At 39.0% G+C, this 227,291-nt stretch overlaps 2 protein-coding genes across 13 annotated transcripts; one reads left to right on the top strand and one right to left on the bottom strand.

The window, feature by feature from the left end:
• Positions 1 to 2,664: 2,664 nt before the first annotated feature.
• Positions 2,665 to 141,762, bottom strand: KLHL32 (kelch like family member 32). Of its 12 annotated transcripts, XM_069487975.1 has the most exons (10): positions 141,740 to 141,762; positions 132,879 to 133,059; positions 101,765 to 101,872; positions 74,288 to 74,386; positions 53,927 to 54,142; positions 27,824 to 28,550; positions 15,274 to 15,332; positions 11,884 to 12,076; positions 10,058 to 10,152; positions 4,077 to 4,293 (listed from the first exon to the last, which is right to left on the bottom strand). In XM_069487975.1, the coding sequence occupies exons 1-10, from the start codon at positions 141,760 to 141,762 to the stop codon at positions 4,132 to 4,134; spliced, it is 1,863 nt and encodes a 620-aa protein (XP_069344076.1). In that variant the 3' UTR covers positions 4,077 to 4,131. The 12 variants fall into 12 exon arrangements, with proteins under 12 accessions (XP_069344079.1, XP_069344085.1, XP_069344083.1 ...); XM_069487978.1 differs by lacking the exons at positions 132,879 to 133,059; positions 141,740 to 141,762 and adding an exon at positions 117,791 to 117,860 and having other exon boundaries at positions 2,665 to 4,293; XM_069487984.1 differs by lacking the exons at positions 132,879 to 133,059; positions 141,740 to 141,762 and adding an exon at positions 117,791 to 117,860 and having other exon boundaries at positions 2,665 to 4,293; positions 27,824 to 28,546.
• Positions 141,763 to 216,907: 75,145 nt separating this feature from the next.
• Positions 216,908 to 222,133, top strand: NDUFAF4 (NADH:ubiquinone oxidoreductase complex assembly factor 4). Its single transcript, XM_069488471.1, has 3 exons — positions 216,908 to 217,068; positions 217,609 to 217,712; positions 221,685 to 222,133. The coding sequence occupies exons 1-3, from the start codon at positions 216,933 to 216,935 to the stop codon at positions 221,967 to 221,969; spliced, it is 525 nt and encodes a 174-aa protein (XP_069344572.1). The 5' UTR covers positions 216,908 to 216,932; the 3' UTR covers positions 221,970 to 222,133.
• The last annotated feature ends 5,158 nt before the right edge of the window (positions 222,134 to 227,291 follow it).

Here is a 227,291-nt window from a genome sequence, read left to right as displayed (position 1 = left end):
AATAAAACACAAAGCACACTTACCTCTGTTAGGAATGAGACTGACTCTGGCCAAAGGAGTGTACAGATAATATCTTAAAAAAAAAATTTTAACTTACACCAACAGGTCCCAAGAGTTGCCAGATTTTTTTCTCCACTGATCCTGTCTTTTGGAGTTGTCATTAAAAGACATATCAGGAGGAAGAAATACAAGAGCATGTAAGAAAAAAGTATAAATACTATTCTAGGAAATCTTAAGATTACTAATAACATAAGCCATCTGAGAAATCAGCTGATCTATCCTCTTGTTGTTCGGTTAGAACTTCTTATAACTTACCATCTTATGCAGGAAACTGAACCTGTTTCGTTTTCTTTAATAGCTATTGTTTCTCAACTTTTTAACTCTATCTCATCTAGATTGTTTATTTTACCAGTTGGACCTTATCCTTGACTTCTTTTTGTGGTGAGCATTATTTGGTGGTAAGAGCTTTAGTTTTAGTACTGGGAACACACCTGGGTCTCAAACTCAGCTCTGCTTTGTGACCTTTAGCGAGTTACTTAACCTTTTTGAGCCCAGTTCCTTCATGGAGAAAAATAACGATCCTTTGCTATTAATATTTCACAATGTTATCGTAAGGATCAATGGGGTAATAATGTATTTGAAAATATGTGGTGGCCCATATTCTATTTGGAGGTATATAAACATTATTCATTCACAATAAAGGCAAAGTACACCTCTCAATTTTGTTCCTCTTTCTCTAATGATGTCCTAGATTAGCAGTCCCCAACCTTTTTGGCACCAGGGACCAGTTTTATGGAAAACAATTTTTCCATACACTGAGGGTTGGGGGGAAGGGGTTTCAGGATGATTCATGCACATTATGTATATTGTACAGTCAGATCTCTCTGCTAATGATAATCTGTATTTGCAGCCGCTCCCCAGCACTAGCATCACTGCCTCAGCTCCACCTCTGATCATCAGGTATTAGATTCTCATAAGGGGCACACAACCTAGATCGCTCGCATGTGCAGTTTATAGTAGAGTTCGCACTCCTGTGAGAATCTAATGCTGCTGCTGATCTGACAGGAGGCAGAACTCATGGGTGATGCAAGCGATGGGGATCAGCTGTAAACACAGATGAAGTTTTGGTGGCTCACCTGCTACTTACCTCCTGCTGTGTGGCTGGTTCCTAACAGGCCACAAACTGGTACTGGTCTGCAGCCCAGGGGTTGGGGACCACAGTCCTAGATGAATGATCCCACTTTTTTTTCAGTATTTTCTTATATGTTATGTTTGCTAACTTTGAAATAATTTGTTTCCTTCTTGGGATCATATATTCTATCATGGTTCTATTGCTTCAAGAAAACATTTCAACCTTTTCTGGCTCAAGAAATATCTTGAAAAATGAAATACATTGCAATCAGCATTCTGTAGTTAATTGCTTGAGTTATTAACTTAAGGGGATGTAACATACATGTAGTTAAAGTGTGACGGAAATATGAAGGGGAAAAAAGTATGAAAATATCCTAATCATAACCTAATTAATTGGCATTTTGTTATTAAGAATATAAGGAATGTTGCACTGTACATACACATTATCTTAGAAATTCCTGTCTTTGCTGGCTTTTCCTCCCACAAGAATATCTGCTAAGAGCTATGTGGTACTGCTTTTTGTTTTCTTTTTTAAAGTCAAGTCTTGCAGTCGTATTTAAATGTTTGGCAGTCTTACGGTATTCCTATAAAAACTCAGATTAGTACAATTTAAATCTAAATATTTAATACAATATGGCCTTCAATTTTTAGTAAAAATGGAATATGAATTACTGTTCACTTAAGTAGAAAATATATATTTGAATAGTTTCAATGGAATTTGGCTTACATGACCAAACATAATTTAATAGAATTTCTATTTCTTCTTCTTATTGATACTTTGAGGAAAAGGATCTAATTACAAGTGACCTGAGTTTTTTTCTTTTTAGGGAAGGGATGTTTTATTTTGATGCTACTTAGCTGTAAAGGATGTGTCCAAACTCTGCAAAACTTTTTAAAAATTCTGAGTTCAATTCTATAATATTAGTGAATAATAAATTATAAAGATCACCATGGGGAGGGGTTTGATAATATATGCTGATTTATATGAATAGTTAGAAATCTATCCAGAAATAATCAAGGGTAGTCTCAGGCTGCCTTTCCATTATCAGTCAGGCAAGCTTATTTTTAGACCATTTCTCTTTCATTGATTGGATGCAGGGTCTGGGAATACAAAGAGATTTTAATGGTTTTATAAGGCAAAATTGCTGGAAGGAAAATTCATGTGCCAAATAGAAAATTTAGTAAACCTGAAATATTTCTTATGTCCTTGTTGAAAAGATTTCTGAAATGGATTGCTGGAGTCCATTGACCTGGCTTGGTAAGGCATTTTTAAAATTAAGTTTAGATGGTTTATACCTTTTAAAGAAGCTGTCATCATTCTACATATCAATTACAATATCAATTTTCCCTGTTCAGAACTGCCCAAATACTCTTAAGGTTTTTTGTTTGTTTAAACTAAATTTCCTGTTCTTTTAAAAATTTACCTTTTTCCTTACCTCTGGTCTCCACCTCCTGCCCTGAATAACCAGAAATTACATATTTTAAAAACAATGCTTTGGGTATACAATGTATAAAGTTAGTGAATTCTGAATTTAAGATAAAAAGATTCTTTTTCATTCACTTTTCATTACTGAAAATGATTACGTGAATAAAATGACGATTTCCTGTAAGAGAGGGATTGCTGAATGATTAAACTGCCACGGGAAAAAATGTCAGAGTAAAGTCTTCCTTGGAATAAAGATTACCTAAGTCCTGACAAAATTAGGAAAAAAGAAAAACTCAAAAGATTTGTTGAATTTATGTTCAAATGTGATTATTAACTTGTTTATTTTTTGTTATAGACAAAGCAAACCCCAAAACCTAGCCTAAAAAAGAATTCTTATTCATTATTAAAAGTGGTAATAAAATATGTATAGGTGGTGGAGAAGAATCCCACAAGCACTCAAGATTGACATAACCTTTAACAAAGTGGAAAAACTTTTATTAGAACTGCCAATTCTAGGTTCAAATTTATGTCAAAGCACTTTATGGTACCATAATTAGTACAACTAAATTTTTTTTTAGCTTTAAAATGTCATTCTTCACTAAATGACTTTAAATGAGACATTTGAGTTATCATTTGAGACAAGGATTTGTACAAGTTTAGATATCTTTGGTTTTGGTAAACTCCCTATTTCCTAATTAGTGTATCTGTTTCACATGCTTTTCAGAATTTATTCCATAGCATGTTTTCAAAGTTCTGTGTGGTAATTTTTAAACTTCAAAAACAAATCTTCCTGTTCATTTACAAGATTCTAAAGACAGTGTAATGTGAGTAACATTTTTTTTCCCTTAGGTGAAGTACTTCAAAGCATTTGCCTAATCATCACAATGTTCTTTTGAATTAATATGTAAATCAGTAATATTCTCATTAAAAGGTAAGGAAACTGAAGCATCGGTAGAGTTGGGTTATGACCCGAGGCCGGAGTAACCAAGGTGAAAAATCTAGGTATTCCAACTGCTGTTCCAGGGTACTTCTATTATTTGTATCACCTTGAATAAAACAGCATTTAAAAATTTACGTGTCATAATGCTGAGCAGGGCTGCATAATGTTAAATTTTAAAAAGAAAAATGACAAACCTAGGTATAAGTAGTAAACGGATTAAGTATGGAGATTTTTTTTTTTAAGATCATTGATGCCATTGTGTGAAATAAACTGCCTTATTAATGGTGTCACGTTGTCCTAGACAGTGCTGATTAGAAGAAGTGTACAAAGAATTTTCACAAAAAAATGTTCTAAAGACCAATGGAACAATAATGTACCATTAAGCTGGCACTAAGCTGTACCACAATAAAAGTCACACATATTGTGTGGTGACATACAATGAGAAGGGTGACATAAGTTTTCAATAATGTATTTTAGAAAACTGTTCATTTTTTGCTAATATTTATCTGAATATAAGATCTATAAAACAAGACAAGGAAGCATCGAGCACTGAGTCTTATCATGACCAGTATCCAAAAGTCAGGGCTTTGTTTTCCCTCCTGTTCGTGATGGTTATTAACAGAGCATTGGCTTTTCAGATGGTGCCAATCCTATGATGAGGCACTTGAAGAGTTTGAAGGTTCGGGCATGTGAAATATGGAGCTGGAAGAAAGCATGCTGCTATTCCATTGGAAGCAAAAGGGAGTGTAGGCCCATAGAATACTTCCTCTTTGCCTTCTCTACTTACATCCAATACCTACAAAAGAGGAAGAAAAGAAGCCTGTAGGTCAAAGATGATTGCTCAAAATAAAGATGTGTACACATAAAAGGAAGCCTGAACTTAAATTCAATTATGCCACCATCACTATTCCTTAAGAACTAGTACTTTTCTTGCTAGGATGGTAACAGAAATATTTATTAACCTCCTGCAAAGTGCTACACTGTATGTTTATATGTGTACATATATACATATGTGTTTATAATCATTTAACCCTCAGAACAGTGATAAGATTAGGTAGCATTATCCTTGTTTAATAAAACTGCCTCAGACTGGTTAAATAACTTGCCCAAGCTAGTTAGTAAATAGTGAAGTGTCATAATGTTGATTTACAAATACTCACCTGTAAAATGAAGAAAACAAGGCCTTGAAGCTTTGTTGTGAAAACTGATGACATCTAGCCCAGTGTCCGGCACACAGTATTATAATACAGTTTAGCAGCAGGTTCAAAATTAGTTCAGTCAATTCTGGAAATTTTTCCCCAGTTATTTCCCACTCATGCTGGTGTTCTGTGTCATATAGCACAGCTTCTTTGTTAGTCTGTGCCTGCTGTCACCTAACTATCTATTAATAGCTTAATCCTACTGCTAGAAAAATTCTTCAGGAAAGCTGCTCTCCCCCCATTTGTTAAACCTACTAGGCTCTTTCCAACCCTTATCATCTTAATCTCTTCATCTGACTTTCCTCTAACTTCATTTAAAACGTATCCTCCCTTGGATTCCATAGTTTAAAAATAAATAAAAGTTTGTCATTGACATTTTCCTACTGCAATCCACCTTTGGTCCCTTTTCTTTTACCTGCATCCCAAATATAGGTGTATCCCAGTATTCTGACCACGGACCTCTCAGTACCCTTCTTTAATGATCTTGTCCACTCTTACGCCTTCCTTCATCTGTTAGCTGCGTGGATAACTCTTAATCCTTTAACTGCACTAATGCATTATTTTAGATAAAGGGGTAATTTGGGGTTCCAAGCTCATAAAAGGAGGAAATTACTAAGTCCTAGAACAAAAGAATGATTAAACTTTTAGCTGTTTTCCCCCCAAATGGACATTTAGCTGTCCCAATCCATTTATTGAACAACATACCCTGCCACTACTAATTTAAAATAACTCATATACGAAATACAAACTTTTTCTCAGTTCTTTGTTAATTTATGCACCTTCTTGCAATATCACATTTACAGTTGTTTTGACTGGGTATGCAAGATTCTCCATTCAGTTTCAAAAATCTTGATTATTCTTACATATTAACTTTCCTAGAGAAACTTTAAGATCAATTGACAAGTATTCACTTCCCCACCTGGTGAGAAAAAGGAAAATCCCAATGGGATTTTGACTAGTATTTCACTAAATTTAGAAAGTAAATTAGAGATCATTTGATATTTACCACAACTATATAAGGCTAGTTATTGTCTTCAAGTTATAGCAAAGACAATTAAGATACAGAGAAAAGTGACTTTCTTAAGGTCACATGGCTAGTAAGTGCTAGAGCCAGTACTGGAACTCAGAGATGCAACACAGAAAGAGCAAGGATTTTGTGCCATTCATGATACTCCCTCCCGCAACGGAAAACATTTTTAGAAGGCAAAATCCCAGTGAGATAATCATCCAGAGAGCTTTTGTCTGGTTCCCTGGGCCAACAGAGACTGCATATGTTAAGCAGATGTAATGTATTTAATCTGAGAAGGGAAAAGGAAGCATTGGCAGTTCTTCTCCAAAACACTCCCCTGTAAACTGGCAGAAAGAAGGCGTTTGGGAGAAGGTGGTGCCAGCTTGGCAGCATATCCTCCAGCCAAAAGGAAATAATAGCAAATGAAGAGAACAGTAGAGGTTATCTGGAAACACAGACTAATCACTTGCACACTTACGCAGCTGCTCCCTTCTGTGCCACTTGTCATCCGTGGTGCACCAGATTAGAGTCAAACCTCTGTGCCAAACATTTGCTTACACGCCCATTAAGTAAACAGGGGCACCTTGATTTTTGTCAGGAATCTGTGTCCACTATTTTCTATTAGGCATTATTACTAAAAAGTCCAAAGCTCAATCTAATTTAAGAGAATCTCAGCTTTTCTCTTGTTTGGGTTGTCCTTGTGATGGATCAAGAAGTCTGCTAAGTCAGAGTGGTAGCAGGAAATAAAATAGTACGCTTTTTCAACATCTGAAGTGCCTCGTCCCAGAGTGGCTGAATCCCACAAATGACAGTTAAATGAGCTTGGATTAGGAACAGGCAGTCCAATGAGATGGGTTACTGGCTGGTATTTTCAAGGGCAAAAAAATGACTTTAATCTTTCTGAATGTTAATGGGACAATCTCTGAACTATTTAAGTATGACCTCTGTTAATCAGCCATGCTCTTGGATGACTGATTTGTGGATTAATCTTGGATTAAGGATTATTTAGATTTGTGATTTAAGACATGAAAAATTTAAACTTTGATATTATCAGTATGCATATGATTTTCTGCACCACTCTCCTATACTTTTCAACCTGCTAACTGTACTTAGGAATCTCTGCTGTCTAACCAACATTTTCTCATGAATACCATTCCAGTCTCCTGTAATCTTGCATCTGTTGGATATTCTTCCAGCAAGTAGTAAAGAAGTTGCCCACTTTTGAACATATAGCCAGCCTCTCCAACCACCAATATATTACTGTTAATGCATTGAAATAAATAGTTCTATAATCATCCATAAAATAAGAAAATATTTGAGCCTTAGTTCAGAATGAATAATATAACCTGTAACCAGTTATCAATACCTAAAATGAAAGATATTCATGATATATGGTGTCTATTATCCATGAAGACTTCTATTCCAAATGTCTCTTTGACAATACATATGCTTATATGGACACTTATTATCTAATAATAATAAAAGGCTCTTAAAACTTTTATCCAATTTGCCTGTGCTTTGTAGGACCAGTGTGACAGCCAAAATAATAAACACAGCATTTGCAAAAGGATTGATTCTGCTCATCAAAATGGCTACTGGAACACAGAGCTACCCATCATGTTGACTTTTTTTAAAAAAGCAAATATAGTAACATATTGTATGATCTCAGAGGTGAGATTTATTACATTAATATAAGCATCGATTAAAAAATGTTTGAATCTCCTCTTTTAGAATCACCTTAATCCTGATAATACTCTTGAATATCCTCAGTGGTTTAAAATATACACTTGTACTCCTTCATCTCTTGAGGATAGATTCGCTTGTTTGGGAACAGCCAGATGCCATTAGCAATTAATTAGTGTATATGATTAGTGATTGTTCTAAAGAAAAACTCTTTGGGGCCGGGCGCGGTGGCTCATGCCTGTAATCCTAGCACTCTGGGAGGCCGAGGCGGGTGGATTGCTCAAGGTCAGGAGTTCGAGACCAGCCTGAGCGAGACCCCGTCTCTACTAAAAATAGAAAGACATTATATGGACACCTAAAAATCTATATAGAAAAAATTAGCCGGGCATAGTGGCGCATGCCTGTAGTCCCAGCTACTTGGGAGGCTGAGGCAGTAGGATCGCTTGAGCCCAGGAGTTTGAGGTTGCTGTGAGCTAAGCTGACGCCACGGCACTCACTCTAGCCTGGGCAACAACGTGAGACTCTGTCTCAACAAAAAAAAAAAAAAGAAAAACTCTTTGGGAACAAAAAAAACAAATAATGTGACTGTGAAGTTTTTTGTTGTTTAATTTTCTATGTCTTACAAGCTAACTTTCAAGACTATTCCAGAATAGGCGCTGTGCAAAAATTCTGAACTATGGCAGCATTCTGGTCTCCTAAATTTGATATATACAAAGTGTTATTTTTTCATTATGTTATGGCAACTTGTTTTCTATCCCTTGAGCTAATTTGATACTATAATTATAGAAATATAACCATAAATGTATTTAAAGTTTGCAACTTTACTTCATGATAAACCCAAACTTCCATTGTGCAAGTAGTCAAATGAAGGGTCCTAAAGCCTAAAGAACAGCATTCCGGCACTTCAGAGCACTACCTATTGCCCACTTCAAACTTTTAATAATTCTGAAAAGTAAAAAATAAAAAGAAACCTAAAAGACTATGAAGACTGTCAAATACAGGCTTGGATGGAGACTAGAAGCACTCTTTAGGAGAAAAGAGTTTGCTCATTTGTTGTTATCCAAAAGATATGACTAAGCTCTAGTATAAGGCAGCCTTCAATCAACTAACTAAAACTAGTACAAGGCAGCCTTTAATTAACTCCCTTAAAGTCTTATGTGGCTTTTTTCTTGGCATGGCTTTGATAATTTTTTCTACTATATTATTGTTTTCCTATTTCATTAATTTCCTCTCATTTTTATTATCTTTCTTCTACTTTCTTTGAGTTTATTTTTTGGTTTGTTTTCTAACTTACTAAGCTATATCTATCCCACAAGCTTTGCTATATATTGTTTTCATTATCACACAGTTCTGGGAATTTTTAAAGTTCCATCATGACTTCTTTAACTCATAAGTTATGTTGCAATGTGTTTTATTATTTCCAGATATATAGGGGTTTATTTAACTTTCTGTTAAATGCTAACTTAATTTCATTGTATTGGAGACACATGATACTATATACTTAAAATTTGAAATTTAATAAAGTTTTCTTAACCTTAACCCTAGCACATGATTAGTTTTTGTAAATGTTCCGTGTATGCAAGAAAAACATATCCTCTCTAATTGTTCCATTCAGAACTCTCATTCATTCAGACAAGCTTGTTAAGTATATCTACCCTACCCTTGCTGGTATTTTTTTCTACTTGACCTGTATGATTAATTAAGGTATATTGAAATCCTCAGACAAACCTCTGGCAAGACAAATCAAGAGAAAAGACAAACAATATTATGAATGTAAAGGGAGATACAACTAAGGATAACGCATCAAGTATATGTTAGCAATTTTAAAAACTTAGACATGGAAAAGTTTTTTGAAAATATAAGATGTGACTGAAGAAAAAGCACAAAACTTGAATAGTTCTGCAACTGCTAAAGATATTAATGCAGTTGTTAAAAATCTTGCCACAAAGATGAGATTAGATAATAAGAGTAGTTATAAGGATATACTTTTCTGGAGGTCAGGCTTAATACATGTCAATATTTTATCACAGAACATGTAAAATAGAAAACTATAGTAAGAACTGTAAAATAATAATAGGAATAATACCATGAATATGTACATCAACAAAGACTATCACTGTTCTGAAAGGTCCAGCTGGCAACGTGCCCAGCCCGGGCTGCTCACATGCCAGAGTGCCAGGACTATGCTCTGGGGCAGAGGCTGTGCCTGTCAGACTAGGCACAAATCACTGCTGCTCACAGCCTCTGCCAAGAAGGAAGAACACCTCTTGAGGTGGCATTTGTGGAAATGAACAAATTACGATATAAAATATAAGGCAATGGCATGGAAAGCAGACATTTGTAAAATCTGGGGGGTGTGAGGCACTATTACTGAAGATTTTTAGAATTTTTTGGTTTACGGGAAAGGGGATGCTATCTCACTTTCCCCATTTCCAGTATATATTACATATATTTTCAAAGTTCCTTCCCACCTTTATTTTCAATAAGCTTCAATCATTTATTAGACATCATTTTTAGAATACAGGATGAAGTTTAGTGGCTGAATTAGCTGCACATAAAAAGGGACACTGAGCCTCTTTCTACACGTAAATCTCTCTCTCTTCAGTAGCAGCACTGGTAGCCTCACTGAACCACTTGAGCAAACTTCAAAAGGAACGTCGACGACTCACCTGGATACAAGCCAGAGGCTCATTTGTCCAAATTGAATATCCACCAACTAAATATATTCTCCCATTATGGACAGCAACTCCAGATTCATTTTGGCCTAAAGTAAAGAGAATTGAATAAAAAGAAAAAAATAAATCCATTTTTTGCATGTTTTAATTAACCCTTTTGCCACTAAGAGATACAATTTTCCCCTGTGGCACACTTGTGTACACCATGGGATTTTTGCAGCCACTAATCAATGCCTCCCAATGCTTAGTGGCACTATTACTCAGAGAACAAATCTGTGTTGGGTCAGAACTGAGCCAAAATACTTATTAGCTAGCTGAGTTAGTAAATACAGTGATAGTAAGCCATGCATAACTAAGAGTTCTGTACTATGTTGTATGCCATTAATTTATAGTGGTTAAAATAAAGTATCTTTTAAAAATGCAAAACATCTCTTGTACCTACAAATGCTTTTTAGGCATGAGTTTACATTTCTAAAGTAACAGCTGCAACCCCAAGAAGCCAATAAACCAGAGCCATGCCCCAAATGAAGACAAATGGCAGAAAAGATCGATAAAGTTGCTACCCTCCCTTTCTTTGCATACACAACAGTTTTAAGATAATATTAAAGTTCCAGAACTGGGACCAGCCTGGATAATCCATAGATACTGACACACCAAAATGATAAAAGGTTTCCTCTCCCATTTGAAAAAGACGACAGAATAACTCACTACCACATATTCTTCCCTTGAGGCCATCAGAGAGCAAAAGAGTCTCTTTATTGATGGGCTGACAGAGGACTGACTGGAGTAATAAATAAGGTGGATCCTACAGCAGGCAGAATCACAGAGCCAGGATGAAGGGCCTAAGGTACCAGTAAAACTTAAGAGTTGAGTCCTTGTCGGTGGGCCTCAAAAATCATTTTGCAAAAACAGGAGCTCAATACAAAGCGCCCAAACCTCTGGTTGTGCTCCCCGTGTGCCTCCCCCAGCAGCAGCTATGAGTGAGTGACTAGCCCACTCAGCATGTTAAAACGTCTTTGGGAATTATTCCAACCCACTGTTTTCAGTCTGTGAGGACCTGATCACTTGTGGATGTTAATAACGCGAGCTGACAAGGAAGAAAAGGTTTTCAACCCATAACGAAACATGAAAGGTAAGTTGTCCACGGTGTTCCTTTGAAGGTGGAAACCTGCAGCCTCATGGCCACGCGTGGCCCTCCAGATCCAAGTGCAGCACCTCAACCGAATCTGAACTTCACTGAACAAACTCAGGATTTCTTCTATAAAATTTGGATTCAGTCAAAAGGCCACACTCAAGGATCCAGAAGGCCACATGTGGTCCCAGGGCCACAGGTTCCCCATCCTTACAAGGTTTCATTTGTAGGATAATATACCCAGAAACAATATTTGACAGTGACAAATAATGAAGACCATTCTCTTGAACTCCTGAACTCACAAGACATAAAAGAGGACTAAAAGCAGTGAGAAGGAAAAAATAAATTCCTTCTCTAAAGAGTTATTAACTCTTTCGGTGCCTGCTTTCTCCTCTCTGTGTCAAAGTTCCTGTGTTAATACTGACTGATAATAATGGACGTTACGCCCCCCTTAGCCACATGGGGACGTGCATGACGGTAATACAGGCCCTGAGAAACTCAATGCTCAGCCACCTGAACCAGTTCTGTTTTGTTGTGAAATAAATAATGTGCACCTTTCTGGTTAATAAATGCAAGTTGTTCTACTAAGCACTTAATTTTTAGAGATGCACTAAGGATGTCTATGAATCAAGTTGGGCAACTTCTTGAATCTCTGTTTTTTCTGCTTTACTTAATCAAAGGTACTTGCCAGTCAACAAGTTGAAATTACAACGCGTCCACTGGTCAGTGTCTATGTTATAAGAATCTATGTGGCGTACAAGGATCCGGTCATTATTGTAGTCTAGGTCATTGCCTCCAAGAACATAAAGCTTCCTTTGAACAGCAGCCATGGAATGGTAGACCCTTCTCTGTAGCATGGGGCTGCGGCTTATCCACTTATTCTGAAAAAAGAAATTCAAGTGCATTCTGTTAATCGGAGACCTCCATGGCAGCAAACAGCAGTGGGTGCCTCATTAGTAGTGAAACCCTAATATTTGTCAATCACATTCCATCTGAATGTTTATAGACTTTGAAAGGTATAGCCATCTTACGTGAGCACAAGTACAAAAGAACCACATGTTCTATTTTCCTACTGACATGAGGCATTTCCTCTTTGAGTTGCACTTTATAGTGCATTTTGCATTTTATAAGAAGAACACTGAAATTTTCTTAATGCTTATCTCACCCAATTAAGAGAATTTACTCATCATGCACATTATTTAACAGTGAAAGCACATAGCTAGGTATACTGTGTATAGTGGTGTAATAATTAAGAAAACAGTCTTTGGATCCAGAGTGCCTGAGTTTAGAACCTGTGTGTGATCTTGAACAATTTAACCTCTCTATTTCCTCAGCTGTAAAATGGGGTAATAATACCTACCTGATAAGCTTGTTGTGAAGATTACATAAGCTAATACACACAAAGCACTTAGAGAAATGCCTGGCAGATAATAAATGTCCAATACATGTTCACTTTTTAAAAATTATTGTGATTGGCCGGGCGCGGTGGCTCACGCCTGTAATCCTAGCACTCTGGGAAGCCGAGGCGGGTGGATCCCTTAAGGTCAGGAGTTCGAGACCAGCCTGAGCAAGAGTGAGACTCCGTCTCTACTAAAAATAGAAAGAAATTATCTGGCCAACTAAAAATATATATAGAAAAAATTAGCCAGGCATGGTGGCGCATGCCTGTAGTCCCAGCTACTCGGGAGGCTGAGGCAGTAGGATCTCTTAAATCCAAGAGTTTGAGGTTGCTGTGAGCTAGGTGACGCCACGGCACTCACTCTAGCCCGGGCAACAAAGCGAGACTCTGTCTCAAACAAAAAAAAAAATTATTGTGATAATAATCCCTGGGTACCTGAGGCCCCTACATAAGCCAGAATAAAAATTAAGTGCCTGAGATCAGTGGAGGAGCTAAGATTTAGTGCAGCAACAAACCTCCTACACTTCCTTTGTATCAGCCTCCTTTAACATATTTACAATCACATCTTCTGCCAAATGGGGAATTTATTTCCAGGCACACATTTATTTGTTTTGGTAGAAGGCCAAGTTTTATATGACAACTTTAAGGAATGGTGAAACCTTCAATATTTTTTCTAGGTCATCCTCAATAATGAGAAGGGAAAGGCTCCTCTTGTAAAATTAGATGAAAATCAAATATGACTTTAATTTTAAATCTCACCTAAGTAATGGACAGGTAAATAAACCTAACCATTTTCTTTCCCCATAAACACTAAACATATAGGAAGAACCCAGATTTCTTTTTGCCAAAAAGAATTTGGATTTCAGCCAGAAAAAAAAAATCATATGATATTTTGAATACATAGAATTTCACCATTTCACAAAGCCGTAAGGGAAGAAGCAAAAGCAACAACAACAAACATGTTTGTATAAACATTGTTCCATTCACTATAGGCATATATACTAGCTCATTTCTCTTTTAAAGATACACTCCAGAAAAAAAAAGTGATTTGTACAGTCTGAGAGGCTTACATTTATCTGCTCCCCGTTTGAACATGTCACAATAAGAATCTCCTACCAATCAAATATCTTCTGTAATAAAACAGGCAAGCCTTTCTTTCGGATATTTTGTTAAGAAGTATCTTTAACACACTGAGCATGAGTGAATTTAACTCAAACTCTGATGATGCTTTTCTTAGGTGCTTTCCATGAGACAACCCATCAGTATTAGGAACCAATGTTTGCATTAGCAGTCCGGTCCCCTGCCACAAGACTACAGATGCCATCTGGTTTGCAAAGCCTGCCTGCATCCCCTGATTATATCTTTAGCTTCCTTCACTGCAGTGCCTGCCAGGTGAGCCGCCAACCGCTGCAAAGGCAAAGAAACAGAGAGGCCTGGTGGGGTCATTCCTAATAAGCTAGCGTGTGAATACTAATCAGTGGTGGGGAAGCAGAGGTCACCCAGCCTGCCTGTTGGCAGGTAGCGATGTGCTCTGTGGCAGATGGCAGGCATTATCGACTCTCCACAAAGGCCTAGAAGAGAAATAAGCACCAAGGCTGAATGATAGAGTTATTGAGATTCTGAGCAAGATGCGAGCAGATGTGATGTTTGCCAGTACCCACCGTAAACAATATGCCAGCAGAATTTTAAAAAAGAGCATGTGTGTACAAACATGAAACAGAACTCATTTGAGAAATGTTAACACCTTCTTCCTCTTTAACCACGTGTGCACCAAACTCAAGCAACTCCAATTAATGATCCCTCTTGAGACAGCTGACCCATGGACATTTGGTCTCTGAAATCTACAGCTTCTAATGACATCAGGAAACATTGCAAAGAGAAAAATGCCTTCATTAAATTCAGAATCGAGTAATTGTTAAAAGATACCAAATACACTGAGATCACTTTGGACATACATGTGGTAGCCAATCCCGACTCAGACTGCCAAAGTCAACCTGTTATTTCATATCCCATTATCTTCACCTGATGGATATTAAACCTCCAAATCATTTTGGAATATTATCATAATCAGGAAAAATATTTATATTACCAACATCACAGAAATGGAAAAATTCAGCAGACATTTGCCAAAGTCATAAATATTTTGGTAGAAAGAAAAGAGAATAAAAATAGTTCTTTTGGGGGAAAAAATTCATTAAGTGGGCATAAGTGGACAGAAGGAACAGACACTACCAAAATGCTTCTAATTCAGACTCCAGCTGTTAGATGAAAACTCTTCAGCTACTTCTACTTCAGACTACTCCTAGATACTGTTCTAGGTCATTCTGGCTATATTAAGTTAAATAATATTTATTATTTTATTTAAGAAAATGAAACCATAAGCATGTTCCCCTCCAAGAATGGCACCCCTTCCAGAAGGACACAGCAACAGGACAATCAAAACCCTGTCTACATTATGCGAAACTCTGAAAGAGTGACACATTGTATAGAGCATAAAATTTTGTAACAAAAAAATAAAAAGGAACCAAAAAGCAGTTTAACCAGATGCTTCCTATTCTCTATATAAGCTTAAGATGCATGTGTGTGTACACACTTGGCATTCCAATTACTAATTACTGTGAAAATCTTTTAAAATTCATTTTAATTAAGGTAATGAGCTTTTTTTTATATGATTCTTACCTGGTTAGGTTCATATACCATTAGTCTGTTCTGATACTGCGCTGTGTTGGTTACTCCACCTGTAATGGATCAACATGTGTTAGAGCTTTTCATGAATAAGAAATAGGATATTCCAACATAAGAATGAGATACAATTAAAGGAAAATTAGCTACTGCTGAGGATCTGTTTGTATACCCTCGTGGTGAACCCATGACATAATTAAAAAGCTTATTGTTGAAGCAGTTTCATTTTCAAGAAACATTTCAGACGCAATCCAGTGGAGAGCAAGCAACAAGTATGCCGACGTTACCAAGAGGCCCCCAGTTCTGGTGAGCTGCTCTGCATGGCCAGGATGAGGGGCAAAGAACAGGGGAGTTGAGCGTGCACATAATATACACAGACAAATCTCTATACAATTTATTCCAGGGACATAGCTATATGGAATATTCTTGTCCTTCGCTAAATTGACAATTTTAAAGCTCAAACCTCTGTACACTAACAGTAATTATCTTGATAGCACCTTAGAAGAACCATGTTTAACAAAAGGCATTACTTATGAAGAGGGATCCAGAGCCAGTGCTGTCCAATAAAATATAACAAGAGACACAAATGCAAGTCACATATGCAATAATAAATTTTCCAGTAGCCACATTAAAAAGAAAAAAACAGTGAAATGAAATGTAATAGTGTTTACCTTGATATAGTCACAATATCATTTCAACATGAAATCAATATAAAAATTATTGAGATATTTTATATTTTTTCCATGCTAAGTCTTCAAAATCCAGTTTGTATTTGACATAGCACATCTCAATACAGATTAGCCACGTTTCAAAGCTCAATATGCCACATATGGCTAACGGCTACCATATTGGACAGCACAAATCTAGAGTTCTCCAGTAAAGTTGCTGTTGTGGTCAACTCTTTTGAAGCCCTCTTGACAACGGCTTAGATCCAAGAGACTTGAGACCTTTTGCTCAATTAAGAACCACTAAAAAGTCATCACACTTCCCCGCTACGTTTCTCCTATTTGTCCTCATACTTCTTTCATGCTTGTGGTGCACAACTGAACCCGGTAAAACCCAGAAATTATTAATTTTTCTTTAATTTTCACCACGAAATGGAAAACAACTCTAATCAAACAACACTTAAAACAGTACAATAAGAAAATAACACCAGTGAATACTAAATGTTAGGTAATAAAATAATGAATATGGGACCAAAAAAAATCTATCTTTAGAAATATTGCCTTATACATAATTCTAGAGACACTGGTTTAAGATGAGTAACATTCTTATCTTAAAAAGTATCACAAATAAGCAGCCAATTTTTCAATAAAGATGTAAAATTGAGCCAGACTAAAAAAAGTTTCCTACTTAAATTTTTTTAATTTAAAAAATATGAACTGTTACAATACTCACCAAGATGCCCTTAACATTACCCTCAGCTTGACTAAACAGGCTGCTTCCTGACTAATAGGCCCAGGACCTTCCTTTTCTTAGAACATTTACTTTAGAAAATTTATAAATTCTTTCTCTGCCTCTTTGAGATGTAAATCATTTTAAAAGCCACTTGCCAGTTTTACAGCCCAAGAATATCTTCCTGGAGAACCTGGGTGCCATCCCTTTGAAATGTAATCATCAAGGTAGATAGTTCCAGAAACTGCCCTATGTTCCATTTTCCATGGGTGGGTAGGACCCTAACTTTGATAGGTGCCAATTAGCAAACACAGATGGCCTAATCACAGAGAAAAAAAAAATTGCAAACTCAGGAATAACTGGGATGTGCTCAACATATCCATTGATTAACTTTCCCCCAAAAGTTGCTCAGTACTTTCCCACTAGCTCACCCCAGTGCTTAAAAACTATCCTCTTAAAAACCTCTTGTTTTGATGGAGTTGATTTCAAACTACACTCTGATCTCTCTCCCCTATTGCAATAGTTTTGAATAAAGTCTTCCTATCTGTCTAACTTTATCTGGTGCAATTTGTGCTTTGACAGTTCAAATACTTTTAATAGTCAGCACTATCAACTCCATGGCCAGTAGTCAAGTCAACCAGAATCTAAAGAATTAGTGCCTAATCTTCAATTGAACTGGAATAATCAATCAATACTAATGGATGCATAAAAGAGAGGGAACCTATCTAGGCCAATCATTACTCTCTCACTCAACCCCAATAAGGAGATTATATGTTCCATGCAATTGACCATGGCTATTATTAAATAGAGGGCTACTTTTTTATTCTCTCTGAAGCTTGAAGATTTAAGACTTTAAAAATCAACAAAAACCTTGTCTGCAGAGAAAATCCACAAAGAACAGAAAGAAATGAGTTTCCCACCCTCAAAGAAAGTCTCTATATTTCTTGTTGAATGTCTCATTTCTAAAATAAAATCAAAGGAAAGGAAAACACACTTAGGAAAAGTGTAAGTTGATAGACATTTGGGTTATTTAAAGAAAAAAACAAAACAAAACCAAAAACAGGATTTAAAAAAAAGTGAGGCTGAAATGCCGAATAGAGGCAAGATGTGTGTCAAAAAATACAGAGGTGTATTTGCTTTTACTCCCAACCTTCCCTTTCTTATGTGATTAAAAATGCAATGTTCAGTAATTCTTTCTCAGCATAAGCACACAAAAATAATCAAATCTATTGAGACCTCACAAGTCTTCAGGGTTAAAATGATTGCCAGTGCTTTTGTTCTGGGCCATAGCCAACAGATTAATCCAACTCGCCTAAGAGCATTTCTCCAACTAAAAGGGAACAGAGAGTAATGCTCCACCCATTACTTTAAAACTTTGAAAGTTTCTCTACTTGTTTTAGAAATATGGACAGAATTAATATCTACTGCAGTACACTGTCTGTTTTCTGACACTATTTGAAGATATTTACCCTACTATATGTATCAGACCCTGCCCATTATACATTAAATGTAAAACAAATGAATTATAATGTAGCTCTTACATCCCCTCTCCCAAGCAGAGCATATAATTATCTCCCTGTTCTTTAGAATTATTATTTACTATCTTCCACAGATGCATCTATAATACATTTTTTTCTTAATCTGTACTCAGTAATTAGATTCCTTACCCTTACATACAAATTTTCACTCACAAGGCAATGTTTAGAAATGAGATAGTAGGTTACTAGTTGAGAGTAAAAATAAAAGTCACAGTTAGTTATTTGGTTGATTACCTCTAGAATGGTAAAACCACAGGAGGTGCTTAACAAACCTAGTGATATAACTTTTGCCAAGTCAGGATTTCAAAGGAAAACCTTGGAAATTCTTTCTATTGGTTTCCCCTTTGAAATAATTTACAAATGAGCATATAAATAAAAACCATTTCTACTCACTATAAAAAATAAATCTTAAAAAAACATCCAAGTTTGCAGCCCACATTTCTTTAGCAGTGTTCCTCATTTGTAGAGCTTTATCATTATATTCCCTTCACATAACACTCTTCACTTTTAGATTAATCTGCCGAAATGAGATGCTAAGGATTTGCATACAGATTTGACTATACAAAAATAGATATGGAATTAATAACAGTCTCTATATGTTTTAATTTCTCCTAGACTGGAGTACCCTTGCCTGCAGCGGTATTCCTGGCTTTCAAAGTCATCAAGCTGATTCGTCTGCTCTGGGTTATGATGCCACATGCTGCTATACTGTCCCCTGCAATCAAAGCACTTGCAAAGATAGATTCCATGCCTTCCTCTATCACGTATATTTTATAGATTGGCAGTTTTGATCTCCCTCCCCCACCCCAGGGGGGATAATCTGCATCTTAACAGCTTTCTATAGATACATCTGTCATTAAATATGCCATCTTGTATCAGCATCCATTTTTAAAACCAAGTTTTCTCTAACTTTGAAGTGCCACAAAGTTAAGACTTTTCAGCCAAAATTGAAAATGAGCAACCCTGTCTCATACTTTTGAACTGTGACTTAAAGATATACTATAGGTTCCCCCAAAGTCAAATAAGTCTTTAAACACTGCCAGAAGGAATAAAGAGTTGCACCATGCTACCAGCAGTCAGAAATGCTTTCTATCATCGAGACAAGAGTAAAGCATTTTTCTTAAGCTTCCCTGGACAACTCTTCACAAGATGTTGTGACAAATGGAGAATGAATGTGTACCAGAGAGAGGATGACAAGTGACTGCCAAACAAGCAACCTTTGTCTCTGCTACCGAGATCACCGACTCGAACTCATACTATGCTCAAAAGCAACAACTGGTCAGTGCCGACAGTGTCCATAAAACAGAGTGTATAGAAAAACTGCTCTTATTATATTCTGGTGGAGGTCAAGTCTGACGGCTCCACTAGTTTTTTTTCCAAGGCAGAAAATACATATGTTGATAGAGAATCCTATACTCAACTCTAGGAGTAGCTGCCTGTGGTTCCTCATGCAGCACCAGTGCACAACCAGGACAGAGCAGGAAGCAAAGAACAGATCATCTCCTTGCTCTAAGTTGGAGCATGCTCTAGGTTGGAATTCTGCCAGCAAGTTGAGGCTTGAGGAAAACCATATCAAGTTCTCTGTTACTCTTTTGGAGGCCTTCAGGGGCAGCTTCACACTAGTTTAGGGGAGGAGTTTTGGGACAGGCTCTGGCATTGACACAGCCTCGTTTATGACTATCCTTGGGGAAGCCATTTAACATAGCCAAGCTCAGATTCTCATACACAAAACAGAGAGGATGATACCTTCCTCATAGGTTTAGAAGAATTAGAGTTTATGGCACAGAAGCAATCCATAGAGGGACATTTACTATGATAGTGTAGCTGTTTATCAAAATTTCTTACCCTTTCCATAAAAGATACAAATGCCTATGTGTGGAATATTGAATTAATAAATTAATTTTGTAGTCTAAAATAGATTTCTTGTAATTCTTTTTCTCAAAATCTGAATTTCTAGCTGGTTTATATGCATATCCAATGGCTTCTTCCTTCTTTAGTAGTTTAAGCTCCTCCTCCCCAAATCTGCTAAAATTCTCAAAAGACTAAAATTTCACACTTAGAGCTTAATTACCTAAAGAATAACCTGGCATTAAGTATGAGCTCATATTAGTCACTGTTTATAGAGCTAAACTCATTATCAGCCCATGATAAAAGTAATACCTTAGGAATATTTAAAATAAACACAAAAATAAACTTTTTATTATCTATTTTTATATGACATTAGACTGTCCATATTTTCAGGATGTTTAAAATGCTACATAAACAATTATAGCCAAGAAGCTTTCTACTAAATTAGCAACTTAAATAGAAGCATTATTTAATCCATGCATTAAATTAAAACTAGTATCCATATTATTTCTGTCATAGTTGAGGAACTCACACAAATGGATGAGTAATATACTCAAAACCTGTAAAGAAAATCTCAAATTTACAAAATATCCATAAATATGGGGTTGCTGCCTTTGTAATTACAAATGTTATGTCATCTAGAGTGAACAGATACAAATTTGAGACCCAGAAATAAAGTTTGTACCCTGTGTTGTTTTAAATAAGTGAAATGATAAAAATGAGGGTAAAATCTACCACATTATAGGTATCAACTAGGTTCATCTGCCCTTTAAAAGATTAATAAAATTAGCTCTAACTCCCACCCCTCATTTCCTCATTCTGTAGAAAGTTAAAATCCTGCCTATAAAGATTTCTGCACATGTCTAGCAGGGTCAAGCTCTCAAGGTCACTCTGTCTTTTATGTTCTGGCTTTGCTGTGTTCTTGTTGTATCTTTTTATCTCCCTTTGGCCATCAACCAAACAGCCATTTCCTATTTCTATGATATAACTTTAACCATCTTCTCTCCTTGGGAATACAGAAAACAATGTGTTTCCAATTATTCTTTGGTAGAGCAATCCAGCAGCTGACCCTTTATTCTAACATCTTTTTCTAGACTTATCTAGACAGATACAAGTGCATCATCTAAACAGAGGTAATTTTCTCCATGAGGAGAGCTCTGAAGTCAATGATCTAAACACCAAATAAAAAAAAAACCACACACGCACAAAAAAACCTATTTAACCTATCAATTTTAAAGCCATTAGACTACTATGCTATCATATGTAATATTTTAGAGTAATTCCATTTTATCAATGTTTCCTTTTACATTTTAACTTTATATTACAGTTTATGTTTTAGAAACTGAACTGTAAAACCACAAAAAGGAAGACATTATGTGCCTCAGTTCTGGCCCTGAGAAAGATGGATAGTTAAGCAATTAAAGACAATCAATGATTGTTGATTCTAAACAAATCTCCAAGTATCATTATTCTTCTGTCAATCATTTACTTTCAGTTTTACATCATTTGGAAGTTCTTTTATAATTTAAGCATCTGTTTTCCAGACCTTCACTGTAGTGATAAACAACTGGTACCTGTGTAATTTCGTGGGAAAAGCGTGGTTTAAAAAAACCAGAGACACAGAGTTCAAATTCTAACTTTGTCAAATTATAGCTGTAGGATCTGGGGAGTCATTTAACCTCTTCAAGCCTCATTTCCTGGGCAGTGATGTGAGAGTAAATAAAGTGCTACTTCTTTAGGATACAGGTAAATTAGTTTAACATGAAAGCTTTGTTAATTATTTGGAGAATGTAGGTGATCTGATTGGTTTCTTTCCTTCAAATCATTTAGCTCCTTTAGAAGCACTGTAGTTCATTTCTATTTGGCTTCCAACTCAGTTCAATACTGTAGTGGTTCTGTTTTAGTCTCTTTCAGATGGGGCGGGGGAAATGGGGAGCAGAAAAGGCTGGGGCAAAAGTGAAGAAGAAAAACAGTTAAACTGCCGGGGGCAGCTGCTTGCTAGAATCCGAAGCAATAAAGATTTAATTCTTCATGGACCTTCCAATTCACTAGAAACTTTTAAGCGGATGTGTCAAGTTATCTAGCTCCAAACCTAGTCAGGGGGCTTCCTCATGTGATGGCTGCCTCCAGGGGCAACAAACAGTCATTCTCTAAGGTATTTACTACCACAATATACATTGTTTTCCCCTCCCCTTCCAGTAGGGTCCTCTGGACTATTTGCAGCCAAAAAACCTTCCATCATGAGTGAATCCAAGGATCTACCTTCTTCAACTCTCTGTTGAGCACCACCAAAAAATAGGACAGAAACTTACAAATGGGGCCACTACAATGTTGTGGTTTCCAATCTTAGTGTGGGCTCTGAACACCTAATTGTCTTTAACCTGGCGGTTCCCTCTCTGTTTTCTCTCAGAGACTTTTCCAAGGTCACTCTCCACAGGCCCTCTACCTAGTCCTGAAGCAGCAAAATCTCAGCAGACCACTCTGTTCCTCAATGGAATCCATCAACAAGGAATGTCCTTGGGTTCCTGCCTCTCACCTGTGAGATTACCTAGGTCTACACCTATAATTATCTCTTCCCCTCCAGGCTTGGAGTTTGAGGGACCTCTTTCTTTTTGGGTTCAAGACCTAACCCCTTCCCCAACTCCTTCCTGCCTGTTTGGGATTCTATGTTTGTTGTCAATATTGTATCTTTGGAACTTATCACCATTCCTGCAGCTGGAAGATGCTCTCAGAATTTACTAACCAAATGGATGCCCCTTTTTCCTACGCCTACACCTTCAATTTCAATCTCTTTTTTCCCTTATCTAAAAATTTGCTTAATGCACTTGCATCTTTAAATAAAAAAATTCTTCCTTTGACACTGAATTTCCTCTTCTAGCTACTCTTACAATCAGCCAGACTTCCTTCTTCCTTCCTTTTCTTTCCTTCCTAATCTCCTTTCTTCTTCCTAAAACCAAAATGTGACTTATTAATTTACAATGAAAAAAATGTGGTTGTTACATGAACTAAAACATATATACCCAGAGACAGCACATTATCTTCCTATAGGTAAGAGTATATGGGAAGCCACATAATAATTGGAAAGTTGTCTGATAAGCTCAGATTCAAGGAATGAAGCTTAAATAGCACATTTGTTCATGAGTATTAAACTACGACAGACTTTATCCCAACTTCTTCCTCACTTTCCAATCACACCTTAAACTACTGGATTCTAGTTTCCACCTTCTTCCACTCCCCTGAAACTACCTGCACTAAAGTTTTCCTAATTGAAAAATGAAGGGAAATACTGTAGACTTTGATGTCCCTGTAGTATTGGACAGCTGTCACTTATTGTACCCTTGTTTTTTGGTATTGGTTTCTGTCACACCTCCTCCTCCTCCTCCTCTGACATTGCCCATCCCACATTCCCAGGCTCCTTCCTCAGCTCCCCTCACCCTGCACTCTCTTTGCTGGTGTTTCTCAACCTTCTACTCATGGCCCCTTTCCAGACAATCTCAGGTGTCCATATGTTTGTATCCTTACACTCTCTACCTCCTCATGTTATCTCACTTATATGTACTCTAAGAAACCCAAGGCAAGGTCTTCTCTTTGAGTTTGAGAGGAAGAGGTTTTGAGGAAAGTGAAGAAGTCAGAGCCAGTAAAGGAGGGAAAAGCGGGAGTGGGGACAGAGTACAGAGAGGGCTGTGAGCACCACCGTGCTTGGTGAGCTAGGTATAGACCCGTACCAAGCCCTCCTGCTAACTGTCTTCCCCTCAAGGGCTCAGCTCCCTGGGTACAGGCACAGGCCAAGTGGATGACTGGGTTTTCCAACATTGTGGGTTTATCAGAGGGCAAGAGAATTACTGAAATGATTGAACCATGAAGTTTAAGCATGAAGACAGGGAGGGGTTAATGGATAGTAGAAAGTGGAGGACCTAAGGCCAAGTAGGGCTGCAGATGCTAACTTTCATGCCCCCTGCAACAGTCACTCTCTGCTTTGCACTCTTCTGTACCTTGAAAAGACTTCTGTCATCACATGCTGTATTATAATTATCTGTTTAAAAGTCTATCCCATAGACTATGATCTGTACCATTCATTGTTCCAACACTAGCTGGGAACAGGTCTTAGAGAGATCAGGAACTTTGCTCAGAGTCTCATGATTGGTAAGAGGCGGAGCAAGTTTCACGTGTGTGTGTGTGTGTGTGTGTGTGTGTGTTTATGTGAGAGAGAGAGAGAGAGAGACCATAGTCTGTGATCTCAGAGCAACACAACCCAAGCCTCTGCCATGCCTGCTGTTCCCAATATTTTGTATGTAATTTTTTAGATATAAAATGATATCTGCACAAATACAGTAAGATATGATATTTTTAAAATGTTAATGAAATTTTACATTGTTTTCATTTTAATGAATACTAGAAAAACCAAAGGTTTGAATAAATTAAAGTTATTTAAAATGGGGCAATGCAAGCTTCATATAAATTTAATCAAGATGAAAATACACATAGCTTCTAGGGAGTTAAAGAAGCTTTAACAAATGTTCTTTCATTAATGAAATATCTGAAAAACTCTTTGATTGTCAGCTCCTAGAGGGCAGGAAGTGTGTTTGCTGAATTAATTTTATTTATCTGTGACCCAAGACTATACTTTGTAAGAACGTAGCATTCACCAAGAGAATCAAAAAAGTACTAAATATTGCTTTTCAGCAAATGCAATAACATTTGCCTTATTTTTATAGTTTTAAAAACACTAATTTTGTGGTTAGCCTCTCATTATCTTGCTGCCATTTGATAAAAATGAAAAAATAAGTTGCTCTTCAAAACAAGCTCAGGGTTAATTTTCCCTCACTAAAAAGAATCTTCTTGGTAGCTCACAAACTATACCTTACAACAGACAGCATATATTTTAAACCATGACTGTGGGATATTTAATACTTATTTTACTTCAGTACTGTGAATTTCAAATCAAAATGGTATGGAACATTTGTGAACTGGGTCACAACGCCAAATGCTACAGGAACCTATATAATTTGACTGTTTCTAATATCTTAAATTAAATGCTAGTGGGTATATACATACAGCCTGATTTTCTGAATTTCTCTCTGCTTGTTACACTTTAAAAACTATGGACAGGTTTCAAGATGTCCTGATCACGAAACAGACAGGAAAAAGGAGATGTCGGAAATGTTGAGTCTCTAAAGAAACATTCATTTTGTGTTCTATGGAACAGAACTAAGCCCCGAAAATCCACATTCTATAATCCATACTACCTCCACCTCAGGCAAAGCTTGCAAAATACCAGAAAGATGCCAATGCCCAATCCCCCATCAATTAAATGGGAAATACTTGATTATTTGGTAAAAGATGAGGAATAGCCTCATTTTCATTTGCTCCAATAAATCAAGTTAACACTTCTAAATCAGTGATAGGCAGGATGAAATATACCTGTCTTTTTGTTAAGGGGCCCATTAGCAAATCTAGTTACCCCTCCCTATTCATGGTTAGATTCACAATTGATTTATTATAAGCTGGGCCTGAGGAAAGAGGCAGACGACTGATAGTATTAGAAATGTCACTGGCGATTTCCTCTTCTTTCCAATTAAAGGATTGCACTGTACACAGGAAAGTGAGTTTCTCATCTCAAGTACACAGTAGGGAGAAACAAACCTGAGAAAATTGTGATTGTTTTCATTAAGTCTGGTTAACACAGGCAGCATATATTAGTGCAAAAGAAGAACAAAGAAAATGTATTTCCTTTCACAGTAGGAGAAAAACAAAGTGAGACAGCAATAAGATCTGTAATAAGTTGATAGACTTAATAAAATGGAAAAGGAAACATATAGACCCATATTGAAAGGGAAGTCAGCTTCATACCAGGATGATAGATCTAGCCAGTCTCAGATGAGCTTCTGTGCTTTCTTAAGGCCTCACTGAAGAAGGTATTAAGTCAGTCATATCTTTAAGACTATGTAAGGGAAACGCCAGCATTTTTTTACAAGTTAGTTTTCTAGCCAAAGCCATAAGGAATATTTATTAAAATATTTATGAGAAATTCATACAAAATTTAGAAAATAATGCAAAATTTAGGAAACTATACATTAACAATATATGAAACTAAATGAATCAATGGAAGGAATGTAAATTGGGAGAAAACATATATTCCATTGATTTCATAAATCCATCATTGTTTTGTTTTCCAAGACAAGTACAGATCTGTTCCTTCTATTAGCAAAGACTTATTTGCTGCCTACTTTAAAGCTACTACAGCAAAGCTAACAGGATATAGTCCTGGTGGTTATTTTCTTAACTGTTGAAATATATTTTTTAAGAAAAAGAAATAGTCACTAGATAAATGAGGTTCTAATTCAAATATATATACATATACTAACACACACACACATATTCCTAATGTTTATTTGGAATACAGGACCAATAATTGTTGGGTCCACCTTATTTGTCCTCATCCTTCATTAGTCCTAGCCTTAACTTCATTCATTAATTTATTGAGCACTTAAACCCTGACATGAGCTAGGTTTTATCACTTAAAATCAGCAAATCAACAATAATTAAGATGCCACCCAGAGAAGCTGAGATTGTGACTATTTCCCTGGTTATTGAGGACAGCAGAAGAAAAAACAGGCAGAGTCCAAATAAATTTAGTTTAAATGCAAGGGAGACTTTCGTCAGAGTAGGAATTAAAAAACTAGAAATGATGATTGAGGAAAGCTGAGAAGCCTTCGAAGATATATTTAAAAGTGATTATTTCTTCTAAGTTAAGAAACATCAAAGTTATCCTTAATATTTAAGTTATTTGGCCTTTCTATTCTTCTTTGGCCTTAATGACACAGAAATCCAACAAGTTGCATTTGGGTTACAAAACGGGTATCATCCAACTGAGAGAAGATACAACTTTCTTCCCCAGTAAGAAACCCTTTCAAAGGCGAACACGTCAGGCCTTTCTCATCGCAGGTTGAGAATGTGATGTTGACAACATATGCCTCAAATACTCCTTCTGTACAAGCAAAAAGGCAGCCAAGAGGGATGAGTCGGGGTATGCAGGTGTGGATGAAACAAGATCGGCAAGGAGTGGATAATTAATAAATCTGGGCTTGGGGAACATGGGGTTCATTTTCCTAGCCATTCTACTTTTTTTATAATCAATGACTTTTTTGAAAAAAGGCAAAAAGTTAAATAATAAAATAGAGCTCAAACAGTACCCCCCAAATAATCAGCAAAATGGGAAAGTAAATAGGAATGAAGAATTAGGATGGCATGAGTAACGACTATGCACAGATAGTACCAAAACTTTGTTTTAGTAACTTAAATCCCTTCCCTCAATGCACAGCATGGCCATGACCTGGATATACACCATTGCTACACCTAACAAAATGGATTTCCTGGGATTTTACTTTTCCTGCCTTAACTTTGATGAGATAGCTCCTAGCCAGGCAGCCAAGGACCTAGATAAACCACAAGTTGTGCAATACAATCAATGAATAATCAAGAGCTGACACTAGAAGGTTTGGGAGAAAAACAGGTGTGATGAACCATTAATTTCCTTCTTGAATTTTAGTCCACTACTTACTCAGAAAGTCACAGAAAGGCCCATTCTTTCCAATTCCATTGTTCCCTAGAGTAGGTGCTCAATAAATGAATGTTAATTAGCTAAAATGGCATGCCTGGCTCAATCTTTCAATTACACATGGCCACACTACCAAAGCCTAACTTTTAAATTTATACCACAATGAAAGTGCTTTTTGATAAATCCAACATATGAGGCATGTTCTTACCTGATATCCAGAGAAGACCGTCAGCCACATATCCAGCATGGCATGAGAGGGATCTGTCAAAGGACTGAACAAAAGTCCATTTGTTCTTCTTCGGGCAGTACCGCTCAACTGTGGGCAGAACCTGGCGCAGTTCGTTTCTGCCCCCAACCGCATAGAGGTATTCATCCATGGCACCTAGCACAAAATGCTCCCGGCAGTTTTTCATGGGTGCTATCTCTGCCCAGGAATTACTGCGGGGGTCGTAGCGACATGCAGTCCTCACGGCACACGTCCGGCCACTGGCGTGCTCCACTTCCCCCCCTGCCACAAACAGGAAGTCCCCCATGACTGCCACACAATGGTGGCTCCTTCCCACCGGCATGGGCGCCAGCTCACTCCAGTTGGCAATGGCAGCTATGAGAGCATTCTCCTGATCAACAGGGTTGAAGTACCGAAGTTCCTTGACTTTACAGACCTCACGCTTCTTCCCACCAATGATATACAGAGTGTCGGACTGGAACCGTGGTTTGGTCCTGCAAGTCTGCCAGACGGGCTGTGCATAGATGCTCTGGTGGTACTCCAGGGCCTCATTGACCAGGGCTGTTGCAGTCTCGCTTGCTTGGACGAGGGGGTGGGACAGGGCAACCGTATGGAGGGTATCCACATCCATTAGGCCAAAGCGGATGTACTGCAGGAGCTCATCCATGTACTGGTAATGGCAGTTGTGCTCCAACCACCGCACGGCTAGCTAAAACAGGGGGAAGCGAGATGAGAGAAGATACAAAGGTAAGAAACGGCAAACGCAATGGCACATAGGCAGGTCAACTGTATTCTTTCAGGCACATACTAATATAATTTTTCTTACAAACAGTGTAACTGGACTATTTCATTACCCAGGTGAGGAACTTTTTTTTCTCTATCAGCAGAGACACAAAAGAACTCAAGACACTGCTGGAGGGGTTAGGAACGATGCAAAGCAACACAGACTGGGGCTTAACATACCATTTGGGATGAACGAACAATAATTGCTTTTCAAAGAAGGAAAATACTGTTGTGAAACAGCCTGTTCCCTTAAGTTTCGTGCGTAAGAGGCCTTGGTACATCCCACCACCAGGAAATGTCAATGTGGGCAGTGTCATCACAGCTCAAGTACAATATGTCAACCCATGAGTCAAGGTACTGTATCAATATGAGTAAGGTAAGAAAATATGTGATCATCTGAGACTACAGGGTGTACTTGAGAGAAAATCAATACGACACTAGTAGAATGATTTAGAAAGAAAAAAGACTGTCCGCTCCCTCCGCCTCTTGATAGGTACAACAGTCTGGAAGCAAGAGAAGAAAAGGAAAGATTGCAACCTGTAAATTTTATTTTTTTTTTCTTTCAATTAGTTTTCACCTTGAAGACCATTGTTACTTGCACATGTAAGATTCTGGCAATTTGTTAGAGTCATTTTCACAAAAACAGGATATAGAGTAGATTATCTTTCCATAATGGACAGAAAAGCAGAATATAATCCTAACCTTTCTACTTCCCCTTCCAGATATCTTTCAAGAAGGAAAAGGGTAAAAACTTTTGGCTACAGGCAAAGAGAATTTCTCAAAACTAAAGCAGGAAGATTAAGTCATAAGTAATAAAATTAAATAATATTTTTAAAATGCCATAAAATAAACCAATTTATTTATGGGACACCTGAAGTAATTTAATTAATGTGGCTTAATATTTAAGTTTAACAAACCTTCCCACAGTGCAGCAGAAAGTATATCTAACATCTCTAGTCAATATATTTGATAAGAATTATTCTTATCAGCACCTACATTAAACTACATCTCCCAGACAATATAAATATGTCTCTGAAGGAATTAGCAAGGGAAAAAAGCAATGAATTAGAATATTACATTATTTTATGTGTTTTATTTGCTTTCTGACTCACGGAACTGGGGTTCTGGGCTTCCCTGTTGAGATGAAGCATATCACTGGGGGAAAGGAAGTCTACTGAGGGAGGGAGAAGGAAACGTGGTGTTCTCAGACCATTGCTCCTTGGAAAGCACAAGCTGGGTTTTCATCCTGGTAAAAAGGATCACTAAACTCTCTGAGGCATTAAATGATTTCAGAGTTTCTGCAGCCATTGGACAAATGGTTCCAAAAAGGCCAGGTGCACTTGGGACTTGTCTTTTTAGCTTTCTGAATGAAATGAATAAAGGAAGCGAATCCACGTCTGATACATTGTGAATTGTATCTCCTAATGAATTATAGGGTGAAGAGAAATGAAAAAAAAAATGTCACTGGGTTTCAAGGAGGCAGACACTGTGAAGTGGCCCTCTCGAGATGTTTTTCTAGAAGGTTGCATTTTCTATTTAAATAAGATACATACCAACCTGAGGGGGGGAAGTATCCATGTATGGTAATATCAGTAATAATCAAAGATACTGCAAAAGAAAAATGTCATTCATTAACTACCAAGTCTACCAGAAGTGGAGACAGTTCTCACATGTAGCATCCTAGATTTTCTCTACCCTTATCTGAGAAGTTTCAAGAGATGGGGTTCCAATTATTTCTGGGGAGATAATTCAACAACTTGATAAATGATGTCCCAGTCTTTGCCCACAGTGCTTTCAAAAGTTCTCAGGGATAAAATCATTCTGCTTAAGGTCATTTCTTATGCACCAGATAAAATTTTCTGAAGCTTAATCTTTGATATTTCTCCTAATTAAATCAAGTACTTCCGGCTGATACTGCTTTGCTCTGTAACCAATTTCTTGGAATCCTTACATCCCTACATTCTGCATCTTTCAGATAGACAGTACAGGAAACAGCACTGGAGAAACATTAGATAAATATCCACCTCTCCATACCCTCTTTTTATAGCGTAGTGCTGCCCATTTAATTATTTTTCTCTGTCCTCATAAATCAGTTCTTCCTAGGCCATAATCAATCTTCTAGCCCATCTCCAAACACTCTCTAGTATATCTTTATCTTTCTAGCAAACAGTGTCACTAACTGCATGAGCGGTACACACGCCTTGACTATGCTCTACTTTAAAGGAAATCTCTAACGAATCAAACTGGCAATGGAACAGTGACCACTGTGATCTATTACTGATTAACTTCTGGCTTACTTTCTACTATCGCCTCACGTCACAGGTACTATGATGCTTTCTGTATTCAATTTCCCCAAATACTATTACAGAGTATTTTGTGCATATATATTAATTTGCATTTTATGGGATAATTTTTACTTTATTTCCTTCCAATATTTACAACTTCCTCACAAATTTCATATAATTTTTACACTTTTATCATTTACTGTTATTTTCAGACTACCTAAATCTTCCATACTTGTTGGGTTTATCTGTACTCCAGATCAAAAGTGAATGTAATTTACAAGGAACCACCCTGCTACCACCTTCAAACTTTACATGTGCACGAGTTACTTGGGGTTTCTAGTCAAAATGTAGGCTCTGACTCAGTAGGCAGGAAAGGAGAGCATGCGGAGCGCATTTCTAACAAGCTCCTATCAAGGGTGGTGAACTCTCGGCCTTGGGGCCATACACGGCCTTCTGGATCCTTGAGTGCAGCCTTTTGACTGAATCCAAATTTTACAGAACAAATACTTTTAATAAATAAAGGACCTACGTGATGCATATACCCATGACCACACTTTGAATAGGAAGGTTTTAGAGAGATTTCCATTCATGAAACAGTATTCTCATACCATGCTATCTGAATGTAGGTACTTTAGGAAGCTGCACTAACTGTTCCATCCACTAGGGTAAATTGCTGCCTTATTAAATTAAGCCTGTTGTTTCAAATTTAAGAAGGTATAAATCAAATAAAGTCTAAATGATGCAATCATTAAGATATTGGATGCCTAATTGGCTTAATATTACGGGTAAGATAGCACATTTTGAGACCCTGGTTCTATAGGGTTTATAAATCAATGGCTGATTTTGATAACATAAAGTCATATAAACACTCTATACTTTTGCTTTTGCAATAATAAATAAATAAATGTAAAAGTGTTACTGTGCTCTGTTTTTACTTTCACAAAAATGTAAAGGAGAAAAACTACTGAAACCATGGATAACTCTTGTTTATTTAAATAACGAAAGAAATGGCAGAGAAAATTCAAAACAATGGGCTGCTTCAAAATCATTTCCATGCTGTGAACCTCACCAGAGCACTATTCACTGTCGTGCTAAATTAAGGGCAAGGTGGTGAAGGGCATCCTGGAGCCCATTTAAGGGGTTTAGCGACTATAGTAAGCAGAAGGCTGATTTATCATTAGGACATCATGGAACACAAAGATTACAGCTTTGTAGTGTATTTTGATGCTGAGGCTTGAAAAAGGTTATTCTGGGAACTGGTGGCCTTTAAAATAAAGACACTACACTGAGAAAGCATAATTCAGAGGAGGCTGAAATCCTATTCTATCTCATTTATCCATCATCCCAAATTCTAGCATTTAATGTGGAAGAAAATGGAGTATGTAGCCTTTTTTTTTTTTTTTTTTTTTTTGAGACAGGATCTTACTCTGTCACCCAGGCTGGAGTGCAGTGGCATCATCATAGTTCACAGCAACCTGAAACTCCTGGGTTTAAGCTATCTATCCTCCTGCCTCAGCCTCCTGAGTAGCCGGGACTATAGGCGCGTGCCACCACGCCCCATTAATTTTTCTATTTTTTGTAGAGATGGGGTCTTGCTCTTGCTCGGGCTGCTCTCAAACTCCTGAGCTCAAGCAATACTACTGCCTCAGCCTCCCAGAGTGTTAGGATTTACAGGCATGAGCCACCATGCCCAGCCTAAAGTCTTGTCTTCCATCTTTTTGGTGACAAAGCGAACAACAGTGGAAAAGAAATTACAGATTCAGTTTGAGAGGGCACTACAAAGAGTGCTTAGGAAACAGTGCCATCAGGTGAGAGGTTCCTAAACCATCTGAAACACGGTCAACCTTCACCTCTAAGTACAACAGGAGATCTCCCAAGCACCCTGCCTGACCCAATTCATCTGACCGCAATGGAGAATTGTTCCTTCCTAAAAGAAGAATTAGCTACAGCTTAATCCAACTTCAACTCATCTCATTCTCAGATCTTTGATAAGAATGTTGCCTGGCCCACAGTGGGCCATAAATATTTGGTGCATAACTAAAAAATTCTTTACAATTGTTGTTAGGCTATTTTTCATATTCCTCTTGAGCAAATGATATCAAATCTTTTATTCTCCCTTATATATTTATTTATCTATCACAGGCTCCAGTTTCCTATTTTATTATCTCACCCTTACGGCTTTCCTATATGGCCTTTACAGGCTTTCAAACTCCACATTGCAGCATATAATGCACTGTACTTAGATACATAAACCCTTGTTTTCCTCTCTCACATCCTTGGTGCTGGCTACCTCTATTCGAGATTCTTGAAATGTAATGAGCATTGTAGTCTTTTAAGCCTTTGAATAAATAATAAAAGGTTTGGGTAAGAAGAAACTTTAGAATCCATTTGGCTCAAACTTCTCAATTTTACAAATGGAAATCAAATCCAGACAAGTTAACTGACTTAACCTAAGTCATGCAACTAATTAGCAGCAAAACTGAAACTAGAAACACAGTTTTTAAATTATACAATGTATTTTTCCACTGTATCACCTTGTCATTATTTTTCCACAAATAATTATTTTAAGGTAAAATCCAGGCAAATACACTCAAGTCCAAACATAACTTCTGCATTCTCTATTAGAAAAATAAAGTCTGTTTTTGTTAAAAAAGTAAGCTTTGCTTCAAGATAGGTTGGTAATATTTTTCAATGAGTCTCATTTATGAATTTACTTCAGAAATAAAGAACATTTATTTAATGGTACCAATTACAGAGTTTATAATTAAAGAACAAATATTTAGAAGAAAGGATAGGCCTCGAGTCTTTAATTATTGTTTGACCTTTTATGGGAATATGTATTTTTATTCTACGTTGTTCCTTGTTATATAAACCTGACTCAAAATATATAGAAAAGATAACTGATCTACTTTAGTTTTGTCAGCATAGCCTCACTGATTACTATGCCAGAGTGGAATATGTGACATATATAAATATAAATATAATAGTATATAATGCTAAATTCTACAAATGTTCTAGTTCAATTACCATATGTAATTTTCTATGTATTTCAGAAATATATAAATTATATGAACAAATGTTATATTCCTAACATTATCAAGTCCTCAAGTTGTGAACCAAATTCCTTTAACTCTTCACATCAAACACACTCAGCTAGAAGCCATTTTGAAATCTAAAATTCCTGATCCTTTTAAAGAAGTGGATGTTTTGAAGTCTAACTCTGCTTATATATATCCCTATATGTGTCTACTATACAATGTGACTCCAAAACAATGCCAACATAATACAAAATCTTATTCTCACAGATTTCCATAACAACTAATTATGGAATCTCAAATCCAAGAATACACATCAATGCACTCTTCCATAGAATTATCATTATATCTTATAAATAGTTATATATGTGTATACATATATATATATATACACATGTGTGTGTGTATATATATATATATACACACACACACATACACACATACACACACACACACACACACACACACACACGTGCTCTTAAAAAGCAGTTTCTAGCCGGGCTCAGTGGCGCATGCCTGTAGTCCCTGCTATTCAGGAGGCTGCCTGGGCAACTTAGTGAGACCCAGTTGCTTAAAATCAAAAACAAAACAAAACAAAAAACAAAAACAGGTTCTCATCAGATGATTGATCAAATCTTTTTAAGCAACACTTACATAAGCATAAAGTGCTTACGACATTGTCTTAAAGTAATAACTATTTTGTTGTCGTGGCTCTTTTTCACTAAAAGGATGTTCTTATCACAGAAGTCATCAGCCAGAGCTGAGTAAGTACTGACTGGTATTTTTGCTCATACTCTTATTCTGCCCCTTGGCCAGGGCAGCTATAATTATTCTCCTATTTAAAATCTGGTTGCAGACAGCTCTGCTAAAGGTGCACACTGAGTCCTCCCTTTTGCAGGAGCCCATGCTGTGAAGTCACAAGTGTCTATATTCTTGCCTGTCTTATCCCATTGAGATATGCCAGGGTACCAGTCTCCCCTCTGTGCCTGAAAGGCAGCATAAATTCCACACTTCTGCAAATTCGGAAGAGGACAAAGGAAGGGCACAGGAGCACGTCAACAACTAACTGACTTTCCTGAACCTCCACCAAAAAGCAGGGCATGTTAAAAAGCTTGGCAACAAGGAGTGGGAAGTCAGGCAAATGTGTTTTAATAGAATGAATGACAATGCACAGACTGAAATTTTCTAAGTATTAGTATAGAGTATTGTGCACACTCTCTATCTTCTAACCCATGTCCTCCAAGGGAAGTTCAGTGATCACTACATATTAAAGTATACAATTTCATATGTTATTTTATAATGTCCTGAATTCTGATGGACACAAAACTTTAGCTTGCTAACCTTTTAATAGTACATACAGTTTCTTTACATTAAAAATGTGGAAAGTTTCCTTAATGCAAGTGGACAGGTGTTGAAATTTGTCATGCAATACTACATGCAAGCGTGCCTTTAACATGAGTCATATAAGGTCCAAATAATAATATATTAAGCCAGAATAATGACTGTCACAGAAAGCAAAGCATATATTAATAAATAAATGCACCAAATCTTATAGTCACATTCTTTTAAGATCAAATGAAACATTCAGTTCAAAAAGACAACATCCCCATAAAATCCAGAAGCATCAGAAACAAGGGACACACGATCAGAGCATTTTCTTCTACCAGAACAATGAAAATGTTACCATGGAGGAATATTAAAAATTATAGCATGGCACACTCGAGTGCTATAATTAAAATTGTGTCAACATTTTGCTTGTAAAACAGATTTTTCAAGGGAGGTTGCACATTAACCATTATAGCTGACTACAGACTTACGTAAGATACATAGGCTATTTTTCCCCTGTAAGAAATATATTTCAGTGAAATCAAATCTTATGAGGACCCAGGCTCACACTCTGTCAGAAAAGAAATGACTGATATTTAAAAGAATATTCAGTTTAGCAGATATGATAACAATACATATTCTTTCGTTGTTCATTAAAACTGTATGAAATTGGGAGATGGATAAGTACCCTTACTTCCACCTCTAACATAAGATTTGTGCTTTTTATACATGTTTTTAAAAGTACATACTGCAGAGCTCCAAAAGCAAAAATCCCCTGAGACTGAAGGTGTCTCTTTCCCATAAACACACAGAACTGGGGGAACCACAATGAAAACCCCCTTGCGGCCTGCTACATGTAAGTTCCAGATATTTAGGAGAGAAAATACAAAATGACCTGAATTGTCCTTTGGCTCAGTCTTACAACAAAACAGGATTTTTAAAAGGTAAATTGTATCCAGGTGAAGAAAAAAATCAAGATAGGACAAAAGGTGAGGTCAGTATCCCGTGATATCCTTTCTACCTGTGAGATATGGTTACTAATTTGAGTTGATCTTTGAAAAGCCAATTAAAAAAAAAGGCAATACGAATATATGGCTGAAGTTGGACCAGTCATTTGGCTTCTCTTCTGTAAAATGTATGAGCCTCTTTTACCTCTAGGGTATATGTCACCTATGGATCTACCAAAAATATTTTAAAACATAATCCTCTAAAATTCCTAGAGGTGGGAGAAGAAATAAAAATTAATTACTGTGTCTAGTATCCAAGTCACATGTTTTTATAGCACAGATAGTTTTTATAAATCTCTTTTCAGAAAAACCAAGTGACATTTTTTTGCCTTTAACACATTAACTGCCACGTGAGTTGCATTTAACTCATGCCAGTTTTGAGCCCGGGGTATCATGAAGCATATGTAACTCACATGTCTCTTTACTTTGGGAGCTGCATGAACTATTTTTCACATTGCACATAAATCATGTACAGAAAACAATGAAAAATAAAACCCAAATTTTTCATTAAATTAGAAAGGATTGTTTTATTTTTGAATTTTTTATTCTATTTTCATAATAAAACACCATGGCCCCAAGGAAAAATTTTTTTCTAGTGTGGCAGTCAATGGGTTAAATCTGAACTCAGGAGAGATACATGCATACGTGTGTGCATGTGAAGGTGCACGTATACACAGGCCCACATGCAGAGAACTGGATTATTTCATGGTCTTTTTCTTCCTGGGAATAATTGATGAGATATTATCCAACTTGATAATATCTCTTGTAAAAATAAAATAATGTCAGCCAAAGAACATATGTCAAATTTGTGAGGTGACTGCTTCAAAGTGCTATTTATTTAGAATACTAGAATGAGATCTTGTACATAAATGCAAATATTTAATAAACTGTTCACAAAAATTTTACCTTTGAACTATCTTTATATCATTCCCATATCTAATATACACAAAACTTTTCAAATGGCAAAAATGTCCTTCAAGACAATAAAAGACGACCAACATCACCTATGCCAACGATGCTACGGTGAAAATGAAACCCATTCTTAGTCTCGTGTTTGAGCCAAACACATGTACAATTATAGACTAACATCCTAAAATTGCTCTTCAGTAGTCTCGTAATGGTTTCTGAGCCAAAAGGCAGTACTCATCCATCTAGTCATTCATGGCTGGGATTGCTTCGGAGGATTATTCTAAATAAGATGTTAGTGCCTGCATATTGATATAGCACGTCCTACTGGATGTTAAAGGGACTTTGCATAGGGTCAGTGAGATATTAAGCTTATATTGTTAGAACAACACTGAAAAATAAGAGAAAACCAATTTGGTCAATAAAAGAAAACACTTTTGTATCCCTTTGGCAGTAGGATCCCTACGTGGGTCACACCATCTCCCATTATTTTCTAGCTACTGCATGCAGTGAGGATGCATTATCAGAGGAGATGCCCAGAGAAATTCTGATGCTTTTTTCTACCACTAATTGGTACACTCCCATAGAGGTAAATGCGACACAACAAAAAAGTAGGCAGGACTTGATGTCAAAAGACTTGTTTCTGCAACTTAATGTATTTGTACATTCAGGAAAAACATGAACATACTGATACTCAGTTTCATCATCTGTAAAACCAGTATGATATTACCTATATCATAGGGTTCTACAGGGGACTGAATGAGATAACATTTGATAGTACTTGGCAAATTATGATATTTAGTCAATATAGAGAATTAATATGAAGGCAATGTGCCTACAAGAGATGGAGCTATTGCCCAACTTAATTGTCTTTTGAATTTATGACAAAGCCATCACATTCAGAACATTTTTATATAACACAGTATTGTACAATATTCATATGAATTCAGAGATTTCTATAGTTGATAAGAAACTTACTATACAGTATTAAATATTTTACATGTTGTAAAGTGATAATAAAAGCATGGCAGTGCAACAGATTATAAATTAGCCCATATGATGAATCTATTTTCACACAAATGAACTCAGTAATTCTAACCCAGCAATTTAAGTTTTGTGCATTTGTTAAATCCTAAGTCAGAGAAGCATGAGTGAATGAATGAAAAGAGAAAGACTGAAACCTAGTTGTTTCTGCATAATACTCAACACATATACTTACTTTCTTTACTTAGTTTGGGTCTCCCATAAAAAACATTTGAATTCATGTCCATACAAATACCCTCAAATCTCAACTCAGTTAACTTACTGGCCAGGAAAAAGATATATAAGCTACTTCTCTGGCTTGAGAAAACTAAAACAATGATTGATTGTCTGAGTTGATTACTTTTATTCTTATTTTGTTGTTCTATGGGCAAATAATAAAACTGTCTTTCTTTAGGTTTTTCATTCATCTATTCCTTAATTTCTTTTCTTTTTTTTTTTTTTTTTTTGAGACAGAGTCTCGCTCTGTTGCCCGGGCTAGAGTGAGTGCCGTGGCGTCAGCCTAGCTCACAGCAACCTCAAACTCCTGGGCTTAAGCGATCCTACTGCCTCAGCCTCCCCAGTAGCTGGGACTACAGGCATGCGCCACCATGCCCGGCTAATTTTTTCTATATATATTTTTAGTTGGCCAGATAATTTCTTTCTATTTTTAGTAGAGACGGGGTCTCGCTCTTGCTCAGGCTGCTTAATTTCTTAAGTGTCCATTGTGTGCTAGGAACTTGGTGAGAAAGATTCTAATCAGTACACACAAATGCATTCTAGTTTGCCATTCACTTCCAAGCTCTATTAATACTATAAAACTCAAGGCTTATTTTTTATCTCAAGTATCTTGATATGTCCCTGTAAAATAAAATAAAATGGAATTTGGAATTAGGGGAGAAAATCTTGCAAATCTGGAAGTTTTTGTCTTTCATAGACAGATTTTCGGACACACACAAAAACCATCTTTCTATGTTATTATTTCAATTAGTATTTTAAATGTTACCAGCACATTTATAAATTTTATGCTTTTTAAAAAACTAATTTGTAAACATGCCTTAGAGCATCCTGAGAGCATCAAGCCTTTGAATATTTCTTTATGAATTTCAGAAGAACTGCCAATTGCCTATTTCTTTATGAATTGATTCAAGAATAATGGGCCAAGAGCAGGTTCATTAGCACTTGTGCTCCCCACCTGAAATCAAACCTTTAGTAGTATGACTAAATGAACCTCACAGGCTCAAGTAGCTTCCCCAGGTCATTGACACAGAGATAGTCAAATCCCTCAAACAAGTGGTATTCTGATGAGTTTAGACGTCCAGGAAGTACCTAAGCTGCATTAAGGGTTTAACGTTGACAGCCTCCAAACAGAATGAAGGAATCCTCAAAGGTCAATTTAAACATCTTTGAAAGCCGTGGAGCACAGAGACTGGGGTGGGAGCCCACTGACCAAAGCCCAAGACCAGGCACTCTCAGGGCCTGACTCTCCTATTAAGGGGACGGAACCTGGAGCACCACCTGTCAGCTGGTGGGGCTGCGGAGGGGGAGCCACAGTCTACACCGTCTGTGAGTCGCAGAGGATACACGTAAGTGTGATGCCACCCACTGACCACCTTCACCATGGGAATTTCAGACCAGCACTGATGCTTAAAGAGCATATTTCACACTGGATTCTCTACCTTCATTTCATCATAGTATATATAACTGGGGAACAATGACTCCTCTCTTCCCACCTTGCAACACCTTTGAGTGCAGTACACGAAGTACATCCTTATCAAAGAAGGTGTGCTCTTCACCACAATTATCATAAATTTCTTTACCCAAGTAGAAATTTCAGAGGAGATTAAGGTCAACATCAAAGTGGTCATATGAAAGGATTTGTGGTATGAAAGGATCATTAAAAATAAGTGTCAGAAGAGTCTCAAAACAGAAATCAACGCTGCCGAGAGTGAGCGACAGGGCTTAGTTTGAGTGGGGGAAGTGGCCTAGAGAGCCTGGTCTGTAGCAGTCGTGCAAGGAAGAAAGATGGCCCCGTCGGGGAGAATCAGTGGCCTGAGAGTCTCAGAAAACCTGTGAGGGAAGAGGGACTCCATGGATGAAGGAATGAGTTGAAGGCAGTGGCTACTGCAAAGGCTAATCTGTGAGACAGGCGAGGGAAGGCTTGTGTTTTAGCTCCAGTGAGAATCCGTAAGTGGCTGTTGGATGAGAGAACACGGGAGTCCAGTCTGAGGAAATCACAGATCTGAGACATTCTCTGTACAGTTAGGAGGAAGAGCCAGAGGAACTTTGAAGGTGGCAGGGAAGCACTGAAGAAGGAAAAGAAACTGGGCCCAATGGCCAGGCCCAGGCTGGGAGCAGAAGAATGGCCAGCACCGGCCAAGGAAGCACCAGGTGCTCTGGTGGGGACATCACTGCTGGGGGGCACCGCCTTGGGGGACTGAGTCAGCCAGAGAGCCTGACGGTGGTGGGCGTGGGGTTAGGGCTTGTAAGGACACAAAGCCTCCGGTATCAGAGATGGGCTTTCCACAGTGAGATAAAAAGGGTACACGGATTCAGAGGGAAGGTTGGCACCTAGCCAGGCTTCAACCAAAAACAATCTGAAACATGAGTTATACATCGGTTAAGGAGAAACAGCCTTTGCTGGGGTCCTATTAATTTCCAAACACAGGGAATCTATAACATAAAATCACTTGTCGCAGATTCCACAAGTTAATATTAAAATGAACCCTCACACTGCTTTTCTAAATCCAAAAAACTGATTGATTTGATTGACATATTTCTCTAATTGCCTTTTTACTTCCCATCTCTTAAACATAAATAAGACATAACTAATTGATAATTTTATGACGCATCCCTGAGGGCTATCTTATCCACGTTGTCCATAGAGCTAAACAAAAAGAATCATTTGTAGTCTAGTGCAGTGAAGAATCTGGCAAGACCATATATACACAATCCTCTTCTCCTATCTTTAAAATAAGCATTTTAAATAGCACTGTTCATTAAATAAGAGCTGCATTAAAACGGCAACTGGATTCAAGGACTTAATTCATTTTTGGAGCCTCTTCAGGTGAGGCTGAATTATCACCTAATGACTCTCTTTCCTATTCAAAACAAATAGCTTTTTTTTAAAGCAAGAAATAAATAATGTGAAAATAGAACACTTGAAGTAAAATTATAATCATTATGGCACTGTCACTTTAATATCTATGGACTTAATTGTTTTACAATTGACATGTGAGAAAAAATGTCCCAGGCTAGGTAGAAATACACTGCTGCATGTTCACTGAGCGGGGAGGAAATGAAGACGATACAAACAAAAAAGCAAAGCAATGATTTTAGCTCTCAGGTGCCTTCTGTATGAGGCCACTATGCACAGCTTAGGGACAGAAATAAAGCTTTTCCTTTATTTTTTCTTTCCCTCTATTTTTCTTTTTAAAAGGTATGCATAAAAGAGGTGCAAAGCTCATTACAATATCAGCTGCACATTGTAAACACTAGCATTATTAGATGCCTGTATCGTTTTTTACCCCATGCTTCATATAGCTACAAGATTAGGTGCTGGATTTATACAAATTGAAATTTGCAACTTTTAATAACCTTAGTGCTTCTACAGACAAATATCTGTCTCCCTCCCTCGAACCCTCCCTGTGCTAACCAACAAGGAGGGAAAAGGAGTAAGAACCCGTGCTTGCAGGTAGGAATTCAACAAACCGTTGTGAGACCTTGCGAGTGAGAGAAAGGTAAGGAGATGGAGCCGTCAGTTCCACATACGTGCCCATTTTGAATTCACTGCGTTTGCTGGTTAGCGTAAGAAACAGTGTGGAACTGCGAGAGCTGCTGCATTAGCAAACTGGCCAAAGTATCCCTGTCGTTTATACTTCCCCACTGCACAATCAGAATGGAAACATTTGCTCTATTGGAAGGCAGTGATAAGGACGGATTTTTAAAGTTTCCATTTTTAAGTGAAAATGAAAGAAAACTGCTCTTCTAGATGTGTTGTGCCTTTGAGCTCCATTTGAAAAAAGAAAAAAAAAAAGGCAGAGAAAGCTGCTGTGAAGGTCACCGAGTGAAAGAACTTCCTCAGGGCACAGAATAAATTAAATCCCAAGGAAAAAATAAAATGTGATTTCCAGAGTGTGAGGCACAAACTCCAAATGACAATGATTGACAGCCAAACTATATCCGTGCAATATCCAAGACTGCACGTTCTCATTTACCTCAGTGTAGCCAGCAAGCGCCCATTAAACATCCGTCTGATGCCCAAATTAACCTTCTTGGCAAACTGAAAGAGGCACAAACTATCATAATCAACCTTTCATTATCACAGCAGCCTCTAGTTAAAGGGTCAGAATAATTGTGCCATCAGAGCCTTGATTGTTTTCAATCAACAGACGGCTGGAGTGACAGCTCCGTGATGGAGGAGTCTGATGAAACCGCACCAGGCCTAATCAGAGCAGATGAAAGGAAGGCATGATTGGTGCAAATGAACAGTCGTGCCTCTCCTTTTCATTTACAATCTGAAATTACTCTTAAATTTGTGGGGGTTTTTTTTTCCCTCCCTTATGAGCACCACTGAAAGAATGTTTGACTTATTATGAGTTCTGACAGTGCAGAGTTATAAAACACAGGTAGGGTTATCAGCTGAGGCTTTAAGTGGGTATTCAGCATAATTCTAACAAATTCACTCTTGAAAAGCACAAAATGACTAAAAAGGCTTCCAATGACCTAACCTCTCCGTACTGTTTGATTAGCAGACCCATTTATTCCACGGGCATTCTAAATGATGAGAAGATAAAACCCAGGGCAGGAATACCCTGTAAATGTTTTCTCTCAGCCCCACTGCTCTGTTTACTTCAGTATCAGTTCCTCTGCCCTAAATCCTTACTGTTCTGTAAGAACAGTAAGAACATTAAGAGCTCAAAAGACATCATCCATCAGAGGGCATGGATAAAACTGGGGTTGTTTTGGTTAAGAACCTGATGCTATACTAGAAACCACAAGTGGTGGGAACAGAACTGGAATCCACCAACCCAATGCTGATATCAAAAAGAATATCTGGGTAAAAGGAATAAAAAATTCTATAATAGGCTGGCTAAATTTGGCATAAATAGGATTTGGAGAAAACTGACAAAATGTAAATCTACATTTATATAGCTTTTTGTTAGCAAATATACCCATTAACATCCTTAAAAAAATTAGTGATGAATGTTACATACACTTGGAGTAGCAAAAATAAGCTTCTAACTTCTATTTTCTTCTTTAATGTTGAGATCAATCAGGCAATCATGAAAATATGATGATTTAGGTCAGTACTGCAAAACAAAGGACAGCCAGCCATTTAGCTGCAAAGATAAATATGCATCTAATGCTTGTGTGTGTTGTATGTTTTTGTGTGTCGACCTGCACGTGTGTGTATGGTGTGAACCAAGACAGAAGACAGGATGGTTGCTGGCTCAGGATTCAGGGTAGTTTTGAACCACTTTACTCAAAATTTTTACCTAACACTTAGGCCATTTTATTTGCTAGGCTGTGTGTTAGAATGATGAGACAGGGGTATATAATTAACAAAGTAAAAAGCAGGGTTATTAAAAAGAGCCTTGAATTTTCCATGTGTTATTTAGCAAAATTTGTTCCCTCGGAGCTCAACGTCATTTTATGGGTCAATTGCTCACCATGAATGTACCTAGTATGTACAAAATTTATATAGTGCCACTACATGCAAATAGACTTTAAGCAGAATATTGCCAAATCTTTCATATGAATTTTTGTCACAGCTCAAAGTTTTTCTTTGTTTTTCCAAAGACAATTCCCAGAGGAAGATATCTGGCAAATGGTTCAAACACATGTACTTTCCAAATCCATCCTTGCTCTCGCTCACTTCTCAAGTGCTGTATTCTTCAGCGGGTCACTTTACGTCTTGTGTGCTCACAGGCACCTGCAGCAAGCTTTATCAATGAATGACACATGCGCCATCGTCTCCTGAGGGTTTCGTTCTCTCAGTGTGGTGTTGCCTTTTTAAGGCATGACTTTTTTCTGCCCAGAAGGCAGTTTGTGTATAGGTCAAATAGGAGTGGCTTTGGGATACTGACTACACATGGGGCTTTAAACAGGATTTCCTGGCTGTTTCACAGAGCATGAAGATGAAAAGCAGGCCAATTTGGGTAAGTGCCTATTCTAACTCCCAGAATCCAAGGGGTGTGGAATTAACCATTCTAAAGCAATACACAGCCCTTCTACATTGCCTAAATCTTAACATGAGAGGAGAAGAGCAAAAGGATTCTTCAGGGGACCTGGCAAACCTGATAAATCAACCCTTTGTTTACGTTATTATTTACCCTTTATTGGATTTATATGGGGCTTCACTCCAAAGAGTACACAGTCCCAGCAGTGGGCAGAATAAGGAATCGATTTCAGTCCTCAGCAGGTCCAATGTCATTCTCACAGCCAAAGCAAGGGATGCCTAAAGTGTATTTGCCTCTTAACTAAGCATCATTCTTTTTGGATGGAGAGTTTCAGTTTTAGTTTCAGCTGTGAGTAATTTCCCATTGTGATTGGCTGACTTATAGTCAATTTAGTATAATTAATGCCAAATTACATTGTAATTCACGTAGAATTACAAATTAAAAGCTATATTAGGAGCAAATGAATTAATCAAAATTAATGATATTATGCTCACTTGTTTTAAACTGTTAATAAGATAGGTCCTCCTAAAACGTTTAAACTTTAGCGCAACATCCATCACTCCTTTAATTACCTGATTTCCTTGTGTGGCCAGAGGAGGTAGTGTGTGGGTATTTCTCATCAAGAACCCACACAAAGAAGGTACGTACACTCAGCCTCCAGAGTGCAGGGCTCTTTTTAGCTTCTGTTCTCGAAGCATAAGTAGTATCTGTGCCACTTACCGATACTGACATATAAGTCTTCCTATAGACAAAGGGGAACAATGTAAAAAATCTTTGATATCTACCTTTAGAACAATTATAGGCATTTTTTTTTAAAAAAAGAGGATTTATCGGGGGGTGGCGGGGCAGGGGCAATATACGTAACCTAAACTTTTTTACCCCCACAATATGCTGAAATAAGAATAAAAAAAAAAAAAAAAAAAAAGAGGATTTATCTTCCTGGTTATGCATTCTCTACCAGAATACTGAAATCCATTTGCAGTCCTTCAGTGTGTCACCCCATGTAACAGGGAGGAGGTGGTCAGGTGAAGGAGCAGAACCTCACCATACAGAATGCACAACTCTGTATTACGGGTATAAAAGAAGTCCAAGAATGATCTTTATCTATGAATGCTGCCTCCAATTATTACCTTAAAATAGCTACTTTTCTCCTGCAGGTTTGTTGAGTCAAAATGTTCTTTATTTTTACTCCTAGCAAAAGTCTTGGCAGCAGGGGTAGGAGAAGCAGTGTGTAAGGATGTCAGTATTCAGCAATAAACATTGAGGCTTCTCCTGGCATCTCTTTTGAATGTCGATAGTTCTAGAGCCTATGGCCACTCCACAGATAAGTTTAGATCCTCTCCCTTAGAATGCCCAGAACAGCAACTCTCTACAGTCTGACGCAGCCAACTAGAGTGAACGCCACGGCTACTCAACCGGTCTGATATTGCAGGATATGGGCCCACAGGTTCGTTTGTGTTGAAAAGAGATTAATATTTATGCATTTCAATAAATTATATTTTTTTCCTTTTCTCTTAAATCCCATATGTAAACCATCACCCCACTGTTAATTTCTGCTTCATAAATTTTCAATATATTGGGCATAAAATGAAGATATAATAATTAATCATTTCCATTTGTTTCATCCAATCTCTAGTCCCAGATAGGGACAACAGGCTGCAGACTTTCTCCCACACAGTCTGTGTCACTGCAGCAGAAATAATGGCACTTCAGGTTCTTTACATTGATTTAAATCTCTTGATCAGATTTTAAAGCGATCCTCCCTTATTGGCTTTTGTTTCCTGCTTTATACTTCACCACCCTGTAAATACTTTGAAGAAATGAAAGGTGGTGCCCTCCTTCTGACAGAATTCTCTGTGCAGTCTTCCTCATCAAAGCATCTATAGATCCGATCTGGGATCCAACCAAAAAAGAACTCCAACACCCCTTCCTGGACTATTACTGGAGACATTCTTGGAACTTCCTGCAAAGTTGCACAACACGTGAAAATGAAAACTGATAATGAGGAAATGTCTGCTTCTGGATCACTCATTATAGAGTAATATATAAAAACTTTTGACTTAGAAGAAGATATAAAAGGTACTTTGAGGTTCTGTTTTCTTAGAGACTTGTATTTCAAGAGAGCACAGTGAGACCTCCCCTGAAACCTGTACTGTGAAGAAAGTCAACTACTGAACCTTTTCAAGCTTTCGTTTTCCTACTAGTTAAAATCTGGATAATACTTGCCTTATCAACCTTAACATGGTTGATGAGAGACTCAAATGAAATTAGGTGTAAAAAATGCTTTAAAATATAAAACTCTCTAGGCTTGCAAAGAATTATTATTGTTAGTATTATTATTGATGGACTTCTGTGCCTAGCCTCAGGGTTTCTAGCTCATATATAGCTTATGGTTGGATTTTATTTTATTTTTAAATCCCTGATAACCCAGGTAGCAGCAATATTACTGCAGGCCACCAATGCATAAGTAATATTCTCCAGTCATCTTTTTCCTTCTCACAGCAGCAACAACAAAAATATCAGTCTGGAAACAACATGAATCACAATGAAAATTAGAAGCAGAGAACATAAATATGTCATATCTCATAAATCACCTTGTTGTTCTGTTGTGCTTATTCTTTTTTAAAAAAGAAAGAAAACTATTAACTCATGGGAACAGCAGCACACGAATACAAGCTGGGTCTCCTGTAATTTCTGATAATCACTGCCCCTCGCAGCTACTTGACAACGTGCAGCTCTAGCACTGAGGATTAGCTGGAGTCCCTCTGAAATGAATGTGTCATGCATCTCACAAAGCCATACAGCCCAGACAAACAACAGCAAAGCCACCAGTCAAGCTACTCGGGGACGAATCCTCACAGAGGCAATAGCAGCATGAAGATCAGGAGGAATGACTGAATATACACTGTGGCAGCCGTGAGCACCAACCTCTGAAACAGCAGCATTTACGCAGCGTCCAGCTGGGGGCCCTTCAAGGATAAAACATCCTCTGGGCCCAGCACTATTTGGAATGCCAAGGAGCCACTGTTTATTCTCTTCACTAATATCTAATAAAAGGAAATGCAGATATCCTCATCACATTTGTAGAAACAACTGTTATGTATAATAGCTGGGAGGAACTATTAGAAGTTTCAGGAAGAAAATTGAGAAGTGGTACAAATTTGATTAGTTTATGGAATAGTACGTTAAAAACCAGAATGAGGTATCATGAAGATACCAGGAACGTATCTGGAAAAAAAAATAGTAATGACACATACATGTATGAAAGACAATTGACGAAATGTGGGAACATGATGAAAAAAAATTATAATTTTGCTTAGGGATAAGAGTTTTCAGGCCACAGAATTTTATTCCATTTCTAGTTACCAAGGTCCAAGTATTAAAAATGCAAATGGTACTCATAGAGTTTTGTGATTAAATAATCAACCATGGTCTGATTTCTTTGAGGCTTGGACTTGTACCACATGGATTAGCAAAGGTTTGCAACACCCTTTTGAGGGTATATACAATGAACAAAGCACTGAAGAAAAGGCAAAGGGACACAGGGTGATGTGGAAACATCCAAATAAAAGCATTTCCTTTTCCACTCTACTCATATCATTCCCACATGCCCCAAATTGGCAAAGAAATCGTCACACTATTTGGCACGGGTCAGTCCCTGCTGGGAAGGAATCAGGCATGGTGGGAAAGAGTCACAAGCAGAACGCTCCACATCAGACTCTGTAAGATCCAGGAAAGCAGGGCCCTGTTGGTTCTTTCCATCACTGACTGCCCAGCACCCATCACATGGCAGGCAACAGTCGTATTCAACAGGACATGGTCGGGCAGAGCCGGCACTCAATCACTATTTGAGATGAACAAAAGAAAGAATGAGGCACATTCCAGAGAACACAGAAGCAGAATGAGCAACATGACAGACACTGAGGCAGGCAGAGTGGCCATGATCCTTTCAATCCATGCGCACTACTCCAGGGAACTGGAATGATCAAGCCCTTCTTAATTTCTCTTAAAGTCATAGGATTAATTTAATGCACCTCTGTGTTCTTCACTCCTGAGTATTTCTGAACTTCTACTGTAAATTTAAAAGCTATGGACCAAAGTAGACAAGCTCAAGAATTAAAAGAGTTTGATATTTTTGTTTTGTTACCTCAGTTTCCCCATTTGTACTGCAGGAGAACAAAGCAATGATAAATGCAGAAGCATTCTTGACACTGTGATGTGATATTCAAATTAGAAGTGTTATGACAGTATTGTTTGACATGTAGTACTGTTTGAAGTTCTTGCTTCTCCCTGGCCAGAGGTACATTTGGGTCAATTTATCATCTAAGAGATAAAAGATGAAAGCTGAGTACATTGCTAATGTCTTCTACTTTCCGACTATAAAGCGATAGTAGCTTTTTGTTTGGGTTCACCTCTGGGACTCCTTTTGAGGAAAATGATTAAATCAAACTGTAATATGGGTGGTTTTGTGGTATAGATAAAAGCCCAGGAGCAGCTTGTCAAAAAACCACTACATTTGAGGTTGTTGACTACTCTAAACAATATGTGACTTATGTCTCCAGAGATGTAAAGTGAGTGTGTTATTAACGGTATGACTTAGGGAAGCAAATTTCCAACAAAAATATACGGAAAAATGCAGCCTTTAAAAGGCCGAACTCATTCTGTATACCAAGTTTTCTAGAATAAATCCAGCCTTTTATAGGAATAGTAGGATGTCTTATTATCCATTCAATACATTTGAATATGAAAACTCTACATTATTGTTTTTATTTATTATTTATAGAGTGCAAGAGAACAACACGGCAGTGTACAATGCAAACACTACAGCGCAGCCTCCGCCTCCCCTCCGGGGATATGTAATCGAAGGCAAATGTAAACAGGATCACTCCCCAGCCCCAAACCTCTTCGCCATACTAATATGGGACGTAACTAGGACAAAGGAGATGCCCTGCTAAGGGCTGACCTTGTTTGATGTCCCTCATGTGACCACTGAATTGTTGGTCTTATTATCTACTTAAGTCCAGGCAAAGTTAGTCTCAAAATATCAACAGGAAGTGTTAACAAAGGGGAAAAATGCATTGATAGGACCCCAAGTCTCATAAAGGAAGGAAAGTACAGTCCTTACAAAATAAGAGAATAGTTAATAAATTAATATTTAAAGTAAAATAAAGGCCGGGCGCGGTGGCTCACGCCTGTAATCCTAGCACTCTGGGAGGCCTAGGTGGGCGGATCGTTTGAGCTCAGGAGTTCAAGACCAGCCTGAGCAAGAGCGAGACCCCATCTCTACTAAAAATAGAAAGAAATCATATGGACAGCTAAAAATATATATATCGAAAAAATTAGCCGGGCATGGTGGTGCATGCCTGTAATCCCAACTACTCGGGAGGCTGAGGCAGGAGGATCCCTTGAGCTCAGGAGTTTGAGGTTGCTGTGAGCTAGGTTGACGCCACGGCACTCACTCTAGCCTGGGCAACAAAGTGAGACTCTGTCTCAAAAAAAAAAATAAAATAAAAATAAAGTAAAATAAAACATCTACACATTCAGGAACAAAGGTAAAATAAATCTAACTTAATAATTGAATATTTTTGTAAAGTCTTTCACCCCAGGATCTAGCTTCCAACACTATGCCATGCACAAAACGGATACTCAAGAAATACTCATTTTCATTTCCACAAACTATCTTTATCCATTTTAAAATATTTTTGCTTCTGCTACTTCAGAGATGAGATAAAAATTTAAAGAGCTAGATGAATGGTTTAAACTCCAAAGGACCCTTCCCATGTGGGATGAGGCCTGGGAGGGGGGTTGGTAGACCTGTCCTCTGCCCCTCCCCCCAGCACGGTGTGGGCATTTAGCAGGTGTTCGGTAAGTAGTGAAGGGTGGAGGGCCACTGCCTACCCCTATGCTGGTGTGTGTAAGAATTTATGTTATATTCAGGCTCTTTCTATAAACTGTACTCCCATGGAATGCAGTAATCGTCCTCTTATTCCGGTGAAAGAGAACCTGAGGCAGAGAACACACATTCCTGAAAATGAAACTGCGATTTGCCAGCACTTCGTATGAAAATGAAAGCAGATCCAATGCATGGGAGTGGTTGGGATTACTTCACTATTTTGTTCTAAGTTTTGTTTTGTTTTAGCTTTTGATGAAGAGTTCCCATGTTTTGGTCTTTTATTTAAAAGGATTTAATTGACAACTAAGGATTGTATATATTCAAGGTGGTCAACGTGATAACCAGCCATGCCGTACATTAGCTCCCCACTTGTTCACCTTATAACTGAAAGTTTTGTACCCTTTGACCAACATCTCCCCATTCCTTCCACTCCCCAACCCACTGTGGTAGTACCTGGGGCTCAGTTGTCTGGAACCATATACCGAATCTAACAGAAGGTACTTAACAGGGCCCCACTGAAACAGTTCTAAGAACTAAACCCAAAAGCAAAATTGAACTGGTTGGGATGTTTCAGGTCACAAATGTGAGTGACCTCATGCCCCATATTTCCTCTTCAGCTGATTTGCTTATTTTTAGTCTCTTCTGTCTTTGACCTCTATAAACCAACTTGGTATCTTTCATCTGGAATCTGAGAAGTTGCTGGCCTTGAAACACAAAACCAAATTGTTGAGCTGAATTTAAAAAAACAGTATTTTTTGAGGGATTTCTAGGTCCTTCTACGCCTAAGGTGTGTATGTGGTACAAGTCTCTACGTTACTTCTGAATATAAAGTTAACCAACAGACTAAGTAGTTTCATGCTATGGAAGGGAGAAACAAATTGTCTGGGAGGGAACGAGAAGCCCTCTGTGAGAAAAGAGACTGAGAATAAAGTTTTAAAAGGTCAGATGGAAGAAAAGAGCAGATATCAGGCATAATCTCAGGCATGATCCACAGGTTCACAGATCCACAGAATGGTCATCATGGTTGCTGCACATTTTGTTAAGGAAAGGGTCTGGGTAAGGGACAGCAGGAAAAAGTAAAAAAGAGTTGTTCGGTGAGGATAATTTGAAGGTTCTTATGACAGGTCTTCTGGTGAATAGTGAAAATTAGGCCTTTCACCAAAAAAGAGATTGTCCTCGATTACATTATCAGTATGTAGCAGAAGAGCCACCTGCGTGAACGGGTGTGTGTGTGTTTACTATGCTCTCACTTAAGTTACCAGTTGCACATATTAATCAAATAGCACGACCCCTCCACCTGCTTTTCTATTACCTATCCTACTCTGTGCCAATTTCCTTTCTCCTCCCCAACACCCCTTGCTTCACTGTTCTTCTTTAAGACATGGGATGGGGATTTGTCAAAGTCAATGAGCACTTTATTACAGTGAGAACACTCTGTAATGAACAATTCAGCAATTTAATGAGATTCTGTAGATCTGTCTCCAGCCTGTCCATCAAGTTTCACTTCTATAAAGCACCCTGACAATAATCCTCTGGCATACCCAATCTCCACCCTGGGCTGAATATTAGATTCTTCCATGGTATATTGCATTACTAGTATAACCTCGGCAAAAATGATGAACTTAACTATACCCGAGGCAAAATAGCTGGTCTGATTTGATTTTTCTCTATTGGATTGACTATGAGGAAATCACTTATTTACTAAGATAAAGCAAAAACAGTTTCTTATTGCCTGCTGAATGCCTAAATTGATAATATTTATGTGAGTCTTTTAATTCTTTCTTGAGGACCACGTATTAAAAAAATGTATTGCCTGCAGCAGAAATCAACTTTTAAATTCTACATTATAAAATTAGCAACCTTTAAAGAGGCAATTGTGATACCTCTTAAGTGAACAGTATGGAATTTTCTTGACACTCAGACATCTGCTCACTACCACATTGATCTTTGGCAGTACCTTCAATCATGCCACCAAAAGACATAGAGGCCACAAGGATGCTTGGCCTCAGATCTCAATTCAGTTAGAAAAAGTTAAATACAGGATTCATTCCAAGTCTCTTTTTTTTCCTCCTGGGGGTGAAGAAAATCTGGCTACTTCCCACTTTGAATTGACCAAAGTAAATTCTGTTGATTTATGTTTATAGGGGAGAATTGAACATAATTGAAATTCCTACCAAAAACACTTCCCCACCAACCCTTTCAAGCTCTGTCTGAACAAACGTTACCAGAAATACCCAAGAAACAGCAAAAATTTATGACTTTGGTTTTTTTTTTTTTTTTGGCCTTATATTTTCTTTGTCAAGATAGTATAGAATAGTGAAATAAAGACAGTGTAGAATAGTGAAGTTAAGACAGTGTGGCATAGCGAAGAAATAGAAATTAATCCAAAAAAGGGCAGGTGTCAGCACACTTAAATTTGAAGGCTGGCTCTGCTCTGTAACCCTGAGCAAGGCACTAATGCCTCATTTTGTTCATCTGGTAGATTGGCCATTCTTCAGGCCTGCTGTCAATACGTTTACAAAGAGCCTGAGATCCAGGCAGCCTTTAGTACACTGCCCCTCTTATTATCCTCACTGTTGGAAGCAATAATGAAGAGGGAACTGATTAATGTAATACAAATAAAGAAATAAGGGAGAAAGTCATCAGGAAAATCATCAATCAGTAGAGTCAGATGCTGGATAATTAACCGCTACCTATGACTCTGTTTGGGCCAGAATCAAAGCACCCTCTAAATATCATTTGAGAAGAGACCAGGAATTCACTGTTTCATCAGCTAAGACTTGAAATTTTTCCTTGTAGTCTGTATGTAATTATTTTTCAAATGATTGTGAAATCTTGAAGGCGTGGTGGCCTGGAAGTAGCAAAACGGCTAGCCAGTGCTTCAGAGAGGGAAGACCGACGGTGCAAGAGGAAGGGGGAAGATGGGTTCTATCTGCCACCCACACTGCGTGGATTGTTTAAGGATACTCACTGGGGATGAGCAGAAGAGGATTTAAATTGAATAATCAACTTCAAAACACAAAACACCCTCCCATCCCCTAAGACAAAGGAGTGACACAATGTAAAAAGAGTGCTTGCTATGTCAGGCGAAAAGGCAAGGCTTAGGAAAACAGCAATGAATGCAGAATGAACTAAGGAGGGAGATTTCTCCACTGCAGGCAAGAGCTTCATTTCATTCCAGCTCCAAGCTGCTCTCTGTTGCAGCAAAGAAATGTTTCTGAATTGTTTACAGGAAAGCCCAGAATTTATTCTGATTCCACTGGTCTTGAATGTGCACATATATCACTTGACAATCCAGTTTTCTCACATTCAGTTTAAGAAACAATTTTTTTTTTTTTTTTTTTTTCAGGGAGAAAACCCTTTGGCTCTTTCTGACGTGACCACATTAGGTTCTGGGAAGCCACAGCGAGGGTCTCACGCACGAATCTCACCTGCGATCCCCTGAGTTAAGTTGCAGTCATCGCAGGGCTCCGAGCCTTAAGGGCTAGTGTTCTCCAATCACTCACCCATCCAGGAAGCGACTTCTCAAACTTCAATCCCAGGAGGACCAACCCAGATAAAATAGTGGTTGTTAATCCTCAATCCTTTACCTTCTAATCATGCCAGGCCTTCTCAATGCCCACTGAGGACCGCGCAGAGCACCCTTACCTGCCAGATCTGCTCCTCACTCAGGGAGGTCAGGCGGTCGCTCTTCAGGACCTCCTGCAGCAGGCAGTAGGGAAGCGTTAGAACGTCTTCCGGGCGGCTCTTCAGGAGTTCAGAGAGATGTTTCACTAAGAAATCTATCACCGCTTTCTCCAACAAAGTGAGGTTAAAGAGGTCAGCAAGTCTGTACAGATCCAAATAATTAAAGCTATTTAATTCCTGGGTGCCAAAAAATAAAAATGAAAAAGATCTCTTAGAAATCAATCCACAAAAGGGCAGGCAAGAAATTAAGGTTGACTCACTAAGGTTTTCGTAACAGGGGTGGGAAAAATGGGACTGTTAGTGGAAAAAAAAATCTCAATTCTAAGGCTTTGGGTGGAGAGAGAGCTGCTGCTCTAGAATTCATAATTTTTCCTCATTTTATTCCTTTTAAAACCCATATACTTAAAGATGTCTAATAAAGGAAGTAAAAGGGGCTTCTGGTTTGACTGGCTGAAATGTTACTTTGCAACTTTTCAGACACATTTTACTAATGCAGACAATTGATGTTTCTACCCTTACCCATATTTTAGAGCTCTCTTTTTTCCTACTAAAGATAATGTAAGGACAGAAACTGAGATTCATGATTAGATGACAAAAACTATATGCAGAGAGACTGACTCTGCTCTTTTTCCAAAACCTCAAACTCAGTATATCTTTGAGTTTTACAAAACTCACTGACTTAATCAAAACAGAGTTTCACATGTAAGGTCTCAGGAAATGAGAACATCTCAAAGAAAAGGCTCCTACCCCAAATAATTCTATATTGAAGCCACCTAAGATTAATGATTTTTAATTGTTCTTTGTTTTTGGTTAGCCTCAAACATTCACACCACGAGTGGCGTTCTTTCCCACCGTTTCAAAGAGTTTGTTTTGGGGGATTTCACCTCTCTACAAGCTCTCAAACTCAAAGCCAGGGCTCTACCATAACAGCCCCAGAGACCAACGGCTTCCGTGGAACCTTTGTCACTATAACCCATGGAGAAACAGAGAGGGCACGTACACTTGTTGACAGAAAATTCACATATTTCCAGTAGAATGAGAATGGGCTTCGTTCTACTTTCACTTCATTTTTAACTTGTAATTATTAATGCACAAGCAATATTTTCCAATAAGTTAAGACAGAATGCCATCAGGTGGCTATTTTACTCTATTGATCTATTTAAGTAATTTTCCCCCTTTTCTAGTTACCTAAGGATATTAAGAATTCTTTACCAAAGGGCGTGTAGTTTGCATATCAGCAGTTAAACCGTATAAAGTGGGAAGTTGAAGAAAAAAGAAAACCCCACTGTCCCTGAAGCCATGGTACCGTAGCACACTCTCCGCCTATCGGGGCAGACAGGCTCTGTGAATTTAAGCAAAATCATCACTTCTTGTCCTTTCGGTTAAGACCACGTGTGAGCAAAATAAGCATCAATAATCCTGCTGTTAAGCATTTCCATTAATGTGATGGAGGAGGTGGAAAGCAATGGTTAAATTGCATTAAATGCTCACCGTGGATAGGAAAAAAATCATTGCTGTTTTAGAAAGAGTGCCATTATGTTTCTGGTATAAAAAGCAATACATGCTCATTTCATAAAATTCAGGATATACAAAGTATGGAAAACAAAAATCATTCATAATTTCACCATGCAGAGATAATCATTATTAATGTTTGTGATACACACTTCTAGACTTTTTAAAAGGAAGTCTTTTATATGTCAAGAAAAAGAAAGAATAATTGCATTCAAGGCAAAACAAACCACCAGCCTCCACTGGCACTAGGAGGCAGCCCGGGCTAGTGGAGAAGACAAAGGGCCATGAAGTCCCGCAGACCTGGTTCAGATCCATCTCTGACACTCACCATTGGCTGGACCTCAGTCACTGCATCTCCTTATTCCCCATGTACAAAACTGAGAGTTCAACCAGCTCACAGGGTTGTCATGGAGATAACGTATGAAAAGCAGTTAACATAATAGTCGGCACATGGGGAAAATATACAAGAGACATTTTAAAGAACAATAAACTATATCTGAGTATTTGGTATGCGTAAACCATGATTCATCACTGATGCAAGGAGGTCAAAACGAAGAATGTGTTCTCTTTGATACCCAAGTCTTGAATGAGGCGTACCATCAAGTCAGGGAAAGAAAGGATGGCCAAAGCAAAATCCATAGAATTGGGTTATAAAGCAATTGCATGTAAATGCTTCCCACATCTGTAATACTAACCCAAGCCTTTCTCCTAAGCTCTAAATTCATTTTCCCCACTGCGTATAAGAGGACATCTTCTCTGGAGTATCCCACAGCCATACTGAACTCATCATGTCCAAACTGTACTTATTTTATGTAAACCTGCATCTTCTGTGTTCCGTCTCTCAGAGAATGGCCACATCTAGCCACTGACACCAGGGACCCAAAAGCTGGCCCCCATTCCTCCCTTCTATCTAGTCAGTCACCAACTCCTGTCTGTTCTTCCTCCTTAGCATGTCTTGTTCTGTCCCCTATCTCCTGTCTGGACTTCCTGCAACAACGTCCTAAATTACCATTCCTGCCTCCAGTATCAAACTCTCAATTCTCTCTTTTTACAACAATCTGACCACACTGATCATCTGTTTAAAGCCTATGAATAGGTTCCCATTTCCTTCTGGGGAAAAGTCCAAAATCGGTAACACTGCACAGGGCTTCCATGACCTGGACTCTGCTGATCTTCTCATCCCACAGTGCAGCAATGCATCCATCCTGGCGTGGCACCAGCCATGACATTCACATCCCATGCCAGGACTCCCGTAGGCACTGGCAATGCAACGGCAAGCAAAAACAGGCAAGCCCCAGGCCTTTAGAGTATATGGTTTACTGGAACAGACAGCCAGGCATAAATCAAAAAAACTTATAAACAAATGGAAAATTATAACTGAGGTGAAGGTTAAAAAGGGTAGAATATAGAGCTGTGAATGGCCACGAGAAGAGATTTGGCCCGGAGTGGAAAGTTAGTAAAGGCTTCCCCGAGAAGGCATAGGAAGCTGACAGCTGACTGAAGAGCAGACATTAACTCGGTAAACGCTGGGCGGCGGATGTATCTTAACTATAGTTTCTTATTTCTGTATTCTTGATGCTCCAGTATCTGGGGTCTCACTGACTGGGAAGAAACCACCCCTCCCAGCACTAGCCAATTCCTAGAGATAGCAAATGGCTTTACTCTGAATGACCTCCTCTGTCTGGCACCTACTCTCCAGGAGGCAATATTCCTCTGTCCTGATCATCCCAGGGCCAAATACCAGACAACCAGACCCAGCCCCTCTACCCCAGGGCCCACTGAAACTATTCAACCTAGCCAGCTATAAACCTGCTCGCCCTGCCTTACCCCTTCCTTCCTGCAGAAACCACAATAAAGGCTCCCGCTCACTTTTCCCCTTCACCCCCTCTGCCTCCTTGCCAACCCCGGGGCTTCCTGACGTGGCCCTGCAGCCTGTGCCCTGCTCTTGGGAACTGTGAGTAATAAACTCTCTCTTCTCAATGGCCCATTGTCTCCTGATCTATTGGCCTCACCACAACTCAATAATAATACAACCTACCTCTTAAAACAGGATGGTGGTGGGACTGCAGGGTGAATGCTCCAAACAGAGGAATCAGCACGTGCAAAATTCCTATGGATGAGGAGTCATGTTTCCCATTTGTCTGAACATCCTGTTAATATATACCACAGCCTCCTTCCTCTCCATGCTACCCTCTGTCACATTACTCCATTTATTTGCTGAATTTTAGCACTTACCACCATCTGTAATTGCCTTCTGCATTTATTTGTCTACTTGTTTATAATAGATTTGTCTCCTCTCACCCAGCCCCTACTAAAGAAGTCTTAGGAGAGGAAGGACCTTCCTGTTTTCTTCACTGCTGCATCCTTGGAGCCTAGAACAGTGCCAGGTGCATGGTAGGGGCTCAAGCCAGACTTGCTGAATGAATGAACTACTTCACCTTTTCAACTTCCCTGGCTCAGGTGAAATTGACCACTTCCTCCCTCGGGCTTCTGCCCGGCCCTCTGCAGGTTTCTAGCACATCACTTGACACTGTAAGTGCCTTTTGATTGCAGATCTGTCTCCCTCTATCAAATCTAAGCTCCTTAGTAGCAAGGATTATGTTTTACTCTTCATGTGTCCCTGGTATCCAGTAGGGAGCAGATGCTCAATACATGCGTGTTTAATGAAAGGATGTCCATGAGCTTTTCCTGTTTACTTGTAAGTTAGCAAAACTAGAACAGCCTGTGTCTTTCCAACATGTCCACTCAATTCTGAACCTCGTCCAAATCAAGTCATTTTTCATACCTCATAGGTCTCCCTCACCTTTCCCTTCTCTTTCTGGCCTTCTTACACATACACACAAAGGCAAGGCAGTGGTCATTCAGTTTTCTGAGAGGAAAATTGGTCATAATGACTAGAGTTCAAAGTGTTAATGGATAAGCGGAATATAATCATTCTTCTGTGAGAAAAAAATTTTTCAATCTACCCCAAATTTCTTTTCCAGTTCAAGAAAGAATTAGTTCCTCTATAAATTGGCTGCTCAAATCAAAGTATTTTAATACCTTTCAAATGATGCTTTGTCCTAAACATGAGATTGTCTCAGTTCTCCCATATTCTGTGACTTAAAAATCCAAGTACCCAGGTAGAGGCAGTGGTTTTAAATGGAAATTACAGCTCAGCAACAAGAAACTCTCTTGAGTAAAAGAAAATCTTTCTCTTTTTTTTTTTTTCTAAAAAGGTTTCATTTCTGTCACACTGCTTCTCGCTTGAAATTTAGTTTCTATTCAGAATTATGGTGCATGCATTGTTGTTCTTTGGGGAATATTTTAAAATAGTATTTATTTTCCTTTGGTTTAGGGCTATTTGGTTTCTCCTTTTCCTTCTATTTGTTTCTTATAGTGTGAATGACAAGTTAAATAACAGAAGAAGAGCCATAAAATGTGTCCCCAATATTGCACTAGCTATGGAATAAACACCAGTTTTTCAAGTTCAACAATTCTTAAACTTTCTATATTCTCCAAACTCATCTTTTTGTACAGCCTGTTGCCCTAATTAGATCTTTAAAATGGTTATTCCCCAGATTAACTACTGAATATGGTAGGGAACAGAAAGCATGAAGAAGGCAAATATGATTTTATTTTGGGTTATATTCAAATGTAATTTGCCTGGCAAATTATCCAGTGATTAGGACATGAGTGGAGGAAGTAGGGCAGTTTGAATGCTGTGTTGACCCTGTGGCCCGTCTTGCACTCTTCTCAAACCACGGACAGCAGCAAGAGAATCATGAGTCTCAACCTTTATGATGTCCCTTGATGGATCTCATAGGAGTAGAGTGATTGGCCATTGACTTTGAAGTGTCTCTCCATATCTCAGTTAAGCAGGTGCTAATAATAAATGATCAACATTCATGTAAGTAGTACTTTATTTTATAATTTGAAGTAGATTTAAGCCTATCCCTGGAATAATGTCACTCAGACTCACTTGCATTCTACTACACTTTCTTGAATGGAAGAAAAGCATGTAGCCTTTTGTCTGCAAATCCACTGTACATAACCCACAGCCTAGCTTGTGTATGCCACAGCCAAGAGCTGTGTCTTGTGTTCCAACAGCAACACAAGTTGAGAGTCAATGACCTATATTTCTGAAATGTAGTCTATCTTAATTTTGGCTATACCCATGGCTCCTTGGCTTGTCAGTAACCCCTTGTCTATCCAGCATTGCAATTTAATCACATCCATGGCACAGAAATTGTACAGAACACAGAAAATATTTATTGTCACGTGATTGCATCTACCATAGACTCTTCCTAGTATCTGTCCAAAAACATTTTGCCTCAAATCTAGGAGTTCTTGTTAAACTGACAAGATTCAGAAATCTGAAAGAGATGCTTTGACTTACTATATGCATACCTGTGCTTTAATAACACCTAATGCTCTTATTGCCTGCCTCATCCAGTTCTGAAAATATCACTGACTTGTGAAAGAAAAATAAGCATCAATAACATGTACTATCAGTATAGAAAACTATGACTTAAGTTGAAGAGGGTAAAAGTCTCTCAAGGTTAAAATAAGAGTAATGCCATTTTGATTTCCTGAATTTCCCCTAAGATCACTAAATTGAACAGGATTTCAAATTTTTCTGGTAATAACACTGAACAGGTGGTTATTTTAACAATGATATTTCACTGACGTAATTATAATCTTTCATTTCCAGTTATTAATGCCCTTCACTGAGATACCACCCCTCTTTAAAATGTCACCCAATTATCACCAGTATCACCAGATTATTGTCATACTACAAATAAAGTTGGTCAAGAGACATGGTTTCTATGTATGTAATGGCATACATGAAACTTGAAGTTCTAATATAAAATGGTGACATTATATCACATTTTGAGGATTCTTCTAAATGAAAGGTCACCCTTGATATAAAAGTCAAGAAATAATCTCTTTAAAACCACTCCCAAATCTATTTCAGATACCTTGAGAAACTCAGTCTGCATAAAAACTACTATTAGGTTTGATTTTTAGCAATGTTAACTCAAAGTGAAATTTAAAAAATTGTATCAGTTGCTTATAGAGACCAAATACAAAGTAGGACATGGTAAGTATGAAGCCCTTCACAGACTGAATTGTAAGGCCTCCCACTTCACGTCTCCTGACAGCTACCAAATAAGCTTCCCACCAAGCCATTCATGCATGTAGTCTTTCAGCTATTAAAAATGCTCCTAGCAAATAGTAAAAAACAAACAACAACAACAAAAAAAAAACCAAGAAGTTCTCAGGCACATCTATGACTTCACATGGAAAGAGAAAATGATAGCTTGGTTTTAGATATGACTTCATAATTGGGCAAAACATACAGATCTCCCACACTTAACTGAGAAAAGTGCTTAACTTTAGAAGTGCTTAACTGAGAAAAGTGTTGGATCTGAGCTTAAGAAATTCTCTTGTGATGCTAACTAGGTGTCAGGTTTTCCATACAATTGGTAAATATGGTGGAAAGCCCACCTGGGGTGCCAGATGTGAGGCCTGATTTCCACAGTGAATCTTGGGTCTTTTTACTTACCACATGTGAGATTTTTCTCCCCTTTTCCCAAATGTTGAAAAAGAAGTTTACTTCTCTTAGTATTTAGTGATCATCAAAAAAAAAATATATATATACGTGTCCATACTGTTTACAAAAATATATTGAACATTATCAAGTAGAAATGAATTCCCATAATTTTCCTTTAGACTGTAAGGAGAACTTTGAGATTCTTTGTCAAGAACAATTGTTATTTGTGAAGCATTTAAAGACTTTGTTTGAGTCAATAGACTTTAAAAAGCTTGTAAAAAGGGGAAGTTCTGCAATATAAATGCTCTTCCCCTTCTGGAGGACAACCCAGATGAGATTCCATTTCCTTGGAAAGGCAGGCCACTCCAGCTTCAAGGACTTTTCCCTCTTCTGACTTTTAATTGCACTAGTTACTTCCATCATTTGTTTGACCCTTTTCTCTCCAGCTGTGCATAAAGGTGCAGAGAATACCTTCACTTCTTTTGATCTTCTTCTCTGTCTTCACAAAGTGGCTACTTAGCAAGTTTTGATTGATATATGGTGGGTAGGCAAGAAAAAATATCATACCTTTAAAAATTCAACTTGCATTGCTTTTATTTTTTGTTTGCAATAAAAACATAGATTCTCCTGTTCTTCTAAAATATGTAGTTTTAATATTTTGAAATGTAAATAATTTATCAAATATTTTAATATTTAAATAAGTAAATTAAGGTATATGTCTAGAATGTTAGCTACAGTGGAGATAAATATGGCAGCCTAGAGAGAGAAAAAACAAAAAGCTATTGCCTGAATTTTTCAGAATTGTATGCTATATTTAGGCTACCATTCAATAGCAGGTGCACTGGCATCTTGCTCTTTATGACTCAGAAAATTATAAGTTCAACTGATTGTGCATATTTATTAAGGTTTATAATTTTATATTACCCCTGTCTCCTTCACTGGGTCATAAGTTGCAGGGACAAGGCACTGGTGACATCTTTAGTTTGGAGGCGTAAGAAAAGCACATGATTTGAAGCTATCTGAATGCCTCAGCAAGTGGTTTACCTCTTCAAGTCTAATTTTGTCACCTAAAAATTAGAAAAAGTGACACTACATTTTAGATCTGGGATAAGGATTCCCAAAAATGTATGCAAAGTGCCTTCAACATAGTAGATGCTCAATATACAGTAGTTATCATTATTATTATTCCCTTTTACAAATACTGTTAATAGTGCTTAAACTATAGCTTTGCATAGTTCATAAATTTTATTCACTGATTGGGTAAAGTTAGGAAAACACCAAACATCTAATATGGACTTTGTTTTTTTAAAGTATCAACAAAAGTCATAGTTGTCAGGTAAAATCATTCATTTCTTTTGTATTTGAAAAAATACCTCACCAGAGATAAAAAGAACAGACTGAGACATTCCACTGGACTATAAGCAAGCATGTATTACTATAATATACTCTGGTTCCCAAGCTCTAAGTTACTCATAGCAGAAAAGGCACACAGAGAAATCTAAGGATGGGAGAGCTGCATTTCTTTATGACCTTATTTGAAAGATAAACTCCTTGGGGAAATACAATTTATTCAGATTATCAAGACCCTGCTGTGCAAATCTACAGTCTGGGAGCACACTATGGAGATCAAAAAATATTTACTTTATTCTGTTGGGTATAAAAGCTTTTAATGAATGCATAATTAAGACAAAAAAGAGTATACAGCTTTAGAAATTCCACTGCTGAACCAAGCCATTAATATCCAAGGCACCATACCCAGTTGTGATTCCACCTGTTTCCTATTTTGATTACAACCTAGTTATAAATCGAGGTATTACGAGACTACCCAACCTGGTGCTGCAGGAAAGAATCATACTCCAAGAGCAGAGGAAGCAACATAAAGGGGGCTGGTGGGACTGTGTGGTGAGGGGTTGTCCCTTTGGAACAGGTTGAAACAAACCAACAAATAAAATTCAAACCTTTTAATAACCATGTAGGAAAAAAGTTATCATGTTTATCATGTATGTAAAGGGATCTGTCAGTTTTCTCAATACTACTGGAGAGTTGATAGGATAAAGTCTATTTGTTACGGAAGAAAAAATGAGTAATTCATTGATAATGTAGGCCAGATTACTTGTGATATGATAAAATAATGTAAGCCCAGATATTTTTATATGTATAAATATATAGAGAGGTATAGGTATATTTTGTAAACAAATATGTAAATATGTCTGGACAACTACATGTAACCACATATAAATATGTAAGTGATACAATTTGATTAAACAAAAACAAAGTATTAGCAGCAATTCAAAAAATACAAGAAAAAAACCAAGCATGCTCTAATATTTGGACTCTTGGAAGGCCTATTTAAATATATTTGTGCTGTATAACAGAGGAATACTACAATTAGGTTACTGGTACATTTTCATAATCAATTGTATGCATAATATCTAAGGCTCATGAATAATTTTATATTGTTCCTTGAGAAAGTCTCTAGTAAGCTGGAAATCCAGTAGGGAGGAAGCACAGAAACATAGCCTTCATCAGCAACTATTAATAATAATTCTGGCCCCAGTCACTACGTGCTGCAAAATGCTGTTTCCAAAGTTACTAAAACTGACTCAGCACCTCAGGAGATTACCAATGAATTAGGGACTATATAGGGGAAATTAATGTATATGTTTTTCCTTTAATTGAAGATAGTCCACCTGGGCAAATAGGGTTTTAAAACTAAAATCTCAATAACTACAAACTTTTTTTGAACTATGGGAGGCAAAATAAGTTTAAAAATTTTAAAAAGAATAGCAGAGTATGGAAGTAATTATGATATATTGCTTTATTTGCTCTGGTACACAGAGTGCTGAAAATAAGCCCAAAACTTCAGACTTTAAATCATCCTCAACATGTCAATCATAACTTAATAAAGTAGTTTTTTTAAAAAAAAAAATCCCTCAGTTATCTACATAGATTTGTCTTAATCATTGTTAAAAATAAGAGTGAAGATTGGAGGGATAGATATTTGGTTTCAGATCTGCATTGTTTTGGCTTTTTATATTTTGGATGCTAATAAGGATACATGATATCAACATTTTTAGACGTATAAACTAGGACCAGGTCAAATTTATCTAAATGTCATAACACTTTCAAAATTTGAACGCCAGTGATTTAAGAGTCACGTACCTGATGAAAAGCAGTTTGGCAACAGTGTCTAGGGTAGGAGTGCTCAACCAGTGCTTGCCAGTACAGACATCAGCCTTCCATGGAAACTTGTTAGAATACAGATTCTCAGGCCCTCCCCAGACCTCCTGAATCAGAAACTCTGGGGTAGGGCCCAGTAGTTTGTTTTAACCAGCCATTCAGGTGATTTTCTTTGCATGGTCAAGTTTAAGAACCACTGATTGGAGTATGCATTTGTGTGAAGAAAGCAATGACTCTATCCTGCATAAATACATTCTTGCAGCAAAGAAATCGTGTGACGCCAGCCTCTCATCCCTGCCTTTGGCGTAGGCAACCATTACACTGAATGTGTGGGGCTGAGGCCAGGGTACCTGGAGCTGAGTTCATGACACAGACAGGCATTCATTTCCTATAGCCTGTAGCATGTGCCCCTGGATGTGTAGTGGGAAGAAGGTTGGTGGCCTGCTCCAAAGGATACTTGTGAGACAGTGAGAAAGGGGTGGGGGAGAAGTCTGGGAAGGAAAGCCAGAATTGAATAGCATTTGCCCAGTAAGGAATAACTTACGTTTTGTTTTTTTAAACAAATGCACTGTTTTTGTTTCTCTTAGTCCGGAAGCATAGGACACCATACAACTTTATAATAAAAAGTTCTATCATAGAGAGCTCTCATGGTGCATGCAGAAGGAATTTAAGCAAACAAGCACCTACTGTGCACTAGAACTAGAGATGAAAGACTTTTCCAGTTATTTCTTGGATTCTATATATGAGGATAGGGCAAGACATTTTATTTACAAGAAGGACAGAAGAAATAATAAAACAAAACTTCCTATCTACTAAGTGTCAATACCATGTAATGTGTTGCTTTTGTCAAAGCATTGCCTTTATTATTTATTAAAGTAAAATTCCAGTATGATGTTTCCACATTTCAGAGGCAGGGAGAAAGTGATGGTTCATTTAATTATTTGTGACTTTTTAAAACAATGTATGCATTCCTATAGATTCAGAGAGATATGGCTGAGAGGAAAAAAAAAATACCTTCTATAGAATGGTGATTATTCCCCCAATTTCAGGAAGAGACTTGTCCAGTATGTTGTTGATTTGAAGAAGGTAGAAAAGTTGCTGAAATTCCCAGAAATGAGGAAAGAGGAGCCAGGGGTTGGGTAGGAGGATAACTGGACTTAATAGAGGAATTCACAAGTGAAGCATTGCATTATATTGGCTCTGGTTTCTAGGGCACCCACCGGTGTAGGACATTGTGTTGTAGGATAGCAGTCCCCAACATTTTTGGCACCAGGGACTGGTTTCATGGAAGACAATTTTTCTTCTCTTTGTATGAAGCCTCCTTTTCTATGGATTCATTTTAACTCGTGTTGTCACCTTTTGAATTCCTATTTCACCTTCAAGTGCGTGGCTCACATGTTATCTCCTCTTCCAGAGTTGCCTGTTCAAACCACCCAATTGGACGGCAAGTGCCGGGGAGCGGCTGTAAATACAGATGAAGCTTCGCTTGCTTGCCTGACACTCACTCCCGCTGCAAGGCCCAGTTGTAACAGGCCACAGACCTGTACCAGTCCACAGCCCGGGGGTTAGGGACCGCAGCTGTAGGATACTTTGCATGCACTATCTCACTGAATCCTTCAGCACCCTTAAGAGGTAGATTGCACATAGGGTACCATGTCTGTATTTCACAAACGAGGAGTCGGGGCTAAAGGCGTTAAGTAACTTGCCCAAGGTCACATAACTTTGGGATATGAACTTACACCCTGGGAAGACAGATAAGTAAATCAATATGGTATGATCAGCCTCCCAGAGGATTGCCCATAATTGAGGAGGAGGGAAATCTAACTCCAACGGGGTGAATGGAACAGGCAACTCTGGAAGAAGTGATAACACGTGAGCCAAGCACTTGAAGGTGAAATAGGAATTCAGAAGATGACAAAGTGAGTTAAAAAGAATCCACAGAAAAGGAGGCTCCATACAAAGTTTTTTTAGGTATAGAAAAACGCACGAAGTTCACAATGACTATGGCAAAGCACGTGGGTAGTAAATGGTTTTTTAAAAAGGCTCAGGAGATAACAAGTTCATAACAACGACAGGCCCTGTGTGCCAAATTAAGAGGAATGAGAACCTTATCCTGAAGGCTATGGTGAACCACTGAATAATTAATGATTTTAAGCAAAAGTGTGACATGATCAGGTTGTTATTTTTTTTAAGTCAATCAAACAGAATTTTTCATGGATTTTTAAGAAATTTTCAAAATCAATCAAACAGAATTTTGGAGGAGGTACTGGTGTGGGGCCAGAATGAAGTCAGCTTCATCGGTTAGCAGGAAGTTTCTCCAGTCCAGGAAATAAGCAATGAGGATCGGAATTAAGACAGTGGTAATGGAAAGAGAGAGAATGACAGAGATTTTAAAAGTCAAAGGAGTTGAAAGGCCTTGGTGTCAGTGTATGTGGGGCACAAGGAGATGGGAGATTCTGGGATGGCTCCTGGTTGTCTGGTTTGGGTTCACCTGCAGGAGGTCGTGTGCCCGAGGAATATCCAAGAGGAAGTGCAGACTAGGCAGCTGGCTTGGAGACGACAAGACAAGGTGTCCTTGGGGTACAGGAAGAACAGGGTACATTATGGAGACAAGAAAGAGAAAGGACAGGGTTAGAAAACTGCAACCAGGAAATGGGAAGCTAGCTTGGATTTAAGGGGAAAAATTGTTTTGTGGGTCAAATAAATTAAATGGTGTAATATTGATTAGCATTAGACTACAGACAGGGAGTCCAGTTGGGTTATTGCAGGAAAGTCCAGGAAAAATAATCCAGACCTGAATGATGACGATGATGAAGGCAGCATCCTGGAGAACTATTTAAAAGGTTAAGTCAATAAAATTTAGTAGAATTCATAAGGTCACCGAGGAGTGTAAGATCATACCAAGGTTTCTGGCTTGGTGACTGAAAGATGATTCATGAAAGAGAGTGATAGTGAGCAGAAGAGAACACCCGCACAGAGCCTCCGAGTCCCGAAGGGCAGTCGAGGAGCTAATGGCAGAAGAGCTTGTAAAGCAACCGAAAAAGAGTAGGAAGAAAACTAGGAGAGAGTCCTGGGAAAGAGAGGTGCAGGAGAGAACAGAACTGCCCACGTCAAAATGCTGTAGAGGGATCACATTAAGATACCACAAAAGGGGGTAGGCATGGTGGCTCATGCCTATAATCCCAGAAATTTGGGAAACCAAGGCTGGAGGATTGCTTGAGGCCAGGAATTTGAGAACAGACTGGGCAACACAGCAAGACCCTGTCTCTACAAAATATTTTTAAAAAATTAGCCAGGCACAGTGGTACATGCCTGCAGTCCCAGCCACTCAGGAGATTGAGGTGGGAGGATCGCATGAGCCCAAGAGTTTGAAACTAGCTAGAGTAACATATTGAGACCCTGCCTCTACAAAAAAATTTTTAAAAATTAGCAGTTGTAGTGGTGTGCATCTGTAGTCTCAGCTACTCAGGAGGCTGAGGCAGGAGGATCGCTTGAGCCCAGGAGTTTGAGGCTACAGTGAGCTATGATCACGCTACTACACTCCAGCCTAGGTGACAGAGGAAGACTCTATCTAAAAACAAAAGACCCACTGCCTTTTTGACAATTAGGAGGCTTTGATGACCTTTGTTGGAAAAGGTTTTGAGGAGTAATGAAGTGAGACGACTGAGTTCAATGGGGCTAAAGAATAACTAGAAGACAAGGAAGTACAGACACTGGGCACAGTTTGGTAGTGAAGGGAAGGAGAGAATGGGGTGATAAGAGATGAAGAAAAGTTTCTCCCACCTTATTGATCCAATTTATAAACTGAAAGGAAAGTGCCAGTGGAGTAGGAGAGATGAAAACCACAGGAAACACGGGAGGTAACCAATGCAATGAGGAGCCAGAAAGGTGGTTTAGCTTCAGAGAACAGGGCAGACAATTTGCCATGAGTAGAAATAGTTACAGGTGGAAGGTGAGTGGGAGGATGATTATCTCAAATAAAACATAGATTTTTTAACCTAATTTCCAAGTGTTAATAATGGAATTAAGGAGAATAATGTTTGTTTGTTTTGTTTATTGATTCCAAAGCATTCCAGGGTTTTAGTAAAACACTGGAAACACTTTATTTTTAAGAAGAAAAATATATGCTGAAAGTAATTCAAAATTGCCCAACTAACAACAGTTAGCTTAGAAGTGAAATTACTAACATTAGAAAAATCTTTCAAGATAATCTTTCCCCTCTTGAAAAAAATCCCAAAGAAAATACAGTCAACCCTAGATTACCCACACAACAAATTAAAATGCCAAAATGACTTCCCAGGCCAGCCAGTGTGCCTCTGGGCTGTGGCTTACTGACATCCTTCAGTGTGGGCTTGGGGAATAAAAGCCAACATAATAGCATATGAAAAAATTAATTGGGACCCTAAAATGGCTACTAAAGATCTTATGATACATTTCAGAGCCAACTCTGAATGGTATTTGGCAAATATACTATTCTGGATTACCCATGCCAGATAGCAAATACTCTTGATTACAACAAATAACTAGTAGTTGGCTATGCTTTAATAGGTCTGATACATTTCCACTCTTTTTGATCATTTTTGCTGATTAAAAATAATCCAAAAGATTAAACCATTTGTAATACATTTTCCAAACTTTGTACTTTAACTTTCTCCAAACATAAAAGTACCTCCTCTAGTGAACTATGGAATGGCACTCAGTTAGTGCATTTGATTATGAGTATATTAAATATATATGTTGGTATAATCATTTGTCTTCTCTAACGTGCACACAAAAAAAATGGCTCAGTATTGGAGAAAAACGAGCATGAGTTATAACTTCTCAACCTTGAGGATAAATTATCCTATTCAGAACAGCCACGATATATTATGTATTTAGGCAATACTGTTAATTTAATAATTAAAATTATAATAATACATTGTTTAGAAGAGATAACCTCCTATAAGTCATTGTAGTATTAGTTAAAAAATGATAATCTATGATAATACTATAAAATCCATAAGCTCCTCAGTGTCAAACTTAATCCCCATAGACAGTATTTTCAACTTAAAAAAATATTCAATGGGTAAAACTAATGGAAGGCTGGTAATATATTTTTCTTGCCATAATATAAAATTTCAGTATTTCAAAAGCAGAGAAAAATTAGTAAATGGAGGTATCTTTCCATCCCTCAATACACACTGAACTCCCACAATGTGAAGGAAGGGAGGGGTGAGGTATAAATTGGTACAAGGAATGACCGGGCCCTCCAGAGCCCCTCGGTGTAGCTGGGAGTGGTATAAGATGTTTTCCAACCATATTAAATTATGTGCAGAATGATGCAAAGGCACCACTCGGATACTTTCAGCCCCGGTGAAGGTATTTCAAGGATCCAGTGCTTCTCAAAGTTGAAAGCAGAAAAAATGTTTTCTTGCTAAAATCCCCATTTGTGCAAAAAACCAAAAAACAAACAAAAAAAATTTCCCAGAATTCTCCCTGACCCCCTCCTGAGGGAATACAGTTCTTTAAACCTTTGTACCGTCACTGGAGAGAGATGATGTCTAATTCTCACGGTAGCCCATTTAGTGTAAAACCTAAGGAAGACAAGGGATGCTGAAGAAACACCAGTCACGGAGGAGATTTAGGGCAGGGGGCCGCCTCCTCCCGCCCGTTTTCTCTACGTGCCTTCTTGGCTTCTGAATGTTGAATAGTAAGAATTTGGGCTTTGCTTTACTGGACGATCCACCTGTGCACGCCATAAACAGAACACCACCTTCAATCTGGGGAAATGATCTTTCAAGCTTGTAAAAGCAGAAAACAAAACCAGTGGAACAAACCCCCCTCTCTGTTTCCCGTACAGTGATAAAATGCTATAGCCCTTGCGTCCCTTTCCTCTCACATCCCAGCAGTCTCCTCTTGCAGGTCACGTCTTCCACATAAAAGTGCTAAACTAATGCCGCTTAATGACAAATTAATGTCCATGAATAAAAAATACACCTCTAATAGCATAGAGTAATTTGCCATTACAATATCATCATTGGACATGCCCCTGGTTTAATACGATGTATTTAATTCATAACCTAATGAGTGATATATAAAAAGAGGGAGATGAACCCTGCAATTACATTTATGTGAGTCTGTCACCTTATTTGTAAAACCTTAGAGTCATTTACATTCAAATTAGAACAAATGAGTGATTTCACAAAGTGTGCTGATAAATGACCACAGCAGCCCAAGACAAAACTGTATTTCCTGTGAACACATTAACAGTTTCCTATTATTTGTTAAAAATTACAATGCATATTGCCCAGTGTGGTGTGAATAATGACTTTTTTACTGATTAGGTCAGAAGAGTAATATGTAGCAAAATAAATAATTTTTCTTCTCATTTTTTCTGATTTTTGCTTTAAATTAACTACTGAATTCTGGTGGACTCACACTGCCACCTGCTGTCTAGGAACAGACACTAGACATATATTCCTATCAAAGGGAGTTCATGTGCTCACTACTTTGGTGGTTTGATACAAAAAGTCTATGTGATGGCTCTTTTTTCTCAATACGTTTAAATTGCATATCATTATAAAGACTGTGATCCTTAGCAAACAGAAAGAACACTTGTTAATCAAACCATAGGATATATTATTTGGGGGTGGTGGTATAAAATGTACAAACTTTGGTTTGTATGTTTGTTGGAAAACTAACTATAAAAAAAGACATCTTCAGCAAAGCATCTGGCCACTAATGCACCACTTTTAGGGGATTAAACACAAAGTCCAGTTACCAATACCCCTGATCTTATGGCATTGTGCATCAACAGAGAACAGGCATAGGGTGCGTGGGAGGGGTGAGTGTGTGTGATGTTTTCCCCATCCCTGCCCCTTGGTACAATTTAAAGGGGACTGAAAGGCTCCGCCTGCCACCAGGGATCTCCACTACCTAGTCTTCTCCCAAATGGCAAGTCCCAATGTGAAAAGTCTACCTCAGGCTCCAGAACAAAGCGGACCAGGAAACGCATAATGGCAGGAGATAAGGCTGGGGAGGAGGAGGCCTGGCCTTGGAGATGAAGAGATTAAGCTAAGGACTTTTTTAGGTGAATGATCATCACAGGAGCTAACAGAAGTTTCCAAACCAGATCAACATCCTAGCTCTGAATTTAAGTTTCTCCATCCATAAAACGAAAACAACACCCACCTGCTTTAAGGGGTGACTTAGCAGAGTGGCAATGGAAGTCCTTGCAAAACACTCAGCATTGACAGGCCCTCAATATATGCTGGTTCACTTCCCTGGGAAAGACAGTGATGCTCTGGGAGCTGAAGTTTGGCATGGATTGAAGCTAGAAACAAGCAGACAGCTAAGAGGATGTTCATTATAAGCTATAAGCAAGAATGGTGAGAGCCTAAAGACAGGCAAGACCTCCTACCTCCCATCAATTGGCATCATGTTCATTGTCTGTTCTGCCTTTTTCTCCCACAAACATGCTTTGAGAACCTGTGTGAAGGCCTCACAGCCAACAGGGCTAATTCAATAGCTGTCCTCACTGACACAGAGGGGCACTGCTCCTGCAGCTTGGGGTCCCTGCCCTCAGAAGCCAGCCAGAGGAAAAGTGAGAGAAAGGAGCCCACACAGTGGCCTCAAGGTGTCCCTTTCCTTTTCTGGGAGCAGGGGCAGCCATCTACACGTGTTCAGGGCATCTTCAGGCTGAGGCAGTAGCTGATGTCCGGGGAGGCTCAGGGAGCTTCCACAAACGGTTATCTCTGGACGTGCTTTACAGCGAGCAGTGGCATTAGTGACAACAGGTATCAGAGCAGAGTCCACCTTTCACTCCTCTGGCAGAGAACCCAAAGAAATGATGGCAATTTAAGAACAACAAAACAATACCTGACATCTTAGTGAGGAGAATGGCTTCAAAAACTTCTAGTTGACAAAGTACCACCTAAGGATGGAGAATATATTAGCACCGATTGACAGGCCCAGTCTCTAGGTACATCGTGAACATTGGAAATTTTTCACTTAAAAATTATTTTTATATACTCGATAAAATGGTCTCATATGAAATTAAAAATCATTTGAGCAATATTGCCAAAAAATAGCAAATAGGTGTAGCTATAAGATTGTGTCAAAATATAAAAGAAGACTAAGCCAAGTCTGTGATTTTGGTAGTCATATAGTCAAAGTTTCCTCCTACAAGTTTGATATCTTACAACAATCACAGATAAAAAGGAAAAGTAAAGTTACACAAGAGAATAAAATGAAAACATATTTGTGAAAAGACAGTGAAAGTCGCAACCACTATTCAAGAAGCATGAATAATAACTGTTTACAAAACATGTCTGTATGTGAGCTACACTTTTACCTCAGCAAAATAATGAAATGCAAGAGTTAAATTCCAAATTGCACAAGTCACTTAGTATCTCAACAAATTCATCTGATAGGACAGGAGAAAATATCCATGTACTTTTGATGTTCATCTGGGACTCTCATTTATAGAAAATTATAGGTATAGGTATACACACATACACACGTACATACATACCATTTGTAATATGCATTATGGTAACTAACACTATAACCAAATTTGTATCCATGTGCATCACTGATTATTACCTGTCATAGAGAAAGTGAATCAGGTGATGATGTGTAAAGCTCAAGTTGCAATATTTGATGTAGAAATGTCAAACAAAAGTAATTTCAATTTCACAAGTCAAACACATACTTTTGAAGTCTTATAACCTTTCTATGTGATTCCCATTTGCTACTGGCAGAAAGGGATTAAAAACAGCTTTCCCATACCACCTAACAATATTGAAGGGAAAAGAAAGGAAAATAAGATAAAAATAGTTGAACATTTGCTGTTAGATTAAATGTGCTGAGATAATGATAAAAACTTCATATGCTGTATTTGAACTGCTCCTTCGGTGAACGTAGCTGACATTCCTCACACTGTCTTGCTGGGAGGCACTGGGTCCTACTTCCCAGGGTTGCTAGGAAGATTAAATAAGATGCTACATGAGAAAGAGCTCTGTAAACTACCTAATGGGTAACACAAGTCAATGATAAGGAAATATTTAAAATTAGAGAAAATAATTAGAAAGGAAAATAAAGTAATTGGGCATGAAAACAAAATTGTTCTGCTCACTAATATCATGTCATATACACAAAGGTAGTAGAATTAAATTGTGTGGATTTATTATTTCTTAAAATTAATTATCACTGTTGTTACAATACTGTAATATATGCAAATGAAAGTGACACCAGTGGGGGAAATGGGAGGAACATAAAATTGGAAATTAGTTCTTAACTCTGTAAAGTCAAAGAGCCTCACAGCCACTCTATCTGCCTAGGATGCCCCATCTCTTCCGACCTAGCAAAGAGTTTTCCTCCAAGAAGAAAAATAGTCTTTGGCATCAGAAAGGCCTACCACTCACCAGCCATATTGCCTCAGACAAGCTGGATGCATTTCGAGTCTCTGCTTTTTCATCTATAAAAGTGTGCAAAGTTGTGAAGACTGAACATGACACATCTGTGAATACAGAGTCATTGCTTGCTGTACAGGAATTTTCTCTCCCTCCCTCTCACGGAGCTTTTCCTGACCAGACGGCAAATCAGAGGAAAAAAGTACAGATCACTCATCCCCTCTCCAGCATTTACTGCCTGGGAAGTTCACGTGGTCATTAATCATATATGACTTTGTGATATATCAGCTACTGTTACTGAAACCTTCAACAACTATTGAACTTATCTTGCATTTCTGGTTACTTCTGAAACCAGACAACATTGTTTCAGACCAGGACCCTGTCCAGTGTCATCTCTTCAGGACCCTGTAAGGGAACCCTTTGTGTGGCTGTTGAGTTATTCTGCTGCCCCAGGGCAGTAGGGACCTGGGGTGGGCAGGGAAAATGGAGGAAACCACCCACTTCTGTGATAGGACACAAGAGCTGCGGCTGCCCTCCGAGGAGCCTCTCAGCTTGCCTCCTGGAGAAATTCTACCAGAGGCTACAACTGCACCCCACAGCCCCCATTTTACCTGCCATTCAGCTCCAGTTGGTGGGGGACACCTTATGAGCGCAGGGGAAAGGAATGTGTAGAGCATATTAGCAGGATGCAAGCTCACATACCTGGATGAGATAGTGGGAACATAAATTGAGAAGCTCCAACAGCTGTAGGTGACTGCCAGCTGCTAACACATCCTGGATCACGCCTGGCTCCAACAGAATCTGTTTTGTTTTTAACAAAAAGAAAATTGTCAGTTAAATTTAAAAATTAATATAGTATTGCATAATATGTAAATATACCATACTATATTTAAATTGCTGCTTTACATATTCTATCTGGATTAATACTGCTCCTGATGATGGAATTCAGTTCTTCTCTTTCTATTCTGATTAATGAGCTGTGGTCCTCACTCTCAGCTGAGTTTTCTCCTTACTGCATGGGCTGATATTCATTTCCTATGTGTAAAGCTCTGCATTTAACCACTTAGTTTTTTAGGACGATATGGACATTTTCAAAGAACAATGTAACCTTCTTGAAATTCAGTTTGTGATGTAATGTTATAAAATATAAAAGAATGGAATTTTAGTTTTTCAAAGTATATTTCAGAATTTTGCTGTTCAGTGGATCACAGAACCAGTATGGTTCACAGGTATCTTAGGAAAAGGGGCTATGTTTCTCCTTGCCATATGTGACCAGAGGTGGAGATGATTCCATTTTACATCTAAGTCTTGTAACAGTAAACTTCAACCACAAACTCATTTTCCTCTTTCTCAGTCTCAGACTTTCTCATCCTTTCTATTTAAAATAAAGGATTTACAAATAGCATTTGCAGAACAAAGACATCACAGAGAAGAAAAACCTTCCAAGTATCCTGGTGATACCAACTCTTCACTCTTTTCAGTTAAGTCTGCAGCCAGCTCCTGCGCAGCTGAACAGAGCTGGAGAAAGACATACAACTGTGCTGACGAAATTCATGTTACATGCATGACTGCCAAGTGCATGGAGGCCTTGAGTGCCGCCCCAGTCATCCATCCTAATCCATGTCCCCAGCCCAGTGGTTCCTAAAGTCTGGTCTCTGGACCAGCAGCATCAGCATCACCTGGGAACTCGTGAAAACTGCAAACTCTTGCGTACCTCCCCAGACCTACCACATCCAGAAACTGTCAGGGTGAAGCTGCTGATGTTTTAACAAGGACAGGGAGGCACGAGCACAGTTGTAATCAAGTCGCCATTCCACTCTACTACTGCACCACGTTCCTTCCTCCTCAAGCCTCCAACTCCTCCTCTGCCTCATTTTCCCCTCACTCTCTTCCAAAGGCTCCCACCACCAAATTCACCAACCTGCCTACCTGGATCGGTTTCAGTGCATTTTGCTTTCCCCAACACTCCACCTGTGCACTTGATCCCAACCCCCTCAGCCCGCCATCGGCCCCTATTATTCCTGCATCCTTATGTGTGTTCTTTCTCCTGGACGGCAATTCCCGACAGCATACAAACATGCCATCATAGCTCTTAAGAAACAGACATGCCCTCCCTGGACACCATGGCTCCCTCTAGCTCCTCCATGTTCCCCTCCACAACAAACCTCCTCAGGAAAGGTGTCTATACACACTGCTGCCATTGGCCCCACTCTGCTCTCTTGTGCACCCACTCCTGTTGAGTTCTGTTCCCACTATTCTGCTAAAAATGCTCTTGTCAAGGTCACCAGTGACTTTCACGTGTCCAAATCCAATGGCCATTTCTCAATATATTCAATCTGACTCAAGCCAGCCGCAGTTGGCAAAGTCATTGTGCTCCTTCTTGGAACGATTGCTTTCTTTGCCTCTGGGACCACACTCGTTGACTTTCTTCTGCTTCACTGACCATTCTCTCCCCATCTCCTTCCCAGCCTCGAAGCTCTGGAGATGCCCAGAGCTCAGTCCTCGGACTTCCTCTCCCCTCTCTCTACTCACTCCATGGATGGTCTCATGTAATCCCATGACTTTAAAACCACATGCAGTTGACCCTTGAACAACATGGGTTTGAACTATGCAGGTGCACTTAAACGCAGATTTTTTTTTCAACCAAACTCAGATAAAAAATATAGTATTTTGGGATATGAAACCCACATATATGGAGGGCCAACTTTTCTCATATGTGGGCTCTGCAGGACTGATTGCAGAACTTGAGTATGCTTGGATTTTGGTATACCTGGGGGTCCTGGAACCAATCCCCTGTACAGTGAGGGATGACTATATATGCTGATGACACTAGAATTTGTTCTTCCTGCCCCAACCTCATCCCTTGAACTCCAGACTCTCGTATCCAACTGCCTGTGCAGCATCACAACTTGGATGTCTAATGAGCAGCTCAAACTGAACATGCCCCAAACTGAACTCCTGACCCTCCCTTCCATCACCACCAAACCTCCTCCTATCCCAATCCTACCATCTCAGATAGTAAGATGGTAGTAAATAGCAACTACCTGCCATTTAGGCTAAAACGTCAGAGGCATTCTTGACTCCGCTTGTTTTCCTCATACCACACATCAGTTCTATCAGCCAGTCCTGTTGGCTCTGTCTTCAAAACAGTTCCAGAATCTAATCACCACTCACTACTTCCATCTTTATGGTTCTAATCCAATCCACTCTTCTTCCTAGACTTAACCGTAATAGCTTCCCAACTAGGTGCACTGCTTTCGCCTTTGGCCCCTCACGCTGTTTTAATAATATCAACCAAATTCGTCCTTCGAAAACATAAATGAAATCATGTCACTCCTTTTATTCAGAACTCCAATGACTTTCCATTGCAATGAAAATAAAACCCAAAGGCTTCACTATAACCTAAAAAGTTCCTTGAATATGCTGAGTGCCTTGGTGTTTGCAACTCGTTGTTTTCTCTGCCTGGATCACTCTCACGCAAGGTATCAGTGTGGCTCACTCCCTCTCATCTGTCAGACTTCTGCTCAGATATCATCTCATCTGAGCGACTTCCCTGACCATGCTACGTAAAATGGTACTCCATTCCCCAACACCCATCATTCCCTTATTGCTTTATTTTTCATCGTATCACTTACCACCTCTTATTACACATTTGTTTGACTGTTTTCTGTTTCTCTACTCACTAGGATATACACTTTAGGAGAGCAGGGACTTGGTCCGTTTTGCATCCTGAGCACTTAGAACAATGCCCAGCACACAGCTGTCACTCAATATTTATGGATTTAATTTAATTAAAAATATTGATGAATTAATTGATCCCTACACATATTTTTAATTCAGAATTAATTTAATTAATTTAATTAATTAATATAACCTACAAGGAAAAAGAACTCTAAATTATATTTCTAAGCTAGTGAAGAAGTGAAAAGTTAAGCAGATGTGGCAAAAATACCAACACCCATCTTATTCTGAAAATTCTTTCTAGCTCCTTTTCCATCATAGTCAGAAAGAGAAACCTGAATTTCTCCAGCTCCTCAAGGAGGGAGACTTTGACTGACATTCCGGAAATTAGTGCAGCTCCCATCAGAGGAGCAAGGATGTCGTACAGTCTTGCAGAAGAGGCATGGCCCAAGGCGGAGAATGGGGAATAGATGGATTAGAAAGGTTACTTTTAGCCTTTAAATCCTGTCAGTTGCGCTCGTTTCACACAACTGGTATTCATGATAACCTCCAAGGCTCGATAATGCCGAACACAAAGACAGATATCACAGAGAGACAAGATGAATATTCCATAGCATGTGTAACACGTCCAGCAGGCTGACTTCGACAAAACCTTCACAGGAAAAACCCGTACCAGAATTGTTGTTGTCTTTCTTATTTTTTGTTCTGTAGTTTTTTCCTCCACTCATTATAACATAAATTTTTCTAAAATACACTTTAGCCTAGAAAAACCCCTAAGTGCTTTTAAAGGTTTGGAGAAAGGCACCCTACCAAAACAGCAGGTTCTCACTTACAGAAACGGAACCAGCGTTTGCAAACCCCACTGTATTAGAGTGTTTTAAATTCAGCTCTGTTGCTGTTTGGTGACTGGTTGTTCTAATAGATTTTTCCAGCGAATTTGTGTTTGGGCAGCAATAAAAACAAAGATTCAGTCTCCTCATGATTTACAGTGTGGTGAATTTATCTATCACCCGCCTTGAAGGGTTGGCCAAAAGAATTGCCTCTGTAGAAGGGAGGGGATCTCAATCATGCATTTACGAAGGACAACTAAAGAAGCCAAATTTGAGCTCTGCAAAGGACTACATTTAGGCCTTTCAGAAACTTACACCTATCAACAGGTAGTCTGCCACTCAAACCAGGACAGACGGGAGGCAGGGTCACTTGAGGACCACCTACAGGAAGGGAGGGATGTCCTCAGAGGAAAGCACAGAGTGCTACAGTAGGGGCCAGTATGAGCAGCTTGACACATCCAATCCCTCATCGGTCTGGAGGAGCACAGCTCAGCTGGGGGCATAAACAGTGGACATGACAAAATGTCTTAATAACAAGAGATCAAGAAAATGCCAGATGCATAAAGCCAAGTGGCCCAGAATCCAACGGGGAAGCTGAAAACCCTCAAATAAGCCAAACTAGGCTGGGCATTGCCTCTACCCTCAATGGTGCTCACCTGTTTGGGTGCAGCTCACCTGCAGAGCTGGGGCTTCTCCAGATTTGCAAACAGGTTTGCATCAAGGATCAGGAGCAGGCTTGGGTGGGGCATGAATGTCTCTTGTCCACAGGGCCATCAGTATGCTCTCCCTCATGCCACCCACACCTGACCTCTGGGTGGCAGAATACAGGGGCTTGTGCTTGAAAGAGGGGAGCTGGACAGTGCCAGCTGGGGAGGTGACAATCTCATTATGTGGGTCAGGCCCAGGAACCTCTTCTGCAGCTTTTGGCAGGCAAGGCTGTGTGAACCGAGGAGAGGTCCACAACTGACTCCCACCCCAAATGCCAAGACTCTGTACTCGTTTTGGTGGAGATAAGAACTGGCCAGTGGCTGTGATGCTGGATGGTATGACAAAGTAATAGGAGTAAAACTCACAAGTGCAGGAGAAGGGGATGGGTGCCTGGTGAGAAATGTTACATCAGAATTCAGTTATGAAGAGGTCCAATCACCCTCTTGAGAGAGGCACTCTTGAATGCTCTGTCCAAATACGTCCTCTGGCCACCAATCCAAGCAGAATTGGTAGTGGACAGATAAATATGCACAATCCCTAATGAAGGCCCTCAAAACTGGAGTAAGACTGGGGCTCCTGGTCTCAGCGATATCTTCAGGCAGGATGTGGGGCCCGAAACCCGTGACCGAGGGGGGGTGTGGGACCTGGGGTGAGATTCCGCAGAGGGCATGATGGCGTGGGCGGCCTCAGGTGGCACTCACTCCTCACTGGGTGGTGCTCTGGGAGGCCAGAACTAGGGCTAGCAGGTCCGAGCAGGGACAGCCCACAAACCCCAGGGTGTCCGGTCTCCTCTTCTTCAGCTCATCCTCCTGCACCACCAGGTGTCCACCCTCTCAATCCCATCTTGTTCTTCTCTTTCTTTTTCCTCCTCCTTTTACTTGGCTGCTTGGACTGGCTGCCGGTAGGGACTGGTTTTAATTGCCATGGCGAGTCTCAGTGTGACTTTTTTTTTTTTTTGGCCTGTGAGCAAGGGAGTTGACATCTTCAGAAAATTTTGTATTTTCAGGTCTTCAAAGCTATCTTCCTCATTTCTTGCTTTAGGAGACCTCTAAATTGCTTGCTTCTGGGTTTGTGGATACAGTAGGCTGAAGAACTTGAGCACATTAAAGCCAGACAAGTAGGTCTTTACTCAGCACACATGAAGACACTTTGCAAGCACAGGCCCTCATGCAACTGCAAATTAGATGTAGTCTAACATAAGAATAACTGAATACATTTTCCCTCTTCTTTATACTTTCTGTCTTTGGGACTTGTTTTCCTTGTATACCAAAATGGCAAGTCACTGCAATTTTGAGCTTATAAATCAACAAATAAATTGAATACAACAGCATAAATAGGTTTTAAATGATCATATGTTCAAGACATATAAAACCTTTTGCATTAAGTTCTCCTTTATAAGCGAATTCTTATAGATGGTACGTGAAACACAAGATCTACCTAGCTGTAAGAAATTGCCTCCAATCTAGTATTTGTTTCAAAAGCACAAAGCTTTTTAATCCACAGGGTGGCGCCCATGTTTCAAGCAAAGGATTTTCTAAATTACAGTGGTACAGAAGTGCAGTACATGAGTAAGTTTATTTCTAAGAAAGAAAAAAATTCAAGTGAGGATAATAAAACGCACGAGTTATACTCTGTAAATGTTTCTATCACATTGGGAAATGTTCATAAATATTTCCCCTGAAGGGCTCGATCTGAGCAATACTGGTTCTCCATAAATCAGGGAGTTCAAACTTTTGGAACTTGTAGAAATCCTCATGGTGTGGCCCCAGGTTTGTTTTTAAAACTAATTTCTAATTCTGTGACCTACTAGTCCCTCTGCTAAAGCCAATAGTCCACTGTTCTCTGCACTCAAGCAATACCTTATTCTCCCTCCTCAATGACCTCCTCCTCACTTCTTCAATCTCCGTATATCAAAATCCAACTCATTCTTCAAGATCCATATCCAAGTCCACTTCCTATACAAAGCTTAGCAAGATGTGCGCCCACTCCAACCTCCAGCTGTAATTAATCTCACGGGACTCCAAACTGCCACAGATGTCTGGTGAACTAAGCCCATGGGCTCTAGGTCACACTGTCTTATTTCAAATCCTGGCTCCTATACTTGCTGGCAGCAGAATGCGCTTGAAAAAACTACTCAACTCCATGTGCCTCAGTGACCTTATATGTACAGTGAAATAATATCTACCTCAAAAGGCTGTTTTAAGGACTGAGAAAATATATGTGTATCATTACAATTGCATATGCCTATATGTAACAAAATAGCTTAAAAATATGAGGCTTATTTTTCTCACAAAATTTGGCCAGGTAGCTTGGAGTGCCAACTAACCAGCCTCCTTGTATTTTCCTGCTTGGCAAATCTCAGTCTGTGGTTTCATGGGCACAAAATGGCTGCTATACCTCCAGGCATTGCACTTGCATTTAAAGCAGAAAGAAAAGAAAGGGCAAAAACCAAAAACCATTTGCCAGCTGAGTTTGCCCTTATTTATCAGAAAAACTACAGATCTCCTACAAACACCTTCACATAGACTTCCATTTACATCTCAATGGCTAGTTGGTTACACATAGCTGCAAAAGAGCCTGGGAAATTGAGTTTTTATGGCTGGATGCACCATTGTCCCATACCAAATTAGAGTTCCCTATAAAGAAAAAAGAGGAAATGAATATTGGGTGGGCAATCAGAGTATAGGATATGGCACTTAGCACAGTATCTATTTATAGTAAATCCTCAATAAATGTTAACTATTATAAGTTTCTTTTCTGTGCAACTAAGTGCTTTTGCCCTCAGTAAGTTGTGCCCTGTCATATTTTACCTGAAAGACTTTGATGGCAGAATCTATCCTATTTTATGTTCATTGCTGTTGAACATTCTAGAAGAGCACCTCTAGAATTATTTACTCAAGAAATTCATGGCCTTGAAACACAATTTCTGGGGAAAATATTAGAAGATGTCAAAGGCCTCGTGGGGAGCCTGGGTACATGCTAACCCTCATTAACAGTTATCTAATTAAAGGAGTCAAATAAAAGGACACAACAGACATTTCAACTATGAGCTGTAATAATATGTCCAAATAAAGGTAACCTTTGGATTGGGTATTGTACATAATGAACGTGTGATTTAATTAATTTGATTAATTCTTTAAGTTTCAAATTTTGTCAGGTGGCTTTCTTCCAAACATAGTACACTTGTACAAAGTTCTAAAAGACCTCAATATCAACCATTTAAAAATACTAACTTATAAATATTTCAATTTATCAAATAAATTTTCACTTTATGAAAAAACAATCAACTTTTCCATCTACTAGAATATGAAAAAAGATATCGCTAGATTTGATTTTCAGAATGTTTTTAAATAATGCTGAAAACCACACAGGCAAAATAATAATAAAAATCCTACTAAAAAAAGAAAGGTGTGGGAATCACTTTGAGAATTCTATTACTAATACTTTCCTCCACAAGTTTGCACATTCTCACTTGGTTCCTTTGGAATTTCTGAGGTTACAGGCAGGTTGTGGAAGCACAGCCTTCTCTAAGACACCAAGAAGAAACTTTAGAAAAGATAATGAGGCAAATATGACATTACCAGAAAAACGACATGCTGCCATGCCACTAATACAATTTCGAGAAGGATTTTCCAGTAGATGTTGCTACTGAAACTGGTTCTTCCTTTCCTATTTTAGGACATAATGGAAGGAAGACAGATTAAAGACTCATCTACTCAAGCTAGGTGCTTGAGTAGAAAGAAACGAAAGAAGCCAGCTGGAATTATTAAGCTGTCATGTAATTAATGCTAAGATAGTGGTGCTGTAGAGCACTGGGCTAGGATGCCTAATTTCATTGAAAGAAGCTGTGAAATAATTCTCCATATGAAAAACTATATCATTAATATCCAATTCCTTGTTCATATGAGTAATTCTTTGCATTTGCTTTATAAGGAATGGAGGTATAAGGATGGCTCTAGGCTAGGTGCAGTGGTTCACACCTATAATCCTAGCACTTTGGGGCCGGGAGCGGTGCCTCATGCCCGTAATCCTAGCACTCTGGGAAGCCGAGGCAGGAGAATCACTCGAGGTCAGGAGTTCGAGACCAGCCTGAGCAAGAGCAAGACCCCCCGTCTCTACTGAAAATAGAAAGAAATGATCTGAACAGCTAAAAATATATATATAGAAAAAAATTAGCCGGGCATGGTGGCACATGCCTGTAGTCCCAGCTACTTGGGAGGCTGAGGCAGAAGGATTGCTTAAGCCCAGGAGTTTGAGGTTGCTGTGAGCGTCACGCCATGGCACTCTAGCCCGGGCAACAGAGTGAGAGACTCTGTCTCAAAAAAAAAAAAAAGAACAGCCAGAGCAAGAGTGAGACCCAGTCTCTAAAAAACATAGAAAAAAGAATTAGCCAGGTGTGGTTGTGCATGCCTGCAATCCTAGCTATTTCGGAGTTTGAGCAGGAGGATTGCTTGAACCCACGAGTTTGAGGTTGCAGTGAGCTATGATGATGCCACTGCAGTTTACCCAGGGTGACAGACAGACCTTGTCTCGAAAAAAAAAAAAAAAAAGTATGCCTCTACAGTCCACAGGTTCTAGAGTCCACTTTAGAAACCTGGGAAAGTTGGCCGGGCATGGTGGCTCACGCCTATAATCCTAGCACTCTGGGAGGTTGTGGTGGGAGGATCACTTGAGGTCAGGAGTTTGAGACCAGCCTGAACAAGAGCAAGAGCAAGACCCCATCTCTACTAAAAATAGAAAAAAAATAGCCAAGTATAAGTGGCTTGTGCCTGTAGTCCCAGCTGCTTGGGAGGCTGAGGCAGGAGGATTGCTTGAGCCTAGGAGTTGGAGGTTGCAGTGAGTTGGAGGTTTCAGTGGGCTATGATGATACCACTACACTCTATCCCAGGTGACAGAGTGAGACTCTGTGTCAAAAAAACCCCTGGGAAGTCATTGACATGCTTGTTTTTAGCATCATCTTACTTAAAAAGTAGATGTCTGCTACTAGCTGGGCCCAGTAGCTCACACCTGTAATCCTATCAGTTAGGGAGGTCGAGATAGGAGGATTGCTTGAGCCCAGAAGTTGGAAACCAGCCTGGGAAACATAGCTAGACCCCTATCTCTACAAAAAAAAAGAAAGTCTACTCTACTACCTACCTTCATAGCATTTGAGTAAGGATAAAATGAGATGACCCAGGTAAAATGCTTAGAATAATGCCAGGTACATTTTATATAGGTAGCTACTATTATTATTGTTAATTCCATGAAAAAATAAATCTATTTCACAATGACCCCTACTTCTACTTCTAGTATTTACACACTATTGTCTATGTACCACGTATCATGGGGGGTGTTTCATTTATGTTATCTGTCCTTACACACTTCCCCACTTATCACTTGTGCCAGTAAATATTATCCCCATATGGCAGATGAGAAACCAAAGGCAAGGAAATGTACTCGTGCAATCAGCAAATCCTTTCTGAGTGTCAACAGTGCTCCAGGGACCTTTCTAGAAACTGTGGATATGACCATGAACAAGACAAACACACTTCCTTGTTACCATGGTATTTAGAGTCTAGGTGTTGGCCAACTGGGTAGACTGTGGTGCCAGCAACTAACAAGAGTAACACAAAGGAAGAAGCTGGTTTGGAGGGAAGGTCAAAGCTCCATTTTGAGGATGTGTTAAGTTTGTGATGCCTACGAGTCATCCAAAGAGAGATGTCAAGTAGATAGACATATGAGTCTAGTTGGCAAATTACAATCCCTACGCCAAGTCTTCCTATCACATGTTTTTGTGTAGTCTGTGAAGAATTGTTTAAATTTTTCTACTTGCATTTAAAATTTTTAATTTAATTTTTCAATTAATAGACTTTATCTTTTGGAGTAGTTTTAGGTTCACAACAAAATTCAATAAGAAGTACAGTGAGTTTGCATATATCTCCTGCCACCATGTGTGCATAGCCTCCCCCACTATCAATATCCGCCCCCAGAGTGGTTTGTTACAACTGATGACCAACAGTGACACATCATTATCTCCCAAAGTCTATAGTTTACATTAGGGTTCACTCCTCCTGTTAAGAATTCTATAGATTTTGAGAAATGTATAATGACATCTATCCACTATTACAGTATCATACAGAATAGTTTCACTGCCCTAAAATTCCCCTTTCCTCCTCCCTAACCTCTGGCAACCACTGATCTTTTTCACTGTCTGCATAGTTTTGCCTTTCCCAGAATGTCATATAATTGGAATCTCACAGTATGCAACCTTTTAAAATTGGTTTCTTTCAGTTAGTAACATGCATTTAAATTTTTTCCATGTCTTTTCATGGTGTGATAGCTCATTTCTTTTTACCACCAAATAATATTTCATTGTCTGGATGTAGCACAGCTTATTTAACCATTTACCTACTGAAGAACATCTTGGTTGCTTCCAAATTTTGCCAACTATGCATAAAGCTGCTATAGACATTCATGTGCAGGCTTTTGTGTGGACGTAACTTTCAATTAATCTGAGTAAACACCAAGGAGTGTAATTGCTGAATTACATGGTAAGAGTATGTTTAGTTTTGTTGAAAACTCTCAAACTGTCTTCCAAAGCAGCTGTACCATTTTGCATTCCTACCAGCAACTAATAAGATTTCCTGTTCCTCCACATCCTCACCAGCATTTAGTGTTTTGTCGGTGCTTTGCATGTTGGTGCAGGGTGTGTTCATAGGTGTGTAGTGGTATTTCATTATTGTTGTAATTTGCTATTCTCTAATTACATATACTGCTGAGATTCTTTTCAGGTGCTTATTTGCCACCTGTACATCTTTTTTGGTGAGGTGTCTATTCAAATCTTTTTTGCATTTTTAAAATCAGGTTGTTCATTTTCTTATTGGTTAGTGTTTAAAGTTCTTTGTATATTTTGGATAATATTCCTTTACCAGACATGTCTTTTGCAAATATTTTCTCCCAGTCTGTGGCTTGTCTTCTCATTCTCTTGACAGTGTCTTTCACAGAGCAGAAGATTTTAATTTTAATAAAGTCCAAGTTACCAATTATTTTTTCTATGGACCATGTTTTTGGTGTTGTATCTAAAAAGTTATCACCATACCCAAAGTCATCTAGATTTTCTCCTATGCTACCTTCTAGGAGTTTTCTAGTTTTGTGTTTCACATGTAAATCTATAACCCATTTTAACTTTTGTGAAGGGTGTAAGGTCTGTGCCTAGATTCCTTTTTTTTTTTTTTTTTTTTTTTGCATATGCAGGTCCAGTTGATGAGCACCATTTGTTGAAAAGACTATCTTTTCTCTATTTTATTATCTTTGCTTCGTTGTCAAGAAGCAGTTGACTATATTTACATGGCTTTATTTCTGGGTCTCTATTCTGTTCTATTGATCTGTTTGTCTATTCTTTGGCCAATATCACACTGTCTTGATAACTGTGGCTTTTTTATTAATAGTAAGTCTTGAAGTAAAGTGTTGTCAGTTCTCCAACTTTGTTTTTCTTCTGCAATATTGTGTTGGCAATTCTGGGACTTTTGCCTCTCTATTTTAAAGTAAGTTTTTGCCTCTCCATTCTAAACAAAGTTTGTTGATACCCATAAAATATATTTCTGGGATTTTGATTAGGATTACATTGAATCTATAGATCAAGTTGGGAAGAACTGACATCTTGGACCATATTGAGTCTTCCTATCCATGAACATGGACTCTCCCTCCATTTATGTAGTTTTTGATTTCTTTCATCAGAGTTTTATAGTTTTCCTAGATCTTGTATATATTTTGGTAGATTTATACCTATTTCATTTTGGGGGGTACTAATTTCTAAGAACAGTTTTAACATTTTTAAACAGCCAAAAAGCCCAAAAGATGAATAATATGTCATAATACATGAAAATTACATGAATTTCAAATTTTTAAAAAACTTTTTACATTTTTAAAAAACTTTTTACATTTTTAATAATTATGGGTACATGATAGTTATATATCTTTATAGGGTACATGTGATGTTTTGAAACAGGCATACAATGTAAATGAATCAAATACCTCAGGCATTTAACATTAATTTAATGTTCCTTTGTGTTAGGAACATTCCAATTCCACTCTTTTAGTTATTTTAAAGTATACCCTAATTTATTGGTGATTATAGTCACCTCACTGTGCTATCAAATATTGTTCATTCTATCTAACTATCCAACTACATTTTTGTATCCATTAACCATCCTCACTTTACGACCCTCCCTGCTACCCTTCCCAGCCTCTGGTAACCATTATTCTACTATCAGTCTCCATGAGATCAATTGTGTTAATATTTAGCTCCCACACATGAGTGAGAACATGCAAGATTTGTCTTTCTATGCTTGGCTTATTTCACTTAACATAATGTTCTCTAGTTCTATCCACATTGTTGCAAATGGCAGCATTTCATTTCTTTTTTTGGCTACACAGTATTACACTGTGTTTATGTACAATTTCTTTATCCATTCATCCACTGATGGACACTTAGATTAATTCCAAATCTTAGCTATTGTGAAAAATGCCGCAACAAACATGGAAGTGCAGACATCTTTTCAATATACTGTAAATTCAACTTTTACTGTAAATAGAGTTTTACTGGATCAAAGCCATGCATATTCATCTACATATCTGTCTCTGTAACAGTTTTAATGCTGCAACAGCAAAGTTGGATAATTACAAGAGAGACTCTATACGGCCTGCAAAGTCTAAGTTATTTACTATTTGGCTCCTCACAAAAAAGTTTGCCAATCCCTGGTCTGGAATAGGTGGGGGCTGGGAGTTAACACCATAAGATTGTACCAAATAACGTGGATCCGGATGACATCATCAAGGAAGCTAGACTCAACAGGAGGGTTCTGAAGCCTGGGAAAGTAGGGGCCCAGCGAGGGGAGGAGTGAGCAAAGCCTCCTGGCAAGGAAGGGTGAGAGGATGGGTGCGGCACAGAATGAAAGCCCACAGAGCATGGGGGTGCAAAAGCCAGGACAGAAAAGCCTTCAGTGGAGAGGCAGGTTGGCTACGTTGTATGAAGCCAAAAGGTCATCTATGACAGTATTTAATGGAAGTTGGCAATATTTGTGACTATTAAGAACAGTTTCAGTGGAATGCTGAAGATGGATATCTGTAGACTTGAGTGGAAGATGAGTTAAAAATGAGTGAAAATGAGGAAAAGTAAGTTCATGTTACACTTTTTGTAAGTTCTGCTGTGAAGAGAAGCAGAGAAATAAATGGTAATTTATTCAGGGAATGTTAGAAAAAGAAAAGGATGAGCAGCAGAGCATGTTTATATGCTGTGAGGATGATGCAGTAGAGAAAGAGGAGCCGTGGTCAGAAGAGGCACAAGTGAGGATTATAGGAACGATGTCTGAGAGGGTGAGAGGGAGTGGGATCCAGAACTTAAGTGGGAAGGGGGAGTTAACCTCTGACCGTTCAGGGATGCCTCTCCCACTGTAAAAGATGGGAACACAGAGAATAAGTTCACAGAAACTGGGGGTCTGGGGGGATCGATGGTGGATCTTCCTGTCTGCTCCTATGTTCTCAATGGAAGGTGAATTTTCCTTATGACATAGGTATTGGAGGTGGGGTAGTGAGGGGGCGGCATTTGAGAAGAGAGGAAAAGGAATGAGAAACTCATCAGGAAGAGGAGGAAAGCAAATTTACTAGGAAAACAGATTAGTATTGCCTGGCAAAATGAGTATCTATCTGAGATTTGGGATCACAGATTTGAAATGAAAACAGTGACTCTCTCCAGCAACAATCAGCAGAGTTGATTCTTACGATTGGATTCAACCAGTAATTCTCCAAAGGTCCCATAGGCTGGAATCAAGCTTGGTTCCCTCTTAGATCAGTGACTGTAATCTTTGCACTGTGCCAAAGTGTTTCCACCCTGACAGATATATGCTAATATAGAGATGAATAGCTATGATCAGTTTTTAGGAGCTTTATCTATTCAACTTCCATAGGGGAAAAATGGCTATTTTTTTCTTCTTGCAAAGTACAGTACAAAATTATCATCTTATTTTTCAGGCAGTGCTCTATGAATACTATAATTCAATTTTTTATTCTATCTGAACTTGTGTAACTTTTGGAACACTGAACATCCTCGGGTGTTTCACTTATGCTCCATATACAAATAGTTCAAATCCCTGCTAATTCATTTCTTATAAATGAAATGGTATGTTGATCTGGCATTTCCAATCACAGTTTGACCCACTCTGAGAAAGCATAAATGTGTATCATCAATGCATCCCTAACATCTAATAAGTCCTTAACACATAGTAGGTGCTCATTAAGTATTCGTTGAATCAATGAATCTCACTTTGAAAATAAAATATAAATGGGCCAGGCACGGTGGCTCACGCCTGTAATCCTAGCACTCTGGTAGGCCGAGGTGGGTGGATCGCTCCAGGTCAGGAGTTCGAGACCAGCCTGAGCAAGAGCGAGACCCCATCTCTACTAAAAATAGAAAGAAATTATCTGGCCAACTAAAATATATATAGAAAAAATTAGCCGGGCATGGTGGCACATGCCTGTAGTCCCAGCTACTCAGGAGGCTAAGGCAGGAGGATCGCTTAAGCCCAGGAGTTTGAGGTTGCTGTGAGCTAGGCTGATGCCACGGCACTCTAGCCCGGGCAACAAAGCAAGACTCTGTCTCAAATAAATAAATAAAATAAAATAAAATATAAATGAATAGTTTTTATGAAGTATACAGGAAGTAAAATATTCACAAATTAACGTAGCACATTCAATACATACAAATTATTCCTTCATTTGAATGTTCTCTTCATTATATTAATACTACTCAAATTGAATATCTACTTGCAAGATAAATCTTCTCAAAAGTATTGTTTGGCCAATTATGTACCCTGATTATTTATTACAAAGACCATATATTGTTACTAACAGGTTGTTTTCTTTTTTAAAAACTTTACATTTAGAATTGTAAAACTCCCATATCCTACTACTTCATACAAATACTAAACGGTTCCAGCAGGGGGCTCAAGAATTCCATTTTAAGGAAAAATGTTTTAAAAGCCCATTGTCCAATAGTAGCTACTGTAAAACTCAGAAGGCAATTCCCATAAAAATATATTCCTCCTCTTGATCAAGTAAATCCGGGTCTCTGAATTTACTTAAAAATAATCCAAACGAAAGGAAAAAAACTACATTACAATAAAATGGAATTATTTATAAACTGTACATTTATGGATAAATGTACTTTTAACTAATTCTGGAAGAATATTAAAGTAAATTATAATCACAAAATCTTTGTAAAATTGAATAGGTATATGAGCAAAGTCCACAAGAACACAGAAAGGTAATATATGTAAGTGAGAATTTGTATGAAATTATTTTTCACTTTTATTCTTAATTATGTTTATATAAACATTTGGGTAGCCTTTTTTCATTTTCAAAGATAAAAAAGTAATTTATTTTTATAGAATTTGCATGCCCCTTTATTTTTAGTGCTGAAATAATAATAGAAAAAATTTAGAAAGCAAGTGGAATGGTTTATTTATGAAACAACTTGGGAATCTAGAGGCACTTCATTTTCATAGGTAAAACTAATGGGGTACAGCACCACTTTATTCCAGCCTACAACTAACATTAAGGTTCCTCTTGGAACTTTCAGACAGAGGTCCCATATCTTTTTATTCACTCCATTTACTTATATTCTGCTTTGTTTCAAGAAGAATCTGAGGTATCAATACAAGCACTTAAATATTAGGAACATAAATAATTCAAGGTAAGAGAAAATAGGAAACAAAAAGTAATATGAGGTCAGAAGAAGATACATATATGCACACATACACATATATACATATACACATACACACACAGTGTATATACATCATCATAACTATAAGTGGGCCACAAATGTGACTTCAAGTTTCCTAGCATCATAACTAAAAAAGACTAAAACAGAAATATAACCTAATACAAGATCAAAAGGTAGAAATACTAAAGAGAATTCATGCTTCTCCAGACTTTCAGATCTAATGGAAATTTTCCTATAGACGTTAAGAGGGTCATTGAATGACATACTTGGTGATACTTTCAATACCAACAGAAGTGTATTCCATAGAACACTGCTTAAAAAGCAAAGGTTAACAAAGAGATTTTTAAAGACCCAGATATTTAGTTTTCTGATTTCCTGGCTTGATCCAGGCATAAAATTTACAATACCTAAATAGTGTTTCTCAATGGAGTCAACACCACCTTCTAGGCGGCTATTTGGGAATTTGTGTATATATATTTGGTTGTCCCAGCAGGGTGGGCAATACTGGCATTTATTGGGCAGCGGTCAGGGATGCTAGACATCATGCAGTATACAGAGCAGTCATTAACCACAAAGAATTGTGCTGTAGGCTGCACACTGGAATGCCCTGCTGGACTTGTACATTAAGAGAAAATAAAGGTCAAAGCACAGAATATAACTCTGTTTTACATACACATTTTTTTCTTATTCTGTGTCAAGATACACTGAACTTTCCAGGAATGCAACCACCACAAAAACCAAGAGAAGATTGTTGCTTTGTTTTATTTGAAATTTTACTAAAAGAGTTGTAAATATAATACAACCTCTGTGGAAAGTAATATGGAGATACCTCAAAAAGCTACAAGTAGAATTACCATTTGATCCAGCAATCCCATTACTGGGCATCTACCCAAAAGCACAAAAGACATTCTATAAAAATGACATCTGCACTAGAATGTTTATAGCAGCACAATTCATAATTGCAAAGATGTGGAAACAACCCAAGTGCCCGTCAATACATGAGTGGATTGATAAAATGTGGTATATGTATTCCATGGAGTTCTACTCAGCCACAAAAAACAATGGTGATCTAGCATCTCTTGTATTATCCTGGATAGAACTGGAGCCCATTCTACCAAGTGAAGTATCACAAGAATGGAAAAACAAGCACCGCACATACTCACCATCAAATTGATATTAACTGATCAACACTTAAGTGCACACATAGTAAAACATTCATGGGGTGTTGGGTAGATGGTGCGAGGCGCACCATCAGGGGGACGGACACACTTGAAGCTCTGACTCAGATGGGGCAAAGACAATATACATAATCTAAACATTTGTGCCCCCATAATATGCTGAGATAAAAAAAAAAAAGATTAAAAGAGTTATTGATAATGTCTTTTGGAAGAGTTGTGCCCCAACATATACATACTGAAATATATATTATTTTTAACATAAATTTCTTTCCTTTTGTTTGTTCTTTATATACAGTTAAAGTATCCTATCGATGTTTAGAGTAATTTGTGTAGGTAAGTTATATTACCTAAGAATTTCATTTGAAGATAGTAAAGGTAGCCTTTTTATATTAAGGTCTGGTAGATGATTGAGAACCACCAAGCCAGATGGACAGACTACGTATCTTCTGGGGAATCCTTTATGTGTATAATTTCTCTACAATGAAATTTTAGTAAGAGCTGTCTAGCAAACAGGATGAGGCTAGAGTGCAATTATTCTCTTTTCCTGAATAAGAAAAAAGTTTATATACTTTAAAAATTCCTCCGTAGGCTAACACCTTCTTATGAAATTTAGGGAGCTAGCTGGAGGGTGTCAAGTCAGAGAAGAACCAACTGTTTATTGCCCCACTAATGATAATAAAATCACTATCAAGGGCAAAAACGAAATACTTCTCTTTCCATTCCCTGCACTGGCAGTGGAGTGGAGTGGGAGGTACAGAGAGTTGGAAGGAGAGTGGAGGAAAGAAGAACAAACCCAGATTATTTCAATCGAGTTTTACAAAACGAAGATGAGTTATAGCACAGAGTGGGCCACGCTCGTCCTGGTCATCTAATGTCATCTCAGATATCTGGAGCCCCTCACAGTGTGCATGTTCTGTACATATATGAGTTCAAGCACCCTGGCCCACACTGAGTTCCACAGTGCAGAATGGTGCCAAGAAAGATTAAAAATGCTACAAGCATAATGTTCAAACACATTTTGTTTTCATTAGGGGACTGAGTTTAATAATGTCCCAAAGGAAAATATCAGTGCCTGAAATGTGACTATTACTCAAGTAGAATGCTAACAGAGTTGACCCCTTTTTGATATTTGATATTTGTCTGCTGACAGTTTTCAAGCCACACCCTTCCCTCTTCCCCATCTGCCCCACATAAGAGCAAAAGTGTAAGAAAGCCTCCAAGACATATAACCCCTGCCTGCCTAAAGAACCCTCGTCCAGGTCCCACCTTTTAACCACAATAAAAGCCAAAGCCAGTCACCAATCCTTGCTCTTCTCAAGCCATTTTTTCACCTGCTTGGGAGCCATCCTGCTCTCAGAAAGTCTCATTATGTGGGTAATAAACCTTTTCATACCCTGTTGGGATGTGTGTAGCATTATTGGTTTCAACATTTGAATCATGGTGGCGGGGGTGGGCCTCATGTTTCTGCAGAGTGAGTACAAGACAATTAAGAAATCAAAAACTTATAAATTATTATGGAAAAACAAGAATAAATTTTTTAAAAAATAAAAATACAGTTTTGTTACTGAATTGAAAAGCTGATCCCAGAAGGGCGGCCACAGCTACACTTCCTCACACAGAAACATTTTAGACATTAATCTGCTGAACACACGGCTTTATAAATCTGGCAGCATAAACTACACTTGACCAGACAGCACACACACTTAATAAGGGATAGCTGACTGGCATGAGAACTGACCCTGCTCTGTAGGTGGGAGGCTTTCCCACATGGCATCATTGTGTCTGAATCAACTGTTTTCCACGAGGAACAGCCAGGCCTTGGGGCCAGTGAAGTTGTTCTTGAGTCCTCAGATGAGAAAAGTAAGCTTCTGGGGGTCAGTCAGGACTTGGACTTCTAAAAATCTCACTTCTCATTTTCTCACAGTAAACAATTAGGTTCCCTCCCAACCTGTCCTTACCAATTTCGACCAATCCATGTCAAGGATTTATTATTTTATTTGCTATCTTGGGAAGCCATAAAAATTCCATTTGGCATATTGCCTCTAATGGCTATGGGTAAAGTTCTTTGTTAAGTGGGTCGACACATTCTATGAAACCATGACTGAACATATAACAACTTCATCCCAAAACAAGAAGCAGACTAATCTGCTAGTTTGTTTCAATAATGCACTGATAAAAGAAATCTCCCCAAAGGCAAATAACGGAATTTGAAAAGGTTCAAGAAATCAAAGACGGAATTCAAAATTCCTCTTTTGTTTCAGGCCTCTCAAACTTTCTGTCAACAATTCAGTTAAGGGACTGGCACAACTGTGACAAGAATTAAGGTGGGGAGAAAACAGTCACTTTCTGCAAAATTCAAGCCAAAGTATAGTGGTTCTCACTTATCTGTGGTTTTGCTTTCTTTGATTTTATTTATGTGTGGTCAACTCAAGTCCAATAATATTATAAAGGGAAAATTCTAGAAACAACTTGTAAGTTTTTAAATGCCTGCTGTTCTGAGTAGCATGATGCAATCTTGTGATGTTCGCTCCATCCCACTGGGACGTGAATCATCCCTTTGTCCAGCAGATCCCATTGTACACACTTCCTGCCTGTTAATCACTTGGCAGCTGTCTCAGTTATCAGATTGAAAAAGCAGTATATTTGGGGTTCAGTAGTATCTACGGTTTCAGGCATTCACTGGGGGGTCTTGGAACCAGTACTGCTCAGATAAGGGGAGACTGCTGTACTCTTCCTCAGAATGTGAATTTCAGAATGTGCCCTCCAGGGCCTGGGGCACAGTAGAGTTGCCTCCAGGGCCTTTTACATGCCAGATTTCTGTAGGTACTGCCAGCTGAAGAAAGGATTCTGAAGCTGAAATATTTAAACCACTGAATAATCTTAACACTGCTCCCTAGAGAAGCATCTAAGAAATATTTCTCCCAGATTTGTTCCATCTGCTACCATTTAGCTCAGCCAGGTTATGTTTGTAAGTCATCTGATGGAGACTTTCTCCATGTAAAGTGACACATCACCCCCAAAGGGACAGTCCATGGGAAAGCAGTTCCAATTAAGACTCCTGTCACTCTGCTGCCTGGCCTGATGCTCAGGCCTCCAGAGAAACGTATTCTGCTGTGGGAAATAAATACAGTTTCAATGATCATCAAAATGTAATGCTACAGTACATGCATCATTAGCACTATCTAAAAAAAGGTCATGTGAACTTACTAGGACATCAAATGAGAATCAGAAAGAAAAACGTTACTCTTTAAGACCTTGGAAATTCAGGATTTTCCTTTAGTTTTCAATTCCTGATTACATAAATGTTTTTACTTGACTACAATTGTAGCTAAAAAATTTTTTCACTTGGAGTATCATACTTTTCTAGATCTCCAAAAGGCTTCAAAATATAAATAGTGATGATTATACAATATTTCCTTGTGATGCTTGTAAAAGTATTCTATGGGTCAGAGAAAGGTAGTTAGGATGAGTCTATCAAGAAATGGGTCCTTCTATAATGATGAATAGCCACGGGCTGGAGTTATTGGATAATAAGGAGAAATGCAAGGGGACACCGATACCAAAGAATCTTTCTTCTTCAGATCCCCAGATACGACATAACTGGTTCATGGCTGGCAAAGTTAGCAATACCTGGAAGTGAAGGACTTTAAAGGGGACTACAAATGTCACTACCATTTGATGCATAGTTTCTTCCTTTACTGGGTTTCTGGAATCTCTCCATCAGGCTACAAGGGACAAAACAAGAGAAGGACAGTTCCCTAGAAAGTAAGAGGAAGTTAACTAGGTTCAAACCCCTCTTCCACTATACCTAAGGTATTTATCACAGTGCTTGGCATACAGTCTACCTTCCTTGGCATCATTATGCCACAGTGTTAAACAATAAACTGCATTGAGGTGCCCAGTCCTATTTGCTTCCATGTTGGTCCTACACAGATGTTATTATGCTCCTCACGATCTGGCTGGGTGTTTTGTTTGGTTGGTTGGTTTTGTTTTTAGCAACACCTGCTTGCTCCTGTGTGGCTGACCTCTTGTCTAGTTTGGACTGCGATTCCTTCTCCCAAGCAACATCTCCATCAGACTCCCCCCCCCCCCCCCCCCGCCCCTTCTTCATCATCTCTTTTCTACTCAGGACTGGTGTGAAACACGAGTGAATTCCTGGCCAGAGCTGGAAAGTGAGGAGAGTGAGGGAGGCCAGGATAACAGGATGAGGCCTCTTGCCCACCAGGAGAGTGGAGTTTGTGTTTTCTTAGATTCACTTTGTTCTTTTCTCCCCAAGGCAGATCTGCCTGGGGACAGTTTACATCACACCATTGGCTTCTGACCTTATTCCCAGAACAGGGCCCGTGGAGCAGGGGCAGCCTGGCCCCTTTGCCCTCCACGGCTAGTTCCGCTGTAGTCAAGGGCTCCGTGCATGGCTGTGCAAGGACACCCACAAGGGCTGCGATGCATCCAGACCTCTACTCAAGCAGCGCACCAAGCAGAGTGTGCCCGGAGGAAGGTCACTCTAGTGCCAAGGTGGAATGTGTGCTTACACAGCCCTGTTGTTTGCATGTATTTAGGGGGGAAATTGTATGTATTAGGGGGGAAATTTCCTTTTTAAAAAAATTTCCTGGATGAAATCTGTGGGCCAATTTTTAAGAAGGCTATACTTTAGAGCAATATGTAGGAGGAACACGCACACATCTTGTTACACTTAGCGGCATTCATTCATCACTCCCACTCTGCACTTCCAATTTCTCTCCAAGACAGCGACAATTTTCAGATGCTTAAAATACTTACATTTTATACTATACTTACTACAACTGACTAAACATATAATCAACTGTCAGTAGAAATAGCTATACGTGGATAAAAATCAATGTTAACCCTGAATTTTTTCAAATCTATATATATATTATGGTTAAAGACTATATATCAGTAAATGTCCATAATAGTAAATAACACTTAAGAAATTGAAGAATTATGCTTTCATTCATGCTTCCATATCCCAAATTCTTTGCTTAATCTTAATTTCAATTCCACAGTACAGACAAAGCAGCTGCTTGGGTTTTGTTTTGGTTTTCTTTTTTTTTTTTTTTTTGCCATAATCTGTGTCCCTGTCTCAAAGGGAACAAAGATTTATTATAAAGTCACTTTAATGTTTAAGAAACCAAACTCCCTTGGATGTTGTCCAAGAAAAACTATCAATTTCCAACTTCTACTCCGCAGCAAAGAGTAATTGTAAACAGAATACAAGTGCAACTCTGAACCCTCATGGACTGAGGAAAGCCAGTTTCCAGGTTGAGAAAACTATCAAAATAGTTTACTCTCTAATATGCCCAAACACTTCCCTGCCTCCTTCAATGAAGTATAACAAATATAACTTAACCTTTTCTTAATAACAGAGGACATTTAAAAAGAACAATAGACTTGAAATTAGGAGGACTAAGGTCTGACTAATTGGGTCAAAACATACTGGGGGAATGATCTTAGTCAATACACTGCAACTCTCTGACCATGTCATCTTTCAAATGGGATCACACAGCTGTTTTAAAGATCAGGTTAAACACACACATAAAGTAGTTAGTGCTGTCCTCTGGCTTCTTTAGCAGGTGCTCTGTGGAATGTCAGCCACCTTCCTGCCCTTAGGTACCCATGTGACAGACTTACTGCTGTGTGCCCCAGGCTCATCGCTCCTCTGCAGATGTCCAGTCAAGAGTGGGTCTCTGGTGCCTGCACAGAACAAATGCAACCCCAGGTCTGGCCCTAGGTCTTGCTTTTCTTTCTTTCTTTTTTTGTAAAGCACTTATAGCAGCTACCTATATATTTGCATCTCAATTGGCTTTCTTTTTCTCATAAAAGTGGACTTTGAGCATCTGAGGCATATGACTCCTGGGCAATGGGAAATGGCTGCCCTTCTGCAAACTTCTTCCCTCTTTCTGAGTAGTTTTCTTACCCTTCCAAAAGGGAGCTCCCCTTCCACTATCTTCAGTTCACATTTCATAAATCCTTTATGCCACAGGCATCATCATATATATGTATTAAAACAGTCATTCTGAAGGAAACCACAAAGTAATCAAGGCAAACAATGAGGCAGCCACTTATCTTTGCATGTGTATTTTAACTAAGCCTTCACAGCAATTTTTGTGTTCTTGAGTTTACTAACAATTTAGACATGCTTTACAGTTTATAGCCTCTAAGGTTAAAACCTTTAGTTGTTAATGCCGCTGAGTATGGATACTATTATTTACTATTTCATCTCCATTGCACACTTGTGAAGTATGAGCTATGGATTTTCAGTCTTTAGAGATGGAAGGATGCAGGTGCACCTGTAATTCACGTATAAAGAGAAAAATTCACAGAGACACAATTTAGAGCTGGTATCTTTCTTTACATCTCTAAACAAAAAAAAACCCATATATTATTTATTCACCTCACTAGGAATATTTTTTAGCCGCTCTATGAATGATAACTGCCTGTCTGAATTTCCTAAAGCTTGAAATTTGGCTGGGCTAACCCTGAATTTGTGATCCATCACCTTTCTTTCCCCTTTTTACCTCCTACTTGATTTTTTTTGTCCTAACTACTATTTTTATTCCACCTGCCAGAGTTGCCTCAAATTTTCTATGAAACATATCTCAAACTCTACTAACTCCAGAAAAGAGAATGGACAATATCATATATTTTAATAAGCCTCTAAAGAAAATTTGGTGGAAAATGGAAACTAAAAAGATAATAAAAAAGATCAATGAAACTAAGCATTGGTTTTTTGAAAATATAAACAAAATCAACAAAATTTAACCAGACCAAAAAAAGAGAGAAGACAAATAAATAAAATTGGAAATGAAAGAGGAGATATTATAACTGATATCACAGAAACACCAAGGATCATTAGAGACTACTGTGAATAATTATATACTAAGAAATTGGATAACCGAGAAGAAATGGATCAATTTCCAAAAATATATAATCTACCAAGACTGAATCAAAAAGAAATAAAAAATATGAACAAATAGCAATTAAAGAGACTGAATCAATAATTTAAAAATCTCCATCAAAGAAAAGCCCAGGACCTGATGGCTCCACAGAAGAATTCTACCAAATTAACAATCCTTTGGAAAAAAACTGAGGAAGAAGGATGCCTTCAAATTCATTTTACAAGGCCAGCATTAGACTGATACCAAAGCCAGACAAGAACACTACAAGAAAGAAAAATTACAGGCCAATATCTCTGATGAACATAGATGTAAAAATATTCAACAAAATACTAGCAAACCCAACAAAATACTAGCAAAGTGAATTCAACAGCACATTAAAAGAATCATTCACTATGATCAAGTGAGATTTATCTCTGGGATGCAAGGATGATTCAACACATGCAAATCAATAAATGTGATATACCATATTAACAGAATGAAGAACAAAAACCATATGATCATCTCAATAGATGCAGAAAAAGCATTTGATAAAATTCAACATCCTTTCATCTTAAAGACTCTCAACAAATTAGGCACAGAAGGAATGTACCTCAAAACAATAAAGGCCATATATGAAAAGCTCACAACTGACATTATACTCGGTGAAAAGTTGAAACTTCTTCATCTAAGATTAGAAACAAGACAAGGATGCTCATTCTGACTACTTCTATTCAACATAGTACTGGAAATTCTAGCCAGAGGAATTAGACAAGAAAAAAAAATAAAAGGCATCCAAGATCTCGAATAGCCAAAGCAATTTTGTGCAAAAAAAAAAAAAAGCTGGAGGCATCACAAGAAGAAGGCAAAAAAACAAGTAACCCAATCACAATATTGGCAAAGGACCTAACAGACTCTTCTCAAAAGAAGACATATAAATGGCCAACAAATATATGAAAAAATGTTCATCATGATTAATCATCTGGGAAAGGCAAATTAAAACCACAATGAAATATCACCTCATGCCTGTCAGAATGGCTACTAAGAAAAAAACAAAAGATAAGAAGTATTGATAAGTGTGTGGAGAAAAAACGAACCCTTGTGAACTGTTGATAGGAATGTAAATTAATATAGCCATTATGGAAAACAGTATGGAGGTTTCTTAGAAAACTAAAAATAGAATTACCATGTGAACTACAGCAATCCCACTCTAGGTGTATATCCAAACTTATTAAAATCACTATGCTGTAGAAATATCTATCTGTACTCCCATGTCACTGCAGCATTATTCACAACAGCTAAGATACAGATGCATTTTTGGTGTCCATGATCAGATGAATAGACAAAGAAAATGTGGCATATATACCCAATGGAAGACTAGCTTTAAAAAAGGGAGAAATCCTGTCATTTGCGACAATATGGATAAATCTTGAGGAAATTATGCTAAGTGAAATAAACCAGGCACAGAAAGACAAATACCTCATGATCTCACTTGCATGTGGAATCCAAAAAATTTGAACTCATAGAAGTGGAGAATACAATGGTGGTTACCAGAGACTGGGGGAGGGGGATTGTCTTAATCCATTTAGTGTTTCTATAAAGGAGTACTTGCAGCTGGGTAATTTATAAAGCAAAGAGGTTTATTTGACTCACAGTCCTGTAGGCTATACAAGAACCACGTTACCAGCATCTGCATCTGGTGAGGGCTTCAGGCTGCTTCTACTCATGGCGTAAGGGGAAGGGGATTTAGTATGCGTAGAAATCATGTGGTGAGACAGGAAGCAAGGAGAGGGAGGTGCCAGGTTCTTTTTAACAACCAGCTCTCATGGGAACTAATAGTGAGAACTCACTCACCCCCTAGGCCCCCCATGGAGGGCACCTCCCATTAGGCCCCACCTCCAACATTGGGGATTAACATGAAATTTGAAGGGGACAAACATCCAAACTGTAGTGGGGGTGGGGAGTGTGGGGGTGTAGATGGGGAAAGGAGAGATATTGATCAAAGGGTAGAAAGTTCCAGTTAGACAGGAGGAATAAGCTTTAGTGATCTATTGCACAGAACAGGGACTATAATAAATAATAACGCATTGTATATTTCAAAATTGCTAACAGATTTTAAATGTTTTCACCACTATAAAATGATAAGTATGTGAGCTAATGGATTTCTTAATTAGCCTGATTTAATCATTCCACACTGCAAACATATATTAAAACATCATATTTACCCCATATATATAATTATTTGTCAATTAAAAATACAACAAAAAAAGAAGAAAAGTTCATGGAAAGGAGACCGCCCACCCATTCTTCAAATGGAGACCCAAATACCACCTTCTCTGTGACATTTTGGACCAGTGGCCCCACTTGACGACATCCTTGCTTCTCCCACTGTGATTTATATTCTGCTTCTATTGTGACGCCCGTCCCAGTGAGGACACATAATGATGTATTTGCCCCCTCTACCAGAATGTGAACCTATCAAGAGAAGAGGCCCTTATTTTAGCATAGAAGATACTGAATTCAAGTTGGATGAAATGGAATTAAAGAACAAAATTTTATAAAAGAGTATAAACATTCAGTCTGTGTCTGAATTGATTTATTTGAGTAGTTCTCAATTGTAAATGGATGTACTCTGATGTCCTGTAAATCCTATAACAATTTTAGTCATGATCATAGTAGGATTTAAAATCATCACAATCTAATCTAAATCCCTTATATTGTGACCCTGAGATATGTGGAGGACACGGTACCAAGATGCTGGACATAGATTTTTGGAGCTTTAAATATTTTTTGTCTTATTTTTAAGGTAATAGAGCCAGGACTGAGTCACTGAGCTTCAGGGATAACAATGAGAATCCAAGTTATCTTGCAAACTCTTTCCCTTATGATTGTTAAGATATTTTCAAAATTTTACCAGCAAGCACTGAGTTAAGATTAAAATACCATGTTCGCTGGATCATATTAAAAATCAAATTGCTGTACTTATCTTTCCATAACATTAGTTATAAAATTATATAGATGTGAAACTTTTTTTAAACATCAATGAATAACAAAAATATAACTAAATCTCATACCTCAAGGATAATTTCCTCTGGTTAGGTACAGTCAGATCACATTCAGTACCATACCTGTCCTGTGTATGCAAACTCCAGAGCCTGCTTTAAGCCAAGGCTGGTCACACCATGCAAATTCACCTCATCAGCTCCACTTTCCACCATACAAAGACTGAACATTGCCTGTCGGGGGGAAAGAAAGAAAGAGACAGAATCATGGGAGGGAGCAAGACAACGTCCTAGAGAGACTAAGAAAGAAAAAGTTTTACCAATTAAAGATTGTTTTTGATTTTGAAATGCTTCTACAAAGCTTCGTCCACACAAGCCACTGCAAATCACTTTAGTTACAGTAACAACACACACAGTACCTCATTCCTTACACACAGAGTCTCATTTGAGGTGACTGTGTTTAGGCTCGTTGAACTCATTCTCTTGATCCTGGGTTCTCACTGTTACCAAGTAATAGGCAACAATCACGAACATTCTGGCCAATAGGACATGGAAAGAGGCACCCTCATCTTCTGACCTCTCTGCCTTTTTTTCTGCCTCATTCTAATGACATATCTTTTTCCTCTCATCTGCCATGTATCACACACTCCATTCCAGTCCTTCTCAAAGTGTGGCCCCTGAACCAGCAACATTTGCATCATCTGGACACTTGATTAAGTATAGATTCTCAGGGCCTCGCTGCAGACCTGCTGAATCTGAAACCCAGAGTGGGGCCCAGTGATCTGTGTTGTAACAGGCCCTTCAGGTAACTCTGATGCTCACTTGAATTTGAGAACCACTAAGTTATTCAGTGCAAATCAATTTGCCCCCAACCAATTGTTCAAATGGCCAACTTATTGAAAATCAGTTCTCCCATGAATGATCAGTATGTCAAATGAAAAGACATACAAATGGCCAACAGCTATATGAAAAAGTGCTCAACATCACTAATCACCATGGAAAAACAGATCAAAACCACAATGAGGTATCACTTCACACCTGTGAGGATGGCTATTATTAAAAAGACAAGTGTTGGTGAGGCTGTAGAGAAAGGTGAATCTTCATTCACTGTTGGTGAGAATGTAAACTGGCACAGCCATTATGGAAGACAGTATAGAAGTTCCTCAAAAAATTAAAAATAAGCCAGGCATGGTAGACTGTACCTGTAATCCCAGCTACTCGGGAGGCTGAGGTGGGAGAATTGCTTAAGCCCAGGAGTTTGATACCAGCCTGAGCAACATTGTGAGATCCTACCTTAAGAAAAAATTAAAAATAGAACTACCTTATGACCCAGCAATGTCACGTATGGGTATATATATGCAAAGGAAATGAAATCAGTATCTCAAAGAGTTATCTGCACTCCCATGTTCATTGCAGCATTATGCACAATAGCCAAGCTATGGAAACAACCTAAATGTCCATTGATGGATGAATGGATTTAAAAAATGTGAGATACACACACACACAATTGAATATTATTCAGCCTTAAAAAGGAAAGAAATCCTGCCATTTGCAACAACACAGATGAACCTGAAGGACATTATGCTAAGTGAAATAAACCGGACATAGAAAGATAAATATTGAATGATGTCATTTCTATAGGCATATCTTGGAGATACTGTGGGTTTGGTTCCAGAACACCATAATAAAGTGAATATCACAATAAAGTGAGTCACAGAAATTTTTTGGTTTCCCACTGCATATAAAAGTTATGTTTACACTATACTATAGTCTCTTAGGTGTACAAAGTGAACAATACCTGACATATGGCAAACGCTTAGTCAAATTTATATTTTGTGATAACAATGAAATGGAATGAAGTTTCTTTTATGTATTCCCTGGTTAAAAGGATTGATATATTAGAAGTACCAGTTTCTGGCTTTTTTTCTAAATCAAATGTGGCTATAGATAAAAAATGCTAACAGGAAATTGACTTTAGAGTTAAATGGATTCTGTTTATGCATTTGTAGAAGATGGCCTGGAAACTCCAAAATAAAAAAGCACAAATCACAGTAAAAAAATATAAAAATAAAAATAATTTGTATAATTCTGAATTTGCTTCTAGATTTCTTAAAATTATTTTGAAAAGAACCTGAACAAAATTAAATTGTTTTCAATGTCTGCTTTTTATTATATTTATTAACTTAACTGCTATTTATTAACTTAAACCTGGTTAAGTTTTTAATATTTCCCACATCAAGTTCTTTTTTCAGATCTTCCAAGTTGCCGCTGTACTTGATGTGACACCCAGCTGCTCCCCACCTGCCCATACACAGAGAAGGACCAAGATGGTTCGAACTGCAGAAGAATGATCTGGGTTAATGAAACGGAAAAACTTCCTGAGAGCAAAGGTTAAAAAATCAGAACAGGCTGCCAATGGAGTTTTTAAAATCTGCTTTTCTAGGGTCTTTCAAAAGTAATCAGGGTAACCGTAGCATAGATCAGGGATCCTCAACCAGAGGCTTGTGAGCCAATGAACTCGTATCCGGGCTTAGTAGAGGTAGGGAGAAAACACAATTCCTTAAATAATGTACACCTATATTTGCACACATCTGTATAAGCAAAAGGGACACCAAATTGGTAATTGTTTTATACCAATATAATTAAATAAATTTATCTATAATTGTTCTATTATAGGGTATGATTGTAGAGGGAAAGAAGGGACTCAATTTTATCCATTTACATAAGTATTATTTGCATCATACAATGAACATGTGAACAACTGCCTTTTTAAAACTTTATTTTTAGTGTTCAGGACTGTGTAGGAAAACACATCTGATTTGAATCTTGGTTCTATAACCTGGTCATGTGGGCAATTTACCTTGACCCTTTGGCTAATCTGTTAACTTCTATGAGCCTCAGGCCCCTTATCTGTAAAATGGTGATAACACCAACTTCACAGGGTGGTCTTAAGGTTTAGATACAATCATGCTTAATGTCAAGCATGATACCTGGCACCTAGAAGATGCTCAGTAAGTAGAAACTGTTGTTATAGGCAGACTGCTCTACTTTCCCATGTCTCCTTTTGATTCCAATTGGAACGAGAGCTGAGAAACAGTCCCCTCCACCCAACCACATCCGAATCCATTCCTTTCAAATATTTTCTTAGTGACAATCCCATTCTAAATCCTTACCTCTGGCTGCAGGACTTCACTTTTGCTACATACTCCTACCTCCCTACTTAATGGAATGATCCCGTCATAAAAATCATCACCACTATCTCTATAAACACAGAACTTAACATTTTGACATCACATCATATTGTTTCAGAAATTTAACGTTACAAGTTTAATGCTTATCATAATTTTTAAAAACTAGAATTGGTTAATTTAAAGATTTAAAAAAGGAAAATATTAAATCAAGGTCAATGTTTTGGGGTAATAAATTTACAAGGCACTTCAATTAGGAAAAGCCTCATTGGATACCACCAGAGTGGTATCCAACCTGGGCATTTGGCACAGTGAAACACCAGCTGCCTAGGCTGTCTGAGCTTGTGAAACAATGTCTGGAGACCTGCTGGAGCCCACAAGGAAGGACAAAGGCTCCTTTGGTAGCAAAAGAGGTGATGAGACCAACGGTGCTATTTTTCAGCATCAAACTTCTTGAAAAGGTAAACTGTAGGCTCCAAGAAAGTGGGCACTGTCTCTTTCTTACTCACTGCGGTGCCCCTAGAGCCTAGCATTGCATGCATGCCATAAATGCAGGCAAATGAATAAACAAATCAACCTGCTCTTCAGAACCCATCTACAGATGATGTCTGCTGCTCTACAGCATTGTAAACAAAAAGAATTAGTTCTATATAAGAATATTCTGCATGTAAGGCGTTTTAGATACCAAAATATAAAATCATAATTAGAGTTAAACAGTATCTACTGTAAGCTAAACACTTGAGAAACACAAGTTCAAAGCTAGACATTTAGAAAAAAAGAACATATGGCAATGTCCTCTATCAAGCCACAACATTCTGCCAAAGCATGGGCTAAGGCTCTGCTTACAAATATGAAAGCACTGCACAGACTTGTGCTTGGTTCACAGGGATTTTTCTTTGGGAGAGCCTGGGCCAGGGTGAGATTTACAGCCATCCCAGCTTACTCTTGGCTGACAATGTGCTGCTACCACCACAGATATATCTAATTGAAAACCCAGTTTGTGAGAATACAACTCACGTTAAGTGCCTACCACAGCGGGAGGTGTGGATTTATGGTGTGTTATTACCTCTTTATTTCACACAGAAATGACACAAATTGAATCCTAAAATCACAGCACATGAATTCAGTTTCCTTGGGTCATATAACCACATTTTAGGTTGGTACATTATCCCACAATACTGACAAAAACTCGACTATATCTTCAAACATAAGTAAAATGACAGATAGACTTTGGTAAGCACTCTAAGTTAGTGAAATATGATCTTTTATCCTGGTAAATTATGTGCAGGTTTGTAATTACACGGGACATAGGCAAAATGTACTATGAATTCCCATTTCATCAAGAATCCAAATAATCTTACCGGTAAAATAACTGAATTGTTGCGAGGCACATTCAACCCTTACCTTTTATGAAAGTTAAAGAGAGTTCAATGAAAGTACACAGACGTGTTTAAGGAAGTCACTGAAGAGAGCAACTTGCAATGACTGCAGCATGTCCATTATATCTTACATGCTGTATATACCCAGTATTATATAATCAGTGATGTTTAGAATGGCCATGAGCCATTACAGAAATCTGAACTAACTTCTGAATCAACAAAGATTATATTTTGCTCAATTTAGTGTGAATGGTGATTATCCTTTATTGCATTTTGGTTATACCTCACATACAGAATGGCTAGTAAACCTCAGTTAATGAGAATGCTCAATTAACCACAATAGCCCATTCCCTTCCATTAGGGAAAGAAGGGTCCTGACCACAGTTGAACTGGACTAGTTACACCATTTGTCTTGCAAATGCAAAAGTAACCCAATCCATTTAGGGAGCTTAATGGTCTGAAAGAATAGGGATGTTTGGTTGGTGGGGGTTTTTACCCTTTATATTTATACCTCTGTTAATTTTTCCTCAAACAGTATAGTATTAGTACTCTCAGAGAATAAAATAACACAAGACAAACTAAAACAGCAAAATTACATTACCATAAATATAATTAGGCAGCAAAAATTAGTATCTCTAAAACACCCATTTCCCTTCACCTTTATCACATAAAGATCCACCTTATATGCTAAAAACTGTGCTACATATTTTTTTTTCCAACATCTTCAAATATGTAGCTTGTTTATTCAAAGGACCTAGCTGCATTTCACAGCTTTGCTCTTGGCACAGTTGCTTCCTAAATTAACTACATAGTGATAATGAGCCCTTCAAAACAAGCATCATTACAAACCCATGATTACAAGCATCAAGGATTTATCCCATGTCTCTTTAGACTTCTCCTCCTGGATGTGGCTATGTTTCAATGATCTGGGTCTTCCGGGAGAGAAAAGAATGGAATGGAAAAGGGACACAAATCACGTTGTTTTTTTCTTAGCTAAAGTTATGGTAAATGGAAGTCCAGAAACTGCTGCCCAACACGAAGTCAGATAACCCACAAAAAATATTCATCCTTGCCAGCTGTTATTTCTTCTGGAAAATGACATCCATGCATTTGAACTTCAGCCTTGGGTTAACCTCTCCGATGCCTTGGCTTTCCCTTATTCCTCTGGTGCTTCTGTTACCTTTTTGTTGTATCACCTGAAGATGGGATTGCAATACTTTACTATCCACCATATAAAGAAGTCCTTTCTTTTATCTGTCACAAATTTGCCTCTTTTGGATGTTTAGGGATGGTGCTTGTACTCTTCCTTATTGGCTTCCTTATCAAATGCATTTGATAAGCCATTACTGAATGAAAGAATCCTTCCCGTGTAAAGAGATCATTTAGTCTGTCCTTATATGGCAGCCAACACCATAACTCTGCTTTTCAAACACTGGTAAGGGCACCCTGACTGAGACATAACCTGGATTTCCTGCATTTTGACAGCTGTCCTAAGAAAGAATTTGGGGTTTGCATGAAGGAGTGACTGAGCAGATGTGATATACAGTCTGAGTGAATCAGGGAATGTAGGTATGAGAAAAGAAACTTTTTTTTAGAGAACAGTGACATCAGAAAAGCCTGAAAGCCTGAAGAAGAAAAGACATGGAGCAACTGAGGAGGCAGAGAGGGGAACTCTTTACTGAGGAAATTATAATAGGAATTCAGGGTGAATTCTGTAAGACACAGAAGGGGCCAAATCGTGGTTTATCAAAGCTGTACTGGGTGTGTGTAAAAATCATGACTAAACTCTAGATTCTCTCCTGTAAATGGAATTTTGGAATTTAAAACTGGAAATTACTTTGGAAATCACTGGGCCCTCAGTAGTCAAGGTGTGGTCCCCGGACCAGCAGCCAAGGAACTTGTTAGAAATGCAGAATCTCAAAGCCCATCCCATACTTATTAGGTGGCAAAGCTGAGTTTTAACAAGAGCCCCAGGTGAGCCACATGCATATGAGTGTTCGAGAAGCGTGACTGTCGTGGTCAATCCTCCCCTTTGCAGAACTCTTTGCATGACTGGTGTCCCTTGCTGGAGAAGTATTAGTAAAACCTTCAGGATATTAAGTCATAATTATCCTCCTCCTGATAACTTTCTCCCCTTGGTCCTAGAAGATGATCAATAAGTTCACTCTATTTACTGCTTAAAGTCTTTCAGATATCTTGTAACAGCTCTTAAGTCTCCTATTGGAAAGAGCATCTAATCCGAATGCTCTGAGTCATAAAAGGTTCGTGCTTGAAGCCAACTTTAGAAATTTTGTAGTCTGGACAGAGGCCTGAGTCCAAATCCCAGCAAGGAAAGACTGAGCCTCAGATTTGGAGGGGTGGGAGTGATTACTGTATAGGAAATAAAAGTTATAAAAAGAAAGACCACTCGTTTCAAGGACATGGTCTTTGAAAGAATAATCATCCTATGTTCTTAGATGGTGGCAGAAGTAAGAGCCTTCAAACTACCTCCCTTTTCCCCAATTGCTTTGGTTGATTTTCTGTGGTCCATTTCTTTCTTATCATATTTTCCTTCAGAGGAATTCATGTGGCCACCTCAGAGCTGCTTTTGATACAAATCACTCAGAATATTCCTATGAAATTTCAAAGTAGAAGCTTTTAGTGAGTTTCAACCTGCTATAGTGACGAGGAAGTTTCCTGCCTGCCCAATCTGGTATTGGTAATGGCTTCCTGGCGCCCTGTTGAGGGCTGTTAGGCCCCATCCAGCCCACGTGAGGACAGTCAGGGTCTAGTCACACTGTCATGGGTATAACCAGGGACTAGGAGCAGACAGGCACTAAAACACACTGTTTCTGTCCTAGAGGTCATGATGTGATTCAAAATCTGTCATCCTCTTTCTATAGAGAAACTTTTTGGAAGAATGTTGAAGATAATAGTGTGGAATTTCCTCAATTATCTCCTGTCCTAGTCTCTTAAAACCAAATGTAAGTTAGTGATCACTCTTAAAATTTTAACCCAACATTTCAACAGTCTCTCTTTTATTTTTAATGTCCTCTCTTAGTAACTTTAACTTTTTCTCCAACACTCTAATGTAAAATAAGGTATATAAGACTGTAAATATAGATGACCAGTCCAGCTGTGGAATCTCTCTTCAATCTTTCACTTTATTCGTCACTTTGGTTTGGCGGCTGCGAGTCAGGCAAAACACGCCGGAGCCAGTCTCCATTTTCAGGCGCATCCACAGATGAGGAAGGCAAGAGCTTGGCTACCAGAATGTTTCCTTTCACTCCATTAGTTGCTAAGCAACCATTTCTCTGGACTTGCCTCATCTAAGGCAGAACAGGCCAGCTTAACAAATACGAAGTGTTCAAATTTGCAAATGCACTTTTTCTGCAAACACATTTGCTGCTTTGCCCATGCAGGCTGAGGCAAAGTCTCTACATCTTATAAAATGAGGGGACAAAGAGTTCAAGAATAACCCACAAGCGTTCAAATACCTTTAAAAAAGTTAACTAGATGATGGAATTCTTTTATGCCTATGAAAATTTATATAAATAATAATTTGTTTCTCAAAATTTATATAAAATATTTTATATATATCACCCATCTTGATTTTCATTCTTATTTCGGTGAAATGAGCTCTGTTCAGTAATTTGGAAAAATAAACAGCTTTTTCTTCTAGGGCCTCCCTATAGCTGTATTTTGGTCATAACAACAATGACAATAGCAACTCACGTTTACCCAGCCTTTATCATGTGCCAGGCCTTGCTACTTGAATTAAAGTTTTACCTTCACAACTCTGTGAAGCAAAGCATTACTATTACCGCATTTTAAACAGGAGGAAGCTGAGAACCAGTGAAGTTAAGCAACTGGTCCAAGGTGATAAAGCTGGTAGGCGGGAGAGCCAGGACTTGAACCCACCCACTTCACCACTATTCTTCAGAGCCCACCCTCGTGCCTCCCTCTCAAGTTCCTCAGACTGTTGCATGAACTGGGAAACCAGTAGGCCCTTCAATTAAAAAAAATACAGACATCAGACTATTTAGACTTACTGACATCCTCTCCTGTGCTTCTTCCAACCACAGTTAACTTCAGAAGGATGAATATTCATTGCCTACCTAGGAATTGCATTACTTCCTATTACTGGAACCTCACATGAGGCAGACTAATTTCCATAGCACCAGAAAGCACCTAATATATATATTGCTATTACAAAGTGATACGAATGATTTGATATGAAAATCTCTCATCACTTTAGAGCCACATCTCTCCAAATGAGAATACTGGTAATTCAATCTTTCAGGAATTCAGACATGCAAGCCCAGAATCCAATCAACATCAGATGGGCTAATTAAAAGCTATTGATTCAACAAGCAGCTGGATCAGCCCAGTGTGGACAATTCATTCTCAATCAGTTTTTTACAAAGATGGTAAACAGAATCGTGCATATCTATAGATACCAATAATTCTTTACACTAATTCATTAGGTTCACACGATCAGCTGTCATGTTCCTCTTTTACAAAACATCTGCCTTCTCTCAATACTCAATTTTAAATGTTTAAAATTTTCATCAGCCTTATTATCCTTTAAGCATGTGTTCTTCTTTCAGCTGAAAGCGAGGATGACTGTATACCTGAGATCAAATAAGCATGAGTGAAATTTTTATTTTAAATAAAACAGTATAGAAGTTATAATTTTAAAAGCATAAAAAAGATATGGCAAAAAAATGAAATAATCTTTCAACACACAAAGCAAATACACATAAAGGGCTTAGCACAATGACTGGCACAGTGTAAATGATAAAAAAAAGTTATTACTTTATAAATATCTTTCTATCTTCTGAATACTTATATTCAGCAGAAGTGAATCAGTTTAAATAAAGGAATAAAATGCAGACCAAAGTTCACCGTTCTCCATTCACTATAATGAACACACTGAATTATATGCATAACAATGAAAATTATACTCATCTGACTCTGAAATAGTAATGATTTCCCTGGCATTCATTCAAATAATTTAGAAAAGGAATATGATGATGGATCACAGCTTTCTACTTAAAAAGGAAATAACATTTGACCACTATCACTATTAAGTGGTACTTTTCCTTGATTTGACGTAAGGAATTTTATTTTTAATTAACGTGCTCAGTTTCAAAAGGAAATTATGAAGCCATTTTAACTTTAAAAAACAAAAACCCACACAACTTCTTGGTGCTCACAAGGTTCTGTCCCACAGTACACCCAAAGTCAGCCTCTCCCAGCTATCCCACCACGTGCAGCTTCTATAACAGCAGATGTGTAGCCGTTCATTGTCAGCCAGGCAATTAGTGCTTATCGAATGTCCACCGGGTGTGAGGCTCTATAACAGGCTGCCTATAAAATCTCAGACTGACTGCTTAATTTGGCTTTGCTGAATGTCAAGGCCATTATTAATGGTGCTATTTTTTTCTTGCTAAATTTAAAAGCTATTTCTTGAGACCTCTTCTTGGTAGATACTAACTAAATGATTACTCATCAGATACAAGTTGCATAATGCCAACTTCTACTCAGAGAAGAGTCTAACATGCCTTACGTAAGAAACTGAGGACATTTTCAACTCTCGATGATTTTTTGTCAATTTCTACAGCTCCTTGAAACTATATTTTTCATAGATTTTTTTAAGTCACAATTGCCTCAAGAAAAGATAAGAAAAGTTTATTGCAGTATTTTAGGTTCCTCTTCAAGACCAGAGTCTGGTATTTCTAGAGACTTACAAGTTGAAGGGAGGAGATCACAAGCTACCACATTAGGTCCCCTACTGATCAGCCAAGGACTCTAAAACTTAGAAGTAGCCAGGTGGCCAGTTTTCCCTGGCCCCTAAATCCCTAGTGGCTTCAGGTGATGCTGCCCACATAAGACTAGGCCCACTGGATCTGAGAAAACAACAAAATGCCTGCAGGATCACAAGTCTTCAGGACTCGGCACTCAAATCCCCTTTCCAACAGTGCATATCCACTAAGAATCCGAGAAGTTCTATGCTGAGGAATGGGTACAATCACAGCTCTCCCGGATTTCAAATCAGACGCAGCATCAGCAATGCCATATTCTCATGTGTAGAAAGAAAACAGAGACAGTGCCAATGTCTGTGAGCCATCCTTCTGTTTCCCACCCCCACAGCAGCTATTATAAAAAAAAAATGTATGGATAAGAATAAAAAAAATTATTTAATTTTAAAGAAAATCACTTTTACTTGTAAAAGGTGAAAGACACAGGTTTCACTGATCAGTTAGTTGTACATTTACAATTGTATCTATGGATCCAGGGATCTTGTTGCTGCTGGATAAATATGATCCAAAATTCCACAGAGGAAAATCTCTTTGGCTGGCCAGGCCCAGGCCTTCAAACTTCTTTTTTTTTTTTTTTTTTTCTTTAAAAAAAAAAAAAAGCTAAATGGTGCCTTTTTTGTCTTTACTATTTTTTAGTTTCATAAGTAATACATGAATATAGTCTTCTTTAAAAATTAGGTTATCACAGACAAAATTAAAGTCCTACTTTTTGAAAAAGTAAGGCAGTATTTGAGCAAAGACCTGGAGAGACCAAGTGAGGAAGTCATGTAGCTATCTACGAGAAGAGCAATCCAGGCAGAGGAAACAGCTGTGCAGAGGTCCTCAGACAGGCCAGCAAGAAAGGCAGTGTGACTGGAATAAAGGAAGGGCAGGAGCCGGAGGAGGGACACCTGATGATGTAGAATCATGTAGGCCAAAAGACACTAGCTTTAACTCTGAGAGTAAAAATCATCACAGGGTTTTGAGCAGAAGTGACAATCCAACCACCGTTTTCAACAGGATCACTGGGGCTGCAGTATTGAAACAGACTCCCAGGGATCAAGGATTGAAGTAGGAAAACAAAGTAGGAAGATACTGTAAAACTCCAGGCAAAACATGATGGTGGCTTGCACAAGGGAAGTAGCAATAGAAGTGGTTGGAGTTTGGAGCCATGGGATCTGTCAGCAATTTGGATGCAAGAGAAAGGACTCAAGAACACAGATATTTGGGACCTGCATTAACTACAGTTAACTACATTCACTGAAATGGAGAAAACTGTGCAACAAGCAGTTTTGTGAGAGAAAATTGAGAATTTGACTTTGGACATTAGATTTGTGATGCTCTGAAACACACAAGTAGAGATGATGAGCAGGCTGTTGGATAAACATGTTCTGGATATTAGGGGAGGGTTCAATCTGAAAATATAAATTTGTGAGTCATCACCTCTGATGGTTAGTCTTTTGTGTCAACTTGACTGGGCCACACGGTACCCAGATATTTGGTCAAACATTCTGAGTGTGTCTGTGACAGTCTTTCTGGATGAGATTAATATTTTAATCAGTAAAGTGAGTAAAGCAGATTGTCCTTCCTAATATGAATGGGCCTCAACCAGTCAGTTAAAGGCCTGAATGGAACAAAAAGTCTGAATAACAGGGATTCCCTCCACCTGCCTGGCTCCATTCTGAGACATTGGTTTTTCCCACCTTTACACTTGAACTGAAACATTAGCTCTTCCTGGGTCTCAAGCCTGCCAGTTTTCCAACAGAAACTACACCATCAGCAATCCTGGATCTCAGGCCTTCAGACTGAGATTAAAACTACACCATTGGCTCTCCAGGGTGTCCAGCTCGCCAACTGCGACCTTGGGACTTGTCAACTTCCACGACTGTGTGAGCCAATGCCTTACGATCAATCTCGTTCTCTCCATATATACATCCTCTTGGTTCTGTTTCTCTGGAGAATTCTAATGTATCATATAAGAATATATATATACACACACACATATGACCATGAGATCATGTGAGATCACCATGGAAGCTGGTATAGACAGAGAAGTACACAGACTGAGCCTGGCCCACTCCAATTTTAAGAAGTTGGGAGATGAGGCAACACTAGCAAAGAAGGTTGAGAAGGACCAGCCAGTGAGCGGGAGGAAACTTGGAGAGTGTAGAGTCCCAAAAGCCAAGTGAAGAAAGTGTTTCAAGGAATAGGAAGTAATGGAGAGATGCTGATGAGTTGAGAAAAATGAGGCCTGGAAATTATTGAATTTGGCTCTATTTTATTTACAATTTTTGTATCTATATTAAGTGAGATATGGTTCTCAGTTCTTTTGCTACTCTTGTTGTGTTTTGGTAATAGAATTATGCTAGTCTTACAAAACAAGGTATGTGACTTTCCATCTTCTTCTGGACTTTAGAACAGGTTTATATAATATGGAAAACAGCCATTAAATAAAGAGTTGATAGTACTAGCAAGTGAAAAATCTGGGCCTACTGCCTTTCTGAGGAAGTGTGTGGCTACTTTTTCTACTACCCATATTTCTTATATTTTCTCTATTCTTGGTCCCATTTTGGTAATCTACATTTTCCTGGAAACATTTTATTTTTAATCTACATGATCTGTCAGTTTCAGAAAGAAAAGTGTTAAAAATATCCCACTCTGAGGATTTGTTGATTTCTCCTATTACCCTATTTTTTTCCTAATATATGTTTAAGCTTTGTTAAGTGGATATAGGTTCATAACTGTTATCTTCTTGATGGATTATTTTGCTAAAAGGCAAAAGATTTATACAATCTGAAGAGAAACCAGAGTATGGATTGTAACTTTGGTCAGCATAGAATTTTACTTTTTGCTCCTTCTAATACACCAAGTATGTGAAATCCTTCTGACTCTCATTAGATATTTTGCTTTGAGATAAAAGAACCCAATTACTTCTTATATGAGAGCCCTTACATATAGTTTAATTGCTCTTTAAATCTGAGACCTATGACTGAGTCTCATTTCCCAATATTTTCAGGTGGCACCTATGAGGCCAGGTTTATAGAAATGAGAGTGAGCAAAGCTACATCTGAAAACTTACAAAAACATCAAGAGAAGTTCATTCACTACTGCTAGCTATTGTTAAGACGCTTATATTAGTTTCCTTGCTGCTGCGATAGTACCACAAACTTAGTAGTTTAAAACAGCACAAATTTATTATCTTACAGTTCTGAGGTCAAAAGTCCAAAACAGATTTCATTGGGCTGAAATCAAGGTGTCAGCAGGGCTGTTGTGTTCTGGCTGGAGGTTTTAGGGAGAATCTGTCCCCTGGCCTTTTCCAGCTTCATTTGCTTCATGGTCCCTAAAGCCGGCCATCTGATCACGCCAACCTCTACTTCAGTCCTCATGTCTCCTTCTCTCACTCTTTGATTCCCTCTTCCACTTTTTAAGGACCCCTGTGATTACACTGGATCCAGCCATATAATCCAGGATAGTATCTCCAACTTAAGGTCCATAATGTAATCACAGGCTCCAGAGATTAGGACATGGACATCTTTGGGGGCGGGGGGCGGGGGGGCCTATTATTTTGTCTACCATAATGCTCAATAGCTAATGGCAACCTTAAAGAGAAAGCTCTCTTTAGTTCCACACAGTTGTTATAACGGAAAATTTAGGGGGCTTGGAGACACAAGGACCTAGGCTGGGGTTTAGACTCCAATATTCAGCAGTTGTATGATTTAAAAAAAAAATTACTGATCGGGCACGGTGGCTCACGCCTGTAATCCTAGCACTCTGAGAGGCCGAGGCGGGTGGATCGTTTGAGCTCAGGAGTTCGAGACCACCCTGAGCAAGAGCGAGACCCCGTCTCTACTAAAAATAGAAACAAATTATATGGACAACTAAAAATATACACAGAAAAAAATTAGCCAGGCATGGTGGTGCATGCCTGTAGTCCCAGCTACTCGGGAGGCTGAGGCAGTAGGATCGCTTGAGCCCAGGAGTTTGAGGTTGCTGTGAGCTAGGTTGACGCCAGGGCACTCTAGCCCGGGCAACAGAGTGAGACTCTGTCTCAAAAAAAAAAAAGCGGGGGGGGGGGGGGGGGGTAAAAAAAAATTACTCAATGTTTAGCAAGCTCAATTTCATCATCTATAAAGTTGTTATAACATCTACCTCTAAGGATTATTGGGAGATTAAACAAAGTAACAAATGTGAATACACCTAGCACTAAGGCTAGCAAACAAAGATGTTTAATAAACGACAATTTCCCTTCCCTTCCCTTCCTTCTACATTTAGGCTTTGCAGCTTGAATAACAATCATTATTTCCTTAGTAAGAAATGCATGCATTTTCTGTTCTATCCTTGTACCATCAATGTCCTTTTTCACTAAGAAATTTCAAATAATTTTATTTTAATATTTACATAACTAGGAGATTAGTTTGCGATGACTCTGGTGCTTAATTTTAATTCAAGACAAAAGATCACTCTGAATATATATCTATTTGGCTCATTTCAGTGAGTTGGGGTTTTAGATGAGTTTATAGAGTTTTTAAAGATTGTGGCAAGGAAATTCAATATTTTCATCATTTAAGACTTTTACTTGCCCTTTTAAAGTGACTTTTTTCATTCATTATGTAAAAAGCCCCAAATTTCTTTTCACTATAGCTTTGAGATTTGCTCCAACCACACATATACTATGCAAAGAGTAATTAATAATTCTTATCACTATTAGAAAGCTTATCTCGTTCCAACCATTAAGACATAATTCACTAGGTTTCTCTAGGTGATTTATCAAACAGCTTCTTGAAACTGACTTTGGCCTAGAATATATGGTTCCTATTATTTTTAGCAACCATCTCTTGTAGCATTCAAAGAAGAACATGTCTCCTATCCTATTTTTTTATATGACCTCAAGTGCTGACCTAATGGAATTTAATGTGGACCTGGCCAGACAAGAGATAAATTACCTAGCAGTGAAATAAATCATGGCATGTATGATAATACACAGTGTCCTAATACTGCCCCTCCTCCCACTCCCACCCATGATACAATAATGCTCTGCTAGAAATAAAATCTTCCCCTGAGCACGCTGCTGTGTATACCAAGTGTAAGTGTTAAGGTTTAGAAAATACCTCCACACATCTACCAATATTTGCTGTGCCTTGCTGGAGATTGTCCAGTAAAGAATAGTAAGCTTGGTACATCCCAAATTTCTAATTTGTTATCCAAAAGGCTCAGTGAAACTAGTAACTGCTTTGCTGCTTAGGGAAAAAAAAAAAAACCTAGTAAGATATATAGGGGAATGTGGCCTTTATTCTTCTAGGTCTTTTCCTTAGATCTAAAAATAACTGCTACTTCCTTCCCTAAGTAGCAAGATTTGAGGTCATTTGGGTATTTGTTTCTCAATATTAGAACCAAAATATAAAACACAGCAGGATATTAGCAAGTATTTTTTTCTTCAGGAAAACAATTTTGTAGTACTTTCTTCACTCATACACATATAGAATTGAGAAAAGATGAGGCATAAATTCTTCTGTGTCTAAGATAACATGATGACAGATAATCAGAAATAAGGGAAACAATGCACTTTATGGAACTCTTAATTTACAAAATATTCTGTAATGATTTGGGTGATGTTCATAAATGTTTCAAAAATATTTGCTGCATCTATTACGTGCAAAGCCCAAGGCTGACTATTCAGTAAGGATGAGGGGTGAAGGGAGAGACAGACATACGTACAAGGCCTGACTCTTCTCATTCCACCACCCCTGCTCCACCAGCCCTGCCAGAGCCAAGCACCATTGCTGCTGTAACTGCTGCCCCTACCTCTCTACCCATTCTGCTGTTGCTACCATTGCTTCTACCAGCTTCCAATGATTGATAATCTGCAATGAACCAGGAACATGGCATAGGGCATCCTTAAATATTTTCCTGTACACTCACTTTTCTGATTTAAACCACTGCCTGATCCTTTCTTTTCCTCCAAGTCTAGGGCAAAAGCCAGTAGCTTATTTGGGCAATTTCATTTTGCCTTCCTTTGTATGAGGCTGAATAGAAGTCCTCAGTCCTGCAGCCTGCAAGCTAGGGACACAGCAACCTCTGTTTGTGTGAGGCCTTCTCCCTAACAATGCCCTTCACTTCCAAGAACTAGTATCAAAGCTCTTTCAAGGGGAATGCAAATTACCTCCAAACTATAATCTCCACATATATTTTTAAGACCCTAGAATTAAGGTCAAGAAGTCCCTCACACACTTTTTAAATTACTCTTAAATATGAAACAGTCTAAGGCTTTGGTGGGTGTGAGCATGAAATATAAGTAGCCTTCCCTTCTACTGTCCAGCAAGATCCCATTACACTTCCACCAAATAGGGAATCCAAAGTGGTAAACAAGTTAGTTCAAAACAGTAAACGCATATGACGACAACAAAGCACATACCAATTCTCCCTTTCATAACATATAAAGTAAGGGAACATCTCACTTGCATTTTTTAAATCCCATATACAACTTTCTAAACATTTAAAATTATGTTTATAACAACGCTGAATTGTAAATGAAAGCAGAAGCAATGGCATGGCCAGTAAATCCTAAAGAAGCAATAGTGAAGAGAGTTTGGGGCAGCTGGAGAGCTGGGAATGTACTCAAAAGATCAAACATTGACATCTGAAAAGTAGAACCTTGGAAAAAATTATTTCAAAATACAGAAATCTTGAAATATAAAATATAGACAAATTGGTGAAAACTATCTTGCTGGACAGCCTTAAAAAATGTCATTTCCTAACAGAATTTTGGTTTAAAAACCCAAACTCTGCTCTCCTGCACTTGAAAAATAAATATAGCATTTTTAGACTCAAGCATTACAAAAGCAATCCATGTAACCAAAAAATTTATACCCCCTTAATATTTTGGAATTAAAAAAAAACCCAAAACAAAGAGCTCAACATTAGGAATTAAAAAGAAAGAAAAAAGAAAAATAAATACCATCACCAATACTATTAATAGTAAGTCATCAATTTAGCACGTAGCATGTCTTAGACACTTGGTTTGCACCAGACGTTCATTATCTCATTTAATTTTCACATCAGGTCCACGTAGTGACAATTTACCTCCCTTTACAATTGGAAAAGCAAATAAAACTTAGAGATATTAAGCCACTTGCCCAAGGACATAAAATATGGCCAGAAAATATTTGAACAGAGATGTTATAAACCAGATTGGTCTCAGTCTAAAACTGTACTGCCTCCCTAATTAAGTCTCTTTTAAAAATGTGGTCTCTTTATAGCGTTCAAAATATATTCTTGTTTGCTCTTAAGCTATATTATTTATATTTTTTAAATTAAGCTTTTTCCCTGAAATATTTTAAAGTAAAATTATTAAAGGCAACCAGGAGGTACCACAGAAGCATGTCACGGAATCAAGAGCACAGCACCTCCAAAGAGGTCAGGCAGTTCCTCTAAACCTGGGTGCTTTCAGGGTTAACTGACCAAGATACAGCTCATGGCAGGACTCCTCACTTTCCTCCTCACTTTCCCAGTGGGGTAGGGGGCACAGAACTACATGAGTCATGGTGGGAAACAACATGACAAAACACAGGCTTTGGAAGTACCAGCCTTGGGTCTGCATCATCCCTCCATAACTTAATAACCACCAGACTTTAGGACGCTTCTCAACCTCTTTCAGTCTTAAATTTCTTATACCGGTAAGGGGGAATAGCTCTCACATCTGGTTAATGTCAGAACAAAATGAGAGTGAATAAGTAACTCACCGGTACAACAGTTGCTGCAAAATAGGATAAACTATACTATCTCTACTCTCTTCTGCTTGCCCTCTGCCTCCAGGATTACCCTAACTCCTCCCCTGCCTGGAAAGCCCTCCCAGAACTTTTCTGGGTGGGTAAGGGCCTCCTCTTTCAAGAAACCTCCCAGGTAACTCCAAACCAATGTGGGTTTGTTTTTTTTTGTTTTTGTTTTTGTTTTTTGTCCTTCAAAATCATTCATTTATTCACTAATTCATTCAGGAAAAACATTAATTTTGATATATATTCAAGGCACTTTGCTAGATCCTATAGGAGAGTGAAAAAAATTCTCTTTTTCCCCTCAGGTAACTGGCCCCTAAATATATAAAACTATGTAAGTTAGTTACTACCATGAGCCTGGTTTCTTAACCTATACATTGAGGATAAAAACATCTACCTAAAGGGCTCTTTTAAGAATCAAATGGGAGTTTGTTGGTAGATATTATTATTATTGTTGCTATTCTGGCACTCTCATTTTGCTGTTGAAGTGTGCATGCTTTGGCCCGTCAGACTAGAAGGGGCTTCCAGATAGTGTTTTCAGACAAGTTCTTGGACTGGCACAATGTCTTACACACAGAAATGTTGACTGTTCACTGGATGCTACACTCCCACAGAGACCAAAGAAAGACCTTTGTACAATTCCAGAACCAAGCATAACACCCCACTCCGCACCAATAGTACTACCAGTGATAAGACTAATAAGCAAAGTGGGGGGAAGTCAATATGGAAACCAGAAACACAGCTCTGCATACTACCCTACCTGGACCGCAGACTGCTGTTAACCAGCACCCTCTCTGCATTAAAGTCAACACGTACATGCCTCGAACACTCACTGTGCATATAGAAGGGGCTGTGATGGAGAACAACAAGTGAGCAAGATCCTGTCCAGAAAACTAAAATCTTCTCCCTCAGGTAACTCTCCACCTTGTGGGAGAAACTGTAGGTACACAAGTGGCTAGATGTGCAGAGCCCATAGTTTGTCATTAACACACCCCAGTGAGTGCAAAACTAGTCTTCCCAATGCAGTAAATGATAACTTCATCCCTCCAGTGCCTTAGGCAAATGCCTTAGAGTCAGTCTCGACACCTCTTTCCCTCACATCCCACCACCAGTTCACCAACAAATTCCATGGGCCCCTCATCCAAAATGCACCCAATAGTTCTCACCATTCCCAGCCCCTGACAGATGATCTTTTCAAAACATAACTCAGAATATGTCACATTTCTATCAAAATCATCCAAGGTGTTCCCATCTCACTAAAAGTAAAAAACAAAACCCTAACCACAGGCCTACACAGGGTGTCACACGTGACCCGGCCTCACACCCTTCTAGTCGCCCTGCTGGCTCACTCCTCTCACTCCTTTCTCCCTCCAGCCTCCTTGCTGATCACAAACACTCCTAGTTCCTCAAACCTCAGGCCTTTGTCTGTGCCGTTCACACTACCAGGAACGTTCTTCACCAGATGGTATGTGTCTGCTCCTTACCAGTGGGGCCTCTCCAGCCTGTCCCGTTAAAAAGCAGTAATTCTCACGACTACGACCAGCACCGCCCACCTCACCCTACTCTGTTGTCCTTCAAAGCTTTTAAGCCCATTAGACAAACTTCGTATTTATCTATCTATTGGTTTATAGTCATTCTTTTCCAACTAGAATGGAAATGCCATAAGGGCAAGGAATTTGTCTGGTGTATACCTTGCTGTATCTACTGTAAGGTAATGCATACGTTGCTATATCCTCACACTCTAGAACAGTGCCTGGCACATAGAGGGCAGTCAACACGTTTGAATAAATGAATTCAAATCCATTCTGAACACAGTTGAATGAATGAATGATTACATTAATTAATGAATGAAAGAGAAAGCAAATTAAGTGAGATATGTACAGAGTGCGAGGGTCCCAGAGGAGAGACTGGAGAGTTAGGATGCAGGAAACTGCCAAGAGAGAAGGTATCACAGAGGAATGACATATGGGATTAGAGCATCAGAGGAAGATCAGAGCTCATATAAAAACCTGGCTTTCTAAAAGGCTGAGATTCAGATTACATGCTCCTATGTCATTCTGCCTTGAATTATCATGTCAGTATGTTTTATCTTTTCTACAAACTGTACATTCTTCGAGGGCAGAGAATGTCTGTGATCATTATATGTTAACTTGACTGGGCCAGCGGATGCCCAGATATTTGGTTAAATGTTATTCCTGAGTGCGATAGCCTTTCTGGATGACATTCACATTTGAATCAGTAGCCCGAGTAAAGCAGATTGTCTTCCCTAATGTGGATGGGCTTCATCCAATCAGTTGAAGGCCTGAATAGATTAAAAGGCTAAGTAAAGAAGAATTCTTTCTCTCTGCCTGTCATGAAGTTGGAACATTGTTCTCCACCTACCTTTGGACTCAGACTCTGACTGGAACCGACACCAGCAGCCCTCCTGGTTCTCAGGGCTGCATACTTCACTTCAACCGCATCATTAGCTCTCCTGGGTCTCTGGCTTGCCAAATGTAGATCCAAGGACTTCTCAGCCCCCATAATCATGTAAGCTAATTGCTTATACCTATCTATCTATCATCTATTCCTATTTGGCTCTGTTTCTTTGGAGAACCCAGACTCATTCAGCATCCTATTGATTTTTCTTTCCTGCTACCACATCAGTACAACACCCTGCATATGCAGGTGCTTAACATGTTGTCGGAATGAATGGCAATGCCCTTTAACACAAGAGCCCATCAGGTTATCTTTAGAGAGCTACTCTCCATCCAAAACTACCTACTACTACTATTATTCTTAGAATCGCTCAACTTTGAAACTAAGACCTGACTGACAATGACTTTATTGTATTAAAGCTGTCTGTTCCTCAATGTTCTGTTTTCACAACCTAATTGCTCAATGTTAAGGGGGGAAAAAAAGATACTCCACTGGGAGGTCACCTTTCTTGAAAACAATAAAATAATTATGAGACAGCTGTGAGGTACCTACAATATATTTTCTTTCATTTAAAAAAATTTAACTAATAAATTTTATTTCTTAGAACAGTTTTAGGTTCACAGCAAAACTGAGCAGAAAGTACAAAGAGTTGCCCATAGTTCCTTCCCCCTCCTCAAACACAGCCTCCTCCACTGTCAACATGCCCCAGCAGGATGGCAAATCGATGAAGTTACATTAAAGCATCATTTTCAACCAAAATCCATAGTTTACACTAGGGTTTACTCTTGATGTTGTACATTCTATGGGTTTTGACAAATGTATGATGACACGTATCCGCCCTTACAATATCACACAGAAGAGTTTCACTGTCTTAAAAATTCCCTGAGTTCCATCCATTATCCCCCCCACCCCTGGCAACCACTGATCTTTTACTGTCTCCATAGTTTTGCTTTTTCCAGAATATCATACAGTTGGCATCATGCAGCATGTAGCCTTTTCAGACTGGCTTCTTTCTCTTAGTAGTATGAATTCAAGTTTCCCCCATGTTTTTTCATGGCTCAATAGCTCATTTCTTTTTATCACTAATATTCCACTGTCTGGATGTATCAAAAGTTACCTATTCACCTACTGAAGGACATCTTGGTTGCTCTATGCTTTGGCAATTATGTGCAATATTTTTGAGAGAATGTTTTCAAGTAATTAGAATAAAAATAATGGATGGCATATATCCAAAAATAATAGTGACAGGAATTATTAGAAAGAAAAAATTCTCAAAAATTTCATTTGATGTCTGGAAAGTGGCAAAAGTATTTCCAATAGATATTATATCATAATTTATATTACCTAACAATGAAACTATAGATTATATCTAAAAATGGAATCATATACCTAACTATATTGCATATTATTTGTACCAGTGATTCTCAAAGAAGGTTGTCTGTGAACTGCTACTTAAGCATCCAGGACAAGATCAGAAACCCTTACCAGAACACAAATGAACTCACTACATACTTCCTTGAGAAAGACTTCCTGCAAAAAAAAATTTGCCATGTGAACTAATACACTGTGTCATGATATAGCTGATATACGTACTGTAGCTTATCAGTGTGGAGAGTTAAGCATTTTGCAGACTGGCACTGGTACATGGACCATACTTTGAGTAGTTTTATATATCACCCCCTAGAGAGTTAGGCTTCCTTTCCCAACACTTTAAGAAACCACCTTCCTGAATTTTTCTGAATCCTCTCTGATCTTCAACAGTATACAGCAATCTCTTCAAACACTTTCCTTATCTGGATGTGGAAAATCCTTATCTGGATTTGATTAAAATGTACACCCTGGTTACGTTCATACGTCTTTGACTCTTCCTTCTTTGTGCCTTTGGCCATCTTCCCATTCTTTTTCTGCCATCTGAGTAAAGGCATCCTTTAGGTTCTGATCACAGACATCTTTTTCCCTGCTCTTCTTTCCCTCTTCATATACAATCTCATATGTTCCTAAGGTTTCAACCATCATCTCTGTACAGAAGCTCCAGTGGTGATGCTTTGGTGACCCTTGCATCATCCGGCACAAATTTTTTTGCATGAGTAGATGCTCAGTATATGTCTATGGGATTGAGACAATGGTGAATTACGTGTACCATTTGGCTCTATTATCCACCATGCAGCTTCTTTGTTCTTATCACATTAAGAAATGTAATAAAGAAGCACATTTATTCATGAAGTAAGCAATAGCTACTGTATTAAAATATTAAATAAAATAAAATATTCAATACCAATTAAAATCTAAAAAATTAAAATGCAGATGTTTAAAAAATATTTAAGATATAAAATATTAGAGGTAAATTATTTTACAGCTGCATAGAGTATAATAAATTTACCATCAGAAAGAAAATACACAGTGATAAAATTGTCCTAATTACCTGGATTTTTACCTTTTTCTATTGTCAGGAATTGTTTATTTCAAAATTCTACCAAATGTGGTGAAAAGAGATGACAATCTGCAAATATATTATTTCCTTGATGTTTCTGCTATCAAAACTCAAATAAAAAAGGAAATAAACTTTTTTAAAGCAGCATACATTTGAATAACTTTCTCATAGCCTTGTTAATCTGCCCATGAGAAGCTTCCTTAAGTTTTTTTTTTCCTTCTTCCTCTCAGGGTCTTAATAATGTCTTCAAAGCTGAATAAAACCTCATTCTCTAGCCATACTCTTTAATTCCTAATAGACACTGTTCTACTTCTTAATGATTTCTACAAATAGGTTTTATAAAATTGAATGTTAATTTAATCATGTTCAATCATGAGTTTACCATATAACACATAATTTAAATATACTGTAAGAATGATACTCTGGTTCCTCTGTGATCAATATGTGAAATACAGAAGTCAGAGAAAGGAAAGACAACAATGTGCAAATATGCCAGAATTAGCAATGCTGCTGTTTTCCGCATAAACACCCGATAATAACAGACTCAGTAGTGCTTGTTTGGCCTCAAGCAAAGTAATTAATCACAGGACAGGCCAGTGTAAAATTGACTATGGAAAATATTGAACATCACGAGATTTAATTTTAGTGACATTCATGCACCAATTAAATAACTGCAGAACAATCCTTTGCTATTTGGGACAGTAGTAGATATTTATATGCTCACAGTAATCATCAAAAAGCTAAACCAAAAACAATCATTCTATGTACTGAGGGACTTTTAGTTATTTTACTATTTTTTATGTGTTTTTTTTTCTGAAAAGGAGATTAGATGTACATTATTCCCAGCTAAAATTTAATTTTTGAGGACTGTTTTAATCAGACTGTGACAACATTACTGCAGATCAAGTGAGTGGATCCTAATTACAGCATCAAGCCCAGCAACTGCTCAGAATGTGCCCAGAAGAAAGCTACAGCATGGATGACCGAAAGAAAGACAAAAACTCACTACTAAAAGTCTTGAATATTCATATAGCATTTGATGGTTTACAAAGTACATTCATTTTATTAATTTTACTTTTTAAGCAAAAGATAATTTACTGGAAGCAACCTCAAGGGAGGTTGAGAAGCAGGCTAGGAATAAAGGCAGGAGCTGCAGTGTGGGGGGCTGTTAGCAAAATAACTGTCAACGCTATGCTGCCGCTTATCGTTTATGTAATAAACACCATGTGTCTCCACACGTGATTTCTGAGAATTAGAAACGTTAATGAAGAGTATAGAAAACAATCAAATAGGAGACAGCATAACCTAACAATGATTTGATTTACACGTTTTAAAGTCAGCAGTGCTCTTCCCTTCAAATCTTTACAGGAGACTTTTTCAGGAGATAAGACAAACTAATATGTTAAACAGATAGCATATACATGAGTGTGCTTTGGGGGAAAATTCTGTGGAGGGGATTGGTGAGGGCCCACCCATATGACACAGCAAAAAACTGTTCCAATCAGATAGCAACAGGGAGAATGAAGACAGAGGGTCTGTGGTGGGCTGGGCACTGCTGTGGGCTTTAAAGATGCAAAGATCAGAACAGCAAAAGAGACACTGGCCCAGCCCTCAAGAAGGACTTCCAGAAACATCTTCATACACACAGCCTTCCTCATACCTGCCCTTGATGGCACAGCTTCCTTAAAAACGCTTTGTGCCTGCTCCTTCCCCAGCCCCTCCGGGCCTCAGGCCTGTGGTCAGCATGAACACTGCCTTGCTCTCATGACCCCGACCCTCAAGCCAGGAGCCACACTCGCTTAAGTCTTCCTTCTCCCTTGCCATGCGTCACAACTCCTGCTGACTCCGCCTGCTGTGCGTGTCCTGTCCCTTCTACCTCCCCTGGCCCACTCCTCAAACATACCTCTGCTCTCCAGCCATCTGCTCCTTGCCAAGCTCAGGCCATCATCAGCTCTTACATAACTGCTCTTCATGCCCCTAGTGTCAATTTTTAAATTTGGGCCTCCTTTTCTTTATTTTTAAAATGGAGATGATAATACTACCCATCCCTAGGTTTCTTTAGAGGATTAAATGGGTCCGTACACATAAAACATTTAGAATAAGTGTCTGGAGCACAGTAAATGCACAGTGATAAGAATGGCAATTATTATTATTGTTTTTAATGAAAATGCTGAAGAGGGAACAAGGGAATAAAAACAAGGCTTGAGCCCAAAATACCACCTCAAACCACACATACCAATTATACTATATAGCAGTTATTTGTTTATTTGTCTGTATCTCCTACTAGACTATGAATTCACTGTCTAGAAAATAGTAGATAACGTAACAAATGCTGACTGAATTTTTAAAAATTTCTAATTATATATTATATACTCATTTAATAGCCTTTTATGCCATTTCAATTAAATAGTGACTGGAGAATATATGATTATAAAAATACACAGGACACAGATTTTTATTTTTATCATGGGCTTTATGAACTTCTTTCCAATCTAAAAATTACATAGGCAGAAGCACACTCAGGCGCTAACGGAAAAAGATGCTCAAATATTTAATTTTCCGAAATGTCATATTTGAATCACTTTACCAACACATATAAGAAGCTATGTTAGACAGTCAAGACATCTGCTTCCCTGGCCAGAAAGTGTGGGCGTTCATGGAGATTTAAGCGAGAGAAAGCAAATGCTAAACGACAGCTTCCAGACGCTACAGGGTGGTCTGTAACCCAGGGCTGCCCACACTGGGGCCCTGCAACTTATGTGTCCCCACTGTCAGAGCGGCTTCTAAGGGAAGGGGGATAAGAGGCTGACTCGTTCCCACCTCTTGCACACACTCTAGCCCACAAGGCACCTAATGTCTCCTGTTAGCTCTGGTTCAATACTCCCTCATTCAATTGTGTTCAACGGTACTTTGATGGACTTCCTAGTGCCTGGCTAGTCACTGTCCCTTTCAGATATTACTGGTAAAGGGGCTGCAATACATGGTATGTAATCTTTAATTCCTTGAGGGAGATCAGCTGAAAGTTTTAAGATTTTAGATAAGAGGGACCCTGCATAGGAACATAGGAAGGTGGCAGAGGGTGGTCAGGATAAGGCTTTATGAAGGACATCTTGCTTCTTGGTTATGATAAATCCTGGAAGATGGACAGGGTGGACTGAGAGGACAACAGGAGGTAAGAGGTGGGAAGAAGGGTCATTAGCAAAGCTGAGAAGTGCAAAGGCCCTTGAGGTGGAACAAAGTGTGTTTAGAGAACAGTGTGGCTACAACATCAGATGGGGGAGCAAAGGGGAGAATGAATGAAGCTGAGATGGTGCCACTCTGGGGGTCTGGCAGGCAGGCGGCGAGGCACTGTGGAACACCCAAGCAGGAAGTGAAAGTCAGTCACGCAGCCATCTGCACCATGGTTTGGAAAGGGACAGCCAAAGGAGGAGAAAAATTATTAATAGATGGCTCCTAGAATGTTATAAGAAAGAGACAGAGGAGAGGTGTCAGATTTAAAAAATGAAAAGATGGGAAAGGATGAAACCAACAAGTTATTCTGACCCATCAAAAGATGGGTGATCCTGCAACCAGCTGACCCTAAAGATGAACTGACCTTTCTTTATACCAACACCCAGACAGATCATGGCCAAAAATCCCAAGTTAGTACAAGGAATGAAACAGCAACATTACTGAAAGTCTACTGTGTGTCAGATACTGCGCTTAGTGTATATACCTTCTCTCATTTAAACCTCTATGCCAACCCATCCTGAGAACTGTGCTTATGGTCACCAATTTACAGATGGGAAAACACAGATTCATCGAAGTAGGATGACTTGCCCACACTCATAAAATAGACAGTGAGGAGGGCGGATAACCTGACAAATGTTAATTAAAACAGCACCTACTACTTGCCAGGCACTGTGGGAAACAATGGTGAACAGATAGATCCGGTTCTTGGCGCTAAATTCAAACTCAGATCTGACTCCCAAGCTCATCCCCTTCTTCCTTCCACCACTACTTTGTACTTTTATAAAAGAAGTCCCTGGTCTGACTCAGTTATGGGATTTGACTAATACCATGCCACTTCCATACTGCTGAAATTAAGCCTAAAATTTTTATTTTTTTAAAACAAAAGCATTATCACTTGGCTGAAGAATGTGTTTTTACACTTTCTTTTAAAATGGTGATGATCACAGGAAGTCATAGTTACTTTGTACTCAGCCACTTATTCATTATTTATATATTAAGCAAGAAAAACTGATACGAACTCTCAGGTCAATGTAAAGGAACAGTTTACCTCAAAGCTTGGGCTTTCTCACTCTCGCAGTCGCACCTTCCCTGAATCAGAACAACAATTGCTTTAGCCTCACAATAAACTGCCGGATCCGAGTACAGAGTCAAATCTAGTTACATCAAAGTACTTAATTAACTTGAACAGATCACAGTAGAAGGGAAAAAAATCCACACATAATTCACATATTTTTCATGTTTAGGATTTTAAGAATTGAAATATACATGGAATTCTCTGACAATTAGAAAGTATTTCTTCATTCACTTAAGAAATACTTATTAAGCAATTATAAAGCATGAGGCAACATTAAAAATGTTGTGAGAGACAAAGCAATTACTAAGACAAGATACTGTTTCCAGGTATTTCAGTGTAGTAGAGCACAGGACAAAGAAAACAAACCTAATTCTAGTTTAGGGCATGTGGCTGACGGGAGATAATTCTCCAGGGGTCTCTTCCATTTCTGCATATATTGTGAGTGAGACAAGTATCCTCTGTCCTGAACTTTCTTTTTAAGGATGTTTCTATAATCCTCCAGAGCAAAAGGCAGGTTTGCTTACAATCCTAGAAGATTTAGTGTCCGTTTGCAGAGCAAAGGGCAGGCATGCTTACTGTCCAGTACAATAATGTCTCCCGCCAGAGCAAAGGGCAGACATGTTTACTACCCATTATAAAAGATTCTGGCTCTTTAATCACAATGATCCTCTCTTATAACACAACCCACTCTGTGTGCAGTAATGCAACCTGGCCTCTTCATGTCATCCTGTGGGAACTGGGATCAGAGAAAAAAAATGCTGATAGTAAGATACTGCTATTGTTGTGAGTAACAAACTGTCCTTTGTTTTTGACTTAGGAGTCTCATGTCTTCTACTAGCATCTATAATACTGTGGTGAGCTAATTAGTTAACTTGTAAGTAGGACAAAATCAGATGCTTGACAGTTTTTGACAGTGGTAGGCTGCAAAAATGGCAATAGATTCTTTCCCTTCCCGTATCCATGCCTTTTAGTATACCCTCTTTCGCTGACTCTGGCCTTGGCCATGTGACTTGCTTGGCCAAAGAGATATCAGCAAACACTATACAAAAAGCAGCTTAAAAAGAACATGTATGTTGAGGTTTGCCCTCCTACCATTCTTAGAATTTAGTTGCCATGTGAAAAAGTCTAGGCTAGCTGTTTGTGAGCAATGCATGGCTCAGTAGCCAACAGCGTACCAATCCCCAGACATATAAACAAGGCCAACTTAGATCTTCTAGCCTCCAGCCAACCCTTAGTTAATCACTGATGCAAGAGTAAATCCAGCAAAGATCGACTGAGCTGGCACACTAGAAGGACTATTTGGCTTCTAAGTTTTGGGGTGGTATGTTATGTAGCTAAAACTAATAAAAATACTGGGTACGAGGCAATGATTGCTTCCAGTGTAATATCTACATTACCAGCTCCATAGGGCTCGGTCTATATCTGGTTAAATACTGTAACTCCAGCACTTAGCACAGTGCCTAGAAAAGAGTTAAGCGTCAATTGTCCCAACTTTGTTTTGGTTTCTCCATCCCCACAATCAGTGCACAAGTCATTGAATTTTCATCTTACAAGCAGTTTGTGAGACTGAAGGATATATGTATGAATCCAGCAGGGCACACAGCTGCAGTGAGAAAACTTAGTACTCAGGGACACAGGTATGTGAAAATCAGCTGTTCTACTTAACATGTGGCAGTCCTTGGACAAGTTATTTAAAACACATTAGTTTCCTCACTTGCAAAATACGAATAATAAAATTTTCTTCACAGGCTTTATGATATAGGCCAACTTCCGGGCCACAAACTGACACCAGTCTGTGGCAAGCCAGGAACTGGGCCACACAGTAGGAGGCAAGAGGGGGCAAGGGAGCGAGGCCCCACCTACACCCACAGCTGTCCCCATTGCTTGCCATCACTTCCCGAGCCCTGCCTCCCATCAGATCAGCGACATCAGTCCCTCACAGGAGCATGAACCCCACTGCAAACTACACCCGCACACTCCCCACGAGAATCCAACGCCTGATGATCGGAAATGGAGCTGAGGTGGCAATGGCCCTACTCCCCTCCCCACCCCATCCACGGAAAAACTATCTTTCAGGAAACTGGTCCCTGGTGTCAAAAAGGTTGGGGACCATTGCATAGGTATTATAAAGGAGGCACTGTCTGTCCACAACCTACCAGAGTATGAGGGGCATTATGGTGGAAGAGATGAGAAACTAGGACTGTTAAATGCCAAGAAGTGAAACGGCTTCTCACACCCGCGTGTATGCACTCACTCACATCCTCTCTCCTCTCTCTTACACACATGAACACATGCACCAAATCAAACCATTTCCCAAAATTAAATTCCAAACCCAATAGGCAGAGACCTAAGTGGACAGATGCTAGCACCAAGACTATCTCACGGTCTACAAAAAGACAAAACTCATTATATAATGTGCACACAATCCAATGTGTTTTGTTGATTCAAAAGCCCCTCTGAATAATATAACCTTTCTGGAAGATTAATACCTGACAATGTGAGAGTGTGTAAAATCTATCATTATATTAATGGAACTAAAAGATTACAGATATTCTGCTTCATTTCTGCAGTTTAGAATTAAATCTCTACTTTTTATTTTAGAAACACATATTTCAAACAATTGCTTCTTTATTCTCTACATTACTCAGTTTTAACACATTTAAAACAATTTTTTTAAAAGGTTTTCTTTTATAGTTTGGCATCTTGGAAAATTCTCCGTGACTGCTAGTTGGCAACTGAGTGTGGATGATATTATTTCTTAAACATCAAAAACAAGATTATTATTGGAAATACGCAAACCAACCAACAAATTTCCCATGAGCCTAAGTTGGTTTCTGTATTATTTAGAGACTTTGGTGAGAGAAATAAAAAAAAAAAAAAAATCATGATTAAATTTATATTTTCATTTATACAGAAATTCATATTGTTATGTTTCAAGAATATAACCTAGTCACTAGTTAAGTGAAATAACATGGAAAAAGAAATTAAATAAGAATTAAAATCATATATATTTTCAGAAATTAATATTTAAAAAAATTCCAGTTAATACTTGTCCAGCTTTGCTTTCTTATATCCATATAAGAGGTAGAATAGCATGCTGGTTAAGAGTCAGACATGGATTTCAATCCCAGATCTGCCATTTAGGAACTGTGTGACTTTTTATTTAACCTGTGAGTTATTACAAATTCCTTAGCCTCTGAGATTCAGTTTCCTTATATGCAAAATGGTGATTTTAATAGTATGTACATGTTTGTACAAAGGGTTGTTGTGAGGATTGAAATATGCATACAAAGTCCTTTGTCCAACACCTGAATCACAGGAAGTGCTAAATAAGTGGCATTTAGTCAGCTATAACCATACTGTACACTTTAATCTTCATAAAAGCAACAATCTATCATCGCATATCAGTGGCTGTTGAGAACCAAACTCCAAAGTTCTACTAAACAAGCTAATGTGTCTTCTTCAGCCACATGTGTCAACCATAATGGTCCATTAGGCCAATTGCATCTCTGTCCCTGGGGCAAATAATTAGAAAGCATTAAGAACATGTATAGAAAATAAAAAGTCAGAAATGCTGCATGTATTCAGAGACATTTTTATTTTAACAAATTGTATTACAGATGGTTCTTCTGATCTTGAATCCAGAAATATCCCTGCCTCAGCCCACACCCCCATACAGAGCACTGTGGTGCCACATTTTCTTACGGTGGTCAAGTGCCAAAGGCCCCTGGGCTCAGATGCGAGGGGAAGTCTGCTGTCCAGCAGAAGGACATCCAGGTGGCCAGCCCAGGGAGCACCCCAACAGGCCCCAGATCACATTCTGCCCAGGCAAGAACACAGGCCCCCAACATTCACAACTCTGGGGATACCATCTAATTGTTTTGTGGTTGAGAGACAATTCCAGAAACACTGTCATCCTCTGTTTATTGATACCTTGAACGAATCAAACAAACTACCCTGACTTACCCGGAAATAGTCGCTGCATGCTGCCAGGACCGCCTTGTGAGCGTGGAATTTCTGCTCCTCAGCGATCAAGGTGACGTCGCAGAGGATGCCGTCACTCCTCTGCTGATTCAGTGCTGCCAGGACGCTGTCATTGTGAGATTCGGAGTGGCAAAGCCTCTGGCCTGTCAGCATTTCTTGAATACTACAAAGGAGAACAATGAAGTCAATGTTCTTCCTTTCGCCAGCCCCTCCGCCCGACGCTCTCTCCCTCCCCAGCACCCACGGAGGTGACACGGACTCCAGTGCACTGGACGAGCAGGACCTTCCTGCGTCCCACTTTCTTTCTCTCTACCATTCTCTTGTTCTCCTTTCTCTGGGTCTCTCTTCTCCTCACCCCCATAGGCTCTTGCTCTCTTCTGCTAGAGCCCCTCTTTCTGAATTTGTGTTTGTGTGTCCGTCTGTGTCTGCGTATTGGCCCAGGTCCCCTCAGTGTGGAAACATCTGTGAGTGCAAGACTTTCTTTAGCTGTGTGTCTGAACACATGACACGTGTGCATGTGACCCTTCCCACTCTGTCACGCCCTCTCTAACTCTGAATCCTTCTCCAGCTTTGTACCTTACCACATCTTCCCACAGGACACAATATTCCATTAATAAATACAAGCAAACTGAGCAGACATTAGGACAAAAAGGGCTGCAAGTGACCATTCCATGGAGAAGACAATTAAACCATAACAGCTTATTATTAAACTTGGGAAATTATGCACCGCAATGCAAAAAGAACAGCAAAAGAAATGCCATTGTAAATGAAAACAAATTGAAAGCTGAAAGTAAAATTTATCCATATTGTCAGCCTTCAATGTCTATGTGTGATCATTATATTAGATTTGTAAATGACTACACAATTCTATTTTATTTTCTATTTTGTGAGATTGCTAAACTTACCCATTGTGAAACTCACCCCTTCAATCTCTATCCCAACCTAAAACATTTATTTATCCTTAGGTCCTTTCAAAACTCCTACGTGAAACTCTAGATTTTTCTAAAGTAATGCCATAAACATAAAGTGTAACTGAATTTATAGACAGCCATGGACAATTCCAGCTTAGATCAAGGAAAATCTCTAAAGTGCTCTAAGATCTCAGAACTGGTGTGGGACTAAGATGGCTGCTCTGTGCCTGTAATGAGTACTCCCAGGATGAGAACAAGGGCCATGGAGCTCTATTTCTGGCCACCAGCCTCTACTCAAAGCTGAGTAAAGATATCACAAGGATGAGTAAGCCTTGTCTCTCCCTCTGATGATCCCTCTCTTGTAGCGTGAAAGAGCTGCCCAGGGAGCCAGAGATTTGCCACCAGCCTAGTCTGCATGGTTGGTTTATCTGACAGGGCTCTGCCCAGCCTGTGGTGCCAGTTGGCTGGTAAATTACAGTTAAACACAAATCACCACCTTAACATTAACCAAATGCTTCCCGTGAAATGCCAAAATGTGGTCAGCAGCAAGTTTTATTGTATAGTGTTGACTGGGGAGCATCAGAAATGTCAGAACTGTGAAAAGAAAAGAAAACTGACAAAAGGTGATGATATAGGAAGTTCTCATGGGAAGGTGGGAGGATTATTTTCTGTTGAAATGCAGCAGTGAGTTTTAAAATGGTTACTGTCATTGAATATTCATGTAGTGGCTCAAGCTATGGCAGACTTTTAAAATCAGTAATTGAAAACTGCATTCAGAAATATAATTTTTTATAAATTCTATGCAAAGCCTAGAATGGAGATTAATTAGTATCAGTTAGTTAAAGAAATGAAGAAACAGAATAGTCACAGAAATACTATATCACTAAGCAAAGCTTTAGCATAGTCTTTGAAAAATCTTTTCTAAACGATGCCATTTTTACATTTAACAACCACATAGTGTTTACCATGTTCCATGAACTATTCTTAGTGATTTAAAATGATTTATTCATTTAGTCTTCACAACAACCCTACAAGGCAGGTACTATTATTACCTCTATTTTACAAATAAGAAAACTGAGGTCCAAGATCAGGCATTTTGAGAACATATCACCAAGAATACAGTAATGTAATTCCTCCTCCTGCTTACAGAAAAAAAAAGGTAATCTGTAAAGATCTCAAAAATCTATGCTTGGGGGGGGGGAAGATCACAAAAGTCCCCATTAATTTTATATTTCTATTATGTATAATTAATCTAAAAATTGGCCTTTCAGAATAATATACATGAACATAACATGAGATATTATACAAAATGTTTGAAATCATGCTACAAAAACATTTATCTTCATACTGTAACTAAAAGTTTAAGGACAGAAAATAGATCATAATTATTATAACCTTAGAAAATGTATTTGAAACTTTCAAAACTTCTTTTCTCTCCTTTTATATCACCTTAAATGTTAAATAAATGTATTTTGAAGTTTCATTTGTAGTGGAACAGAATATATTAAAATAATTGCCTTAAAATGTTTCCTTACTCATTTTCCAAATATAGTGCCACAATTCCTCTCCTTATTATTAAGACTGAATCAGTATTTGCATTTTAGATGTCTATTGAGCGTGAATAAATCTTGCCAGGGAAAGAGCAGCTGTAAACTGAAATTTGGCAAAGAATAAAAGGCTCAGCTTTGAAACAATAGTAATGCTGCACAATTTCACAGGATCATTCAGCTGGGCTTGAAATATTCAAGCTTAAAGAAAACAACACACTAAATATTTAAGACAACACTTGGCACAAGATCCCAAATATTTTGGAACCAATATGTTAGGAATCCTTAAAAGCAGAAACAAATACTCCAACATTTGGCAAGAAATAAAGGCTTATTAATCAACAAATCATTATTGTATTCTGAAAGTAACTTCCCACTCAACTCTCAGATGTAAATCTGCGAAAGACCTCAGCCTTCTAAATGTTAAGGCACATGTGGCCACAGAACACAGATGGAAGGCAACAGGCCCATTTTACCAAGTCAATAATCATAAATCAAGGAGGAGATGAATCAAAGACTATAACGTGCAACATCTAAATTAAGATGGGGAGCAGACACATGCTTGCGAACAGCTCCCTTGGCATCTATAACATACATTGAATTAGCAAACTAAACCTCCAAACTTAGAGCAATGTCCCTCCATTATTTAAGAAACAAAGAAAAAGGAAGGAAAACCATATCCTAAAACTTCCAAATTATTGGAAAAAGACATAAAGCAGGAGCCACATTTCTTAAGGGAATACAGATTTGAGTGTCATCCTAAAGATGGGAAAGGTCTTCCATAGAAGCAATGCTGCCACCTCAAAATTCATAGATGAATGCAATGTCCTGGTTTTCCCAATGCAACCCCAATACCCTTTTCTCTGAGGGATCCCCTAGAACTGCATTGTCCAATACAGTGGCCACTAGCTATGTGTGGCTACTGAGCAACTCAAAATGTGGCTAGTCCAAATTGAGATGCGATATAAGTATAAAATGCACACTGGATGTCAAAGACATGATATGAAGAAAAGAATGCAAAATATCGCATTAATGTTTTTGTAGTAATTGCACATTTAATTTATAATATTAATATTTGGGATATATTAAGTAAAATGTATTGTTATAATTAATTTTACCTGTTTCTTTTTACCTTTTTTTAAATGTGGCTTCTTGAAATTTTAAATTATATATATGCTTCCTAATTATGGTTCTATTGGACAGTCTACAAGTTCACAGTATGATATATCATTCTATTTCTTTCCACCCGAACTATGTAAGGGCTTTAGGCGACCCCCATCAGGCTGCCAATGAGGACTGTGGTTCCTGTATCTAGCAGGGCCCAGACTAGGCCCTGGTGCAACAGCAGAAAGCCCCAGACTCCCTGAGCAGCAGACTGCTTTTTAGTAATGCCAAGGAACAACCATTTGATTAGCCATATGTCAGTATTAAGTAATGGGGAGATAAATAAACGAGGTCTCAAGGAACAGGACTATTCATGACTTTAAGCCTTTAACTTTCATTCTGGAATTGATCACAAAAACTAGTAAATCAAATGCAGAGCATGATGTTCATAGCATTGTATGCTCTACTCAGAATCACTGCTTTAGTGAAAATCACTACTTTGAGTTCCCAGAGTTAACATTTTTTGGTCACAGAAACCCACAGGGTCTCATTTTCATGGAATAAATTTTCAGTGAGTTCAGTCAGTTTTTAAGATGTAAATTCCAAAACAGCTATACAGTTTTAAACATCTACATTCAAATTTAAAAATTCAAGTCAATTTCTATATTAATGTTTACCTTCTACTGAGATATACAAAAAGTATGCAAGTAGTTTTCAAGTAAAACTACCAATAAGGTGTTATATACTTACATATTAAAAACAATCCAGTAGCACAAAAATCCTCATTTCTTAAATAGACTACTTTACACAAAAAGAAAAAGACTGGACAAAAAAATCTGACTGTAATAGAATTATGCATGATTATCTCAATTAAGTCTACGGGTGAACTATTAAGTGTCCTAATCACTTCAATTATATAGTCAAAATATTTTTACACAAATTAAATATATTAATATTTTTAAAATTCTGTTTAAGTGAGCAGGCAATTAAAACATCCTTCAATAAAACTTACTTTTATTTTTATAGAACACTATAATTTATAAATACTTTTAAACGAATGCTAACAATAGCAATATAATAATAAGCAAAGAAGATTTAATATGTTTAGAGAATTATGAAGCAATAATGAGGGCTACGTAGAAAGGAAATTAATTATAAATGAACAGTTTTATTTCCTTCCTTCCCTCATTCATTCACGCAACACACACCTGTGCCAGGGATTGTGCTAGGTACTGGGGATAAAACGCTGAGTAAACCATATGTGGTAGCAGCCCTCACAGAACATTCAGTTTAGCAGGGCAGTTACACATTAATCAAATAATCTGGCCTTCCTGAAGAAATAATATCTGAGCTGCAGACTGAAGAATGAGACCATGTTACCCTAGTAAAAAGGGAAGAGAAGGTTTTTCAGGCAGGAGAACAGCAAATGCTATGATCCTGTGGCAAGACAGAACATGGCCCTTCTACGGTGTCCACGGAATGTTAACAGCCAGAACCCTGAAGACAAAGGAGAGCGTGGTACAGGTGAGCATCAGAGGCCAGAGCCCACCTGTGCAGGACTTCTGGTCCAGGTTATCCTAAGGGCAATGGGAAGACGCAGCAAAGGTCACTCAGGCTGCAGTACTGAGAGCAGTCAAGGAGCCTAGAGCAGACTAGGGCAGACCTCGACTGTGGCTGTAGTCAGGTGAGTGATGGACTTGGGCCTTGGACGGGAGCATGAGGGACAGAGTTTCAGAGAGGTGAATGGGTATGAAAGCTATTTAGAGGGAAAATCTACAGGCCATGGTGATGGACCAGATATGGAGGTGAGTGGGAAGGAGATTTCCAGGAAGACACCTACATTTCTGGCTTATGCAATTTGATAGTCTCAGAATAGGAAACCAGTGGAAGAGGATTAGAATTGCAGAAGAGAAAGATGACGAATCTGGTTTGGGACATGTTAAGTGTGAGTTGTGTTTAAGACACCCAAGCACAGATGTCAAATATGTAGTTTGATTCATGGATCTGGAGCTCAAAAAGAAGTCTTGGCTAGAGATGTAAATCTGTGACTCATCTGCACAGAGTGGGTTACAGAAGCACAGCTGTGTCTCAAGAACACAGCTAAGAGGCAACCAGTAGGCACAGGCTGCTGAGAAGATAAGGAAGATGGGATTCAAAGCACAGAAGCAGGACTGGGCTTGGTTGTGGAAAAGGACTGTCGCTTGAGTAGCAGGGAATAAGAGGACCAGAAACACATACTAAAACTCAGCATTGTTTGGTTTGTTGAATCTAAAGATATTGTGGAACCAGTCTCCACTAGACAATGTAGGCATGGAACTATGAATAGTTGGGTTGATCTGGATTGGGACTGTCAAATGTAAAAGAGTCACAGAGTTAGTAAATTTAAAAGGAGAGCTTTATTTTTAAGGGAATTGTGTCCTACAGGCAGGAAGCAAGCCTCCCACCAAAGCCATAAACCCATGCTTCAAAGGAGAGAAAGAAGTAGATATATATATTAGATGGGGTGGCAGGGTATACATATTCAATAGGATATAGGAGAAGTTCATGAATATTCATGGAGGAAACCCATACACATGAGCATGAGGTTTACATGTAAGTGACATATGGAAACATATGACCCATGTTTTCATTTGGGGTGGAGATTTAACATTTAAATGAATTATAATTAGGTCTTATACATAAAAGAGTAAAATTTAGAGCACAAGTCCATGAACTACACATCCTCAGGGGACAGCCCAAAACTACTCTGCAACTGGCAGTCTTCCATCAAGAAAATATTCTTCGCGGTGCAGAAGAGTTGACATTTCTGAACCATAAAAGCAGAAGGATGGCGCTGGGTGGCCGGATGAAGTAAGGAGGGATCTTCTGGCCTTTTGTTTCTCTCAAGCCAGGCTCTGATAAAGTCTAGTAATGATTAGTAACATGTTGGGGGTGAAAATAAACAAGACATGACCACTCTCCCATCCTGCCATGCCAAGTGCTTTAAAATTTGGTGTTTTTAGCCAAAAGAGGGTCCATTAGTCTGTTGGAAGGGTTCAGGACTTTTATCTTAGTCCTCAGGGTCTTCTCAAGAAATGATAGAATCTAAACTGGTTAAGAAGGGAAATGAGGGAAAGAAAGGATTGGTGAGTTGGTAGAAAGTAGCAGGTCCAGTAGATGAGACAATGCAGTAAGGTCAAAATATAACCATGATGAGGAGAGGTACATCACCAAGCTAGAAGGACAGGCAGCCATGGTAAGAGTGATATGGCTGATGCAGTGATTTCAGATATAGAGCAATTACTGGGGATGACAAGGACAAAGGTGTGACCATGGCAGTAGGTGGCTGAAAGAGAAAATCTTTGGAGATAAGCAGGCTGAGAGTCTCAGGGCCATGAAGTTGGAAAGATCTTCCATGCTGACACTAAGGACCCTGGGAGGCTGTAAGGGGTTTATGAAGAGGAGGAAGATGGCACCCAGGTGCACAGCGCTCAGTACAAGAGGGGCAATGAGCCTGACCACAGTAGGAAGAGGAGAGGTGAGAGAGATGAAGAACACCACCTTCAGAAGAGCATGTCTTTGTTGGTTTCGTTGCTGTGGCTTTCCTGAACAACCACGTTGAGGAGTAATGATCTAGAAGCAAAATTACTTCCCAAGGTAATAACAATCTCTCTAGGCATCCCTGAAATACCTGAAATGTGAGGAAATAATGGCACCACTACTTGAGAAGGCTACAAGGGAAGTGGTCTTCAGGGGACAGCAGGTCAGGGTGAAGTAGGATGTGAACAGAGCTTTCTGGGAGGAGGGAGATGACACAGCAGAGTGTATGATCATGTTGCTACATTCCACATGACACAGTGGCAGAGTCTGAGAGGTGGGAAGGGAGGGCTCTGGGTTGAAGCAGAGAAGGAGACCGTTATAGAAATGATTCCGCTGTGGAGGACAGATGATGGTGGGATGAGAGCTGATTAATAAAAACAAGGATGGCAGACTTAAAGCAAAAAAATCATTTTAAGAATGCACACTAATCTTGGTAGCCAGAAATAAACAACTTGGCTGAGGTGGCGGCAGACAGATACCATGGTCTCCATGTGCTATACTGGCAGGATGCCAGATCTAGAGCAGGGTTTCTCAGCCTTGCTACCACTGACATTCTGGCTAGATCGATTTTTTGGTGGGGGGGGTGGTGTCCTATGCATTGATAAGATGTTTAGCAGGATTCCTGGCCAATTGTACCCCTACTCCCAGTGACAAGCAAAAATGTTTTCAGACATTGCACAACGTGCGCTGGTGGCAAAATCATCCTCCATTGAACATCGCGGATGGAGAGCAACAGACTCACACGGGGAGTGCAGAGGCGTTACACCTGGTACAGCAATGTCACCATTTCTGAACACATTTCTGGAAGGAGTCATCTCTAATAGCTTCAGAGTCATGTAAGGAAGGAAGCTGGTCTCATGATTTAACAGACAGGCCGAATTCTTTAAAAACTATATATTCCCCAAGTTTATCACATCTCTTATTCTTTGCTCTGAAGATCTTTTGACTGTTCCCTGGAGGATGACTCAAATTTACCGCCAGTGAGAATATTCAAACAAACCTCATGCATTTTCTCATCGGCTGCCCCCCACTTTCTGGAATGTGCCAAGCTCCTTCCTGCCTCAGGGCTTTCCCCCTTCAGATCTCAGCTGAGAGAGCACTTCCTCAGGAAGGCATTTCCTTCCTCTCTCCATCCTGTACTTTTCCTTCAGAGTACTTTTCACAATTATATTTGCATTGTTACGGGTGTGATTATTTGTTAGTATGCGTTTCCTTCATGGAATACACATATAAGAGGGCAGGAACCGTATCTGTTTTATTCATAGCTGGATTCTCTGCACCAGAGTGCTTGACTCAGTAAATATCTACGAAATACTTGAGAATAAAGCATTGTACTCCTAAAAGGGATTACTTTAAAGGGGACAATATTCATATATATGTAGTTTTCTGGTTCTTTTTCTAATTATATATCTTTATAGTAATATGCTTTTTGTTCGAGGGAGGTGAGCATCCTAAATAAAAAAAAGATTTTAAAAAGTAGTGTCATATAAAGAATCACGAAACATACGTAGGTTTGACCAGTAACTAGGTCATAGCAGTTAGTCCTTGTGCCACCATAGTAAATTCACAAAAGCTCTGACTAGTTTGTTTATTCCTTCAAATATGTGTTGAGCCCCCCTACTCTGTGCTGGGTCCTGGAATGGGCAGCGCAACAATGTCCGGGCTCATGACACGAAGCAAGGACACATTATACAGCGTGTACCTGAGGCAGCATTCAGACGGCATTCTCCAGCTGGGTTCCTCAGGGTCTCAGTCTCAGAAGTTTGCAGAGGAATCAGTAAGCATTCCAGCTGAATAAAACAAGAAAAAAGAATACATTGAGCTAAATGCAAAAAGAGCATGCTCTGGGTCTTCATGATGCTGAAGCTTTAGGGTCCCACGGAGGCAGCTTGGAGAGTTTCACTGTTGACACAGAACATTCCACACAAGGTTCTTTTCAACAAGCAATGGTCCTAGATGTTTTCAAGTTTTTTCACATTGCTGAAGCCTCAAAGACTAGGAAGTAAAATGTGTTCGAGAATCGACAATAGCAACTTCAATTAAAAGTTAAGTAGAAATTAAAACATCAGATAGCAAAAGGAAAAAATGAAGATTTGACAAAATAAAGCTATAAGGCTCTAAACCACAAATACTAGTTGATTTGTCCTTTATAGAGATTTTACTTTCCTTCCAAACATGATTAATGAAATTAAGTTAAAATCAAGTACCTTTTGGCTAAGCAGAAATATGATTTTCTATTCAAAGAGCAGATTTCTGAAAATTAGATGGAAAAAAAAACACAAAGAGAAGATAAAAATTAGTAGGAAATGAAAAATGGATTCTTACAGGAGCTTCAGGATTAGCATAACTGAAATATATAATAGGATACAGTTGACAGGCTTGAAATTGTTCCTTGGCTATATACTTATTCATGTAGTCCCTACCCCCACCTTTGCCTTTGTTTTTAATCATTGATGTAACTCTAAACAGAAAAATAAATTATTTCAATAGTCTGGGACCTGGCCCATGACCACACTTTATAACCCTCATTAGAGGGTCTGGCTCCCATTTTCGAATATATCCAAGTGGCAGAATTAATTATAATCTAGATAAGCTAAACAGGCTTCCTTCTGTCTCTATTTTATTTTGAAAAGCAATAACAGGATGAAAATGCTTATGAAAAGAGTATGTTAAGCTGTGCCTATTTCTGCTGATTTGTATAAAAGAGAAAGCTATGATTTGCAATCTGACTAAAATATAGTATGTGTTAAATTGTATACAAAGCCTCAATTAGTATGATTACATAATACTTCATGTAATATATATTTGGTTAATATTCCATTTTATTTAACATTAGGTTGTTTCGAACATTTTTCATACAATTATATTCTTATTTCTTATTTTTAATTATTAAAAACAGGATGTCTGTACTTTCATTTATTTGTAATTTAAGTTTGGACAAACCTAAAAGTGAGTGTCACTTTTAATTGATCCATTATGACTGATCAGCACAGGCGGTCAGAATAATTCAAGGCACGTTGTTTAATTAGCTAAGAGATTTGCTTAGCAACCTAATGTTGCTACAGTTTCCTTTCAGAATCTGGGTTATAAACCCCAGGCTCTTATAGCCTAATACAAACTCCAACAGAGATGGACACTTGAGCTTTAAAATTGCAAGGAATATTTATTATTATAGAGAGATGAAAAACCTTAACCTTTCCAAGAGTCTAATGTTTTCAAAACACTCCCAATAATCAGGTGAACGGAGAACAAAAATCCTAAAAGTTAAAATAATCCAAAATTAAAGGGCACATCTAATTTGATATTTTTCATTCTAAACAAAATCATTAAAAATCATAAGATAAATGAAATTGCCTTCTACAGACATTTATTGTTTGGAGATCAAGTCACTAAATTAGCTCTTCTCTAAAAGAATCTAATTACAATCTGCTATATCTTACAAAATTTAGTGAAATGGACACCATTTTAAAGGTGAGTTAATATGAGTTAAGGATGAATCACCACTGAAAAAGGTTTGATGTTATCTATTTTACTGCATATTATTTATTATTTGCTAAATATATTTATTATATTAAATTAAAACCTATGGGCAAATATATTTGTTTTTATAAAAATTTCCCTTATAGTTAGCACAATGTACAGCATGGCTACTTGTAAGCTCCAGCCAGAAAGACCTCTACTCCCTGCTCCCACCTCCTTGCACTTTTTCCCATGCCGGGGACACGGATTACTTCCTAATCCAAGGCTCTTAACTCTTCCCATGAGCTCAGGGAGATCCAGGCCAGTCTGCTGCTCTTCTCCTTCTGCAAATCCAGAAATGATTCAGAGCTAGGCTGGCCTGGCAGAGCATTAGGAAGCAGAGTGAGAAGAAAAGCTGAAATTGCCCTCCAGGTATCCAATAGCTCACACTATTGGAGACAGAATCACATTTATCACAAACCCTGAGGGGAGTGCTATGTGGAGTTGGAAGTATATGGGATGGCTCTTTTTCTGTGAATTTAGAGTGACCTCCTTCAAGGTCTCTCAGCTGTGACCATCTACAACTTTCTGAGCCCGCTGGCATGACAAAGAGTCTCTTCCTTGATGACCAAACTCTAGTCAAGCTCCTCTAAGCTCTTTGTTCATATAGGTGCCGTCACTGGGCATATCCTCAAGAGCTTTGTAGTCAACCAACTGAATAAATAGATAACTACTTTGGTGAACAGAAAATTTATTAATTTCACCAACGATCACTTAAAGACATAAAATATACTTTAAAAATAGTTACAGAAACAAACATTAAAAAATCGTAAGCATCTCTTGATCAGCTTCTGAGCTCAGCTTAATGAACTTAGGAAGGGAGGCATTTTCCTCTGCAGCATAACCACTATAAAAGAACAAGGCAGGGAAGGGCACCAGAATATGTGACCCCAAAATATGCTTCTTTAGCACATGGATTATTTTGAGCTAAAGGCCATTGAGAACCAGCAGATGTAGGAAAAGCTCTAAACATAAAGCACAGTTTCTCTTTTGTAAAGGAAATTTACATTTATAAAGGAAATTTCCATTGTAAAAGGTCTCTTCCTCTCTTGTAGCAGGAAGTGGAGGAATCTTAATTCTTATCAATGGAAAAGGCTGCTAACTTAAATCTGCATAATAAACCTTACTAAACAATTCTTGTTTACCATACTTCTCATTTCTACAGCTCCGTGATCCAGAAGCCTCAAACTCCTTTTCCTTTGATTAGCCTAGGATGGGGTATAAGGCCAAGTTCTAACCATGCCTTTGGGGTACTCATCACTGGGTGTTCCCATGTGTATGTGTGATCTACATGTTAATAAACTTCTGTTTGTTTTTCTCTTGTTAATCTGTCTTTGCCAGTCTAATTTACAGGAACCCAGCTGGAGACCCCAAGATGGATAAAGAAAGAAAGATTTTTCCCCCTCCCCTACAGCAAGTTCAGTGTTTTTTATGTAACAATGTAAAGTTTGCCTGTGGTACTTCTCAAAGCATATAATTGTTAGATAGTTAGTATGGGATTCCAGGTCTCCTAGGGATGAAAGTGGGTGCTTTGCCTTAGTGCAACTGCCCCACCTGGGAAGAAGGACAAGGGTGGGCCCCAGGTCCCCATCTTGGTCCTGCCCCACCTTGATCCTGCCCTGAGCCTCTGCCATTCCTGAGGGAGGAGGGAACGCCCTACGAATCTGCCAATCAGAACTCAGCAAACCAACTGCAAAAGAATGCAGAGGACTCTCTAGCCCACGTGCCAAGTGGCATAGGTACCATAGAGTCCGGAAGTGACCTAGAACACCCCACATGCACAGTAAGACTCATGTAATGCAACTCTCAACTGTTCAAAGTGGTTTCATGGTGACTTCTGAGCAATGTGGGAGGTGCCAATCCAGGCACTACAAAGTAAGATGCAGATCATAACCAACGCCTTTTTTGTCCTTCCTTTTGTTCTCCCTTTGCTGCAACAGTGGGTCCAGTCATCATCTGTGGCCTATGTATCATGCTCTCTCTGTAAACCTGTATCTTGCTCTTGCTCTATAATCCTATCTTTCTCTCCTCAATAAACCTCATTTTCGTTGCCTTACTTTGGTGCATCTGGTCATTCTTCAGCCACGAGCACATCAAGAACCGACATTTCAGACTGCAACATGACATACTGACCCACAAAAGACAAGTACCACAAAGTTCATTCTCTGTGGTTAATAATAAAACCAAATAAATCTAGCTTGTAAATAAAAATAAAGCAAATATTTCAGAAAATGGAGCCATGTTCACAATATCAATTTACCAACATGGTAGATGGTCCACACTCAGCTAGTTACCCTTTCTAAGCCTCAATTTCATTTTCTAAAAACACAAATATCACCTGGTTATAGCTAGCTCAAGGACTTGATATGTCACAGGGTCTCAGTAAACATCAATTGTGTCTCCTGTTATTATATATACAAATATAAATCACATAATGATTTGCTCAGGTAACAGGTATATAGGTGAATTTTTTCTTTTGTTTCACTGTTCATTAATGCAGTTCACATGCCAAATACTAATCTTTTTAATACTATCAACTGAAGAAAATGACAAGTTTCATAAATTTGGAAAGGAGAACTTTATTTCTCATAAAGGGTTGTAGTCTGCAGGGTGGCCATTCTGACTGGCTGCAAAGCAATTGCCTTGGACCAGAAGGCGAGAGCCTGTACTTCAAGGGAGGGACGATGGGAACAGGAATTTATGCTAAGTGGGGTGGCCAATTATACGTATTTAACAAGCTATAGGAGTCATGAATATTTATGAAAGGAGAAACGTGCACAAATGAGCTCTATGCAGCTTCATGGGATCCATGTTTAGAAAATGGCAGCCTTAGCATGATCCAAGGGTGGAGTTTTCAGCCCTCTGGTATCAAAAGGTGTAGCAGAGGACATAAAAACCCTCTCTGTGCATCCTCCCTAGACTGGCCAGAACCACCCCATGGTCAGTGGTCTCTTATCAAGAAGGAATGTTGGCCAGTTGTCCTGATACCGCAAAAAGGGAGGAGCAGTGTTAGTGGATGATTGGAATCATTGGTGGGACAAGTCTTTCCAAAGACTGATCTGTTTAACGCTTAGGGAAGAAAGCCTGATGGTGTTAGCGAGGGAGGGGGTATAACAAGGCCTGTCTGACCTCCCATCCTCTTACGGGCAGGAACTCATTTTTAAGGTTTCTCTAGGGCCTCCTTAGCCAAGAGGGAATCTGTTAGGTGAGTTGGGAGGCTTAGATTTTTTTTTTTTTTTTTTTTTTTTTTTTGCGGGAGTCTCACTCTGTTGCTCGGGCTAGAGTGAGTGCCGTGGCGTCAGCCTAGCTCACAGCAACCTCAAACTCCTGGGCTCAAGCAATCCTCCTGCCTAAGCCTCCCAAGTAGCTGGGACTACAGGCATGTGCTACCATGCCTAGCTAATTTTTTCTATATATACTTTTAGTCGGCCAGATAATTTCTTTCTATTTTTAGTAGAGATGGGGTCTCGCTCTTGCTCAGGCTGGTCTCGAACTCCTGACCTCGAGCGATCCACCCGCCTCAGCCTCCCAGAGTGCTAGGATTACAGGTGTGAGCCATCGCGCCTGGCCAGGATTTTATTTTTATTTCTCATTTACCCCTTTTGGCCAAGAGGCAACATCAATGGCCAAACTTTTATCTTGTCCCATTGTTGCCAGGGTAGTGTGGCTACCTGCCCCAAGTCCATCCAGGCCCTTGGTGGGACCCCTGTGATCACCGAACTTAGAGGCCAAAGGCTTACAGCCAATTAAACATTCTAGGCCAGATAGGAATGGAGGTGGGCAGGTAATCATTAACCCTTAAAACCCTTTTAAGCAACATAGCCAAAAACCAAAAGCAAAGTTACAAAGTTAACTTATCTATAAGCATTGAACTACACTAATCTTGGTCTTAGTTATGGACTGGTAGCAATTAGCTATGTAAAATATAAGTATTTTGCTAAAACCATTTGAGCTAAGAAATTTAGAAACTTGTTGTGTTGCAACATTTTTTGCAGTCTCTTCAGTAATTTCTCCTAAAGTGGCTGATAAATTTCTTACTCTGTGTCTATTTGCATAAATCCCATAACTGGGAACAACCATATGCAGGAAGCTCCGTCACCAGGTATCCTGTTATCTTCTCTGTAATTTTCTTACAAGTCTGTGGGAAACAGAAAAGTCTTTATGGTTGGGATGGATGCCTGGGCCACAAGGCCCAGGAGGCAAAATCCTTCATTTTACCAGCTGTTTAGCCATCTATGTGTCCATCCTTGATTTGCAGGATCCGAACTAATTCCATCCCTCAACACTGGCCCTTACAATCTCACAAGCCCATCTCTTCTACAGTAGTCCCTGGGCCTAGAGGGAGGTGTCTGTATAGTTTTCACAGTAAGGCACTGGCAATGGAAAAGAGATCAGGCACGGTGGGATTCCAAATGAGGGAGATGTGCAGGCTTTGTTGAATCACATCTCTAGTCTTTGGAATACCATGATTCTGGTTTTCTTGGAAGTAGGGCAATGAGAATGAAATAATAATAAGAATTTGACAATCAAAGAGAATCTGGGTGTCAGAACAGGAAAAGGAATCTAATTCATTAAGGAATCAATTAAAAACATCATGAAGAAAATTACAACCTGGTTCTTCTTTAAAGATTTGTTGTAGTCAAGAAATAACCCAAGATTGAATCTGAATTACAGGCAAATAACAAAACCTCAAAAACAAAGGCCAGGGCTGGACTCTAGTAACAGAAACTAGTAGCAGGTATGTTACAGTTTTGTGGTTTTGTTGAAACATAATTTTTCTCTCTCCAATCTGTTTCCCTTTTCTACCAAAGAGAAATCATAGTAAGACCAATTCATGTGCATAATAAATTTTTGTCTTATTATACTTGGCCTGATTACTTGCATATCTAAATTCTGGACATCAGGCAGAGAGAGAGATAAATTTTTCTACTTTACTCAATTGTTGTAGGCTATAAATGGTTCGATAGAAAATGGTTTTCTTAATTATGGAAAACAAAACATAAAGAACCAGCAACGTGTTAAACAAAAAGTCATAAAGAAATTATTTCAGTCCTCTATCAGTTCAGCAACATGTAACTCTTGCTTTGCTTGATATTGTGTTAGTAATCCTTTTGAATGTCTCAGCTTTTTAATTAGAGTCCTAGAAGTTTTAACCTAAGTCAATCAGCAACCTGTGTTCAAGAGTACTTATCAGAGTCTTTTCCATGAATTTCTTTGCCTTTTGAGAAGAACCAAAGCAAAATAATAATTGTCTGTGGATGACGAAAGTCTTAGAATTGTCATAAAGATCCAATTGACAAGAATATTTGGTTATTTCTGTGGCATACAATAATTTAGTATAATCATAATTATTACTGATAACATACTAAGATATATCAGAAATTTAGGAACTTTATACAATGTCGGAACACATATTCATAAAACATTTATATAAATATAACCCGAAGAAAGTTAAGCACCATTTCATATTTGACAATGTTTCCCATATAATTTCAACATATCCAATAAGCCAAATATGTCAGTCTTGTACTTTCAGTGGCTCTAATATTTAAAAAGCCAGTTTGATGTCAAAAAGACTGAACTTACAATCTGAAATTTTGATTTTGGAAAGTTTGTCAAATATCAACCTCAATATCAATATCAAGTTTGTCACAAATCACAGGTTACTATAAAATAATAGTCATTTATTCAGCCAAAGTAATAATTCAAAGATTTTAAAAGGCAAAAATCTTTACTCTTTGATAGAGAAAACATTCATTTCCCAAATAATCAAAGATCTAATAAAGACAGCATAAGGCAAACTGAATCTCTTCCTCCCCCCGCCCCGCTTTTTTTTTTTTGGCGGTTTACTCAAATGGTAAACAAAAATTGTTTATTCTTTTTAATACTACATGAAAATCTTGTTCAAAAGAGGAAACTAAATTCTACTTTCATATTAATGTATGATTAATGCTAAAGCTAATATTAATAAAACCCTGTAAACAAATCCATTTAATCTTAATCAATTTGACCATAAGGTAAGATTTTTATAAACCTTTTCTAACATTTTATAATTCTTCCCACTCTTTCTTTCCCAACTTTCTTTATCCATTCAGTTTTATCCATCATTCTTTTTATTTCTTCAATTTAAAACAATTCTTAAAACCTCCCCTAAACTAGGCAAAATTATTTTGCCTTTAACAAAAATCATATTCTTATGCCTTTTTATAAATTCTTTACCAAAAAACCCACATTTTAGACCCTTTTTATATAGAACTGGGTTTTTGGTATCCAGTAATTTTAATTAGATATATTAATTAAAACATTTACTCTTAGTAACCCTTATTTAAATTAGTGAAAAACCTAGGAGGTAAGCAACTTTAATTATGTAACAAATACAGAGCCCAGGACGAAAGACAAGGTCTGGAGTATCTCATCTTTATTAGTATAGCCAGGCCAGGAAAGACAAGCCGGTGTTTTGTTTTTTTTAGGCCTCACCATAGCCTAAAGGTGCAAATTTAAAGTCATAAGCATATAGGCAAGTTAAGTAAGGATTAAAAATGTGTATAGTAGCAATCCTTCCAATATGTTCTCAAGATCACTCTACAAACAGTGATGACTCAGACCCTCCACTCCAAGCGCTCCAGAGGAAGCTGGACATTCACTCCCAAGAAACACAGCAAACATTTCTCAAAACTACAACAATTCTTTCACATAACCAGAATTATCCACTATTCTCACCCTTAGGAAATGTTCATTAGCGTAACCCCCTCTGTTACCGGTTTTTTTTTCAAATATAATTTGTTTGGTACATAAGACTGATGAGGTTTAACCTTGATAGTTTATATTTTTATTAAAATGTTTCAGTGTTGCCAGGGTCTCACAGACTTTTTGAAGTGAAACTTCAAAATGTAATATTTTCAGAGAAAAAAATAAATATCTTATTAAACCATAATAGTTTAAAAGGGGAGGAAAAATAGTAAGTGTCCTATAGGTCTTGATCACATGCAAAGAAAGAAGGACCAGACAGATTAATCTAGGTTAATATGACCAACAAACACAAGATACTAAAAATTAAGCTACTTTAATTATGTGGATTCATACCAATCCCAAGAATATATAAGAAACTGGTTTATTCTTGCTATTATCATATATTGTTTAATTGTTTTAGTATTATATCTAATAATAATGGCTGATGATTTTTTAAAGTATTACTTATTCCTGATCTCAGCAATTTATAATAATTAAAGGAGGTATCATCAGACAGGCAGACAGAAGTAAAAGGCAAGAGATATAGAGGTGGTACACTGGAAAACAGTCTAAAGAGGAAAAATTATGAATAATAGATACAGGTCTTAACCAAGAAAAACTAGTTACATTAGATAATTCCTCAATATACTCAAGGGCTTGCTGATCCCAATTCTATACCAAATTAATATATACTGAAAGGAAGTGTTGCTTAGAAGCATAGAATGAATTGAGATACATGCACCAGTCCTGGTCATTATTTTATTTATGTTTCACATATGGTGATAATTTCTCTTTAATTCTAGGGTTTCTGATTATTGCATAAAGCAGTATGTTTTTAACATCAGTACATCATTATGTAGTGCCCAATAAATGATACTAGATGTTCTGTTAGATTAACAAGGATGCTTTCTATTTCAGGGAGCATACTAAGTTCCTCCTCCAAACAAAAAAAACTAAGACGGCTTAACTATCACAGGAAAAGTCCAATGTGTGATTAAAAGCACAATTTACCACCTAAATAGGCATTTAGGCCCAAAGAACAAAATTTCTCTTGTTTTTACTGATGGGACTCAGGAAACAGTACCCCAAAAATGAAGGCCTCTGAAGCAAAAGTTCTCTGACCCTCCCTTCTACTCCTGTATCTCGGTCCCATTCTGCCCGGAGACTACCCATAGAAACTAGAATCCCTCCTTCCCAAGATAGCTCATAAAAGCCAGAACCCCTTTTCCCAAAAGCCAGCCATAAAAACCTGAAATTATTCTACATAAAAACTGGCCATAAAGTAATTATCTGACCTACGTTGTTTGACTGTAGGCCATAAGACCTCCCTTCCAGAAAGGGCCCTGCCCCATACCCATAAGGAAGGAATGCATGTTCAGAGAGGCTAAGAAGAATCTAGACAGACCTTTCTGGGTCTGTTAGCTCAGTCTGTTTGCATTAGGATCATTCCCTTTTTGTCCAACCATATTTCTACATGGCTGTCCACATTTTGTTGAACCTAAACATAAAAATGAACAATTTCTCTGTATCTTCGAGTTTTCGTTCTTAAGGTTTCCATGTATTAATAAACACATTAAAATAAATTTGCATCCTTTGACTCCTATTAGTCAATCTGCTTCATGTCAGTGATTTTTCAGTGAACCTTTATGGGAACAGGGACATTTGCTTCCTACAGTTTGGCAAACCTTTGGGGAGCCAGGGGTTTTTGATCCCTACATTACAAAAGCCTTTTAATATATAAGATTAAAAAAAACCTTGATTATTTAGAACATACTCCCTGAGATCATAACTTCGAAGCCTTTCTATTAAACAACTGCTACTGTAAGTTTTAATTCAAAAATGTGAAATAACTATTTCACCTGCTGTCATCAACCAAATGCTTTTTTGGCTGCCATTATACTAAGAAGGGCTTTACACGAATGATCTAATTTAATTCACACAATAACCAGATGTAGGAGATATTATTATTCTCAAATGATTGATAAAGAACCTTGGGATAAGTAATTCACCAACAATCATAGGATTAGGAATTGGTAGTATGAGGGATCAAAACCTGGTCTGTTTGACTCCAAAGTCTGTACTCTTAGTTATTCTGTTCAATAATTCCAAATTTTATAAAAAGTAAAAAAACTACCTTTTTTAAAGATACATCAAAAATAAAAATATATAGATTATGTGAAAATTATGGAAGAAATATAGTCAGTGAGCTCTTCTTAACATAAGACACAAATATATATATACATATATTCATATACTATTTTTTATAACTCTGTAAGAGAAGGAAAAAAGCAAGATAAAAAAGGTTAAATGTCTTTTTGCAGGTGGATGTCATTGAAAGTTGCCAGGACATACAGACAACTACTGTATGTTAGCCCAACACAATAATATCAGTCAAATTGTTATGTATAATTGGGAAAGAACTAATTTTTTTAAAATTATGCAACACACTGAATCACACAGCAGAGCATTAGGGTCTTCTATATTATTATATTTAACATTTCACATATTTGAAAGCACCTAGAACAGTGCTTCACACACTGTGGTGCACAACACGCATTAGTTCGATTCTCCTCCTCTATTACCTGGATGGAAATACAGAGGGCACACTCGTCAAAATTGTATTTATGATTATAAGCTAAGGAAGAAACCGAACACATGAATGAGACAGGCAGCCTCAAGGAAAATCTGACAAGATGAGGTTAACAGGGCTCAAGAAATGTTTCTGTATTTAAAAAAAATTATCAAAATAGAAGAAATATAGCTTAACATTTGCATGAAATTTAAGTAAAAACTCTAGGAATTTGTATGACCATGAATAGCTGTCAAAAGAGTGAAGGAAATCAAAATACTTTCCCATAAAATATATTTCTTTGACATACTTTGAAATGGCTGTTCAGAGAGCCAGCAAACAGAAGCCTCCCTGCAAAGCTGTTTTTTTCTGGGGGAGATTTGCATCTGTAGAATATCTGCATTAATGCAGCCAGGCCTTCCTTTGTCTGGATCTAGGAAAGATTAACTGTGAGTCTGACCCCTTAAAGATCTGAAAGAAACATTTACCATCTAGTCTCTCTGAGGGCTGCTACCTATGAGGTTTTATCTACATGTAAGAACACCTTTGCTAGCTAAGCCTTCTCTCCAGCCCATAAGCTGTCTTGCCACTATAACCCGATTTACCACCATGACCTGTTTTTGACCATGTTCTGAGCCCCAATTCTTTCTGTAACCTCAAGATAGAATATCAGCTTCTGCACCCCATTGGGGTTTGGGGTAATCACTCTGTGATTTTTCCCCTCATGTGCACATTAATACATTTGTATGCCTTTTCACCAATTAATCTGCCTTTTCTGAGTTAATTTTTTAGGAAACCTTCAGAAGGCAAAGAGGAAGTTTTCCCTTGGCCCCTGCAAGACCAGTAGATAGAAGACAATTCACTAATATTCTCAATATATGAAGTATTTACACATCAATTAGAAAAACAGGCCAGGCCCAGTAGCTCATGCCTATAAATCCCAGAACTTTAGGAGACCGAGGTGGAAGGATCATTTGAGGCCAGAAGTTCAAGACCAGCCTGGACAACCTATTGAGATCCCCATTTCTACAAAATAAAATTTTTTTTTACTTAGCTGAGCATGGTGGCACACATCTAGATACTTGGGTGGCTAAGGCAGGAGGATCACTTGAGCACAGAAGTTCACAATGTTATAAGCTATGATCCCACTACTGTACTCCCCTCTGGGTAACAGAGCGAGACCCAGTCTCTTAAATGAATAAATAAATAAATAAGAAAAAGATGAACAGTTCCATAGAAAATAATAGACAAAAATCATACATAGGCAAATCATCAGAAATATACAGGAACAACAAACATACGGAAATGATCAATCTGATTAGTAATGAAAATGCAAATAAATCAAAAACAAGATTCCATTTCCTTCCAATCACATGGCAAAAAATGATATTGGTAAAGGGAATAAGGAAAATGGCATTCATCCAAGCAGGCAAGGACAGAGGGCAACTTGTAAATATATATCAGAGGTCTTCAAATGTGCAAACCCTTAATTGAGACACTCTACATCTAGAAGTCTCCCCTATGGAAATAATCAGAAAAGTATGCAAAGGTATATATACAAGGAGTTATACTGGAGTTTTGTTAACACAAGCAAAAAACAGAAGTAATTTACATATGAAGCATTAGTTAAATAAGGTATGTCCTTCAATGGAAAACCAAGCAGTAATTTCAAATGATGAAGTTGATATAATACCTATTAACATGAAAAAATATTTACATATTTTAAAAGAAAAACAATAAATCAATAGATATTATATAAAACCATTTTCATAAGATTGATCATTGTTATGTGAAAGTTTATTTTGATTATCTATGTTTTCTAATATTTGTACAATAAACATGTACATTGTATGCATGTAATTAAAAGCAAGGATAAAGGAGAAAAGCAGGTTTCAATCTATGTCCTAAATCCAGCACTTACCAGCCATATAACCTTAGACAAGTTGGTTAATTCCAGCACTCAGTTTCTTCATATATAAAATTAGTATAATACAACCTCTGTGGAAAACAATATGGAGATACCTTAAACAGATACAAGTAGACCTACCATTTGATCCAGCAATCCCATTATTGGGCATCTACCCAAAAGAACAAAAGACATTCTATAACAAAGATATCTGCACCTGAATGTTTATAGCAGCACAATTCACAATTGCGAAGATGTGGAAACAACCTAAGTGCCCATCAATACATGAGTGGATTAATAAAATGTGGTATATGTATACCATGGAGTACCACTCAGCTATAAGAAACAACGGTGATATAGCACCTCTTGTATTTTCCTGGAAAGAACTGGAACCCATTCTACTAAGTGAAGTATCCCAAGAATGGAAAAATAAGCACCACATGTACTCACCATCAAATTGGTTTCACCCAAGAGCACATTTAGGAATAACATTGTCAGGCAGATATGGGTGGGGGAGGGGATGGGTTTATACATACATAATGAGTGCGATGTGCACTGTCTAGGGGTTGGACACATGTGAAGCTCTGACTCGGGGGTGTGGGGGCAAGGGCAATTTACGTAACCTAAACTTTTGTACCCCCACAATATGCTGAAATAAGAATAAAAAAAAAAGAAACAAAAAGAAAAGAAAAGAAAATTAGTATAATAATAAATAATACCTCTCAGGGCCAGTAGGAGGGTAAAACTAAAAGCAAAAGGACTTTGAAACTGAAAAGTAGTTGATAAACATTGGTAGTTATTACTAGCTGACATAACATCCTATAAAAGACAATCCTATAAAGAGGCTGGGGAAAAAAAACCTAATAAACTCTCAGGTGACACTAAGAAAAGTGTGGGGAATATGTTAGTCCTCTTCCACCTGCAAGGGTCATCAAGTGTATGGCACTGTAGTCCTTTCTCAGTGTCATGTTAAAGGGAAAGGATGGTGATGTTGAAGATGACAGGACCTTTATTAAGCACTTAATAAGTGTCGAGCACAGTGCTAACTTTTCCCTGCCTATTTAATCCATTAGGCCTTCTACTATCCCCTTTTTTCTGGATCAGGATATTAAGGCACAAAGAGTTCAAGTAGTTTGCTGAAAGACAGAGTCCAAACCCTTGACCACACCTAACACTAAAAAAGGGAAATAGTCAAGATATAGTCACACTCTGAAATGCTAAAGAGACCAGGGACCAACAGCCTCAGCACCTAGCACCAGGGGAAGAGAACTAAGGCAACATCAACTTTGAATCAGTACAAAGGAAGTTTCCAAGAATCTAAGATGCTCACAGACTATATAAGGTAATCCCTGCTCAGGAAGTGACGAATGGGACAATAACATATCTGACGTTGTTCTGAAGGGAACTCAAATGCCCCTAGGCCTGCCTGATCCAGCAGAGGATCAGGACCTGGAACCCCCATATGCTGTGTCTCCCAAGGAGGCCCCTGTTGTGGGCTCAATTGTGTCCCTCCACAATTCATACGTTGAAGTCCTAACCCCCAATATCTCAGAATGTGCCTGTGTTTGGAAATTTGGCCTTTAAAGAGTTAATCAAGGTAGAAAGGTCACATGGGTAGGCTCTAATCCAAAATGGCTAGCATCTTTATAAGAGATTAGGACACACACAAGTACAGAGGAAAGACCATGTGAGGACACAGGGAGAAGGCAGCCATCTACAAGCCAAGGAGAGAGGCCTCAGAAGAAACCAATCCTGCTGACACCTTGATCTCGAACTTCTTGTCTCCAGAACTGTGAGAAAATACATTTCTGTTGTTTAAGCCACCCAGGACATGGCACGTTGTTATGGCAGCCCTAGCAAACCAATACAGCCTACAAGGGCAGGTACAGTCTACACACGAGAGGGTCCTCTGTTGATGCAGCTTGCCAGTCTCTTCCAAGCTACTATGGCTCAGAGGCTGTGCCAAGCCCACTGACCACACTGCCTCCAGGTCTGGGACAGCCTGTACTCTGCTCAAAGGTAGGCCACAGGTGGCACTGAGAAACTCACAGCCTTGGAGGCCCCTTGGAGTCTGGGACAGTGGCCTCTCCACTACTGCCCCCTTGGAGCATCTGGCCTCCAGCTTTTACTTTTCCAATCAGTGTCCATCTTTCTCAAGATGTTTAAAACTCATCTTTCTTGGAGGAAATTACAGGCATAGTTTCTTTGTTTTGCCAGAACACTCTCCTTCCACATTGCATAAGTACTGTGGGGGTCCAAAGTGTGGAAGAGATGGGGGTCCAAATTGTGGAAGCACAACTCAGCCATATACTGGAAGCACCTCTACCTCCCAACACCCTGTCCCTGAGGCTGAGCTGTGTGTGCCTGCATGCTCTCTGCATAACTTAGGGTGATTTTTTTCCCCTCGGCAGGCCTTCTACCAAGCTGCCTTCATGGGTGCGCTTCATGGGTCACATGTGACCACATGATCACAGATGTCTGAACCCTTTCCAGTGCAGTCCTGCTGCTGGATCCACCACAGAGGAAAGGGGAAATACCACCCAGTTCTATGTGCTAGGGGATGTGGAGATCCAGTTCCAGCCAAGAAACCTGGTTACATAATGGTCAAATGAACATAGGCAAAAGCCCTTAGCTCACTTGATCATCTCACTGCCCTACTTAAAGCTGTTGTGATAAAGTCAAACATCTTACATTGGTACCCCTGCCAACAGTCCCAGCCTTCTGTTTTGTCACCCAATCCTTTGTCTTGTGATCACAGTCATGCAGACCTACCCAACCACATTGAACTGTTCTCTCCCTTCAGTGCACTGGTAACTCCATCTTCATTTCTCAAAACTTTAACCTTTCCTTTTCACCTGGTTTGCTCCTATTCATCCTGCAGGCTCAGATGTCACTTCCTCTGGGAAGCCTTCCCTGGTCCTCCCAGGTCAACGTTAATTACTCTCCTACATGCTCCAATAGCAACTCTGCATCCCCACTCACAGCATAATCAGTACTCTATATAATTACTTGTGGGGGGAGGGGAATCTATTGCCCCAGCCTCATTCCCACCCATAATCCCGCCCCCCAGACAGTAAGTTCTTTAAATGAGGTGACCACTCATTCTGGGATGGTCACGATTTGCATACTGTCCCAGTGCAATTACTAATTGCATCCCATTTACTCTTTTTCATTTCCTAGTATGGATGATAAATGATTTAGTCATCCTGTCTATATGGGCAGGATCCACATCTGTCTTATTCACTGTTTGAAACTTCAAGGACTACCATTATTCTCACAAAATCTCCCAGAGCAGAAAAAAGTATGATGTATTCCCATTTTAAAATGAACATGACAGATTATTTGCATATATTGAACCACAATGTTTTAATTTATATTATGAAATTCATTTCCTAAAAGAATAAAATGTTACATTAGGTATTAAAGATTTCTTTATGTAAGAACCAGGATAAAGTACCTAGCTACTCTCATGAATACAGCTGGAGACCTTGGGAACCAAACTAAAATATATTTAAGTCAGTTCCTCCAGGCACATTAGCACACCCCTTTTCAGCTCTTATTTTAATTTAATTTTTACCTCCATCACTCCTCTAAGAATAGAAACATAAAATGCATGGATCGGTTACACAGTCTTGTCACAATAACCTAACCTGCAATTATAACATTCTGAGGTGCTTTTAAAAAATATTGCTGAGAAATTTTTTATTAAAGAATTTCTTATAGTTCTCACATCAATTAAAACTAAATTAAATTGTCCCTCTGTATCTTTATAGATGGCACAATGTAGATCTTGAGTGTTTTGCTAGTAAACAAATTAGTTGTATGATAACACATTACCTTATAATATGACAAAAATCATCAACATGCTACATATATGCATTTTATTTCATTAGAAAACCCTATATAACAAAGTTCTTAATCAGACACTAAATGACCATTCTCCTCTGAGTAATGACTACTTTCTAACAAATAAAAAATATACAGTTTAGAGTTCCCAAACCTGTGATCTGGAGGTAATCCAAACTCCATTTTCAAACAGAGAAATGGCTTTACTGTTGAATTTTAAAATATGAACAAATATCAAATATTTGCTAAATGCTTAATCCATTTCCAGTGATCAGCAAACAAGATGTGATGAGAGACACAAAAAGATTAACAATAGTCTCTGCCTTCAGAGATCTTCTAATCTACAAAATAAAGCATAACATCCACATTTGCAATTACCCTAACAATATCAGGTATTCTGTATTTTCTTCTACTGAGAGATGTACAAATTTTTTTTAAAATCTCTAAAACTGGAGTTGTACCTGAAATCACTGTATACATTAATATTCTACTATTTTTTTCCCTTGAAAAGCTGTTGTGTGCAAGAAGCATTAGAACTGGGGAAACACTGCAGTTCAAGTGCCTACAAGTGGAGGCTAGGAGTATGTATGCAAATGTGCTATTACATTTAGTTCTTAAAACAATCAAACATTGTAAGAATTAAATGGGTCCTTTTTCAGAAGAAAAAGCAGAGGCTCAGCAAGCAGAGATCCTTGAGGTAAAGCTGGTACTTGGTGAAGCTAAGAAGTAAACCCAGCTTTCTTACATTCTGCTGCACATTATCCTACCAAAGAAAGAGACTGGTACTGGTTAGAATGCTGGGTGAAGATTAAATGGAAAAGTACTAAAGGATGGAGAGAAAGGAGAAGGCTGTGCAGATGAGAAGTACAACATGCTCAAAGATACGAAGGCCCTCATGTTATACTTTCGTAAAATGAGAAAGCTGTACTAGCTGGAGATGCAGTATAGTACACTGGTAGAAAGAATGGGTTCTGGAGCTAGACTGCCTAGGTTTACATCTTGGTTCCAATACTGCTTATGTGACCTTCATGAAGTTACTAAATTTCTCTAAACCTCAATTTTCTAATTAGTAAAAGAGGTATAAAAAATGGAACTTAAGAAAAGTCTTCCAGTTAAAGATGGCAGATTGGAAACAAGTCCATACAAATGTTTACACTGACTGCAACACACACCTTGATTTTAGGAATGTTAAATTAAAAAAAAAAAAAAAAAATTCTATCTTTCTCTTAAGGAAATAACTCCACTGAAACCACAGTAAAAAGATTAAAAAACAACAAAAGTAAACCTACAAGATCAAACAGAACAAGAGAAGAAATAAAAACCATAAAACTTGTTGAAGCTAAAGAATGGATGCATGCATAATAACTAACTTAGTAAAACCAAGAGAAAGGTGAATTCCAATCTGGCAATAGGGAGTCAAAGAAAAAATCCAATTTGCATCAAGGATTATATCTATCCAGCAGACTGAGGAACTGATGGTACCAGCATGGGGTTGATGCTATGGACTGAATGTTTGTGTTCCTCCCTCCCCTCCAACCACCTCAGACCAAAATTCAAATGTTAAAACTCTAATCCCCAATGTGATGATATCTGGAAGTGAAGTCTCTGGGAGGTAATTTGGTAGTAAGGAAGGAGGCTTCATGATGGGATTCATGTCCGGATAAGAAGAAATGAGAGAGAGCTTGTTTCCTCTCTCTGCTCTCCACCATGTAAGGATACAACAAGAAGATGGTCATCTGTAAGCCAGGAAACAGGTTTCATCTTTCTCTTGAGAAAATAACCCCACTGAAACTATAGTAAAGAGACACCAGATCTGCCACCGCCTTAACCCTGGACTTTCCAGCCTTCAGGACTGTGTGAAAAAAATATCTGTTGTTTAAGCCACCCAGTCTATGGTAGTTAGGTATAGCAGCCCAAAGTGGCTAAGGCAGTTGACAATAGAAAAACTAGGGGAAAATCTATTTAAAAAGCAGTTCAAACTCCTAGGTCCCCTCCCCTACTCTGCACTATATGGCTACTGTCCCTGTCTCATCCCAGTGGCAGACTAGGTATTTGCTCTCTGCATAAAATAAAAGTATTTGTAGACTGGGGAACACCAGGTGCAGTGGAGGGTGGAGGTGCCATTTGGAAAACAAAAGTGTGAAGTTTACATAGTAAATGTGGCGACCCTAAGCTTTCATGCTCCACTCAGCTTCCAGAATGCCAGCAAGCAGCTAGGCTTATATCATCCAGGGAAATTAGATTATTCCCTGGAGAATATAACTAAACCAACAGGAAAACCTAAAAGGTCTGACATCATAGGTTCTCCAAATAAATAGCTCAACCAGATCACTTTTATGAAGTAGTCCCTGCATAATAAACCTGCCCGTGTGCTCAGAGCTTTCAGCCAGCTTTTTTTTTTTAGCTTTAGTATGAGTGAATATCCAAGGATCTCCAAAAATTTGAAAAGAAAAGAGACTCACCAAAGCAAACAGAAAAAAATTTGAAGAAAAGAAAATTAAAACTAAATTTTTTTCCACTGTAGAATTCTATACATGAACAAATTATAAATATTTTTAAAGTGTAAAAAGAGAGAAAATATGTTTTCAGACTTGCGAATTACAAGCAATTATCTCCTAAACATTGTTTTCCCAGAAGTCACTAGAGGATATTTTCCACCTAAAGGGAGTATACTGAGAAAAAGGAAGATGTGATTCAGGAAACCAAGGATTCCACACAAGAAAGAGAAAAAGGAAACCCCCAGGTGATGATGAAGAAAGATCCCAAAACTGCAACTATGAAGAACATCAAGACTGGAGCAGTTCAGAAAGATCCAGAGAGACTTCCAGAAGGTGAAATTGATAGAAAACCTAGCATGGCTTCTATGGATCTATAATTAGAGGAGAATTTGGGGATTGAATTGGTGATAACAATATAAAAACTTAAGCAAATAAAAAACAAGATGATTATTAATGTAAAGCAAAGTTGTACAGGAAGGGTAAATTATGGTTTGATTATGAATAGCATTTAGATTGTTACAGCCACATAAAAATGAAATAATGATGCGACCAAAATATCAGTGTAACCAACTGAGGGAATGGAGGGATAGTGGGAAATGTACATATGTGTGCTGGGGTGATTACAGGGGATGGACAAAGAGGGCTAAAGTTTCATCTTCCATCAACCAATAGACTCAAATAAGCTGAAAAATCAAGAACTGGCAACATAAGCATGTTATTGAGAAATATGGAAGTTAATGCAGTAAGTCCTCACTTAACATTGTCAACAAGTTCTTAGAAATGATGTATAATGAATCGATTTTATCATAGACTATTTGATATAAATAAGAGATAAATTCCTAGGGCATATTTCTAGTCACAAAAACAACACCAAACTTCTAAATAAAGACAGAAACACTTCTAATATTAAACACTGAAATAAATGTAAGTTATACGCTTAAGAAAGATGAGTAAGAACAAGTAAGATAATTATTTACTCACTTATTCCAGTTCAGGGTCACAGGTAGCCAGAGCCCGTCCCAGCAGCTCAGGACCAGGGGGGAACTCGCCCTGGCCAGGACACACACACCCACACTCACACTGGGACCAGGCAGACACATGACAACTGACTAATGTGCAGAGTTTGGGGATGTGGTAGACAGCGCACGCAGACATGGGAAGAATGTGCTAACTCCACACAGACAGCGGCCCAACTAGGAATCAATCTTTTTTTCTCATCAATGTTATAAAGAAACAATGTTGATTGAGATGGCATTAATTGAGGATCTGCTGTATATCTAAAGAAACAGCTAAAAGAATTGAAAGCAGTCGCCTCTTCTCTACTTCTGCATAACAAGGCTTGTGGATTATTTGACTCTTTAAATCGTGTGACTATAACCCTAGTAAAAATAAAAACTAAATTAAAATATATATATATAAAACTTATCTCACGAAGTATACATTTTAATTAGCTGAATGCTAATTAATGCAATTTATGAGATAGAAAAATAAGACAATCCATAGTATATATCAGTTTCAGATAAATATACTGCTGAAAATTAATACTGAATAATTAATATCTTGATAATGATATAAGATGATGGTAATCATGGTGAACCCCAAGATGTCAGCCCCTTTCAGTTACAAAGGTTTTCATGTTTCAATCAATCTTTGCCTCCTTCCTAAATAAGTCTCAGCAAAGCTAGGTGGTACACAGGAGCTACCTCACTGACAATGGCTCCAGCGCAGTGGGTAAGGTGGTACAGAACCCAGCCCCCACATGCCCCAGCCCTTTTCGGGACTCACTTAAAACAGACCCAGAATCACCATACTGCTCGCCTGACTTTGAGCACTAGCTATAAACTTTCTTCCCGCTGCTGTCCCCTTACAGTACTCAACTTCTAGCCACTGACACAAGCTAAACCCAGCACAAGTTCATGACACTCCAGGAACAACGTGTATAGGGCCACTGATGATCTCTTCCCGTACAGACAACCTAGTCTGTTCTGTTTGCCTGAGCCAGACCTGGTTCTGGCTTCTTCCGTGTTCTCCTCAGGCTGCTGAAGTCTCCCTTATCCTCAAACAAAGCCCATGTGAGTCTGACCCATGTACATTTTCCCATTATTAATAATAAAATTTTAAATATCATGTTTTAAATTAGAAATGTGACCATTTTATATTTAGATTGGGTCACGATTCTAATATGACTTATAAAACATTCAGAATTACATTATTTTGTGGGAAGTACTTTCTTTGTTCAAACTGAGCAATGAGCATTGCAAGACTTTCTTAAGTTTAAGAAATCAAGGATAGCTATACTCAAAAATGTCTACACAACTCAAACTGCATTTTCATACTATTAATATTATCACATGTATTCTAAGATATTATGAGACTATCTTCTGTTGTGCAATCCCAAGTAGAGTGAGAGTAATATATGAAATGCCCTGGTATCTGACTTATCAGGTCTCCTGAGGGACTGGCTGGATTATCTGCCACTTCCTCCTTTGGATGGTGCTTCAGGACTGGCCTGGGCTGTCTCCTGCTTGGGAAGTCTCAAGGCTAAGAAGCTACAATGGCTACCAGATTCTCTTGTAGGTTTTTGGCATAGGTGCTAAAGGGGCTTTTCATCTCCCATCCCACTCTGCTGGGCCAGGTAAAGGAATTCATGCAAAAGTCTAGTATTAAACGGTGTACTTTACCTGCAATATCTTAAACTCCCAAGGCTGTGAACAGTGAGTGGCTGGCTGACTGACTGAGGAGTCTAAGACTTAGAGATCTTAGAGATCAACCCTTTGTCTAGGTTGATAAACAATAGCCCTTGGGCCAAATCCAGCCCATCGCCAGTTTTTGTACACAAAGTTTTATTGGAACACAGCCACACTCAACTGTTTAGTTATTGTCTATGGCTGCTTTCATGCTACAACAACAGAATTGACTAACTGCATGTAGACCATTGGCCCACAAATATTAAAATACTTACTGTTTGGCCCTTTACTAAAAAGGTTTGCTAATCCTTGATCTAGGCCAGAGTGAAATCCCTTTCTCTTCTTTTTCTCTGTCTGGCTTTCCATCTTGGGGATGCCACTAAGATCAATGTCTACAGCAAAGAGGACAACACTGATCTATTCAATTATGTTAAGTCACATGTCATGTGATAAGCATGCTAATTCTCTCAGACAAAATATTTGGTTTTCCATGAAAACAGATCTGACAAAGTTGAATAAGAAAGAATTTACTATAACCATTCACTAACCCATCTACTCATTCACTCACTAACTCACACACTCACTCATTCAATATTTAAATAGCATTTACCATGCCAGGAATGCATGTAAAGGAGTAAGATTAAAATGACTTCCTAAAGCAAAGTGTCTGGTTTTTTTCTTTTTAACGACAATTGATAAAAGCTATCACTTAAAGCATAATTTTCTTTTTAAAAGAGAGATGTAAGGTAGAATAAAGAACGTGGGCATGAGGTTAAGTTCCTTCAGCTGGGTTGAGCTACATGTTAACTGACATCCTAACTATGAATTATAGGGGCAGGGACCACATCCCACTCATCTCTGTGCTAGAATGAGCTTTGTTCCTAGAAGACTTACTAATAAATTTATTGTTTATAAAGTGTTCTTGTTTAGGGAATTAATGGGCTTTTTATCACAAATGCAGAAATTCCAGACACCTCCAAAAACACTTTCCTTTGTCACTGAAAAGGCACTTCCAAGTCTCTGATAAGATATGCACACAATCCTAACTTCAAGATAGCAAAACCAAAAAGAAATCCAAATTTCATTTTCATCTTAAAATTAACATTGCTTTAAAATCTTGACTTTGAAAAAAAGCCTTGTGGGTAAGAGTCCTCAATTTTTAAGACAATATTAGATTGTCTTGTTTTTTACAAAATAACTGAGCAGCAAGATGAGGCACTTTGAAAATATAATGAGCACTCAAAATGCTAAAGTCAATTTTACAATTATCAGAGGAAACACAGAATACTGGTTTGAGTAACAAATTTTAAAGTCAGTATATTTAATTCCAATAATCTGTGGCAAACTCCTTAAACATATTGAGTTTCTTTTCCTTAGCTCTAACTAATACCACTAAATACCTTTGAAAAATATTCAAATGTAGGGGGAAAGAAAGATAGGAAAGGTTGTGCTTTCTGAATCACAATACCAATTACACTATGAATTTTATATAAACAATGCAAAATCATTAATCTCACTGGGGAACTTCTAAGACATTATCTAATGAAATAACAGATGTCATTAATAATTTATAAAGCCTCGCTATGATTCAGTCAAGTGGAAAATATTGAAAATTTCTTTAAAAATTAAAATGAAGGCCAACACCGCATACCGGCCAGATAGGAGCACTAAAGCACAGAACTTGAACATAAAAGCCCCAAATGTACAGATTATGTTGCATTAATCTGAGAATTTTAAATTTACAAGTGGAAATAAAGAAAAATCACAGCTGGTTGCAATCCTAAAAAAAAAAAAAAAAAAAAATTAAAATGAAATTACCAAATACTAATTCAGTCAACTTTATACAAAAAGATGGTGGGGCAACAATAGAAATGGACCCAGAAGCTCTAGGATCTAGGTGAATAAGTAACAATGACAAGCGTGGACAGATATGAATGGTGGCAGAAAGAGAATGGCACAAAAAGAAGGCTGACTAACCAGAACGTCGGAACTGGAGCTATGAAGGTCCAATTTAAATGAAGTGAAATGCGTGAGAATTTTAGGGATATTCATTCATTCAAAAATAGTTATTAATGCCTATGTGCCACTCCCTCTAGGAGACACAGTTTAAAACAAGACAGACGATGTCTCTATTTTCACAGAACTTATACTCTAGGAGGAAGAAACAAATTACAAATAAAAAAAACACTGACACACTAGACAGCAATAAGTGCTACAAGGCACAAACACCATGATGTGATCCAGTCAATGTGTGTTTATGGAGTTTCAGTGGTTAGGGAAAGCCTCTGGAGAAAGTAAGTTAATCTAACATATTACTTAATCATACAAACACCAAAATACTAAAAAATATTCCAAAGTCAGAGATAAAAAAGTTTTCCACATTTCCATTATGTTTTGTGATTTGGGAAATGTTTTGAATTGCTACATGACTTTTTGGCATGAGTCAGAAGAAGAGGAGGAGGAGAGTGGAGTCTGTTTTGTTGGCTCCGTCAATAGGCTTGGGTTAGCTCGACAAGTAGGAGGATGAATCTCAGAGAGAATAGCGTGGAGGAGGTCGAGGGGAAAAAGGCTGTCAAATCCATCACAATGACTGAAGTCGAATTCTTCCTTCATCAATCCTAATTTTCCCAATGCACAAAATCTATAATCATATAATGTTGTGGGTTTTTATTAAGTATATTCTCTAACCAAGATATTATTGCCCTTTGTGATATCCTATACATAAAACTGCTAAATACTATCAGTGAAAACTAAACCATCATGTTTTTTCATGAAGAAACACACTCAAAATATATTCTATAGTTTCAATAATTGTGTATCACAAAAAAAATAGATTTGCCCACATAAGGACACACCTACATCACAAAAATTTTCCGTAAGTCTCAGGAATTTTCTGATGTCTTGTTTGGTTAAATATTTTTAATCCACATCATTAAAAGCAAAACCGGAAATTTTGGTCTCCTGGAGAAATTTCTAGGAACACTAATTATGGTTGTCTACCAAGCAGAGGATATGAACCCAACCTCAAGTTTGAGGTGGAATAACTTCCCCATGGTCACCAGGCTAGTAAGTGGTAGAGTCAGGACTAAAACTGAGACAAGTTTAACTAGAGTTCACACTCCTCATCACAGACTATGTTGCCTCCAGTATTAGTAACACACAATAGCTGGATTTCGGTGACTTTCCAGAGAGCAAAATCTTTTTCACAGTTGCTCAATAATTTCCAAGATGTCACCTGTAACAGGCAATTTTCTGAAAAATGTTCAGTATAACTATTTCTCTTTTGGACCCTCTAGAACCTAGCCTTGGATTCCAGAATGGTATCTAGCACAAGGATAAGAGCGCAAACTTTGTAGTCAGCCTTGTCTGATTTCAAATCCCAGCCCACTAACAATATGATCTTGGGCAAGTACTTGACACCTCTCTGCCTCAGTCTCCTCATTCTGTAAAATACAGTTAATAACACTACCTACCTCACGACATGTTTATAAGAGTTAAATAAGTCAACATACGTAATGTTCTAAAAACAGTGCTAAGAGCATAAAATCCATGAAAGCATTACCTGTCATCGTTATTATGCTAGAGTAAGAAAGGCTATTTCCATCCCCTATTTTACCTCCCCATCTGTACCCCCAAATTGCCATCCCTCTATATACTGAGGTGTAACAGAAAGCCTTAGAGAAGTGATGTGATAACCCTGTAAAGATGCTTGGAAGACATTGCTTACGACATTCATTACACAGTATCCTTCTCATGAGAATCCTTGAGAAAGATGTCTTTCTGGCCCTAATATAAAGAATCAAATTGTCTCAATGCTCCTGAACATTTGGATTTATTTATGTTAAAAAAAAAAAAAAAGCTTTAACATAAAGTTAAATTTAACATAGTTTACTGATCAAAGACAGATTCATGAATTGGGCAGCACCCAGAACCAGAAGAGGTTCAGGGAGTTCGGCCCTGCAGCATGAGTGACAGGCTTTTATAGGCTTAACACAGAGACAAAGTAATTACTTGATTGGTTACAGCTGGGGTACAATCAGTGGCACGTCCCCAGAAGTTAGTTGGTGGTTTCTGATTGTTTAAGCTTAAGTTTCATTTTACTGTTTATACCGGGCTTCAGTTTGCCTATGTAAGAACGCAAGGTGCCAGAACCAGCTCAGCCTGATGGCCTCCCAGTTAAATTTCTTTTAACATTTATAAATGCTTTAAATAAAGTAACTAATCAAGCTTCTCATTTTACAAGGACTGCCAAGAAAGTTTAGAATTAAATGTGTTCCCACTCTTGTTAGGTATATAGAAACCAATATTTTTCTATTATTGTTCACAGCTATTAAATAATTTTATGGCCATTCCCTTTCTTTTTCTTTTGCCAGCCATTTCTCACTTAAGCTAACCCTTATTCCTCTTTTCCCTCTAAATAATCAGGATATGAAATAATTTTTCCATCCACAAGAATGGGAGAGAGAATGAGGGGAAGTCACAGAGTTGTTATCTCATTAGGAACCCACTTCAGGGTCTAATGGGCACAGGGTTGGCAGGAAGGGCAAATAAATAAGGTGAAAACCAAAAATTTAGAAGTGTCCTGGCACCACCTGGCCCTTTCCCATACCTGGTGTCTGTCCAGTTATCAATATCATAAAAGAATTTTCCAGGCCCCTATTACTCACCATCTATTTCTCACAAAGTAGTTATAATAATTTCAAGTTCATGGGAAGTGAAGTGACAGATTCCTGACATAAGAATCAGCAAGTATTCACTTAGTGGCCACCATATACAGGCACTCCTATATGCTTTGGAACATATCACAGAACAGACAAAATTCCTGTCCTGTGGAGTTTACTTTCTACATAAGATGACAGATAGGCAATAAACACGCAAATAAATAAGTTACATGGTGTGCTAGGATGTAATAAATGCTTTGAAAAAATCAAGCAAAGTAAATGGGATCCAGAGGAAGGATTCATGTAAAAAGAAATTTTTTTTAGCCAGGAACTGAAAAAAGATGTTATGTATCTATTCTGAAAGGTTAGCTTGGTTAGAACAGCAGGTATCACTTAAAACAAAAATTTAAAAATTTTTTTTTTTTTTTTTTTTTGAGACACAGTCTCACTCTGTTGCCCAGGCTAGAGTGAGTGCCGTGGCGTCAGCCTAGCTCACAGCAACCTCAAACTCCTGAGCTCAAGCGATCCTCCTGTCTCAGCCTCCCGAGTAGCTAGGACTACAGCCATGCACCACCATGCCCGGCTAATTTTTTCTATATATATATTTTTAGCTGTCCATATAATTTCTTTCTATTTTTAGTAGAGATGGGGTCTCGCTCTTGCTCAGGCTGGTCTCGAACTCCTGAGCTCAAACGATCCGCCCACCTCGGCCTCCCAGAGTGCTAGGATTACAGGCGTGAGCCACCGTGCCTGGCCTAAAAATATTTTTATACTAAACAAACTCACATTTTAAAAGTCTCAAAGCTCACTAATTCTGTTGACCATGCTTTGGTAAAGTGTACATTTTTTTCATAAAACAAGATAAATCACATCTTATCATTTGTGTAAATCCTTATTTCCCAGGCCACCTAACTGAAAACTGAGATCTTAGAAACTGTTAATAAAACATTTCTTGCCTAGCCTTGCCCCCCACACTCGTAACTACAGAAATTTCAGCTACACAGGGAAGAGCAGCTCCTCAGTTCCAAGGTTTGTCTCATGACTCTCAAAACCATAATTGCCCTGTCAACCCCCACATCCTCACTGGCCCACTCTGTGCAACAACGCCTGCTGCTGAGTCCACAGATGTGGACATTAAAGGCGCCCAGGCTCACGCCAAAAGCACTTGACAATGGCAGCTGAACCTGTGACACCTCTAAGCAAGCACAAACCTACTTCTCTGAAGGAGACACTGCTCAAGATGCTCTTTCCTACAGTGACCAAAATTCTAAGTGCCAGCGCTGCCCAAGTCACCAATGCTAGTGTGCATTTGGGATGCCACAGGGGTTTCAATAAAACATGATTTTTTTTAACTCTTTCTTGCTCTTTTTAAAGCATCCCCCTCTTTCTAGGACTTGGAATTCAGCCAAGAACTCTTGGGCCAGGGGACAACTGGGTGACAGACACTGTGCTGTACTTGGAATTAAGCTTTTGTTCTGACACTGGCTCACATAAAAGCTTAAAAGTTTTTATTCTCTCTACAAGGTCTGTCATCTCTGAAAAGGCCTGCCCCATAAGTTTCCAGACATGACCCAATCTTAGGGTACATGCTGGAATTCCTGCTCTAAGGGAGTTGGATGTGGGTTTCCAGCTCTTTGGAAGAAGCATAGTTTTGACTTATGTGGCATCATCATGGTAAGCAATGGAAAACGTCAGAATTAGCCCTGCTATTCCCTGTCCACAGTTAGTGCAAACAGCTGGCCCAGCAATGAGCTGAAAGGATGATGTTTAAAAACAAAACAATAAATAAAAGTAATAGAAGCTGCATCCAATCTCTCAAGGAATTGCTTCCCAAATTAAAATTAAAATCTTTAGAGTAGTTCATGACGAGAGATCTACAAATTCAGTACAGAAATGTTGGAATTATTCAATATAGACAGAAGTCCTATATTTTAATCATCTATAGTGAAAAGAGTTGTGAAAGTCATGTTATAGTCCTAGACTTATAAATGTAAGAGCAAAGACCATCATTCTTACAATGAAAAAAAGTCCTGTGAGTCTACTTTTCCTTCATGTGACTATTTACTCTTCTGATGAAGAGTAGATCCAGAAGATTCCACCAAAGAAGACAGTATTTCTTATATTTTCCCAAATACAGCAAGGCTATATTGTAGTTTCCTGCCACTTCATAGACTCGGAAAGTGTTATAAAATCACAGACAAATTTCACATTCTAACCCAACCTCACAACTTACTACTCTTGTACTTTGGGCAAATCATTTAGTTTTTATGAGCCAACATCTATTTCTCCATTTAGGCCGGGGTAAAACTATCTCCCCCAAAATATTTTCATTGAGACTAAATGAAATGAGTTTTCAAGTACTTTTTAAACTATGAGATACAATATAAGTTTATAGCATCATCAAACACCTGTGGCAGACAGGGCCACAGTAGAATATTAAATTATTAAGTTATCTTAATAACTTGAGAAATCTAAGAAAACTAATTTGTTCCCCCCAAACAGCAGTCCTCATAATCCTGTTACATAGTTTTATTTTGTAAAGAAGTTAAAAAAAACAAATGCTTAAAGTCAAGGAAGTTCATCATCCCTATGTAGCATTTTGAGCAAGAATATCTGAATAAAAAAAGAATAAAACATCTTATTACTTCCTAGGCTATTCTAGATGATGCCTTTTATTCTGACACCTTGAATCCATGCATGCCTCATAGGTAACATTTTTAATTATTTAAACACTAGATAATATTGCTGGTGTCGGCATGATCAGTAATTACTGTCTTAATAATCACAGGCATCTGATTCCAGCTGCTCCCATCTTTGATATAACCGTGAGCAACAGCCTGGAGGACAGGAACTGACAAGGAATGAATACAGCCGGGGGTCAAATTAATGCTGGTGGTGTACTAGCTTCCAGTGAGCCACTAAAGTCAGAGACACTTGCTGAAAAATGATACCACAGATTGAGAAAGAATTAAAGTTCTGAAAGTCTTGTGTAAAATAAACTATGTTCTGGGCTGGGCACAGTGGCTCACGCTTGTGATCCCAGCACTCTGGGAGGCCAAGGCAGGAGGATAAATTGAGCTCAGGAGTTGAAGACTGGCCTGAGCAAGAGTGAGACCCTGTCTCTACCAAAAACAGAAAAAATTAGCCAGGCGTGGTGGCGCATGCCTGTAGTCCCAGCTACTCAGGAGGCTGAGGCGGAAGAATAGCTAGAGCCCAGGAGCTTGAGGTTGCAGTGAGCTATGATGATGCCACTGCACTCTACCTGAGGCAACAGAGCAAGATCCTGTCTCAAAATGAATAAATAAATAAAATACAACATTTTCTGAACAGGAAAATGGCTTTTGAATCTAGATCTGAAGAAGCTGGCTAAATAAATCATACCTCCAACAACCTTCTTTTGAGTAATTATAAAAAGAATGCATCTGCACACTCATTCCCCTGCCAGATATGACTTTTCCCTTCCCCAGATGGCTGGGGTGAGTATCTGTGCATATGGCAAGGGAAAAAAGCAGGAAGCTCAAAAGCACTTAACTGTAAAAAGAAGGAGGGAAGGATTATGAAATGTGTTTCAGTGAGGCACTGTAGGGGCCATAAAACCAAAGAGCAACCCGTGAAGGAAAGACTTCAGTAGAACTGTGTCCTAGTCCCAGCTCTGCTACTGTCTCCCTGGGCAAGCTGGTTTGCTTCCCCGAGCATTCTCCTTTCCTAGGCACAAAGTGGAGGCATAGAGCTAAACCAGTCTGTGGGAGAATTCTGTACAGCTGATGTGAAATTATCCAACCCCAAGGGTCAGCAGGAATAGGTAAAACAGGTGTCAGCCCGTGTGTAGGTGAGAAATCTCCTTGGCAGAACAGTAACAAGTTTTTTTTCTCCTTGGAAACAGAAATAAAAATCATACTACTGGACAGATCCTGTATGAATGACACCAAGAGATCCAGCCCTTTAAGAGCTGGTACTAGAAGAATATGAACTCTGTTTACCATAAGCCAAATCCATTTTCAGGGAAGGAATAATGGGCCCATCACAGTCCTCTGCCCCAGGATGGGGCACAACAATTTGTGTGTGTTTGCATGTATACACATGTGTAGGGGGATGTGTGTGCATGCGTGTGTGTAAGTGAGTGGTGCGTAGCATCTGGGGGATGGACATGCTTGAATCCCTGACTCGGGTGGGGCAAAGGCAATATATGTAACCTAAACACTTGAAATAAAAAGTGAGTGTATACAGGTAGGGGGTGTGTGTGTGTGTGTGTGTGTGTGTGTAGAGGGGGCACAGACAATCCATCTCATTTCTCTCTTCCTTTTTGCCTATTGTCCCTCTTCTAAATCTCTGCCACTAAGTGTTTAATTTTTAACCACAGCATGTGGGCAGGAGAGTGGTAAAACAGGTGCTCTACATATTACTCAGGCTAGCTGAGAAGCTATTCTGCATTAGTGAGGGATTCCCGGCAGAATGGGGACAACAAATGATTAGAGATGAAGGAAGAGAGGGAGGTGGTGGCAACAGAATTACCTGGAGAAAGGCTTTTCCAATCCATACTTTCTCCGCTCTCCCTCCCTCGAGATTCTAATGTGACACCGAGGAGACACTCTTAATGCAACACACAGACACACACACACACACACACACACACACACACACACCCCTCACAGCTGCATCAAGTTCTCAGTGCTAACATCCTTTCCAGCTGTAACACTTAAAGACGTAGCTTCTATTATTAGTATACTTTCAAATGAAGGAAACACACATCAGATGACCAGAGAACAACAAAAGGCAATTCTACATAGCTAGGTGGCAGAGTAGATGAGGAATTCCAAAATAGGGAAAAATATTGTACAGTAGTGCTACTTGGGAATGGTTTCATGGAGGAAAATGGGTATTGAGCACAGATTGTGCCTGGATGCACTAATGCTGGACTGAGAGGGAGGTGAAGAGGCGTGCCGGGGGGCAAGGCATGTGCGAGGTGGCAGGAGTGGCTGGAAAGGACAGTGAGGAGGAAAGCAGCAGTGCAGGGGAAGAGCCAGACCAGCCTGACCAGGGTAAGTGGGGCCAGTGGACCTTGGGTTATAAAAGGCAGCAGAGCCTGAGCTGACAAATGGTGACTGTGGAGTCACCACTGGCTGGAAATCAAGAGAATGCTCAAATAAAACGTGCTCAGGAAGCTCTTTCAGACTATGGTGCCCAGAGCAGAAGGTTCTAATGGGGAACTACGAACAGACTTCACATATGTTACTATATATACAGTATATGTGCCACTCTTTCTCAGCCCATATTCATAGTTGCATTTTGTACAGGAATGAGGATCTGGACCATTTATTAGATTCTCAAAGTTATGGGACAACCACTTCCTATACTTGACCCCCATCCCTACACACAACACACAAAAATTAAGAGTTCAGAAGAAAGTGTTGCAAATTGTCCTTGGGGTCTTCTCGTTGCTTAGGTGGGACAAATCGGTAAAGGGTAAATTAGAGAAAAAGAGCAGCTATGTGACACCATCCCAGGTGATCCTTGTGCAGCAGGAAACCCAGCAGAGGCTCCAGAGGAGAGGCAGCCTGAGAAGGGACTTTCTCAGGCTCACTTTTTCAAAAGATGCTTTAAGAGGGCTTACACGGATTATGAAGTTGGCTACAATATCCAGTCTTCACCTGAATGGTTTATGGTCATCACCTCATATCAAACCTCTTCTGCTTAATATTAGTAGAATCGACGTTTCTCAGAGCTATCATTTCATTTGACTATATTATATCTAAGTCACTCAGGAAACCTATTTAAAGAATTAAATCAGATTAAGTAGAGCTAATTCTTAATGGAGATATCAATAGGCTTTCAAAAAAACACAAGAATCATGATCTATCTTAAATCACATATCAAAATCCACGTTTCACCACTTACTAGAGAGAAGGCTAATTATTTGGAAGGGATATTTAATATTTTAAAAACTACTGTCAACCCAGGTTGAAAGAATAAAATATACCTTTTTCATTATCTTTATTAAAGTAGTATTGCTTTTTTGAATACTTAAATTTAGTTTGCTACTGGAATATGTAAATCATAAAAGCCATACCTTTAAAAACATTTCCAGAGAAATTTATTTTAAAAAATTTCAACCTTGTAAGCAAACCCTTGAAAAAGACTTGAAAATTTGTTTACAAAAGTACAAAGAAGAAATGACACCTAAGAAAGGCTAATGAGCTATCAGTGGCACTCTAAATCCTAAGGTGTTAATTATCTGAGATTTCCAGGAGGCTTCTTACCCCAGGTATGCTCGATTTTTGATTGTGCATTTCACATTTCTATTTTTAATTTGTGCACTCCACATCATCCATTAAGCTTTCCCTTCTCTGAATTCCAACAATCTGTGCCTGTGTTAGTGATGCTTACATTATGCCTAGATGACAGTTACAGACGTATTATTGTCATATCTTTCCTCTCTGCTGTTCTGTGAGTGTATTCAGGGCACGACGCACCTCTCACCTAGCTTCCATATAGATTATCCAATATCGTCTGCCAAATCAATGAGTATACAGTATTTAGAGAGTACGTACAAATCTTACTGCAAAGACTGGTGTGCAAGAAACAGCTCATTTCCCTGTTTTCTATAACTCATCTTAATTTCTGTTCTACCAGTTGGGAAGCTCTGCCTTCTTGAGGTTACTCAAGCAGGGCTATAGTATAGGTTCTGGGATTTATGCAGTGGACCAGTGACCAGGTCTAGGATGCAGGTTGCCTGTGGTTTCCAAGTCACCCATGCATGCCCTATCTTGATGGTCATCAAATACAGCTGTCACTTTCACTCTACTTATTGGATATTGGCGGCATCCACATCATTAAATGCTCTCTTCTTGAATCACACTACTGCCTTGGCTTCTATGATTCCATTCTCTTGCAGTTTTTCTCCTTCCTCTCTGGCTATACCTTTCCTTGCTCCTTTTTTCTCATCTGTCTCTACTAAATCATTAAGTGCTATAGTTCCTTAAGATTCAATTTAATTGTCTGCTCTGTCCCTAAGCAATTTCAATACCAATCAAACATTTTATCACAGGCCAACAGTATTCTATGAGCTCCAGACATAAAATCAACTTCTATTTGATATCTTCATTTCAACATCTTAAAGACAGCTCAGATTGGCCAGGCACAATGGCTCATGCCTATAATCCTAGCACTTTGGGAGGCTGAGGTAGGAAGATCACTTGAGGTCAGAAGTTTAAGACCAGCCTGCAACATAGCAAGATCCCTTCTCTAAAAAAAAAAAAAAAAAAAGAAAGTGTTTTAAAATTAGCTAGTGTGGTAGCACACACCTGTCATCCTAACTACTTGGGAGGCTGAGCCAGGGAGATTGTTTAAGCCCAGGTGTTTGAAGCTGCAGTGAGATATGATTGCACTACTGCACTTCAGCCTAGGCAACAGAGACAGACCCTGTCTCTTAAAAAAAAAAAAAAAAGATAGCTCAAATTTAATTATTACCGCAACCACATAATTGTATGGTTTAATACTACCACCCATGCAAATGGCACCACCACTATCCTTGTAGTTTATGGAACGGTATCTCCCCCCCATGCTGTTGTATGAAGTGGAACCTCTACCCACAGAGTTGTATGGAACAGTATTTCCAACCAGGCAGCTGGATGCAATAGTACCTCCACCCATGCAGTTTTCCAGAATGGCACCACCACCCACACAGATGTAGAAATCATTAGGTTTCTCTTTCCTTCACCCTCAATGTTCAATACATTACCAAACCCTGAAAATTTTACCTCTTTAAATTGTCCTTAAATTGTCAATTTCGCTCCTCTGTTCCCATCTCCACGATGGGTAAGATACTACCATTATCTCTGACACGAACCAGAGCAATGGATTCCAGGGCCTTCCTATACTGATCAGTGTTCTCCTGCAATCAGATGCCATCACTAGATCTTCCAGGTTCTGCCATTCCCTGATTATAATTCTTCCTCAGTGACTTTCCAGTGTTCTTAGGATGAAGACAGGAATCCGTATAGGCCCAGGTGTGGTCCTGCCCTACCCTCCCTCTAGCACCATTTTCTGCTGCACTCCCACTGGCTCTCTGCACCCTACTTTACCTTGTTGTTGCCATGTTTCCTCCCAGCCCTGCAACGGACCTCTGCGCAGATTTTTTTCTCCCTTTACTTAAAACATTCTCCACTCTCTCCCTTTCACCTCATTAACTCCTCATGTCCTTCAAATTCCCCAGCCCACCTCCTCAGGGAAGGATTCCTCACCAACCCCCAGAGCAGGTCAAAACCCCCAGCTTTACGCTTTTCATAGCACCACGAGCCTCTCTTTCTCAGCACTTATTTCCATTGTATAATAATTTCACCCTTATTTGTGAGATCATGTGATGAATGTCTATCTCCTCCACTAGAGTGTCAGCTCAGAGATGACAAGGCCCTGACTGTCTCCCTCACCATGAATCATCAGCACCTGGCACAGTGCCTGACACTTGACAGATGCCCAGTAACTGTGCACCGAATGAGCATTCTTGACAGCCTAGAATATTAATGAGAAAACTGGTAATGCTTTTATAAGCAAAAACACCAAAGGCAGCATATTTAAGAAGTGACAACAACACAGAACACTTTTCTAATTTTCATCCTGAAATGAGAACGTGGGATCACACAAGCCAATCAGGTGTGGCCCATGTGTCACATCTGTTCACTAGCATCAGAGACCAAGGACTGGAAAAATGTAGATGGTGGTCAAAAAAGATTGCCAATATTCACACTACCCCCACACCCACAGAGTGGTGATAACAGGAAGGAGGGCCTGCTCTTCCCAAGGAAAGGGGAATAATCGTCGGCTCCCTGGGCCTTCCCATCTCACTTTAGAACAATCTTAACAGTCAATAGCAAAAAACTTACTGGGTGCTGACTTTGTGCCAGGCACAATGAAATTAATGTACATTATTGTACATGAGCCATATGATCATACTGCAGGGTAGGTACAACCATCCCCACAGTATAAAGGAGAATACAACGGTTCAGGAAACAAGTTACTCTCCCAAGACCAAATGGCTAGTATATAAAAGAACTAGGATTCAACCTTAGGGCTGTCCATCTTCAGTCATTCTGTCAGTGCACCCCACCCCTCCCCACCACCACCACTGCTGCTGCAGGAAGAAAGAAAGGAAGCTACAAGCAGCCAAAGCCCACTGGCTGTGGAAGAGCTGATGAACGGTGCATCCAAAGGCAGCCTTAGCGTCACTGGTCACCACGGAGCAGCAGAGCAGCCAGAAGCAGCAAAGAGCACAGTGAATGTTGGATGTGGTATCTGTAGCACACCAGAAGCACATGAGAATGTGGTAGCCCAGAAGAGAAGGTTTCCACTGCGGGGCCCAGCATGCCCCCAGCACCACCCCCGAGAGCCCTGGTCAGGGGCCCCGGGACTCTCTGGCAGGAACAACAGTGGACCGAATGGAGCTGAAGTCTGGTCCTGATGCCGCTAGGCCTTAACCAGACATATCTGGTTTGTTCCCACTATGGAATTATCCTATAACTTTCTTTCAGCGTATTCATGCCAGAAAAAAATCTTGGTAAATGTACAGCATTTTGTATATATTTTGAGAATACCCAACTTGGGAAAACATATACAGATAAATTACTGGATTCCTTCAAACAGTCAACTCTTAGAGGTTTTAGGCATTTTTTGTTTGTTTCTTTTTAATAAATTGCTCATTACTTGACAAGGAGGCTTAGGTACCAGACATACATTATACTAAAGGTTGTCTAGATATCAGTAATTCCTGAAAGCGTGTTTATTTACAGAGCCTGAGAAGGAGAGAAGGTCCACCCTGGGAAGAAGCAGAAGGCAGGCGGGGAAATGCTTTTTAAGACTAACTAAGCCAATAGGTCTTAAAGAATCACTGGAGGTTTTTAGAAAGGACAGATGATGGAAGCCAAGTTTCTAAAGACACTACCGACAGCTGTCCACAGGAAGGGATGGAAGGAAAAGGAAAGTGGCACAGACGGACCATAAGGAAGCCGAGGGCCTGAGGAGGAAGGGTAGCTGTGGGGACAGAGAAGGACACAGGAGGTAGCCAGAAGAGATGCTGAGAGGGCCTAATGACTGCTGCCATGTTCTCATGCATAACTGAGTGAAGAAATCATGGAATCATTCGTAAAGAGAACATGTGTGAGGAGTCGGCTCATCTCCCAAGGAGCCTGGGGCAGTGGAGGGACTCACCCAGAGGGCCCAGGAATGTCACCCAGCAAACACAGCCTGAGCAACAGCACCCCCACACCTCTTTCCCATTTCTTCTGAGCCCCCACATGTCCTGACACCCTAATTATCTGAAAATAAGGTCAGAAGCACAGGTATTAATAATACGGTAATGTCTGAATTTCACATGAACATGCAGCTCCTTCATCCATTCGACCCACACGTGCCGAGCACCGTGCTAAGTAAGCACAGTGATACAAGGTCAAATAAGACCAATACTCAAATGTCTAGAAAGGGCAAACTTACAGATGCAGAAGCACAGGAGAGGTTGCCTAGGATGGGGTGGGAGTGGGGAACAACTGCAAATGGGCACAAGGGAACTTCTGGGGGTGACAGAAATGTTCTAAAACTCGATTGTGGTGATAGCTGCACAACTTTGTACATTTCCTAAAAACTACTGAACTGTACAATGGTTCTCCCCTCAGTAAAGCTGCTTTTAAAAAGTGATAAGAGCTGTGGAACAAAATAGTACAGGGTAAGGTAAATTGAGAAGGGGTGTGGGAAGGCTGCAATTTCACATAGGGTGATCACAGTGGGCTTCACTGAGAAGGTGACATTTGAGCACAGACCTGAAGGACGGAGGTGGTGAGCACGGGAGTAGACGGGAGGAGGAGTGCGACAGGCAGAGGGAACCATGAACAGTGGCGGGTGCACAGGTCCTACGGCAGAAAAAGAGGCCAGCGAGACCAAAGCAGGAATAGACAAGGGACCAGGAGATGGGAGGGGGCAGATGGTGTAGATAGAGCCTGCTCTTCTTGAGATGAAAGCTGTTGCAGTTTTGAGCAAAGAAATAACATTACCTAACTCGGGTTTTGAAAGGATCACTCTGGCTGCTGTGTTGAGAAGACTCTTAGGGAGGCAAAGGAGACTAGTTGGGAATTTGAGCAAGAGGGGACGCTGACTGGGACATGAATGGTCATGAAACATGGTAGGAAATGGTCAAATTCTGGGTAGACTTTAAGGGTAGAGCCAACGGAAGTTCCTCACAGCTTGGATGTGAGTTGTGAGAGGAAGAAGCCAAGGGTGAGCCCAAGGTTTGGGGCCTGAGCAGCTAAAGATGGGGAGGCTCTGGATGAGGAAGGTTTTGGAGGAAAAAAATTGTAAAGCATGTATGGGAAACTTTGCTACTTAGTTATATATGCCAAAATCACTTCAGGTAATTTTGCTGACATTTTTAGAAGGTTGCCTTCACTATAGGGTAAGTTTCCTTCCAATACATTCATTAGTTGAGGTGTTTTAGAGAAATGAATGGCCATGCAAAATGCAGAAATGCCTATTTAAAATCTTAATTCTTACTTTTTCATTAGTTATAGGATTTCTGAATAGCTCATTTTCTTACAACTTCTTAATTATATTTCTAACGACATTAGACTTAACCTGCCTGTAAAGGTCCTACTGCTGGTCCAAGCTAACTAACCAAAAGTGCAGTGACAACAAATGGTAGTCACTCATCTCTGAGCAATTCTCTTAAAGGGGGTCAGCTGAGCTAGGAAAACACTTGATAAATGTTGGAATAAATTAATGAAATCCCCCTACTATGACAGAGCAAATACAAGAAGCAACACAAAGAAGTACCCAAATTCAAGGTCACTCTCTCTTGAGATTTATTTCTCCTTTAGAGAAACTGTGAAGGGATGAAGTAGAAGGCGTCATATTCTTGCCTAGAGAATTAAATAATACCTACTGTCATTTTATGACATAAAATACAGATTCTTCTTTCTTTCACTTCCAAATTTATATGCATATATTTGGTCATCTCTTATTCTGCACATTTGGCCACTGGACATCTCTATGTGGTCATTATCTTCAATACACAAGTTAGAAATACACATTAGACTCAGCAGCTGTGTCCAAAGCTATTACTTCCTTTAATTTTTCACAGATGGCCAAAAAAGATGATTTTGGTAGAATGGCCAAATGCTAACCACCTAATGAGGCTGCAGCCTCAAAATCAACTGATGGTAAATGCTGTCTCACAGTTAGTGTTTCCTCTTTCTTTTCTCTTTCTCTCTCATTCTCTCTCTCTCTCTCTCTCTGTTGTCACTGACATCAAAGGCAGAAGAGTCCAACCTAACTCCAATTTGGCAAAGCTCTACACGTAGTATTTTACCAGATTTTCTAGGGATAGGGAAGATATAAATAATAAAACAATTCCTGTTCTGAAATGGTCATTCTTCAGGTCAAAAGACTTTTTCTTCAATTCAAAAGTATTTCAAAGTAAAAACTTTCCTACAATAGGAATTAAGCTGGTTTGTACCTCACTCAATATCAGGGAAGCCATCACAATAGCAACAATAATGATCAAATTACCCTAGACAGATAAACATAAGTATGGTATCTACCCTTCTCTCATATATTCACACACCACAAGATGACTTCTCTTAAAGTTACAATTAAGCAACTTCTCACCATGCATAACCTCGGTCATTTTTGTAGATGTCTGAAATTCATTTTTACATTCACAAGCTGTCCAATGGCAAGGTTTATTTTTCTTCTTTTCCATATACTGGTGCTTAACAATCGCATATCTCCTCAAAATGCCTAATATTTAAAAAGCACAGCTTGAACTTTCCCCCAAATAAAGTGCAAACTACAATTTGAAATTGTAGTGTCTCTGCTCCCCAAATCCTGCTGTATCTATACTATCCTGTAGCAGTTCGCAACCAACCTGTTAATCAATGACTCATAACATTTCATCCACAGTAAAAATGGCATTCTCCAGTTGGCTTATATAATGCCATATAATCACTACCAATGCTCTAAATCTAAAAAGATATAAAATAAAAAGCATCTGATTTTACCTTTTGCAGAAATGTACATTTTTTAATCAATCTACTATACAGATAATATAATGAAGCTTTATAAGAATGCTCTCTGCAGCAATCCACCTGATTAGTTGTATACAAATGTGAGGCAAAATTACAACCTCTGTTTCAGTAGTAAAGACCTTAATCACACATCATTACTCCTATCCAGATGGGGCACTTGGTTAGTAAAGAACTGCCTGCATTGTTTAAATGTCCACTACGGATCTGGAGAGCTGTGACCTCAGAACTGATTTAACTTGCTATTTTTTTTTGTTACATGTAAATGACAGGAAAGCTGAGGCCCACAACCAGGTGGCATGGCTGGTCCCTGGGAGGTGGGAATAAGAAGCAGAGTGTTAGCAGGTCACTGTGCTCTAGCCCACGGCTCCCAAATTAGACCTGTCATCAGAATCACTCAAGGAGGATTTCTTAATACACAAAAGGCTCAGCACCAATGCAGATCCTAACACAGTTAACTATAGAGGATCTAGCAATCTACATTTTTAAAACAACTCCAGGTCATGCTGAGGATCAGCCTAGTTGCAAACCTCTGAATTGCACTTATTTGTAGAACAGTGGTAAATATATGATATTCTAAAGCAAGATCCTAGAATGGCTGATCAAAAGTAATAACAGCACTCAATATAAACACAGCACTTTTTGAATATATCTAATTTTATTCTCATGAACAATGGTGTGAGAAAAGTAAGATTCTTCATGTTGTCCCAATTTATACAGAAGGAGACTTAGGTACAGTTCTGAAGTCAAGGTCACTCCAAGCCTCCCTGCAGAGTGGGAAACTCAGGGAATCTGATTCCACCTGCCCTTGCTCTCCCAATCCACTCGTTGTGTCCACCCCCAGCCCCACCTTACTCCACAGAAATATTACCAGTGAGGGATTTTTCAGTACTGCTCTGTGACCCAAGCAACCACAGGTAGAGCAGCCTTAAGAAAAGGCCTTATTAACTCTGGCACTTCCGTTAGGAAGCCTTGGAACTGGCCAAGGAGAAACATGTGGCTGGCTCCTGGGAGATGACCCTCTGTCTTGGCTGAGATACTCGTAGGTGCTGTGCTACCACGAGACGCTCTCCTGAAACTTTCAATACGCTTCCATTTCTGAGATCAACCATGAGGCTCCAGATACAGAAAGAAAAGACAACGAATCCTAAGAAAGTTTTTTTTTTTTTTTTTTTAATTTCAGCATATTATGGGGGTACAAAAGTTTAGGTTACAGATATTGCCCTTGCCCCTCCACCCCCAGTAAGAAAGTTTTTTTTTGTTTTTTTTTTTTTTTGTTTTTTTGAGACAGAGTCTCACTCTGTTGCCCAGCTAGAGTGAGTGCCGTGGCTTCAGCCTAGCTCATAGCAACCTCAAACTCCTGGGCTCAAGCAATCCTTCTGCCTCAGTCTCTCAAGTAGCTGGGACTACAGGCATGCGCCACCATGCCCAGCTAATTTTTTCTATATATATTTTTAGTTGTCCATATAATTTCTTTCTATTTTTAGTAGAGACGGGGGTCTCACTCTTGCTCGGGCTGGTCTCGAACTCCTGACCTCGAGCAATCCACCCGCCTCGGCCTCCCAGAGTGCTAGGATTACAGGCGTGAGCCACCACGCCCAGCCCAAGAAACTTCTTGAGAGCAGTGATACCTGGGCTTCCTAAACATCTTGGTCAAAAGTTGGCCACTGACGAGGGCTCACTTAATGGTGAATTCAAGGGGCCCTCTTCCATCCTTGCCTCTGTCCCTTCATCAAATAAAGGACTAGTATAACCATAGCTGCCGACTGAAGCACTGCAAGTTTCTACATGAGCAAAGAATGGACAGCAACCACAGGATATAGATTTCCAACAAGGGGTCAATACAGAGGAAGAACTCCAAAAACACAGTGCCCCAAAAGAAAAACACAGTAACCAAGGCACATATTTGGAGAGAACTGGGAATTTCATGCTCCATTAGGTCCAGGGGTAAAGTACATCCTTATTTTCAAAGGCTGTATGTAGAACTGATGCTTCTACGTACTTAAACCATGTAACTAACTCCTCCGGTCTTAATTCCACACTCACCAAACCCTTAATGCATTACGAGAGAATGTGCTGGCCAAAGAATTCCACCCACATCTGCAAACCCCTTGGCAGTTCCATACATAGAATACATCAATATTCAATGTTAAAGCAATTCATAAAACTTAATGACAACAAATTAACTGCAGACTTCTGATGAGCAACACTGATAAAACAACATGAAACACAGAAATCAGATATTGACAAATTAGTGAAAGATCACAAGGTCACAGAAGGGAATTTTATCAGAAAAAACGGCCGGGCGCGGTGGCTCATGCCTGTAATCCTAGCACTCTGGGAGACCCAGGCGGCAGGATCGCTTGAGGTCAGGAGTTCGAGACCAGCCTAAGCAAGAGTGAGACCCCCGTCTCTACTAAAAAATAGAAAGAAATTATCGGGAAAACAAAAATATATAGAAAAAATTAGCCAGGCATGGTGGCGCATGCTTTTAGTCCCAGCAACTCGGGAGGCTGAGGCAGGAGGATTGCTTGAGCCCAGGAGTTTGAGGTTGCTGTGAGCTAGGCTGACGCCACGGCACTCTAGCCAGGGGAAAAGAGCGAGACCCTGTCTCCAAAAGAAGAAAAAGAAAAGGAAAAAAAAAAAACCCTACAGATGACACTAAGATTCACAAATTAGAATTTCAGTAAAAAGTCAAGTTAAATGCTGCGTAGAAAGGCCTAAGTACATGAGTTTCTCAAATGACATTGGCTCCATTAGGAAGCCCTATACGTAGGTGATATTAAATACCTGCAAGAAATGATAAATAGCTTTGGCCCAAAGCTAAAGAAGATAAGCTGTGCCCCAATTAAATCAGATTGTAGGTAATTAATGTTTTCATAGAAGAAAAAACCAAAAACGTTGATTCCATATTTCTTTAGGCTTTGAATTCTCAACAACAACAAAAAAATCCAATCAGCCACATCAGCTCAAGGACATCAGACTGGGAAAGACTAGTGAATCTTTTCACAGCCTAAGGGTTATTTGATTATATCTACACCATTGCCTATCATAAGAATAGCACAAAAAAAAAAAAAAAGTCTCCTTTCAGGGAATGTCAAACAGAGTAGATGAGGAAGCAAGTCAAAGAGAGACTGTATCAAAATAAATCTCTTCCACTCAGATATCTACCTCAATTATGAACCTAAATTTCCAAAATAATAACCATAGCTGTCACTTGGGGAGCAGTTGAGAATAAAGCCAGTATCTTCACATTTAGAGTAGGCTTTTTTTTAGTCATACGATTTTGTAACTTTGCTGGTCTGTGAAGGTGATACAAACACAAGACCTGGCACTGATGTCTTGTTACTATATTTTTCATCCTAGAATCCACACTTCATTATGATTAATATCCACTATAAAATATTTTTTACTGTATCCTTTTCTGGAGTCATAAAGAAATGAATAAAGGATTTTCTGTCTTTAACCATCACAAATTTATCATTAGCAATTCCCTATGCCTTTCTTATTTTAGGTATTTAAATTAATGTTACTTACCAACTACTATTAATAAAAAAATATCTGAATTATGAAAGTGCAATATATTTTTTAAAAACACTGAAATAAATAAATACATGCCTACATACATACCAGGTATAAGCAGAGCACATTTACTATAAGAAATAGTCTTTTAAGGATGTGCTTTGTAATCCCTTTTATGATGAGAATGGAACTTAGTTTGGTCTACAGGATCCTAAAATTTATTGTTCAGATGAACTTCCTATAAATGTTCTTTGTTATCAGTAGTGCGGGTGGGCTGTTAGCAGTTCTCACTGCTGTCTGGGTTACCCCTATGCTCTTAAGTTAGGGGGTGACCCTGAAAAGAGCCAAGACATACTGCATACTAACCACATCTGTTCTCCTAGGTTGTTGGAGACCCAAATGATATTTACATGCAGAAAAATTATCCTGACACTTTGGAGAGTGAGGAGTTGCTGGTGGGAGCAAGGAAGAGGCGAGCTAATGGTACAGAGAAAAAAGTAAACAAAATGGATTTAACTAGAAAGTATTCTCTTTGGGAAGGTTTTAATCCTGTCTGACTTGAAAGAGAATTTGAGGAGTGTTTTGAGCCTGGTGAGCTTTTGACCTTTTCATAAAATTTACATAATTCAGCATGAAGGGAAACCCCTAGTTGTCTAGAAGGATGTAGGCAACTTGAAATTGACCTTGCAGAAAAGCTAGGAGGTCTGTACCCGCCAGGTACTTGATGCTATTATTAATTCCACGGGGGACACCAGGGGTAGCTCTGTGCTTTTTTGCAGACCCCTGAAGAGATCCTAGAATAGAGTCCAGAGAGCTGCCTAGGCAGGAGGAAACCAGCTGACCCTCCCTGCTTTTCCCTGTAGCCAGGCTGGTATTCCAAGAGCCACAGAAAAGAGGGAGAAGTGGCTTGTCAGAGAGAAAAGACTCCATTAACCCCAAGATACACATCCCTCTCCCTGGGAGAGCCTGCCCAAGCAGCCTGCTGCATCACTAAAAGCTCCTTAACATAAAGCGGCTAGCTCCTCTCTAGGGCTGACACACCAGATTAGGACATTTTAAACAGTGCAGGAAATTTAAATGGATTCCACCATCATTTTGAGGAAGACAAAAAGATAGGGGGGAAAGGAGAGGCAAAGGGAAGGAATTAATAAGTACTGAGTTTGTGTTATGCACCAGGCATTGTGTTAGATGTTTCTATGCACACTTTATTTCATCTTAAAATAACCCTATAATCTAGGTGACAGAATTCCCATTTTATGGATGAAGAAAATGAGACTTAGAGGCGATATATAACTGGACTGTGAATCGCAAAGCCAAGAAGTATCAGATTTAGTACGCAAATCCAGGCTCTAAGGCTCATGTTCTGGTTGTGCCATGCTACCTTGTACTTTCAATTGTAGAACTAAAAATCATAAATAATAAGGCTTCTAAGTAATGATTTAAAATCTAAAACTTGTGTCATAAAAATTTGCAAAATGCCTCCTCCACTGCTCTTATTGTCTGTGCTATTAGCATTGAATATGTTCTCACCGAAGCAATCAGCCAGGATGGGACTACTTATTCCATCAATATCCTGTATGCCAAAGCAGTTGTACTGTCTGGGTGGGGAAAGGGGGGTAGCCCCGCTTCTAAGTAATTGGAACTGGCTGATTTGGCATGGAAAGTAGAACATATTATGCCTCAAATAAACATGTTGGAGAATGTTATCAAGAGTCCATGAAAACTGCCAAAGATTTCCCTTCTTCATTTAAAAATCATCTTATCAGGTCGGTGATTTCAACCTTGCAAGGGAAAAAGCTATTTTAGACAAATTTACAGCTTTCACTATTTTTTGCCATATGTGGAACTAATCTGACTCCAAGTCAAGTTTGCAAAACTGGTTTTTTTTTTTATATAGTTCTTTTAAAACTCTCACCAAAATTCATAGTGCCATATGTCTAAATCAAGTTAAATTAAATGAATGCATTGCAATGTGCATATGAAATAGAGAAAGAACAAAAGAAATATAAAGAAAGTTTGCTCAACTTGCTCAAAATAAAGATCTTGACAAGAAGGGTCTGGAAATGAAGGATCCAATTAGAAATGCCAGGACCAGGGGAACAAAACGCCAGGAAAAAGGTGAACAAAATGAATTCCTTCTACTAATTCCCAAAAAGAAAGAAAGATGTTCTAGGATAAATTCCGAAGTTCTACTCTGCAAATTGGAAGAAATTCTGAAATAGTGAGAACCAGTCATATAAGGACAGAAGGGAGAGCAAGGCACTGCCTGACACAGAGACAAAGCCATATCGATCTCCACCGTCACCAAAAAGCCCTGTTTAATAAGAAAGATGGGCTCCTTACATCATTCATAATATTTTCCACTACATGCCAAATATATCTGTGAAATGCAAATCATATTGGCTTATATTGCACTTGATGGGAATTAAAATCCCTCCAACTTTACAGTGAATTCCTATTATGCTAATGTCCCCCGGTACTAGACCCTAGCTATGAGGTTTTCTATTTTATTTCATCCTGTTATCTGTGCTTGTCATTCTAACAGGTAGCTCTCCCACCCAATCACTGCAGATCTAGTACTTAAATCCAAGTCTAACTCCCACTTGCCTGTCACATTTCTTTCAAATCTCCATTCAGGTAACAAATCAAAATGTTGACCCAACCAGGATCAAGAGCACAGTATATTTATCTGTCACCAAAGGCTTCTGTCTGGATTTGAGTATAGCTTTTCAAATGGCTAACATAAAGCTTACATTTCTCCTTACCTGTCCCATAGATATATGACTTCATCAAAAGTATATATGACATTAAGATCTCTTATCTGCAAGAGCCCCCTTGGCCTCCAAGTCTACGACTCCACTAAAAGAAAATGATTACATCTTTTATCTAATTTGCCAGAATCTTCTCCCATTTTTGAAAATACAAGTATGTTGTCCACTCCAACTGAAGTCACATAAAATATCTATGTGTGTTCTTTCCATAGAAAAATGATATGAGCATCACCTAAGTGCACATTTGGGAATAACACCAATTGGGTATCGGACAGAGGTTGGGGGGGAGGGGATGGGTGTATACCTACATGATGAGTGCGATGTGCACTGTCTGGGGAATAGACACGCTTGAAGCTCAGACTCGGGGGGACGGGGGGGTGGGCATGGGCAATATATATAACCTGAACTTTTGTACCCCCATAATAAACTGAAATTAAAAAAAAACTGATAAAATAAAAAAAAGAAAAATGATAGGAGAAAAATTATGTAACAACCATTGGGCATTAAAAATGCAAACACATCACAGTATTTCATGGGTAGTTATTGTGTACATTCTCCAATTCTTTTCTCTTTGTAGTTACAACTCCTTCCTGGTCTCTTTCCTCCATTTGTCTTCCTCCATCTCCTCACAGTCCCATCTCCTTGCTGCACTCCATCTTAAAGACCATATTTCTTCCACTACAATTAGCTCATCAATATCAGATATCATTAGCATCATCCTCTCAGCTCACGTTTCCAACTGACTATCTGGCAGAGCCTCCGATCTTTAAGTAGCTATAAGGATGTTCACTTATTATAATCAGACCAAGCCACCAAGCTCCAGCACTCATTCCCCCCCTCCACAGGGACTGACCTGATCTCCACAATCAGAATATTTTTTACTTCTCCCTGTGTCTGCTCTTCTATGGAATCCTGTATTTCTATTGTAACGTTTAACACATAACTGCCTCTAAATCATAATTATGTACCTGCCTATAACCTCCATTAGGTAACAGAGAAGAAGGGGTGTGAAGTAAGAAGAGCAGCTGAAGCTTCACATTTTCTCTCATTGGTCCAGTTTAGCTTCATTCACATAGTCTTGGATTCTTCATCTGTAAAATGGAAATAAGATGCCCACTTTACAGGGGCGTGAAGACAATATGAAAAGTAGCTTGCACACAGAAAGGGCGTGAAGAGTGGACGTTGCCAGGAGCAGCACATTTGTTTGGTCTGAATCGTCGAGGACAGAGATGGTACCTTCACAGCACGCAGCCAGGACCTTGTTACAACAGTATTAACTAACACCTGAATAGATCCTTTCTAGGGGTGCAACACATTTCCATAAAATGAAAACTGAAATGCCTCTATTCACTATTAAAGCATCCTTACAGTGGGTGATTTTAGAATAAAAGAACCATTAGAAGCCAGACTATTCAAATCTTTTGGCTTTTTTGTAAACTCCACCTCTCTGGACCCTCAAAAGAAACAATGCAAATAAAATAACACTCCTTTGTGACTTGCCTGCTTCAGTGAAGTCCACTGACTTCATCTCTATAGCTCTAGTAGAAACTGAGAAAGTGGCACCTTCTCTAAAAGTATTTGCTTCATTATAAGGTACTATTATTTAAGGCATAAATAGCATTTTCTATGGCATGGTGATAGAACTTAATGCCCCTCTGAGTTCCCACTATGTTTTTGTTCCTTTTGCATCTCGCAGTATTCAGTGGTGTGTCTTAACTCATTACCTAACACTTTAATAAGTTTTCATTGAAAGTCTCAGGATGCTCCATTTTCTGACCAACTTTTTATTATACCTCTTCTCACAATGATAAGCACTCAACTGACTCTTTCCATACTTCTTAGCCCTGTGCCAAGAAAAATACTAAGCCAGGAATATAAGTTTTAAACCATAAATGCTTTTGTCTCACCAGATTCAAAAATTTTTATTTTACAGCACTTTATACTCCTTTATTTTCTCTGAGATGTAAGAGAGATCTTAAAACAAAGTTGGACCTTAATATTGAAATCAGAAAACTCCTGATCACTCTCATAATGATGAATGTATTTGTTCTTATCAGTATTTTATTAGAGAATAAGAGCTTAGAATTGGATGAGACCTCAGTAGTTACAGATTGCAAAATAGCAGGCCACAGGCCAGATAGGACCCAGATATATTTTTAATGTGGTCCTTACAGTTTTTAAAATTAAGGACACTTCGCATAAAAAAAAATTCAGACATTTCTGTTTTCCTTGAGAAACAAGCATATTTTAGAGCCTGGGTAGTAACAATCAGCTACAGTAGAGTGGGAACTGCCCCCTTTAAGGTGGTTTGCAAGTTCCAGAGGCCATAGTTCATACTCTTTCTCCTACATGTCCTCCACCAGCCCTGCTCCACTATTTTACCGCACCTGTCAGGCCCCTGCACACATTTGAAATACAGACACAATTTTTTTTTTTTTTTTTTTTGAGACAGAGTCTCACTCTGTTGCCCAGGCTAGAGTGAGTGCCGTGGCGTCAGCCTAGCTCACAGCAACCTCAAACTCCTGAGCTCAAGCGATCCTCCTGCCTCAGCCTCCCGAGTAGCTGGGACTACAGGCATGCGCCACTATGCCCAGCTAATTTTTCTATATGTATATTTTTAGTTGTCCATATAATTTTTTTCTATTTTTAGTAGAGACGGGGTCTCGCTCTTGCTCAGGCTGGTCTCAAACTCCTGACCTTGAGCGATCCACCCGCCTCGGCCTCCCAGAGTGCTAGGATTACAGGCGTGAGCCACCGCGCCCGGCCACAATTTTTTTTTTAAAAAACAAAGAGCCTGGATCCAGAAAGGGCTTCCCCACAGGACTGCCCTGTGACTTTTGGGTTCCCCAGCTTTAAATTGAAGGTAATTTCTTGGCCTCACAAGGCTGTTAGGATTATAAAGGAAGTGTATGAGTCCAGGTGTTGTGGCTCACGTATGTAATCCCAGCACTTTGGGAGGCTGAGGTAGGACTGCTTGAGGCCAGAAGCTTGGGAGCAGCCTGGGCAACATAGCGAGACACTGTCTGTAAAAAAAAAAATTTTTTTTTTAATTAGCCAGGTGTGGTGGGTTGAGGAAAGAGGATTGCTTGAGCCAGGCAGTTTGAGGTTGCGGTGAGCCATGATGACGCCACTATACTCTCTAGCTCAGGCGACTGAACGAGCCCTTGTCTCAAAAAAAAAAAAAAAAAAGTATATGAAAAGTGCTTTGTAAACTACAATGTAATGTTTGTCATCATGAATCATCTCTCAGAGCTGTGAGTTGCATAAATCTCTTCTACTTACCATTATTTTGCTTCCTTGTTTCTCATATTATTAAACTACATATGACACAGTTTAAAATCTCAATTAAGAAAATTTTATTTATTTCCTTGCCTCACTTAACAAGAAAAGATGAACAAATATCAAAGGAAAGCAAAATGAATTTTTGAATGCCGGTGGATCTTTAGCAGGTCATTTTTGTTCACGACCTAGTATGAAACTAACGCAAAGTGTAATTACTGGATTGCTGATGCCTTCAAGTATTGTGTTGTAAGTTTACCCACTAATCACCTGAGGCCTCAAAACAAAACTGAAGGCCCAGGTATTAGGGGCACCCGTGAAATAGGAGCACTGACCTCTTCTAGGGGCCTCACCAGCACTCAAGAATCCAGTCCCATCAGAGAATAAAAAAAGAAAACCTACGCTTGAATATAATAAGCTCTAATAGCTTAGACTCTAGAGTACTAAGCCATGACACACTATTTATTTCTATAGACATAAAGATATAGATATCTCAAAAAATCAACAGGACATTTGAAAGAAAATAGAATCGTTTCAGAAATGGGCAGAGGTGCAGAAAACTGCACTTAAATAATGATGCAATGGATATAGAAATGCTAGCTGAGATGTATGCTACGAATGGTATCTTGTTACGTTAGGAATTCACAAATATGTATTCTTTTTGTGGTCAATTTACAATAGAAGATCATCCTTTAATGGGGGGGAACCACAATTAAATCACCTGCGTTTAATGTTAAGATAATCACACCTAAGTAAACTACAAAATAGAACTGTAAATAGAGGGGAAGAAGGATCTAAATTGGAATCAGCTTTCTTTATAAGATCTCCAAAATGGGAGTAACTTATGATTCAAGACACATCCGTTGAAAATTTCATCTGACGAATCCTTTATAAGCATACCATCTCGTGCAATTACGGCTTTTCTTGAAGTTGAATGAAACCGTCACTTGAATACAGATTAATGAATGTCAAATCACCACAAGGTCCTCAGTGTATATTTTACTTTAAAAATCAAAATAAATACCAGCATTAAGAAACCTGTTTTTTCCATAGATGTCCCAAGGCTGATGTTTAAGCAAGTCTCCTTGGCAACCAAGGAGCACAGCACATATTGGGCTGGGGGGAAGGGAAGAAGGGGAGAGCAACTCCAGGGTTGGAAGCCTAAGTCACCGGAGTAGTAATTGCTCCCGCTAGACGACGCCGGTGGAGGCTGCATGGGCTGCATGCCCCTGAAATTTTAACTCCGGGTCTCGCCCCCACTGGCGCACCAGCAGTCTCCCTCCCTCTCCCTCGGGTCTGCAGGCACCAACCCCGAACAGGTTACAAGGAGAGAGACTGGCTTACCCGATGGGGTGAGCGGTCTGCTGGGTTAGGTACCTGAGGCGGCAGCGCAGACACCGGGCTCTCCCTGATGCACAATGGCTCTGCTTCGCCCCACAATGCTGAGGTTAAGAGAACCCGCAGTAGCTTCGCTCTGCTGGGTAGGGGATGCAGTAGTGAAAAACGAGAGCGCCAGCGTGTGTGTGTGTGTGTGTCTGCGCGCGACTGCCGGCGCGCTCCCGAACTCTCCCGCGAGGAAACTGTTCCCTAGTAAATAAAAAGCACCAGCCAGCACTGCAGGTGGCACGTCCGGTTCGCTCCGCCCCAGGCGGCCGCGTCAGCTGGGAGACGCACCTCTGGCAGCCCCCGGGGCTGGTTCAGACGCCGGAGCGGCTCCGCCCCCTCCCGCCTCCGGCGAGCCCGCGCGCAAGCTCCCCCTGCCCCACGCAACCAGCCCGCCCGCGAGCCCGCGCGCACGCTCCCCTCCCTCTCCACCCCGCCCCCGCCGCCGGCGAGCCGGCGCGCGCCCGCGCTCCCCGGAAGTCCCCTCCCCCACGCCCCCCTCCTCGCTCTCCGGCACCTGCGCCGCGGGCCCCCGGGGAACACGCACAGCCTGCAGCCGCAGCTGCGATGACCGAGACCCTGGGACCCAACCTGATCGCCCCCAGACTCCCTTCCCAGGGCTGGCCAGCCACCTACGCGAACAGACGCCGTGACCCTAACTTGTGCTTTCCTCTACCTAACCCTGCTGACTTGTGAAGTTCAAGTTGCCTCTATTTGTAGCAGCCCTATAGTGGCCCTCCTTAGGATAATACACGTTATGGTACTGTAGAGAACAGATTCAAAGTAAATTTAAGAAATGATAGGGGGACCAACCCCCCGGGAGGTGGATCGAAGCTGCAAACCTAGGAATGAGGAAGGGTGTTTGGTCACAGCTAAGTCAGCATTAAAACCACAAACAACCCCAGAACACCACCATAAATTCCAGGGCCTGGCACACTCTTGTGCCACTTATGGGTCATTCATATCACTCTTATGTAAAACATGCTGAGAAACTAACACTTAAGCAAAGTCGGTAATTCTAGTAATTCCATCTTTGAAATGAAAAACTTGGTCAGATGTGGAGTTAAGACATCAGGAACAGTAGAATGTAACTCTAAATTGGAGTAAACTATATTTGTAGAAGTTCAGGGTTTAAACTGCTGCAAGGATGGAATTTCACAGAATGTTAAGTCCTTGCAGTTAAATCCCTTGCAGGTGTGTGTTCTTCCACACACATGGGCTAGGATCGGTGTCCTGATCTATTCTGAGGTATCCTTAACATTCTCATTAATCTCAAATGAATGGTTTAGCAATTGTTTTTCACTTTTAGACACAGAAGATTTCTGGATCTGTTTGCTCCCCCCTGGAACTGTCTTGTTTCCAGTGCTTCATTCCCAAGGTTTTGATATTTGGACTTTAGGATGCTGGATACCTACTTATCTAGCAGTCCTGGACACCAGGATAGATGCTGGGGAAAAAAATAACAAACGAAGTGTAAACATTAGGTACAGTGTTATTCCCTAGGATTTTTCATATGCAACTTGGTATTTTTATTGGGTATTGTTTTATGCCAGAAAATCAAATGTGAAAGCATGTTTGAAAATTTTGACAATGTCTGATGTCAATAAATAGAACACTCCTTTAAGATTCATAAGGTATTCGTCACTAAAGTGAGTATACTTAAAATTTTAAGCTCATCTATATTGATTGGATTGTTTGTTTAGAATAGAAGCTATTTATTAAATATAATTAAATAGAGCAAAGAATATAACTGCATGTAAACAGAAAAAAACTTTACGTCACCAACTCACCATATGTGTGATTATGGAAGGGTCTCTTGCTGCCCAGCTGGCTGTGTCTTGTTCATTTTCAATTTTCATTTAAAATATGCTGTAGCCATTCTAGGGAAAGAAGATTTTCTGTATCTACAGACACTACCTAATGATTCAGGCCACTTTACTCAGAAAGGACTGAGTGGAGAAGTTTGACTTTTTGCCCAAGGTCATTCCAAATGCGCAAGACGAAGGTGAAGGGGTCACTGGTAGACTGTATTGGAGGCACCTTGTCTTTCCGTGTAGGGCATTTGTTTGTCTGTCACAGGCATGAGCAGTCGGCGCCATCCTTTGTGTGGGGCCCACTTCCTTGGTCCCCCACACATGCTGGGGGCTCTCTGACTCCACATCCCTAATGTCCTCCTGGCCCCCCCACCTGAGTCCATGCCTGGGCAGGCCCTTTCAAATCCCTGGCACTGGTCACTGCTCAAGGTCCCCAAGTCCACACCAGGCCAGGCCTCCTCCTGTCTGCTCAGTTCCCATCGTCCTCTATTAGCCCAGCCTCAACCATTGTCCTCTGTCCCCAGCTCTACAGAGGCCACCCCTCTGGCCCCGCAGTGCCAGCTGGTCCTCCTCTGACCCTCTTCACAGTAGCATCTGTGTTCTCTAGGTCCCATCAGGACCCAGATCAAACATCCCCCTCCCACCCCTCACCCTCATTGGGTGCCCCTCCTCTTCAGTCCTGAGTTCCCAAGTTCCTGAGCCTTTCCATTACACTTACCTCCTGGGCTGTGTCTCCCCTGAAACACACCCCAAGGTACACTGGGGCCCCCAACCCTGGCACAGCCCTGGTGGGGGGGTGCCACGCAGGGGAAACTCACTGGATGGATTCATGGAGGGCCCCCGCTGGCATTCCCTGAGACTGATTCAGAACCCACACAGGGCACCTGCCCCACCAAGGGAAGGCTTCACCCTGAGATGAGGTTCTGAGAAATAAACAGGTTGCTGTTCTGCCTACAGTGGTAATAACTGGGCCACTGTAGGGAGTCTGGTGTGTCTAGGAATTCAGGCCTCTCCTTTCTGCAAACAGGACAGATAATATCGATGATGTGATGGTGCATCCCCCACATGCATCAGGGTGAGCTGTAGCGTCACCAGGGCTTCTCATACCACCGGCCCCCTTGATGCCTGCACGGGCCCATACATGTGGGAGGGATGACAGCAGTGGGTGACAAAGCCAGAATCTCAACTGGCCCCTTGACCGAGAGGCAGGGCTTGAATGAACCTGGGGTGGGATGAGCTGATCGGGGCTGGACGAGCTGGCTGTGCCACAGGGTGGGCCCTGGTGCACCTATTTCCCCCCACACCGCAGCCCCTAGCCCCTGCACCCACACAGGTCCTCCCAGACTGGCTGCACAGGTGAGCCTGCTGCATGAATGTGGAAGGCTGAGGGGCACTGAGTGGCCCAGCCTGGGGGTTCAGGCTGCCTGGTCCATGCACTGCAGGATGGAACCTGGCCAGCAAGTGGGACAGGGTCTCCAGTAACACAGCTGCATGCCCCCGCCTCTAAGCCCAGCGTCACCCAGCCCTAGCCTGGCTCCTCTGGGACTCTGCCACCCACCCACCATAAAGAGGGCAAAAAGATAAACTACAGAGTGAAAAAAGATATTTGCAGTAGCTGTAGCTTAAAAGGTCAAATATCCAGAATACATGAAGAACTCACAAACCAATAATAAAAAGACAAATGGGAAAATGGGCAAAGACTTGACCAGGCACCTCACAAATAGCCAATGAGCACACTATTTTAAGTTCATGGAGTTAATTCCATTTCCACGAAGCAGTGTATGTACCACTCAGCGATGTGTCCCTCCGCAATAAACGTTAAAAGGGAAGCAAGGCTATTATAGCTCGGGCTGCTCTAACAGGTACCATGAATGGGGGCTTCTACAGAACAGATAATTATTTCTCACTGTGCTGGAAACTGGAAGCCTGGGTCAGGGTGGCAGCATGGCTAGGCTCTGGTGAGACTTCCTGGTTCACAGATGGCTGAGCACTCTCTGTGTCCTCACATGGGGGAAAGCTCATATTCTTAAACAAGTATCCTAGAGTACGGTTGAGTGTGGAACACTTTTTTGGTTGGTTTTTTTAGCTTACCTCTTAACATACTTGGAGAAGCCTCCTGGAACACGGTAAGTTTTTGCAGCATTTTTTTTCCATCTATCATAAGCTTGTCCATGAGCCAAGATATTAGAGCATAGCATAAATCTAGTATTATCATAAGCGTTTATAAAATTTATACTTCAACAGCTCTGGGAGAATCAGCGAGCTGACACTGTCTCTAGACAGATCAGATTTCAATCTAAAACTATAGCATAAAAGACAGCGATGTCATAGTTCCTTATTCAACTCCAGAGCAAACACCTGATAGTTGCCTCCTCCCATAGCAAGTGAGGAGGAAAGTGTCATTCTTAATGCCAATCTTATGGTTTCTGTCACAAACCAGTAGTGACATTAAGAAATCACTCAGCCATCTTTCTAATTACTGTACTTCCAGAGAGAACAGATCAATATTAATTATGCCAAAACCAAAATTGATTTTTGGCTGATATTCTCTAGTTTTCAAATGGAAAATACAAAATAACTCTAGCTAACACCTTAATTTATTCAATTACCTGTGGGTACATTTTGTAGCTAATTCATCCTATTTATTCATCAGGCGCACCAGTGTCATTCAAAACTAGTGCCATGGGAAAATTTTTGCTGTTAAAATGTTTGATGTTTACATTTTCTCTGCCACATTCTCTAATATCAAATGCTGTTATTGTTTTCAGTCTAATTCAGCCTAGTCAACTAGACACATAATGGGATCTTAGTGAAAATTTACTGTACTGAAAAGAAATATCTAAAAATATTCTAGGTAAGAAATTTTATTTTTCTGGAAAAGGGGATGATGTGAATCTTTTACTTTTCATTTTATACCTTTTTGTACTATTTATAATTTTTACAACGAGCATAAATAACACTTACTAAAATGCATTAATAAATAAAAAGAACCTACAAAAATGGTTATTATAACACTTAATTGCATTACTGGAAAATGGTAAGCATCATAGTCATAAAAAAATTGCTTAAACATTTTGGGAGTCCTGAAGTTAATCAGACCACATTGGCAACTACATAACTATACTTATGTATATAAGCCTGGTATGAATGGAAGATTAAAAAACAAATGAAACACATGTAAATAGATCCCATACTTCCAACACTTGGTGAAGCATAGACCCAAGATGTCTGCCTTTCAGCTCCAATTCCATACTCCTTCTTGACCCTCTGCTTTTCTCTTTAACCATAGGGACAAATGAGTCACAGTATTTTTTATCAGAATCTCCTATATCAGTTATAGTTCTCTGGCTTTGTTTTAAGCAACAGAAATTGATTCTAAATAAATTAAGTAAGAAGGCACTTTATTGGAAGGATACTGGTGGCTGACACAGTTGAAGGACTGGGAGGGAAAATCTGAATACTCAAGCTTTTGATAGCACCAGGAACCCAAACAACTTTACTCCATCCAAGATTCAAATTCTCAGGAGAATCTAATTGGCCCAGTCTCAGTCATGAGCTCATCACTGCTGATGGGCTCCACTGCTGACATGGAGGTCAAGGGTGGTGGGGAGCACAGGAACATGTGGAATGGGGAAGGAGTACTTCCCCAAAGGAAGAGTGAAGCTCTCTTATCCCAATAAGGGGATGGGATGCACAGGCAAAATAATAGCTATTCATTTTCTCCATCTTTAAAAGGGAGACTTAATTGAGAAATTTTACTATTTCTTTTTAATATTTCCTATTTTTATCTCCCCTCTTGCCCATTACTGCTTCAAAACGCTTTCAGGTGGAATAAGACTTGTTATTTTAAAACAAATTAATGGAAGTTCTTTTTAATGATATAAATTCTCTTTATTAAAAAGTGGTCAGAAACACGCTGAATGTAAAGGTATTTCACAGACCCTATTTTGAAAATTCTCTCGCTTATGTTTAGGCCTATCAATGGAATGATAGGCCAAATTCCACCTATCATGGAATTTGAAATGAACACTTGGTGATACATCAAAATTTTAGTTTCTAATCTTAGAACTATCTGTGTGGGATCAATTTTCAGAGAAAGTTCATTACTATTTTCAAGTAGTATAATGTAGATTAATGTACCTGACGTTTCTAAAATTCTAATCCCACAGTAGTAATGTATGAATTTAAGCATGCCATTAAAAATAATTAACTTCATTCATTAAAATAATCCATTCATTCAAATTTAACTAATGCTTCCCAGGCCACATCAGCCTGAAGGTAAAAAGAGGTCATGATAACTGTCAAAAATAACACAAACATATTTCTCCAGCTTCAGCCTGTCTACTGGAAACCAGCAGCCCTGGCTTCCCCAAATTTTATTTCAAGTTGTATCAAAAGTATTTTACCAATGAGCTCCATCAACTCACCCAATGCACCTTGGTAGCACAAAAAAATGGTACTTTCGCTGCAGATACTACAAGTGAGCCTCCACAGGTACCTTGGATGTCAGCTCTTTCCCTTTTTACTTACTTCCCCTCTCTTGCCTTTTTATAGCTCCTTTATTCTAGGCCAATGGTTCTCAGTGAAAGGTGATCTTGTCCCTCAAGGGATATAATGTCTGGGGTCATTAGTGTTTTGCATCCTGGGAAGAGAGAGTGCTACTGGCATCTGGAGGGCAAATCCAGGGATGCATCCTGCAAAGTACAGGACGGCCCCCACAACAATGAATTATCACTGTCAATAGTGCTGCGACTCAGAAACCCTTCTCTAGACACAGACCTGAGTCTCAGAGAGCTGGCCAAGGGAACAATCTGGGTAACAGAAGATGTTCTGTCCTCAAAAAATCACCACTTCCCTGGTGTTTTTAAACTAAGCATGTTCCTTGTCTCTGCCTTCCCTTAGGATGATGTTCTTACCCCTGAAGTCACGTAAGCACATCATAGGAATTGATCTGTGGCACACAGAGGACCACATTCAGCAGTCTTCCTCACAAACCCCGACATGCCTGAATACCAGAGGAGACCCAGTTGAGGTTCCCACAGGGACCCCTGCAATATTAAAGACAGAAGGTAGGATTGCCTCTTCCACAGAGAATGTAACAATCATTTAGGCCACAGCCTGTTAGGAACCTACCACAGAGCTCCACCTCCTCCCTCCCCTGCCCATCATTGGAGGAGGAAAAATTGTCTTCCATGAAACTTAGGAACTCCCACAGCAGGAGGTGAGCTGCAGGGGAGCAAGCTAGTGTAGCTTCATCTGTATTTACAGCCACTCCCCATCACTCACATCACCACCTGAGCTCCGCCTGCCCCCCACCTCCACCCCATCCATGGAAAAACTGTCTTCCATGAAATGAGTCCCTGGTGCCAAAAAGGTTGAGGACCACTGATTTAGGGCACTGAACAAAAATGGTGCTTCTGTCATGGCTATTGTTTTTTGTTGCCAGCACCTTTCTCTGGCCTCACCCTTCTCCTTATAACAGACCCCACTACCCTGATCCTGGGGGTGGGCATGTAACACAGGTCAGCCAGTCAATAGACCTTTCCCAGGATGTTTTTCTTTTTAATTCATGTGGAGGAAAGAGAATCTTTTTTCTGGTCTGAAAATGACAAGGTACGAGGCTCCAGGGTGAACCGTTTAGTGAGAGTGAGGCTATCATGCAGAGAGAAGCAGAGAGAAGGAAAGCAAGGAGAGAAGAGGAAGTGGGAGAGAGAAGTGATAGTACTTGCATCCTAGGTCATCCTAGGACCAGCTGCTCCATCCCCACACTTCCCACTGATTGATTTTGTGAGCAATAAATTTTTCATTTACTGTTTAAGCTCAGTTAATTTGGGTTTTATATCCAACATAAGAATCATGGCTAATACACCAATCTTCAAAGTCCTTATAAGTTAATAAGGCAGCTTAAAGCAGCACATGAAAAGTGCTTATATGAGGTGTACACAGGGTTCTCCTGAGGTTCTTGTTATGTTTTTGACTCTAGGAAAGGATTCGGGGCTGTTCATTTCACAACAGTTCATTAGGTTGTACATTTATGTTTTATGCATTATTCTGTGGTTGATTATATTTCACCTGAAAAACCCTGTGGTGACTGTCTCAGTGGAACCTGCTGCAGGCAGAGAGCCCCAACCATGCCCCTGAAGCCCCCACACTACCACCCACCCCTGCAGCCCTGATCCCACAGCTCCCACCCGCTGCATGGCAGGACCCATCCCTGCAGTCCAACACTCTGCCATGGACCCCCTGCTAGCTGCATGCTGCCATTGCACCTAGATCCAGGTACAGTGAACGCCCACGGCACTGACACCTGTGACCACCACATAGATACCCTTGCCCAGCTGCCACTGCCACTGCTGCGGGAGACCCAGGCAAAGCAATATCCCACAATGCCAGCCTCCATGGAGAGAGATTCGCCCAGTCCCCCATCTGAGCTTCCAACAGCAGCCTGAGGAACAGCCCACCATTCCCACGAAGATCATCCAGCACCGGCATAGACTGTAACAATCACAGGGGAATAGGACAACACAGAGCAGCTGTATTACAGGCTCTCAGTATATCTACCCCCTCCTGTCAGGTCAGTCTTCTGGAGTAAGACTCAAAAGCACAATCTAGGGACCACTGCTCCTCATTAAGTAGGAGAGTTCCCAGCAAAGGAGAATAGGTACACTACAAACCTACCCTGAGCTAAGAGAAGAAGTTTCAGTTGAGAAGAAACCAGCGAAAGAATTCTGGCAACATGAAAAAACAAGGTGTTTTGACACCCCCAAAGGATCACAACAGATCCATAGCAACAGACCCAGTCAAAAGGAAATTATTGAAATTTCAGAAATGGAATTCAGAATATGGCTGGAAAATAAGATGAATGGGATTGAAAAGAAAGTTGAAAACCAACGCAAGGAAGCCAAAAAAATATTTCAGGACATGAATGAAAAAAATGAAAAAGTCACTAAAAAGTTAGACAATATAAGAAATAATATAACAGAACTTAAAGAAATGAAAAAGTCATTTTGGGAATTTCAAAATACAGCAGAAAGCTTCAACAACAGGTTAGACCAAGCAGAAGAAAGAATCTCAGAGCTTGAAGACAAGGCTTTTGAACTAACCTAGTCAGACAAATTTGCAGAAAAAAGAATAAAGAAGAAAAGAAAAACAAAAAGTATGGAAAACCTATTCAAGGGAATTTTTGAGAAAAACATCCCTGGTATTGCCAGAGATTCAGATATCCAGATGCAAAATGGTTATCAAACACGGGGAAGATTCATAGCAAATAGAACATCTCCAAGATACATAGTCATCAACCTGGCCAAAGTCAAACTGAAGGAGAAAATTCAACAAGCTGTAAGATGAAAGCAACAAATAACCTACAAAGGACAACCCATCAGGCTAACAGCAGAACTCTCAGTAGAGACCTTACAAGCCAGAGGGATTGGAGCCCCATTTTTAGTCTTCTCGAACAGAACAACTGCCAGCCAAGAATTTTGTTTGCTGAAAAACTAAGTTTCCTAAATGATAGAGAAATAAAAATTTTTCCAGACAAGCAAACACAAAGGGAATCTGTCACTACTAGACCTGCGCTACAGGAAATCCTCAAGAGCACACTATACATGGAACAGCACAATAGATACCCACCATAAAAAAAAAAATCAAAAAGTAATAGCTCACAGATCTTATAAAACAATAACACAAGTGGGAAAAAAAACCACAAGGTGTTATCCAACATGATGATTAGAACAGTATCCCACATATTAAAAATCCTCAACTACATACTAGCAAACTGAATTCAATACCACATCAAAAAGATAATTCACCATGATCAAGTGGGTTTTATCCCAGGGATATAATGGTGGTTCAACATATGCAAATCAATAAAAGTGATTCACCACGCAAACAGAAGCTAAAACAAACAGCATATGATCATCTCAGTAGATGTAGAAAAAGCATTTGATAAAATCCAGCACCCTTTCATGATAAAAAAACACTCAAAAAACTAGGCATAGAAGAAACATACCTAAAAATTATAAAATCCATTTATGACAAACCCACAGCCAACATAACACTGAATGGGTAAAAGTTGAAAGCATTCTCCCAAAGAACTGTAACAAGACAAGGGTGCCCACTGTCACCACTTCTATTCAACATAGTCCTGGATGTCCTAGCCAGAGCAATCAAGCAAGAGAAAGAAATAAACGGTATCTAAACTGGGAAAGAGGAGGTCAAACTATTGGTTTTTTGCTGATGATATTATTTTGAATCTAGACAACCCTAAAGACTCCACCAAAAGACTCCTGAAATTGATAAATAAATTCAACAAAGTCTCAGATTACAAACTCAATGTATGCAAATCAATAGCATTTCTATATATTAATAAGAGTCAAGTTGAGAGTCAAATCAAGGACTCAATACCATTTACAATAGTTACAAAGAAAACAAAATACCTAGTAATATACTTAACCAAGGAGGTGAAAGAGCTCTACAAAGATAACTAACTACAAAACACTGAAGAAAGAAATTGTAGATAACACAAGCAAATGGAAAACATCCCATGCTCATAGATTGGCAGAATCAGTATCATTAAAATGCCCATACTGCCCAAAGTGATTTACACATGCAATGTAATCTCTATCAAAATACCAACATAATATTTCACAGATCTAGGAAAAAATAATTTTATGCTTCCTCTGAAACCAACCAAGAGCCGAAATAGCCAAAGCAATCTTAAGCAAAAGAACAAATTTGGAGGCATCATAGAACCAAACTTCAAATTATACTACAAGGCTATAGTAACCAAAACAGTATGGTACTGGTATAAAAGTAGAGACATAGACCAATGGAATATAATAGAGAACCCAGAAATAAAACCATATTGCTACAATCAACTGATCTTTGGCATAGCAGACAATAACATATACTGGGGAAAGGAAGCCCTATTCAATATGTGGTGCTGGGAAAATTGGATAGCTACATTCAGAAAAGTGAAACTGAACCCCTATCTCTCACCATATACAAAAATCAATTCAAGATGTATAAAAGGCTTAAATGTAAGGCATAAAACCATAAAATTCCTAGAAGAAAATTTAGGATACTCCTCTAGATATCAGCCTAGACAAAGAATTTATGAATAGGACCCTGAAGGCAAATAAAGCAACAATAAAATAAATAAATGAGACTTACTTAAATTAAAAGCCTTCTGCAAAGCAAAGGAAATAATAAACTGAATAAATAGACAACCTACAGAATGGGAGACAATATTCATAAACTATACATTCGATAAAGGGCTAATATCCAGAATCTACAAAGAACTCAAACAAATCAGCAATAAAAACAAAATCAACCCCATACAAAAGTGGGAAAAAGTCACAAACAGAAGGTTCTCAAAAGATGATAGTCAAATGGCCAAGAAACAAATGAAAAAATGTTCAACATCACTAATCATCAAGGAAATGCAAATTAAAATCACAATGAGATACCACCTTTTCCTGTCAGAATGGCCAATAGTAAAACATCGTAAGACAATAGAAGCTGGAATGGAGGCAGAGAGAAAGGAATGCTTATACTCTGTTGATGGGACTGCAAATTAGTACAACCTTTATGGAAAACAGTATGGAGATTCCTCAAAGAAAGAAATGTATACTTACCATTTGATCTAGCATCCCACTACCAAGTATCTACCCAAAGAAGTCATTTTGTCAAAAAGACACCTGTACTCAAATGTTTATTGCAGCACAATTCACAACTGCAAAGATGTGGAATCAACCTAAGTGCCCATCAACTGATGAGTGGATAAAGAAAGTATGGTGTATACACACACACATACACGCACAATGGAGTACTACTCAGCCATAAAAAAGAAGGAAATGATGCCCTTTGCAGCATTGGATGGAACTAATGACCATTATCCTAAGTATCTCAGAAATGGAAAAACAAACACCATATGTTCTCACTAATAATTGGGAGCTAAATGATGGGTACACATGATCACAAAGTGGTGTAAAGAACATTGGAAACTAAGAAGGAGGGAGGGTGGGAGTGGAGTGAAGGATAAAAACTTAGCTATCAGGTACAATGAACACTATTCTGGTGATAGGCATACTAAAATCCCTGGTTTAAGCATTATAGAAGCTCTCCACGTAACAGAAACATTTGTACTCCCTTAATATATTGAAATTAAAAAAAAAAACAATGGTTGGGGCTAAAATCTGAAAAAATTAAAATTAAATAAATAAAGTGAGCTGATTAGCAGCCTTAATTCCATCTGTAACCTTAATTCCCCTTTGCCTTATAAGGTAACATATTCACCGACTTCAGGCATTGAGACATGGACATCTGCCTACCACACCTTCCCCACTGGGGGAGAGGACAGCTTTATGCCTGGTTTGCATGAGGAGAGCCCTGGTTGCTGAGGTGCACATACATCAAGGGAAAGCCTGGAAATAATCTGATCCAGGCCACTCTCAAAAATCACCACTTTCTTTGGGAATCTTTTTCTAATCATACACAGTTAACTCTTATGTCCTTAAGATGAATACTTATTCATGAAAGTAAAGTTCATATTGTTCCCCTACACACCCATCTAGACTGTGGTGTTCTAGAGCCTGCTTGTGCCACTTGCAAAATTTATCACTAACTTTTCAGGAATTTGGCAATGTCAGGTTGTCATCATCAGTCAATGTTGGACTATTTTCACTAGAAAAATGAGCAAATACTACACATTAGGGCTTTTCCCTTGGGAGAGCCAGGTATGAAATGTTTGGGTAGACATGAATTTAAAAGTGATTGCTTCAAATAGTCAAGCTGGGACCCACATTATGTATCAAAGATAGTGAGGGGCTACTGCAATTAGTCTGGGTTTCCAAGATAGATGCCAAGACCAAATAAATCATAATTTTTTTAATTAGCCTCTGCTCTCCAGTAGGATATACAAGATTCAGTTTATTAGTTGCTGGGGTTTTGCCAAGGCTAATCGGAGTTATGATGTATCTACACTGGGTGGGCATGTCAGGAAGGCAATACTTCATTAATAGTTATTCCTCATCTTAGCAAGATTACAGAGAGCCATAAATCTATGCTTGATGAGGGTTCAGGCACTTCAGAACTAGTCCAGAAAGTGAAGAATTAGCAGAAGCAGATAGCAATAATACATTGAAATCATGTTGCATCCATATTCATTCAGACAACAAGAAAGTTTGAGCTTCTACAAAAATTACAGAATACTACAGTAAAAATGACAGTTGTGGTTCCTGCTCCCACAGGGCCCACAAGCTACCTTGGTGGGAAGAGTGTGTGTGCAGGTAGTAGGGAGAAGAGAAAACAGACAAATGAACAGGTAATTTTAATGCACGGGGTACTGGTTCATGGAGGCTCACCCCACTGAGATTTCCCAGGTCAGGCAAGGAGTCCTGGATAACATGACATATAAACTCAGTCCAACAAGTAATAATAATAACTAGCAAATATTTATTGAGTACCTTCCATGCTTCAGTTTAATCCTAAGCACTTACACACATTTTATTTCATTTAGTCCTCTAACACCCATGAAGGTGGTATTATCTTTATCCCTATTTTACAGAAGAGGAAACTGAAGCACAGCTGTTAACTTACCCAAAGTTTCCTGATGGGGGTAGAACTGAGAGAGTAGGAGTTAGCCATTTTAAGGGATAATAGAGAAAAGACTACTCCAGTAAAGGGAACAGCATAGGGAAAGTCATAACGGGCAGGTTCCAGGAAAGGAGAAAGCTCATTTAACTGAAGATGCAAGTGGAGGGTGATAAAATACGGAAGCTACAGAGGAAGCACAGGCTGGATTGTGAAGGACTTAGTAAGCTGCATTTATTTGTTGGTTGTTAATCAGGGTGATGAGCGAGACGGCTTATTTGTAAAGGATCACTGCAGCATCAGTATGGAAGCAGAGAAAGGAAACCCAGTGAGGAGGGTGTAATCCAGGCAAGAGATGAGAGCAGCTGCACATGGATGACGGAGGGGATAAAGAGAGGGTAAGAGTTGAGGATGCTGCCCACGTTTCTGCCTTGGGCACTTGGAGATGGTGATGGTCATCCCTGAGCTAGGGAACAGGGAGGAAGAGCAGGTTTTTGAGGGGAAGATGATGAGTTCAGGTTCAGGATGGTACATCTGAAAGGCCTGTAGGACACGTGGGAAAATATGTCTAGGAAGCAGGTGGCCGGAGTGACAAATTTGGGAATTATCAAAATAAGGATGGAAATTGAAGCCAGCAACAGCATGAGATTACTTGGGGAGAGAGTGCAGAGTGAGGAGAAACAAGAGCTTAGGACAAAGCACACAGAAAATCTGTATTTAAGGGGCAAATGGAGGAGCAGCAGTTACAAGAAAAGGAAGGATAGGCCAAAGAGGTACTTAGGGAAAAATGCATTTCAAAAAGAAGTCCACAGCCAATAGTGTCAAATAGTGCTGAGTGGTCACTAAAACATGGACAAAAAAGCACTCACTGGATCCAGCAGTTTGGGGCTTTGTGGTCTGCTTGGCAGCACTTTCATGGAAGAGGTGGACATTGAAGGCTGCTTGCCAGAGAGTAAGGAGTGAATGGGAGGCGTGGACATGGAAATAGGAGTGTACACAACTCTTACAGGAAATTTGACTTTGACAGGAGAAGAAATACAGGATAGAAGGTAGGGGAGATAGCATTGAGGCTGTTGATTTGTTTTTAAATTGGAGGAGCCTTAACCACATTTAAATGCTGGGGAGAAAAAGACTTTGGAGTAAGAAAGTTCAAAGAAAAGACAATTGATCAAGAATCATTGTGAGTGAAGCGAGTTAAAAGCAGTGAGAAAAATAAATTTCTGCTGCTTAAACCACCCAATTTGTGGTACATTGTTACAAAAACCCCAGAAAACTAATGCAGGATATCAAAGCACTAGCTGTACAGTTTTAAAAAGGTATTTAAAATATAGTTGTGTCTTATTATGTAATTTATACAATTAACTATATTCATTTTACAATACATTTCCACACAGAATGGACCATTTATAGTATATAAATAACTATAATTTTAGTAAATAGTGGTATTTAAAATAAAATTGGAAATTTTTATCCTGAACAGCACCCACTTGAGAGTCAAAGATTGAGTCTCTTCTAGTTTTATGGTTTTCTGATTTTACCAACAAACTGTGTGCCAAATCTAATTGACTCATGGTAATCCAGATTAAAATCATATTTCTATTAATACTGAGGATTTACCTAAAAGGCTTAAGGGATTACATGTAAAAATGTAGCAAAAATTGAGAAGTAAATCAGTAACTTCTATTAAGATACAACTGATTTTAAAAATAAACAAAAATTGTAAACTTATATTCGGTTATCAGCAACAAACATTTACTAAGCATGTACTGTTCGCAAATTGCCACATTAAGACCTGTAGATATTTGGAGGCAAGTGATAATGGTGCTGCTCCACAGGTTCTCACGATATATAATATTAATAGTTGGGAAGACAATACACATGTAAAAATGAAACACACAAGTTAGAGTGCTCATACAAAAAGTTACAGATCTGTTGCTTATCTAAAGTACTATCAACATTTTCCTTCATGAACAAAGGAGCCATTGTTTATCATATAAACACATTCTTAGATATTCTCCTTTGCGTAACTTCTCTGACATAGCCGTAGAGAGGTAAATTTTCTTTTTTTTTTTTTTTTGCATTATTATCTTCTCTGTTGGAATGTTTCTCTTTCTCTTTCCCTGGGGCCAGTTTATTAAAAACAGGGAGGTCCTGGGTATGGAGCTTCTCAGATGCCACTCCCTGGTTCCAAATGCAGGAGACTCCATGACACAGTGTGTTCAGGGTAATGGAAATGTCAATTGTGAATGTAGGAGCCAGCTATATCTCTCACTTCCAAAGAGGCTATTGTCATGGGTCTAGGGAAAGTGACATCTCATAATACAGCTGCTGTAAACTATAACCTGGCTCACTTCCTAAACTGGCTGTGGGTACCTTATCTTACTCCTACCTTATACTGCCAGTCTTCCTCCTGCTATTTGTGCTTTTTCACCTGTCACATGTGTGGAAAAGTAGAATGTACAAAATCCTTTATCTCTTCCATTTCAAACTACCATTCATTTTCTTAATAATTTTACAATTCCAGCAGGCTACCATTGTTGACATTCTATTTCTAACTTTTAATGTGTCCTAATCATAATCTCTATACACAAAAAGGAGGCTCTTTCAAACTTTTCTGAATGTGCTGATGTCCTGCCAATATATCTATTCTTTTCTGTTTAGCTTTCAAATGCTAGGCTGAAAATAATTACATGCAGTATGAAGGAACACTGGGTGGGGACTCAGAACATGTGGGTTCTAGTCCTGCCCTTAACACCTGTATGATCTGAGGTAAGTCACCCCATCCCTCTTGAGTCTGTCCCTGCTTAGCTTGTTCACCATGGTGCTAAGAGACTATACTGCCTTAGCTAAAGAGTAATCCAGAATGGTGTGAGCAGCAAACCTAGCAGCAGATTTGCTCTTTCTAAAACTGTGGTATAAGCTGGGTTGCAAAGCATAGTCTAGAACCAACGTCAAGACCAATCACACAAGGTTGTTGCATCTAAAAACTGGGTCTTTACAGACAGAATGAAGTTCTAAAAATAAGCCTTCGTGACACACATGTGAAATTCCAGAGCAGAGCAGTTAATTTTAGGAGTTGACAGAAGTGTTTTCTCTACACAGCATCTCTATCTTTACCGTCCCCACCTCCACGTGGTTCTGGTAGGAATGCCTAATTCTCCATCCCTACCCAAGGATGAGCACATAACCCAAGCCAGGTCCATTAGTATCCTCTTGCCTGAGAATTTAAATCTAGGGCAGAAAAAAAAAAAAAAATTCAGCAGCAGAATTCAGCTGGGCTTGAGTCCCTGAGCGGTGGCATCCTTCTGCTGCTGAGACCCCTGGAGCTGCCCTTGCAAAGAGCTTCTTTTATCAGGTCTCTGTACCCTTCAAATAAACCCCTCTTTCCTGCCAAAGTGTTCATTCAGTTTCTCTTGTTTTTAATGAAAGAACAAAATGTACCCCAAAATAATTAGAATTCAAATAAGCACAAGTAAAAAGCTTTGGTCTTCCTGGGCAGCAGAACTCACCCAGGGAGAGCTGGTTGGGAGCAAGCAGGAGGCAGGTTAGAGTCAGCACCAGAAACTGGAGAAAGGGAGGGCACGAAGCAGGGGTGAGAAGAGGGGCAGCTGGAGGGAGGGGGCTGTAGACAGTGAACAGTTGTTCATTGAAAAACAGGTCATTAACCTAGATGATTTCTAAGCTCTAACTAACATCCTATGTTTCACAGGTGATCAACTGGATGGCTCAAATTCTTAGTACCATGTTTTAAGTGAGCAGGGAGAGGAAGCAGCTTTGTTCTTTTTCTCTATTGGTCTTACTTTTTGGTAAGAGCCTAGTGCATGGGAGTATTCAGAAATGTAGGATGATGCATGAACTCCAGCATTCTGATTCACTACTCTAAGTGCAAAGAAGTGCACAGGTGGAAAAACCCTGGTAATGACATTTTTGTGACATTTTTCATATGTTTTACAAATCAATCCCACCAAATCATTAGATGACCTCAGATTTATCATTAAATGGATAAATTTATCCTTGGACACCTGTGTGGCTAAGTTTTGGTGTATTCTCCTTTTCTGGGAATATTCCTTGATGTTAGTATCAACTTGTACTTTTGTACCCTGTACTACCATGACACATTCATCTTGCAATTTCCTCCCATTTCCCTTATAAACTACCAACGAGGATATTTGCTGGACCTTAGAGACACAGCTGTACCATTGTTAGCTTTGCTGGACTGTGATCCTTTCTGGGGTTTTATGGCATAGCTGTGACAGAAGGGACAACACCAGTACACAGGAGTACCATGTCAAGCATGCTTCTGCCTCAGACCCTTTGCTCTCTCTGTTCCCTTGGCCTAGAACACTTTTCCCTCAGATGTCCACTATTCATGAGTCTATGAATTTTCTATCTGTTCTACTGGTTTCTGAGTTGGAAGAAATTAGTTAGTCCACTTACATACAAAGTAGAGCTATTAGTTGTGTATCTTGGGCATTAACTGGAGCCCTGATTTGGGGGTTGCAGTTAGGAGGCTGGCAGAGAAGCAGGGTGAGATCTTGTTATTCACATGAATCACATTTCACTAGTCATCTGACTCAACCAACTAGTTAAAAACAAAAATGACCTTTTAGCAGCAATCGATACAGAAATGAGCTAGGTGAGTTAAGTTTCAGCATCGTGAGATCACAGAGTCACTCTTCCAATAAGTAGCAAACTATGCAGCCTTTTAGAGGGAAGAAAGCCAGTGAAAGGGAAGCCTACAGGCAGTGTGCAGAATAGGATGAAACACAATTTCAAGAGCTTCCTGTGCATAAAGTGTTTAACAGCCATATTATGACTTCATTGCTCAAGCTCACTGAAAACAAATAATAAAATTTGCTGAATGTGGACCCATCCAGAAGTCTATACATTTTTCTTGTTCATAGCTCTTTTAGAAAGAGTACCGTTATTTTGTGGTTACGTTTAAAAAGAACAGTCCTTGTCTTTGGTAAGAGGTCCTTAGAATGATAAGATGTATCATTAAAAGAAGGATTTGCTTCATAACAACTGGTGGGGGTGGGAAATGAGAAGGTAATGGGAAGAAATTAGACTGGCCATGAATTGATAATTATGGATGCTGGGTGATGAGTACATGGAGATTCATGATACTGACTCTGCACATTTAAGTGTTTGAAATTTTCATAATCAAAAGTTATTTTTAAAAAGGCTACCACTAGTTTTCTAATGAAGCTATACTGCCAAGTAACAAGATTCTCTCTTACTTGCATAAATACTTACGATTTCTTATAGCAAACATATTAAAACCTCTCATTAAAAAGTAGCTAGCTAGGTACTATCTTTTTGACAAAAATGGAAACTTCATATACTATTTTACTAGATCACACTTCTGAGATCTACAGAACTGATATTTTTAGCCTTCTCTGCAAGTGTAAGAGCTACTGTGCCTGTGGCCATGGGTTAGGAACCTGCAAGTCAACAAGACTGCATGCGTACATCCTGAGCTTCTATTCAATGCAAAGCTCTGAAAAAGATTAAGTACACCAAGAGTGGTATGAGATTATTACAATAGATGACTACATTTCATGCTACATCCTCTGAATCCCAAACCCCACTGTTTAGGTGGTTGCTGCTATCTGTGTAGCTCAAGTGGAAAATATATCTAAACAGTGCCTCTCCAAAGACCTCTTATTAAATAGATATCCCTAAAAAAATTTGGCAATAAAACTTACTTCCTATGTGGACAATAACAGCATCTTACCTGGTCTCTATCTTCCAAATCATCCTTTATGCAGGTGTCAATCATCTTTCTAAGACAGATCTATGACTAACTTCAATTCAAGAGACCTACACAGAGTCTGGGCACATTGGGAGGCCAAATCCTAGCACACTGGGAGGCCAAAGAGGGAGGATCACTTGAGGCCAGGAATTTGAGGTTGCAGTGAGCTATGATGATGTCACAGCACTCTAACCGGGGCAACAGAGTGAGACCCTGTCTAAAAAAAACCACAAATAACAAAAAAACCCTGCACACATAGAGAATAGAGACCAAACTCTATGTTCTATCATTTAAAGACCTCTACCACCTGACCTGCAATAACATCAGTAATAGCCACACTCCATTCCCCCAGTCTCTCTCTTCTACTCACCCTGCTTCACCTCACCACCCACTTCATCCATAACCTTACTCTCAGACTACCTGCTATATTCATTTCATATTGGTCCATAACTAATCACTACAAACTTAGAGGCTAAAACAGTATCTATTTATTATCTCATAGTTCTGTAGGTTAGAAGTCCAGGCAGGCTCAGCTAGGTTCCCTCTTTAGGGTCACAGAATTCTGCCTACAGCTCCTGCCTCCCTGCTCAGCTAACAGTGTCTACATGTAACAGAATCAAGATTCAGTAGGGAGTTGTGTGCACTAAGGCTTAGGGGTCGCTGTATGCAATTGTTAGAGATAATGGATATAGAAGATAATAAATGAGGGGACTATCAGGATAGAAAGGCAGAGTTGTGCCTGTAAGGGCATAGACTGACAATAAAAAACTACTCTGAAAAGCCTATGCACAAGGGCTCTTCATATACTTCCCAGGGTAACCTTTACCATGTTCAAAACATTAGGCAGCTAAATGTGCCCTCTGAAATATTTACAAATGGGTATAATACTAGAGAATATTGCAATAATGTATTAATGAAAATGACATATCTGAAAATACTAATTTCTAAGCTATAAAGTACTAATCAAATCCAAAGTATTATTACAATGTTTCATATTATATTAATATTTTTGTTTTATAAAATAATAGCTAATAGTTTTTGAATGTTTACCGTATGCCATGCCCAATGCCTTCAAATGGATTACATCTCACAACATCTGTATAAGTAGAATTCCCATTTTACAGATGAGGAAACTGAGTTCCAGAAAATGTAAGAAATTTACTATAAAATCATGCAGTCAGGAAGGGATAGAACCAAGATTCAAATGCAGGTCTATCTGGTGCCAGGCCTATTAGTCATCATTATGTTACACCATAGCTGCTAAGGAAAGGGTCAGAGAGACAGTTACAAACAGGAAAAAGGAAGAAGGCTGAAGACAGACAGACAGAAACACAGACCCTAGCCCTGGAGTTACTGAGTTGGGTTCACCAGCTAAGGTAAACTGCTCTGGTTACAATTTGCTTTCTATAGCTTTTCTGACGTCCTTCTGGAATTCTCTGTTTTATATTCCCTATTTTCATAATCTTTGAAATGAAACTTCGTTCTTGAGTATTTGCTTGTTCTTTGCAGCTTTCCAGTTTTTTTTCCTTGCCAAACTTTCAAGGGTACCTTCTGAAGACAATGACTATGGTGGACAGAACAATGGCCCTCTCAGAGATGTCCCTCTCTTAATCCTTGAACCCATGAACATTACCTTACATGGCAAAAGGTACTTTGGAAATGTGATTAAATCAAAGATTTTGAGATGTGGGAACTAACCTGGATTATCCACATAGGTCCAATGTAATCATAAGGGTGTCAAAAGGGAAAGAGGGAGGTGGGACAGTCACAGAGAAGGAGATGTGACAATGAAGTGATGCAACTGCTGGCTGCCAAGAAATGCAAGAAGCCTCTAGAGGATGAAAAAGGCAAAGAAAGGGATTCTGCCCTAGAGCTTCCTGGAAGAAGATAACTCTGCTGACACCTTGATTTTATCCTTGTAAGGCCCATTTTGGATTTCTGACTTCCAGAACTTTAAGGTAATAAATTGTTTGGTTTTAAGCCATTCTTGTGGTAATTTGCTAGCACCAATAGGAAAGGAATACAATGACAAATGTTATGAGTGCCACAACCACCAAAGCAGGCATCTGGCGTAACTGCTGGTTGATGATTTTAATCTATGAGACTCAGTGTTTCTTAATATGAATACTGGATCTGCACCAAGCCTAGTTTGTTTTGATGTTGAATTTGGTGCCCCCTGTGATTCTAGCATTCTAGGTGTTACAAACCCACAACACTGCATTGCTATGAAACCCGCCAAGCTTGGGAACCTTGTAAATTACTTCAGTTGGACTCATAATTCCCTGGCTTCTAAACTGGAGTCCAGGCCCTGGAGCAGTTCTCTCTGCAACACCAACACCTTTGCCAGGATGTCATTCATTCCTGCATAAATCTGCTTTGCTGCCCACTAGTGGTTGGGGACTGGTCAATGGAACCTCTAGAGGCTGTCCTGGACTCTGAGTCACCTCTCACCTGGGTTTGCAATCCTTTGGAAAACATAGAATTTGCTTTTGAATTATGCTCAAAGGAGGGAGTGCCCAATGGTAAAAGTCTAGGCAGAGAGAGAAAGACTGAGGAAGGTAGAGGGAGGCAAGGGAGGACTGGCCAAGGATTACTGTTGCCAATGCCAGGCAAAGGCACATGGCATTTTATGCCCCTAAGCTAGGGATTCCTACCCATATTCCAACCTTAATGAGCACAAAAACACCACAGGTGTACAGAGCATGCTGATCATCAAATAAAAATCAAATTTAGAATATATATTTCTTCAAATTAAATGGTTGAAGAACATGGATTTACTTCTAGATATTTAGTTATTTTACCCCTTTCCTTCACCTGTAACACCAGAGCTTCAGAATATCTATTCTTTTTCAAACTTCTCCCGGCTCCTCTGGACAATGGAAAGCAATGCAAATATTTAATATGATATTCTGAGCTGGGCATTGTACTAGACACTTATATTTTTAATCTGTGTAAAATCTATTAGGTAATTACGATCATTCCAATTTTAAGATGAGGAAAGTAGATTCAACCAGATTAAGTAACTTGCACAAGGACTCACTTCTGCCAGCAAGTGTTCTCCTCGTGTTCAGACAGAAAGAACCTATCCGGGGTCTGGACTCTAGCTCAGGGATCCTACTTGTCCTTTGGTTCATCTGACATTTATTTGACATTTGTTTAGTACCTACTGTGTACCTGAACCATTATACATGTTGAATGCAGCAGTGAACAAAACAGACAAAAATTCTTGTCCTCGTAGAATAAGTGTTGGTAAGACCCTCAGTTTATTTCATTAGTATTTTAAGATATTCAGCCATACATACCTATCATGACACTGTACTCAGCTGGAAGCTGAATTCTGAGCAGCATCCTAATTATACTTTCCTTGAGGACCTGACTTCAACCTTTAACATAAGCCCCAGGGAAGTTCTTAAGCCCAGAGATCCTGTTAATTTATATGTTTTGACAACAAGAGCCAGAATTATGCATTTATGGTCAGGTTTTATTTCTGTGATGATTACCAAAGGTGACAGCCAATTGTGCCTTTCTGGTCAAGCACGTCTACCTTCTGTTTTGCTCTTTGAGGGCCTGAGCAGCACCAGACACAGAACCACACAAAGCAGGTGGGACATGTTGGATGCTCTTTAAATGTTGAATCCAAGCTCTACCTGAATGTGCAAGAATTCATGGAATTCTTTCATATCGTAATCCCTACTGCTCCAAAATGGTAACTTCTAACATTACTTTTTCATGCCGCCTGTAGTCAGGTAGAATTTCTATGAAAATGAGATTTTCACTTTTAAAATATTTTAACAGGCAGTTGAGTGTGATTGCTACCTTGGTTAAATCATATAGACATAATGAAGCAGGTTAAAAATTTCATTGCACCCATAAAAATAGGAATACCTTTGGCTAAAAAGCACTGAATTACAACTATGCTCAAAAGTCTTGAAGATGGAAATCTTGGAGCAGCCTGCCACCTTCAGGATAACTTCCCAATTAACTCCATCAGAGAACACTGGTTTTATCTTCTATAAATTCCAAATACCAATTCCAGTAAAAACATTTCACTATACTCAATGGTAGAAGCTATGTTCCTTATAATATTTTGGCTATGATTAAGCATTATATTTAATAATAATGTTAGTTCTCTTTAAAGAAAACTGTCCCTTTGATTCTTGGGTTTTTTTTTTTATTACTTCAATTATCTTTACATTGATTCTTTTCTTACTTTAAACAGATTTAAAAAAACCAACCTACTTCATTTCGCTAATCAGAGCTGAGAACTCTAAAAACAGATTTTGCAGCCACAGTCTGTGTGAAATATTATAATTTTGGAAACCCTACCGCTTTCCTCCTAGTGGGTTTCTTTTATTATAGATTAATTATAGTATTTCTAAGGAATCGTAAAAGCAGCACCACAGTAACCCATTCAGAAATGGAGGAGAGAGGAGGCAGGGAGGGAGAGAGAGAGAGAGAGAGAGAGAGAATGCAACACTTGTTTTTTTCTAATGTCTTATTGGTTGTTCCTTTCATTGGTTACACATAAGCTTAGAAAGAATGAGGAAGGCACAAGAGAACAGTAATAGGCTAGGGAATAGCCGGGTGACTCAGCGTTTAGTAGCGCGGAGAAATAAAACAAACTAGTAGCAAAAATAAAGAGAAGGGAAAGTATAACTAAAATCGATATCATTAGGTCAAATGAGTTATGAGAAAGGGAAGTAAAAAATAATGGAAAAAGAGAATACAGTGGCTCGAAAACGCATCAGGCAACGGGACAGGAAAATAAGGCATTTAAAATAGAAGAGTGGCTGAGAATAAATATTTATCGAGAATAAATACCCTTTCATTATTTTCCTTTCACATAACAGGATCGGGTAACTTTAGAACCTTGTTTGACCCTGGTGTAATAAGATCCATTTTTATCGGCTTTATATCTGGCTGCACTGACCCGTGGGAAGCCAATGCCGGACCTCACTCAACACTCCGTTAGAATTCAGTCAGAAAGTCTGGGCTGACGCCTGGCAGAACAGTTTTAAAGTCTCCCGCCACCTCCACAGCCCTCTTGAGCGGAGAACCATCCGGGGTCTGAGGCTTACGCCCCGCCCCCTCCCTCAAGAAGCGACCCCACGTGGGAGCACGTCACCCTCCCCGGAGGGAGGGGCTCCCCCATACACTCTGGGCTAAGATGCGGTGTGTGGCCTCCCGACCGCTAGGGGGCGACCGGCGCTCGTGAAGCCCAGACGTGCGCATGCTCCGTGCTTCCTGGAAGGCGCCCGTGCCGGTGTTTTCCCACGTGCGGCGTGAACCTGCGTTATGATAAGATGGGGGCTTTGGTGATTCGCGCGATCAGGAATTTCAACCTAGAGAACCGAGCGCAAAAAGAAATCAGCAAAATGAAGCCCTATGCTGCGCCCAAGCACCCTTCCACCAAGAGCCTCCTGCGAGAGCACGTCAGCAGTGAGTGGTGGAGGGGCGTTTCGGGGTGCGGGGGCGCGGACTTTCTGTGCAAGCCGGGCGGTTCCGCGCGCTTGGACCACCTCGGCCTGGGGGCCGGGTGACCGACATCAACCTGCTCGGTCGCGGTGGCTCGGGCCAGTAAAGCGCGGGAAGGTGGAGCCGCCTGGCTGGTGACATTGAGAATGTCCCCTCGGCGCCCGCAGTGGGGTTGTCGGCTCCGCCTACTTTCTCGTCCCTTAGCTGGCGGCCTATGCCCCGGCCAACCCGGCTCTCTCCGGCTTTTGTCTATAATGCTTGGCGACTTGACACAAGGACTCAAAATCCGAAGGGATCATGTGCAGCAAAATTTTCTCTAGGTGTCTGCACAGAATACTGGACCCTGAGCTAGACCTAGTATTAATATTTTGATTTATAGTTAAAGTCCAAAGTATCTAAATGATTATATTTATTAAAAAATAATTAAAGTAGCTGCCTCGTGTAGGACCTTGGAGGAAATTTTCATTGGTTTTAACATTGTGGTATTTTTGTTTCTTTCCTTAGGCCATCCAGAAATTAAGGAAGAAATTACTAGAAAAGATGGCAAGCTGCTGTCATTACTAAAAGATGTGTATGTAGATTCCAAAGATCCTGTGCCTTCCGTGCAGGTAATGTGTGTTTTAATTAAGTAAATAGATAATTTACTTATTTTGGGGCTCCAGGACAATGATCAAGAAAAGTGTGGCAAGTAGTAAAAAGAGTGCTCTGCAAGTGTAAAATGTCAGTGTATTTGTGACCAGAGTATAGTGCCTTGGCAAAGTTTAAGCGCAGTGGTAAGATAGCAAGACCCACATGTGTTGGTTGATTGGATATTTACCAGAATTCTAAAAGACTTGTGAAAGTATTGATTGAATGCAACTGTGTGAATTGTTTAATATTTCAGAATTTGCAGGATTTGGTAAGGTAATTCTTGCAGTGGCTGTCATTTCAGCAACAAAAGGAGAGCTGTAGTACTATTTTCTCATTCTGTAGATTCAGGTGTGTTCTGATCTCAGGGACTTCTTTTAATGTTGGTGGGTTTGGGTTTTGTTTGTTTGTTTGTTTGCTCTTAAGAATATATTTAGATAGGACATGTAAAATTAGGAGGAGGATCATAGAATACATTGGGAATGGGAACCTATATGTAAATCCATATGCTGCAGTATGTAAGTGCCAGGCACAAGTGCTTTGTATACAGTGAGGGATGGTGTTCAGTATGTGAAAAAGACCAGTTTAATTTCTTTTCAGTGGATAGCCAGTTGTCTAAATATAATTTATCAGATAACCCAGACCTTTTTCCACTTACTTAAAATGCAACTGCACATACACATACAGGTTTCTTTATGGACTCATCAGTTCTATTTACTTATTTTTCTGTTTTTACAGTAGAACCATAATGTGTTAATTAATAGAGCTTTATGGTATATCTTGATATGTTATGATCTCTCATTCTTTTCAGAAGTTTCTTGTCTCACATTTATTTTTTTGGAATCAAATTCTGAGGTTCTTTAATAAGTCCTATTTGGGTTTTGAGTGTAATTGAATTGGAATTTATAGATTAATTTGTAGAGAATTAACATCTTTTAATTATTGAGTCTTTGAGGAATAGAGGGAAGGTTGTTACTATGAGTGGGATCTTTTTTCACTCTCAATTTTGTAACTGTTTTGCCTATGCAATACTCCCCACCTTATCCAAGGGGGTACGTTCCAAGTCCTCCAGTGGATATCTGAAACCGGGGGTAGTATCAAACTCTGTATGTAGAATACTGTTTTTTCCTATACGTACATACCTATGGATAAAGTTTATCAGGCACAATAAGAAATTAACAACATAATAATAAAAATAGAACAATTATAACAGTTTCACACATAAAAGATTCATTCTTACCATATCTTAGCAACTTCAGCATATGCTTTTTTTTCCCCTTATTAAATTAAGAACTTTCATCTTTTCACTTAAAGGAACCACTTTATGGTCTCCCTTTGGCATATCCAAATTGCCAGCATCACTGCTCTTGCCCTTTGGGGCCATTATTAAGTCAATTAGAGGTCACTTAAAACAAGCACTGCAGTACTGTAACAGTCAATATGATAACCAAGACAGCTACTAAGTGACTTATGGGCAGGTAGCATCTACAACATAAATATACTAGACAAAGGGAGGATTCACATCTCAGGTAGGATGGTGAGAGATTTCATCATGCTGCTTAGAATGGCATACAATTTAAAATTTATGAATTGTTTATTTCTGGAATTTGTCATTTAATATTTTCAGGCTGCAGTTGACCGCAGGTAACTGAAACTGCAGATAAAGGGGGACTATTGTATATCAGCGAATGATCTTTCTGTTGTAGCTACTCACATTGCTAGGCTATTATTTCCATTAGTTTTGAGTTGATTCTCTTTATTTTTATAAAGATATTTTCATATCTGTATGAAATTATAATTTCTCTTCCTTTCTAATATTTATACTTGTCTTATTGTGTTGTCTGTAACATTAACATAGTAAAAGTAGGCAGTCTCACCTGTTCCTTATATGTCTCTAATGTTTAATTATAATATGTTATAATTATAATAAAATGATACTAGTTTTACTAGATACATTAATTATAATAAAATGATACTAGTTTTTGATTAAAAAAATACTTTTATCACATTTGGGACTTTTTTTATTTTTAATTTCCTAAGGTTTTCTTTTGCTCAAGTAATATTTATTTTAGTATTTAATATTAATTAGGAGGGAAATCTGAATACAGGTGTGTTTGGGGTGGAAGGATCTACCTGGGAATAGGAAGATGAGAGAAGCTTTGAGTTTTAAAAAGTGAAGAAATTGGAAAGAGTGTTTTAAGCTGAGGTTGCAATATGAAGATATGAGAGTACGTGATGCCTTTGGAGAATGATTAGAGTTCAGTGCAGTTAGGGGAAAGTGTGAGGGCTAATTTGGGAGAAGTGAGTTCGGTTAGAGGATGATAGGGGCCAGGTCATGAAGGTCCTTATTTGTCTTGTCAATGAATTTTGGAATTTTGGTTTTATTCTGAGGAGTGGGAAGCCATTGAAGAGTTTCATATTAAAAAATGTTGTCAGATTTCAGAGTGGGCTGGGAGGGAACAAAGTGCATTTTATCCAGTTAGAAGAGACCAACTAGGAGGTGTTTGCAATAGTTCCTGCAGGAGACATTGGCTTGAACTACGATGATTTAGTAATGGGGGAGAAGTGAATGGGTTCGAGAGAAACTTGGGATGCAGTATCAACAGGATGTGTTCATTGATTGGATGTAACGAGGGAGAGGGATATGTCAGATGTAATTCCCAGTTTGGGGCCTGAGATACGGAAGGTAGGTGGTTTTGGTCATTGAGATTGCAAATAGGGGAATAGAACTGGTGATAGGTTCAGTTTTAGGCATATGAATTTGAGGTGTATATAAGTCACCCAACTGGAGATACCTATTAGGCATTTGGGAATGGAAGTCAGGAAAGAGGTTTAGGTTCGAGATCACAGATTTGGAAGTCATTGACATGTTGGCAGTAATGGAAGTTAGGGGAGTGTGTGGGATTACTTTGGAAGAATGTGTAGAGTGAAAAGAGGGCCTGTACCAGAACTTGTGGCACACTAACATTTAAGGGGCAAGAGAAGGGAAAGGATGCACAAAGAAAACGGTGAAGGAACAGATGGAAAACTGGGAGAGGGGAGGGTGGCAGAGAAACCAAAGGGAAAGAGAGTAGGTATGTGGGAGTGGTGAACAGTGTCAGATATAGCAGAATACTGTTGTGAGTTCAAATAAGGTCTGAAAAGTGCCCTCTGAGTTAAGCAACTAGGAGGTCATTAGAAATAGCAAATATCATTCTGTTTTAAACCTTAGCTGAAGAGAAGGAAACTGGTCATAAAGGAAATGTTGGTTTTGGGTTTGGTGAGTGTTTTAAAAAGGTAGTGACTATAGCATTTCCATATTTTGACAAAACAGCAGTAGGCAGGGTGCAGTTAAAAGGAAAAGAAAAAAGGAATGATAGGTATGCCTAGGTAATGAGAAAGGAATGCTGAGCACAAATTCAGTGATTAAGCTTGGATGGGACAGACAGGTGAAAGGATGAGTATACATAAGTTGTTCTGTTTGTTTTGGGGTATTGGAGGCATTAGATTATTTTCTCAGAAGAGGCAAGATCTCTAATAGTATTTGAATTCATTCAAAGTGTTTGGGGGCATTGAATATAAAATACAAAACTAGGAAACAGGATGGATGTTATCAAGTTGTTCATAGCTGTCAGGGCAGTACCAGAATCCTGCCCTTCTAAAGCAGGTGTGGTTTTTAACCCAATCAGTTCTTTTTGTTGTTCTTTTAGTATTTATGAAGTAATGTGGTGAATGAATGGTATACATTTGATTATTATTTTCTAGAGCTACCTAAATTTCTTGATGATAGAGCTGTGGTTATGACAAGGCAATGTAGCAAAAGTGCAGTCAAATGATTATAATGAGAAAATGTTTGGGGAAGCATGTGAAGTATTTATTTGAAGAAGAATAGTGTAGATTTGAGAAACATGAAGGTAAATGTCAAATATTTTGTCTCATCCTAAAAGCCCTTTTTTTTTTTTTTTTGATATTAGGTAAAAGCTGCTGAAACACGTCAAGAGCCAAAGGAGTTCAGATTGCCGAAAGACCACCACGTTAATATGGATGTTAAGAACATTCCCAAAGGCAAAATTTCCATTGTAGAGGCATTAACACTTCTCAACAATCACAAACTTTATCCAGAAACATGGACTGCTGAGAAAATAGCACAAGAATACTATTTAGAACAGAAAGATGTAAATGCCCTTCTCAAATATTTTGTTACTTTTGAAGTCAAAGTCTTCCCTCGAAAAGACAAGAAAGCCATAAGTTCAAAATGAAGAAAATCAAGAAATTACTTTTCCTATGTGTACTCCCCATCCCGATATTCTGTATATTTCCTCATTTTTAGCATATTATATAAATTACCAAGTAATCAATGCTCCCTTCTTGTGAGAGCATACTATTTATTGAGCTGTGCTGGCTTTTCAGGATTGCTCATAGAATATATTTTGTTTTCTAAGGTTTAATTTGGTTTAGGCATAGTTTATATGTATATGTCAGCATGTCTAATCACATCTATAAATTTATTGTAAACAAAATAATGTGTTATTTTAGGCCAATCATATCAGCTTTTAAGTTGGTTATATGGCCCTTTGGGAAATGTCCTCAATCTGTCATTTAACATTCAAAGTTTCACCTTACAGTTTAGGTGGTTAGTTCATTCTTCCTTTGGATTGTATAGAACGTAAGAGCTTTCCTGATTCTTAAGACTGTAGCATTTTCTTGTAGGGAAAGAGGCTTGACAGTGAGGTAGAATAATTGTATTTCTCAAATAAAGGCAGTTGGGGAATTAGATACAAAATCAGTGGAAAATACATTTTTATTGCTACTCCAAGGAATAAGAATTAGCAAGGATTTCCTTTGTTTTGAATTGGTTTTAAGTATGGAATAACTATCTTTAAAATTATAACAAGTAATTAGCAGTGTTTATAAAATGTTAGCAATCCCTACTTCAACAAATAGGTAAGTTTACAATCTTTCAGAGAGGCATGGCACAGTGGGAACTATTTGACAAAATTATTTTTCTCTAGATTTAGTGTAGAAGTACGAGAACATTTTAAAAAACAATTGAAGAATCATGATAAAGAAATTTGGTGATCAAATACATATATATTCTGATTTTAATGTTAGTTGAGAGAAGGAAAAAATAGCAAGTAGAAGCATAGAAAGTGATCATTGGAAGGGACTTAGGAAATTGCTGCTTCATCCATTTAACAAACTCAGGAGTATAATATGTACCAGTACTAGGATCTTGAGTGAGATTGTATAAGTTTAGCTTTGCCTAATATATTATTATCTGTGGGCTCTTGGGTAGACTGTAACTTTTCTGAGCCTGAGTTCCTTTTGTATAATAAGCATAATACTGCTTTATTTAAGGCTTACAGTAAAGATAAATAATAAAGGGCTACAAAGGACTAAGCAAACATGAATTATTTTTTGCCATTGAGAAATGTGCTTGGGAGGATACCTGACCTCAGATACAGTTTATGATGTAGCCAGGCCCAGGATTTAGTTTTTCAGTATCCTAGTGGTTGTTTTTGTTTTTGTTTTTTGTTATGCCAAAAAAGCACATCTCAACAAGGCAGAAGGTACAAATTGTGGGAATACTGGAGTTATCAGCGTGCTTCTGAAGGAAAGTAAACATCGCTACTTCCCAGAGATTCCTCCCAGAAATGATATAGCAGATGCTGAGGAAGGAGGCATTTGTAGTAATGTTGAGAAGAGAAAAGTGGACTGAGATGGGAAATTTGTAAGCTTTTCAAGTGCAAGCTTTTGATTATGTGAATAAATTATACTTAGTTAATTTTGATTCAATACTGTAGTTCTTTTAAGAAAACATGAAATAACTTTAATCAATACAAAATTGCATTTTAAAATCCCTGTAAATCAGTCAGAACTTTTCCTTTATCACATAAAGGTCAATACTTCAATCACTAGTACTGCTATTTCTGAGCTGTCTTCCCTATTTATAATAAATCTATATTGTGTGGTTAGGCAGCTGTAAGTGTGACTCTATTATATGGTGTCACATGATAAAGTGTAATACTTCCCCTGTCATTCATTAGCATATTATACTGCTTTTTATTATGTATAGGAGAGCACTTGGGTAGCAGTGTCAGAGAAAGTTCATGGAATTGAGATGCAGAAAGCCTGGGTTTAGAGGTCAGCATCACCACTGGCCATGCCATCTTGGAATTGTCCTCAACTTAAAACAGGTAACAATGGCTAACATTTTAAAATAATTATTATACCAGATACTGATCTGGGTGGTTTACATATATTAACTTGTTTTATATTTATCATAGGTATGAAAATAAGTATTCTTAGCCACATTTTACAGGGAAAATTGAAACAGCTTCAGTAAATTTTCAAAAATTACTTAGTGTTGAAGCCTAGATTTAAATCCTGTTCGATTATTTTCAGAACCTTGTGCTGCTAACTGCTACACTACGTTGCCTTTCTGTAAAATTATGAGAATTAAGTGAGATAGTGTGCAAGGTGTGTGGGATGCATGAGGCCAGGACTGGTCAGTGCTCACTGTTCAAGAGAATCACCTGTAGAGTTCTGGGCTCTCTGCTATGAGAGACTGGTTCAGTAAGTTTGAGAGACTCCTGGGTTAATGGCCTCTGGATCAGGAATGGTTTTTAAAAATATTTAATGGCCAGTGGCACCAGGACTCTCCAAACTGTGTACCAATCTTTTGGGCAGGTTGAATATCAGCATTGTCTAAGTTTTATTATGAAAGAAGATAAGCAGGGAATAGACAGAATGGTGGCTTTGAAGGAGTTTGAAGGAACTAAGTTTTCTGGGTGACGAAGGAGGGAAGAAAGAAAGAATTCCTGGAGATGAAAAGATTTGGGGTTAGCAGAGTCAGGAGAGAAAGGAGGAGGGCTAAAAGGCTGGGCAGGAGGACTGGGATCCACGCAGCTGATGGAGAACATGCTGCCCAAAAAGAGAGGCCTGCTGCAGAAAAGTGGGTGGATTTGGCATAGTTCTACCTTAAATAGACAGGATGACCATATAATTTGGTGCCCAAACTGGGACACTTTTGAGAGTGAGAGGGGGTACCAGTTACATTAAGATAATAGGGACAGTAGGCATAAATTGGAATGTCCTGGACAAACTAGATTCGATCATCGTAACCATGAAAGGCACTGTTGGAGGACTCGAAGACTACCTTGGGCACTGGATGTAACCCTCTTAGCACCAATTTGTTGATGTTAAGCATCTCACCATCACTCAGAAATAGTTCCTGTCTGTGCCAGAGGGCTTTGCTTTGTACCCCAAATACTTGTGCATGGACATCCCCTTCTGCATATTTACTCAATGCCCTCAAACACCCATAATCTCAAGAAAAGGAGAGTGGGGCCCTGGACAATTGGTAGTGTTGTGAGGAAGCTTCTGTACCCATACTCGGAGGGATTGAACTGAAGTAGTTCAAAGCACCCTAAATTGGGGCTATACTTAAAGACAGTCTGTTGAGTAGAAATTAAAATATACAAGAAACCATTCTAAAGGGTTAATGGTTTTATGTACCTCAATTTTTCTAAATGGTTTTATGTACCTCAAATAGCCATCACTCATTGCTTGATACCTACTCTAACTTGTTCTGACAAAGGTCAGTCTATGAAACAGTTTGAGAGCAGGAATGTCTGTCCAGTTACTTAATTAGATGGTCAATTTCTTCTGCCTCAGGAGTGATAGGAGTAGATTACTTGTTAGGAGAAATGAAATATCAGAAGCACTTATTAGGTCCCTGTATAAAAAAAATAAGCTTCAAATTCAGAGCATTTGGTCACTAATTCCATGGACTCCCCATGCCTTTTTTCTGCCACTTTCAGTGCCCCAAGAGTAGAACTATGGTTTAGGAGCACATGGAAATAGAATTGTAGAACAGGGACTCACTAATTAGAAGAACAGAATCCTGAGCAGAGTTAAGAGTTGTAATTTTTCCATATATTGATGTAACACCAAAATTGCTTCCCCCTCTGCTTCCTGTGAGAAAAAAAAAACAACAAGGAAGCCATTGTAAAGATAGGTAATTTGGGGACAAGAGTTTAGTCAAAATGGATAAGCCAGTACCCGGAATTGAGAAGTAATCCCTGAGATAAAATGGATAACAGCACAGTCTTGATGAGCAGGAACATTTTTTGGTTGCATGAAAGAATATATCTTTTGGAAAGGTTAGAGAGGAAAGTCACCTGACTGACATTGAACTCTGCTTATGGCCCCAAAGCAAGCTACTATTAAAATGATTTATGTGTAGGATTGATTATTGACATCCCCATGTGGAAATAGAGGGGCCACTGGGTAAAAATAATAGCAATTTCTAAAATAAGCTTCAGGCCGTTTTCTATTTCCAGAAGAATAAATATTGATAAAATTTAATACATGCATATTTGGTAGTAAAAACTCCATTTAGAGCTAATGATATTTGAGCAATTTTGCCATTTTAGTGTACTTTGGTATATTTTATATGGGAAATAACATAACCCAATTTTTCTGTAAATGTCTTGCTGTATTTCAAAGTAAGCGTAATATACATCACCTAATACTTTAACTGAACTATATATTGAAAATTATTTTTATTTTAGAATTATCTGTAATTCCCTTTAATTTTTCAATGACACCTGTTACATAATAGTATATTTTGCATGTTTTTGTGTATATACTAATTTTACTTAGTTGTTGTTGAGACAGGGTCTCCCTTTGTTGCCCAGGCTAGAGTGCAGTGTTGTGATCATAGCTCACTGCCAGCCCAAACTCCTGGGCTCAAGCAATCCTCCCACCTCAGTCTCCCAAGTACCTGGGACTACAGGTGTGCTATTTTTTGTAAAAACGGGATCTTGCTATGTTGCCCAGGCTGGTCTCAAACTCCTGGCCTCAAACAATCTTCCAACTGCCGCCTCCCAGAGTACCAGAATTACAGACAAACTACCATGCACTGCCTACTTTTCTTTTAATTAACTTGTTTTCAATATATGATCTTACGATTTGACAAGTCTTTATCTGGGTTGGTGAGTATATAAACATGCTGCTTTTTAATTACTCACGTAAGAAACTATTCAAATGAGCTATTATTTGTTACTTACATTATTTTTAGTGTAGGAAGACCCTTGCATAGAGCCATTGAGTATTCAGCTCTGATTGCCATTTATTTATTGCTCCTTAGGCCATTAACCATTCATTTATTCAGTCGTTTCTATAACAGCCTTCCTGCTCCTGGTACTGGTTCAGAACTGATCCTATTGGTTCAGATAAGGAGCTTAGAAATGTTGAAGAGCCATTTAAAATGTGTGTCATAGAAGGAAAGAAGGAGAAAAATAAGAGAAAGGGAGAGAGAGGGATACTATATTTTGCTTTACAAATATCCCAAAAATACTACAACATCACTAAAGCAAACAAGTACCTTTTCTCCTCTTAAGTTATTTTTTGGTTACATCTTTTTCTTTTGCTGCTGGCCGTGATGCTTCTGGAGGAATAGTAAAAGGACAGATAGAAGATTTTTAAAAGACCAGATTGGAGAGATTCTAAGCCTCAAAACAACATTCTTTTTTTTTCTTTTTTTGAGACAGAGTCTCACTCTATCTCCCTGTCTA

The sequence above is a fragment of the Eulemur rufifrons genome, chromosome 15, assembly GCF_041146395.1.
Source record: "Eulemur rufifrons isolate Redbay chromosome 15, OSU_ERuf_1, whole genome shotgun sequence".
In the NCBI taxonomy this organism is placed as follows: Eukaryota; Metazoa; Chordata; class Mammalia; order Primates; family Lemuridae; genus Eulemur; species Eulemur rufifrons.
The sequence above is the reverse complement of the archived record's forward strand: the minus strand, read 5'-3'. Positions and strand labels throughout refer to the sequence as shown.

What these genes read in the sequence shown, in the direction of transcription:
- KLHL32 (XM_069487975.1), bottom strand. Translation starts at nt 141,762, where the DNA reads ATGCCGTCTGAATGCTGCCTCAG. An exon ending in GTTCCCACTATCTCATCCAG is followed by an intron (nt 54,143 to 74,287) that starts GTATGTGAGCTT and finishes TTTGGCACCCAG; the next exon opens with GAATTAAATAGCTTTAATTA. An exon ending in CGGTCTTCTCTGGATATCAG is followed by an intron (nt 15,333 to 27,823) that starts GTAAGAACATGC and finishes GATCCATTACAG; the next exon opens with GTGGAGTAACCAACACAGCG.
- NDUFAF4 (XM_069488471.1), top strand. Translation starts at nt 216,933, where the DNA reads ATGGGGGCTTTGGTGATTCGCGCGATCAGGAATTTCAACCTAGAGAAC. An exon ending in CCTGCGAGAGCACGTCAGCA is followed by an intron (nt 217,069 to 217,608) that starts GTGAGTGGTGGA and finishes TTCTTTCCTTAG; the next exon opens with GCCATCCAGAAATTAAGGAA. An exon ending in ATCCTGTGCCTTCCGTGCAG is followed by an intron (nt 217,713 to 221,684) that starts GTAATGTGTGTT and finishes TTTTGATATTAG; the next exon opens with GTAAAAGCTGCTGAAACACG.